The sequence below is a fragment of the Nycticebus coucang genome, chromosome 4 (assembly GCF_027406575.1).
Source record: "Nycticebus coucang isolate mNycCou1 chromosome 4, mNycCou1.pri, whole genome shotgun sequence".
Classification (NCBI taxonomy): Eukaryota; Metazoa; Chordata; class Mammalia; order Primates; family Lorisidae; genus Nycticebus; species Nycticebus coucang.
In genome coordinates, this window is record NC_069783.1 from 126,687,770 (window position 1) to 126,976,127 (window position 288,358).

The 288,358-nt window shown below is 43.7% G+C and overlaps 1 protein-coding gene across 6 annotated transcripts; it reads right to left on the minus strand.

Annotated features, from left to right (window-relative positions):
* Positions 1–36,739: 36,739 nt before the first annotated feature.
* Positions 36,740–163,071, minus strand: WSCD2 (WSC domain containing 2). 6 transcript variants are annotated; one of them, XM_053588902.1, is made up of 10 exons: positions 162,458–163,069; positions 141,016–141,131; positions 97,013–97,944; positions 88,602–88,716; positions 82,855–83,039; positions 71,155–71,276; positions 68,426–68,600; positions 62,661–62,825; positions 45,456–45,656; positions 36,741–38,887 (listed from the first exon to the last, which is right to left on the minus strand). In XM_053588902.1, exons 3-10 carry the CDS (start codon positions 97,392–97,394, stop codon positions 38,535–38,537), a joined length of 1,698 nt encoding a protein of 565 aa, XP_053444877.1. In that variant the 5' UTR covers positions 97,395–97,944; positions 141,016–141,131; positions 162,458–163,069; the 3' UTR covers positions 36,741–38,534. The 6 variants fall into 6 exon arrangements, with proteins under 6 accessions (XP_053444879.1, XP_053444877.1, XP_053444876.1 ...); XM_053588901.1 differs by lacking the exon at positions 141,016–141,131 and adding an exon at positions 160,578–160,793; XM_053588903.1 differs by lacking the exon at positions 162,458–163,069 and adding an exon at positions 160,578–160,618.
* Between the last annotated feature and the right edge of the window lie 125,287 nt (positions 163,072–288,358).

Sequence of the window (288,358 nt, forward strand, 5' to 3'; positions counted from 1 at the left end):
CAGGGTTGGAAAAGCTTCATGGGAAGGGTAGTGCTTCATTCAATTCCCGAAGGTTCTTAATGCATTTGTAATAGGATTGATGTTGCCTAGAATCCTGGGCATCTGCGCTGTCTGTGTCCCCTGGGTCTGAGGGTTGCCGGGAATCAGAAACTCATCCCAGGGCTTTTGGAGACTATAAAAACAGATGCTCAAGTTGTTCTCCCAAATGTTCCATGCGCGCTGTTGTTGGCAGTCGGTCTCCAGATAGTACTTTCTGCCTTACACAGGGCTTCACCTGCCTGACCTCACACCCCTCCAAAATTCAGTGGGACAGAAATGATTGGCCCCGTTTTAAAAGAGTAGAAATGAAGTGCTCAGAGAGGTCAAACACAGCTAAGGAATGGCAGTGCCCAGACGCTGGCTGCCGAGATACTGTGCTCAGCATTGAAGCTGGTGACCCTGGAAAAGTTGCTTTTACACTTTGTTCCTTAGTTTTCTCGTCTGAAGAAGGGAGAGGCAGGACAGGGGCTGAAATAGAATGCTAGACCAGGAGGAAAATGATTTATGTTCTAGTCTTTGTTCTATCCTGGGGTCTCTGTGCAACCTTGGGAAAGTCACTTTCCCACTCTGGGTTTCAGCTTTTCCAACTGAAAAATAAGGGAAAGGAAAGGGGGAAGGAGATAGGCTTTGACAAGTGCATAGTTATCAGAAGGTAGCACATGAGAGTACCTAGACTATGTTAGGTCCTCTTCTAGAGACACACATGATTTCATTGACTGCTCCCCAAGCCCTGAGAGACAGGCATGATTGTGCAGGTTTCACAGATGTGAAGACTTAAGCTGTTTTGTTTCCAGAGCCTTGCCCTTGGCCAGACAACCTGTTAGGACGCTTTGAGCTCTGATAATCCAAGATTCTAGGCAAGAGGGTCAAATTCTGCCCCTGCCACTTCCTAGTCATGTGATGTTCTGGACAAGTTGCTTCACCTTCCTGATCCTTAGTTCTTCCATCTGCAAAACTGGTCCAATAGTGCCCACTTTGTGGAGCTACAGAATTAATCAGATAATATACTACAACAGGTCCAACGTCTGGCACATTTTGTCCCCCCCGCCCCGCCCCCCAATACACACACACTCAGAGAGTGCTTTAGAGGAGACAGACTAAGTGAGGGAAATGGAGGCTCTCCCCTGTCCCCTGCAGAATCCAGCCTTCCTCTCCCTCACTGCTGTTCTGCGCCACCACTCTCAAGTTCCAGCAGCTGCATCTAATTGGATTTAACTTAAAAGTGTTACTGATGCCTTTTGGTTCAGGGGATGCAGAGGCCTCTGGGTACTTTGCACGTTTTTAACAAACCAAATAAAGAGCTGATAAGCATAAACAAGTCCGTTTTAATTGGATTAAGGGAGGCTTGACTTGGGGACTGCAAACCGCAAAGGAGCTAGAGAAAAATGGCTCTTAGAGATTTCAGATTTTCTGCTTCCTTGGACCCCTGCCCCCAGAGCATTGTGCACAAGGCACTGATTTCCTGCTAAATAAACTGTGAGCTGGTGCATTTGTGTCCATGTCTTATACAGATGGACCTGGGATGGCAACATCTTCCCTCCACCTTCCTCCCTTCCTGCCATGCACAGTTTGACAAAGGAGCTCTGCCCACCATCTGTGGTCACAGACCAAAGATCCAAGTCCTAGCCCTGCCTCTTTCTGCCTCATTCTTGAGTGATTTGTTAAGTCCTCTAAATGAGTCGTCAGTTTACTCCACAGAGAAAAGGGGTAGTGTTGGCTTCTATTATGCAGTTTTAGTGGAAGAATTACATGCTGCTAATTTGCTTGCTGCTTAATAGGTTCACCAAAATGGCAGTCTGTAAGAACATGAACCAGTTGGATGGATCACAGACCCGGCTTTCACAGAAGCCAAAATCTAGCTTGAGTATCAACTACACAAAGAGGCTGCCACCTGTGGTTGTGATCTGTACTAAATGGGAGGTCACCCAATTCAGCCTGAGGGGCCAGGATGGCTTCCCAGAGGAGGCTGGGCTTGAAGAATGTGTGAGAGTGGCTAGAACTGCCTTTCTTGATCTTGTTAAAAATGCAGATTCTGACTTCCAGGGTGGTCTGGGGCAAAGACTGAGAGTATGCTTTTTTAACCAGCTCCCAGGTGATGCTGAGGAGACTGGTCCAGGGACCACATTTTGACTTAGTACAAGTTAATGAGTTGATGGAGACAAGATTTGAGGCAAGCCAGCCTGCCGTAAAATATTGCCTTCTTAACTGTGTACTGACTGCCTCCTCCAGACACCTCTAAGAGGACAGGAACACAGGTATTCCAGGACATCCAGCAGAGGAGATGGGTCAGGGAGGCTTGTGGCCTGGGTCAGAAATTACATCAATATTTCCTTATTTTTGTCTTAAACATCCATGACTATTTTGCATTTGACATCATACTGTATTTGAAACTTTTCTTTTAGAAAGATCACATTCTCCTCCCTGAATACTTCTCTTCTTCTGTATTCCAGTAAATTTGATGCTCCAAGCTATGAATTTCCATATGGTTTCTCTGGTGAATGATGGTCCTATGTGACTACTGGGCTAGACACCAATTCACAGATGTTTTCAGAGACTGAATCGTCCACCCTAAACTCCATCCTGGCCTGAATCTTAAGGCATATGTCCTAAGACATGGTATAGTGGGGTACACTTAAAATCTTGTCTCAGGAAGGATGCTGTATAGGAAAATTTGGGTATCATCCCTCCAGTTTCATCAGAACAAAGCAGGAGGGTGGAGTCTGGTCTGTGGAGACAACCAGGTCTGGATTCCAGGGCTGGCCTTGCCTCTTCACATCTGTGTGACCAGGAAGACATCGTTTATATCTCAGCCTTAGATTTCCTAATTTGAAAAATGGAGCTCAATAAAGCACCCCCTCAAAGGGCTGTTATGAGTAAATATTAATTTTTTTCTCACTAAGACTCAGTTTGCTCCACTGTGCAATAGGGAAGTTGAGCTAGTCTACAGCCTGTTTTAGCAAATACAGTTTTACTGGCACACAGCCATTCCCATTTGTCCAGTCATTTATATAATATCTATGAAGACCTTATGGCTGCACAGCCTAAAATATTTGCTATCTGGTCCTTTGCATAAAATGTTTGCTGATCCCTAGATCAGTCTGGTGAGTTGCAAACTTTTATTAGTTGACAGAGGACACACTTTTGGTTACCTACCTGTTGCACATTGGGTTTCAGAGAAGTACTGAACTCTGAGATGGAGTTTAGTGTGCAGAAGTTTTTAAGGGCTTAGAGTCCTTAGGGCTCTAAGTGCTACATCTGTGGAAGGATGGAGAAGAACGTAGAACTGGGCAGAGGGAGAAGTTGAGCTGTGATGTAGGCTCAGTGACAATCTCAGAAGACCCCACAGAAAGATAGAAAGGCTCTTTGGGTTGTACTAAGTTAAGCTGAGGTGTCCAGGCCTTTTAGCTCACCTCACTTCACCTCAGTCAGTCTTTGGATATGGGCTGCACCAGAAGGGCATGACCTAGGCAGCTGAGGCAATTCCCAAAGCAACTGACAACTGAGGGAGAGGCCTTCACTGAAAGGAGTGGCACATTCCAGAGTCACCCCACTGGCCCCACAGCCATTTCTGACCTCTATGTTGTTGAAAAAGGTATGGATTTGGGGGGGATAGCAATATGATCATTCCCAAGTGATAAATTCTGACTTCTTGATTCATTACAACTCTCATACTTCTCCCTTTTCTCTTTACCATATATTTGCTTTTTCAGTCACCTTTACAACTAGCATGTGACCCAGTTTTGGCCAAAAGGGTATAGGAGTAATCTTCAGGGATGGAGGAGCATGTTCCTGAAAGATATTTTGCTTTCTGACTAAAAGTGCCAGTCTTGAAAGAAGGATGAGCTGGCTGGCAGCTCCTATCTACTTTCGTCTTGACTCAAATACAGGCATTCATGCTTGGGGCTATAGCAGCAATTCTGAGGCCATGAAGCAACAAACATAAGTTCAAAAAATCAACACACTATGATGACAAAACCAAAATAAACAAGGAAGGAAGGGAGGAAGGAAGGAAAGGAGGGAGGGAGGGAAGGAGGAAGGGAAGGAAAGGAAAGAAGGAAGGAAGGAAGAAAGGGATGGATGGAGGGAGGGAGGAAGGAAGGAAGGGAGGGAGGGAGAGAGGGTCTGGATCCTTTGTGTCATCATGGAATCAATGAATTGGGTCTGAAACTGTCTAATCAGTCTTCTTTTTAACTGAGGTATTATTTAAAGCACCACAAGTCAGATATTCTATTATTTATTGTCCAAAGAATTCCAAATGGATAGTGATTATTTTGCCTTATGAAACCCTTCATGGAACCTAACAAGTGAGGATAAAAACAGAGTTGTAGTCACAGCAAAGTTAGAGGCTTAGACCTCTCTCCCTATTATCATCCCTCTCTGGGCACTCCCACAGATCTCTAGAGTTCTGAGGAATCCTAGTTTCAAACTTAGGATGGTGATATATCAGTTACTTATTACTGCAATAATGCTGTATAACAAGCATAATATTTCAATACATGTAACAATAGGAGTTCATTGCTCATTCATCTGGACTTGTTGCCTAGGTGTCTCTGCTTTTCTTGGCTGGGCTTACTCATATTTCTGGAGATGACTGATTTTTGGCTGATCTAGAATGGTCTCAGCTTAAGAAAATGGGTTGAGAGGCGGAGCAAGATGGCAGCCGAGTAACAGCTTCCTTGCATCTGGGCACCGTGAGTCTGGGGAGATAGGACTCCAGGCATCTCTGGCTGGTGGGAACTGCCTGTCATCACTCCTATGAGGATACAGGGAGTCAGCGAGAGACTTCTGGACCCCAAGAGGAGGACTAAAACAGTGGAAAACCGGCAACTGGTCGCCGCCCACAACTGTAAGTTCAGTAGCAGCGAGACTGCAAACCAGAAAGGCCTTACCTATGAACTGTTTTGATGTCCTTGGACTTGGCACTGAGTTGAACTGCCTTGGGGAGGGCCTGAGCGGGAGTGCGGAGAACTTTGGCCGTTGTCTAGGGCCCCAGTCTGAGCCGCTGAGCCAGACGAAGCTAATAGTGTTTGGCGGTGGGTCACACGGATCCATTGTCAGTGATCTGCCCCGGCAAGCTCGGCCCTCAGGGTCGCAGAGCTAGAAACAGGTGGGAGCTGGTAACCCAGCAACCAAGTAGCCTAAGGGTGGGGTTTGAGCCACCTTGCAGCCCTAACCCTCAGGGGCAGAGTGAGACCGGTTTTGGCACACTGCGTAAGTGGATAGCCACTTCAGAAGCTTTCCCAGCGAGAAAGCTGGGAAAGCTTCTGCTCAGCAAGTTTACAACTTCAAAGTGCCTTTTAAGTAGGCTGAAGAGAGATTTAGGGTGTCTACCTGCTGGGGTTTGAGAAATCAGCAGCCTCCAGTCGTATCAGAACTGTGACTAACATCTCATACCCCAGAAGACCACGTGTTGCCCAGACAATATTCAATAACATATACAAACTGCTTTGTTTTTGGTTGTGTATTTTTTTCTTTTTTTTTTTTGTTTGGTTGTTTTTTTTGTTTGTTTATTTTGACGTTGCTGATGTTCTTTTGTTTTTTTAATTTCAATCTTTTCCACACAGATCCCTTTTTCTTTCTCAATTTTCCTAGTTTAATTATAATTTCCCATTGCTGCCTTTTTTAATAACCTCAACTTCATTTTTGCTAGTGTTTCTACCGATATAATTTGGTTTTTCACCCAATTTTATCCCCGTAAAGTTTTCTGTTTGCTTCTTTTGGTTTGATTTACAGCATTTTTGTCTTTCCTCTCTACTTGGTGGAGGTGGGGTACTGTGTCTGATCAGGTTAGCAAAGAGCTGCTGACCTCAAGGGAACCACGCAACTGGGCACCCCCAGAAGGTGGGGTTTTTTAAGGTTGTGTCAAAGTACCCTACTGTACACCTATATTGCCCTGTCTCCCTCTTTCTGTGCCTCTCTTCTTTTTGTCAATATTCCTTATACCCACCCCCTCTCCTTTCTCTATCTTTCTTTTTTTCTTATCACTCGGTCCTCCTTTCTTTCATCCCCTTTTTTTGCTCTTCAACCTTCTCACCCTTCTGGTCCTGTAACCCTTAGTCCACAGGCACAAGAACTTAAAGAGCAAGAGGAAGTGAAAAGAAAATTAGGGCAAGGAAACAGATAAAAGAAATCACTCATGAGGAAGAATCAACAGAAAACTCCAGGCAACATGAAGAACCAGTCTAGAACAACCCCACCAAGGGACCATGAGGTAGCTGCTGCAGATGATTCCACCAGTATAGAAATGTTAGGAATGACAGAAAGGGAATTTAGAATACACATGTTGAAAACAATGAAAGAAATGATGGAAACAATGAAGGAAATTGCTAATAAAGTGGAAAATAACCAAAAGGAAATCCAAAAACAGAATCAAATAAGAGATGAACGATATGAAGAATATAAAAAGGATATAGCAGACCTGAAGGAACTGAAACAGTCAATTAGGGAACTTAAAGATACAATGGAAAGTATCAGCAACAGGTTAGACCATGCAGAAGAAAGAATTTCAGAGGTAGAAGACAAAGTTCTTGAGATAACTCAGACAGTAAAAGAGGCAGAAAAGAAGAGAGAGAAAGCAGAACGTTCACTGTCAGAATTATGGGACTTTATGAAGCGTTCCAACATACGAGTTATAGGAATTCCAGAAGGGGAAGAAGAATGCCCCAGAGGAATGGAAGCCATACTAGAGAATATTATAAAAGAAAATTTCCCAAACATCACCAAAGAGTCTGACACACTGCTTTCAGAGGGATATCGGACCCCGGGTCGCCTCAACTCTAACCGAGCTTCTCCAAGACACATTGTGATGAACCTGTCCAAAGTCAAGACAAAAGAAAAGATTCTGCAAGCTGCCAGGAGTAAGCGCCAGTTGACCTACAGGGGCAAATCCATCAGAGTTACCGCAGACTTCTCTAATGAAACTTTCCAAGCAAGAAGACAATGGTCATCTACCTTTAATCTACTTAAACAGAACAATTTTCAGCCCAGAATTCTGTACCCTGCTAAGCTAAGCTTCAAAATTGACGGAGAAATCAAATCATTTACAGATATACAAACATTGAGGAAATTCGCCACAACAAGACCAGCTCTACAGGAAATACTTCAACCTGTTCTGCACACTGACCACCACAATGGATCAGCAGCAAAGTAAGAACTCAGAAATCAAAGGACAGAACCTAACCTCCACACTGATGCAAAAGATAAAACTAAGCAATGGACTCTCACCAAATAAGACGAATAGAATACTACCACACTTATCAATTATCTCAATAAATGTTAATGGCTTGAATTCCCCACTGAAGAGACATAGACTGGCTGACTGGATTAAAAAACACAAGCCATCCATTTGCTGTCTGCAAGAAACACACCTGGCTTCAAAAGACAAATTAAAGCTCCGAGTCAAGGGTTGGAAGACAATTTTTCAGGCAAATGGAATTCAGAAGAAAAGAGGAGTTGCAATCTTATTTTCAGATACATGTGGATTTAAAGCAACTAAAGTAAAAAAAGACAAAGATGGTCACTTTATATTGGTCAAGGGAAAAATACAACAAGAAGACATTTCAATTCTAAATATTTATGCACCCAATTTAAATGCTCCCAGATTCTTGAAGCAGACCTTACTCAGTCTGAGCAATATGATATCTGATAATACCATCATAACAGGGGACTTTAACATACCTCTTACAGAGCTGGACAGATCCTCTAAACAGAAATTAAACAAAGATGTAAGAGATTTAAATGAGACCCTAGAACAACTATGCTTGATAGACGCATATAGAACACTCCACCCCAAAGATAAAGAATATACATTCTTCTCATCACCCCATGGAACATTCTCCAAAATTGATCATGTCCTGGGACACAAAACAAATATCAACAGAATCAAAAGAATTGAAATTTTACCTTGTATCTTCTCAGACCATAAGGCACTAAAGGTGGAACTCAACTCTAACAAAAATGCTCAAGCCCACCCAAAGGCATGGAAATTAAACAATCTTCTGTTAAATAACAGATGGGTGAAGGAAGAAATAAAACAGGGAATCATTAACTTCCTTGAGCATAACAACAATGAAGACACAAGCTACCAAAACCTGTGGGATACTGCAAAAGCAGTTTTGAGAGGAAAATTCATCGCTCTAGATGCCTACATTCGAAAAACAGAAAGAGAGCACATCAACAATCTCACAAGAGATCTTATGGAATTGGAAAAAGAAGAACAATCTAAGCCTAAACTCAGTACAAGAAAAGAAATATCCAAAATCAAATCAGAGATCAATGAAATTGAAAACAAAAGAATCATTCAGAAAATTAATGAAACAAGGAGTTGGTTTTTTGAAAAAATAAATAAAATAGATAAACCATTGACCAGACTAACGAGGAATAGAAAAGTAAAATCTCTAATAACCTCAATCAGAAACGATAAAGGGGAAATAACAACTGATACCACAGAGATACAAGAGATCATCTCTGAATACTACCAGAAACTCTATGCCCAGAAATTTGACAATGTGAAGGAAATGGATCAATATTTGGAATCACACCCTCTCCCTAGACTTAGCCAGGAAGAAATAGACCTCCTGAACAGACCAATTTCAAGCACTGAGATCAAAGAAACAATAAAAAAGCTTCCAACTAAAAAATGCCCTTGTCCAGATGGCTTCACTCCAGAATTCTATCAAACCTTCAAGGAAGAGCTTATTCCTGTACTGCAGAAATTATTCCAAAAAACTGAGGAAGAAGGAATCTTCCCCAACACATTCTATGAAGCAAACATCACCCTGATACCAAAACCAGGAAAAGACCCAAACAAAAAGGAGAATTTCAGACCAATCTCACTCATGAATATAGATGGAAAAATTCTCAACAAAATCCTAGCCAATAGATTACAGCTTATCATCAAAAAAGTCATTCATCATGATCAAGTAGGCTTCATCCCAGGGATGCAAGGCTGGTTTAACATACGCAAGTCCATAAACGTTATCCACCATATTAACAGAGGCAAAAATAAAGATCATATGATCCTCTCAATAGATGCAGAAAAAGCATTTGATAAAATCCAGCATCCTTTTCTAATTAGAACACTGAAGAGTATAGGCATAGGTGGCACATTTCTAAAACTGATTGAAGCTATCTATGACAAACCCACAGCCAATATTTTACTGAATGGAGTAAAACTGAAAGCTTTTCCTCTTAGAACTGGAACCAGACAAGGTTGTCCTCTGTCACCTTTACTATTCAACGTAGTGCTGGAAGTTCTAGCCAATACAATTAGGCAAGACAGGGAAATAAAGGGAATCCAAATGGGAGCAGAGGAGGTCAAACTCTCCCTCTTTGCTGATGACATGATCTTATACTTAGAGAACCCCAAAGACTCAACCACAAGAATCCTAGAAGTCATCAAAAAATACAGTAATGTTTCAGGATATAGAATCAATGTCCACAAGTCAGTAGCCTTTGTATACACCAATAACAGTCAAGATGAGAAGCTAATTAAGGACACAACTCCCTTCACCATAGTTTCAAAGAAAATGAAATACCTAGGAATATACCTAACGAAGGAGGTGAAGGACCTCTATAAAGAAAACTATGAAATCCTCAGAAAGGAAATAGCAGAGGATATTAACAAATGGAAGAACATACCATGCTCATGGACGGGAAGAATCAACATTGTTAAAATGTCTATACTTCCCAAAGCTATCTACCTATTCAATGCCATCCCTATCAAAGTACCTACATCGTACTTTCAAGATTTGGAAAAAATGATTCTGCGTTTTGTATGGAACCAGAAAAAAGCCCGTATAGCTAAGGCAGTTCTTAGTAACAAAAATAAAGCTGGGGGCATCAGCATACCAGATTTTAGTCTGTACTACAAAGCCATAGTGCTCAAGACAGCATGGTACTGGCACAAAAATAGAGACATAGACACTTGGAATCAAATAGAAAACCAAGAAATGAAACTAACATCTTACAACCACCTAACCTTCGATAAACCAAACAAGAACATACCTTGGGGGAAAGATTCCCTATTTAATAAATGGTGTTGGGAGAACTGGATATCCACATGTTAAAGACTGAAACTGGACCCACACCTTTCCCCATTCACAAAAATTGATTCAAGATGGATAAAGGACTTAAATTTAAGGCATGAAACAATAAAAATCCTCCAAGAAAGCATAGGAAAAACACTGGAAGATATTGGCCTGGGGGAAGACTTCATGAAGAAGACTGCCATGGCAATTGCAACAACAACAAAAATAAACAAATGGGACTTCATTAAACTGAAAAGCTTCTGTACAGCTAAGGACACAATAACCAAGGCAAAGAGACAACCTACACAATGGGAAAGGATATTTGCATATTTTCAATCAGACAAAAGCTTGATAACCAGGATCTATAGAGAACTCAAATTAATCCACATGAAAAAAGCCAACAATCCCTTATATCAATGGGCAAGAGACATGAATAGAACTTTCTCTAAAGATGACAGACGAATGGCTAACAAACACATGAAAAAATGTTCATCATCTCTATATATTAGAGAAATGCAAATCAAAACAACCCTGAGATATCATCTAACCCCAGTGAGAATGGCCCACATCACAAAATCTCAAAACTGCAGATGCTGGCGTGGATGTGGAGAGAAGGGAACACTTTTACACTGCTGGTGGGACTGCAAACTAGTACAACCTTTGTGGAAGGAAGTATGGAGAAACCTCAAAGCACTCAACCTAGACCTCCCATTTGATCCTGCAATCCCATTACTGGGCATCTACCCAGAAGGAAAAAAATCCTTTTATCATAAGGACACTTGTACTAGAGTGTTTATTGCAGCTCAATTTACAATCGCCAAAATGTGGAAACAGCCTAAATGCCCACCAACCCAGGAATGGATTAACAAGCTGTGGTATATGTATAGCATGGAATACTATTCAGCTATTAAAAAAAATGGAGACCTTACATCCTTCGTATTAACCTGGATGGAAGTGGAAGACATTATTCTTAGTAAAGCATCACAAGAATGGAGAAGCATGAATCCTATGTACTCAATCTTGATATGAGGACAATTAATGACAATTAAGTTTATGGGGGGGAAAGCAGAAAGAGGGATGGAGGGAGGAGGGTGGGGCCTTAGTGTGTGTCACACTTTATGGGGGCAAGACATGATTGCAAGAGGGACTTTACCTAACAATTGCAATCAGTGTAACTGGCTTATTGTACCCTCAATGAATCCCCAACAATAAAAAAAAAAAAAAAGAAAAAAAAAAAAGAAAATGGGTTGACTAAGCTTTACTACCTTCTCCTACCTTCCAGCAGAGGTGGTAGACATGTAACTTAGAAGTCAAGCCTAATCGTTCAAGTACTGTTATAGCCTCTGATTATATCATATTTGATAACATACCAGTGACCAAAGCAAGTCACCTGGACAAACCAAGGGGTTAGAGTAAGTAGGCACTGCAAAGTCATATGGTGAAGGGTACAAGGAGGGGTGAAGAACAAGGACCATTTCTACCATATAATAGCCTCTAGATTTTAAACACATAAAAGTGCCACAGAGACTTCATCTTAAGGAGTTGAATTTTTCTGTTCTGTTGGTTGGACTACATGGTTTTTGGGCCCAGTTCTAATGGCTTATGCTACAAAAATTCTGAGCTCTCAGACTTTCAAGGCAGCTAGCTATTGATATGTCTGTGATTAAAAACATGGGTACCTATACTGGATTTAGATGATCACATCTATGTTTGTACATTTAAGAGTAAGAGCAGAAGCATTACATTGGGAGGATCAAGGAGCTTGTGACCTCAAGCTAAATTGCTCAGAGTAGAGAGGAGAGTGACATCTATAACAGAAACATGAGATTGGATTGTGAAACAGCCATATAAATAGTGGAATATAAGTCAGAGTTCCACTTGTTCCATGGCACATAAATTTCATCAAGATTAAAAGAAAAACACTGAACATACTTATGTAATTAACTGAGGCTGACACAACAATTATGCCACATTTGCCTGTGTGATGCTTGGTTCACTCTCTTGCCTTCAAGGCCTTGTTTTCAGGGCCCACGGGCCACATGAAGCAATGTGATTGTATTTGTTCCTGTTTTTTTTTTTTCCCCCTTCAAAATAAGGTATGTGCAGTGTGCATAGGAATTTGTTCATAGTATTTTTTTTTTTTTAAACTATAGTCCGGCCCTCCAACGGTCTGAGGGACAGTGAACTGGCCCCCTGTTTAAAAAGTTTGAGGACTCTTGATTTATGTGGCCATCCACATAGCTTTGTGCTACTGAACATAGATGGTTTCTGCTTTTCTTCAGTTATTTGATTTTCTTTTCTTTTTTTTTTTTTGTAGAGACAGAGTCTCACTTTATGGCCCTTGGTAGAGTGCCGTGGCATCACACAGCTCACAGCAACCTCCAACTCCTGGGCTTAAGCAATTCTCTTGCCTCAGCCTCCCAAGTAGCTGGGACTACAGGCACCCGCCACAACGCCCAGCTATTTTTTGGTTGCACTTCAGCCGGGGCCGGGTTTGAACCCGCCACCCTCAGTATATGGGGCCGGCGCCTTACCGACTGAGCCACAGGCGCCGCCCCCAGTTATTTGATTTTCTAGGTGTGCTTGCACGTGGTTTCTTTCCTGGGAGCTGCCACTCCTTAAACATTTTGTCCAAATAAAAGTCTGTCTTCACTGGATGAATCTTTGAAGGGAACTGCTAGCCTGTATGCATTTGTGTGTCTCATTTATTTCATGTCATTTTTTTCCTTCTTCACCAGGAGGGTTGGGTTGAAGTTATCAAAGTCTCAAGAGAATCAATGATGCCTCCAGAAACGATGTTTCAGAACCATGGACAGAGCCCACACGACTGGCTCTGGCATGCCTGTTACACAGCTGGTGGAGGACAAATCTGTTGCTTGATTTTCCTCTATGGAGGGCACTGGCTAAGTGGTTGAAAGCTGGAGACTGAGGTTATAATACCTGAGTGTAACTCCACCCCCTCTCATCACTTCCTCATCAGGAAGATGGAAATAATAATAGAGCCTAACTCCTAGACTTTTCAGGATTAAGTGGTAGGGTAGCTTGAATTACTGGGTCTAATTCTTTATCTCTCTTGAATTCATGCTATATAACTTGGCAGTTAAGTCTACTAGGCTCAGACTGCACTTCTCCATTCCTTCACTTTGGGTTTGGCTATGTAACTTGTATAGTCTATGGGATGTTAGCGGATGTGATGCAAGCAGAAACAGCAAGTATGCTTGGAAATGCTCTCCTGTGCTCTGTCTTCACCATGAGCAAAGCTTCCCCTGAAGGCAATCGCTGCTTCTTCAGCTTGGGCCCTAAATTCAACCTACATAGAAAACTTTAAATTCAATCTTTAATCTAAAGCATAAAGACTGGGTTCCCACTTAGACCCAGAAGAATGAGTGATTATTATTTTTTGAACCACCAATTTTGTGGTGGTTTACTATGCACAATTATCAAGAAAATAGCTGGCCAATAGAAATAGAACAAAGTATGCACAACACTTTAAAAAGTGCCTGCACAAAGTCAGTGCACCATAAATTTGGACTCTTGAGGATGTGATAATCAGGTGTAAAGATCAGTGATGTATTACCAAGACCTGACCATCTGACTCTTGGGAAAGTTATTTAACCATGCTGGTACTCAGTTTCTCCACATACAAAATGAAACTAGGAATATATCTTCTAAATATGTCTGAAATTATCAAAAGAGGAATGAACCTAAAACAATTTTGAAAACTGTAGGTGAGTCAACAATGAAGGCAATGTGATCAGGCACTGCTAGCACATCCAACACTTGGATTATGGAATCCAGTCCAGAGACACAACAGCACAATATAGGAACAATAGCCATTAGCTGAAATCAATTAACTAATCTGATCTGTTAGTACTATGCTTTTTACTGATTTGCTGCTAATTCCCAAGTTACAGAGTCTGGCCTCATCTAGAAATATCCACATGTGTGGTGTAATATTAGCATCAGGAGAAAATCAAGGTGGATTCCATTCCTTCTGGAATGGCTGAGGGAAAAAATGCTTCCATAAACACTGTTCTATTGGAGTAAAGACCTATCTGCTGCAAATTCATTTGAAAAGATGTCTAAGTTACTAAGAACAGAGATGTATGAGTAGTTATACTTTCTGACAACAGATGAACAAGTTGTCCACCTACTGGGAGAAGGAGTGATACAGAGGGAAGATGTGTTTTGATGGTGGGAATGAAAGAGGGTACAGAAACAGAAAATATAAAGCATGAATCCATGTCAAGGAAGAGAGAATCAAGGATGGGGGAAAACAGACAGCGGTGTTCTAGAAAGGCACTCAGAATTAAGAAGCTTCTAAATGCCCAGGCACACAGAAGCAAGTCAATTTTAAACAAAGATTTCTTAAATGAGCTGAAGAAGCACAAATTAAAACAAAAAAAGATGATAAAGTGGGCTTCATTAAATTGAACAACTTTTCTTTTTTAAAAGACACCGTTGCCAGGCACAGTGGCTCACATCTGTAATCCTAGCACTCTTGGAGGCCAAGGTTAGTGTATTGCTTAAGCTCTGAGTTCAAGACCAGCCTGAGCAAGAGTGAGACTCTGTGTCTACTAAAAGTAGAAAAACAAAGCAGGCATTATGGTGGATGCCTGCAGTCCCTGCTGTTCAGGAGGCTGAGCCAAGAGAATTGCTTGAGCCTAAGAGACTGAGGTTGCTATGAGCTATGATGATGCCATGGCACTCTACCCAGAGCAACAGAGTGAGACTCTGTCTCAAAAATAAAAAATAAAAAAAAGACACTGTTAAGAAGATAAAAGGGAAGCCATTAACTTGAAGTAAATATATATTCAGTAAAATTTGTAATTAGAATATTTAAGGAATGCCTACAACTCGTTAATAATAAGACAACAACCAAATTTAAAAACAGGCAGATTATTTGAACAGGATTCACTAAAGACAATATAGAGATATAAGCACATGTAAAGAAGTGTATCTTTATTCATTATTACACAGATGCAAACCAATATGAGATACCACTTGCACCCACTGGAATATCTGAAAGTAAATAGGCTTACAAGACACCAAGAGTTAGTGAGGATGTGGAACAACTGAACTCTCATACATAGCTGGTGGGAATGTAACATGGTGTGGCCTTTATGGGAAATAGCTTGGCAGTTTTTTAAACAAAGGTAAACATGCACTTAATTTTTGACCCAGCAATTTCACTCCCATATAATTACTCAAGAGAATGAAAACATGCCCATGCAAAGACCTGTATATGAGTTTGTGGCAGCCTTTGTTGATAACAAAAAACTGAAAGGAACTCAAATTGCCAATAATTGGTGAATGGTTAAAAAATGTGGTGCATCATATAATGGGGTACTACTCAGCAACAAAAAGGAATGATGTACTAATTATGTACAGCAACATGGATGTGTTGCAAAAGCATTATGTTAACTGCAAAAGTAAATTCATTATGTGATTCTGTTTGTATGAAATTCCCAGAACAGCAAAATTATCAAGGTTAGAGGCAGATTGGTGGTTGTCAGGGGCCATGGAGAAGAGGGAGGGAATCAGCTGCAAAGGGCAGGGATGGTAATGTTCCATAGTATGATGGTCACAATGGTCATTATGGCCACATGACTCTACATTTGATTGTTAAAATTCATCAAATTGTATACCTGGAATTGTCAAATTTTGTTGTATGTAAAATATGCTTCAATAAAACTGACCAAAGAAAGAAAAACAACATGGCAAAAGAAAACATTAAGCCCATAATGGAGGACATAATAATGTTAGCAAGAGTAACTGAATGTCTTCAATGGGTCAAGCACTCCACATACATTTTGTCCTATTTTCTAGACTTAGAAATTGATGCTCAAAGTCATGAAGCAACATTCCTAAGGCCACACCACTGGAAAGTGGCAGAGCTGGGATTTGAACCTAGGAAAGTGAAAGCAGAGTCCATATGCTTTCCATGAGGCCCCTCCATTTAGGCACTGAGACCAATTGGCCCACCATTCTATGGCTTGAGAATTAGACCAGTTGCTGGGGGAAGATGTAATCCTAACACTTAAAGGGCCCTTGGTCCTTGGCAATTATCAAATCCATGTATTTAATGAGGTGTAAAGTAGCCTATAATAACAATAATTAGCACTTAAACATCTCTGTGTAATGCCAGCTTGCTTTAAAGTCATGTTAATTAATTAAACACTAATGCTCAGCCCTGAAAGGTGAAAGAAGGGTGTGTGGTCACCTTTCCAGGAAAGCTGGAGAAGGATGAGAAAGAGAGTGTGGTTTTTCCTAGGTTAGGCTCCTCCCAGACTTGGATCAGGGGCTGGTGGCCTTAGTTCATCAGTCTGCCAACATGCAGAGAGAAGACATACAGTGGTTGACTGTTCTCTGAATAATAGTTTTGACAACAGGGAAAGTAGGTATGAAATATGATGTCCCCTTGAGCAAGGCTCTTCCCCTCTTGGTCAGTGTTTCTCGCAAACAGTTGATTTGTGTAATCCCAAATCTTGTATATGCCCTGAGTCTTCCCATTCTTTAGATTTACTGAGTCATTAGGGGATCACTCAGCCCAGCACCTGTGTTTGGAGAGGGGGAGTCTGAGACCTGAGGCTCAGACTGTTTACATACAGTATTTCTGAAAGAAAAATTTAGTCCCATGATTAGAGAGAGTGGAATAAATAAATTTAGAATGAAAGAAGATTTGTTGAAAAAGTTGCACTCTGGTTCAGTCCTTATGAGACAGCCTGTATCTGAAACAGGATGCAATCATGGGGTATGTTGGGTAAATGGAACTCACTGGTGAATGAGGGAGGGTGTGGTGATGAGTAAATTTGTAAGCCAAATAATTGCCAAGGAGGGAGTGAACATGCGAATAAATGAATGCATATGTAATAGAAGAATGAATGAATGATATTGCAGAGGCAGTTAGCAGTGCAGTCTTGACCTCAGTAGCAGTCAGCATCCCAGTAGAAGAAGAGGATAATTCCTCTGCAAGGAAGGTTTCGTTGCAGGATGTTTCTGTAGGTGTTGTCAGGTGTTATGTAGGGGGCTCACATGATAGTGGGGTAACTTATAGCTGGTACCCAAGAAACTATTACCATCTCCAGGCTCTGAAGAAGGAAGTAGATAGTTTCTGGGACCTGGAAGGAGAGGAACCTGCAAAGAAACAGAGGCAGGACTGTGACCCAGAGCAGATTAAGCCTATGTCCTATCCTGCAGGGAGAGGGTAAGGAGAATGAGTCTCCCAGTTTCCTCTCCTTCTGCCCCCAAGCTTATGCCAGCTCTTCTCTGATGCAGCCCACATAGGTCTCCCATTTGGGCAGAGGGTAGGGAGGATAAGCAGGGAAGCAGATCCAGAGGGATATACAGATATCATCCAGCACCTTCTGTGAAACTGGCCACCACTCCCATGTCTTCTCCACCTCTGATATCCCTGAGCACCCCTTTTAGGCATTTCAAAGAAAATTATAAGTTGGGCTCAGAACCTGTAGTTCAAGTGGCTAAGGCGCCAGACACATACACCAGAGCCGGGTTCAAATCCAGCCCAGGCCTGGATTTGAACAATAATGACAACCAAAAAATAGCCGGGCGTTGTGGTGGGTGCCTGTAGTCTCAGCTACTTGGGAAGATGAAGCAAGAGAATTGCTTAAGGCCAGGAGTTGGAGGCTGCCATGAGCTGTGATGCCACAGCACTCTACCCAGGGTGACAGCTGGGTAAAGGCTCTGTCAAAAAAAAGGAAGGAAGGAAGGAAGGAAAGAAGGAAAAGAAAGAAAGAAAAAAAAGAGAGAGAGAGAAAATCACAAGTCAAACCAAGGGTGAGTGCAGGAGCTATGCCCCAGCTGGAGTGGGTCAGTTTTCCCTAAAAGTTAGTATTATCTACTATTCCTTAACCAACATGACAGATTGTACTATTTAAAAATCTTGCATCCCAGGTGCTGCTTTTACAATGGGGTGTTAACACTCCCCCATCAAGAGTAGGGGTCTATGTCCCTACAGAGGGGTTTATGTCCCCTTCCCTTGAATATGAGGGGACCTATGACTAGCAAGGAAATGATGCTCTGTGGCTTCTAAGGTTAGGTCATGAAAGCTAATACAGTTTCTGCCCCCAGACCCCTTGACACATGCCTTAGGAGCCCTGATTGCCAGCAAGAAGTGCTGACCTGAAGCTGCTATGCTGAAGAGACAACACGGAGACTAAGAGAGATAGATAACCCAGGCATTCCAGTCCTCTAATGTAGGAAGATAAGGATCCCAAAAATGCTAGCTCACAGCCAATGCCCAGTGGAACTGTCCTTGCTCAGACTGCAGATTCATAAGCCAGAAAGGGCATAAGCTCTGGAGCCAGACTTCTTGGATGTGAATAGCATTTTTGTCATTTATTCCCTGTGTGACTTCGTTCACCTCCCTGAGTCTTAATTTCCCTATCTGTACAATGCCATAGGGTTGTTGCAAAGGTCTTCTAAGTTTAACTATGTAAGGGGGTTAGCAGAGTATCTGTACTGGTTCAGTTTTTGCTTAATGTCAGGTATTCTCTATTCATCACAGCCAATGATTTTGCTCCAAGCAGTTTCTTCTCATTATCAGGGTCTCCCCTTAAGAATAAAACAGTTTAAAGCCAATGGTTTCCAAAGTTTCCTCTGGCCCTTATTTCTTAGCTCTGGGAATATTTTACATACTGATCAGCTTGGGAGGTGGGGAATTACATGCCTCCCAGCACCTGCACCACTAACTCACATGATATCCTTTTAAGAGTATAAAATGCATCTCTTCCTCACAACACGTTAATGCCACTTTTCAAAAAAATGCCATAATATGTAAATATATATGGCACTGGGTTAATGGCATCCTGTAAAGTTGTGCAGTGCACAATCTGTACCACCACATACGGAGGACCTGTCTTTTAGCTTAAAGATATGGAAAACCCAATTCAGAGTGGGCTTTAGGGTTCTACTGTTGTGGCTGAATACTTCATCCTCCCTCTCCAAAGCCTTGTCTCTCTTTGAGAGGCCAGGCATTATCCATTTTTCCTGGGGCACCCACTTGTTGCCACTTGTAAGGTCCTGGTCTCACAAACTTATCAGGGGGCATAGGGAAGGTTGAGGCTATTTCATAGCTCTTAGAGAAGAAAATGCCAGTGGTTTTGTTTTTGTTTTCTCTAGTATAATGTTCACAAACCACCTGAATATGGGACCATGTGTAGCCTATAAATAGGATTTGTTTGGCCAACTCTGTGTTAATAGTGATAAAAAGTTAGGAGATTTTACCTGAAAATCTCTTGAGAAAATGGAAACTCTGAAAACTGTGACTTATGTAGAAATAATTGACTGAAGCTGATTTGTGGCTGCCTCTTTCTTGGGACATAGATTCTCCTATACACTTCACCATCTCTCTTCCCCACCTTTAATATATGGTCACAAATTGTATCAAAAACACAATACTGGCTTTTATATTTACATATGTATTTATTTTTACAAGAGGCCATTACTTGACTTTGAGTTACTGTCTAGTGACCTTTCATTTCAGCCTTAGTGACTTCCTTTAGCATTTCTGGTAAAGCAAGTCTGCTAGTAATAAATTCCCTTAGCTGTTCCTTATTTGAGAATGTTTTCATTTTTTAAGGATAGCTTTGATGAATATAGAATTCTTGGTTGACAGCTTTTTCCTCTTTCAGAACTTTTAATATGCTATCTTACTGTCTTTTAGCCTCCACAGTTTTTGATGAGAAATTGGCTGTTAATCTTATCAAGAATCCCTAGTATGTGATACGTCACTTTTGTCTTGCTGCTTGCAAGATTTTCATTGTCTTTGTCTTTTGACCATTTGATTATAATATGTCTCAATCTGGATCTTTTGGAGTTCGTCCTATATGGAAGTTGTTGAGCTTTCTGAATGTGTAGATTTTTGTATTTCATCAAATTTGCTAAAGTCTTATCCATTATTTCTTTAAATATTCTTTCTTCTTTCTCTTCCTCTCTTCCTTCTGGAAAATATGCATATGATGTTATGTTTGATGATGTTCTATGGGTCCATTAGGCCCTGTTCACTTTTGTTCATTCTTTTTTTCTTTCTGTTTCTCAGACTGGATAATTCCAATTTTCCTATCTTCTGATTCACTGGTTCTTTTGCCTTCTCAAATCTCCTATTGAATCACTTTAGCAAAATTTTCTGTTTTTCATTTTTTTTTGTTTTTATTAAATCATAACCATGTACATTGATGCATTTATGGGTTTCAGTGTGCTGATTTGATAATACAATGTGAAATGCTTACATGGAACTGATGAATACATCCATTACAATTATACTCTTTTCTTATTAGTTTTGAAATGTACCATTGCATCATGCACTTTAGGTGAGGTCCCCACCAAATACCCTCCCTCCTCCCACCCCACCTTTCCCCTCTCTGTTCTCTTCCCTTCTACTTTCTGTACTATAGTTACATTTTACCATTCATATAAATGTGTAGATGATTATATATTGATTTTATACTAGTATTGAGTACATCGGATAATTTTTTTCCCCACTTTTGAGATACTTTACTAAGAAGTATATGTTCCAACTCCATCCAGGTAAACATAAAAGATGTGAACTCTCCATCTTTTTTATGGCTGCATAGCATTCCATGGTGTACCTACACAACAGTTTGTTAATCCATTCATGGGTCAATGGGCACTTGGGCTGTTTCCATGTCTTGGCAATTACAAATTGGTCTGCAACAAACATTCTGGTGTAAATGTCTTTGTTGTAAAATAATTTTTGATCATCCCAGTATATACCGAGTAAAGGAATTGCAGAATCAAATGGTAGGTCTACTTTTAGTTCCTTGAGTATTCTCCAAACTTTTTTCCAAAAAGGTCATATTAGCTTGCATTCCCACCAGCAGTGTAGAAGTGTTCCCTTCTCTCTGCATACATGCCAACATCTATTGTTTTGGGATTTGGTTATGTGGGCTAATCTTACTGGAGTTAGATGGTATTGCTAAGTGGTTTTTTAAATTAGTTAATTAATTAATTTTTATTGTTAGATCATAGCTGTGTACATTAGTGCAATCAAGGGGTACAATGTGCTGGTTTCATATACAATCTGAAATATTCTCATCAAACTGTTCAACGTAGCCTTCATGGTATTTTTTTAGTTATTGTGTATAGACATTTGCATTCTGCCTTTAGTAAGTTTTGCCTGTACCCATTCTAAGATGCACCGTAGGTGTGGCCCCACCCATTATCCTCCCTCCCCCCTCACCTCCCCCCTCCCTTCCCCTTCCTTGGCCCTTTCCTCGTAGTCTTGTGCTATAGTTGGGTTATAGCCTTATGTGAAAGCTATAATTTAGCTTCATAGTAGGGCTGAGTACATTGGATACTTTTTCTTCCATTACTGAGATACTTTGTTAAGAAGAATATGTTCCAGCTCCATCCATGTAAACATGAAAGAGGTAAAGTCTTCATCTTTCTTTAAGGCTGCATAATATTCCATGGTATACATGTACCACAATTTGCTAGTCCATTCGTGGGTCGATGGGCACTTGTATTTCTCTCATGGTTAAGAATGATGAGCATTTTTTCATGTGTTTGTAGGCCATATGCCTGTCTTCATCAGAGAAGTTTCTGTTCAAGTCTCTTGCCCACATAGAAATGGGGTTATTTGTTCTTTTCTTATTGATTAGTTTGAGTTATCTGTGGATTCTAGTTATCAGACCTTTGTCAAAAGCATGATGGCAAAAATCTTCTCCCATTCTGAAGGTTGTCTGTTTGCTTTACTTACTATGCTCTTGGCTGTGCAAAAGCTTTTTAGTTTGATCAGATCCCAGGAATGTATTTTTGGTGTTGCTTCAATTGCCTGGGAGGTCCTCCTCATAAAATATTCTCCCAGGCCAATTTCTTCAAGTGTTTTCCCTGCACTCTCTTCTAGTATTTTTATAGTTTCATGTCTTAAGTTTAAATCTTTTACCCAGTGAGAATCAATTTCTGTTAATGGTACTGGCACAAAATATGTAATTGGCTGTGTGGGTCCAGTTTCAGTCTTCTACAGGTCGCCAGCCAGTTCACCCAGCACCAAATAGGGAATCTTTTCCCCACTGAATATTTTTGATAGGCTTGTCAAAGATCAAATGTTGATAAGTAGCTGGGTTCATCTCTTGTTTCCCTGTTCTGTTCCATAAATCTACCTCTCTATTTTTATGCCAGTACCATGCTGTTTTGATCACTATAGATTTATAGTATAGTCTGAAGTCTGGTAGTGTGATTTCTCCTGATTTGTTTTTATTTTTGAGTAATGTATTGGCTATTCGAGGTGTTTTCTGATTCCATATAAAACAAAGTATTTTTTCAAGCTCTTTAAAGTATGACAATGGCACTTTAATAGGGATTGCATTAAATCTGTAGATTGCTTTGGGTAGTATGGACATTTTAACAATGTTGATTCTTCCCAGCCATGAGCATGGTATCTTTTTCCATTTGTTAATATCTTCAGCTATTTCTTTTCTCAGAGTTGTTTTGTAGTTCTCTTTATAGAGATCTTTCACATCCTTTGTTAGGTAAATTATCAAATATTTCATCTTCTTTGGCACTACTGTAAAAGAAATAGAGTCCTTGACTATATTTTCAGCTTTACTATTGTTGGCATATATAAAAACTACAGATTTTTTAGTATTGATTTTGTATCCTGAGACACTGATGTATTCCTTGATCAATTCTAAGAGTTTTATACTTGAATCCCTGGGATTTTTCAGGTATAGGATCATTTCTCCTGTGAAGAGTTAGAGTTTGATCTCCTTTGACCCTATTTGGATACCCTTGATCACATTCTCTTGCCTGATTATGATGGCTAAGACTTCCATTACTGTGTTGAATAGCAATGGAGACAATGGGCATCCTTGCCCAGTTCCTGATATGAGTGCAAATGTTCTCAATTTTACTCCATTCAATATGATATTGGCTGTGGATTTGCTGTAGATGGCCTCTATCAGTTTAAGAAATGTCCCTTCTGTGCCTATTTTCTTAAGTGTTCTGATCATGAAAGGATGCTGGATATTGTCAAAAGCTTTTCCTGCATCCATTGAGAGAATCAGGTGGTCTTTGTTTTTTATTTTATTTATGTGATGTATTATATTTATAGATTTGTGTATGTTGAACTAACCATTGTAACCCTGGAATAAAACCAACTTGATCATGGTGTACAATTTTATTGATGAGTTGTTGAATTCTGTTTGCTAATATCTTGTTGAATATTTTTGCATGGATATTCATTAATGATATTGGTCTATAATTTTCTTTCTTTGTTGGATCCTTTCCTAGTTTGGGGATCAGGGTGATACTTGCTTCCTGGAATGTGTTGGGAAATATTCCTTCTTTTTCTATGCTTTGGAAAAGTGTGTATAATATAGGTACTAGTTCCTCTTGAAAGGTTTGATAGAATTCAGATATGAAGCCATCTGATCCTGGACTTTTCTTTTTGGGGAAATTTCGTATTGTTGATGCTATTTCAGTGATTGATATAGTTCTATTCAAGATTTCTAATTCTTTCTGGTTGAGTCTAGGAAGGTGGCATGCTTCCAGGTATTGGTTCATTTCCTTCAGATTTTTGTATTTCTGGGAATAGAGTTTTTTTGTAGTAATCGCTGAGGATTTTTTGAATTTGTGAGGAGTCTGTTGTCATTTCTCCTTTATTGTTTGCAATAGATGGTATTAGAGATTTTACTTTTCTATTTCTGGTTAGGTTGGCCAAAGGTTTATCAATTTTGTTAATCTTTTTTTAAAAAACAACTTTTTGTTTTGTTGATCTTCTGAATGACTCTTTTGTTTTCAATTTCATTTAATTCTTCCCTAATTTTGGTTATTTCTTTTCTTGTGCTGGGTTTGGGGTTGGAATGTTCTTCCTTTCCAGTCGCTTGAGATGCTTTATTAGGTTGTTGGCGTCTCTTTCCGTTTTCTTGATGAAGGCTTCCAACACTATGAATTTTCCTCCTCTTAGGACTGCCATTGCAGTGTCCTGAAGGTTTTATAATTTGTGTCTTCATCATCATTTTTGATGTCTTCATCATCAAACATCATCATTGTTCCAAAAGTTTGGTGATTTCCTTCTTAATCTCATCTTTGACCCAGCTGTCATTCAGCCTAAGATTATTTAGTTCCCATGACTTTGTTTGAGTATGAAGATTCCTGTTGCTATTGAGTTCAACTTTTATTCCATGGTGATCTGAGAAGATACAAGGAATAATTTCTATTTTTTAAAATTCGCTGAGGTTAGACTTGTGTCCTACCATATGATCAGTTTTGGAGGATGCTCCATGGGCTGATGAGAAGAATGTATATTCAGTTTTATTAGGATGAAATGTTCTGTAGAGTTCTGTTAAGTCCATTTGTTCTAGGTTCAGGTTTAAGTCGAATATTTCTTTGTTTAGTTTCTTCTTGGAGGAGCTATCCAAAACTTTCAAAGGGGTGCTAACATCTTCAACTTCCTGCCACTATTATAGTGCAGGAAGATATCGAGTTGTTCATATCCACTAGAGTTTGCTTTATAAATTGAGGAGCATTCTGGTAGGGTGATTATTGAAATCTCTTCATGCTGGGTGTTTCCCTTGACAAATATGTAGTGACCATCCTTACCTTTCTTTATATTTATTGGTTTAAAGCCAAATGTATCTGTAACTAAAATTGCAACCCCTGCCTTTCTCTGATTTCCATTTGCCTGTATTATAGATGTCCATTCCTTCGCCCTGAGTCTATTTTTATTTTATTTTATTTTAAGATGAGATTCTTGTATGGAGCTGATATATGGTCTGAGTATCCAGGCAGCCAACCTGTGCCTCTTTATAGGACAATTTATACCATTCACATTAATTGAGAGAATTGATAAGCCTGGTAGCATTTTGGGTTTCATGCTTTTTGAATGTCCAGTGGACATTTTTAATCCTTTAATTTTTGTTCAAAAATTTCTGAGTGAGTTTACTTTGGTGGTAGAGCATTGTGCTGATCATTGTGGAGGATGGGTTTGAGAATAGCCTGGAGAGCTGGTTTAGTTATGTCAATTTTTTTCAACATGTGTGTATCATTAAAGTATTTAATTTCCCCATCACAAATGAAAGTCAGTTTCCTAGGATCCTGGGCTTAAATTTGTTTTGTTTTAGGAGATTAAATGTGGATGAACATCCTCTTCTTGCTTGAAATGTTTTGGCCAAGATATTTGAAGTCATTCTGATATTTCTCGCTTTGTAGTTAATACTTTTCTTATGTCTGGCTGCTTACAGAATTTTCTCTTTCATCTTAACTTTGGCAAAATTAATCACAATATATCTAGGAGATGCTTTATTTGGATTGAGTCTTTCTGGGGTTCTGAAACTGTCTACTATCTGAATTTCTGTATCTCTTGCAATGCTTTTGGGAAATTCTTCTCAGTAATCTCCTGGAGTAGAGCATCTGTACCTTTAGAACCATCCTCTTCTCCTTCAGGAATTTCTATAATATCAATGTTTCATCTTTTGTAGTGATCCCACAACTCTCTCAGGGAATGATCAGTTTTTGCTCTCCATTTGTCTGCCTCTTTGAGAACATTCAAAAGCTTTGTTTTCAATTTCAGAGATTCTTTCTTCTGTTTGGTCAACTTTATTACTGAGGGATTCTACTGTATTTTGGAACTCCTCGACTAACTTTTTCATTTCCTTGAGCTCTGCTATCTCCTTTCTCTTTGTGTTTGAATTCATTAATTTCTTTCCTTTTATTTTTTTTTTGGCCAGAAGTGGGTTTGAACCCGCCACCTCTGGTATATGGGGCCAGTGCCATATACTCCTTGGAGCCACAGGAGTTACCCCAAATTCATTAATTTCTTGAGATAACTTTAGAACTACTTTTTGGATTTCAATTTCTAACTTTTCTTCCATTCTATTCATCTTATTTGCCATCCATATTCTGAATTCTATTTCTGACATTTCAGCCATTTGTCTATGCATGGCATCTTCAGTTGTATCTCCTTTGTCATTCCTTGGGGAGGTGTTGATCTAGTCTGGTTAGTCATGTTGCCAGCATTCTTCCATTGGTTCTGAACCATGTTTATTTTCCACTGTTTGGCTATTAGAACTGGCAGGGTGAGATTGAATTGGGATTTCCAGGTAGTAGAGATAATCAGCCCCGTACCAAAGTGCTAGGCTTTGTAATTGTGTCTTATCCCCTTACAAAGGCCCCTTTCAGGGTTTTGGCCATAGTCTCTGAGGACCTACTTGGTGAGGTAGTGCAAGCTAGCTTGGTTTTGATATTGGCTAACCTTGACCCTTTCCTAGGAAGCCACAGTATTAGTTTCAAGTCTGGGCTTTGGAGAGATACAGACAGCTGTGGCACCCCACCCCCACCCTTCAGTTCTTTTCTACTGCAGAGACATGAGTTCCAATCAAATTGTGTCAGGCAGTACAAATCCTGCTCAACAGAGAGGGATCCAAGGGTCTTCAACAATTGGAGCTAGGAGTCCATGCCCTTACCCACCAAACTCAGTCCACACTGGTGTCTGCTTCTCTGCTTGCTGGCCCAGTTGGAGCTGGGGACCATACCTCTGCCCACCAGTCTCTGTCCACACCCTGCAAGCTTCTGCTTGCAGGCTCTGTTGGAGTCAGGGGACCATGCCCCACCCCCTGGTCTCAGTCCATATCCAGCAAGCCTCTGTTTGCAGGCCCAGTTGGAGTGAGGGGACCATGCCTCTGCCCACAGGTCTCAGTCCATACCCAGAGGCTTACCGGCTCTGTTGGTGTCAGGGGACCACACTCTGCTCTCAGGTCTTGGTCCGCACACAGCAAGCCTCTGCCCCTGGGTCCTGTTGGAGTCAGGGGGCCATGCCCTTGGCCTCAGGTCTTGGTCCACACCTGGCAAACACTCTTCTGCTTATGGGCACCAGAACCTCTGGTTCTGCATCACCTCCCACCAGACACAGCTGAAACTGAGGGTCAATACCACCACTGGCTGGGCAAAGTCATAAGTAGGGGATTGTTCCTCCTCCTGCCAAGTGTCCCTTTCTTTCCATGCTCTCTCTTTTCCTCAGTAGTCACAGATTCTGTCCTGATGTTTGGTGGTCCACACTATGCCCAGTTCTCTCAGGAAAACACCAAACACTCTACTCTCTGCAGTGGGAAGAACTTCAGGCCACTTTAGGGAAATTTTCATTTCAGTTATTGCACCTTTCAGGGCCAATATTTCTATTTGATTCCTTTTTATAGTTTTTACATTTTTGCTGATGTTATTATTTTGTTTATACATAATTTTCCTGATTTCCTTTAGTTCATGTTTTCCTTTAACTCTGAAGATATTTGGGACCACTGAATTAAGGTTGTTGTCAAGTAAGTCCAGTGTCTGAGCTTCCTCAGGGATGATTTCTGTAAATTTACTTTTTCCTTTTGAGTGGGTTATACATTCTTGTTCCCTTGCATACCTTGTGAAAACTGATCATGTTGAGTATTATAAAGTGATAGCTCTGGAAATCAGATTATCCTCCCTAGGAACTGTTTTATCCATTATTTGGGCCTTCAATTGTCATTTCTTTAGTAACTTTTGCAAAGACTGTATTCTTTGCCCTGTGCGGTTAGTGACGTTTCAAGTCTATCATCTCAGTCATCAGTGAGTAACCTGACAGAGATTTTCTTAAATGTTGAAATTAAGCTTCTCCCTAGTTGCTGTAAGTTTTGAGTTAAAGTCCAGCGTTCTCAAAAGTTGATTCTGTCAGTCTTCACCAGATTATGGGTGTTTCAGTGGAGGGAATGATTCTTTGTCCTATCCATGATTTTCTGTGATGCCATCCCACTCTCCACCACTGCCTATTGGTTCTTCAACACAGAATTAGCCTGCCATTTAGTACCATGATGATGTATTTTTCTTGTATCAGAGAAATATTTCTCTGTCAGTCTCTATCAAAAGTATAAAATTAAACAAAACCCTCATGTCTTAAGAAAATTACACAAGGAGAATATATTTCTCTGTAGAAAAGAGTATTCTTTTGTGTGCAGTATGTGAAATTACTGTCTGTTCCCATAAGCATTTGAATTTGAGACTTTCTACCCAAGCTTGTCTGATGGATTTTCTACTTTGAAGAGTAAAAAATATTTTTTGTTTGTTTTACTGAGCCAATGTCTATTGGGACCTAATCTGGATATGAGTCACTTAAAGAGACTTGGGGATGATTCTGACAAGGTCTTCTAGTGGAATATCATTATTGTGGCATCAACCCCTGAAGAGCTATCTGGTGACTCCTCCCCTTCATCCCTGTGCATCTGTCCACCATTTGATCCTTTACATCAGAGAGTCCCTCACAGTCACAAAAATTCACTTCCTGGGAATGTCTTCTATGTTAGACACAAATCATGTCAAACAGATTAATGAAATTAGGGCAGATTCCGTATCCAAGAAAAAATGCTTTCATACCAGGAAAGTTACTGATAACTCCTGTTTACAGAGCACCTATTTTGTCCCAAGTGCTCTAGAAACCTAAGCTCATCCCATTTTCCCAATAGCTCTGTGAAATAGGTACCATTATTCCTACCTTACAGAAGAGAAAACTGAGATTCAGAGAGTTTCCTAGTTGGTGAAGGTGAGACTTGAATTCAGGAAGAATCTATAAATTTAGATTCTTTATGAGTTTATGTGCTATAACGTTTCATCTGGTGGTCTGACTTATTCCTGTTAGCTCAATTCTGATTTCCACTGTGGCTGGTGTATACAGTTCTGTGAGGGCACACATTCATTTCCATTTTTGTGTCTTGCCTCCAGCATGTGCCACACACCATGATTTTGGTGCTGGGACTTTCCAGAACCATTAATTCCTGCTACATCTTGCTTGGGCCCATGCAAGGGGAGTTACCAGCCCCAGGGAAGACTCTTAACCAGTGAAGGTGGAGAGCTGATGGACAGATACTTCCAACTCCTAGCAGATGGATGACCATAGAAGGGATTCTATACACCTATTAAGAGGTCCTGGTGGAATTGCACCCACATGACAAATGGTCATGACCTTAATAATGCATGGTACATTGGCTTTTTCTCTTTCTTGTCTCATTTCCCCTATTCCCTAGGATCATCTCTCAATACAATGACCTGCACATAAAGCTTCACCTCAGGCTCTACTTTCAGTGGAGCCCAAGGAAAGACAGCCAATATTGATTTCTTAAATCAAGGTTCACCCCAAGGATGAATGTTGAGGTTGAATAAATGAAAATAGAAATCATAGCTATATAAAGTGGAGTTTTACATAAACCCACCACACTCGACATTCCAACATGGGGTTTTCTGGCTTCTTCAAGGTAATCCCTATGACAGGTTTCCTCCTTGACAATGTTGAGAAAAGTTCGTATATTTTAGGAGTAGTATATAAACTACACAGGGAAAAACAGCCTCATGACCACATTGTTGTGCCTGGTGTTCAGCTGACAATGCACTTTATAGCTTAATCATGTCCTTGATCCACCAAGTTAGCCAATGGTGGACACTCTTCTGAGTTATTGCAAACTAACTCCCTCATTTGTGAAATCTTCTACAACACCATTAATAATAATAGTAATGATAACAAAGATAATAATACTGTTGCTCTCCCTACCCCCCACCATGTATATAGTACTATGACTAATACAGCACTCCCATAATGAGTTAAATTCCATGATAACTTCCATTTTACAGATGGAGATATTTACCAGCTGGCCCTAGGTCACACATCAATGTCCATATATAAATCAGGTTTGTCTGACACTGGAGAAACTCTATGCCCCATTCCTCATCTCCTTTTGTTATATCAGGGCTTATTGGTCTTAATGTTCTTGATATTTTGAGTCAGATCACACCTTGTTGTGTCAGGCTGTTCTATGCATTGTAGTATGTAGGTATGTAAAGCAGCATTCAGGGCTCTACCCACTAGATACCATTGGCATTAGCATCCCCCCTCTCAGTTGTTAAAAAAACAAAATATCTTTAGACATTGCTAAATATCCCCTAGGATGCAAAATCATCCCTGCCTGAGAACAACTTGTATTAGAGATTAGGATTTCACACTTGATTGTGATTGAAGATTTCAACTGTCCTAATTTGAAAACCATTGGATTAGATAATTTTTATTTCCTAATTTATGTTCCAAAGGGTCTAAGTATTCCTTAAAACTACAGTAGAACCTTCATAGCTGACCATCTCCCTACACTGACCACTTCCTAATTTTCATAGATGGAACATGCATCACATGTAAAATAGGTCTAGTTCCTTATGTTGATCACTTCTGTATGTTGACCAGTTTGTTACTGTCCCTTGAGTGTTCACCTTACATGCATGCATGTGTATATGTGTATGTGCTCTTTTTTTCCAGGGAGACAATCCATGTTTTTTATCAGATTTTCAAGCTGGTCTGAGAACCTCCCTTCCCTTCCTAGTCCCTTCCTCATATGGTGAGGGAAACTTTGAAGTTTTAAGCCCCTTTTTCCATTTTTTCTCTGCCCCTACTCAAGTTTGCCTTCTCCATTGTCATGAGCTATCTTTTCTCCCCAGTGTAGTCTCTCCTAGTGAATAAACTGCCACTTTGCCTCCATGGACTAGGGGTGAGTGAAAAGAGGAAGAGAGAATTTCTAGGGAACTGCTGAGCTACAGAATAAGAGATCATTGCTTGGCAGTTGCCATGGGAACCTATAAACCTACCTTGCAGCTAAGTACCCAAAGATGTCTGGATCACCAACTCCCGGCCTGCTTCCTTCATGGTGGTTTGGTCTGAATCTCACCTTGCCCCATGGGTCCTCAGCCCCAGAATGGCCAATCCTTTGCATGCTTTGTTTCCTTCCCTCACTCTTATGCTGTATGAGTCTGCTCCTCATTGGATGCTCCCCACACACCCCTCACTGTTGTCTTGCCAGATTGGTTTGTTTCTTCTTGCCTCTGGACTCATTTGTTCCCTGAAGATTCAGTATAGTGGGTAAACATAGACTCTGAAATTAAACAGCCTGAGTCCAAACTGTGTAACCTTGAGTACATTATTATACTTCTCTAAGCCTCAATTTCCCAAACTGTAAAATGAGGAAAGTAAGAGTCTCTGCCTCCCAGAGTTTTGGTGATGATTCAGTAATGTTTATACATGCGAAGCTCCTAGCCTAGTACTCAGCTTGTAATTAGTATTTGATAAATACTAGCTACTATCACCACTGTAAGTAGTTTCTCATTTCTCTTTCCCCTTGACCAATATCTGGGCAGGTGGATCCTTCTGTCCATTAGCACTAAAGTTTTTGAGAGCCAGACATTGGTGTTAAATGTAATAGTGTTAAATGTAATTAATGTATTCATTCTTTCATTTGCTAAGTATTTAATCATTAGTGGGTCTGAGCCAAGAGGTGCAAGGAAATCTAGAGATGAAGATTTGGTTTTAACTCTAATAGAACTCATACTCTGATATCTCTCACTCTCACTCTCTCTGTTTCTCGCACCACTCACACACCCTCTCACACACATCCCCCTCAACACACACACATTGCTAAAGTGCTCACAAAAATTGCTCCGTCCAGAGCTGTAATTGGGAAGGTGAGAGAAGGGGCTGAACCTAGTCTTTGAAGTCATGCTGCTTGGAAGAGGAAGAACCTGAACAGAGTTTTAAGGAGGCTGAGATATCAGCCTGATGAAGGTCCTCCAAGTAAAGAGGACGGTATAAATAAATGTATAGAAAAGACATAGCATGGTGTTTGCCTGTGTGCTTTAGCCAGCAGTGTGTTAGTAAATGCTTAACAATTAGCTGTCCACAAGGGGAAAAAAAAAAAAAAAAAAGAAAGAAAAATCTGATTTGTAGTATTTGTCAATTTCCATGGAGTAAATAGTCCCACCATGGTCAATTTCAAGCTACCCTTATGATGTCACTGAATGTGAATTTTGGAAGACATGTGTCAGCTGGTGAGATTCAGGGTGAGTAGGGTATAGTATGTCATTGGTTTGGGGGTCTATACTAGGGGAGGGAGGATTAAAAGCAATTCTGCAAAATTCAGGGCAGCTAAAGAGCTAAATCAGGCCTGCTCTGGTCAGTGACTTTTGCCTCTTCTCTTAATATTCTTTACTAGTTCTTGATTCACTTGTGCATAAAATCAACAAGTATTTCCTTAGCACTGACTATGTGCCAGGCTAGGTCTGGGAGCATGCATGAAAAGGTATGGGTGCACCGATGATGCCAATGACCCTTTCTTTATACTTTACTATTGCAGTAATGCCTTGAATGGGGCCAATAGCTCTCAACAGGTCGATTGTAAACAGGCTCCCATCCATCCTATCCCTCGCCCTGTTGTGCCATCTCTTAACAGGTGGACTCCAGGGCCCCATATTTTAGAAAATCAATTCAGAAGGTCTGGGCCAAGTTCTGGAAGCCTAGATAATTACAATATGATAACGGGCTAGATTCCCAACTCATGTCTTGGAAAACAATTTCTCCTTCTTGTCCCCTACTTTGAGACGTCATGTCTAAGTCTTGTTTCCATCAAGTGCCACCTTCTCCCTTACTCTTGGCCGACTGTTCATTCTCCATAATTGTTTAGCAAATGACTCCAGAATACACAAAAATCATTTTGCTGCAACACATTATATTCCATAGTGACTGCTCATTTCAATTAGCTGTCAGAGGCCTGAAATAGAGCTACACGGCCCTGCTCGGATAAAACACCACCTTTGTTTCGAAATTGGATTTAAGGCAGCCAGGGTGTAGGGGGGTGGGGTGAAGAGATAAATATTTTATCATTTCTTCCTCCTCAATGCTATGCCAGTTTGTTCTCATTTTCATGTTTCGCCCTCCGCTGCTGGCAGATTGCAGACTGTAAATTTGAGGAGAAATAGTAAACCTACAAACATGATAAATAAACATGTTGCTTTTGTGAGGATAGATATTATTATCTTCCAGATTTATAGCTCTCCATGCCTGTCTGTTTTATTGCTTTTTGGGAAATGCCAAGCCAGGTTTCTGTATTACACTGATCAACTTTCTGCCCTTCGCCCCTTGACATGAGCTCTGAGTCATTCAAATATTAACATGGACCAGGGATGCAATTCCTCTCTCTGGAAGTGAATGCATCTTGACAGGTGTTTTCTTTGGGGACAGTTATTTATAGCTGTGAAAGCTATCATACAGTAGGATGTTTTTGTCTCTTCTCTCACCTTCTCTCATGTCTATGAAATTGAACATACTTTTTTTTTCTTGATGGGAAAAAATGCCATATCAATGATTTAAATCTCTCTCTCTCTGTTTCTTTCTCTCCCTCATCTCTATCTCTCCTATATTCTACCCTCTTCTGTCCCTTCCACCTTCCTGACAGGCTCTGGATTGTCCTCAGGTTAGAATCCAAGAGTTGCCACCAACTTTTTTGTCACCCAAGTAAAAGACTTGACTTTCCCCAAGTCTCTCATTACCCTCAGGGCTGTGCTTATTCTCTCATATTCCTTGCTGCTGATTTAAAATGCAGACATGAACAAGATATTTCTGCATCATCTCTACACCTTCCCTTCCCCATACCACCCCAGACTAGGTGGTGAACTCTTGGGAATAGACAGTCGGGTCAATCCAAAACCTTTCTCCCTCCCTCCTCTAATTTTTTACCTTGTGGTCTCCATGTCAAAGAACCACCCCTCCTGGGAGCTGCCCATACCAGAACCTTGGGGTAGTCTTTTTCCTCTTTGTCACCTCCTCTTCACACATTAAGTCCTATGGATTCTTCCTCCAGCATTCTGTGCTCCACATGCTTCTCTCTGACCCCAGAGCCCTCTATTTCTTATATTTTTGAGTGTCCCCAAGTGCCTGGCACTGAGCTGATCTCTGAGCACTGTCCCCTCTCACAGTACAGCTGTGTCTTTACTGACTCAGGGCTGACCCCCACTCCATCCATCCTCTGTCTTTTTTTCTCCCTCTGTACTGCAATAGCTAAGGGTTGGGGCAGTGGAGCACGTGCCTGCAGATTCTGTTGCTAAGGAAACCACTTCCTTGGTTACCAGCCTTGGTAGCATTTGTCTCACTATGTCTGGATCCCACTGAGTCACCTGCACTCTCCAGGAAGATCTCCAGGAGGAGATGGGGGAGGACAAGAGGGGAGGGGAGGGAGGAAAAGAGAGAGCCAGGGAGGGACATGGAGCTCAGAGATGGAGAGACACTTGCACAAACAGGAACAGAAATCAAGAAAGATAAGAAGATGAAATGAGGACAGAGAAGAAGAGGGGGAAAGGGGCAGAAAGACAACAAAGAAAAGAAGTTTAATGAGCAGCTGGGGGAAATCAGAGAGATCACAAAGGGGGAAATTGAGAGCAGGAGGCAGGGTAAAAGAAAGCAGGGAGGAAGGGGGAGGGAGGAAGGGGGAGGGAAGAACGACACAATAAAGGAGAAAGGGAAGGAGTTGGGGCCAGGACTCTGGGAGGATGCGTCCCTGCAGGACCTAGCCCCAGCACCCCATTTGCCACCTCTCCCCGCATTGTCCATTGGGATATCTTTGCAGCTGTCCCCACGGTTGTTGAAGAATCCAGAAGTCTCAGAAGTCAGCAGATGCTGGGCCCTGCTTGTTCTCCTGAGTCCTGGAGCTGCAGTGAGCCACAGGCAGCGGCAGGATGAGAGCCCAGGTGTCCCAGCTTCCAGACCAGGCACCTACACTGGGGCGCTGGAGACCACTGGGATCCAAACCTTTTCTTCTTCCTCAGGTGCAAGGGCTCTGTCACTCTGTGCATGGAAAAAACTATTAGGCCCTTGGAGGATAGTGGCTATCAGTCTGAGTGGCACAGGCTAGAGCATGTCACTGCACTGGTGTCCCCTCCCCATGGTTAATAGTCTTTGCTCCTCCCAGCAGATGAGGTGGGGCAGGTATGACCCAAGTCCTTTTTCTTCTTTGTCTCACCACCTTCTCCCTCAAAATGTTCTGATCACTGACAGATATCACCTTGGTACCTGGTAAAATGTAAACTGCAGAAACAAGGAATTTTATCTGTTATGTTCCTTTTAATTTCTAAAACTGGGAGCAGTGCCTGGCACATGGTTGTTCAGTAAAATATGTATTGAGTGAATGAGTGAATGGATGTTACTTTGGTTCCTTCTGGATCTGAAATATAAAGATTTTGTTGCCAAGATTGAGGGAGTGTGAAAGGAAGGGCAGAGATGAGCTAAGGCAGGGGTTACTACACTGTCCATCATAGCCCCAGCTCTGGCCTGAAGTGCTTTTACACCAGCTTCTCCCAGCCCCTGGGAGTCCAGGTGGGGTATTGAGCTGCATGTGGCACAGAATCTATGAGATCCCAGGAGGAGAATCCAGGAGAGCTCAGGCTGGATGCTCCATGGCTTCCCATACTTCTTATTAAGAGGATTTGGTTACACAGATAATATTTAGAGAAATGAAACAAAATTGGCACACTGGTTTAGGGCTCAGCCTGAGACCAGAGTTAAGTCTTGATCTGAGATTAGGGAAGGCTCTGGCTGAGGCCCAGAGGGCTCAGAGTGCCTGAGATTAGGGCTTATGCAGCACCAGGAGTGAGTCTCTGTCTGGGTCCTGAATCTGAGATTAGGGCTCAGTCAGAAGCCCTATCAGCATTTGTTCTGGGACAGTTCAGGGCTCAGCCTATGACTCAGGTTGGAATGTAGGACCAGACTTGGGACTCAGTCCAGTGTGACTCAGTCAATGTGGGGCTGAGATAAAGGATCAGTGTGACAGAAGGATCATGGATCAGGATGTGATCAGGGGTTAGTTTGTCATCAGGATCAGGGCTTAACTGTGGCCTAGATTCAAGGCTCCTAGTTGGGCTCAAACCGTGATCAGATGAGACTTGGTTTAATATCGAGGTCAGAGTACAGCCTGGGGCCCAGATGAGAGCTCAGTCATCACAGAATAGTTTCCATGAGCCAACATGAACCCTCAGAGGAGAAAGACTCTGCCTTCAGTGGTACCAGGACTCCCTCTCTTCCTGAGCTCTCTTTCTGGATAGGGGAAGCCCCTCCCTTTCCTTCCTCTACCTGTCCCAGCTCTCCTCTCCTCTTCACTCTCTGTGTAGCAGTATATAAAACCTTGTCCCTCCCTCTAGCTGGTAAACAGTTCCCGATACCAGCACCTCTCTCCAGAATCCCCTCTGATGCATAAGGAAAGAGAACATAGGGTCTCCCTTTGGTGATATTTGTAAGTTTGAAAACTGTTGCCCCACCTACTAGGGAATGGATGAGACCCCTCTGTCCTCTTGGTGGCTTCCCAGCTGTGCACGCATGTGCACAGCATCACACACAAGGGGTCTCTCTCTGTCACACACAGACATTTGCACACATAGATATACATAACACAAATACACATAGAAGGGATGCCTCCCACACAGAACTTCTTTTACACACACCCAAGCAGGGGCATTTGCACAATGTGCTAGTAATCTCTACCTGGTCACCACTTCCACCCACACACCCATCCCTTCCATGACTGCCAAGGACAAAAGGCATAGGCAGAGGACATGCCCTCCACAGTAGGCAGCTTCTCCTGAACAGATTTCAAACACACGGATGGTTCTTCCTATGCATGTGCACAATCCCACACACAGGGACCAACACAAACATGTCAAAACTGGGACAGTCATCACACTGGCTTGGGGGATAGAGCAAGTGGCTTCCCTGGCAGCTACACCAGGGAGTTACCCACACACAAAAGCAGTTATACCCCAATCCTCCGCAGCCCCCAAGCATTTTGTCTCTCTGTGTGCTTATCAGTCTCTGCCTCTCACACTCACACACCAGGAAAACATCCCATTTATAAACTTGCCTTACACAACACTCTGCCACAGTTGAATTATCAACAAAACTCTCATTTAATGATGGTGTTGACCTGAGGAATCCTCAGACAGAAGCTTATGGCCAGAGGTGACCATTAGCAAAGAACTGGGCCTGGACTTGGACCAAGAGTCTCCCAATGAGAGCTGACTTCCAAGTGGGAGGGAAGACCAAGCTCTCTGCTGCTTCATGAAAGTGGCTGGAAATTAGCCTGGGGCAATGTGGGGGGGTGGTCAGGGATGAACACAGTAAAAAATACATTCAGAGCCCTCTGGGTGGGCCCTGGGGTGGCCCAAATCCTACAGATGAGGGAATCGAGGAAGGGGAGCACCGGCCAAATCCCCGTGCCTTTCTCTTTTCATGGCCAGGTTCCAAGGGGCAGAATGTACTATGTGTTAGTCATATTCCTCTTAAAAAAATATATCTTTTTATACTTGCCTTTTCCATAGTCTCTTTGCTATTTAGGAATGAGCATTTATGTGCACCCAAAGGCTTCAGAAGGACAGCTTAGGGAGGCTGCTCCAGACAGAATAGCAAAGAGGCTGTGACATATGGCTTTTGCATCTACATGATCAAGGATAGTACAGGTGTGGACCGGATGTGAAGCACTGATGTCCGGGGTAGAGGAGCAGATGGAATCCTGGATCAATGCCTTTTAAGAAAAATGATCAATGATTCGGGTCTTCCGAAATCCTTTGGTTTGCTGTCCCAGCATCCAGACAGCAGTGTTGGTATGGAAAAGCTGAGACATCACATTCGCCCCATCCCTTCAAGGGCCCCCAGGGGAGGCTGGCTCTGTTGGACTATGTCAAAGAGAGGTTGATGGTCTGGAAAGGTAACAGAGGTACAATGGGCTAGGTTCCACCTTATTTGGGGCACTCTTGCTCTGTCACCTGTACAGCAAAGGACCCATTGGCAAGGATCCATATGGCAGTGTAAGACCAATGCATTGGACTCCACAATGGCGAGTTGTGTTGCTGGGGCTCTCACTTACTCAGATTCTGCATGTGACATGAGACTGCCCTCATGGGTTAACTGTTGGTGCCTGAAGGACCCTGAAAGTGGGATCAAGGACCCCAAGGTCACAAGAAAGGAAAGGGCAAGATTCAGGCCCATAGAGAGGGAACCAGCTTGTTTCTCAAGAAGCAGTGGCCTGGGGGTGGGCTCATGATGCCAATTCACCCACTGTGAGCACCATTGCCTCACCATCCTACCCAGAATGTCAGAATCCTGAGGCCACAGGGAAACCTCCTGGTGATTTTGCTTTATAAGAAAAGGTAGCTTGGGATAAGCATCAGTGACCATGCATCCTGTGCAGAGATAAGAAAGGGAGTTACAAAAGCTCAGGCCAGAAAGGACCAGCATCTATGGCCATGTTTTTATGTCACCCCCTTGAGCTCCAACATCAAGGTCCTCAGCAAACTGCTCTAGGGCATCCACACGACTCCTTGAGATAATGAGCCCTCCTTCCCACAAGCAGAATCCAGGGTGGTCAGGACAGGGACATGTGGGAGAGGGGGACAGAAAAGGGATATCCCCCCAAACCAGTTGCCCTATATCTTCAAGAAGGGACGTGAGTATGGTGGAAGTGCCTGGACAATCTCTTCCCTGGAGCCTCCTTTGTCATGCAGGAAACTCACTGAAGGCAAACTGCAGTGAAGGGGATGGTCCCAGAAACCCTTAGAACAGGTCAGTGGGGGGTCTCCAGGGCCTGCTTGGTCAGAACTCCCAGTCCCTCCCCCCATGCTGACTCATCATCTTGGGTAGTAGCCATCGGGCACACCTGTGAGGTTCCTCCCTTTGAGGGCCACATCCACCATCTTGATGTAGGTGGAGATGGCCTTCTGCATGTCTGCTGTGTAAGGGTTGTACTCAAGCTTCCGGAGCCCTGAACGCTTGAAGTTGCCGTCCTTCTGGCTCTCCACACAGAGCAGCCGGTCCTCCCTGACGGCCACACCCAACAGGCTGACCATCCGGCCCAGCTGGATGAAGAGGTCCTGCTTCAGGTCCTCGAAGTGCACCACCAGCACCTTCTTGCCAAACTTGAGCCAGTCCAGTGTGTGAGTGGCCCACCATGGGGCATAGTTCCTCACAAACTCAGGCCACTCTGCAGAGAGAGGAGGGAGGATGGTCAGAGGGAGGATGAAGGGGTTCACAGACCTGGGTCAGATGGTGCTGCCAGTAGTTGCCATTATTCACAGCACAACACAACTAATGCAATTAGCAGTTGAGAATGATGACCCCATTCATTCCTTTTATACCTGTAAATACACCTGATACCTCTCACTTCAGTACTGCTTCTGCCTGGAATATTCTTAGCCTTCCTTTCTCTTTGGGAATAATGGAAACACTTGTTTAGTGCTTGCTACATGCCAGATACAGCCCTATATATAACTTTCTGCCACTATAGTATAATGTGTAACATATTAACAAATCATAAATTATTTATATTAATCTATAATAGACATTATATTATAGATCATATAATTATACATAATAATTTATAATTACAAGTGTATTAATATAGCTGTTAATTCCACTTAATCTTCATAACAACTTTGTGAGGTAAGTACCATCGTTATCCCCCTTTAACAGAAAAAAAGGTAACTGAGGTGAAAAAAGGTTAAATAATTTGCTCAAGATCAGAACTAACAACTAACAAAGCCAGGATTTGAACCCAAGCAATCTGGCCTCAAAGTCTATGCTTTTAACTCCCAGGTTGTCCTGTCTAGGGGTGGTATCTCCTCACAGGATAATCATAAAGCCATTGTACAGAGTAAGTGGAAAAAGCACATAAAGGTTCTAACATGGTGCCTTGAACCTGCTGGCTATCTATTATTATTGACTGTTCTCAGGTAAGACAGCATCTTCCCTGACTCACCAGCCTCAGTCAGTTGCCTCCTCTGGGCTATGAAACCCATTCCCCTCCCTTGTGCCCCCACGGCACCGGTGACATTGTGCTGTAACATCCCACTCAAGTTGCCTGTCTCTCTAACACACTAACCAATCTGCGGGCAGGGTTTAAACTGGATTATTTACATTGTCATCTTTACACATTTCTGTTCTACACTTCTTTCTTTTCTTTGCATTAAAGTACCATGTACTTTTTTTTTTTTTTTTTTGCTGTATGTTGCCCTTCCATGGTGGAATGACAATAGTCACCCAACTAGGAGGGTGTGTTTGGAATTGTCTGATTTGAAAGTCAGGTTATAGAGAACACGGGCACTTCCCAGGGGAGGCCTGGGAAGGACCTTGAAGAGAGAGGCAGTCAGCCCCTATAGCAGCTGAAAGTCCTGCGGAAGGATAATGTGGGGGACATCTGGAACAGAGAAAAGGAACTGCAGTCTGAATTCTGAGACTCAGCTGGAGAATCCCAGGGCAGGTGCCCCGAAGCTCTGAACTGAGATCCGCTGCCTCTCACAAGGGCAAACATGACCTGGCACCACCTCGCAGAGGAGAAAAAGGTAGGGGGTAGTCAGTTTACTGAATGGGCATGAGGAGTCACCCAAGTGAGGTTGGGGAGTCCACCTGGTTCTCCATAGCTAAATCCTAATCCTTTGCTTCGTGATGAATACCTATCACCTTATTTAGTCCAACTGTTACATCACCAGGAAGGAACCTAAGCTGGAAGAGGGGAAGTGACTTGTCCGTGGTCACATAGCCAGAACATGCCATCCTGATTGGTTCTGCTTGATTGCAGGACCTGTTTTTCCCAGGCACCAGCAGCCTCACCCCTACTTCTTCCCACTGCCTGGTCCTCAGCAGGGGCTCAATGAATGGTTGTTGAACTAAATTGAAATTCACAGATGCCAAATTGCAATGTTATAAAGGGTTCCTTTTCTTTGCCAAACACATCAGAATCTGTGACAAGACTACTACTTCCAGTCCCCCCTTGAACACAACGGCTGCTTGGGAAATATTTATGCTGGTGACAAGGATATATATATATTTTAATCCTTAAAATAGATTATTTACAATGTATCTGGCTAATTGGGCCCGTACTGGTTTAATGGGCTAAGACCAGATGTATCTGAGTGATTAAGGAAATTCTAGCATGTGTATGGTCTATTCTATTTTTTCAGGATTTCCCCATACCCGAGTCACCTCACAGCATCCGTGGTGACTCAGGACAGCTGCTGGTCTCGTGGGAGAAGCCCAGGTGAAGGAGATGGGGCTAGGTCACCCAGCAACACACACATCAGGATTTATAGGCTCGGCCACTTCTTGGCATCTCAAGTGGTTGTCATGGGAGGGCTGCAGGGTATCCCTCAAGAAAAAGAAAGGGGTGTTGGGGCCCCTCAGGTAACTCAGTGTGCACTACTAGCTTTGGCTGCAGGGGGAATGGGGATGACAAAGTGTCCTTGTTGACTGCAAACCTCTGTGAGACACCAGGCTACTGTCTGAAGAGCAACTAGGGAAGGCATGTTGCATGTTGCCTGAGCATCTACTGGGTGCTGGGCTACCCCAGGCACTTTGCAAGAAGCCTAGAGAGTAGGACTTACTAGCTCCATTTCAGACATAAGGAAAATGAGGCTTAGAGGCATGAAGCATCTTGCCAAGACACACAGCCAGCGTCTGAGGCCGAATGTGAATCCACATCCATCTCAGCCTGAACCTGGCTCCTGCCATCCTAGGAAGCATTTAGGGGCACCTGGTGCAGTTAGCTCCAGCCCTTCTTTTGCTCCAGGTCTTGGGAAGTTAGACTCTTTATCAACCTACTGCTCACTTCCCCTTCAGGCTGCTGAGATGCAGAATGTGTTCATATATGAGACCAAAACCCCCGCTCCTCTTTACATGTGTGACCTTGGAGACGTTACTCCATTTTGAGTCTCAGTTTGCTCATTTGCAGAATAGTGGTCCTGTTAAGACTCCCTGCCTCTTACACTTGCCATGGAGATGAAGTAGAAGGAGATTTGTAAAGCCCTGGTACGGTGCCTGGGGCATGGGAGGTGCCTGATAAATGTTGGTTACTGTTATTCTTCATGATGTTGTTGGTGCCTGTCCCCACCCCCCACCCTGTCTCCTGAGACTCCCCACATGCCCCATCATTTTGGTCTAGGCTTCCCTCCAAAAGCACAGTAGATATCCAAGCTGTTTCAGCAGCAGCTGTTGCCACCTCACCCCCTCCTGTGGCAAAGCTTCCTCACTTGAAACTCCTAAATTACTTCACTGGGAAGAAGAATGAAAATTGAAAACAAAAGCCCTCCATTAGCTCAGGATTCTTGGTAATTGATCGCTTCTTGCAAATCGGGTAATAAAGCTGCGTAACATGGGTAATGAGTGTTGGTTCCGCCGGAACTGTCACACAGGTGTGCGGGATACAGGCTGGCCAGCCTGCTCCATCTTCTTGTTGATGGGAGGAACCAACCAGGGCCTGATTAATAGCTTAACTGTATTTAATTCCCCACGGAATCATTAAACACAGTATCTGTTTCATTAAACAGATCCAGGACAATTCACCTTGTGTAATCATATCACATAAAATTTTGCTCTGGATCCACTCCAGGGAGATTGTAAAATTAATATTATGGAACCAAAAGAGGTTCTGTACTGTAGAAGCCTTGACTGAGGTATAATTGGGAAGGGAAGGAGGGGACAGTGGAGTAGACATGCTCAATAGCTGGATGACCTCCACAGGGCAACCTTTGTATTCCGTGTTGTCAAGGATATCCTAGAGTAGGAATTCTCAAAATTTTGAGTACACAAGAAGTCCCCTAGGGAAATCTTGATAATATGCAGATTCTGATCTAGTAAGGCTAAGCTGGGGGCTGAGATTTGCTTATCTAAATATCTCCCAGGTGACGTCAATGCCACCGGACCACAGGCCACACTTAGAATGGCAAGGGTTTAAAGCAGTGGTTCTTAAACTGGGGTGCACAACAGAATCATCAGAAAGGCTTGTTAAAACACAGACTGCTGGGGCCTCACTCCCAGAATTTCTGATTCGGTAGGTGGAGGGTGGGGACTGAGATTTGCTTTTCTAAGATCCCAAATGATGCTGTTTCAGGGAACCTAAAGCAAGGGCCTCGAACCCAAGTCCTTTCAAAGGCCAGATGGTGAATGAAAATGAGAGGAATGGGCTGGATGGAGACTAGGGCTTCTGCTGCTTAGGGAAAAGAGCATAAGGGCTGCTGGGGTATTGAAGGGGGTGATTGGACGTCACATCCCATCCCAGAATAAAGTGGGACCTCAGGTGTGTGTGGTGCTCCCCTAAACTCCCTGCAGACTCTTGGTTCAGTCTGTTCTAATTATGCCTTTAATGCTGGTTTAAAGCTCCCAGCTTCTTAGATGAGGAAAAAGAGGAGCGATAGCTCCTGGGAATTAAGGGAATCATCTGAACCTCGGATGGGGGGACTATCCGGGAAAGGAGAACCTCCGAATGTACCAGAGGATCACAACATCTCCAGGTGAGAGTAGAACTTGGTGATTAATGCCAGGGTTTGAATTCCAGCTCAGTCAATGTCAGGGGCCTTAGCCAAGGGACTTGCTCCTTTCTGGGATGGCTTTTTCATCTGTGAATAGGGAGCTACTGAATTATTGCAGCCTTTCTTCTCTCCTAAGGTTATTTAAGAGTTTAAATGAGATAACAAATGCCAAATGCCTATGTAAGTCCCCTCTCTGTTCACTGGGGCATCAGGGTGCCTGGGAGGATAGGTCCTAGGGCTAGCCCCACTATGGGGATCTCTGCCTCTCTGTTTCCACAGGAATAAACAGAGTCAGCGGTTCTCCATTTGCACACCAGAAGCAGCCTAGGAGCTTTAAAAAGTAGTGATGGCCAGGCTTCATCCTAGGATTGGTTCAGGGTGTGGCCTGGGCACTGGGGATTTCCCACATTCCGCAGAGGCAAGGTATACCAGGTTGGGTTATCTCCCAGATCCTATCCAGCCTTGACAAGCACAATCTGTGCTTCTGGGACAAGCTACTGCCATTTGCACCTATAGACATCTCAGCCTGGCACTGAGCAGTGTTCACTTTTTATTGTTCTTCCTATAAGTGAATCATTCAGAGGCCTCTTTACTCCTGGGAATAGCAAATGTCACCACCTGTGCAAGCTTCATCCCCTCACTGAGAGGAGGAGGGAGGCCCAGTAGCTGCCTTGAGCTGCCCAGGGGCAGGCTCAAGGTTTTTCACCAGTGAGGTCAGTCTTGGGGATGTCATCAGTGAATTGCCGAGTTGGCATCATCCTCCTTTCCTCTGGTCCAGCCTGTGGAGAGGCTGGAATTTTGGAATAGCCTGGTTCCAAGGTGGGGACAGCTCACATTCACAGAGCAGCTACTGTGTGCTGGGAGCTCTGTTCTGGGTGGACTGATATCCATCGACACTTCATCTGATCCATTATCACAGCACAGGGCTAGAGGTCAGAGGCTCAGGAGCAAGACTCTCTGGGTTCAAATCCCAGCTTCACCACTTCATGGAAAAGCTCATCCCCCTTCTCCTTTACACAAAAAACTACATGTAATTAATATATACAATTTGATGAGTTTACATACGTGGATATACTTCTGTTACCATCACCACAATCCAGGTAATAAATATTTCCATCACCTCTGGAAGTTTCCTTGTGTCTGTTTTTTTTTTTTTGTAAAAACATTTACCCTCTTAACAAATTTTTAAGTAAAGAATATCTTACTGTTAATTACAGGCATTGTGTTGTATAGCAGATCTTTGGAACTTACTTGTCTGTGTAACTGTAACTTTATACCCAAACCCCCTTGCCCACTGGAAAAGCTCCTTAACCTCCCTGAACTTAGCTTGTCCCATCTATAAAATGGTGACAATTATTGTGGAGGTGTAAGAAGTTAACTCTTTCCAAAACACTTCTTGGATGTGACTCTCATGGTGGTGATAGGAATTCTCGTGTAATCAATGTGAGATTCTGAGACTTAGGGGGCTTAAGGACACCCAAGATGGCAGAAATTGGGTCTGACTTCATAGCTCTGGCCACTACCCTGAGTTGAATGTTTATCCACTCAGACCTCATCACCTGGCAAGTTTCAGAGCTGGATCTCAAACCTAGATCATTTTAATAAGTTCCGTGCTTGGGGGATCAACGCTGTTACTTCACAGCTGTAACTTCCCACTTAACCTTCTGAGCCTCCTAACCCAGAGTTGGTAGGTTGTTTCATTGAAATGATGCCCTGTACCTGGGCTCTTAGGACCTCAGGGCAATAAAGACATTGAGCCACTGATCTGGGGCTGGATGCAGGGCTCCTGACTCCCAATTTAACCTGGTTCCATCAATTTTATATAGATGACAATATAGATGGTAAGAGGGCTAAACGTCTTTTAATCTCCCTAATTTTACTATTCCCATTTTATAGATGGGACATTCTAAGTTCAAAGAGAGTAAGGAGCTTTTTTTCCAGGAAGTGGGGGAGCTGGGACTTGAACCCAGAAAGTAGTGTTCACAAACCCACATCTTTTACCACTCTGTGCTAACAGTCCAGCTCACAGAGGGTGAGGCTTGTGGATGTAGTAGGTTGGGGGAAACACATCTCCTGTTCTGTAAGCAGGAGATAAAGTGTGACAGGCACCTCCTTAGGTGTGTCCTTCTGGATTTCTCACAGGAGACACAGTCTCCTACTGGCCACTCTGGTCCCCAAAACATTGCCCCCACCCATCCTGGGGCATTGCCCTGGCACCACACATGCCATCCCTCGCCTCCCAAGCCATACCTTTGCCCTTCCAGTGGGCATGAGCTGCAAAGCCGATGTGCCCGCCATACTTGCGGTTGAACTCTGCCATAAGAGCCTTGTAGGGGTTACGGATGAGCAGGATGGCAGCATCAAAGGCCTCGATCTCCTTCTGGCCACTCTCATGAGTCTTGATGCAGATAGTCCTCCCGCTGCGCCAGTGGTCCCGCTCACCTTTAAACCCTTCCCCATAGCCAGAGATTGGGGACATGAAAGGTGAACTAGGGCAAGCCAGAAGGCCACTCCATCCCTTCCTCTCCTAGGCCACCTCAGAAACCCTCATTTGCTCATTCATTTCTTCACACATTGATTGAGCACCTACTATGTGCAGGGAACTGTGCTGGGAGGTGAGAATGAAAATGATTTGCAAAAAAAATTCGTGGGGGCTTGGTGCTCATAGCTCAGTGAGTAGGGCACCAGCCACTACACCAAGGCTGGCAGGTTCGAACCCGGTCCGGGCCTGCTAAACAACGACAACTCCAACCAAAAAATAGCCAGGCACTATGGTGGGCACCTTTAGTCCCAGCTACTTGGGAGGCTGAGGCAAGAGAATTGCTTAAGCCCAAGAGTTTGAGGCAGTTGTGAGCTGTGATGCCATGGCACTCTACCGAGGGTGACATAGTGAGACTTTGTCTTAAAAAAAAAAAAAAAAATTAATGGGTCTTACTATTTTTGAGAGTCAGATTATTCAAATAAATTTAAAATCGCTGCCAGTTAGTGCTATAAGGAAGGAGGATTATGCTTGGATGCTGTGAGAGGGCCTGATGGTGGTGTGGGGTGATTCATCTTTGGGTGAAGTCAGTGTCCCCTGTCAACTGATGTCACAGAATTGAGGCCAGAAATAGGTCTCCACCAAAGTGTCAGGATACATCACATGTTTCTGCTCACTCCCTTATTCTCTGCCACCTTTTTAAGAAAGGACATGCCCTAGGGGTAGGGGCGAGGGATGGCATTGTTTTCAGATGAAAATAATGAGAGAGAGACAAAGAACAGACTTGGCCCCACCCTGTAGCCTGGAGTAGCACAGCTCACTCAGCATGACCAAAGTTGCTGACTTAGTCGAGCAGCACCTGGAAAGCTTTCCTGGGTGGAGAGGTACTTATACATGGAACTGAAAAATGAGAAAAAAAGTAATAGCCCCTGAAAGTAGGGAAAGGAGGACCAGAGGGGTGAAAACAGCAAGTGCAAAGGCCCTGTGGTATGTCAAGAGGTGTGTCACATATAAGTGCTGGCTGAGGGAGTTCAGAGAGCAAGAGGGGAGCTGTGTGGCTGGAGAAGACTATAAGGCTAAGTGGTCAGTACTAGACCTGAAAGACTGGGCAGCCCTGGAAAGGTCTGAAGCAAAAGGAAGAAGGGACATGATCAAGTTTTCATTTCAAAAGCTGGTGAGCTAAGAGAAGTTCTGTGCAGCTGGAGAATGAGGAAATGCTTCTATGGCAATGACTGTGCTGGACACTGGTTTGAGCTCTTCACATATACTAAGCAACTCAGTCCTCTCAACAATCCTATGAGGGGTTTTACAGATGAGGAAATGGAGACAGAGAGGTCAAATAACTTGCCCCAGTTACAGAGCTAGGGAGAGGCAGAGCCAAGGTACAGATGCAGGCCATCCAGACTCCCAAGACTGTGTCATTCACTCTCTAGGCACTCATGAGCATGAGAGCTCAGAAATTTAGGCCATGTTTCAGGTGGGCTGGGAAGTGCCTCATCAATCCCTGCCCCATCTGTGGACCACCAGCATCTAGAAAAGGCCCTCTGTACTACCCCTCCCCCCGCTTTGTGTCCCCACCCTCAGAAGTCAGGGTCAGAAAGCCTGAGTCTGCACTCAGGGCTGCAGGGACCCTAAGATAGGCCATGTGTTATTGTATTAGGCCTTTAAGACAATGGCTGTGTTTACAGCTCAATGAGTGATTCTGGATAGCATGTCACCTTGCTAGGCTTCAGTTTCTTCATCTGTAAAGTGGAATGGTACACTTTCTCCTTCACAAGGCCATTGTGAGAGATTGATGAGGCACACGATGAAATTTCAATGAATGTCAGCTAATGAATAATGAGACCAGGCATGAAATCATGGGCAGAGAAGCCATCCGTCTCATCGAACTTTGGAATATGATTTCCTCCCTTCCCGCCCACTCACGAAAGTTTAATGAGCTGTTTTCTGGCTTTTTAGGTGGAAGGAGTTGAAGGCTGGCATGATATCTTCTCCTGTTCCTAGAGATAGGGGTCCAGAGAGGTGAAGTCTCCTCACAGGGCCAGTGTGAAAAGCCAAGAATGGAATGTGATTTCCTTAATCAGATTAAAAAACAAACAGAAAATAAGGAAAACTATGAATATGGGGAAAGATCTCCAGATTTCAGAGTCTGGTTGCCTGAGGAGGTGTTGGTCTGTAGGAAGTATCAGAAATATAGGGAGATGAAGAAAATTCCATTTAGCAAAATGTCTCCCAGAGAGAGAAGAGTTATGTGTCTGGAAAGGAGGCTTGGAGAAGCCACATGGGGCGGACTTGCTCAATTGTCCTCTAAGAAAGGCCTGACTAGGTATTTGCTGGGATATTAGGGATGTGAGCTTGGTGGCAGAGCAGAATTACTGAAAGGGCCCCTCCTTTTTTCATCCTTCCTTAAGAGCAGGACCCAGCATCTCCATGACACAAATGTGGTGTATTTAAATCATGTTACTTTTACGAGTCACCAAAACATTAGCTTATTTGGGACACCCATGTGACCCTCAGATTCTGAGTGGCTGAACAATTGTCCTAGGATTTGGAGAAATAACCTCTGAGTTCAAGGTCACCAAGAAAACAAAACATGTCATCCCCTTTTCTCTTCCAACCCCCCCAACCTATAGTTGGCTATGCACTTTGCAGTTAGGGAAACTGAGGCACAGAGAAGGGAAGTGGCAAAGACTCCATATCTCTCCATACCCTGGAGTTTACTGCAGCAAGAAAGTTCCACTGTGGCTCCAGGCACAGACACCCTTGAAAGCTGGTGGCCCAACAAGACCATAGATTTGTTTTGAAGATGAGGTAGGTCTCAGAAATTTATGCCATTGTTTCAGGTGGGCTGGGAGGAGCCTCATCAATTCCCTGCCCTATCTGTGGGCCACCAGCATCTGGAAAAGGCCCTCTGTACAAGTCCAGGACATCATTCTGCCTCTCCTTCTTTTGTGTTCCCACCCTCATAAGTCAGGGTCAGAGAGCTTGAGTCTGCACTCAGGGCTGCAGGGACCCTGAGATGGGGAGAAGGGGAGATAAGGGGAGATGAAACACAGGCAAAGGGAAAGGGAGAAGAGGAAGGATAGAAACAGGTACCTGGAGAGAGGTAGGCATAGACACAAAACCAGGGGAAAGACGGGGATCAGAGGGAGACACACACACATGTAAAATGAGACAGAAATAGAGACGGGGAGACAGAGATGGCGAGAACAGAGGGAGACACGAAGAGGGAAGTAGAGAAAGGTAGAGATGCATACAGACCAGAGGTAGGCACACAGAGAGAAAGGATGATATAGAAAGAAAGACAACGATTTTTCTTCTTTCTGTGCCAATGTGTGCCCGTCAATTAGTTTGAAGGAAAGTACTACCAAATCCAAAAGGGGTGGGGGAAACCAGCCATGTAATAGCACCTCTCGCCCCCTACCATGAGAATGTGACCTGTAACAGCACCTCTCGCCCCCTACCATGAGAATGTGACCTGTAGCAGCACCTCTCGCCCCCTACCATGAGAATGTGACCTGTAGCAGCACCTCTCGCCCCCTACCATGAGAATGTGACCTGTAGTAGCACCTCTCGCCCCCTACCATGAGAATGTGACCTGTAGCAGCACCTCTCGCCCCCTACCATGAGAATGTGACCTTTTGTAACTGTTCCAGGAGATAGCCCCGAGCTGAAGCAGATAAAAGGGCTAAGCAAATGTTTAACTGTTAATCTTGTCCTGTTAATCTTGTCTTAAGACAGTTAAGTAATGAACCAGAGTTCTTCTTATCTAGAAAGCCCCTGCTATGTCTGCTACCCCTCCCTACTTTGTGGTTAAAGCCCCTGCCATGTCTGCTACCCCCCCCTACTTTGTGGTTTTTGCCTTTATAAGCTTGTAAAACCTGCTGTTCGGGGCTTGACTCCTCTGCTCCTGAGAGAGTTACGAGCTAAGCCCCAGCATGCAGGAATAAAACCCTCTTGCTGATTGCATCAAGTGCCATCTCTTGAGGTTGATTGGGGTCATCGTAGTCCAGGACAGAGTGGGGGTCTTGTCCCAAGTCTTTCATTTGGGGGCTCGTCCAGGATATAATGACCACCCCTCACCTGCAGAGTCAACCTTGGAGGTAAGAAAGGGGTACCCCGAAAACTGTCTAGTCTGTGTCTTCAGTCCTTTTGTTTGACTTTGTGTGCACGCTTTCGATTTTGCAGCCGTTCGGCACCTTGTGAGAGTGGCCGGACAGTGGTCGGTAGACGTGCCCGGAGGACCACAGGCTGAAACCCTGGGGGATGCCGCAGGAATTGAGGAGAACCAGGGACGCCTGGTAGTCTTACTGTAAGGATGCTGATTGAGTCCGGTTGTTTGATCAAAAATTACGGGAAATGCACCCGTCTGATTCTGTTATAGGCTTGTGAAGGACCAAGTGTGGTAAGTGGGTCCTTGTATCTGTAATATTTCTGTTATTCCTGTTATTTGTGTTTCTGACATATCCACTGACGATGGGACAGACTGTGACAACCCTTCTGAGTTTAACTCTAGATCATTGGACTGAAGTGAAGAGAAGAGGTCGTGATCTGTCAGTAGAGGTTAAAAAAGGTCCATGGCAGACTTTCTGCTCCTCGGAGTGGCCTACTTTTGATGTCGGCTGGCCCTCAGGAGGAACCTTTGACTTATCTCTTGTTTTTGCTATTAAAGAGATTGTTTTTCAGAGAGGACTGGGAGCCCATCTGGATCAACCTTACATCATAGTCTGGCAGGACCTGGGTGCAGAATCCACCCCCCTGGGTTCGGCCGTGGACTGCCACATCCAGGCCCCCGTCTAATCCTCAAGTGCTCACTGTTCAATCTTCCGGTTCCAGAACAGGGGACGACAACTCAGACCCCCCCTAAGAAGATCTACCCGGAAATTCAGGCTGATTTTCTTCTCCTCGACCCTCCACCCCCTCCTCCCCCATACCCTCCCACCTTGGCTCCTTTCGGGGGGCAGGGGGGACCAGCATCGCCAGATCCGGCGATTGCCCCCTCTGCATCCCCGGGGGAACCTTCATGGGGGCCCGCACAAGGTACCAGGAGTCACCGCTGGGGAAGAATGTCTCCCGACACTACTGTTGCCCTACCCCTGAGGGCATACGGCCCCCCGCCGGTGGCAACAGATGAGGGACCACCTCCTCTCCAGCCCCTCCAGTACTGGCCATTTTCTTCCGCAGACCTGTATAACTGGAAAACTAATCACCCCCCTTTTTCAGACGACCCCCAACGCCTGACTGGGTTGGTAGAGTCCCTGATGTTCTCTCATCAACCCACATGGGACGACTGCCAGCAGCTCCTACAGACTCTCTTCACTATTGAAGAGAGGGAGAGGATTTTACTAGAAGCTTGGAAGAATGTACTCGGGGCGGACGGACGTCCTACCCAGCTCCCCAACATCATCGAGACCGCCTTTCCCCTCTCCAGACCTGACTGGGACTTCAACACAGCAGAAGGTAGGGAGCGACTGACAGTCTATCGCCAGGCTCTAGTGGCTGGCCTCCGTGGGGTGGCAAGACGCCCCACTAATTTGGCTAAGGTAAGAGAAGTAATACAGGGGGCCATGGAACCCCCCTCAGTGTTTCTTGAGTGTCTAATGGAAGCTTTTAGATGCTACACTCCATTTGACCCTGCCTCTGAGGGACAGAGGGCTTCTGTGGCCATGACTTTCATAGGGCAGTCAGCTATAGACATTAAAAGAAAGCTACAGAGGAATGAAGGATTGCAGGACTATACCTTGCAGGATTTAGTTAAGGAAGCTGAGAAAGTATACCATAAAAGAGAAACTGAGGAAGAAAAAGAGCAGAGAAAGGAGAAAGAGAGAGAGGAAAGGGAAAATAAGAGAGACCGAAGACAGGAAAAGAACTTAACACGGATTTTGGCCACAGTAGTAGGGGAGAAGAGCCAGGAACAGACCCAAGGTAGAACTAAGAAGTCAGGTAGCCTGAGCAACCACGTCCCGTTAGATAAAGATCAATGTGCCTACTGTAAAGAAAAGGGGCACTGGGCCAGGGAATGTCCTAAAAAAAGGAAGAAAGAACTCTCCAAGAAAGTACTGGCCCTAGAGGAAGAAGAAGATTAGCGGGGACGGGGCTCAGAACCCCTCCCTGAGCCTAGGGTAATACTTAAGGTGGAGGGGAAGCCAGTTGAGTTCCTAGTAGACACCAGAGCTCAACACTCAGTCCTACTCGAACCATCAGGACCCGTCTCCAAGAAAAAATCCTGGGTTGTAGGGGCCACAGGGCATCAGCAGTACTCATGGACTACCCGAAGATCAGTAGATCTGGGAGTGGGATGGGTAACCCACTCGTTCTTAATTATCTCTGAGTGCCCTGCGCCCCTCCTCAGGAGAGATTTACTCACCAAAATGGAAGCCCAAATCACTTTCACCCTTGATGGCCCAGAGGTAACCCAGAATAAGAGAGTAACAGCCCCGACCATGCGTTTGGAGGATGAACATAGACTCTTTGAAAAGCAGCGGGAGAAAGAGACTAGTCTCGTACAAGACTGGCTAGAAAGATATCTCGGGGCGTGGGCCGAAACTGCCGGAATGGGACTGGCTGCAGAAAGGCCGCCTATAGTCATAGAACTTAAAGCTACTTCCACTCCTGTGGCGGTGCGCCAGTATCCTATGACTCGGGAAGCTCGGGAAGGGATTAGGCCTCACATTCAGCATCTCCTACAGCTGGGCATACTAGTAAAGTGCCAGTCACCATGGAACACCCCCTTATTACCTGTCAAGAAACCCGGCACAGGAGATTATCGCCCTGTGCAGGACTTGAGAGAAGTAAACAGCGGGCGCAAGACATCCACCTCACCGTGCCTAACCCTTATAATCTGTTGAGCTCTCTCCCTCTGGACCATATCTGGTACACCATCCTGGATTTGAAGGATGCCTTCTTCTGCCTCCGACTGCACTCCTCTAGCCAGAACATCTTCGCGTTTGAATGGAGAGACCCGGACTCTGGAACGACGGAGCAATTAACATGGACCCGACTTCCACAGGGGTTCAAGAACTCCCCAACCATCTTTGATGAAGCCCTCCACCAAGACCTAGCTCACTTTCACGCCAGCCACCCTCAGGTAACGCTCCTACAATATGTAGATGACTTACTACTAGCTGGAACGACAAAGGAAGAGTGCTATCGGGGCACAGAACTGTTGCTAGAAGAACTAGCCCGCTTAGGATATCTAACCTCTGCTAAAAAAGCCCAGATCTGCCAGAAAGAGGTAACGTACCTGGGTTACACCTTAAGAGGAGGGCAGAGATGGTTAACGGAAGCCAGGAAGCATACTGTGACTCAGATTCCAGTTCCCCGCTCGCCCCGCCAGGTGTGAGAATTCTTAGGGACTGTGGGGTTCTGCCGCTTATGGATACCGGGGTTTGCTACTCTGGCAGCTCCCCTCTACCCTTTGACCAAGGAAGGCATTCCCTTCGAGTGGGGTGCCAGCCAACAGCAGGCCTTTGACAACATTAAAAAGGCATTATTATCGGCCCCGGCCCTGGCTCTGCCAGATGTAACAAGGCCTTTTGTCCTATACGTGGATGAGAAGAGAGGGATAGCCTGAGGGGTGCTAATGCAGCCTTTAGGGCCATGGAAAAGACCGGTGGCATACCTCTCCAAGAAATTGGACCCCGTTGCTGGTGGTTGGCTAGCCTGTCTGAGGTCTGTGGTGGCAGTGGCGGTACTAGTAAAAGATGCAGACAAATTGACTATGGGGCAGAAGTTGACAGTCATTGCCCCTCATGCCTTAGAAAGCATCATCAGACAGCCCCCTGACCGGTGGCTGTCCAATGCCCGCATGACACATTACCAGAGTCTCCTATTAAACGGAGGCAGAGTCCAGTTTGGCCCGCCTGTCATCCTCAACCTGGCTACCCTACTACCTGATACCTCTGTCCGGGAGGATGTATTACACACATGCCAAGAAGTACTGGCTGAGGAGACTGGAACTCGGAGGGACCTCTGTGATCAGCCCCTGCCGGATGCCCAGCTAACCTGGTTCACTGATGGGAGCAGCTCCATAATAGAAGGTAAAAGGGTGGCCGGGGCAGCAGTAGTGGACGATAAGCAGACCATCTGGGCAAGTAGTCTGCCTGAAGGGACGTCGGCCCAGAAGGCCGAGCTGGTCGCCTTGGCCCTACGTTTGGCAGAAGGGAAAAAGGTTAACATATACACGGATAGCAGGTATGCTTTTGCTACAGCCCATGTTCATGGGGCCATTTACAGGCAGCGAGGACTGCTGACTTCAGCAGGAAAAGAAATTAAACACAAGGAAGAAATCCTAAGTCTACTGGAGGCTGTTCACCTCCCTAAGAAAGTGGCCATTATCCACTGCCCTGGACATCAGAAAGGGGGGTCCAGAGTTGCCGAGGGAAACCAAAGAGCTGACCGAGAAGCTAAGCAAGCGGCTCAAAGGCTCAACATCCTGCTGCTATATGAAAACACTTTAAGGCCTAGCCTTAAAGAAATAGCACCCCCCCTTGTCAAACACTTTAAATATTCGGAGCAGGATCTCGAGAGGATGGACAGATTAGGCCTCCACTTAGAATCCCCAGAGGGGATCCGAGAAACCCCGGAAGGAAAAATCATCCTCCCTGAGGAGCAGGCGATCACCTTTCTCAGACAACTTCATAAATTAACCCATCTGGGCCCCAAGCATCTGAAAACCATTGTTCAGTCCTCCCCATACTATATTATGGAATTAAGTAAGCTCGTTGACGCAGCTGCAAAAGAGTGCAGACCTTACCAATTAGTAAACACCCAGCCTAGCACACTACCTCAGGGAAAACGACTCCGAGGAGATCGCCCTGGGAGCTACTGGGAGATAGATTTCACTGAGATTAAGCCGGCCAAGTACGGATACAAATACTTGCTGGTGTTCATAGATACTTTCTCAGGATGGGTCGAGGCTTTTCCTACAAAAAGGGAGACTGCTCAAGTTGTAGCCAAAATAATATTAGAAGAGATTTTTCCAAGATTTGGGCTACCCAAGGTAATCGGATCCGACAACGGTCCCGCTTTTGTTGCCCAGGTGAGTCAGGGTTTGGCCAAAATCCTGGGGCTTGAGTGGAAATTACATTGTGTTTATCGGCCCCAAAGCTCAGGGCAGGTAGAGAGGATGAATAGAACCCTAAAAGAGGCCATGACTAAATTATCCTTAGAGACTGGCATTACTGACTGGACAGTCCTCCTTCCCTTTGCTCTGTTCCGTGTGCGCAACACCCCTAGTACTCTCTAGCTGACCCCCTTTGAAATCCTATATGGAGCTCACCCCCCGCTCGTTGCCATGCAGCACCTCCCTTCCCCAGAATCTTACTCCTCTCAATCTCTATACACCAGATTAAAAGCCCTTGAAACTGTGCAAAAGGAGGTGTGGAGCCGGCTGATCGAGGCCTACAAGCCCGGGGATCTGCAAATACCTCACCAGTTCCAGGTTGGAGATTCGGTGTACATCCAGCACCACCGGACAGCCAACCTTGAACCACAGTGGAAAGGACTGTACCTAGTACTGCTCACAACCCCGACCGCAGTAAAAGTTGATGGCATCGCAGCCTGGATCCACGTGTCTCATGTCAAACGAGCACTGCCAGACTCCGGGTGGGAAGTGGAAAAGACGGACAACCCCCTCAAGCTCCGCATGGGCCCAGTAGCCCTGCTCCTGCTGATACAACTCCCGGTGATAAGTAGCTCCGGTCCCAATCCCCATGCCCCCCAGAGGTTAACCTGGCAGGTTCTCTCTCAGACTGGTGATGTAGTATGGAGTACTACAAAAGAGTACCCTCCTTGGACCTGGTGGCTGTCCCTCACCCCAGATATTTGCACCTTAATAGCAGGGCTAGATAATTGGGATATCCCCGATGAGACCTTTAAGGAGGTTCCATTGAGCCTTGATCACCATTTAGCAAAGTGCTCGCTTACCCAAGGCTCCACATCCCAAGGCCAGTATGTTGCAGACGCCCCTGGCTGTGGCAACTCGCCTGCCCAGCGCCGGATGCGACAAACGGAATTCTATATCTGTCCCCGGGATGGGAGAACGAGAAGCCAGGCCAACAGATGCGGGGAGTTGGGGGGGTAGAAAATTTCTATTGTAAACAATGGGGATGTGAGACGACTGGGCAGGCCTTCTGGCACCCCTTCTCCTCTTGGGACTTAATAACCGTAAAGAGGAGCAGTACCGGAGCAGGGTCAAACCCCCTAAATATTTCCTTCACGGAGGGGGGAAACAAGCCCGAGATTGGATAAAAGGAAGAACATGGGGATTCTGTTTCTATATGTCAGGGTGGGATAAGGGATTTACCTTCTTTATCAAATTAAAAATAGAAACCCCTGTCGCTGTCCAGATAGGACCCAACATCGTACTCTTGGGACAGCAGCCACCAGCCAGGCTGCCTATTTCCCCCCGTATGCCCCAGACCCCGGGGAGCACCCAATTAACTGGGGCCAGCACAGCCCCATCACCTGCGGAACTGTCTCCCCAGGTAACATCCCCGGAGACTCCAAGCACCGGGCAGAGACTCCTTAACTTAATACAGGGGGCTTTCAATGTCCTCAATACTTCCAACCCTAATCTTACCAAATCTTGCTGGTTGTGCCTAGCCTCAGGCCCACCCTATTATGAAGGAATCGCCTTCTCAGGTATCTTCCAAAATACCACCTCCCATAATTCCTGTGACTGGGGGTCCAAGATCACCCTTACAGCAGTCTCTGGATGAGGCACTTGCCTAGGCACGATCCCCGAAAATTGCCGGCATCTGTGTAATCAGACCATAAAGAGCCCGTCAACCACTACCAATTATTATCTGGTGCCCCCTAAAAGAGGATGGTGGGCTTGCAGCACCGGGCTAACCCCGTGCATTTCCTCATCAGTGTTTAACTCCACTGCAGACTACTGTATCCTCGTACAGTTAATACCTAGAGTTATCTACCACGAGGCGAGTTCCTTCGAGGCAGAATTCTATCTCAGACCCCGTAGACAGAAGAGGGAACCAGTCTCTATTACCCTAGCTGTCCTGATGGGTATAGGGGTGGCGGTCGGAGTAGGAACAGGAACGGCTGCGCTTGTCCAGACCCCACAGTATCTCGAAGAACTGCGAGCAGCTGTAGATGAGGACCTAAAAGCCATAGAACAATCAATCACAAAACTAGAAGAGTCACTATCATCCTTATCTGAAGTAGTATTGCAGAATAGACGGGGACTCGATCTCCTGTTCCTAAAAGATGGAGGGTTATGCACTGCACTAAGAGAAGAATGCTGTTTCTATGTAGATCAATCTGGTATGGTAAAAGACTCCATGTCTAAACTCAGGGAGAGACTAGAAAAAAGGCAACGAGACCGGGAGGCCCATCAAGGGTGGTTTGAAAGTTGGTACAGCCGATCCCCTTGGTTCACCACTCTCATTTCCAGTTTAATAGGTCCCCTTATTATACTGCTTCTAATTCTTACCTTTGGGCCCTGCATTTTCAACCATTTAGTCACCTTCGTCCGGGAGAGAGTGAGTGCTGTACAAGTGTTAATGCTCAGGCAGCATTACCAGTCTCTCCTCCCAGACGATAGCCGCGAGAGGGAATACATAGAGCCAGAAGTTCCATGATTAGAAATTCCCCCCAAAAAAACAAATGGGGGAATGAAGGAAAGTACTACCAAATCCAAAAGGGGGGAGGGGGGAACCAGCCATGTAGCAGCACCTCTCGCCCCCTACCATGAGAATGTGACCTGTAACAGCACCTCTCGCCCCCTACCATGAGAATGTGACCTTTTGTAACTGTTCCAGGAGATAGCCCCGAGCTGAAGCAGATAAAAGGGCTAAGCAAATGTTTAACTGTTAATCTTGTCTTAAGACAGTTAAGTAATGAACCAGAGTTCTTCTTATCTAGAAAGCCCCTGCTATGTCTGCTACCCCTCCCTACTTTGTGGTTAAAGCCCCTGCCATGTCTGCTACCCCTCCCTACTTTGCGGTTTTTGCCTTTATAAGCTTGTAAAACCTGCTGTTCGGGGCTTGACTCCTCTGCTCCTGAGAGAGTTACGAGCTAAGCCCCAGCATGCAGGAATAAAACCCTCTTGATGATTGCATCAAGTGCCGTTTCTTGCGGTTGATTGGGGTCGTTGTAGTCCAGGACAGAGTGGGGGTCTTGTCCCAAGCCTTTCAAGTTCTCAACAGCCACATCAGAGGACTCAGAGAAAACCATGCTTTGCAAGTGGTGGACCACACTGGGTAAAGGAAAGAGAAGGCAGACTCAGGTAGGATGAACCCTCAGATTCTGGGAAGGGAGGGTCCCTACATTCCTTCTTTCCTTCACTCATTCATTCACGCCCTCCCTCACCAACCCCCCGTGGAGCAGCCCCTTTGTCAGAGTGAGGGAAGAGAAGGTCGCAGAAAATGCACAGGAAGGAAAGCAAATGCCGAGCAGCCAGTGAGACAGTAGAGTCTGGGAGATCACCTGCCTGACACCTGCTTCTTGTGGGGGAGGAAATCAGGCTCTCAAGGGCCAAAGGAATGTGCCCCCAGCCATCCTGCAAGTACTAGCAGGAGTAAGGATGTTCTGAAGGACTTACATCAGCTCAGTGCACAGAGACCATGCCTCCAGACCCACCTCCCTCCCAGAAGCATAAGAGTCACCAATGACCTCCTAAACATCCCACCCCCCTGTCTCCATCTCCCCACCATTGCCACTCATCCAGATGACTCTGCAGCCCCCTGAACACCCCTAGTTCAAATTAATGGCTGTGGGGGTGGTAATTCAAACGAACAAGTCTCAGCACACACATGTCTGATAACACCCTCAATAATCCTCCCCCAGCTCCATCCACTGCCCTCAGGATAATAATGTCCCCAGCTTTCTGAAGGGCATTCCAGGTGTTCCACCATCGTCAGTCCTAGCTGCCTCTCCTGTCACACCCCTCAGCTCCCCACACCCTCCCCCTTCACTGCCCAACACTGCAGGCACTCCCTCCTGCCTCTGCCTGGGACACACTCCTCTCACTCCTTTTGAGTCAGCCCTACCCATCTTCTGCATACCCCCCACCCCCACCCCAAAACTGAGTTAGAAAAAGTATAAAGCCACCTATCACAGCACTGCCTATTGTAGGTACCCAGTAAGTACCTGAGATGATGAGTCTTCTTAGCAGTGACATAAACATATTCCTAGTATTTGCTCGGGGCCCGTAGCACAGTGGTTATGGAGTCAACCACATACACCGAGGCTGGCAGGTTCAAACCCGGCCTGGGCCTGCTAAACATATTCCTAGTATTAAGGGCTACAATGAAAGAATGCCTCAGCACAGGGAGGATAAAGGGGGACACTTGAATTTGCCAGAGACACTGCAAAGGGAGGGGTTGACCCTCCCCTTCAAGAGAGCGTCTCCAGGCCAATGAACAAGACACAGTGTGGAGGCAGCAGGGACCAATGTGCATGTGCAGTTCCCTGGTATGTTTTGGAACTCCAAAGAACTCATTATCCCTGGAGACTGAGCTCGAAAAGGGGAGGCAGAGCTCCCACCCAGGGGGGCCACTGGGGCAGAGAAGTTATGCCTTCCCCTGGAACCTTTCTGCGGTAAGGGTAGGAGGATTTCATCTTTCAGCCGCAGAGGTGATGTGGGGAGGGGCTTGGGGGATAGCAGATTGACTTAAACCCTTGGGGAGAAGGATGGGGGGTGGTGGTGGTGGTCCTCTCTTTACCTGCACTCCACTGCCATCCCCAAGCTCCTAGGGAGAGCTCATTGTTAACTGCACGGGCTCAGGCTGTGGGAAGGATTTTTAAGTTCCTAAAGAAAAGGCAGCTATGCTCAAAGACTCAGCTGCCTGTGACCAGCCCACAAACCCCTGCCTTTCTCAGTGGGAATGAAGGTAACATCCAGTAACTAGACACAGCTTGAGGCAAGAGAATTGCCACAGAGGGTTTATGTTTTCTTTCTTCTCTTTTTGCTTTTCTTAAGTCAAGGTAAAATTTTAGTAGACATCTCACTCCATGAATGATCAATTAACCTTCCCCACAGTGGAGTAGAAACAACATTAGGCAAAGACAAATTTTTGGAATGTTGTGGGTCTGGAAGTAAGAATACCAGGAATACTGGGTTCTTAGTCTAGTGGGGTGGTTCCCAGCTCTGGCTTTGCATTGACATCCCCTGGGGAGCTTTCCAGGCCTGGCCTACTCCTGAGATTCTGAAGATAATTGTCTGAGTTTCTTTAAAAGCTCCCTGGATGATTCTAATGTATAGTCAGAGACAAGCTCTCCTTGCCTTTGACTGAGTAGCTTATTGTTCTGGTTATAGGTCATTTAAAAAATAATGTATTGGGCAGCACCTGTGGCTCAAAGAAGTAGGGCATCAGCCCCATATACCAGAGGTGGCGAGTTCAAACCCAGCTTCGGCCAAAAACTGCAAAAAATATATATATATAAAAATAAAAACTAACGTATTTTACACAACAGCTTCATACATATTATCTCACAAACATATTATATATGAAAAAAAATAAATCTCAGAGAGGTGAAAATCTTGTCCAAGTTCCCAGGGGTAGTAAGTATCAGAGCGAACTTTCAGACCCAAAGTTCAATCTCCTGATTCCATCTTAAGATTCCATTGTCTTCACCTCTTGGGGGTGGGACACAATTATAAGAGGGACTTTCTCTAACAAATGCAATCAATGTTACCTAATTCTTTGTACCCTCAATGAATCCCAAACAATAAAAAAAAAAAAAAAGATTCGATTGTCTTTTCCCTGAAGTTAGGCAGTTGAGTCAGATCAGAAATGGCAAATTCTTGGCACACAGACTGCTGCTCCCCACTCTTCCCTGTGACAGGCATCACTACTAGATTAAGCCCTGTTTATGAGAGAAAACAGAACCTCAAAATCCTTTATTTATTTATTATTGTTATTATTTTTTACTTCAAAATCCTTCTTAACACCTTGTCCTAAAGCAGGTGTTTGTTGGAATTGACACATGAGATGAAACCACTTGAGACCCCAGAACTAAATGATCCCAAAGGATCCTTCTGTGTGACATTCTGGGATTGCTGTCACACCCAGGGAGGTTGGAATGTGGGCCAAAGAATGGGATGCTTTCTGGGCTGGCATCCCTGAGCCAGTGCTCCCAAAAGAGCCTGGAATGTGCTCAGGCTCCTTCTAGTAACCCCCATAAAGGCAGCACAACAGAGGGACTAAGATCTTAGGTACTATGGACAGGCAGGCCTGGTTTCTGATGTGAGCATGCAAAACCCTTAGTGTGGAACCTCATACATAGTAGGAGGTTAATTACCAACTGTTCAGACCAAAACTAAAAATTAATAAGTATCTGAAAAGCTGGGGTACAAAGGCAGATTCACCTGCCCTGCTTCCCTACCAACTCCAACCTTCTTGTCTTTTCTTCCTCACTTCTCACCCTGAGAAGGACACAGCCCCCAGCTGTCCTTGAGCTAGGGGTCAGGGGTGGCTGTCTGTCAACCAACCTGGCACCCAGACCCTAGTACTCATAGCCAGCTTTTACTGAACACTTACTATGTGCTAAGCACTACAAGTATCAATCAACTTATTAACTTTTTACAGCTTCATGGGTTTGGATACTGTTATCTCTAATTTGTACATGATAACACAGGATCAGAAAGGTGTCGTAACTTACCCAAGGTCACATAGCCAGGAAGGGATCATTGGTAATTTGCAGGCTGGAAGACCATGGCCAAGGGCTGCTTCACACATAGATGTAAACCCTACCCCCATGGGCAAGTTCCTGCTTCCCTGATATCTCCCACCTTGCCTTGGAGAGGGCATCACGCACAAAGGGTATTTCACCCAGGATGTTTAGTTTCATCCAAGATGTTTTCAAATTAAAAAAAACCCACACGCACAGGGATTTCTTGACTGTGTGACAGAGTAATAGGATGTGGGCTTTGAAACTGGGAAAGACTAGGATGCAATCCCTGGTCAGTTCATTGGAAAAAAAACAACTATGGGACCTCAGCTAAGCTATTTCTCCACTCCAAGCCTCAGTTTTCATATCTGGGAAATGGCACCATCATCCTAATGCCCAGGGTTCCTGTGCAGGGTTAAATAAGAATGCAGACCTGGGCATCTAGCATAGCTCTTGGCACTTAGTAGATGGTCAAGAGAATATCTATGGTCATGTGAACCTACATGAGGTCCTTGGCACATAATCAGGGCTCCATAAATGCTCACTGGGAAACTAAACTTAGGAAGCACATCCAGATGTTTTTGTGTTCAATAAATATCTGCCAATGGAGTGAAAATAAAGCACCCTGAATAACAAATGCTGAGGACTTGAATATAGATAAGAACCTGGTGAATAGTAGGTACTCAGTAAATATCTCCAAAGTGACATAGCTATTGTACCTCTATGGACAGCACAGAGGCACTCACAGTTAAGTATCTGGAGTGAGGTACGCGGTACACAGTAGGTGCTTAAAGAATGTTTATGGTGACCTAAATGGAGGAAAAGGACCAGGCACACTATGGGTGCATGATAAATGTCAGTGAATTGATACAGATGAGGTACCCATGACGTGATACTCAGGAAACATTTGTGGGGTTGGAGACAGTAGCTTACACCTATAATCTCAGCACTCTGGGAGGCTGAGGTGTGAGGATCACTTGGAGTTTGAGACCAGCCTGGGCAACATAGCAAGACCCTATTTTTAAAAAACTATAAAAAAATTCAGTTGGGCATGGTGGTGTATACCTGTAGTACCAGCTACTAGAGAGGCTGAGGCAGGAGGATCACTTGAGCCCAGGAGTTTGAGTTAGCAGTGAGCTATGATCACTCCAGCCTGAGTGACAGAGCAAGTCATAAAAGAAGTTTGTGGTGTGTACAAAAAAGAAGGGCACCAAGCACATAGTAGATCTCAATAAATGTGCCTGGGTGGGCTGAGTGGCACATAGAAGGTACTTAGGAAGGGGTATTCCCATGCCCTCCCAGTGGGGATGTTCCCAAACCCGGGAAGCTGCCCCCATCCTCACCTTTGTTGTAAAGGGAGCCATCAAAGTAGTAGCTGCCAGTGTAGAAGCCAGTCGCCAGCTCGATAAGGTGGCGAGCCCATGTGTTGCCGGCACCTGGGAAGCTGGCCAGAGCGATGAGCTGCTTGGACTTGGCTGGCAGGAACCTTCTGTCCATGCAGCGGTTGTCTAAAAAGGGCAGGGCACAGATAGGATATGAGCCCCACCACTGCCTCTTCTCATCCATGTGACCCAGCACACATAATGAAAAGTTCTCTAGTTTCCCCATCTGTAACATGGCTCTAGTTTCCCCATCTGTAATATGGCTCCTCCCTTCCCAGGTTGAGGTGAGGGTAAAATGAAGTCATGTATGGGAAAGGTGGGCTTAGTACACAGCACATAGTAGGGATTCAATGAAAGTCAGGGGGAGGGTGAAGCTTCTCTATAGCCTCAGTTTGTCCCCGGTGGAGAAAGTCTTTCACACTCTCAACCCCTTGCCTTCAGGATTAAAACCTTCAGTGGTGCAGCACATCTGTATGGAATCCGGTGCAAGTTTCTTATCTTGGCCTCCCAGCCCACATGTCTGGCCCTTTGCAGACTCCCAGGTTCATTCCATAACCCTTCCCCTGCCTCTAGCCACCTGCCAGCCACCTGGGCCCTCTTCACTTCCTCTCCCAGGCTCTGCTCCTTCCTGACTTAGCTCCTGCATGCGCCCTGTTCCCAGACACTGCCTCCTCCCTACCTTTGCTTCTTGCTCTTCAGCTCTCTGCTGAATTAGATCTGTCCTCTCTCCCTTCCTCCTTCCCCTGGGCTATCGTTAGTGTATACTGTGTCCATCTTCTCCATGGTGCTTATCCCAATTGTAATTCAAATAATTATTGGTTGCAATAAGTTGTTAGTTCAAACCCTGCCCATATTGCACTTTGCTGATTTCTCAGTACTTTCCGTAATATTTACAGACAACAGGTACCTAATAAATACTTCTTGGATGAATAGGTAGATGGATGGAGGAGTAGGTGACAATAATCATGCCTTTATAGGGCTGTTGAAAGGATTACACGAAACAATGCATGTATCATGTTAATACTTGGTGCTCTGAGAGGGGAGATGATTTTTCTTTAGCCCTCAGTTGTCTCATCAGTAAAATGGATTGGTGGTGGTGGTGAGTACCATTGTGATATTCTGGATTCTCAGGATGCCACTACTGTCACAAAATGGAAAATACATACCCCAGCACCTGCTGCTTGCAAGCCTCACTGGAGCTAAGAAAACACAGGAGAGTTTCTTTTGGTCCCCCCCAGCAGAAAGAAATGCCGAGGGGAAGCCCAGTGTAGGGGCTCTGGAATAAAAAGAAAGTGGGGAGAATCCCAGATCTGGGCTTGGAGGCTCCAAGTCTCAGTCCTGGCTTCCTCCCTCAAGGCAGATCACTCTCATCCTTACTCACTATCACATGAGCCTCCCTCACCTCCCCTGTTCTCACCTCTGTCCCTCCTGCTTCTGAAGAAGCCCAGCCATCCCCTGCACTTCCTCCCTCCTCATAAAGCTTCTTGCCCTGTCTGTCCCCATCTGTCTTCTCTCTCAACTGGCTTGATCACATTTATGTTCAAACATGACAAACAGCTCCAGTGACCATCATCTCTCCTTTACCTTGTCACGGCCTCATTTCCAACAGAGCTATCCATTTTCCCTCTGTCCCTTGCCTCTGGCCTTTGTGCTGCCTAAGATCAGGTCTCACTGAGGTTGCCAGTGACTGCTCCATGCTGAATCCATCAGACAAGCTCCCTTTTGTGACCACTAAGCAGCAGCAGATCACTTTGCCTTTCTGAGACATAATTTTTTTCCCGAGAGTTTACCTGGGTCTTTCCTGTTCTGCATTTTATTTTAGCCTTACTTATTCTGAGTCTAACTGAGTTCTCACAACAGCCCTTTGAAGGAGAGGGTTGAAGTCCTAGATCTAAATTCCAATTCTGACACTTATCTCCTGGGCAACTTTGATAAGAATGATCTGTCTGAGCCTCAGTTTCCTCATCTGTAAAATGGAACTAGTAAGCAGTGAGGATGGTCTGGAATTGTTAGGAGGCTTACAGTTGAGAATGAATGAAGAGTGCTCACATAAGACTCACGCATTGGGCTCGGCGCCTGTAGCACAGTGGTTACGGCACCAGCCACATATACCAAGGCTGGCGGGTTCAAACCCAGCCCGGCCAGCTAAACAACAATGGCAACAACAACAAAAAAAATAGCTGGGCGTTGTGGCAGGCGCCTGTAGTCCCAGCTACTTGGGAGGCTAAGGCAAGAGAATCGCTTAAGCCCAGAGTCTGAGGTTGCTGTGAGCTGTGACGCCATGGCACTCTACCAAGGGCAACATAGTGGGACTCTGTCTCAAAAAAAAAAAAAAAAGAAAAAGAAAAAATAAGACTCACACACTGGAAGTGCCAACTGATTGTAGCTCTTAGTACTGTTGCTACTAGGCAGGGGCTCAGGTCTTTTCTCCTACCATGTTTTTCACTTGTTTTTCTAAGGAGAGCAGATTTAGGAGGCAGTAAACCCAAAAACGTTGGTGTCAAGGCCAAGGAAGCATCTGGGAATGTTTTCATGGGAATGTACTGCAAAAGGGAGCCCAGATATGGGAACTTTCTAGAGCAATGGTTCTCAACCTTCCTAATGCCGCAACCCTTTAATACAGTTCCTCATGTTGTGGTGACCCCCAACCATAAAATTATTTTCGTTGCTACTTCATAACTGTAATTTTGCTACTGTTATGAATCATAATGTAAATATTTGATATGCAGGAGACCCCCTGGTTGGGGGGGGGGTGTTTCTGCATATCAGACCCACAGGGGTCATGACCCACAGGTTGAGAACCACTGTTCTAGAGTATGGTTATGTTTCATATGTCGATAGGAGTGTGGATTATCCAGTTGTAATTGATCAATGCACTTAAAATTTGTGCATTTCACTCCATGGAAATGTTACTTCAAAAACACAAGGAAATACTGAATTACAATTAATGATAAAAACACTGAAGCACAATGATATTTTCAACTCACTTTGAAATACATCAGAAATTAAGAAGGATCAAGGGATGGAGAAATGGAGAAATGTATGATAGAATAAATATGGTACAAAGTTAACAAATATAAAATCTATGGAATGAGTATATGGGTGTTCACTACATAATTATTTGACTTTTCTGAAGATTGGGCATTTTTAAAAAATAATAAAATGTTGGGTTAGTGGGGTGAGAGGACCTGGCTTCTTAATTTCCCTCAAAACCAGGATTTTCCACTCCAGTACTTTCCTGGGAGGCCAAGATCAATCCTAAGGTAAAGGCTGTTATTTGTAGAACTATGAAGAAAGTTATTTTATTCTTAAGCCCCAGAAGTCAAAGAAGATGCTTAAGGCAGGATTATAAACAGATTTGGAGTCAGATGGACCTAGATGTCCATCCTGGATTATCATGATTTACCTGTGTGACATTCAGTAAGACTCTTCACCTCTCTGAGTTTCAGTTTCATCACTTGTTAAACAGGGATAATATACCTTACAAAATTAAATGGGATAACAAGTGTAAATTATTCACAAGGTAGGTTGAGAAGCTGTGATTAAGAGTGCAGTCTTGGGACCCAGATTGCCTAGTTTGAATCCCAACTCTGCTCTATCCAAACTGTGTGATCTGGCCAAGTTACTTAACCTCTCTGGGTTAAGTTATTTCATTTGTAAAATGGAAATAACAGCAATTACATCATTGGACTGTTGGAAGGATTAGTGACTTAAGCCAGGTAAGGGGTTTATGCAGTGTCTGGTATACAGTAAGTGTTCAATAATTATTTAGTTCCCATAAGGAACACAGGACTCAGTACATAGTAGGTGCTTAGCAAAAGGCAGCCATGGTGGACCAGGCTCTAGGCAGCCTAATAAACCACATGACTCTCTAACCTCCCTCATGTGTAAGGGCTGCAAAGGCAATATGGAAAAACTAAAGATGAATAATAGCCTAGAGGAAAGGTACCAGGAATGAGCAAACTCATTTATTAAGGACTCTTTATCTACTGTTGAAAAGGCCCTAGCATCTGTTCTGGCCACATCAAAGCCGTTCATGGTCACAGAGTAATTAATCTGTGTAGGACTCTCTCCTCCAGGCTGAGGCAACAATTCTGCACACACTAACCAACATTTCCCTGAAAAATAACAAATATTTGTCCTTCACTGGAGTGTAAATAGACCCAAAGACTGTACTTGCTGCACCAGGCTCATAACAGGACTTTAGCTACCATGGAAGCAGCCCCAGTTGGTCACCACTGGTACTCCATCAGGCCAAACAGGGGACAGACTATTGGTAGGGATGCCACTAGCTCTTATAGCACTTTTGAGAAAATCACAAAAAGGTGCCCTCCCCTTCCTCTGGGTAAATGTGTTGCCATCCAGGAAGCACAGCAGGTGGACTAGCCTTCAAGTATAACTTTTTCTATAGAGTGCTCTTATGCAGTGCCCAACCTGCCCGACCAAACACACCAGCTTGGTTACTGGGAAACAAAGAGAAGGAGGTCTAGCCAAAGGTGTTTCTATGGCTCTTCAAGGCTACTGGAGTTTTCTTTGCACCATAGGCAACAGTTTCTAGCAGGGTCTTTGAAGTCAGACACCTGTAAACAAATTGCTTTCAAAGATATGTAATTATGTCCAGTTCCTGAGCTGTATGAGCCTTGGTTCTCTGTGAAATGGGGATGATACTTCCCTGACCATAGGCTTACTGTGGACTTTATTGTGAAATGAAATGAAGCTTGGCACAGAGACCGGTGCATAGTAGATGTTCACTATATTCAAATATTGGGGTTCAAATTATTGGGCTTCATTTGGGCTGAGTGTCCCAGCAAGGACACTTGCCTCCAATGCCCACCCAAGTGCTACTCATGCTGTATGATGCCTTCATCTGGACAAAAAGGGTTTTTACCAAGAAATCTTATAAACAGCATGACTTCAGGCAAGTCTCTCAATTGCTCCAAATCTCAATTTCCTTCCTTATAAAGTTGGCATAATATCTATTCTCACATCATAGGAGAGTTCAGGGGATACAGTGAGAAAAGGCACAGGAAGGACTCAACACTGAATTTGGCAGAGAGTAAAACCAAGTGCTACTGCCTCCTCCTCCTCCTCATCAGCATTACCATTGCCATCACCACCATCACTATTACCACCACCATCACCATCAGCCATCACTCTCATTATCACCATCACCACCATCCCCATCATCATCACTGCAACCATCACCATCAACCAGTACTCATCACCATCATCATCACCATCAACCTTCAGGATCCCTCATTACCATCACCATGCCTCATAGTTTCAAGAGACAGAAGAGGAGAGAAACAGTAAGTGTGTGCTCCACTAGCAAAGGAAGAGCAAGAGTAGAAAGAATGAATGAGACATGGAGAGAGAAGAAAGAGCAAGAGAAAGAAAAACTTACAGATAAATTTACCAATTCCTAGATTTGGAAGAGACTTTGCAGGTCAACAATCTATGGCTTCATTTTATAGACAGAGAAACCGAGGCCCAGAAAGAGGAAATGATTTGTCCAAGATCACACAGTGAGTCTGTTTTGGAGCCAGTGGGAGACCTGGGTCTCTGTTTCCACTCAATCTCACTACCTCTACCACATTAAAAAGGCTGCTAAGGCTCCTCAATGATGGGAGACAGAGATGGGGTCATCAGAAGCACTCTAATGGGACTCTGGGAGGTGGCTATTGGAAGAACACCTGGGGTCTGCTGCGTGGGGAGGCCTGGCTTACCTTGGACCTGTGTCTGGTACACGATGAAGTAACTAGGAGTCCCACAGCTCTCAAACTCCTCTGCACTGCACTTCTGGGCACAGAGCTGCTCGTCTTCTCTGTCATGGAGGGGGAATCTCGTGGTGGGGAACCCACAGTGGCAGGCGGTGCCCGCGAGAGCTGCCAGCGGGTACTCCTGGGGATGGAGTGGGAAAGGAAGAGAAGAGCAAGAGAGCTGCTAAACCCCTGGGGACAGCCCCAGGTTCTGAATGTAGAGCAGGGCTGCATACCAACTTTCCCATTCCTCATCACTCCGCCTCAACTTGAAAGACCCCAAACTTATCAGTGCATAACACCTTTATGATTTTGTTCCATCTGTGCACCTGCAGTACTCTTTGTTTCCTTAAAGCTAACTCACTTTTTGAAACTTAAATTTCAAAGGAAACCTTATATGGCCACCACAAGCATTCCCATACTATAAATGCAAATACTATATAAACAAACAGAATAAGTCAATTGTATTTAGGCAAGACTCTGAACCTGGGTTTGGCTTCACTTTTCCTGCAAAAGAGAGAATAGCTGAATGTAGAGAGGTTTTAGAGATGCTTTAGCACTGAGATGATGCTCAGGAGGACTTGAAAAAGAAATCCTGTTCTCACTGTCATGCAATATACTTTCAGTAAATGGCTTCTGGGTCTGATGGTGATATGGAGCCCACACCTGGGGAAAAGCTGTCTGGATCTGTTACAAAGCCAAAGAAGATACCAATGCCTAAGTGTGTCCAGAGTCTTTGTTGGAAGAATCACTCCTGAATGTTTTATTTGTTCTATTGAATAGTTAAGTGGTATCAGGAAGGAGCTGAGATTCAGAGGGCAAGTGACTGCTCTTTCAGTACTACTTTGCTTCTAAACCAGACCTGCAGCCCCTAGTCTTCCCTGACAGCTGGTCCTTGGATCTGATAACAAACCAAGGTCATATCCATGTGGCTGGATCCAGCAAGGTTTGTCATGGCAGGTTTGGTTTCTTCCTAAAAGATATTTAATACAAAAGGCAGAAAGGTGCTGATACGCTAGCTTCTTGGGCCATGGCTAGTGAAGTTTTCTAACTAGTGGCACATATTGGAGCCTCCTCTGACACCTTAAATCTCAGACCCGCCCCCCATATGACACAAACAGCTCTATATCCCTGCCCACTTAACTTCCCGGCTTCTTTCCTTTGTTGTCTAAAAAGATCAGAGATAACAGGAAGAGGGAGGTTTACAGAAGGGGCTTCCTGTCCACCCATATACACCTTTGATTCTCTCCAATCCTGTGTATAGTCTGTTACGCTGGTTTGCCCTGTGACCTCACTGTCACATGCCGGTTTGTCCCCCTGCCTTCACCTCTAGGGGATCTGGAGGTTGCTCCAGGGAAAGGAATGTCCACCTGGAGAGGATGCCATGTGGATGGGGGAATTCTTGCCCAAAGGAGAGAATTAGACCAAATGATGGCCAAGCCCCTTTTAATCCCACAAACTTCATCCCTAACCTTCCAGGATGCCTCTTAGGAGCACAGTAACCCTGCAGGAAATGCTTGGCAATTCGAGGTAGGCTGGATGCTCTTGGAAGGAGGCTCTTGGAAGCCTCCTTGTGGGGTCTCCAGGGTAGCCCAGAAGTTAAGAGTTTGAATTTAGACTCAATCTCCAGTGTCAACTTCAGTTCTGGCACTTGCTTGTTCTCTGGGCTTAGGCAAGTGACTTCAGTCGAGTCTAGCTTTTATCATCTGTGAAATGAATATAAAAATTTCAAACTCATAGGCTTATTGTAGAAAGTGAACGTGTGAGGCAGAGCAGTGCATGGAGGACATTCTCAGCAAGCAGAGCCACAGTGATACTGTAGCCTTTTGTTCTTCCTGAGGCTGCTTCATGGATTAGGAGCTCAATGAGAGGAACAGCCAAGGAGGATGACTCAGAGGATCCAGGAGTTGGAGTGAGGTCTGAGCACCCAGGAGGAGCCGCCAGCCAGGCCCCAGCAAATGTATGCATCCTTGAAGATAGAGACCCTATCTTGTTGCTTTGTATGCCCAGAACTGGGTATAGGTCCTGATACATAGTAGGTTCTTATTCAATATTTGCAAAGTGAATGAAAGAAATGCCCAACCATCTTTTTATGCTGAGGTGGGATGGTTCTCCTTTGGACATTCAAGTAATGAGCTCATTTAGAGGGAAGGCTGAAGCTCCTTGGACACTTCTGATTGCCATCTACATGCACAGTTCTGTGCTAGATACTGGGAGAATACGCGCAAAATGTGTGAGGCCCAGCCCTTAGGAGTTCATATTCTGTCTAGGTAGAAGGTATAAACAGGCAGCCGTGTAGGAGCACAGACTGAGAAGAGGACCCATAGATCATCCAATCTGACTGATATCTAATACCCAAAGTTCTGGATGCCACCTCTGCCTGGGCTCTGCGTGTACACCTCCAGTGATGGGGAACTCACTCTGTCCTGGGGTAGGGTGGTCTTTACCTTCTGCTGTCAATCTTCTTCCCATGCTTCTAGGTCCAGTTCAAATATCACCCTCACTCCTATACATTCCTCACTATTAGAACTGTCACCTCCTTAGAGGGAGAGAAATCTACCCCACGTAACTCCAATCCCTTGGATCCACACGAAACAGTCACAACCCTTCCCCACCTCACAGATAATAGTAAATGACTCATTCATGCCAACTGATCCATTGCTTCTTCAGTTCTGTGAGCCTGACCTTGTGCTCACCTTCTCTGTGCAGAGGTCCACGCACTTATCAACCGACATGTTCAGCATGGTGGCCGTCACAGGCAAGGCCAGGGAGAGGTTGTCAGGCCTGCGGAAGCAGCCTCGGAACACTGCACTTCCATCTGAAGAGCCAGAGGGAAAAATAGTAGTGAGATCTAGGAGTCAGATCTAGTTGGGAGAACCATCTTCTGGAGGAAGCGCTTGTGAGTTGAAGCCCAGAGAAGGCAAGAATCTCACTCACCCTCACACAGTGAGCCAAAACAGGGACAGAAAGAGCTGCCATATTTACGGTTCTTGAGCAGTTCTGTTCAAAGCCAATAAGGTCAGTAAATCAAAGAATGTTCTCTTCAACCCTGGCATCCGTGTCAATAGTGCAGGTCCCTGAGAGACATACTAATAACCGTGATGTCTCTGGATAGTAGGTGTGATGGATGAGTTTTACATGTCAACTTGGTAAGGCCAGGGTGCCCAGTTGTTTGGTTAAAACTTTGGTCTAGAGCAATGCTTTTCGCATTTTTCATCTCATAGCACACTTGAATCTATAGTTGAACTTCCATGACACACTTAAATTATGTTGATCAAAGGAATGAGTAAAAAAAAAACAATATACTTTCTGTGCTTTGAACTTCTTTTGAAAAGAATTTAATTAATGATCTTTAAAAATTTTCTCGGCATACCTAAGATCTTCTCACAAAACATTGGTTGAAAATCACTGGTCTAGATGATGCTGTGCAGGTAGTTTATACGTATGACTAATATCTACAATTACTGTATTTTTCTGTGTATAATGCACACCCACATTTTTGGTCTAAACTTTCAGGGGAAAAATATTTCATTTTAATTTTTTAATTTAAATTTTTATTTGATAATATTTAGATACTTGATTTATTTACAAAATATGCTCTGCATTTTGGCCACTTCTTTGTAAAATGTAGTAATGAATATTTTGTAAATAAAGGTACGTTTAGCTGCAATGTCCCATTTTCCTTATGTATAGCTGCACCTTGTAGTACCACCCCAGTATAATACACATCCTTATTTTTCCCTCAAAAATTGAGCAAAAAGTGTGCATTATATATGATAAAATATGGTAGCTGACTTTAAGTTAGGGAAATCAACTGTGGCAATGTGAGTGAGCCACATTGCCTAACCAATTGAAGGCATTAAAGGCAAAAGTGGAGGCTTCTCAGAGAAGAAAGAATTGTCTTGAGACTGCAGCACAACTCCTGCCTGGATTTCCACCCTGCTGGCCTGCCCTACAAATTCCAGACTTGGCAGCTCCCTCAATCACGTGAGTCAATTCCTTAAAATAAATCTCTTCATGTATCTATCCATCTATGCTATTGGCTTTGTTTCCCTGGAGAACTCTGGCGGTTCCAATATGCTTATAGATAATTTTTATTTCCATCTTTTTGTAAAATTCTTTTCTAACTTTTTCTACAATGCATATGTAGTTTTTTATTTATAAAGGCAAACAAAACATAAAAAGTGGTCCCTGTTAAATTTTTTAAAAGGCTCACAATGCACATTTATGTTCCATTATTTCTCATTTTTTGAGTTGAATTTACCTTGCCCGAAGCACAGACATTACATAAAACAAAGGACACCATTAACACGATGTGGATCAAAGCTATGGGGGCCATTCATAGAGTCCTTACTCTGTGCCATCCATTCTACTGAGTACTTTAGTGTTTTCTAATCTGTAAAATGGAGGCAGCCATGCCATCTACCTTCTGTGGCTGCTGTGAGGATAAAATGGATCCAAAGGACCCAGCATGGAGCTTGACATTAGTGGAGACTCAGTAAACGCTAGTGGAATAGAAGGACAGAGGGAAAGGTCAACATCTCATTGCCCCGTGACCAGAGTTAGCACCCCGCCAATTGGGTTTTCTGGTTAAGTGAGCATTTATCCACACTGCTCTGGGCTTCCTAAGTCCTTAGCGCAAATGTCCACTCCCCTCCCTGCCCTCAATTCATGTGGCTCATTCTACAAGCATCATTAAATCTCCCTCTGTGTGACCTGACGGGCATCCATCTCAGCACTCCAGGCCGCAGGATGGAAGACTGCCAGATATTTCTCCATGGGGCACTAGTGGCATTTAGGATGTGACAATTCCTGGTTGGAGAGGACAAGGTGGAGGACTGTCCTCTACAGAACATGCACATTCCTGTCCCCAAACTTCCAAGTGCCAGTGAGGCCCCAAGTCACTGGGGGCAATCAAAGGTGGCTCTATACTTCCCCAGCTGTTCCATGGGTAGCAGGCTTGAGAGTTACTGCATAGTCTAACCCCCACTTCCCACTTACATGTGGGGAAACTGAGGCCTGGAGGGACCACACAGCAAGTCAGCACCATCTTGACACTGCCACCACCACTGCTGCCACCTCTCTCACCAGGCAGGGAAAGTTGAGACAGCAAGAGATGTGTGTGAATCTGGAGCATGCCCCAGAAATTAGCCATTTACCCAGATTCCCAATATCCTCTGAGTCTGCTGGACTTGCTGCCACCATGGACAACTTCAGGTGCCAGTTGCCAGGTGGTAGAAATAATTACAAGGGTGACTTTACAGCTCAAATGTAGAATTATCATTCATAAACTCCCTCACTCCATTTTGCTCAGGGAGTAATTCCATATCCTTTTCTCTGCATATAAATACACGTGTGCATGCTAGAAAGTAGTTTTACAGAGACCAATACGGAGAGGGACATGTGGCTTTTGTAACTTGCTTTGCTTGCTTTAACGCTGTTTGTTTCTGAGAAGACCTTCCTTAAGTTTGTGCTAATGGTGGGTCCTTAGGTTTGCCATGTGACCTACCTTCTCTAAATCATGTTTCCCTCATCTGTAAAATGAGAGCTTACTATGAACCTTGCAGGATTTTCAAGAAGATGGCATGAGCTACCTCCATTTTACAGATTAGAAAACTGAGGCTCTGTGGGGCTCTCTGGCTTCCAGAGTCACGGAGCTGGCAAACGACAGAGTGAGATCTAAGCCAGGTTTCTCTGTCTCCAAAGCCCATGTTTCTTCCAATATCAATAATAATGTTCTTATGATTAGATGCTTATAGTATTAATATTATAATATTGTTATTATCACTACAGCTACCATGTATCAGCCATATCCTGACTGCCAGAAACAGGGCTGATCTATTCACATGAACACACAGCTATACTGCAACCTTGCATCCTCCCTTGTTGTATAAGGAGGGTCCTTATACTCATGGATCAGGAAACTCAAGGTTCAGGGGACTGAAACTGCTTAACACAGGTCACCAGCTTATGAGAGTCAGAGCTGAGATGGGAATCTAAGTCTGCCTGAGATCTGTCTACTCTTGATGATATTGATCTCTTTCTCCCCATTATAAAGAAAACAAAACAAAAGTACAGAGGCGGAAGGTGACTTGCCCAAAGTCACACAGCTGACAAGTAGCAGTGTCTTGATTTCAACCCAGGAATGTCTGAATTCTAAGTCTGCATTCTCCTAAGTGGTCCCTCTTTGAAGGGCCAAGGCGTTGCTTTGGCATTTCAGAACACCAGGACATTTATTTTCTCTCTCCCACCCTTCATGTTCACACTACTTTTGACCACAAATTATTCAGAAAAATCACTCTGAGGTCACTTGACACTGGATCTAGATCCTGACCTTGAGTCTTCATAACCATCTTCAGCTTGTTAACCCACCTCCTCCCCACTAGGATCCTATTAGAACCATCCTAAAACGTGGGTCACAAGCTGGGGTTGGGAGGGTTGGTACAGGCAGTGGTTTGGGGCCAAACCACTGGGGCCCCCAAACTGGATCCAAAGGAGGTCGCTTTGAGACTCGGCAGTCCTGGGTGCTGTAGGAGTCTCAAGCCCACCCCCTCTTTTTCTCTAAGATGAGTCCTTCCTTGGGCCCCCTTCTACTACCTTGGGAGGGTCTGAGACCTCCAATACAGAACTGTGCAGGGAAAGACAGAGTTGTGTCCAATGAGAAGAGGGGTGTTAAAGCACATGGGGGTATGTGTGTCTGTCTGTGCAAAAAAGGGGACAAGAGGGGCTGAGCGTGAGCACAGCTGTGGCTGCCCCGAGGGTTTTTGGGCATTCTGACATGATACTGTGTGCACTGTGTGTGTCTGACTGTGAGTGACAGTGTGTGCATCAATGTGGGTGTATGTGGCTGAGTTCCTGGTGGTGTGAATACCGATCCACCTATTTGGACATGGAGAGAACAAAATTTAAAGTAAGACCCTGAGCACCTTGTTTAGCTGCACACAGTGGGTCTGTCTATGGGTGTCTGTGGGAGTGCACTTGCCTGGCTGGTCTCGTGCCAGTGGACATCTGACTGTGCTGTGCATATTTGTCTGCTTCTGTAGGTAACTACATGCTTGTGCATCAGTCTCATCGGGGGTGTTTGTGCACGTAAAGATAATAACCCCAGAAGCTCTCTCTGGGTTGCCTGGCAACTAGTTTGTGGAGAGGAGGGCTCCCCTTTTCCTAGCAGAGGACAAAGCTGGTCTTCAGCCAACCTCCACCAGCCTGGCTCAATGCCACCCAGGGTTTGACATTTCCCAACCCACCCCTGAACAGCCAGCACTTAAGTTCTAACAGAAATGCTTATTTCCCCAGTGCTAGGGGAAATACACCACAAAAAGACAGTAAGCAGAGGGGTAGGGCCGTCTGCTGGAGTCCAGTCCAGATGGAGTCTCTCCCCAGGCTGCCTGGAGCACTAAGGATCCTCACACCTGTGCCCACAGTCAGGGTCACTGCCGGGATCTGCTGAGTTGTTTGTACCACAGCGGATCTCACAGACCTGTCACCGTAGTGCGCAGTGCGTATGTCTCATGGTAGGTGGGTAGGAGCTGAAGTGAGCCTGAGGTAGTCTTAGGGGTCACCTCTTGTGTCCTCTACAGCTATGCCTTCCAGAAATTGAAGGCACTGGGGCATCACACAGGGGTTCTGAGCACATGTGCTCTGTATATGGGCTACCTGGGCCAAATGCTCTCCCCTCACTCCAGCTGGGCACCCACCTCTTGGGTCAGTCTGTTGATGGGCCATATTAGCATATGTCTCCTGATGGCCAGGGGATCCACCTGACCCAGAGCCTCAGGAGAGGATTTCTAGCCTGGTGCCAAACCAGAAGGCAATGTCACTTCCCTGGACTAACAGGTTCAGGATGAGCCATCCTGGCCAAAGAACAGAAGAATAAAGTCTAGGAGACTCGAGTTCTAATCCTGACTTTGCTTCACATCTCCTGTCTGGAACTCAGCATCTTCAGCTGTAAAACGGGCATTTCTCCTCCACAGTGGCTGCTGAAAGCTCTACCCTTTCTTGTCTTTGACTATGGCAGTGGTTCTCAACCTTCCTAATGCTGCGGCCCTTTAATACAGTTCCTGTGGGTCACAACCTACAGGTTGAGAACCACTGGACTATGGGCAAGTTTCCTTTTGTATCAGAGCCTCTGTGTTCTCATCTCTAAAATAGGGGTATAAATATTGGGGGGAATCATTCAGAGATGGACATGAAAATGAACCTTGTGAGCTGCAGGTGCAGAGGAAGGGGCGGTCAGAGGTCTGTCTCCTTATCAGCTGTCCTTAGACTGAAGAGAAGTGGAGAAGAAGGGGGGACCCCTACGTCAGTTCTCCATGTGATTTCCTCCATCCTGCCAGCCATCAGGAGGCCAGACTGCAAGAGTGGGAAGAGGAAGGAAGACTTTGGTAGATCCAGCTCTGCAGAAACTGGTCTCCCTTTGACATTTAAGCATTTGCTAATGAGTCCCTGACTCTCCCAGCTTAGAAAAGAGGGCTAAACTGAATGCCCTGAATATCAAATAAGGTGAGGTTTTCAGAGCCCTTAAAGGGCCAGAGACAGATCACAATGTACCCCTCTGTATCTCTCTTTAGTTAAAGTGTGTGCTGGCGGTGTGTTTGGGGGGTGGGGTGACAGGTTGGGAAGTCAGTTACAGGAGCAGTTAATCTCTTGGAAGGAGGGTCTTCCAGCAGTATGACCCATTCTGCTTTGGGGGAGACCAGGTGAATCACAGAGGGTTTACTGATGTCTTGTCTCAGCCAGCAAGGGAATGGGTTAGCTTGACTCCCAGGGATCTGGGAAGTGCTTTGGAGGCCATTTCTGTCTAAAAATGGCCAGTGTCTTCCTGCTTTCCTCTATGTCTTGGTGATCTGAACATAGAACATACACAGTGACCAAGACATTTAATCTTTCCACTTCCCTCATTTCCTACACATGCGATATGGGTCACCTGGTTCTCCCCATCAGTGTGAGAGGATCTTTTGTCTCTTATGTCTGAAAATGAAAGGGAAGTAGCCAGTGGATCCCTTGACCTTCCTGACACTCTGCTGTGGTATAAAGAATTTTCGATTTCCACAGCAGTGAAAAAATGCCATCTTGTTTGCAAAAAATTCGGTGCTAAGTTAAGCAGACCTGGGCCAGCCACTTACTTAGCTGAGTACCCATGAGCAGGTGTCTTCACTTCCCTGAGCCTCGGTTTTTCTCATCTGTAAATGGGGACCATCATATCTTGGGGTGGAAGTCCACCTGATGGCATTTATAACAGAGTCTGAGGCTTAACAAGTAATGTCACTTCATGTTCCGTTGCCCATCACTTGCCTGTAATATGTGGAGGGCATCTATGGAATCAATACTGTCAGTGTCCCATCAGTATGCCAGCCCTTGGCACTCACCACCCCAGTGCAGGCTGATCACGGCCATGACTCTCTGCCTTAGGGCCTGTGATGGACAGGCTGGACCTGCCAGCAACTTAATCTTCCTACGAGCCATCTGCAGCCTATGATGGGTAGGACTTGGAAAATTAAGACAGCAGCTTCCTATTCCTCATGTGGAACACCTCTGAAGTATGTCCTGTAGCATTTCCCAGAGATTTCCCAGTGGGATGAAGCTTCAGTTGTCCGCAGTGGTGGCCTGCTTTGTTAGGGACTCTGTCCTAGCTTCCTTTACCTCCCTGTCTTACTTCTCCACTCCCCTACAGGTGCATCTTGGCAACATCTCCCAAGTCAACCAAGGCTCACATCCTTGTATCTGGGGGAAACCCAACTTAACATATCATGGATCTTTGAGCACTTTTAATGCACAAGGAAAATCCTGCATAGAATTCAGGGCCACTGGTTTCTACAGGTCCCATCTGTGTGAATGGCACTCCCTGGAGCTGTGGATGGCAACAGCGACCACCCTGAGTGGCATCTTCCTAATGACCAACTCTTACTAAATAATAAAAACAATAGTAATAATAATAATAGTAATAATAAAAACAATAATAATAGTAATAAACAAGGTAACAATAGCTGTTTACCTTGTATCATTAGTGCTAGTGTTACACATGTCATATCTTAATTAATCCCCATAATAACCTATGAAGTAGGCAATGCTATTTTCCTGTTTTATAGGAGAAACCCTGGTCACACAGCAGAGTTGCGATTTGACCCTAGTTTGGTTTGACACCACATCCTAGTTTCCTACCTGTCCACTATTATGCAGGAGACCTGTCCAATTCTAACATGTTGAGCTCCAGAGACTCCCCCATGCTAGTTATCCAAATTTCCCAGAAACCCTCTCAGGTCCCACAGTAGGAGACCTAGGATTGCAAAAGCCCATGCCCCACATTCTGACGATGTCAGCTCTGCATTGCCAGGCTAGCTGGGATGGTGCATGACCTCAGCAGCTTGGGCCTTTTACTAGCAAGAGGCAAGTAGAGCAACTGTTCATCAACTCTCTTTGCTGGGGGCAGACGAAGAACAGCCCGGAACCAGCTGCAGTGTCTCTGAAGTCCTATCATCTCTTTGTTCTGGAGCTTCACAAAAATGAGGTAAATGTCACCAGGCATCAGCTTAGAGACAGGCATGGAAGAGTTCTCCTTGGTTTGAAAGAAGCCACCACCCCCTGGGTAATTAGGCCAAGCTCTATTGCGTTAAAGATGCTGGTGAGGAGGAAAGGCAGTGAGCTGGAAGCTGTTAACAGCTACCTAGCTACCTAGAATCACAGAGAGATTGAATTACACAAAGAGCCTAACTGTCTGAGGAGAATTCAAAACAGCTATTTTTAGACATTACCAAAGGCTCCTGTAGGCTGTTAGAAATTCAAATAGCTTGAATTGGGTGCTTCTCAGAGTGAGTTTGGGATTTTCACTAGAAGAAGGGAGCATCACATCTCCTCCATACCAAGTACTGTGCTAGGTGCTTTCTAGACCTTATGTTACCTGTGGTCTCAGAAATTGTGAAAGGTTGGAACTGTCTCCACTTTAAAGATGAGGCACCTGAAGCTTAGAAAGGGTAAGTGATTTGGCCAAAAAATTCCCACAGTGAGTGAGCTGGGAGAACAGAGATAGAAACAAGGCATGCCTGTTTCCAAAATCTACATTGCTCTCAATATTTTCCTGCACAAAGAACTGGGTTTTGCTTTAGAGTAGAAGAGCAAACCAGTTCTCCACTGTCATGATACAGTAAGACAATTTTCTAACCTTCATACCCTTGGTCCTACATAGAAGAACTTAAAAGTCTGATATGAGTTATAAACTTCAGGCCTCCCAGACATGTATCCAAGGCCTAGCAAAGAAGAAAGTAGACATGGTCCATCCAGGAAAAACTGACTTTTCCTTGATCATCTGGGGCTCCTCTCACAAGAAGTGACTGGAACATAGTGTCCCAGAGCTGAAAGCACCAACACTGCACACATTTCTCTAATTCTTAAAGACTAAAACCGTAAAAATGGTCAGAAATATAACAATAGTACACAGAATCTACCATGTAAATCAAGCATCTATTTTTTCATAATATAAGCTTCCTGATGCCTTCACCCAGGTAGGGAGGGGAAGGTGGGAACAAGAGAAAAAAAGTGCAGAGCCTTGGGAGGGGCTAGTTTGCAGTCATCTGGGTTTTAGGCCAGGCTTAAGGATTGTCAGCACCACTCAAGGGCCCATAAGTAGAGTTCAGCTCCTTTTTGATGAACCTTGCAACCCAAATCTTGTGAGTATCCTTTGGTTAGATGAAATTTCTTATAATATCCTATCAAGCCCTAATATCCTCAAATCAATAGCATATCTCTTCACCTGGGAGGAGAACTATACTCATGGACACATTTAGCAAACTACTGTGAAAAATGTAATCTGACCAAGAGGGGAGTCTATTTTTTTTTTGGTTCTTGGTAACAAGGCAAAGAGTCCATAAGCAAGAGTCTGTGTCAAGACAGAGTAGCAGGGTGCCTTCAGACACTTGTTCTACACTCAAAAGATGCTCCCTTGGCTCCTGCAGACAGTCTCTGCAATCCTCTCTGCATACACACCATGGCTGAACCAATCCCACTGCGTGGCGAGCTCCTGACGATGGATGTTGTGCTTTACTCCTCACGGAGCCTCTCCATACCTCGTCCACATGGGACTCATCCAGTGTTTTGGTTCGATGAATGGTCCCAGTGGTCTCTCTGTATGCTGTGTTGCCAACTGAGAGCTCACCAAGAGTCTCAATTTGACACATTCTCAACCATCTGTCTCCTTTTCCAAGCCATCTCCCTCTAGTCTCAGCTACAGAACCCTTCAGGTTAAAATGGCTTAGATTTTTCTTTTAGGGTATCTAGCTGGAGGTGTCCAAGCTTCACATCTGTACAGGGATAATTCAGAACAACTATGGTGCACTTACAGAATCCAGGACTCCACTCTCACTAGCAAGGAATGTGTTCCTTTTCTTGGATATAATGAAAAAATGCTTTTCTCAGATGGTGCAAAACACCACCCAGGGTAGCTCTGCCACCACAGAGGTAGGCAGGTGAGTGCAGCAACATTCCTGCCAATCTGACAGGTTGCACCTAGCAAACCCCCAGTCTGCTCACTGTTACAAGGGCATCACATGCCTTTTGGAGTAAATCCCAGTGATATTTGTGTTAATGCTTCTATATTTCAGCTGATCAAAAAGTCTTTGATGGTTCATGGAAGTGTTATTATACTAGGTGATCACAATAGCATGTTCATATGTGTGTGTGTGTGTGTATGTGAGAGAGAGAGTGAGTCCAGGTTATCCAGACAACTTGTACATTAACCAAAAGGAGGACTGACCAATGTCTGGCTCTACTATTCTGGTTCTCTATCTCAGCTTCATTCACCAGAATATGTTAGTGGCGGCAGCTTTCCCCACTAAGTACCTCTAACTTAAAACACATCTCTTCAGATGGTCCAAGAGTCATCATTGAAATAACACAAACATTGGTGTGAAGGGGATCAGGTGTGATGACAATAAATATACACCAAGTTAAAGACTTGTCACACTAATAGCCAAACCAGAAACCCACTGTGTGGGCATCTCCAGACCTGATCTGAAGTGAGTAAAAGGAAGGAGCTGGTGCAGTCCATTTGCAGAAACAGGCCAGTTTGCAAATTGGCGGCATGCTTGACCCAGTTGCAAAGCTTGAACAGAGTTTCAAAAATAAGGGATTTCAAAGACAAAATTCACTAACAAGGAAACCAAGAATAAATTTTTATGAACAGTGAAATTTACATGGAAGAAGCCTTTATCTGCAAACAGATAGGTGTCAACTTTCTGCCAAGTCCACCAGGTGGGCAGGACTACATTCTGGGCAAGATCTGCCAAGGTCTAAGGTCTCATTATTCAAAGTGTGGTCTGAGGACCAGCAGTCTGGCATCACCTGGGAGCTCCTCAGAAATGCAGACTCTCACTGCACTTGTTGAATCAGAATTTGCTTTTTAACAAGATCTCCTGTGGGACTCTCAGGGACATTCAAATTTGGGAAACAATGGCCCAAAGGTTACACAGTAGCTACAATTTTCTGTTCTTGCTCCTGGACTTCCCAGGAGGGGTAAACCTCAGAAAGGTCAGCGACCCATCTTTCACCATTAGCTCTTTTCATAGGTATTAAGGTCATCTGGAATGAGACGGTGTGACCTTGGGCTGTCATGGGATAATTAATATTAGTAATCACCTGAAGAGGCTATAGTGACAATAGAAGTCAGGCCTATAATTGGCTTAGCATAGTGGCTGGCACACAGCAGATTCTTGGAGACAATCAAGGGACAATGTTCACAGAAGAGGAGCCAGCTCCTGTCCTTTGATTCATACCCTCATTTTCTGTTTGGAAATTGGAGGTTTTTCCCCCGACAAGACTCAGACAGAAACACAAGCCAAGATAAATTCTCTCCATGAAAACACCAAAGACCCTACAGTTGGTTTAAATCCTCTGCTGGTCACAAGCTATGGGACATTAAGACTCAGTTTCCTCATCTATAAAATGGGAATAAGTACAGTGTCCATTTCGAGGGTCATTATGAAGAATAGATGTGCTATCATATATGAGGCATTGGGAAGAAGACAAAGTGTTTGCTGCATTGTCACTGCTGTTGTCATTGGGATCATCATCATCTTCATGGTTAGAGACAATCTCCCTGAGAAAATCAGGAAGGATAGGCTGAGTTTGGGCATTAATGCAGTTTCAGAAGGAGGAAGGCTGGTGAGGCTGAGGGGAGCAGCTGGCACAGGAAGGAAGGGCAAATGTGAACATTTCAAGGAGCCAGACAAAGGCCTGTGGGAGGCGAGGCTGGGTGGGAGGCGAGGCTGGGACAGGATGGTAGTGTCCTTGCAGTGAAGAGGAGCCACGGACAGCGCAGGGCAGACATGCAGCGACCCCTCACACTGGGTGGGTTAGGGCCACGGCCCAGGGAGAAGCCACAGGGGAGGTGGGGTAGACTCACGTACACCTGCGGGCCGACTCCTGGGCCAGCTGTAGCCGGTAGACGGAGAGGCGGTTGGCGCTGCCGCACACGCTGCCCCGCTCGCCCTTGCACTCCATGTCGCACTCTGCCTCGCTCACGTTTGTCGCCTGGATCTTGTGGCCACAGTAGCATTCAGCGCCGAACTCCAGCCCGGCGTACAGGTAACCCCTGGGGGAGGCTGCTGTCAAGCAGGGCAGCTGCCACCTTGGAGACCCCAAGGCCAGGGAGACTCAACACGGAGACCTGGGGATGGGAGGGTTCTGGGGACCAGGAGATCCCAGGGGAAATGGGGAGACTGCTGATGGGAGCTGGGGGCAATGAGGAGATGCCAGGGGACCTACCCCATGTGGAGACCTAGCAGATAGGGGTCTTCAGAAGACAGGGAGGCCCCAAGGGAATGAGGTGATTTGGGGACAGCTCACAGGAAGACCCTGGAAGGGGGATGGAGAGCACCTTGGGGGGAACATTTACACTCAAGAAGCCCTGGTGGACACACATGCACCTGGGGCAGGGAGGTCTGGGTTGGGGATGACGAAACCTCGAGAGGAATTAAGGAGGCTGAGGAGTTAGGAAGCCCCGGGAGGGCAGTAGAGCTGGAAGGAACACAGAGAGGCTCTGAGGGAACAGGAGACCCCAGGGACCAGCCATTAGCCTTCATCTGCGCCTGGCCTCTTATGCCCCTCACACTCCTGCCCACATAGACACGCCATGCCCGTACTCACACACACCTGTCCACACCTCCACATGGGACGATTGCCACACACCTCCGCCCCAGATCCCTCTGTGATTCTCCCACCCTGCTCCACTCTCTTCCTCCTCCCTGTCTGGAAACACAAGACAGTTGTCTGGCCAGAGTCCACCCTCTTTATTCCAGAAAACATCACCCAGGAATAAGGCCTCTGTGTATCTTGAGAGGAGGCAGGAACTCTCGTATCCCTTGAGGGGAGGGCAAGAAATAAGCCCACATACCCACCCGGGGAAAAATTTCTTTCTCTGAAACAAAAAATCTAAGCACTGCAAGGTTTTTAACATTTTTTTTCTTCATAGTGATGGACTCCTTTCCTAAAAAGGACCCTTGGTGGATACCCCATTCTGTAAACAAATGAAAAGGGCATTGCTTGCTCTGGTTCAGGAGGCAGGAACCCCCCCCCCACACACACACACACTTTCCTCCATCTCTACTCCTAACCCTTTGCCCATGGTGGCCTCCGAGGCATCCTGCAGACCATGAAGTCTCCTCAGGGAGCAGCTTATGAAACACTGGTCATGCGAGGCATAACCAATGGGAACTGTCAGCTCATGTCTCATTCTGGATCATGCGGTGCTGGCTGGAGAGACAGACCCTCCCAGACTCAGGGCTCCACACATCCCAAGGGCGTGACGTCTGGTTCACCTGCTCACCCAGGCAGATGTAGTAAGAGCGGCTTAAACAAACTTAGCACCTTGTTGTCTGGCACCCCCAGCCAAATCCTGGGGCTGGATCAGCCTTCTCCCACTTAACTGTCTCAGACTCACTGTTTTTCTCGAGCCCTGCTCCTGGGATGTTCCTACAATGGGACCCAGTGACAGAAGCAACTTTCCTCAGGAAAAGGGCCCAGTGGGTGTTGTCAGTTCCAAAGCAAGAGGAAGCCTGTCCCCTGGAGGCAGAAAGGACAAAGTCTGAGGTGGAGAACTGAGGTTCAGGGAGACCCACCCAGAAGAGAGTTCAACAGCTGCAGCACCAGGGAAGGAATAGATATGCCAGGAAATCCCCCAGGGTGGGAGGTGTGGTGGTTTTTAAAATGTGTTTGCAAATTCTTGGATAGTCCTTTCTTTGAGAGACGGAGCTTAATTCACCTCCCCTTGAATGTGGACTGATTTAAGTGACTCCATTCGGTTTTTTTTTTTTTTTTTTGAGACAAAGTCTTACTATGTTGCCCTCAGTAGAGAGCCGTGGAGCTCACAGCAACCTCCAACTCTTGGGCTTAAGCGATTCCCTCGCCTGCTACAAGTAGGTGGGACTATAGGCGCCTGCTACAACACCCAGCTATCTGTTCATTGTAGTTGTCATTGTTGTTTAGCTGGCCCAGGCAAGGTTCGAACTAGCCAGTCTCTGTGTATGTTGTGGCGCCCTACCCAGTGAGCTACAGGTGCTGCCCTAGTGACTCCATTCTAATGAATAGAAGATGGTGAAAGAGACAGTGTGTGATTTCTAGTGCCACTCATGCAATGCCTTGCAGCTTCCTCCTTGCTCCGTCCTGTGAAGGGCTCTCTCTGCAATAAGCCAGCTGCCATGTTGTGAGGACATGCAATTACCTCCATGGGGAGGCCCATGTGGTGAGGACCTGAGGTCCCTAGCCAACAGTCTTGTAAGTGGCCTATCTTGGAGCAGAATTTTCCAGCCCTGGTCATGCCTTCAGCTGTCTATTGTCCCTGCTGATAGTGTGACTGTAGCCTCATAAGAGATACTTAGGCAGAATCACCTGACTCATCCTACTTCCAAATTTCTAATTCCTAACACTCAGAAACCATGTGAGATAATAAATGTTCACTGTTTTAAGATGCTAAATTTTGGGATAATTTGTTACATAGCAATGGATAATAGAGGAAGGGAAATGGAGACACCTTGGTATCCTCAAGGCTACCCATCTCTGACTACTGACTCTGGTATTCCTACTGTCACTGTTGCCAGAAGCATCTTTCAAAAATGAAAACAGATCATGCCTCTGGATGTGAAAACCGTAGTAGCAGTGTTCCAACTGAACCAGCAGCATCAGTATCACCTGGGAACTTGTTAGAAAAATGCAAATTCTTTTACCCCACTTCCCCAAACCTGTTGAATCAGAAATAGGGGTAGGGTACAGCAATCTGTTTCAAAAGATTCCTGGTGATTCTGATGATGAATACTTTCAGGAAACCTTGCCTTAGATGATTTGGTACCTCCCTTGACAGATAACTCCCCACCTCTTCATTCTCATATTCTACTGATACGATCTGAATGTGTCCCTTCAAAATTCAGCTCTTGAGACACCCCAAGGTGATTATATTAAGAAGTGAAGTTTTGGGGAGGTGATAAGTTCAGAGCCCTCATGAATGGATTAATGTCCTTAAAATGGAGGATTTGGGGAGCCCTTTTGCCTTCCACCTTGTGAGGATGCAGCCACAAGATGCTATCTTTGAAGGAGAGAGCCCTCACCAGATACCATATCTGCTGGCACCTTGATCTTGGACTTCCTAGCATCCAGAACTGTGCGCAACACGTTTCTGTTGTGTATGAATTTCCTGATCCAAGGCATTTTGTAATAGCAGCCTGAATGGACTGAGACACCCACCATCCTTCCCTCTGCCAGTTCTGCTGCAGTCATGGACACTTTGATCCTTGAACGTTCCAAGCTCATTCCCACCTTGAGGACTTTCTCCTTGCTGTTCTTCTGCCTGGAACACTCTTTCTCTGCTGTTCACATAATTGGTTCCTTCTTAACTTTCAGGTTGGAGCTCAAAGTCATCTTCCTGAGGAGCCTTCCCTGATCACCCTACCTCATATTACCCTACATGCCAGTTACTATCTGACAACCTTATTTTATATTTTTATAGCTCTTATCCATTTTTGAAGTCATCTTAATTTATTTGTTTATTTTTCTTGTATATTGCCTTTCTCCTTTTCTGCCTATCTCCATGAGGGCAAAGACCCTGTGGGTTTGTTCGTCTCCATATCCTGGGACAAAGCCTGGCATATGACAGATGTTTAATGAATATTTGTTGAATGAATGTAAACCACTCCCATAATTAATACTCTCTAGTGACTCCCACTTCCCTCATGGTCAAATCCATATGCTTTAGCTGACATCCAAGACCCTGTGTCACTGGGATTCGGCCACCTCTTCAGCTTCCCTGGTGCTCCCTTCAAATCCTCTGTGAATTCCACACACTGCCTTCCTGAGGACCCTGAGTATTTTAGGATGTTTCAGAAATCCTGGTCCTTGAGCATGCTGTTATTTCTGTCTTACTGTGACTACCTTGAAAACTCCTACTCATCCTTCAAAACCTAGATTGTGGTCTCACCTTTGTAACCCTTCCTGAACTTCCACGTGGAGCCCTTTAATTCTTCTACTTTCACAACTCCCCTGCACCGTGCACACCTGACCCAGCGCCTATCATGCTTGATATCTCCATACCCTGGCTTCCTCATCTGAGGAATGTGATTCATGACCTTCCTGCCTTGCAGGGGATCTTGTGATTTTTTAAGAGTTAACATTTGCAAAATGCTTAGAACAGAGCCTGGCACAGAGCAACAATTACTAAGCACATGCTGTGGCTATTCTACTGACCAAGCCTGTTCATGCCTCCATCTCCCCACATGGATGGGGAGCCCCTCTAAGGGCAGAATTGTGGCTGACTTATCTCTGCATCTTCAACATCTGGAATCAGGCGCAGCACACATGGGCAGCCAACAAATATTTGCTGAACCTAACTAAATAACATGGGTAGCGGTGACTCATTTGAGAAGTCTTTCCTGACATCCCAGGCAGATTAGAGGAATCTCTCCATTTCCAACTGTCTGTGATGATTGCATCTTAACTCTTATCTCACTGTATTGCCCTTACTATTTACTTGTTTGTCCCCACTTCTAGGACTGTGACCTCCCTGGGAGTAGAGCTTTGTGGAATCCACCTGTTTCCCCACCGTTTGACAAATAAATACATTAATGACTCCATGTCATCAAGGACTTGGAGTCCTTCTCAAGTTGGAGAGGGTCCTAGGCTCAAGACTTTAAAGGTGGGCTCCTTGGGCAGCTGATTATAAAGGAAACCATGTTTCCTAATCAGGGAGAGTGGGAGGAGTCCCTCTGTGACCACCCACTTGCTCCTTTCCGCCTGAGGCATGTAATAACTTGATGTTGGTAGAGCTTTTGACTAACAGAGCCAGCTGGCTGGAGTCTGGAGGTGATTGTTTTAGAAACCTCCTCATGAGCTACTATAAGAAGAAGGTACCCATAAGACAAGGGGAGGAGAAGGTCGGCACAGCCCCCTGATTCCCCAGGGTCCAGTCCCTGCTCACTAGTCTTTTCAGGAATCATCCACTCTTGCCAAATTAACTCCTCCCCCCAGCACATGTTCTAATCAAAAACATCATCTTCCTAGATTGGGAAACACTGTTCGAACAGGTGAGCGTTTCTCCCTGGGAGGAAAACAGGTGTTTCTATATTGAGAAACCATCAGATGCTCCCAACTTATCCTTCACATGGACATCTTACAAGCCTCACATTTACACTCTCACCTGTGCGCACACATACACCCAACTGTGCATTTCCAAGTTGTGTGAAATTCTTCACAATCTTGCACACTCTCAACACAGCATTACACGTTCAATGACGCTATCAGACACCTTCACCCACAAGCACAATTCTAGACCCTTGTACACATATTCACAGAGACTCCCGTGCACACACACAATTACTACTATTTAAAGATCAATATGTATCAGCATTAGCTTACAGACATAACCAGATGACCCAACACACTACAAACTCCCTCCTAGGTACAATCTCACATAAGTGCACAATCACAAACTCCCACAGACCACCTCCTGAACAGTCCTGTCCAGGTGCACACATCTCCTTGCAGTACCCTTTCCCTGTGGTCACATACTCACCCTTCAGCACACCCTCCCATGGCAAGGCCAAGAATACCACAGGCAGAAACCTAAGAAGGAAGGGTCCCAGATGAATGAGTCTGGGACACTGGGCCCTACCGTTCAGCACAGTTGTCCTGGCAACGGAAGATGGTCATCTTTTTGTAGTCGAAAAAGGACACACCTCGAAGGGCTCGACTCTGGGTGTCATCCAGGTAGCAGCCGATGTATTTGGCTTGGGGGAAAGAAAAAGTCAGATGTGGGAGGAAGATGAAGTTCAACAGGTCCCTACCCTGTTTTCCCGAAAATAAGACAGTGTCTTATTTTAAGGTGTGCTCCCAAAGACACGCTAGGTCTTATTTTCAGGGGACGTCTTATCTTTCCTGTAAGTAGGTCTTATTTTCGGGTAAACAGGGTAGTTATGTAGCCTTGTTTACCTTTGGTATCAATTCCTTCCTCTGGGTAGAAATAAGAGACTGAAAACTACATGCCCTGGCAGAGCCTGGTCTTACCAGGGTGATGTAAAGGCTGTGGATCCTAGAGGCCAACAGAGGGGAGGAAGGAACTCTTGTGTGGACAGCATTATAGCCAAGCTGTTGGGGTCTCCTGGTGATAACTGGGCACCTAGGAATCCAAGCCGTGGCCATTCCCTAAGCACTAAACAGAACTTCCCATTTCTTGCAAGATGAGACCCATATTAAGATAGCTATAAAGATAAAAAAAAAAAAAAAGATAGCTATAAAGAAAAGACTTAACCTTTTACAAAATGTTAACATTTCTACAAGCTCCCTAAAAGGATTTATTTTTCCTTAGAAAGCACCATGGACTTGGATATCTCGAGGTCTAGGTCCTCATTTCACTTCAGTTACTTCCTAGCAAGGGCCTAGTTAAGTTTAAGCCAGTTAATCTCTCAGAGGCCTAATTTTATTTGTAGTGAGGTTAAAAACACCAATCCGAGTAAGTTAAAATGGAATGATTTGTGTAAAGGTGTCTACCATAATGTCTTGCATATAATAGGCACCAAATTAACATGAGTAGAATAAGAAACTGGCCATTCACTGTGTTGTGAAAGTACTTTACAGTATGCCTCTACTATGGGCCAGAGTGAATGCCTCCATCCAATGGAAAAATGTAAATGATATAAAACCATTATCTAATTATAAACCACACACTTAGTTTTCTTAAAGTAGTAAACATTTTCCTGTACTTCATGGTAAATAATAACTCTTATGCACAAACATTATACTTTATAGTTTATGAAGTCTTTTCTTATATGTTCTTAAAATTATTATTACTATTTGGACATGCACTTTGGTAGGTGCTTTATACACACTGTCTCCTTGCAATGAGCCTATGAGAATATTATTCTCATTTTATGAAGAATAGGAAAAGGCCCAGAGAGGTCAAGTCACTCACGCAAGGTAACATGTGGAGTTAGAATTGGATTCAAGCTACCTGGCTCCAAAACTCATGTTTTGAACTGCCTGAGTCTTGAATCAAGGGATCTTCGCAATGCCCTGTGATAGGTGGAAAACACTGTGAGTCTCGTTTTTTTTCTTAAATGACCAAATAGAAAAGTAAAGTGGCCTCCCTGAGACTCACTGCTAACTAGTCACAGAACAAAGACTTAAATCAGTTCTATGGGATCCTCAAATCAGTAAGTGAAAGTTGGATGCAGGATCCAGCCCTTGGAATTAAATGGCTCTTATGGGGAATGAATGAGGAAAATGCTAAATGCCACTTGATCATTTCCCTGCCTAGCCTGCTGCCCCGCCCCTCTTACTTGTGGTGGAAAGCAGGATCAAGCTGAGGATGCAGGCTCATTACTGAGTGATTGTGCTCCCTCAACTCAGCTCTGCTAAATGCAGTATTTGTCAGCCCTGTTGGAGACATGCCTTGACCTGATTGCCTTGAATTTCTTTCATGAGGCAGAGGTGATTTGCTTGACTAAGAACAAACAGTCCATTGTTAAAGCAACATTGCCTCCCAGACTGCTCCAGGTGTTACATCAGACAGTAACAGATCTGGAGAAGTCTGAGTCTTGTCTTTGTGTTTGTTTGACAACCATGCCCCTCCTGTCACAGATGGAGTCATAGCCCCTAGGCTTGGGGTATGGATGCTGTTCATACCTGAGCTGGGAGAGAGTACTGTGTGGTCACATGGGTGGGGGCTTCATGCTAAACTTAGCTCAGTAGTTCCAAAGATGCATTGTAGGATAGGTGGGGAGAGAAAGAAAAAGGAGTTGGAGAGAAGGGAGGAAAGAGAAAGGGAGGGAGGAAAGGAGGAAGGAATGAAAGGGAAGGGAGGCAGAGGGAACAGAAAGAGAGTGGAGGAAAAGGTTGGTTATTTTGTTAGTATTAAATCTTTGTCATCAGAACAACAGATTGCATATATGTACATGTGTGAGAAAGAGAGAGAGGAGGAAAAACTACCACATATTAAGTACCTACTATGTACTGTCTACTATGGGCCATGTCTCATTTTTCTAAATTCAATCTTTACCAACTTCTTATCAACCCATTTTATGGATGAGGGAACTAATCACAGTGACTCTTACACTTGTCTACTCTAGAAGAAAAATCTTAAGTTTTGGTGTACAGTATATGTTCTGACTGGGAACTACTCATGTTACTTCTGTTTTTCCTCCTTTCAAAATGGAATTAGAAGCTATGTCATCTGCCCAAGTTCCTACAACTTGTGTCTCACTTCCAATTTAAGCCCAGATCTGTCTTCCAACCATTTCACACTTGGGAAAGTTTCACTTTCTTTTTTTTTTTTAATTTTTTAATTTCACTTTCTTTTTGTCCACAGGCTTCAGGATTACAAATAGCCATTCTGAGACCTGGAGGGGAGGAATGTCTGCGTCCCAGATACACTGGGCTTGGAGATGATTGTATGACTTTGGGTAGTCCCATCTCAGGGTGAGAGTAGATGCATATGGCCACAGATAGGACAGTGGATCATATTAGATACGATTTTTATCACACTAATGGGGGTGACAGTGCACAAGTGCATGTTTATACGCACACCCATTGTAAAGTGAAGGCGGGAACCACAATGGGTACTGTTTGTGCCTTCAAAGACCCCCTCTTCCTATTTTTCTATTAGCGGAACTTACCTGCCTGACTACACAGAGTACACTGACCCTGGCATGGTCAATTGTAATGTCCATCCCACCAGCCAGCAATTGCTTCAAGGAAGGACACATGAGCCCTTTGTTGAATTCTTATACATTTAAAGCTAGGAGAGGAAAGTCTGCCTCTCTGGGGTTATGGTGCTGGCATTCTGCAAGTGTAGAGCTAACAACAGCTCAACCTCAGGCATCGAGGCCAGTCTGCGGTGCAGGAGAGTGAGCATGAGATGGACACCAGCAGAGATGAAAGTTAGAAGAAGAAAGCCTCCACTCACTCCTTTTAAAAATCTGGCCCAGCAGGGCCCCTTCTGAAGTTTGATGACATGACATAATGCGTTTTCTTCTTTAGCTCAGGCTGCTTTGCAAGTTGGCTGCTTGCACTTACTATGCTGGTACCCAAGCTAAGAAACTTGCCTGAGTCCTCCCAGCAGTGAGGGTCTCAGACTAATGCAAGCTTGTACATTCAAAGGTGACTCTTCCCGTGTACCACACTGAGTCCAGGCTTGGGAAGAGGCATTTCCCTTCTCCCCAGAGAGAACTGCCCAGGAAGAGGATGAGCGAGGGAGGGTTGCTTGGGAGAAGAGCTGGGATCTGACCATAGGTCCTCCTTTCCCAAAGCCTTGGCTTTTAAAAATGATGTACTATCCCCTTTCTCATCCTCCTATCAGGCCAGCATCAGGCTGAGCTGTCCCACACAACAGGTGCTCAAAGACTTATTGAATGAACAAATGATCCTCTGATTCCTTATCTGTCAATAGGTAGGAGAGAAAGACTCAGAGTCCTTCACTGATGCTTTGGAGAACATGGGTGTGTTTGTTACACATCATGGCCTGACTAATGGGCTGAACTCCCTGGATCAGGATATAAATACTGAGTCAGTTTCCTGTCTGGGCAATATCTGGTGATTCCTTCCCCACTGACCTTCAGCACAGGCTGCATCCGACATGACTACTAATTCTGTCCTTGGAGTTTTACCTCCCTGCTGAGCTCATCAGCGTGGTTACTGGTCCTCCAGCCTCTTCCTCAGGGGCCCACCTTCCAATCTGCTACAGTGGCAGACTCTCTCAGAGATGGGAGGTCAGGTATGTAAAACAAGGCCACAATCACAGGGGGATTAAGGGGGTGGGGTGGGATTAATGGCCAAGTTCATACAATCTATCAGCTCGTCTCTGCAGTGATCCAAAGACTGCTGAAATGGCAAAGTCACCCCGGCTAGGCTATTTATCTCAAGCATCTCTGGCTTCTAAAAAAAGAAAACCTCTCCTGGTGGTGTTTTATTTTCCTTCTCTATTTACTTGTTTTTCTTTTGCTCCAAGTAATTTTTCCATAAAATTATGCTCTCTCTGATAAAGGTTAGTAGCTACTCATGTACCAATGTGTAGGCCTCTTATTTACTGTCTGTGAACAGATTCAGGAATAGGAGGCCTCACAGTCTGCTGGAATGAACCTGGCCTGAATTCCAATCCTGAGTGTGATGCTATAATGGCCTCATAATATTTATTCAAGGGCAGCATCTGTGGCTCAAAGGAGTAAGGCGCCGGCCCCATATACTGGATGTGGTGGTTCAAACTCAGTCCTGGTCAAAAACTGCAAAAAAAAAAAAATAGATAAAATAAAATAAGAATATTTATTCAAGCTCTTGAAGGTACAATTCTCCTACCTGAAAAGTCGGAACAAAAATTCAACTAAGTGTGTTATGAGGCCGAGATGGTTGGATTGCTTGAGCTCATGAGTTCAAGAGCAATCTGATCAAGAATGAGAACCCATCTATAAAAAAAAAAATAGCTGGATGTTGTGGAGGGCACCTGTAGTCCCAGCTACTCAGGAGGCTAAGGCAAGTGAATCACTTGAGCCCAGGACTTTGAGATTGCTATGAGCTATGACATCATGGCACTCTAAAACAAAGTAAACAAAGTAAAACTCTGTCTCAAAAAAAAAATGACAGTAACTATTAAGTGACCTATTATTATGAGCTAGAAAATGTGATAAGCATTTTACATATATCATTTGATTCAAATAATATATGAAAAGCCAGTAGAACAGTGGCTGGTGTGAAGAAGTGGTAATAGGGCGGCGCCTGCAGCTCAAAGGAGTAGGGTGCCAGTCCCATAGTGGATTCAAACCCGGCCCTGGCCAAAAACTGCAAAAAAAAAAGAAGTGGTAATAATTAGTAGTTATGGTAACAGTAGGCTGGGTACAGTGGCTCACACTTGTAATCCTAACACTCTGGAAGGCCCAGGTGGGTGAATTGTCTGAGCTCAGGAGTTCAAGATCAGACTGAGCAAAGCGAGACCCTGTATCTACTAAAAATAGAAAAATTAGTCAGGTGTTATGGTGGGCGCCTGTGGTTCCAGCTACTCTGGAGGCTGAGGCGGGAGGATTGCTTGAGCCCAGGAGTTTGAGGTTGCTGTGAGGTTGCTATGACACCATGACACTTTACCCAGGGCAACTGAGTGAGACCCTATTTCAACAAGAAAAAAAATAGTAGTGACAGTAATATTTTATTCCCATAATAAATGTTGTTGCTATTGTATATATCAACTGTGCCATAAGGAATTCATATTCTATCGAGGGACTTGGACAAGCACAGACAATTGCTATTCATGTAAGGGTCATGATAGGAACATGGAAGAGGAGCAATGTAGTCAGTCCTAGAGTGGTATAAGGACAACTTCCTGGAGACGAGCAAAGCTGAGCCATAGAGGAACAGTAGGGCTAACCATGTGGAGGCACTCCAGGCAGAGGGACAGTCATCCATTCATTTATCCAGTCATTCACCCATTCAATAAGTGAGCATTGAGCTCCATCTTTGTGGCAGGCACCGTCTTTCATGCTAATGGAACATAGACAAACAGGACAGGAAACCACCCTGCCCTTCTGGAGTGGAGTCTAGTAGAGGAGACAGATGATAAAGAGGGAAGCAAACACATTAACAAGATACTTTCAGATAGAGATAAGTGCCATGACTAAAACGAAGCTGAGGAATGTGGGGCCTCAGGTAGGGCCATGTGAGTTAGGGTACTCTGGGAAGCCCTCTATGGAAAGGTGAGGTTTAGATTGAAGACTCGAAGGAAAAGAAGAAGACAGAAAGAACTAGAGGGAGAGCATCCAAGACAAATACAGAGATCTTGAGGTAGGAAGGGGGTTAGTGAGTTCCAAGAACATCAAGAAGGATAATGGAGCAAAGTGAATGATGGAAGCAAGGTGGGTGGGGCAGGAATGTTACCAGATGCAGTGGGAGAGGCAGGGCATGGGAGGAATCTGAAAAGGGTCCTAAGTGTGTTGAGGACCATATTCTAAGCTGCAGGCTTTTGGACTTGGGCTTTCAAAGCCCAGATGGAGTTTGAAGTGGCTACAGCAAGACAGGGTTTGATGAGAGGGAAAAGTGTAGAGACAAGCCATATCACGATTTCTCCATCCATACAGCACCTCACACCTCTCCTGTGCCTGCAAGATGGGCTCTGCGCCTGTAGCTCAGTGGTTAGGGCACACTGTGTGTGCCAGTCACACACACCAGGGCTGGCAGGTTTGAAACTGGCTCAGGCCTGCTAAACAACAATGACATCATCAACAAAAAAATAGCTGGGCGTCGTGGCAGGCGCCTGTAGTCCCAGCTACTTGGGAGGCTGAGGCAAAAGAATTGCTTAAGCCCAAAAGTTTGAGGTTGCTGTGAACTGTGGCACCATGGCAGTCTACCAAGGGTGACATAGTGAGACTCTGTCTCAAAGAAAAAAAAAAAGATGGGCTCCCTTCCCCAGGCAGCTTCCTGAGCACCCCTAAGCACCTACTCTGTGCCAGGCATTGCATTAGGTGCATTCAGGACTGTTGCCTCATTAAACTCCCAGGAACAGCCTGCAAGTGACGAATTGTTATCCCCATTTTACAAATTTCAAAGCTGAGGTGTGAGAAGATGAAGCCGTTTGCCTGGGCTGTGTGGCACAGCCGGATTATGAATCTAAGTCCCCCTGATCCATTCTTCCCAACCTTCTCCTTCGCTTCTCTGGGAACACTGGGTTCTTGAAGAAGTAGAAAGGTAGGGTCTTCTGGATGGTTCCAGAGGGAGGTGAGATGGTACGGGAATGTGATTTGGGATAAGTTTTCTCTCCTCCTTACTCCCCTCCATTGGTAGAAGTGGTTTTCTGTGAGTTGAGCAAAAAGGTTAATAAGATTTTTTCCTCTGCCTTAATTGGTGGTTTATTTTCCCAAATCATCTGGCCCAAATTTCCAAAATGTCTACTGTGTTAATCTCATAAATTGCAGGGGCTGTGGGTTCCTTCCAACATGCTGGTCAGATGGGCAGGTGCCAGTGGACTCCAGGAGACGGGCTGAGCCATACATTTGGGCCAGATGGACCTGATTTGAACTTCAGCCCTGTCACCGACCAGCTGTGCCACCTTGTGCAAGTGTCTTCACTTCTTCAAGCCTCAGTTTCCATGTCTGTTAACTGGGCATAGGATCATAGAGGCCTTTTTCAATCTCAAGAATGATAGGAAAAAATCAAATTAAAGTAAAATCCTTTTCAACTATAAAAGGCTGAGAAAATGCAATAAAATATGTCTAAGGGTAGTGATGTCCTTTGAGAACTATCACCAAGGGATCTGGCATGGTGGATGGAAAGGCAGTTAGGTGGAACAGCAGCTCTTCCAAGTAGTAGCTATGTAATCTTGAGCTCTTGGTGCTCAGTTTCCTCATCTTTAAAATGGGAATAACAGGCTTGGCGCCCGTAGCTCAGCGGTTAGGGGACCAGCCACATACACAGGGGCTGATGGGTTTGAACCTGCCCTGGGCCTGCTAAACAACAATGACAACTACAACAAAAAAAAGTCAGGTGTTTTGGTGGGTGCCTGTAGTCCCAGTTACTTGGGAGACTGAGGCAGGAGAATTGCTTAAGCCCAGAGGTTAAGCAATTTGAGGTTGCTGTGAGCTGTGATAATACAGCACTCTACCCAGGGCGACATGGGGAGACTCTATCTCTCTGTCTCAATAAATAAATAGATAAATAAATAAACAGGAATAACACCTATCAAACAGTATGTGTTATTTAACAGTACCTGGAGCATAGTAAGTACCGGATAAATGCTAGCTGTTTTTAATTTTTGTGTATATTTACCAAGGATTGATAAAGGCTGCAGAGGAAGGTCAGACTTTGACCTCTGGGAGACATGGGGTTCAAATCCAGACTTGCCTGTACAAGCTGTGTGACCGTGGGCAAGCTATTTAATCTCTCCAAGCTTTAGTTTTCTCCCCTGTGCAGTGGTGATAAAAAGGAAACCTAATGTGTGCCTATAGCAATAATTCTGATGGCTGTTTCCTAGTAAATGGTGAAAACTGACAGCTGCTATTATTATCCCCTCCCTTCTCTGAGCCTCCTCTGTATTCAGATGCTCCCTGCTCCTACCTTTTTCTTCCTCCTTCTCTCGGACGACCCTTCCCTTGAGGGCACGGCTCCAGGTTCCTCCATAGTCGCCCAGCTTTGCTCTCTCGTTGCCATCCTTGCCCTTGAACCAGGGTCCATACCTGCGGGCGATGCTTGAGGCTTCTCCTGCATCTCGGAAGCCTCTGCCCAGATGCATGTCACCCAAGAAGGGCAGCTCTGCACCCTCGGCTGGGCCCCCTGCAGCAGCAGGATTGGCCTGATCCTGGGAGACTGCAGGCTGACCCACGAAGCCAGAGTGAAGGAAGACGAGGCTCCCGGCTGTCAGGTAGAGTGCCAGGAAGGTAAAGAAGCGCACGGGTTTCCGGCGGAAGTACCGCTGGAATTTGAACCAGAGCTTGGCCATAGCGGGATCATTCCGGACTAGCTCACAGGGGTGTGGCTGAGGAGCTTAGGGGAGATAGAGGGGCTTAGTCTCCCAAGCTTCCCTTAGTGATAGAACCCCTGGAGGTCCTCAGTCTTATTCCCTCTGCAAAGGTGACTGTCAAGGCCAGAGTCCAGCAAGTCCCGTTTTTGGCTGAGGTCAAATGAAAAATGGATAGGGCTCACCAGCCCTCCCAAAGTCAAAATGAACTTCTTTGGACCAAAAAATGGGTTTTGAGGCTCATGACACCCAGGAGTTGGTCCCATTTTCCTACATCTTGCTCTTCATTTCAGAGAGTCCCAAAAGAACTTTGAAAATAGCAATTGATGGACAATTCCAAGGATCACAAACAACTGTGGTTCACGTCTCACCCTTTCTTGGGTCCTCAGGTATGTCGGAGCTAGATTATTTCACTGAGGGCCTTATTTCTGGCCTCTTCCCCACCTGTGGACCAAGCTCAGCATGCCTGCCTTGTGGGAATAGAAGCTGGAGGGCCTCCATCCAGTCAAGCTTCAGGGCTCAGGGCTGCCACCTGCAAAACAGTACAGACACAGGCATCAGAAGCGCCCTCACCAAAGCACAGGACTCAGAGGGGTCCTCAGTGTCCTCATGGTGGGTACAGGGACCCAGAGAAGGGAGGAAAGCCCCAATGGTGCAAAGCCCTTTAAGAGCAGTACTAGTTACAAGTCCAGGCCTGAGTTTTCTAGGACACTGCCTCTTCCTTTAAACCAAACTGGGAGTTTGGAGGCTTACAACATATTGGGCCCTAGTGTGGGGATAAACTGTATCCCAAGGGTCTCATGGATGGTTTACCATGCTCCATACTTTCTGTAGTTTGTCAGATATACACTGCTTTGTATGTTACCTTAAGTCCAAAAAGTATTTAAGTACTTGTTGAGTGAACTGCCTGTTAGACCTGGCTGACTCTGAACCAGATCAAATTTATTCATTTTTTTCCCCCAACAAATATTTAGTAAAACTGAGTATGCACCAGTTGCTGTCCTAGGTGCTGGAGATAAAGTCTCAAGCCAGGGAGAAAAAAATCCCTTCTCTCCAAGGGCTCTCTCCTATAGATTTGAGAAATCAAATCCATACCTCTTCTCCTCTCTTCAAGGAAGAAAGGGGAAAGGAAGAGAAATAGGGTTATTTAGCAGTACATTCTTCATTCACTTTATTTACTGCCAAGCCCATATGTGTGTCATCTCATTTATTCTTCCCAACATTCCTCTATTTCCCCATTTTACAGATGAGGAAATTGAGGTAACACAGCTGGTTTTGTGTTCTCTGGGGACTCTCTGAAGTGAGGTCCAAATCCAAAGCTGCAACTCTGAACTCTTTGTCTCTTCCCCACATAGTCTGGACATTGCTTGAGAATTCAGTCCCCAAATCAGCAGTCTGTCTTCCCTGCTTCCCAGTTACAGGCCGTGGCTCAGTGTATCTCTCTGAGTATGGTCTAAGGAATGGTTGATTCAGAATCCCCTGCAGCCTGGTACATGTGAAGATTCCTGAGTGCTAGTGCTTCAGCCAGAATATATGGTTGAAGAGGAAACTTACAGAAGTCACAAGGTACTCTCAGATAACACTAATAAGCACAGAGGGTTGAGGACCATTGCTTTATTAGTAAACGATTAAGACCATTAGTCAAGGGGAAAAATAGAACGTAAATTAGAAAACAGGAAGAAAACTCCAGTTGGGCATTTTTTTTTTCCTATTACTACCAGCAGGGGCCCTATGATAATCTTCACCAGTGTCTGCATTGTCATACAACAGAAGATTGAATGATAACAGCCCCTCTGATTTAGACAGCCTCATGAGCTCTTAACTTGGGTTGAGGTAAAGTCAGCTATCCATTTATTCAGGAACTAAGTACTGAGCACTAGCTACTCTCCTAGGCACTTGGGATAAATAAGTGAACAAAGAGACAAAAATCTATGCCCTGTGGAGTCACATTATGTATCCATTCACCCTCCCATCTGTCATCCATCAATCCATCTACCCATTCATTCATTAAGCCATTCATCCATATGCCTTTACTCTATTCATTAACCCATTCATCCATCAATTCATTCATCTGTCTATCCATCTGAACTGTAACACCGGTCCACTCATCCAATTCTTCACCCATCCAGCCATCTACCCATTCTTCCATTCATTTAAAAACACAGGCTGAAGAGAAAGTACCCAATTTACTCAGCCCTACTATGAGACTAATTTAGGGTTTTCACATGAAAGCTATAACCCAGTTACAACCTAAGAATGGGGGAAGGGGGAAAGGGAGGGGAGGGAGGGGGGAGGTAGGTAGAGGGAAGGGGATTGGTGGGATTACACCAGCGGTGCATCTTATAAGGGTATATGTGAAACTTGGTAAACAGTCTGTGAAGCTAGTGAATGATGCCCCATGATCATATCAATGTACACAGCTATGATTCAATAAAAAAAAAAAGAAAAAAAATAAAAACATAGGCTGATTGCCTACTATGTGTGTGCTTGGGATGCAGAAATAAATAATTCAGGGTCTCCGCTTTCAGAGAATTCAGAGTCAACTGAGGGAGAAAGCAATTTAAACAATCACTACATTAGATAGACAATGATAAATCCCAAAGTAGATGTATGTACAAGATACAGAGTAGCAATCAATATTAATAGTTAATGTTTATTGAGCACTTCATGTGTGCCAAGCTTTGTTTTACACACCTACATACTCCTATTTAAGCCTCATAACAATTCCAGGAGGGAGACCTGTAACTATTTTGCAGAGAATTTAAGTAGTATGTTCAGGGTCACACAGCTGGGAGGTGGCAGATGGGTTGTGTACCCAAGACCACCTGACTTCAAAGCCTTTTTTTTAAACCATGTACCTATTCTGGTCTTGAATTTCTTTGAGGATTTTGTGACAACAGACGTATGCCCAGAAAAAAGCCCTTGTACATAAGCTTCTAAATTTTGGCTTAAAATGTCAGGGGGATTATAGACCCTGGGGTGAGAAGCTGTGGAAGGTGGGAGCCCAGGGAAGTGAGGGTCTGCAATCTGGGAGGATCACATAGGGCCTCGTCAGGGAGAGGTTTCTGAGCTGGCAGATCTTGCAAGAGTAGTCAAAGGTCTTACAAGAGGGTGTCAAAGTTCTCTGGGTGAAGGAACAAGAGAAGAACAGTGCCAGGAGGAAGAGCCTGCCAAGCTCAGAAGTCCAGGCTGTGTTCTGACTGTGTACATGGGAGTCCATTGAAGTTTCACATGCCAACACTTTAGAAAGACCAGTCTTTTGGCAGCTTGAAAACCTCTGGGCAGTGGGCAGTGCTCCTGGACTATTCCATATAGATCATGCATGTGCCAGGTGTTTCTGCAGCTAAGCTGAGATGAGAAGAAGCCAGTGGCCCTCATGGGATGGGCAGAGTGACACCAGCCTTTCTGGAGGGATATAGGAAAGAACACAGGCCCTGGGGGCAAACCGACCTGGGTTCAAATCCTGCCTCTCCTGCCCACCAGCACGCAACTCGGGTAAGATCCCTCTTCTCATCAAGACTCTTGACTCCCTTCTCAAAAACATATATTGTTGGGAGGATTGAATTAAAAATCGTAAGAAGAATGTCTCACACATAGGAGATGTGGTCTGACTGCCATTCTCCACCCCTGGGGGGAACATGCAAGCAAACTTTAAAGCCATTTGCCACACCAGCACATTCGCTGCTGTGGAGACAGAGAAGATTTCAGTACCGTGTTCCCTGTGGCTTTTTGCCTCTCAGAGGATATTTCTGGGTCTAGTCCTTTTTTGTTGTTCCCTCCTTGTTCTTTTATATTTCAACACATCTTTTCTCTAAGTGGGTGCCAAATGGGCTTTAAGAGGATAATGAGCTCATTAGAGGCTGGCGGGGAACAGAAAGGGACTGAGACATTTGGTGGTGTGGGAAATGAAAGGGGCCCAGAGCGTTCGGGGGAAGTACGGGGGGAGGCTGTACCCATCTACTGGACTCTCAGAGCTCCTGCTCCCTCTGGGGAGGAAAGGTGATGATGTGAGTCATCCATTCTATACTGCCAGTGCTAGGAAGCTGGTGGGGGTCTCATCTGGAGGAGGAGACCCTGGGGTCTCCACTTAATCCAGCATCTGGTGGATTAAGAAACACTGGTGGAGGAAATGAATAAAAGGAGTAGGGGACTGACCCTCCCCCAGAGCTTAAACCTACAACCATGGCTTCACACTGTGGCCAAAGCACTCTGGGGACAGCCTCAAAGAACCATGACCTCACGTCTCTGCAGAGGCTGCATCTGCAGTTACTCAGCGCTGGGTGGTTCTGGGGTTCAGGGAGTCCTGCTGAGCCATAGTTCCATGTTCTCAAAGGAACCCCAAAGACTCATCTGCCTCCCACATCCATCTGCCATTATTTCCCTCTTGTCTCTGTCTCTCCAAGTCTATCTCTCATTGTCTCTTTTCCTGCTTTCTCTCTCTAAACAGAAATTCTGCCCCCAAGCCAATGGGAAAATGAAACTAACTGCCATTTATTGAGCACCTACTATATGCCAGGTGCTGTGTTTAAAGGTTTTAAAAACATTGTTTCATATACTCCTCCCTCCGGGCAACCTGGGAGGCAGGTGTGATGTTTTTTTCCAATCCACAGACTGCATATCTACAGCCCTGGCTTGCCTTCAGCAAGCCCCCTCATCTCTGTCTCTATTTGCTCATAAGATGTTGGGAATCAACTGTATAAATATCCTCTGCTGTTCGAGACCCAGGTAGGGGCCTTCACCTTGGTGAGCGACAGTCTTCTCTGCACAGAGTGAGTCATCCATATATAAAATGCCCCTCCCTGAGCCGTGGGGAGAATTTGATGAGACAATGCACAGGGCCGAGTTAATACTTGCTAGGATCTGGCTAGCATGGCTTCATTTCACATGAGACCCCTCTGAGCCTCAGTTTCCTCATCTGTTGAATGTGGCAGATAATCCCACTGTCTCCCTCCCAGGCCTAGCATTAAGTTTCCACAGAGAGGAGGCTAAGGGGTCCGCTTTTGCAGTAGTGGCAGCATTTGGTGACTGCAGTTTGAGTTTCTGCCTATTTTTAGCAACAGAATGGACCTCTGGCATCTAGCTGCCAAATGAAAGATGGGCGGGTAGAGCTGCCCAGGAGGGGGAAGGGAGACAAGAGGCACAACCTGCCCTGGGCTCTCCTCTCTGGGAGTGAAAGATGCTCCCACTTCTAGGTTCTGGGAAGGGGTCAGGACAGAAGCTCATGAGGCTGAGAAGGTGGCCGGCCCTCTCTCCACTGCCCTGAGAATCTGACTTGAGGGCAGAGGCAGCTTCTGGGGACTGAACAAGCCCAGGGACCAGCTGACCACCTTGACTACCCAAGCTTTGCCAAGCAATAAATGCTGAGAAACCAGGTTTGTGAAGGTCTGGGTGGGAGAACCTTCTGGAAAGTATCCGAGAAATGGAGGAGACCAGGCCAGAGACAAAATTTTAGTCTTTTCCTAGTAATAAAAATCTCAGCAATCACTGCTGTTTGCTGAGCACCTCCCACGTGCCAGGCATTGCGTTAGGCACTTCATTGATGTTGTACCTTGGAATCCTCACTAGAATCCTTTGGGGCCATTCATTAACTTCTCAGTACGTCAGTTTCCCCACTCAGAGAATGGGGGTATCAAAGTGTTTATCTCAGGGTTGGTTGCTGTGAAAACTAAATGAGTTACCACATGCAAGTGTTTAATATTACATTAACATATTAACATATATAAGGTATAAGCGTTCCATCTTATTATAATCATTTATAGAGAATACTTGTGTTTTTGCCTGTCCAGAGCCCCCTTTTGGGGGCATAAAGATCCCATTTTCATTTATGAAATTCTCCCTTATAAATTCTCAGCTTGTGTGGCTCAGGTAGAAAGGATTTTCCTCACCAGTTGCCACCAGTGCCCTTATACTTCTCCCCTGATATACGAGTGTTAGGTGAATATGGACCTAAGAGTGAAGTCACTAGGCCTTTCTGTCTGAACATCTTATGACTATCCTAAGAAATGCTGATTTGTTTTCCAAAGTGGTGGTAGTCAGAACTTCTCCCAGCAGTGTTTGAGCATTCCTATTGCTCCAAATGCACACCAATAGGTAATGTTGTTGTTGGCCCTTTTCTTTTCTGCCATTTTGGCATATCTATAACAGTTGCTGTATGTGCTCCACCCACAGAGTTAAATTTCCAATGCTCCTATCTCTGTTTGCTGGGGGGCTTTCCCCAACACCTTAAATGGTTTCTATGCCTGTGTGCTTGGAAGGCTGGGCATTCTAGAAAATTAATGTCTGGAAGTATCCATTCTCAGCCTTTTGGCTAAGATCAAGTGTAACATTTGGAAGCAGTCTCAACGACTGATGGCAGTTTGGGTATAAATGCTCCAGCTCCTTCACCTCTCAGCTAAAATAACTCTGAGGTGAGTGTTTATCCAGGCTCCCTGAGTTTCCCTGGTAGGACTTAGCCTCAATCACTCTCTGCAATAGCTGATTAAATGCACACTTTTTATTGGTTTCTTCCCTTCTCTGTCTTACTTCCCCTCTCAGGGAAGCCCGGGAGTCATTGTGTTCTAAATCTCCTAAATAAACTACTTACCAATGATATTGATTCCTTGGACTAGATTTTGGTTTATTCAAACTTTCCCTTATCATTAGACACGTAAAATATTTCCAGTTTTCCTCCCTAATAAGTAGGCAATGCTATGATAAACATCCTGTATGGAGATCTTTGTACAGATTCCTAGAAGGCAAAATAGCACCTTTCAGCAATAATGAGGCACAGGTGTGAATATACCCATTTTACAGATGTGGAAGTCGAGGTTCATAGATACTAAGTAACTTGCCCAGACACACAGCTAGGAAGAAGTAGAATATAAGTTCAAGTGGAGAATTGTTTGGAGTCTTGATGGCATGATGTAATGGGAGATATTAAGTTTACTGGCAGGACAGCTCCCCCTTCTCATGACCTCCAATCTCTCCGTTGAATCCCAGTCTTAATGAAAGGATCATTTCTGAGCTTACAGACATGCAATACCATGCCTCAAACTCTTCTCCAGGTAGATGGACCCCAATTCCTTTAATCAATGTTTCTTCTTATCTTTCTTGCTCCTAGACCAGCCATTTGGCAAATGAATGATATAATGAAACAGCCTAAGAAGAAATGCAAATATAGTCAGGTATGGTGGCTCACGCCTATAATCCCAGCACTCTGGTAGGCCAAGGAAGGTGAGTTGGTTGAGCCTGGGAGTTTGAGACCAGCCTGAGCAAGAGTAAGACCCTGTCTCTACTAAAAAAAAAATAAAAACAAACTGAGGCAAAAGGATCTCTTGAACCCAAGAATTTGAGGTTGCTGTGAGCTATAATGCCATGGCACTCTAGTCAGGGCACCAGAGTGAGACGCCATCTATTAAAAAAAAAAAAAAAGAAAGAAAGAAATGCAAATATAAGTGGTAATTTGGTGGCTTTCACTCATTTTCTTTCAGAATCTAGAATTTTATTAACCCAACTAACTCCAAGGAAGGCTTTTGCACCTCTCTGCTTATGGATATGCCATAGTTTAATGATCCTATGATGAACATGCAGACCTGGGTCCAAACAGTGGGACTATGGTGTCAAATTTTCTGCACATTTGTGTGCGCGTACACGCAGGGGAAACCTGCTCCGGGTTCCTAACCACAGCATATGCTGCCTCCCGCACACACTCACTCCAATCAGAGCCCCCGCACTTCACTCTGTTCCAAGGATGAAGACCCTTCCACTACCACCCCATGCTCACAGCTCACCATCTGAGCCCATTTTCATTTATCTCTCCCAAAATGTGAGAAAATAAATGAGAAGGCAAAGTGCCATTAGCTTAATGGCCTTTAACATCCAGCCATCTGCCATGATGTAATTAAATAAAAAAATCAGAGAGAGCATATGGTGTCCATTAAAAATAAATATTAAAATTTTGTTTCAAGGGATAAGGACTCCAGTGCCTCTTGGTCCATGGGCAAAATGTATGTCCCTCTGCACTTGTCGTGGGGGATGAGGCTGGGCCATAGTGAACAAGAATGACTGCTGGGAGAGAACAAAGAAAGGCATCAGACCTGGGCTTAGGCATCTCGGCATTTGAACCTGCTCAGACCTGTGGTGGCTGTGTGATTTTCAGCAAGTGGCCACTCTGTGACTCAGTTTCCCCATTTATAAAATAGGACCAATCCACCCTACCTCGCAGGGAAGGTAGGAGGATTAAGCGAACTACTATGTTTAAAATACATAGCACCCCAATAACAATATGAGTTAATATTTATTGGGCACCTACTATGTGCCAGGCACTATTCTAGATAGTAACTTGTTTAATCCTTACAATAACCTATGAGGACAGTCCCATTTGTTAGCTCTATGTTATAGATGAGGAAACTGAGGTTCAGAGAAGTTAAGTCACCTGTGCAAGATCACACAGCTGGGAAGGGGTGGAAAGTGTTTGAACCCAGGCAGTCTGGCTTGTGAACTTGTCCTCTTAAGTATACAGTAAGCTTGCCAGAAGAGCTTCTCAATACCTGGTCATTCTCTGCTTCAACATGACCCAACTAAACAAAGCATTTACCCCTTCTAATGACAATACCATTTTCCCAGACTGTATTGCAGGAGACAAACATTCAATGAGTTGGTATGATAGTTGGTGACCACTCAAGGTAGGTATGGAAGATGCATTCTGGGGAGTCTGTCTAGTGCGTGACCCCCATCCCCTGCTCACAGGAGTAGAACTCATGTTTGTACCACATCACCCTGCCCACTGGCATTGTTCCTGGGCTGAAATTGGACTCAGATCTAGAACAGGGCAATAAATGCTTGACCCCCAGGAAAACGTGGAATGGGATTTGAGACATTCTAGTGTGTGCTGGTCACATGCAACCAAGGATCTATAACCTCAGGGGCTGTCACAGGTGCCCAAAAAAGGGGCAAAAGTTAGTCTGCAAAATGAAGGATGAGGAGAAAGTAGATGAGCAGGGGAAACTGAGATAGAGGAACTCAGAAAGCCTGGGGTTCCTGCCCTGGGAAGCCAAGTACAAACCTTCTAGGGTTATAGATAGCATTGAATAAGGAAATGCAGGTACTTTTCCTACTGTGATACTGGGCACACCACAAGGTCTCAATAAGCTTTAGCTATAGCTACTCTTCAAAGGGCAACTATATAAAACAAAACATACTCTTATCACACCACCCAGTAATCATACTCCTCGGTATTTACCCAAAGGAGATGAAATCCCACATATATCCAGACAATGGATCATTACTCCTGCTAAACAAGAAGAAGAAAAAAAGAGCTATTGAGCTATTGAAAAGACATGAAGGAAACTTAAATGCTTATTATTAAGTGAAAGAAACCAGTCTGAAAAGGCTCTACATACTGTACTATTCCAACTACGTGACATTCTAGAAAAGATAAAATTCTCAACTATATGATATTCTAGAAAAGGCAAAACTCTAGGGTAGTAAAAGATCAGTGGTTACCACAAGGAGGAACAAATAGGCAGAGCACGGAAGATTTTTAGGGCAAGGACACTACTCTGCATGGTACTACGCTGGTGAATACATGTATTGATACATTTGTCCAAACCCACAGAAAGCACAAAGCCAGGAGTGAACCCTAATGGAAACCAGGCGCTCTGGGTGACAATGCTGCGTCAGTACAGGTCCCTCAGCTATAATCAAAAAACCACCCCAGTGCAGGGTGTCGACAGGGGAGGCTGTGCAAGTGGGCTTGTGGGAAGGGGATATGCCAGAACTCTCTGTGAATGATGCTCAATTTTTCTGTGAACCTAGAACAGCTCTAAAAAAAAATAGTCTATTTAAAAAAGGGGTAGGGGGAGACAGTCCTATATTTGACGTGGAGGCCCTCTTGGGTATATACCAATTATGCATACAAACTCAGGCTGGCAAGGAAGAGAGAGAGGTTGGGCACAGGTAGGGGGGTGCACTGACAGCCCCCCTTCTCCAGCCTGTATAATAAGGACTCCTAAAGAAAGACCCTAAATCCCTATCATTAAGCCATCTGGAGTCATCCTTCTCAGGGAGCTGTCTCCTAGAAGGTCAATTAGTGCATATTTGCATAGAGTTCCTTAATAGGTTACTAATTGCCTGGGTGAGATAATGGATGGCTCTGCTGGTTCTGGGCAGAATGTTTACCCACGGGGCAGACCTACAGGGGGTGGCAGAGAGCTGGAGAGGAAGGAAGGAGGGAGGGAAAGGATGGGGTGGAGGGAAGGGAAGAGAATGAAGTGAGTAGCTGTGCTCAGTGAGGAGAACTGTGACTTGGGGAACCTTTGTTTTAGTTGTGTGTATGCATCACAAGGGATAATGCATTTCTCACTTTGGGTTCATTAGAATAATTCGAAAGTTCTAGTAATGGAGAATAGGGAGAGCTACATGGGATAAGGTGGGTTCCAGAAGGTCCCTCTGATACATTTAAGCTGAGACCTGAAAAACAACAAGAAGCAGTCTGGGAAGATCTGGGGCAGGAGTGTCCCTGGCAGCGGGGGACACCATGCAAAGACAGCTAGGTGGGCTCTCTCCCACCCCCCAGAGGCATCTGCATTCTGCTTAGGGTTGTTCCTGAATGGCAGTGTGACCCTCTCCTGTCTCCTAAAGTATACAATGAGCAGCTGGAGGAGGAGGCCACTCAGGACCCTTCCTGCCCCAGTGGGATGTTACCACTTCTCAGAGGAGGCTGAGCTGGGCTCAGAAAATGTGTACTGATTGCCAGAGCTTACAAGCCAGGATCCTGGTTCTTGACAGGGCTCTGAGTGGCCCTAGAATTTGTTTCTGGTTGGGGCTTAGGGGCATGTGGCCCCCAAAGCCTAAAATATTTCCTCTTTAGTTCTTTACAGAAAGCATCTGCTGACTCTCAGTTTTCATCAGCAATAGAAGCTGATGTGGAGATTCTGGGGAAGGGGGTTTAGGGCCTCAAGGCCATTGAGGCCACTCATTGTACCCTCTTTAGAGCTCCAAGCCTACCCTCAGGTTGCTCAGCATCTTAAAGCAAGTGACAGCTGGAAAGGAAGCTTGGATATCCATCACCTAGTGAAAGTCTTCCTGTAAAAAGGGGAAACTGAGGCTCAGAGATATTTGCATGAAATAACTTCTGTCTATATGGAATGTCTTGTATGGACCTGGTAAGTATTCAAGAATCTTTTACTGTTGCTATGATTATTATCATTATTTTTATACCACAGAAACTCAGAGAGTTCAACAGGCCCTTAGAAACCAGCTAGTTCAAGTATAATGTTTATGTTTTACAGGTGAGGAACCAGGGCTCAGTGAGGCTGGAAGAGTGCGCCGGGGTCACACAGCCAGGCCAGGGCTGAGCTGGTTCCAGACCCAGCCTGCTGCTCAGCAAATTTTGTTCCCAAAGCACATGCTGCTCCCTGGCAGCCCCCAGCTCTACCAATTGCAAGCTCCAGTGAATTGCCACTTGCTGGCTCCACTCTGACCAGGGTGGACTAAACTCTAATTTAGGAACTGTGACAGCTCCCATTAGCATCCCTTCCCCAGAGAGGAATTTTCCACCAGGCATTTCTCCAGCAGTAACTGCTGTCCCCATCCCCAAATCATCCAAGCCTACCCTTCCTGTCCAAGCCAGTATGTGTTTTGTGTTTGGGGAGAGGGTCTGTGCCCCCTCATCCATCTCCATGGGTTCAAGTTCTCTTCCCCCATGGAGCACCCCGAGCCCTGCAGCTGGCTCAGAGCAGAAGTAGGAGGTGGCCTTATAGCTGTCACAGCTGGAGGGGGGACCCTTCAACTTCCAGGCCAGGCTTCTCACTGACAGATGGGGAAACTGAGGCCCAAATGGGGAAGGGAAGAGGACTCCACAATCTTGCAATGACTCCACCCAGACCCAAGCCTCCTGGATCCCAGCCTCAGTGCCCTCCTTGAGAAGGAAGAGATGCACTGCCATGCCACCTGCTGCTTGCAAGGCTCTACCACACCCCAATGGCTCTGCTTGACAGGTTGGTTTTATTCTCACTTTACAGATGAGGCAACTGAGGTCAGTAAACTTGCCATAGTGCAGAGCTGTTAAGTGGCAGAGCAAGACTCACCTCTCTCCTGGCTGACTCCAGACCCTTCATCCTAACTTCTTTTTTTTTTTTTAATTTAATATTGTTGATTTAATAAAAACAGCTGTGTCTTGTGAGTTACAGAATGGATTCCCATGTATTCAACTTTAAGTCTCTTACTTAAGTAAATACTTGATATTAACAGGTTATGAAACTCGTTAATAAAAGAAATAACTTACAATAATGACTAGCACTATCTAATATCTCAATTTTCTTTTTTTATTATTAAATCATAGCTGTGTACATTAATGCAATCATGGGGCACCATACACTGCTTTTATAGACCATTTGACATATTTTCATCACACTTGTTGAATAGCCTTCCTGGCATTTTCTTAGTTATTGTGTTAAGACATTTATATTCCACATTCAGTAAGTTTCACATGTACCCTTGTAAGATGCACCGCAAGTGTAATCCCACCAATCACCCTCCCTCTGCCCATCCTCCCCCCTCCCTCCCCTCCTTCTCTCCCTTCCCCATATTCTTAGGTTATAATTGGGTTATAGCTTTCATATGAAAGCCATAAATTAGTTTCACAGTAGGGCTGAGTACATTGGATACTTTTTCTTCCATTCTTGAGATGCTTTACTAAGAAGAATATGTTCCAGCTCCATCCATATAAACATGAAAGAGGTAAAGTCTCCATCTTTCTTTAAGGCTGCATAATATTCCATGGTGTACATATACTACAATTTATTAATCCATTCGTGGATTGATGGGCACTTGGGCTTTTCCCATGACTTAGCAATTATGAATTGGGCTGCAATAAACATTCTGGTACATATATCTTTGTTGTAATGTGACTTTTGATTTTCTGGATATATACCTAGTATAGGAATTGCAGGATCGAATGGCAGGTCTATTTTTAGATTTCTAAGTGTTCTCCAAACATCTTTCCAAAAGGAATGTATTAATTTGCATTCCCACCAGCAGTGTAGAAGTGTTCCCTTTACTCCACATCCACGCCAACATCTCTGGTCTTGGGATTTTGTGATATGGGCTAGTCTTACTGGAGTTAAATGATATCTCAAAGTAGTTTTGATTTGCATTTCTCTGATGATTAAGGATGATGAGCATTTTTTCATGTGTCTGTAGGCTGTGAGTCTGTCTTCTTCAGAGAAGTTTCTCTTCAAGTCCCTTGCCCAGCCTACGATGGGATCACTTGTTCTTTTCTTGCTAATACGTTTGAGTTCTCTGTGGATTCTGGTTATTAAACATTTGTCAGAGATATAGCCTGCAAATATCTTCTCCCATTCTGAGGGCTGTCTGCTTGCTTTACTTACTGTGTTCTATTTGAGATTGCCTCCCACTGCAATGCCACTCCCTGACCTCTGAGCTTGAGGCATCCTCTCTGTGACATAAATGGGGTGACTCTGAGACCCTCCGTACTCTGGTACCCTTTTGCTTCTGTCTGCTCAGAGCCTCTGTAGGGAACAGGCCCTCTACAAGGCCCTGACCTGTCAGTGGCCCAAGAATTCTACAAGCATCCAATAGACAGCTGTCCCCCCAACCTCCATAAGGAAAACCACTGCCAGAAAGTAACCTTTTAGTTTCTTGGCACATCACCTGGATACCATGATACCACAGAGAAGGTAGCCTGAGGCTATGTGTGTGCACATGTCAACAGCAACCCATTCATGCAAAAACACATGCAGACACCTCGCCTGGTCACCTGAGACCCCATCTCCATTTACAACACAAAGTGGATTGAAGCAGGAAGCCTTCAACCCACTTTGCAGGTGAGAAACAGCAGACACTATAACACTTGTCAACATTAGAAACCGTATCTTCTTGTTCTGACCAAACTTAGTTTCTTCCCTGGGGATTGTCAAAACAATAAAGCAAAACATGCCTTAAAAAATCTAGACCAAAGTTTTTCATCCTCAGCACCACTGACATTTTGGACTAGATAATTTTTTGTTGTCGGCTGGGGCTGGAGGGGCTGTTCTGGGCATCAGATGGTGGCTGCCAGCATCCCTGGCCTGTACCCACCAGATACTGGCATCATTCTACCTCCCCCGAGCTGTGACCATGAGAAACAGCTCCAGACATTGATCTGGAGTTAGACCTGGCACTTAAGAATAACCAGAAGAGTGAACTAGAACTATGCCCTCAGACCCACCTGAATCCATATTTATAAAGTTTTAGTGTCAGAGACTAGACTCCATCGAAGATCGTTATCCTAGCATTCTATCATAATATCCTCATGAGGTGCTGTAATCCTAGCACTCTGGGAGGCTGATGTGGGTGGACTGCTTAAGCTCAGGACGTTGAGATCAGGCTAAGCAAGAGTGAGTTCCCGTCTCTACTAAAAATAGAAAAACTAGCCATGTATTGAGGTATGTGCCTGTAGTCCCAGCTATTTGGAAGGCTGAGGCAAGATCACTTGTCCCAAGAGCCAAGAGTTTAAGGTGGCTATGAGCTATGATGACACCATGCACTCTATCCAGGGCGACTCTGTCTCAAAAAATAAAACTACCAAAAAGATTCTGTTGTGAGGTCCCATGCTAGAGCCCTGGCCTTCCAGCACACTATGGTGTGATACTTGGAAGAAGCGTTTCAATATTGGCAGCTTCTCTGATCCTGAAATTCTCTTCTAAGCTCCTGAGATCTCATCTCCTTCTGTGTCAAGGTTGAAATTCTCCCTGGAAGACAGTCATGCCTCACTGCTTTCCAGTGACAAGGATGAAAGACACGCCCATGAATTATATATTTCAAGGCATCTCTAAATTGCTTGGCAATTACAGAACACCAAGGGTCAACTGCTCGGAGCAAGAACCTCCCCTTCAGCAGAAAAAAAAAAACAGTTGGATCAAAACACAGCAATACACATAAAGATTTTACCTCTCAGAGGTAGGTTTAGGAGTGATTTTTTTTTTTATTCATTTTGCTTCTCTGTGTTTTTATTTTCCACAATTAGCTGTGATTTAAAGAAAGAGATAGAATAAGTTTTGACATGGTTAGACTTGAGTTGGTGAAGAAGCCCCTTACCCTCTCTAAGACATGCTTTCTCACGGTAAAATGGGATAAATAACAGTGCCCAAGGCACTGCGCCCGAGGAACTCCTGGGCCTCAGCATAATCACAGTTGTTATTATTTCCATGTCAGAATCCACAAGGGCAGCACACTCTTCCAGCTCTGTCCACCTCGGAAAGGGCAGGTCACCTCTTTGAACCTCCATTTTCCTAATTCATGAAATGGGTACAATCCTGCCAGCTTTCAGGGTCACCGGCAGACACCTGGCCCCAGCAGGTGCCCCCTATTCTTTTTACTCCAGGTCAGAGGGCTGGCAGGCACTGAGCAAGGTGGAAGAGGGGCAGAAGTTGAAACTGGGGCGATCCCTTATCTCTCGATTTATTTAGGATTCTTTTAAAAGAGAGTCATCACCAGCCTCAACATTAATAGGTCCTTGCTGTCATGATGGCTTTAAATTTAGACGAACATCCCACACACAAACATGCACCCGCCCACACACACCCAGGAATAAATCTACCCGGAGTGGGAGGGAGGTCTGTCTGGTTACATCTGGGGAAAAGAACAAGTTGACATAGCTGGTGGCTGCTGTATGTGGGGCCCCTGGGAGTGGGAGGAGGAGTTCCGCTCTGTCCTTGTAGGTGCACAGGGTGCTCCCAGCTCAGGACACTGCACAGGGAGCAAAACTTGTCCCACCAAGAGGTGGGTTCATGGATTAGAATCCAGAGTCCCCTGAAGGACAGACTGGGTGTCCTAGGGTGACATTCACGGCCTCTCTGAGCTGGGGTTTTCTCCTCTGAAATGAAGTGGTTGCAGGGCTATTTTCATAGCCTTGCCACCTGACCTGGTGGTCCCACAGGGCCATCCTCTTGCTTGGTTTAATGCTCTGTTTGCTGTCTCTATCTCGAAATTCTTAAACATTTTTATACAGGGGGCCCTATATTCTCATTTTGTACTGGGGCTTGCAAATTGTGTAGCTGATCCTGTGTGGTTGTGAGATCTGGTGAAAGCCCCACTCCCTGCAGGGTCCCTCAGGGTGTTCAACCCATGGGCTCTCACTTTTCTTCTTCCAGTCTCCACCTCTTAGCTCATTCTGCTCTTCTAGTTACTCTTCATAAAACACAAAACCAGGGGCGGCGCCTGTGGCTCAGTCGGTAGGGCGCCGGCCCCATGTACCGAGGGTGGCGGGTTCAAACCCGGCCCCGGCCAAACTGCAACCAAAAAATAGCCGGGCGTTGTGGCGGGTGCCTGTGGTCCCAGCTGCTCGGGAGGCTGAGGCAAGAGAGTCGCTTGAGCCCAGGAGTTGGAGGTTGCTGTGAGCTGTGTGAGGCCACGGCACTCTACCGAGGGCCATAAAGTGAGACTCTGTCTCTACAAAAAAAAAAAAAAAAAAAAAACACAAAACCAAAAACTACCTTTAAATTTCTGCTGGTTCCCCTGCCCCAATATTCAAACTATAATTCGCTCATTCATTCACTCAGCAAACATTCACTGAGTGCCAGCCCCTTGGCAATGCCCCACAGGCCTGGCCTGAACCAGAGGATATATCCACAGAGTTTATCCTGCACAAACTGCACAAATCCGTCATCTCTGGGAAGAATGCCTCCTTCTTTACCTTGAGAGACCTCTACTCTAATCCACAGGAGCCAGATATTCCCCAGCCTGGGGGGGTGGGGAGGGAAGTAGGATTTTATATCTTCATTCAACAAACATTTATTGAGTACCTATCCCACGTCAGGTGCTGTGGATACATCCATGAAGAAAATGATACACCCCTGCCACCAGGAAGATGACAACCTTATGTTTTAGCTTTTAAAAATCTCAGGATGCTGTGCTGGTTTCAAGCACTAAATAATTGCAATTTCCTTCTTTGAGTTTCCAGAGCTCTTGAGACACATAATTTCTAATGTCTACAATGGAACTGCGCTCTTAATTCCATTTTACAGATGAGACACTAAGACTCAGATAGGTCAAGTCATTTGCTCAAGGTCACACAGTTTGTTAAGTGGCCTACCTGGGGTTTCAATCTTGGCGTGTGTGGCTCCAGAGGGCTTTTGGTGACACCATTGACTCTTGTATCAAAGTTCACCTCCCCAAAGGAAACATGGCTCTGTGAGCTAGGTCTTCTCTTACCATCTGGAGCACACCATTCCTGAACCCCATGTAATTCCCACCAGACAAAGTGGAGGCCTAACTGCACGTTGGTCTGAAAAGTCTCCTGAATCAGAGAGAAGAGGACATTTAAAGTCAGAGAAAGCCACTGACATGAGTCATCTGGGGTGGAAGTCCCATTTGGGGTCTGTCCTGTGTAATACTCAGGGAGGATGCAGTGCAGGGGTTCTCAAACTGCACTGAGAACCCCTGGGAGGCTCATGAAAACACAGGTCTGGGCCCCACCCCCAGAGTTCCTAGTTGAACAGGACTGGGGGGCTTGAGAATGTGCATTCCTAACAAGCACCCAGGTGAAGCTGCCATTGTGGGTCCAGGGATCAGATTTTAAAAACCTGTTATGTAGACAAAGCCATCCACATGGAAGTGATTATAGTAGGTCTGGAAAAATCAGGATCTGATCCTCTGTGAGGCAGACCTCAATTTAAATATTCCAGCCCCAACATTAATACCCATGGGACTCTCAAGGTGTGTCTAAGAGTGTTTCCTCATGTGAAATGGACAGTAGCTTCCTCAGGGCTGCTATGAGTATTATAATAAATGAGCAATACTTTGTGATAGTAACAGCAAACTAATACTCAATGGAGTGCTTTCTATGAGCCAGGTTGTTGTGAGTTGATCTGTGTCCCTTCCATCCTCTCAAGTCTTGTATTGACATCTTAACCTCAGAAACTCAAAGTGCAACCTTCTTTGGAGATGGTATCTTTTTTTTTTTTTTTTTTTTTTTTGTAGAGACAGAGTCTCACTTTATGGCCCTCGGTAGAGTGCCATGGCATCACACAGCTCACAGCAACCTCCAACTCCTGGGCTCAAGCGATTCCCTTGCCTCAGCCTCCCGAGTAGCTGGGACTACAGGCGCCTGCCACAACACCCAGCTATTTTTTGGTTGCAGTTTGACCGGGGCCGGGTTTGAACCCACCACCCTCAGTATATGGGGCCGGTGCCTTACCGACTGAGCCACAGGCACCGCCCATGGAGATGGTATCTTATAGAGGCGATCAATGAAGTCACTGGGGTGGGCCCTAAAGAATATGGCTGGCGTCCTTATCCAAAGGCAAAATCTGCACATAGACATACACGGAGGGAAGACCGGGTGCGGACACTGGGAGAAGTGGCCGTCTACAAGCCAAGCTGAGAGATGTGATCACCTCTTTTCCTCACAGCCCTCCAGAGAACCACCCTGCTGACAACTTAATTTTGGACTTCCAGCTTCCAGAACTGTGAGACAACAAATTTCTGTTGTTTCAGCCACTTGTTCAGTGTGTGCTACTTTGTTACGGTGATCTTAGCAAATTAATACAGTCGTGCTCTGCAGGGCTCAAAAATGTTTTCTTTTTTTTTTAAATGAGAAAGAATTTACAATATAGAATAGTAAAAATGTACACATCTTAAGTACTCCAGAATTTTACATAGGTACACACCCATACGGCCACTTCGAGTCAAGACTCTGAACATTCCTGTCACTTCTAGAGGCTCCCTAATGTCCTCTCTCGAGTAATGCCCCCTTTCCAGGGGCAATCATTTTGCTAATTTCTGTCGCCATAGATTCATTTTGCACTTTCTTCAGCATCATAAACAGCTGAACGATGTTGAACAAAGGAAGTCAGCCCTTTAAATTTAAACGTACTTGAGCCTCATAAAACCCCCTTGAGAAAGGCACTATGATAATCTTCATTTTGCAGGTGTGAAGTTAGAAGCCCAGAGAGATTCAATAACTTGACCAAGGTCACACAGCTAGAGTGCAGGTGGCAGAGCCAGAATTTGGCTACATCTGGCTCCATTCACTAGACTTACTGAGTTTATCATAGTAAGTGCCCCGCAAATATAATCACAATCTAATATGTAATTGCTCTAAGTCTGGGCCTGGCACCATGCCTGGCTCTTGACTGTGTCACTTCATCTAACTCTCACATCATCACATCAGTCCTATTTAGTATTTTTAACACATATATATACATAGAGACACTCACTATCTTAGATATACTTCATAGTATCACCAGAGATAAATACTAACACAATCCCTCTTTAACAAAAGAGGAAATTGAGTTAAGAGCAGTTGAGTCAAGTGTGTATGGTCACAGGACTACTGAGTGGCAGAGCTGGGGGGCAGGTGGCCATTTGCAGAGCTTGTTCCTGTAACCACTGATGTCACTGCCTCCTGCCAGCTCTGATAAGTGACAGGACCAGGACTGCAGAAATCAACAACCTGTGCTTTAATTAAAACTACAATGGGTGCCCACCGGGTGGGTGTGTGCCTGTGTGTTCACCCCCCCATCTCCTCATGGACACTTGGGTGGTCTTGTGTTTTTGATCATTGCGAATAAAGCTATTATAAATACAAAAAAAGAAAGAAAGAAAGAAAACTATAATAGGGGCGGTGCCTGTGGCTCAAAGGAGTAGGGCGCCGGCCCCATATAACAGAGGTGGTGGGTTCAAACCCAGACCTGGCTAAAAACCCAAAAACTGCAAAAAAAAAAAAAAAAAAACTACAATGAGATTCCAGCACACAATCCTCACAGCAATGGTTCAAATTTATAAAAGCTAAATAAATAAATAAAGGAAAAGAGAAAGAATACCAAGGGCTGGAGAGGATGGTAAACGCCCATATGTGAATGGTGGTAACTCCAAAAGGTAAGCAGCCACTGTGAAGGCCGGGTGCGGTGACTCACAACTGTAATCCTAGCACTCTGGGAGGTCAAAGCAGGTGGATCGCCTGAGCTCAAGAGTTCGAGACCAGCCTGAGCAAGAGCAAGACCTCACCTCTAAAAATACAGTGTGGGAACCTGTAGTCCCAGCTACTCGGGAGGCTGAGGCAAGAGAATCCTGTGAGCCCAAGAGTTTGAGGTTGCTGTGAGCTACGATACCACAGCACTCTACCCAGGGTGACAGAGTGAGACTCTGACTCAAAAAAAAAAAAAAAAAGCAGCCATTGTGGAAAACAGTCTGACCACTTCTTAAAAAGTTAAAGTTCCGCTTACCATATGTATGACTCGGCAATCTCATTCCTAGGTATTTATGGGAGAAATGAAAAGCCATGCTCAGGCAAAATCCTGCATGCAAATGTTTACAACAACTTTACATGTAATTGTGAAATTGAAAACAACCAAATGGCAAATGGACAAGCTGAGGTGCACCCGTGACATGGAATTTGACTCAGCCATACACAGAGACCACTACTGATATGTAACATGGATGACTCTTAATGGCATGATGGTGAGTGAAAGAGGGGACTCAAAAGGTTATTAAACATAAATGGGTAATACATTAATTAAATAATTATATAGAAATATGATTCCACTTATATGATTTTCTAGAAAAAGCAAAATGAAAACAGATCAACAGTTGCCAGGGGCTGGGGTTGGGGAGAAGGACTGATCACAAGGGGGCACAGAGGAATTTTTTGAGGGTCACTGAGTTCTTGTGTATCTTTATTGCAATGCGGGGAGGGATACCTGCTTCTATGTATTTGTCAAAACTTATAAAACTGTAGACTAAAATGGGTGCATTTTACTGTAGGTAGATTATACTCAATAAAAATGTATTAAGAAAACCCAACCACAACCACTCCCTGCTTTTTTTCTGCTATGCCGGCTGCCTCCTTGAAGTAAGGAAGGCTTCCAAGAGCATTAACACCTGCTTACTTATCCCAGGGCCCTGGATGTTCACCTGGAGGCCAGGGACGACTCCCAGGAGCACCTGGGCTTCCAAACGACCGTCACCCCCTTGCAAGTACTTCTCCCAGAACAGTGATATTCCGGGTTATTTTTGCTCTGAAATGCACCAGCCACAGGATTCTCTCTCTGCAGGCAGCCGCCACCCCCTGCTGTGTTTACACAAAAACACATTTGCACAGGGTTTTGTTTTTACATTTGCCTCAGCAGCCTGGATGCCATTAGAGAAGAGGAGGCCTGATTATCCGGCTGGCAGCAGTTGATAGGAAAAGACAAGTTGGAGGAGTATGGTTTGATCACATGCTTCCTTCCTCCCAGTTAGTCCCAGGGACCCTGGGGTCTCTGTGCCGAGGCCACGGAAGAGCTCACTGGTGCTGCACACACCAGCAGGCATTTCTCAAGCTAGGCACCACTAACATCTGGGGCTGGATGATTTTTTGCTGTGAGGAAGCTATCCTGTACGTAACCTAGAAGCATCCCTGCCCTCTGCCCACCAGTAAGCCCCACCAGTGTGTGGCCATCAAACCTGATATTGCCAAATGTCTCCTAGAAGAGAGGGAAAGCCCCCAGTGAAGAATCACTGGTTCACACAAAGAAAACTCATGCAAGCTCAGCTCAGTACCCCTCTGCCTCCCAATATCACCACCAGCACCCCAAAGAGAGGGGTGAATCTCTTTCCCTGACCTCTGTACCCATGGCTTTTACTGCAGTGCCTGGCATATTCCTATTTTAGAAGTTCAAGGACACTTTATGGGATAAACCAGCTATGGCGGTGGAAGGAACCAATGGTCATTAGCTGCCTAAGTTTGGATGACATTGTCCAGTAACTATGTCAGACTCTGGCCACCATGTGTGGATTTGTGCCACATACTAGGCTGTTCCCACATTACCTCTCTAAATGCCCCCAGGAACCTCAGGATGGAAATCCATGATTATCTCCATTTTACCATTCAGAAAACTGTGGCACTCAGTTGGCAGGTGATAGAGCTGGATTTAAGCATGGGAACAAACGACACCAGAGCCCAGACTCTAGTTGTCACACTCTACTTAAGGCTGAAATATTTGTTAAGGACAAGATGCTTATGCACATGGGGAGAGAATATGGGTGAAAAGCAGATGCCCCACCAAGATGAATATGGTAAGGACTGTGGACTTCCCTGCAAGACAGTGTGACATCTAAATCCTACCTGGCCACTTACCAGCTCCCTGATTGGGTCTTGGTGTTGTCTTCTGTAAAATGGAGACAATGATCACAACGCAGCATAGGGTTTGTAAAGACTAGATGAGATGATGCTGTAAAGTGCTTAATAGGGCCTGGAAAATACCCCGCCCTCAATGAATATTGATGGGATGTACACAACAGGTCTTAGGGAGAATGGCTGAAGCTAAGGTGGAAATCAGAGACAGAGTTTATGCCCAATCGTCCAGTAAGGCATTGGTGCTCAAATCTCTCATAAGCACGCACACGCACACACACACACACACACAATGAGCCAGAAGCCAGGTCTTCCCCAACAGCCTCCAGCCCTTCCAGTGCACCAAATAAAGGCCCACTGTATGTGTTGATCCAAGAATGACAGCACAGTGGGTGGACAAGAGGCCCAAGAAGGCCCCTTTGCCGTAGGAGTCAGCAGGATGGTGACCCCTTGGGAATAGCAGGGCCTGATCCAGCATCCCTTGACCTCTTCCAAACAGACACATTGAATGGTCTGCCCAGCAATCCCTAAGCGACTTGAACTTGGCTCTGCTCTGGCTGCCCTGTGGGAACCACCCAGAGGCACCAGTGTCCCTCCTAGGCCTGAAGGAGAAGGATTAGGACCAAGCAGGGGGAGGATGAGGTTGCCTCCCAGGTCATCAGCCACAGAAGTTCTGATTCCCAGAGTTAATTCAAGGGCCTCCACATCTCCTGCTGAGAAGTTGAAGAGCCCTTTGGAGCCTCTTTCAACTGAAAACAGTGATTTGCAAGAGCTCACAATGCCTGGAGCAGAAGGTCTTTCTCACAGCCCAGAGCCTGTGGGGATAATTTGAGGCCTGGGAGCTGTTCAGGCTGGTGGGGTTGTGAGGAGTGGTGACTGAGGGACTGAGGGACATCTGGACAGCACTCTGCGGATAAGCTGAAGCTTCCAAACGGAAGCAGCAACAAAGGTCTGGGCCTGCTTAGGCTCTGTAACAAATATCCACAGATTGGGTAGCTTTCACAGCAAATATTTATTTCTCATAGTACTGGAGTCTGGGAAGTTCAAGATCAAGGTGCTGGCAGATCCAGCATCCAGGGAGGATGGACTCACTGTGTCTTCACATGGTAGTGAGAGAGAGGAAGAAATTTCTCTCCTGTCTTCTTACAAGACCACCAACCGCATTTATGGGGGCTTCACTCTGAAGACCTAATTACCTCCCCCTTGGGATTGGGAGTAAGATCCCCAAAAGCCCAGCAAGTTGAACTTGCATGGCGAATCAGAACAGACACTGTCAACTCTGTTTCTTGGAATTGAAATAACGGAGCAAAATAACATGTGAACTTAGGTAGGAGGGCACAAACATTCATTCCATAGCACCCGGTGTGTCCATCACCTAGGGCTGCCATAACAATTTACTATAAACTGGTAAAGCTCGCTTGAAACAACAGAAGTTTATTCTCTCATAGCTCTGTAGTCCACAAGTCCAAAACTAAGGTGTTGACAAGTTTCTTCTGGAGGCACCAAGGGAGAATCTGCTCTACGCCTTTCTCCAAGCTTCCAGGGGTTGCCAGCAAGCTCTGAAATCTGCTTGTCTGCTTGTCTCTCTTTTGTTTTCTTATGAGGGACACTATGAAAGTTTTTGAGATACATAAAAGTTAAAGAAATGTAAAATCATTTTGATTACTGTATTTTCTCAATATAATTGCCATGACATTCTATGCACTCTTGCATTCTGTAAAGCATTTTGAAAACACTTCTTCCATTCACTTTCTTGAGCTCAAGTGATTCTCTTGCCTCAGCTTCCCAAGCACTCGAGATTACAGCCACCTGCCACAATGCCCAGCTGTTTTTTGGTACAGGATCTTGCACTCCTATGCTCAAGCAATTCACCCACCTCTGCCTCCCAGAGTGTTAGGATTACAGAGCATGCTATTTTTTACTGTAGGGAACAGGAAATAATTACCTGGGATCAGGTCAGGACTGTGGGGTGGATGAGTCATAGGTTTAACCTCTATGGACTTCAGGAACTGAATGGTAATGTTGGCTGTGTGGGCAGATGCATTGTTCTGGTGCAAGATGGTGCTCTGCAGTCCTGTCCTTGGCTGCCGTTATTCAACCTTTCTGAAAACCTTTGGCAATAGACTATGTGTATTGAGCAGTGACAGTCCTATGTTCCTCCAGAGGAACAGTTGCAATATGACCGCTTTTGGAGAAGAAAGTTGCCACCGTTCTTTCCTATACTTCAGGGCCGCTTTGCTTTTTTTGGTGAATTTTCATTGGGGAAAAAATCCGCACTGTTGACTGATGCTTATTCTCTGGATCAAACTGGCAAATTCAAGTTTCATCACCAGAAACGATGTTAAAAATGTGTCTAGGCTTGCCTTTGTCTAATCGCCCAGCATTTTTTCACACCATTCAACACAGACACGCCTTTGCTAATCTCTCAAAGTGTGAGGCACCTATCAGGATGAAACTTTGCTGACTTGGAAGATAATCATGAAGGATTTTGGACACTGCATGTGACCCAATCTGTAGTGCCACTTCAATGTCCTTAAATGTTTTCACAAACCATTTTTTACACAGCGGGGATGTTTTCCTCGGTCACTCCGGTCACTGGACACCCACTCCTCTCCTGGACTTTCAGTGCAGTTTGGCCTCTTCTAAATTCTTGTAACCACCAAAAAATTGTCGCATGGGGAGGACTAAGATCCCCAAAAGCCCGTGGCAAATGCTCAAGGCTTTGAGACTCCTTTAACCCACTTGTAAAATCATAGAAAATCATTGCACACAAGGTGCCGCACAGACGGACATAGATGAAGCCTCCCAGTGACACCCATAAACCCAGCAAGTTGAAACTTGCATGGTGAATCAGAATGGACGCTGTCAACTATGTTTCTTGGAATTGAAATAACGGGGCATAATACAGTCTGTCTCAAAACTTTAGTCATGACTTTCATATAAGGAAACCAGTCTCTGGATCTAGGGCCTACCCGAATCTAGTGTGACCTTATCTTAATCAATTATATGTGCAAAGACTCTATTTCCAAATAAGTTCCCATTCTGAGGTTCCAGATAGGCATGAAATTTTAGGGGACACTTTTCAACCCAATATACTTAGGATTGATTCCACCTCTGCCACTTGCAACTGTGTGACCTTAGACAAGTGTCTTGATCTCTCAGATTCTGTTTCTTCACCTTTAAACAGAGCTAATAACAGGAGTGTTGAGATGATCAGTGTGATGATGAAAGTACAGCAGGTGATCATAAGCACAGACCCTGGATTCAAATCCCAGCTCAGCCTCTAAGTAGGTGACACAGGATTCCCCCACTCAGGGCTGGACAGGGACCCTCCCATTCTGTAGTCCCAGGTGAGCTCAGAAATCAGACCCCCATCCCTAGGCACAAACAGGCTGCCCTTTCCAGGCCACACCCTCTGGGCTCTAGCAAGGTCAGAACAAAGCAGTCTGAAACATTTTGGGTGGTTCCACCTCAAGTAGAGAGCACACAACCTAATCCTTTTCCTGAGGCAAAAACTGCAAAGACCTATATTACATATACCCCTAGATAAAGGATCCAGGGGAGACTTCCAACTTAGATTGTCCTCTTTGCCAGAAGCTCTGGTGCTTTTTACTGTCTGTATTCCTTTCTGTCTAAAAGAAATCCTATCTTACCACTGATCTGTGGTTCCTCCCTCCCCAAGACCCTACTGAAGAAAGAAATTCCAGTAGTATAGGTTCTGCCACCTACGAACTGCATGACCTTAGACTTGACACCTAACCTCTCTGGTCATCTGTTCCCGTGTCTGTAAGAAGAGGAGATTGAAAAAGATCACAGTCCATCTTCTCTTCCCACATTTCCAGGTTCTTAGAGGTCTCTGAAGGCTCCAGATAGTTCATGGGTCCTAAAGGCCTAGAAACTACACATTAATCTTCAACCATGGTGCAACTCTGTACTTTTAGTTGGATGTGGACTAATTCTATGCTAACGTTCATCCTTTCTCAAGACAAGAAGAATTCCTCATCAATAATTATCAGTGTTCCTAATAATATTTTTCTGAAGTTTAGTGGAAAATAAAAATTCTTATTTTAAAATCATAAAGCTTGACAAAAATCTTTCCAAACTTAGAAGAGAGAAATAATAACCAGGCAGTTCTAGGAGCTGAAGAGGTTAGCTGATATCCACTAACAATAGCAGCAATGGTTAGAGCTCTCATTAGGGAGTGCTCATGTGGGGCCATTGTTTTCTTCACTGTTGGCAAGATCTCTCATTTACCCACAAAACAACCCTACAAAGCAGGTATTCTTATTACCTTTATTTTACAAGTGAGTGCTAAAGTCCAGAGAGGGGTAGTAATTTGCCCAAGGTCACACATCTGGTTTGTTAAGTGGGGATTAGATTTCAGCCCTGTTTGACTCCTGAAACTTTTGTTTTTTTTTTGCAGTTTCTTTTTTGGCCAGGGCTGGGTTTGAACCCGCCACCTCCGGCATATGGGGCTGGTGCCCTACCCCTTTGAGCCACAGCACCGCCCGACTCCTGAAACTCTTGTGTGTGTGTGTTTTTTTTGGCTGGGGCTGGGTTTGAACCCACCACCTCCGGCATATGGGACCAGCACCCTACTCCTTGAGCCACAGGCGCTGCCCCAAGGATTTGTGTGTGTGTGTGTTTTTTTTTTTTTTTTTGACTGCTGAAACTCTTAATTCAGCTGCACTCAATTGACTATAAGCTATAAAGAACAGAAATACAATGAGCCATATGTATCTGTGTGTGTGTATACATATATCCACACATATATGTATATGTATATATGTATAAATGTATATACAAAATTTAAAATTTTCCAGAAGCCATGTTTTAAAAATGTAAGAAGAAACAGGTGAAATTAATTTTGGTACAGCATGAAATCAATGTAAGACATTATTTTATTTTATTTTATTTTCAGTTTTTGGCTGGGGCTAGGTTTGAACCCACCACCTCTGGCATATGGGGCCAGCGCCCTACTCCTTTGAGCCACAGGCACCGCTCTTCAACGTAAGACGTTATTAATGAGATATTTTACCTTTTTTTTCCATTCCAAGACTTAAAACTCTGGTAAGTATTTCATACTTTCAGGGCGTCTGGATTCAGTTTAGCCACATTTCAAGTGCTCAAGAGCCACAGGTGGCTGGTAACTACCATAATGGATGGAGTTTGTTCCTGGATTTTCAGAGCAGGAAAAAATACCTAGGTTCTTCTGGCTCCAAATCAAGAAGCATCACTGTCATCACCAAGGTCTCTTTAGGTGCAAGGTAAGAGACTTAAGTGACTTGTGTCTCTGTTATCCAGATTAGCCCAAGTAGCAGGTGACTCATTTCATGAGCACAAGCTGGACAGCCTCACTCACCTTAGCCCAACCCCACCCTGGCTGAGGGCTCTGCTGGGAGCTGAGTCCCACTTGCTCTAAAGCTCATGTGGACTTTGGAGCCCAGCCTTGACACAGGAACCCTGTGCATCAGAAACAGCCCTGCAGAGATGCCTAAAACAGTTTCAGCAAACCCACAGGACTGAGAGTCTGGCTGGGAAAATTATTTTATAAAATTAGAGGCATAAAAATACTTCCTTTTTCACAGGGTTGACAGGAGAATAAAGTGGAGATCTGTAAGAATCATTTTTATCTCTTAAACACATGTATCATGTCAGACATTGACTGAACATATTACCCAGAGCTGCCCTTTTTACCCCCATTTTATAGATAGAACACGGAGGCGCTGAGAGATGCAATGACTTGGCCAGCATAACTTAACTAGCAGTAAGTAATAGACCCAATGATCATAGATCATTTCTCCTAGGGTGGTTATGAGGATTAAATGAATTAATAAATTAAATTAAAGCATTTACAAGAGTGCTGGGCAGTCTATTTTTGTTCATTTTTTCAAATATATATTTTTGTTCTTATCATTGTCATCACAATTGTCAACATTATCATCTTTGTCACCCTTTGACCACCCTTGTGGTCATTTACATCATCATCACTGTTGCCCTTGGTGTCATCATTATGGTCATCTTCTGCCTTCTGTGTATGCTGGGCACAGACTTGCTAAGCTAACTTAAGCAAGTTTCTTAACCTAGCTAAGCAATAAATTGTGCTAAATCTAATCAATAGCACAAAAAAATTAAGGTAAGGCTGAAAGACATTCTTGTTTGGAAGATACACAAACACCCTCACACACATATCCCCAGGACATTTTCTTTGGCTGCAGAACACTGCTAGCACACAGCTTCGAGAATGCCTTCAGGGAGAGAAAAAAAAGTTACCTGCCACAGGGCGTGTGGGGCTTATTTTCTTCTTCTTGTACAAAAAGGCTCAGGGAGCACAGCCTCGCTTCAGCTTCCTGGACTCCCAGTGGGGAGCCGCCAAGTAAAATAACCTCCCAGGGGTGTTTAATGTGCTACTCAAACAGAGGGGAACTTGTCTGGGGTGTTCTAGCAACACTGCCAGCCAAGTTCACAGGGTCACTGCAAGTCAAGTTCTGGGCAAAACCAAAATTGTGCTCTTGAGCTTCCCTTCCCCTCACCCAGGGAGGTAGCCTCTCTCTGACTTCTTCATTCATCTAGCCTTGACCCTGAAAAGCTCATCCAATGTCCTGTGCCCTCACATGCTGCTAGTCTAATAAACTCTTCAAAGGCAGTGTCAAGGTGGTAGGAATGGATTTACTGTAGATGTTTGCCTGTCAGAGAGTGTAGATGTTTGTGTGGCAGAGGGAGTCTTCCAGAGCTCCAGGGGAAAGAGAGAGAGCAGAGAACAGAATTTCAGGAAGGGGAGTGACTTTAGAACCACTCAGATCATTTACACAGGAAGCCTCCTTCTCCCAGCTCACAGTGGTCTTTTAAACTTGACATTTCTTTTGAGGCCCCCTTGGACAACCTAAATGCAACAATTCTGAGCTCTCAGCAAAGCCAGGGAAACGCCCAAGAGCCAGGGAAATGCTGAACTGGAACACATACTCAACACATTTTACTATGTCCTGGGAGTGCTAGATTCTGAGGTTCAGGGAGGAATACAAAACCCCAGCTCCATGTATCGTACATGGGAAAATTGTATTTCCTTGGCTTGGTATTCCACCTGAATTTCAGAATCATTCTTTCAAGCTAGCATTTACTGAGCCCAGTCCGGTGTTAAATGCTTACATAAATTATCCAATGTAATTACTGCAACAACCCCATGAGGTAGGCACCAGTTGCAGTATTCCCAGTTTGAACAGATGAGCAAACTGAGGCACAGATAAGTTAATAGACTTTCACAAAGTCATTCAGTAAGTCAGTGGGAGAACTAAGATTTGAATTTAGAAGTCTATGGCATCCTACTAAGTCTTGGGATGGAAGTCTGAGGCGAGGGGGCAAGACGAGATGATGTCTGGGGGAGATTTGGAGAAGGGGCTCTAGGGAGGATAAGAGACTTGCTTGAGGGCTCCTGATCAGGAGCATGATCAGGATTCAGGATGTGTACCTCCAGGCCCATGTTTCTTTTCCCTTTGTACACCCTTGATCTCTAACCAGCTAAGCTAAACCAGGGCTCTGCAGGCACCTGAAATAACTATGGCTTCCATGCAAAATTAGTACCAAGCCAATGTTGCCGCATTCATCACTATGACTTCAACCTTATTTTCAGGCAACATGGCACTGAGAATGAGTTGGGTGGGGAGTTTCAATCCTGTTGCTTTGCTGGGTTTGTAATGGAAAATCTGTTATTTCTTTGTCTGAGAACAGTGTTGGGACATTAGTTAATTTTAGCCCCCAGCATGATTTTATCCCTTACCCCCTTCCTCCAGCATCAATATCCTGCAGAATCCATAACTTCTTCAACCAATGGGATTTGAGTATGGTCGACCCCACACTTAGCTCCAAAAACGGATCTTGCCTGGCCTAAACCATCTCCCTCTCCCACCACAGTGGGGCCAGGAACAAGCAGGTAACCTAATGAGAACTGATGAGACTGCCTAGGAGACAGGTGTTCTAGTTTCTGATGAATTTGAACATCTGAGAAAAGAGAGTATGGGCTCCTGGTACCATTTTGCTACCACTGGGGGAGCCAATGCCTAGGGGAAGGTAGAGATACAAAGAGAAACTAAGATCTCATAGATTTTCTTTGAGCCTGGATCAAGCCACACCTGAAACAAGTCTTTGTGGATTTTGATGTCTATGAGCCAAAATAAATCATTATACAGTAGAACCTTCATAGCTGACCACCTCCCTACATTGATCACCCCCTTAAGTTGAACTAATTTTCATAGACTAGACATGCACCACATGTATTCAACAAAAGTTCCTTATGTTGACCACCTTCATGCGTTGACCAGTTTGTTATAGTCACTTGGGTGGTCAATTTTTAGAAAGTCCATTTTATGGGCCAGGCATGGTGGCCCACACCTGTAATCCTAGCACTCTGGGAGCCCGAGGTGGGTAGATTGCCTGAGCTCACAGGTTCAAGGCCAGCCTGAACAAGAGTGAGATCTCATCTCTAAAAATAGCCGGGTGTTGTGGAGGGCACTTGTAGTCTCAGCTACTTGGGACTACAAGTACCCTGAGGCAAGAGAATCGCTTGAGTGAGGTTGCTGTGAGCTATGACACCAGGGCACTTTACTGAAGGCAAAAAAGCGAGATTCTGTCTCAAAAAAAAAAAAAAGAAAGCCCATTTGAGTTGTGCTTTGGCCACTTTCATCATTAAAAGTTTTATCTGAGTCACAGCTGTTGTAGAATTCCCACCCAACTTCATGAACACCCATGGTCTAGGCTGTGGAAGACACAGGCAAACATCTGGAATAGAATAAAAGTTAGGGGGGGGTGTTCTGAGCAAAAGATTTAGGATGGTCATGAGTCAACTTTGCAGGGTATTGAAGTGCAGCCATAGCATCCTCAAGAAAGAAAATTATAGTAACTGTTTTTATCTATTAAACACCTGGATATTGCATTTTGTGCCTCATTTCATTCTACCTTTATATACCATCCAACAAGGTATGGACATTCCCATTTACAGAGGGAGCAAACTGAAACCTAGAGAGAAGTGGTGTCCCCAGGGATACACAGGAAATACATAATTGAAACTGGGCTTGGACCTGGTGCTCCCAACTCAACCCCATCTCCCTGATAGCAGGTGCATTGGGGAGCTCCTGCTTACCCTCCAGTGGATCTGATCTAAGGTGTGCCTATGAGTTTATGATGAATTTTGTGGATTTCAGTAGGACAATTTTCTCCACTTAACCTTGGCAGGATCCCAAGGGCAATAAACACTCCTCTAGAATGGCAGAGGACTTTGCAAAAGCTAACAGATGATTCTGCTGGGAAAATCCCTAATAGAATCTCAATGTACAAATGTCCTGGGTGTCCATTCCCACTGCTGGCATTAATCTTTAGACACGCACAAGATTCATTAGATGATCCATCTCAAAAATGCCCAAACGGAGTCATTTATTGGATTCTTAATTCACACTCACAGACCTCTGAGGCTTATTGGCTCAGAGAAGTAAAGACACTGACCCAACACTACACAACTAGCAGAGTATTCAAACAGACCTCCCTCCCAACCAGCAGACTTTCCCCAAGTGTAGAAGCCACCCCATATGAGAAGATTCCAACATTAAATAATATTCAGTCATAAAGTAAGGAAAGTGTTCACTTTTAATTTTCTTTCAGTATTTCTGGTTGCATCAAGAAGAAAGTCTTGGTTTGGTGTTAATAGACCCTTAATGCCTCCCTGCTGCTTGGTACTCTGTCTCTGCAACAGAGAGAGGCATCTGGCGCAGAGCCACAGGTAGGTAACCGAGTCTGGCTAGAATTGATCTATCTTGTCTTGGTTTGAGTGTTTATCATGATTAACCTCTGTTGAGGGAAAGTTGATTTCATATTTGTAGGTAAGTTAACTTCCTAAATAACCAATTTTCTATAAAAAAGTAAATCAATTGAAAGAAAAATTAGCAAATGTTGGGGGGAAAAATCAGAAAGGCAGTGAGCTGATGATTTCAGTTTGGGAGATGTTTCCAACCTCACATTCAGATGAACTCCAAATTTTGTCATATCAACCCAGCAAATAGGAGGGTTCAACATAAAAAGAACAGGCCCAGGTGAAAAAGAGAGGGGGTCCCTGTTCCTTCCCCCACCTTTTCCTACATCCCACCCACAAAAATCCACCAAGTCAGATGAGGCCCTCCAGGACCGGAGCGCAGGGGCTCCTTGGGTCTCCTTCTCCTGTAAGCATGGTTACCAGCACAGCAAGGAGACAGAGGGCAGATCTGTAGGTGAGAAAGCTGGTATGGGCAATGAAGGCAATCCCCAGGTCAGATCTAGCCTGGAGGACTGGCATTGTCTGCTGGAGCTCAACATCCACCCACCATTGACCCTGCAATTCCATACCCAGGTATACACCTATGAAAATTGAGTTCTTAAACCTACCTGAAGACTTTTACAAAAATATTCCGAGCAGCTCCATTCATTAGGGCCCCAAACTGGAGAAACCAGCCACATGTCCTTCAAAAGAAGAATGGATAAAAATTGAATGAAAAAGAAAAGAACTGCTGATCCATGCAACAACGTGGATAAATCTCATGGATTTATCTTCTCATTGTGAGAAGAAAGCCAGGCACAAAAGAAAACCTGGTTCATGCTTCAAATTTCGTATGAAATTCAAGGACAGGCAAATTAATCTCTGGTGACAGTGGGTATCAATTAGGAGGTGACCCACAGGAACTTTCTGGGGAGATGAGAGCATGATCTGTATCTCGACCTTGGCAATGGTTACATGTTCTATATGTTTGTAAAAAATCTATTGATTTTGTACTTTACTGTATGAAAGTTACACCTAAATAAAATGTTTTCAAACAGCCCCCCCCCCACACGCATAAAATAAAAAAATTCAGGATTTAGCAATAGCATAAATAATGAAGACTCTAGGTCTAGGGGCAATGCCAACTCCTTCATGGGTTCTGGACTGCGAAAAAGACAGTGACCCACTGGGGTGTCAAGCAGATCACCATTAAAGCCACTGCTCTGTACATCTCTTGCTGCCTTTCTAGACATGCACCTACTCTTTTAGCATCTTTCCTTATTGTTTTCTTTATGCTGAGTATGTTCATCTCCATGGCTGCAGTAACAAATGACCACAAACTTAGGGACTTAAAACAGCACAAATTCTTGCCATTCTGGTTCTGGTGGTCAGAAATATGAAATCAAAAAATGTCAGCAGGGCTAGTTCCTCCTGGAATCTTCAGGGAGAATCTGTTTCCTTCTTTTCCAGCTTTTAGAAGCTGTCTGCCTTCCTCAGCTCCCAGCCTCTTCTTCCTATCACCCCGTCCTGTGCTTCCATCCTCACATCTCCTACGCCTGACTCTGCTCCTCCTGCCTCCCTTTTATAAGGACACTTGTGATGACACTGGGCCCATGTGGATAATCTGGGACAATCTCCCACCTCAAGATCCTTCCTTAACTTACTCATATCTGCCAGTTCCATGTTCAAGGTGCCATATCCACAGGTTCTAGGGATTTGAACGTGGGCAGTGTTGGCAGGGTGGGGGAGGATCGTTCAGCCTACCACACTCAGAAGGAAGGGTAGCACCAACATTTTATGACCTCAGATCTGGACAGGTCAGACCCATTTATCAGCTTCATTCATATCCTTGGGGGCACAATTTGGTCTTTCCTGAAGTCTCAGTTTTCCCACCTATACAGTGGGGTGTCACTCCACTTTCTTTGGGTGCCTGAGAGGAGTGAGGTGACTGTGAGGCAGTAAACACAGAGCCCATCACAAAGTATGTGCTTGGTACACAACTTGTGTGCCCAGTGATATTGTATGAATGAATTATATCAATAAAAAAAGGCCATCTACTAAGCGCTGGGCACTTTGCCACCCAGATCTGACTTCAGAATCCTTCAGCAACCGTCCTGGAAGGACCCCAGGTCTAGACAGAGGTCATCCGGAGAAGACAAATGAAAGGCTCCTCTAGGAAATGTATGGAATCTATTCTCTGGGTGCCAGGAGGAGGGTCTGAGCCCCATTCCTACCCCCAGCAGGGAATTAACATCTGAGCTTTCCTGGTGGCTGCCTGTCATTTATCAGAGATGGGATTTCCTTGGCATTTTGGGCAAAACAGATGCTGAGATATAGAAAAAAATAGAGTTGTTAGATTTTTTTTTTTTTTCCTATCCCCCGGAAGTAGAGTTTGGCTTATACACATGCAGGGCACTTTGGCAAAACTGGAATGAGAAAGCTTGGTGAGCCCTGGGACGAGGGTGTCTCTTATATCTGTGTGTGAAGCAGGTTGAAGGGGTTGAACTTCTCCTCACCTGTTTCCCAAAGTGGATGCAATTTGATGATTCTACCTGTGAAGGAGCACTGGTGACCCCTCCACAGCGGACAGGCAGGATCCTGAGACCTTAGGGAGTGATATGGGTCTGCAAGGACGAGGCTGGAGAAGCCTAAAGAGGGAATGACAACAATGTGGCTGATGTCACCTTTATGCTTGGGAGAGAATTCAAAGGCCATCAGGCCCTCTGCCCTCACTCCTTTCCGCCATCACCAGTGCTCTGGGGCTAAGGGCAGGCCTCAGCATGCACAATCTGCACTGGGCCCCATCTCTGCCACTTGGCCTCTGTGCAACCTTGGATGAGGAACTTCTTCCCTTTGTGAACCTTGGTGTCCCCATCCATATATGGGGAGGACGGTGATGATTTGGGCCACAGTGAGGGTTAGAGATGACAGTGCCTGGTGAAGCTGCAGTAAACTCCATGTGTGAAGGGGTCTTGTTAGTTATTCCGATCAGGTGGAACTTTCATTTTACAGATAAGGGAACTGAGGGCCCAGAAAGGGAAAGCAATTTACCCATATCACACAGCCCTGTAACAACAGGACATCTCCAGGCTCTGACCAGTTCTGGACCCACCACAAGCTACCCAGGAATCACAGAACACACCAGCAATACTGATAACAACAACAGCCACTATGCAACGGGCACTCGCTTTGCGTCGGGCCCTGTGTGAAAGATGCCAACAAAGCATCACAACCGAACAGAAAGTTATTCTCTCACAGTCTAGAGGCTGAGAGTCAGAGGGTTCAAAGAAGCTAACGCTCAGGGCCATACACAGCAGCCTCTAAAGCCCAACCAGCCGCACCCTGAGTCCAGGCCAGCTCCTAAATTAACTATGAAGTTGGAATGGAGGTGCTGCAGATCTCATGTCACCATTCCCGAGTCTCATATCACCATTAAGGCCCTAGTTGAGCAAATTTCCTTTACCTCGGCACAGGGCGAAACCTCAGGAGAACTCCCCAGCCAGAAATACAGCCACTGAAACTGAATCCTCAGGTTCTGTTGTCTACCAGGGGTAGTTTGTGTAGGAACAAAACCAACGCTGAGAAAAACATGATGGTAAAGACCTGCCTCCTTTGCCTGCATCCCTAGCAAGAGATGCTTCAGGGGCCACCGGGTGCCTTCTGGGGCCATCAGGTGCTTTTGGGGGCAGGGAGACAGATTTCTCCCTGGGCAGAACCAACTCAGAGTCCAAGAGGAAAAATAAAAACTGCTCACATTCTGGCAATCCCCAAGCACTCTGAGCAGGGGTTTCACTATCTCTAGCTTGTCTGTTCAGCAAGACCATCATTCATCACCCAGTGAGAGTTTGTTGGGCACCTACTATGTGCTGGGGATATAGACATGAGCAAGACAAGGACAGAGCTCCTGCCTCAAAGGGGGCCCTGATTGAGTGGGCAGACGCACGACACTGTAGGATTGTGGAATGGCAGCTTAGCCACTCTCTGTGCCTCGGTTGTCACCTGTAAAAGGAGCATCCACAGTAGTACCCACCTCGCAGAGTTGGTGTGAGGACAGTGAGTTACTATAATGAGAAGCTGAGAGCAGAGTGTGCTACACGGAAAGCATGATGTGCACCTTGGCTATTACCACCATCAGGGCTGCAATGGGGGAGCAGAGGGGTCTATGGAGGGCTGGCTGGAGAAGGAAGTGTCAAGAGTGACACCTGAGATGATGTCATGTTAAGAAAAGGAAAGCAGATAGAGGAACCATCAAGGATGAACATCCAGACGAGGTCAGTTTCAGGGACACAAAGGAGGCTGAGGCAGTGGGGACATGGTGAGTTTTGATTTTATTCTAGGGGCAGTGGGGAGCCACACAAGGTCTTCAATGATCAGACTCGTGTTTCAGGGAGAATTCTGCTTGCAGCATGGAGGGTTATTAAAGAATCCAGGCAAAGGACAGGTGGCATGGATCAGAGGAGCTAGAGGTGAGGGTATTAAGTACCAGAGACAAAAAGACACGAGGATCATTGGTTCCATGAGGGCGGGTATGGGGTTTGTCTTGTTCACCATTGTAGCTACAGGCACATAGCAGGTGCTCAGTAAGTATCTGTGGATTGAATACACATGGAGAGCAGGGAAAGGGAGGGCTTGAGTATGATAACTTGGGCATCAGCAGGACATTGGTGCTGTCTGGGAGGAATGCAGGGCTGAGAGATGACACCTCTGTTTATGCTGCCATGAGACAAGCATTATTAACACCTCCACTTTCTAGAGGTGGAAAAATGGAGATGGAGACACAAAGCCACTTGCCCAAGATCAACCAGCACAGAAGCAGCAAATACTGGGCTCTGCCTCTAGGGCTTTTTTTTTTTTTTTTTTTTTACCTAATTCTCACTTAGCTCAGAGGCCTTGAGCAAAAGGACCACCCAGGGGCTTGTTGTAGGGAAAGGGAAAGATGAGAACATGCACGGTGTCATGCCAGGTAGAGTTTCGCTTCCTAAAGATTCAGGCTTTTCACCAAAGTAAAAACTTGCAGCCAAGTTAAAGGGCTACCTTCATTTCTGGCTGTGTCTCAGCAGTGTGCCCTGAACTTGAACCTCTCACACTCTCTCCCCTTTGCAGCCACCACTCCCTGTGCCTCTCCGGGGGCAATATAATCTCTAGGTGTCCAGTTCTCTGACACGCTCCAGGAAAGAGGTCAGTAGGGTGAATTGCAGCATTAGCATAAATTATTGACCCAGAGCTGCTATTGAAGGATTTTGTGTGTAGCCTGTGCCGGGGCTCCCGACCTCAGACAACACATAGGAATAGGCTATGCAGGGAACACAGAAGGAATGTGCTGAGTGGAGGGTGCTGCTACACTGCACCAGCCTCAGACAACCTGGAGCGCCGGGGTGTTTGAGTGGCCTCAGCTGAGCCTCCCACAAGTTACAGGAATTAATTTGTATTTGATTCCCCTGTAGGTTTTTCTCTCCTTTCAGGCAGGTAGCCAGGTCTGTTGTAACCCTTGACCCCAGGAATTACATTCGCAGGCAGGAAACAGGAGCAGTCCACAAGGCAAAGGCTGTTGTGTTCTTTGTAGGACCATGCATCCATCCATCCTGGGATGAGGGAGCCCAGTAATAAAATTACTAAAATTAAGGTTTTTGCAGCTCAGCAGGATATTCCAGGTCAAATTTGACTTAATTTAAAGAGATTTAAGAAAGTTGGTATTTCTTATACATCCGAATTTATGGGCTTACATAGATTTCTCCCTATGTACCCACCAGTCATACCTGTCTGCTTCAATGGAATTCAGCAATTTGTCATATTGGATTCTTACACGTGCTGGCTCCTTAAACATATAGATGGGGCTTGTTTTCAGCTTGTTTTTAGGAAGGCTCTGCTCACATTCAGCCCAAATTCATTTACTGACCCCCCTACTACTGGGTCTAGCTGATGGGAAAATACTTTCAATGGCTACCTACTGTTGGTTGGGTATTATTAGGTGCTGAGCTAACCTAATCAGTTAACCTGTGAATTAACCCATCCTACAGAGAAGGAAGTGGCTTGGAGATACTAAATGGCCACTTGGAAGTTAGTGGCAGAAGTGGGACACGTTCTAGGTCTGCCTGGCTCTGGAGCACCTGTTTCTCCTCCTCTTGTTTGTGTTGAATCCAATCTACTGCCTTTGTTTCCTGTCCACCTGATAATCTATTTACACAAGGCAAAGCCAAATAAAAAGTATATTTTTTGCTCATGTAAGATTTTGAGAGTTTTGGCAAGATACTTTTAAAATCTCAATGATTCTTTTAAAATATTACATTTAAACAATATTTGAACTGCAATGGATGGCCTATTGGTGTGGAACTGTGTGTGCGTATATATAGGGCACCATATTGGAGGGGTATCAATGTACATTTCAAAGAATCCAACATGCCTCTTCACATGTGAGGTTCCCAGTAGTTCCCTAAGCCTCCTGAGGGCCCAGGAGAGGCAAAGAGTCTTATCAGATCATCTTCCCAGACAATTACTAATTTTGAGCACTAAGTATGTGCCAAGCACTGGGCTATGCACTTTGCCTAGCTTATCTCAGTCAAATCTCACCACAGACTTACGAAGTAGGTACTGTTCTTATCCTCAGTGTACAAATGAGAACACTGAGGCTCCGACAGATGAGGTAACCTGCCCGAAGTCACACAGCTCATATGTGGTAGGGCTGAAACTTGAACCCAGGTCTGTTTGACTCACAGAGACCATACATTAACCACTGAGTTTTCTGGGAGCATCTAGTCCTAAACTGGGCCTTTTCAGTAAGTGACGATCTATTAGGATTATCACAAGAATCTTACTGCCATTTCTCTGTCAGTCAATCTTCAAAGGTTGGTAAGACACCCAAGGCTAAATAAAATGTGGTCTCCTCCATAAAAGCTACGATTGATGCACACATATGGAGCTAGACATGCAACAGGAGGTAATTTACTCTGGTTCTGGGGCGTGGAGTCCCTAGCATCCCCCTAACAATGCCCCATATGCCAGCTTTCCTTCGTCCATGTTAAAACTGGCCTGTCCTGGCCCAGTGAGGTGGCTCACACCTGTAATCCTACCACTCTGGGAGGCCACGGCAGGAGCTCCCTTGAGCTCAGGATTTCAAGACCAGCCAGAGTAAGAGGTAGACACTGTCTCTATTAAAAACAGAAAAGTTAGCTGGGTATTGTGGCAGGCACCTACAGTCCTAGCACCTTGGGAGGCTGAGGCAAGAGGATGGCTTGAACCCAGGAGTTTAAGGTGACCTAGGCTGGTGCCATGGCAATCTAGCCTGGGCAACAGAGTGAGAATCTGTCTAAAAAAAAAAAAAAAAGAAAAAAACTTGCCTGTCTGTGTCCCATGACTTAATGGGCTAATAGAAAAACCATGTCCTCTCTGGGCTAAAGAGACCCTTAGGAATCACCCCATCATATAGATGAGGAAACTGAAGCGCAGTAAAGAATGAGGCTTGGCTGAGGTCACAGAGCAGACCAAGAGCCAAAGCCCAAATCTCTCCCCTCCTCTCTCAGATCCCTTTCTACAACATGGCCCTGCAGCTGCAGGCAGGGATGTGGGCATATTCACCATCCAGGCAGGGGACTTTCACATGGCAATGCAGCGTTCTGTGCTCCGTGGGTCAAGCATATTTATGTGGTCCACACGGGAATTCTAGGTGGTACACAGGTCAACTTTTCTGAAAATGCCAATAGCTGTGTAGTTATTTATCTCCTGCCTTGGCCTCCCAGAGTGCTGAAGGAATAGTTAGAAAAATTGTAAGTACACATCAAACCTTGAGTTTATGTGTATTAGGATGAAGCTGAGTAAAATAATGGTTGATTTCAGATTTATTTATTCATTTATTTATTTTTAGAGACAGAGTCTCACTTTGTCGCCCTTGGTTGAGTGCTATGATGTCACAGTTCACAGAAACTGCCAGCTCTTGGGCTTAGCTGATTCTCTTGCCTCAGCCTCTTGAGTAGCTGGGACTGCAGGTGCCCGCCACAACGCCTGGCTATTTTTTTTTTTGGTTGCAGTTTTTGGCCAGGGCCAGGTTTGAAGCCACCACCTCCAGTATATGGGGCCAGTGTCCTACTCACTGAGCCACAGGTGCCTCCCAATTTCACATCCATTTAAAGAAAAATGTTTAGCTCTGGGAAAATCCTTGAAGGCAGATTAAGAAGTGCTGGAGTTTGAAAACATTAATCCAAAAAAGTGATGTTGGGTGGCGCCTGTAGCTCAAGCTGCTAAGGTGCCAGCCACATACATCAGAGTTGGCAGGTTCAAATCCAGCCTGGGCCTGCCGAACAATAACAACTACAAAACAAAAACTACAACAACAACAACAACAACAAAAAATAGCCAGGTGTTGTGGCGGGCGCCTGTAGTCCCAGCTACTTGGGAGGCTGAGGCAAGATAATAGCTTGAGTCCAGGAGCTGGAGGTTGCTGTGAGCTATGACTCCAGGGCACTCTGCCCAGGGCAATAGCTTAAGGCTCTGTCTCAAAAAAAAAAAAAAAGCGATATTAATGGTAGTGATTATAGAGTGTTGGGCATGGCAGTGGGAAGCTATTTTCCCTCTAAGAAGCTTCTTAGGAACCCCTTCATGGTGGGTAGAGTTACAGTCCTCCAAAAAAGTGCACATTCCAATCCTCAGCACCTGTGACTGTGTCACCTTACATGCAAAAGGGACATTGGAGATGGGAGTTTATCCCGGATTATCTGGTGGACACAATGTCACCTCGAGGGTCCTTACAAGGAAAAGAGGGCAGGAGGAGGTCACAGTTGGTGAAGGAGATGTGCCAAAAGAAGCGGAAACCAGAGGGATGTGATTGCTGGCTCTGAAGGTGGACGGGGCCACAGGCCATGCCATGTAGGCAGCTCCTAGAAACTGGAAAAGGCAAGGAACCAGTTTTCCCCTAGAGCCTCCAGAGGGAACTCAGTCCTGCCAATGCCTTGGTTTTAGTTTAGTGAAACCCAGTTTGTACTTCTGACTTTTAGAACTATAAGAGAATAACCAGGGCTACATTAAACCATCATTTGTTGCAGCAGCTGTGGGAAACTGATATACCCTTCAACATCTGCAGGGGCCATTCACTCACTCTGAGGATGCTTGGGGTGACAGAGGGGATCCTGCCTTGCCTCTCAATGTCTCTGCCCTCCATACCCCCCAAACTAGAGGAAAACCTTCAACATATTGCTACAACTGTGTATGGAGTATCACACTTTACCCAGACTAATGAAAGCATTTCAGCAGCATTGAGAGAGGGAGGAGCATCACTCTCGTTTGTCAGATCTGTTGGCTGCACTTCATCTTTTCCCTCCCACCACCGTGCGCTCTGCCTGGGGGTGGCCTGTGAGGACATCAATGGCCTTTCTGCTTCCCTAGCTTCTGATACAGTTTAGTTATCAGGCAGGAGATTCGAAGCTGAGTCAAAGATGGTCAGAGCATTCATTTCTTCCCCAACATCCTTTGGGACCACCATGGTTGGCCGAGCCCCTCTACCAAAGAACTCAGAGTTGCAGGAGATTGTCTCTACATAGCAGCTTTCTCTACATTCCTGCCTTTTGCCTTTTCAGGCCTGGGGTGGTTACAGCTCCCCACTATTACTAACTCCTGGGTGCTTTACCATTCTTTGTGAATTCCCCACATCTCACACCCACTTTTATTAAATTCCCATCCTCTACCCAGTTTGAGTGAGCTAGAATTGCCACTGATACCAGAAATGATGCAGACATAGCCCAGACAAGTTTAGTCATTTGTCCAAGATCAAGAACTGAAATAGGGTAGTGCTAGAACTTGAGTGTGTCTAAAACTTTCAGCCAGAGGTTGCCAGGGTGACTGGCAAGCTGTTATCTTACAGAGACCCACAGCACAGTTTTTATTTACTTATTTTTTTAACTTGAATTCATTGCCAACATTCAACTGAGAGCTTTTAAATAGAAACCCAGCGTCCCTGCTTCTCTTGAAAGATAAAATGAGCCAGCACCATTCTAAGTGCTGTATGTGTGTTACCTTCTTTAATCCTTACAACACAACTCTGCAAGGTAAATACTAGTGCTAACCCAATTTTACATATGGAGAAAGTGAGGCACAAAGACTGTCTGAGATCACTTAGTTAGCAAGTAGAGAAGCTGGGATATGATCCTAGCACACGGATGGGCTTGGGTAAACTGAGCCTTTAGATTGGCCCAGGTTCCTCGCTTCACACTGCCAGTCTGCAACAAGCCTGCCTTATATTACTTTCCCTGAGCCCCAGATGCTTCAGAATTTGCAACCAACCCTTGCCGTGGGCTCTTCTGTGTCTCCAGGGGAAGAAAACCCAAGCTCTCCCCTCGGGTTTGTGGGATGAGCCTGGCTAATTGCTAATACCTGGGCATCATCTTTCTTCCAGAGCAGGCTCTGCCACCAAGAGGGGAAATTCATCATTTCCTGGTGCGACCCACCATGAAAATGCTCATTATTTCCTGGTGCGATTCACCATGAAAATGCTCTGTCCAGAGCTCAGTTACACAGCCTTGGTGCCTGCCCTGGCATTTGTCTGGCCACATCACGGATTTCTGATTCCAGTGCCTGGCTGAAGCCTGGAAACCCAGCGCTCACGTCCCCGTGCCCAGAAGCACCCAGAGCCCTTGTTCTGCAGGCTCCACACCCTACCCCACTCAGGTTGGACCCTGGCCTTGGCCTGAGAGGGGCTCAGACTTTGTCCTTCCTATCAGCCTACAGGGGGAAAAACAAACCACACAGAGGCACTTTCCGAAAATCTCTGAAATCAGAGCTGGCTTAGCCACCTTCTCTGAGGGCATCACTCTCAGAATGGGCAGTTATGCTGGGTTTTATTTCTCCTCTCAGCTCTTCCTTCAGTTTCCTCTGAGCGTCCCCAGGGAGGAGAGCCCAGCTAAATGCCCTCTTTGTGAGAGCAACCAAATCGTCCCCAGTGCCTTGAGCTGGATCCAGGACGGTAGAGATGTGGATGAAAGGGAATCGATGGCCCTCTTATCATGGACCTGTCCTCCCTGTCTGGCCCAGCATGGGATGGAGAAGAGCAGGGAGAGAGTTAGGATAATTGTTAGAGAGAACTGGCTTGACCTCAGGGGAAACGAATACATATTCTAGAAAAAGAGGAGAAGTGTTTTCTGGCCAAAGAGAGCAATTAATTGGCTACATTAGCCTATGGAGTAGGTTTTCATCTCTAAAAACTTTCAGGAACCAGTCCCAGGGAGTGGCCTCAATGGAGTGTGTGGTTAATTTATGTGGCACTTCTGTGTGTCCGGAATTGCCTGCGAGAGCTACACAGAGAGGCACCAATTGAGTTGAGATTCTATCTTGACTTTGAGTCTCACTGGCTACATACCCTGGGCAAGTCCCCTTACCTCTGACTGTCAACTTCCCTAGGTACTAAAAGAGAGGAGGGTCCAGATGATCTCAGACTCACTTATCTCTGATCTCCACATGGTAAACTCTGTACTCCATCCTCTTCTTTCTTTCTAATTAGCAGAGAATCCCTGTCCCCACTTACTCCTTCCCTGCCCCAAGAAGATACCTGTCAATATCTGGAGACATTTTTGGTTGTCACAATTGAGGGAGGAGATGCTTTGGCGTCTACTGGGTAAAGGCCAGAGATGCCACTTGACATCTTACAATGCACAGTCCCCCAAGTCTCTGCAACAAGGAATTGTTCTAGCCCCAAATGTCAGCAGGGTCAAGGTCAAAAAAGCCTGCAATGGATGGAAGGTCTGTAGTTTCACCAGTAGATCAATCCACATCGGAGCCAGAGTCCTGGGAGCTGGTGCGGGGAAGGCAGTAGGCACTGGGGAACAGTCGCTGGGGTGCGGGTCAGTGTTCAGGCAGCAAGAGCCCCGATCTATGGAGAAATTCAGGTCAGAGGATGGAGTGTGAGATGGGGATGAAGGTCCTCAGGCTGCAAATTCCCTGGAGGCTGCACTTTGAGGCTGACTCCTGTCTCCAGCAAGGACCCTTTCTCCAAGAGCTTCTCCCAGAGGTCTGCCCAAATCCCTGCTCACTGGGGAACACTATGGTCCATCCTTGAGTGTAGAGTTGGCAGAAGGGGACATCAAAGGAAAGGCCAAAGTGAAGACCCAGTTTCATCCTCAAACATGTGCTCAACATTTACGTATACTAGAGCCCTGCCCACCTCTCGGGTGTCACCTCTTCCCTCTTTGCTTCTGCGTCTGTGCTGCAGCCAGACACAATGTATTCTACCATTCATTCGCCATCCCCTTCCTCTGCAGGGCACTTTTTGCAAGTTCTTCCCTCTCCCTGGAATATTCCACCACTTCCTCACACCATTCCTTTGCTTGGTCTATTTACCTCATTCTTCTCATCCCACCCTCCTCACCTCTTCTGCAGAGAGACCTTCAACCTCCTGAAATAAACTTAGTCTATTCCTTCTATGTTTCCATACACTCCAGCCTTTCCCTTTGGAGAGCTCACTATACTTCCTTAAAATAATGTATTTATATAAAATCATCCCTGAGCACAGAAGGACAGCGGAGTGGTTAAGAGCACAGCCTGCAGCATCAGACAAACATGAATTCCAACCCTGGCTCTGGTACTCTACACAGCACTGAGAAAATCGCCCACTTCCCAGAGCCTCTGTTTTTCCATCTATAAAATGGGGTAATATCAGCACCGCTCTCATAGGGCTCTTGTGAAGATTTAATGAAATCATCCTTGAAGCATGCCCAGTACATAAAAATGATCTGTTATTATTATTATTGTTATTACCATTATTTGCATAGAGTTAAGACTGAACTCTTGGGTCAGGCATGCTGGGATCAAACCACAAGTTATAGTACCATCATACATGGAATCTTGGTCAAGCTGCCTGACCTCACTGTGCCTCTATTTCTTTATCTGTGAAATGGAAATAAATGTTACATGAGCCAATGCATGCAATGCCCTTAAAAGTGTGCCTGACACTTTGTAGATGGTTCTTAAGGGTTTCCTTAAGATGGTAAGAGCCAGGGCATAGGGCTTGGGTCTGTCTTGTCCACCACTGTATCTGCAGCAGGTGCTCAGTAAATTCTTGTTCACCAAATTTCCGCATAAGGAGCATGTAGCCTACTAGCAGTACATGGTCACATACTAGCAGTACCACTGGCTCGGGTGATACATAGAGGTATATGAGATACCTCCACCTCCAGACAGCATCTACCTGCCTCTCCAGCTTAGCCTCAGCTTCCCCATCTGTGAAGTGGGCTCTTATTAGGATTTTGCCCATAGGGACTGGGGGCCTAGCTGGCAAAACTTACTGAGCATTGGTGCACATTGGAGATTCCAGAATAGGCCCTCTGGGAAAGTTTCCACAAAGAGAGAGTGACTGGGGGGGGGGGGGGGTGGGTAGGCAAGGTAAAATGTAGGGATATATATATATATTTTTAAGTACAAAACTAGTGCTGCAATTAGCTTCCATCTCAGCATTAATCAAGGTATTGTTGAGTCCTGTTGTCTTTGGGTGAGACTGAACAAAAGACCCTCAATTCGTTCAGAGATGTGCTAATGTTTGGCTTGGCCACACATTTGCTGCCATCCCACAGCTCAGTTCTCTGCCCAGTCCCTGCCCAACCCACTGGGCCAGGGAGATCAAGGTTAAGGAGTAGAGGTTTCACATGGCCTGGGGGCATTGTGGATTTTACAGGATGTCTGGCAAATCACTCTGAAGTGCAGGCTTCAGTAATTAACATGCCACTGGGAACCTTTTGATCATTTCTCTTCTGTCTGATACCTGTTGCCTAAAGGTGGGTTGTGGCCCTTTAACCTTTGCCTTAAAGTCACCCTCAGACTCTGAGTGAGGCTCAGCTCCACTCCCACTGTGACTCTGGGCAATTCACCCCACCTCCCAGATCTTCAGAGGCCACATTTGTAAAAATAGGATGATAATAGTAATTTTCTGATGTTGTCAGGGGTTTGCATGAGATGATCCACCCACAGAGATCAGCACAGTACGTGACACATAGTAAGAGCTCTCTGAACAGCAGTCATTATTATACTATAACAGCAGCCTCTAAATTGGTTTCTTTGTTTTAAGAAAGGGTCTTGCTCTGTCTGCTGCCTGGGCTAGAGGGCAGTGGTATCATCCTAGCTCACAGCAACCTCAAACTCCTGAACTCAATCAATCCTACTGCTTCAGCCACCTTAGTAACCAAGACTATAGGCATGCACTATTGTGCCAGATAATTTTTCTATTTTTAGTAGAGACGGGATCTTGTCAGCAGGTTTCAAATTCCTGACCTCAGGCAATCCTCCTGCTAGAATTATAGGCGTGAGCCACTGTGCCTGCGAAAGTTGGCTTCTAACGACCAAGGTTTCAGACTGGTTCTACCACTTATTACTGTGCAGTTTTACTCATATCACTAAACCTTTCTGATCTTCCTCTTTTATAGGATGAAAAGAATTGAAGCAGGGGAGGATAATGAAGCGGATGGGGATAATCACCATCATAAGTACAATGGTGATAGAAGGTTCCCCCATTCAGGGCTGGACAGGGACCCTCATTTTCTAGGCATGAACAAACAGACTTTTTTTTTCCTCCAAACCACATTCTCTGAATACTAGGAGAAAAGCAGTTTGGCCAGTATTTCACGTCCATGGGACCCTCCAGAAGTGGAAAGCAGGCATCCAGCTGCTTTGCCCAGAGCTAGAGGAACTGCATTCATTTGTTAATATGCTCATTCCCTAATCAACATTAGGAGGATGTTTTCTGCCTGTGAGCTCCAGGCCAGGTGTGATTTTTTTAAGACCTTTCTGTTTACAAATGGTATATAAACCCCTACACAAAAGACCCACATGGGAACTTCCACTTGGGGCTCCCCCCTTTCTGTGGCCCTTCATTCCTTCTGTATTCCTTTCTGTCAAATAAATTCTGTCCTGTGACTGATCACTGTGGTCCTTGGATTCATTCTTCAAATATCCAAGATCAAGGATCCTCTGCAGAAGACATTCCACCAACAATGGTAGCTCCATCATTTCACTGATTCTATCACCTATTTCCCAAACCCTTCCCTTCTATGTGTACACTACACCACTGCCGTTACCCCAACCTGCTCCTCCTCATAGCATACCACTCTCACTCATTCACTCAACAAACATTTTGCCAGCACCACTGTTTGAGCCAGGCCCCAGACTAGGCACAGAGGCTCAGTGAGGAATGCACAGACAAATATCCCAGCCCTCACGGAACTTACATGCCAGGGCAGTAGTTCTCTGCTGGCAGTGGTTTTGCTCCTCATCTCAGGGAGCATTTGGCAATGTCTAGAGATGACTTTTGTCTGTCACACATGTGGCGAGTGAGGACCAGGGATGCTGCCCCACATCCTACACTGCACAAGTCAACCCCCCACAAAGAACAATCTGGCTCCAAATGTCCAATATGCCAAAGCGGAAAAACTCCAGTGGAGAGGGAGCACATGGACAGTGAACAAGGTAAGTTAATCATTCACTGGTAGACCAGAAGGTGCCAAGAGCTATGGCAGAAAGGCAGAGATGGGGGTAGGAGGGGGCTCCCAGGAACAAGGGTGGAGGTGGTGAATGAAAGTGGTTGGATTTACTGATGATCTTATGTGAGGTAGGAGAGAAGGAAGTCAAAGATGACGCCACGGTTTTAGGCCTGAGCATCCAGAAAGATAAATGAGCAGGGTAGCTCTCTCCAAGGGGCTCTGGCTATCCATCCTTAACCCTCCATTCCCTGACAGTCTCTCCTCTGTTCCCAACATAGCAGCCCGGGGGATCTTTAAATAGAAATTTCATGCTTCCATGGTCCCTTCTCACCCTTAGTGGTCCCACTGCCAGGTGGTGCTTACTCTGACCCCAAAGCCTCGCATCTCTGGGTGGTCTCTCCTGCTCCTCAACCCCACTCCCTCACCCTCCCTCCACCCAGGGCAGACTCTGCTCCCTTCAAGGGCTAGATCAGAGGCTGCCTCCTATAGGAAGCTTCCTCCATCGGGGTCCTTGCTGATCATATTAGTTTGTAATTTCTTCCTTCTCCACCTAAGGAAGGTGAATGTCAGAGTGCCCTGCTCACCATTCCAGGGTGACTAACCATCCAGGTTTGCCTAGGACTGGGATTTCCCAGGACAGTTAGCCATTTCCCTGTTCAAACTAGAAAAACCCCAGGCAAATCAAAACCTGTAAGTTACTCTAATAATGTCCCTGATGTTTAGCAGAGTCTAGTCCTAGGTAAGCTCTGTTCATAACTGTTCAATAAATGGCAAGAGATTTATAAATGTTTTTAAAATGGATGAAGCTCAGCATCAATGAGTTAATAATCCAAAGCCTCTAGCTGGGCATCTGGGAACCCCTGGAAGACTTCAACCCTAGTCCATCCTGATTTGTGTTCCAAGGACCTTTAGTAATCACTGTGTCTTTGCTCTCCAGCCAGGGTTCAAGAGCTGCAGTCAGGCCCACCTAGCCATCTCTGCAGAAATGGAGGTCAGGGCTGTAGGAGGATAATTGGGGCAGTAAGTCCAAAGATGTAATTCTCCTAGACCTGGATACCAGCCCACCCTGGGCCTGAGACTTAGCTGCCCCACCGTCCTTAGGGCCCTGGAGCCCTAGAGCCTGGCGTCTGGATTCTAATCCCCACCTGGCCCTGCTATCTGAGCCTCCACCCAGGATAGCTTATCTCCTCCTTTGCAGTAGCAAGCAAAATAGGCACTTGAAAATGCTTCAGCTTTTAGGGTTTTATTTTCTCTTTCCTTTGTATTTTCTTTCTTTCGTTTTTTTTCTGGCCCAATCAACCATCTATCCTTATCATGTTCTGAAAAAGGAGCTAATTGAGTCCTCTGGGTAGGTGGCCTCTGTGCCAAGACAAAAGATGTTCCAGTTGTTTTCACACAAGTAAATGTGAACCTCTGGGGGATCTGGGGGAGTGCGGGGGGGGCATGCCCACAGTAAACTAGAGTAACTTGGCTTAAAACAGGATGTCAAAGGAGGTTTTCTGTGCATAAGGCTGAAGCAATCATGGTTCAGATGGGGTCCCCCAGAGATAATTATTTGGGGGGTCACAGGGGAGTTTTTCATGGGAGCCATGACCCACATACAGAAGACAACAGAAAACAAAGATGTACAATCTGATGAATTGCACAATGGATGCACATCCCCATAACCCCCTTGCAGGGTAAGGAACAAGACTGCCAGCACCCTAAAGCGGCTCCTATGTTTCCTTGTAATCAGCATGCCTCCCCAGTCCAGCACTGGAGAGAGCTGGCTTCTTGTCTATTATGGTAATTTTCTCCTTGTTTTTCTTTATAATGTTTCTACCTAAGCACACATGCATCCCTGCACACCAGAATGTAGTTTAGCTTCTATTCTGAGCATTTCATAACTAGAATTATGTAGTATGTGCTTTTCTGTATCTGGCCTTTTCATTCAGCATTATTTTTGCACACTGCAGCCTTTTGTCATCCAGCTTTCCAATGCTCCTTGTCCCTGCTGTGTACTATTCCTTGTTATGTCAGCCTCATTTTATTATCATAAAGAAAAAAAATAAAAGAACATGTATACTTATTTCTGTTGAGCATATATCTTGTCATAGAATTGCAGAGTTGTAGATGTAATGGGCCAGTTTAGTAAATATTGCCAAACAGTTTTCCAAAGCAGTTGTGCCAATTCACGTTCCAATCAGCAGCACAAGCATGTCCTAAGGCCTCCTTTTAACTTTATCGAGTAACTCCACAACTTTTTTCTTAAATTAAATCATAGCTGTGTGCAATAATGCAATCATGAGGTACAATGTGCTGGTTTTATATACAGTTTGAAATACAGTATATAAAGGCTATGGTTAACATAGCCTTCATGGCATTTTCTTAATTATTGTGTTCAGACTTTTATATTCTACATTTAGTAAATTTCACCTGTACCCTTCTAAGATGCACTGTCAGGAGGGTAACTCCATAACTTTTACTGTGTGTATGCACACTGCAGGCTCGGACTGTGACACCAGGAAGGAGCTGAACAAGACCCAGCTGGTTCCCTGAAACTCCGCCTCACCCTGAGCAGATAGCCTGGGAGCCGACAGCCTGGGAGAGGTGATGTAGGTCAATTACATCATCACACAATGCCGCAATCACAAACCCTAAAGGAATGACATCGAGGGAGCTTAGGGTCCCCAGAGGAACTCTTAGAAGTAATGCTTCTTCTGAGACCTGAAAGAGGAGTTGCAGTTAACCAGGTAGAAACGGGCAAGGAGGATGTACAAAGGCCTTGATTTGGGAGACAGCAGGGTGAATTTAAGGAGCTGGGGTAATAAAAGACCCAGAGAAGTCAAGAATGTCTTCTGAGATAATACAGCAAGTTAGTTGCAGAGCTGGCCATGGACTCCACTGCTAAGGGGTCTTTGGCATCCATGGGTAAAGCCGGTGTGAGTGGAAACTGATTCCCTTAGAAGGCAGGGCCTCTACCACACAAAAGGCCAGGGCTCTGGATTCAGGCAGGCCAGGAAAGGGGCCTGATACAGAACAAGTCAAGTGCTGAGTCACTGCAGGGAGCACCATCCTTTCTCACCCTTTCCCCAGGCTATAGTTTCACAGGAGGAGCTAAGCTTTGTTAAGCACCTACTAAGTGCCTGGCACCTCCTTAGGAGGCAGGAGCTATGGGGAGCTCCATGCTGCAGATTGGAAAACTGAGACTCAGAGAGACAAAGTAACTTGCCCCTACTCACAGAGCTGCAGAGGGATGGTGGTTGAATTACCTTCTCAGCCTTTGCAAAGGAAGTTTTATCCCAGGAAATCAATAGTGTGAAGCAGGAAATCAGAGGGAACATTAATAATCTCAGGCAGCAAAATGAACTGCTTCTAAGCAGTCATTCTTGCTGAATCCCATCCACAGAGCCTGTTACAAATGGTGCAGCTTAGACTAAGATGGGTCCTCCTCCTGAGGCCATTAGAGGGGATGCTGAATGCACAAGACACATGCCCCAGGTTTCTAGAATGGACCAGGGTGTCTTCCAAAGCCATGGGTAACATGAGCTCTCTGTGGTTTAGACAGACAGGCTCTGGGGCCCCCAGGCTGAGGAGACCTGGCTTTGCAGGTCTGAGCTTTCAGGAATGCCTGAGCTCACACATGCTCACTTGGCCTGTGTTTTAAAATTGCCTGAATTGGTAGAATTCTCTTAGAAAAAAAATCAAGAGAAGTGACCACTCTGGGCTTGTGTTCTTATGTGGCATCAGTGGGCTGGGGCTGAGAAAGGCTGCCCCCTGTAGCTGGGGCACTGAGTCTCTGGCTCATCCTCCTTCTGCTCTGCCTCCTGCCTATGTGACCTTCCTGCTCCTGGAGGCATCTGGATTTGGGACCTCTCCTTGTATCCTGTGAGCCATTACAACTTGCAGCTGGTAAAATGACACACACAAGAGGTGGGGGCTTGTTAGGCAACTGGACACCTTTGTCAACCAAAAGAGGAAAATGATCCAGGGCACTACAGAAGTTAGTGGGATATTAGGCTGAGTCTTCATGTCATGGGGTGCCTCCCACTGCACTGAATACTTGCTGAGGCCCCTTCCTGGCTCATGTTATCACTATGCTAATCCTTATCATAATAATAATAGTAGCAGTTGTAGCAATAGATAGAATTTACTTAGCATATTATATGCTGAGATCAGTCTATATACCTTGAGTACCTGATCTCACTTCATCTTTAGGACAGCCCTCTGAGATGGTGACTTGGTGGCTTCTCAGTCAGTCATTTCAGCCTTACCAGTAATCTCTTCCCCTTCTTTGGTTAACTAGGTCCTGATTTTCCTTTGGGGATCCATCCCTCATCAATTAATTCATCTTTCCCTTCCCGAAGCTCCAGGATTGGTTATATGACCCTGACCTGATCAAACAGCAGAGATCCCGTTTTGGGTTCCAGGGGGCCATAGGTCTTAACTTCGCAATTACTATAGCTCAGGCTCATAGCTGCCACAATGCAAGTATGGGGCTGGTGATGGGTATTTGTGCCCAGAAGAAGAGAGGCAATCTAAAGGGAAGCTCACACAGAGAAAAGGAGGCCAAAAGATAAGTAAAGAATGAAAAAGGGAGGGAGGGAGGGAAGAAAAGGGAGACTATAAGACTGACAAGCTCCTGGATCCAGCCAAGCCTGAAGCCAGTATGCTAGTTACAAGAGCCAATATGTTCCCTTTTATGGTGCCTGAGAATAAAGGAGCATGATGATATTTAAGTTGGGTTTTTCTATCACTTACAACTAAAAGAATTCTGACAAATGTAAACACAATCTTGATTTCTATTTTACATATGAATAATCAGAGGCTAAGAAGGTTGAAGTAAATTCCCAAGGCCACACAGCTGTGAATTGGTAGCACTTGCATTTGACCAAGATCTGCCATATACCTAAAGCTGTTAGGTTAGAAAGCTTGGGCTCTTACAGGGCTATCTCTCTTTCTCCAGGAGTTGAGAGTTGGGGATTTTAGAAATAGCATGTGTTCTGAGCTGTCGGTTCCTGTGATGTGTCAGGGAAGCCAGGGAGGGGGACAGGAGGCTGTACTGAAGTGAAATATATAATTATTATTTAAATCAGGTAACATAAGGAGAAAATAAATCAGAGCTTTTTGTGGCATTTACCCAGTGCCATTTTTAATTCTATTTTATCAAAACATGGCTGGGATTTGTTTTTTAAAAAGGAAAAATTCCTTTAATAATAATTAAAAAATCTCTAATAAAAGTTAAAATAGCCCACAGGCCATCAGGTGACAATGGAAGGAAGACAGGGGCATTTTTAGCAACTTAAAGCAGATTAAGGAACTAATTTGTTGACTCTCTTTTCCAAAGCTCACCTCTCCCTTGGAAAGCTGTGTTTTGCATAATGAGGCTAAATTCTCCCTGCTCTTTGTGGGGATTTCAATGGGCTCCTACCTCAAGTGGGGGGTGCTTTCTTCTTGTTGCTCTGGCCAGGGTTTAATGGAATCATTTCATTCCTCATTACCTAAACTCTTTACAAGGCTTCCCACTGCTGCAAGGATAAAAAGCAGAATACTTAGGGACCATCCAGTTTCAAGTGTACCAGGCCATTCTCCCCCACAAAGCACGAGCCTGGGAATATGTGACCATACATAGTAAAAGGCACATTGCAGATGTGATTAAATTAAATATCTTGAGATGGGGAGACTGTCCTGGATTAGTCAGGTGGCCCCAGGTCTTTATAAGAGGGAGGCAGGAGGGTCAGAGTCAGAGACAAAGACGTGATGACAGAAGAGGTTAGAGCAATTTGGGGCTTTAAGCCAAAAATTGTGGGCTGCCTCCAAATAACACAAAAAGCAAGAAAGGGCATTCTCCCTCTAGATTCTCAGAAGGAACATAGGCCTGTGGACTCGTTTTAGACTTTTGACCTCCAAAAGTAGAAGATGATGAGCTGGTATTGTTTAAACCACTGCATTTGTGGGATTTGTTACAGCAGCTATGGTTAACTCATATACCCACTCCATGAAAGTAGCACAAAGTCGAAGGATCCAGGGGACCTGTCATGGATTGGGAGGTAGAAGCCCAGGTTCAAGTCCCAGTTTTGTCATCAGCTCTGTGAGACCTCAGACAAGTGCCACCTTCACAATGCCCAGGGGTCAGACAGCTGGCAGGCTGGGCTGCTCTGCTGAAGCTCAGATCAGAGGTGTTGCCAGCACCTTTAGAACTGAGCCAGGGGCCAGCAGAGCACATGGGGGTGTGTGTGGGGGGATAAAAGCCCCTTCAAAGGGTGATAAGGGGGAAAAGTAGAAGACCCAGGGAAGGGAAGACCCTTCTCTCCAAGGGGAGAAGCCACTGGTGTCACTTGGTTCCTGGCACTCAAGGAAGGAGCTGGCAGAGCCCAGGCCACAACCTGCATCCTTCTGAGTGATACATAAGTTTACCCCTGATGATCAGCCAGTACCCAAAGCTAGGGGACAGGCAGAGCAGCAAGTTGATGTAAAAGATATTGACAGGAGCATGGGGAGAGAGCCCAATCCCATCACTCTGCCTGTAGACAGTTAGGTGGCAGCTCCCAGATGAATCCACCTCTGACAGCATTTGAAATAAAAATTACCTAATAACAGTGGTAATGTTAACCACTAATGCTCATTCTATGCCATGTACCACCGTTGACAGACTTTTCACTTAGCCTTTCCAGTTTTGTATCTCAGTTTTACAAATGAGGAAACTGTGGCATAGAGTAGTTAAGTCATGACCCAAGGCCACTCAGCTGGGAAGCAGCAGAGCCAGGACTGGAAGCCAGGCAGGCTGTCATGGAGCATGATTCAGAGCAGCTCCACCATCCTACCCCTAAACACTTTACGAGCTCTTCACGTATGAAAACTTTCCGCATGTGAGGTCACATCATCTTCACAATACATGTGCAGTCCCAGAGACACTGGCTCACTATCTTTCTTTTGTACAAGAGGAAACAAGTACAGAGAAGTGATGCAGCTGGCCTGAGGTTGCATGGCCAGTTGACGCTCTGTCTGCCCCCAAACCTGGTGCCCCTTCACAGCTTTTCACAGCAGAGCTAAGTTCCCACCCACCATCGCTTCAGCTAGTCTGAGTGAGCTTTTGTTACTTATTACCCACTGTGCCCCATTCTGACATCCCAGAGCCTCATGTGGGTTTGCTATCTCCCCACTAATAATAATGATGATGAATATTGTTCTGAACACTCAGAACAATTTACGTGATAGGGTGTCACGTAAATTACTTCTTTCATACTCATAGCAATCCTAAGAGAAGGTATTATTGTTATCATCCCCAATTTATAGATGAGAAAACTGAGGTACAGGGGTCAAGAGACTTGCCCAAAGTCAGAGAGTAAATGAGTGAGTCAGACCGGGCTGTGAAGCCAAGCAGTTCAGATCCAGAGCCCATGCTGGTAACTCGGACACTACACAGCTTCTCATTCCTTCACTCTGGAGCAATGTACCACCCAGGACCCCTTCCTCCTCTCCACGTCAAGCTGGGCTGAAAGAACTGTCCCTCAGTGCAAGCTCTGAATCTGTTCCAAGTGTTGAATTCAAAAGGGCTGCTGAGGGAGTCTTTCATAAAAATGGAAAGAAGAAGAACGCCTTCTAGAATTATTACAAGTCATCCAGCCATAAATTTTCTCTTATTTAAAAGTATGTTCCCCAATTAATTCCATCCCATGCAACCATCAAATTTTTTATTTGGAGATAGACCTTCTCCAATGCCTGAGGGATGATCTGGGAGCTCATACCATCTTTCTTTTCCTTCCTAAGGTAATAAATTGAGACTACTTTTCTCAGACTAAGATCCAAGAATTCTTGGGCTCAGACAGTAATAGGACCCACCCATCTGATGGTACTAAGCATAGAACACTCGTTCATTCATTCTCTGAACAAACACTATGCACCTACTATGTGCTAGTCCCCTCATGGTGCAGGGGTACAGCTGTGAACATGAAGTGATCTGCTCTCCTCTCCCAGGACAATTATTCATGTGTCTGCTCTTTTCTCCTGGGGACATCCCTATTCAGTTCTACCTAGTCAGACTCATCTCTCAGGGCCTAGTGCAAGACCTGGCAGCACCAGTATGCAGTAGGCACTCAATAAAAGAGTGTTGCATAAACAAACGGATGCATGAATATGCTTATGAATCAAGTAAATCACTTAATAATGTTCATGGAAGAGGAAGCCAAAGTTCAAAGAGAAAATTCACTAGAGATGCCCCAGCTGGTTTGAAAATGATGCAGAAACTGGCAGATTCATCTCCCCACTGGTCAGGGACAGATGCCCATAGATAATTTTTTTTGGTTTTTTGGATTCACAGTCTTACTCCACTGCCCTGGATAGAGTGCTGTGGCATCATAGCTCACAGCAACCTCCACCCCTTGAGCTCAAGAGATCCTCTTGCCTCCTGAGTAGCTGGGACTACAAGCACCTACCACAATGCCCAGCTAGTTTTTGTTTTTGTTTTTGTTTTGAGATGGGGTCTTGCTCTTGCTCAGGCTGATCTTGAAGGCCACTTTTTTTTTTTTTTTTTTTTTTTTGAGACAGAGTCTCACTTGGTTGCCCTTGGTAGAGTGCCATGGCATCATAGCTCATAGCAACCAGCAACCTCAAACTCTTGGGCTCAAGTGATTCTCTTGCCTCAGCCTCCTAAGCAGCTGGGACTACAGGTGCCCTCAAAACACCCAGCAATTATTTTTTTAGAGATGGGGGTCTCATTTTTACTCAGATTGGTCTCGAACTCCAGAGCTCCAGTAATCTACCCACCTCATCCTACCACAGTACTAGGATTACAGGTGTGAGCCACCTCACCCAGCCTGTCCATAAATACTTTATTACTAGGAGAAATATTAGTTCTTCCCATTGGAGAAAATGACTTGTCTTATGGGCATTATGTCCTTGAATGTCCTTAAGAATCCCATAAGGTAGGCATTATTATTCCCATTTTACATGTAAAGAAATGGAGGTACAGCAGAGGTAACTTACCCACAATCACACAGCCAGTAAGCAACAGATCTAAGATGGGAATATGAGCCTGTTCAACCCCAAAGACCAGTCTCTCAGCCCAAAGACCAGTCCCTTAGCCCTCACTTGTGAGGCAGATCAAAATCAAACAGGGCATTCATGCCCAGCTACTGGACATCTATGAAGATGCATCATATTTCATTGAGGCTGGGGCATCTATGACAGGCTGGCTCACCCAGCTCCATCTCAATGTCCTGTCCTGCTGGCGAGACTTCCCAAATGACAGCCATAGGGCCATCAGAATCTTATTTCTCAAGAGAGTTCCCTCCAGCCTGCTTTCTGTATGTGACCAGCTCCCACGCAAGATACAGAAGATGGCAGTGAAGGTGTCATGCTGTTCTTTCTGCCAAGCACAGACAAGAAGTTGCTTTGGTTGTATTCAGCAGTGGCAGCTCATTTGTAGCTGTCCTCAATGTATGGAGGATGCCACTAAGGCAGAGAGTGGGCCACTGGCTGTTGTTAAGTGGCTGAGATCTTTGCCTGATTTCAAAGAATGTTTACTTCTTAGGCACCTCCCACATGCCAAATACTCTTACAGACAGAATTTGATACCACTTACCCACCATTGTGAAAAATGGAGAGTTCCATGTAAGTGCATTTTCCAGTCACCTGAGGCTTCATACACAGAAATACTTACTTAACCATTGTCTCAAAATATTTGATACAATGAATTATTCCTTCCCCTTGGCCCTGTCTACTAAATAGGATTTGCCTATTGTTTCTTGGGGCTGTCATGGAGTCCAGCAATCACACTGTCCTGTAACATTGAGCTGTATACAAGCTACCGATATGAAAAGGTTGTTTGATGCCTGCACTAAATTCCCTCATGCTGTTATTCTTTTGTTTTCATGCTTCTTTATAATCTCTTCATCTGCACCCTTATTCTCAGGGTGTCAGCTGTTGCTCCTGTCTGCTGTCACTGTGGTTTCTCTGTCATCCTACACACTTCTCGTGTGCTCCTTCTATGTGCTAGAAGCTTCGGAAATCAGGTCACCGAGCTTATCAGAATGGTGTGCAAAGAAAGAGTAAACAGGCTCCAAGTGAGAGATTGCTGGCTCTTTTCTGGTACAAACGCTGAGATAATTAAATTGGACTCCTATATATGTATTTTTTTGTCTTATATATACTTGAGTTTCCATGACAAAGGGCTTGCAGTTATTATGGTGACAGACCTAATAGCTATGTGAAATAAAAACTAGTCTGATTGTTCCAATGAGTCTAGGTTTTCTGCTGGACCCACAAGTTAGGCATTCAACATGCAAAGAGCCCAGGTCATGGGCTTATAAATGGACACTCATCTAGAGAAGAATTCAGGGCTGCCTTAGCAAAATGGGGCCTGCTTTGGGGACAACTCAGGAGAGGAAGAAATGTAGTGGATCTACTGTCTCAAGGTCATGAGGCTGATACTTCAGTATAGCTCATCATGGCAAATGTCATGTGGCCTTAGCTTGCTGGAGACTCAGAGACTTTCTCTGTATCTGGTGCCCGGAACACTCAGCCTGCAGACCTGCCTGAGCCATCTGCTGTTCACTACGCTAAGCGCTAAGGAGGTCTTCCTGTTGTTCAGTCACTTCAGCTCACCCAGCCACAGCCTTGAGTGATAGATACACATTTACCATGCTTAGCCTTAAGGGGAATGGACCCTGGCTTGGTTCATGCCATCTCCACGTTAGTGAATGAGGAGAGAAGATGGAAAGCTTGCTCTGAGGACTCATCACTCCCAAAGTGAGAGACAGTGGTGGCACCTTATCAAAGTGGAGAGGCAGGAGAGAGGAACAGCTGATAAACACAGGCTTTGGGGTTAGACAGACCTGGGCTCAAACCCTAATACTGCCACTTACTGGCTGTGTGACCCTGGACAAGTGAATGAACGCCTCAGCGTTCTCATCTGTGAAGTGGAGATGGAGTCTTTTAACTTACAAGGATTCAGTGAGAGAACAGAAGTGAAGCTTTGAGTACAATGCCAGGCATTGTAAACACCCTACAAACAGAAGCCATAGTGGTGATGATGATGGTTCACTATCAGAAGTGTCTGCAGATCAGGGTCCTGCAGTACTACCTTGGAGCAACATACACATGTACATAAAGGCTCTGGAGCTACTCCAATTAGAAAAGAAAATGCAACCATAAAAAGTCAGACTAGGGAAGTCCTTCGCAATCATGTATCATTTATCCTTTCTCTCCCACATTACAGATAGGAAAACTGAGAGCCAGAATGGGGAAGGGACTTGTTCAAGGCTACTAAGTCAGCCAGGACTCACATCTCTTCACTTCCCATTCATGGGCTCTTACCTTTGCCTGAAACTCCCAGGACAACACTCCTAGAATTAAGAGGAATCAGCAAACAATCCTAGAATTTAGAGGAATCAGCAAACAATATAATATGTGGCAGGTAAACTGCAATTGTGAACATCTAGACATAAAAAAGCATCATGCTGGCTCAGGCCCTCCTGCAGAGAGGAAGACAGAGGCTGAGGCGGGGGGACACAGCTGTCCTGCCAGATATCTAGGTAGACCACACACTGTCACTTACATCTTACTGTCTAGGTGGCCTTGGGATGCCTCTTTTCCTTCTGGGTTTCCATCTCTCCATCTAAAAATTTTCCCAATTCCAAAAGTCTCTAGAGTTGCCACACATTTCCTGTTTCTCTCCTGGTGCCTCACCTGTGGGGGCTGAATGTCATAGCAATTTAGCCAAGTCCATTGAATTCTTGTCTTGGTCCTCCTTGTCCAAGGGCTAGTACCCTGGCTAGGGTTCTTAGCTAAGGGGTCAGCAAATTATTTCTCTAAAGGGCCAAACAGTAAATATTTTAGGCTTTAAAGAGCATGTGGTCTCTGTTACAAATACTCAACTTTGTTGTTGCAGCTTACCAGCAGCCACAGACAATACGTAAACAAATGGGGTTGGCTGTGTTCCAATAAAACTTTATTTACAAAACTGGGCAGTGGGCCAGATTTTGCTTTTATTTTTTTGACACACAGTCTGACTATGTTGCCCTTGGTAGAGTGCCATGACATCACAGCTCACAGCAGCAACCTCAAACTCTTGGGCTTAAGGGATTCTCTTGCCTCAGCCTCCCAAGTAGCTGGGACTACGGGTGCTTACCACAATGCCCAGCTATTTTTATATTGAATCTGTTATTGTTCATTTTAGCTGGCTTGGGCTGGGTTTGAACCCAACAGCCTCAGTATATGTGGCCAGCGCCCTACCCACTGAGTTACAGGTGCTGCCCTGTTGACTCTATTCTAGATCCTTCTAAACTGGGTCCTAAATCTCTGGGACTAGAATAACCAGCTTGTCCTGGTTTGATTGGGACTCACCAAGTTTTAACACTAAAAGTCCTACATCCTGGAAAACCATCTCGATTTTGGAAAAATTGACATGGTTGGCCACACTATCCAGGATCCAAAGGCTCCTACTTTCTCACCTTTGCATTGCTGTGGCTGAGACATTCAACCGTCTTCTCCATAAGGAGGAGGAGGAGGAAAAAGAATAGGAGGAAGAATAGCTACAATGTACTGTGGTTTCTGATGTGCAAGGCATTGTGCAAAGGCCTTTCTCAACATTATCTCCTCCAGTCCTCAGAACAACCCAGAGAGGTATGGCTGGAACTCCTCCCAGCATAGGGTGAAGACTGTACTGGAACCCAGTCTAATCTGCCTCCAGCACCCAGGCTCTCCTGCTTTCACTCTGGGCTGTAAGCTCTTTGAAGACAGAACTGGGGTCTCTCATCTCTGTATCTTCAGTGCCCAGCCCAGAGCATCACACTTAAAAAATTCTGGGCAAATACTGATGCCAAATGAATGAATATGTGAATGAATGGATGGATGGATGGATAGATACATGGATGAACGGATGGATTAGCAAATCTCTCCACATTCAGACACATCTCACGGTGTGACATAATTAACTCCTGTCAACCCAACTTCCAGGTGAGTTAAGGGAGAAATGGTGAATGCATTCTATGGCATCAATTATGTCAAACATGCTTGCTAGCATGTGGGAAGCAACATGCCATGGTGTTAAAAACATGGTCTCTGACATCAAGTGATCTGTGTGCAAATCCCAGGAAGGTTGCATCTGGGCTCTGTCACCTGGACAAGTTGCTCTGCCTCTCTGAGCCTCTCAGAAGACTCTTACAGAAGCTGCCTCCTAGGGTTGCCATGAGAAACAGATGATAGGTAAAGTCCCAGCATGGTGTGTGCTCTTGGTAAACACCCCACAAACATCATTATGACTACTGCTGATCTTGGGAATGGGCAGAAAGCAAGGCAGAGATGGGACTGAGTAGTACAGGTGTGAGTGCTAGGATCAAACAGGAGAAGGGAATAAAGACGACTCCACAGAATCTGGGGTGGTGAGCTTATCACCGCAAAAGTGGTGCATAACAAACAATCACAAACCCCCAGTGGGATATAATGACAAGCATTTATCTAGCTAACCTGTTTGGGACACTGAGCTCAGCTCTTCTCTGAGGTCTGGGCTTAACATGTGTTCATTCTAGGGCCAGGCTGAGGGGGCAGTGGCAACCTCAGGGACACTTTTTCCTAGCCACAGCAGGAATGCACACAAGGTCTCTCAAGGCCTAAGCTTGGACTGGGCATGAAATTCTCTACCTGACTAATGGCCAAAGCTGGTCATGTGGCTGAACCCTGAATGAGGGAGCAAGGGCATAAACCAGCTTCTTCCCTCCCCACTAGATCCTCCCTTCTCACCCAGCTTTTCCCCTCCAGGCCCTGCCCCATCAGCTCTAAGGCAGAATCTGGAAGGTCCCTGTGCGGTAGCACTTGCAGTTCATGGGGATCACAGACCCACCCACGCCCCACCTCAGTTCTCATCTTCCCAACATCTGAACCTGCTCCAGGGAGCCATTAATCTTGGGCAATTTCTTCCCTCACTTGATTTGTTTATTTAAGGAAAACAAGTTGCTCCTAATTAGAAACACTGCTGCCGAGATGTTCAGCACATCCTAAGCTGACTATTTTCAGACCTTCTGCCTAAAATTATACCTGCGCTTTTAACATCTGCAAGTTTGTTCAGCAATTGTCCTGAGTGGAGGCTTCTGGTGAGAAGAGACGGAGGCTGATGCACGGGATAAGGGAAGCGGGGGCAGAAAAGGGGCTTTGGAGCCCTGGGAGCAAAGGCACTTGGAAAAATGAACACTCAACATCCCACCCTGCTCAGAGCCAGGGCTGACTGCTGAATCGACATTTAGAAGGTGCACAGCATGAGCATAGTGCAGCCCTGAGGGCAGGGAAAAGAGCAGTCTTAGAGGTTCAGAGATGGTTTCCCTTTAGAAGCTCTCCCATGAGTTCAGACTCACGCACACACATTTACCCTAAAGACGCTCAGAGGCACTCTCAGAGATATACACGTTCAGCCGTATGCACACACACGTGAGGCATGCACCAAAGTTACACTGCTGCACAGATAGGCAAACACGCTTAGAAATATACACATGTATGCCCAGAGACTTCCAAAAGATACAATGTACTCCGAGTACACATACTCAGAAACTCACACACACAGACAGGCAATCAGAACATGCATTCACATACAGTACCATGCACACACAGACGCATTCAAATGTACACCACAACCAACACACTTAGAAACCAATACTCAGAAACACCTGTGTATATACAGAGATGCACAAAAAGTTTACACTGCCATATACACAGGCACACACCCAAGAAGCACATATGTATACAGAAACACAACCAAATATACACCCTAACGTTCACAGATGCACATGTGCAGAAATTCACACATATACACACAGTCACAGAAGTTACACCACAACAAAGGGGTGCACACATAGACACAGAAATAGACAACAGAGTATGCAGCGCTACACATGACATGCACATAGAGATACATACGAAGGTACACTGGAAAATATACAGATGAATAATGCCTGTAAGTGCACAACACAAAATCACACACACATTGCCGCAGCACAGGTGTACACTCACAAATATGGAGGCACTCACAAATGCCCACATTGACATGTACAGACAGCACATACAGCTACTAAAACATGCATCCCAGCAGATATGCACAGCTTCTCACATGCAGGTCTTCCTGCACGGACACTTACTGCGCCCATGTGCATCTGTGCAGGAATGAACCTGCTTGGTTACAGACACATATAAACACATTTGACTCACATACACACAACTGCTTAACACTCACAAGCACACGCACATATGCACACTGACACCAATTCACACATGTATCCATTCTCCTGCAGGCATGCACACACGCACACACTCATAAATCCATAGATATCAAGGACACCAACGCTATTCACACTTGTGTACACACACACTCCTAAGGTTCACGATCATGTAAGTCATGCTCATGCGAGCACTTGTGCACAGACCTGCATGAGAATGCACATGTACGCACACATTGGCATGCCTGTTCATCTGTTCATTTTTCCAGAGTCCCAAAAGTCCAGCCCACAGACTAAGCTGGCAAACAGTAGAATTGCTCCTGCCCCAGTCCCAACTGCATGGACATTAACTTACTCTATGTCAGCCAAGACGAGGTCTCCCTTACCCACCTCTGGTTCCAGCATGAACCCAGGGCAACCCTCTAAGCCTCAGAACTGCTCAGAGAAAAATCAGGCTGACTGTTCCACTGCATTCCCCCATTGTCTTAGCACCCCCCAACACCCACACACAATGCTGTAAGACACTTCTTTTCTCAGCATGGCTGTTCCTGTCAGGAACGGCAGTCCACAGGCTCTCAGCAGACTGGGTGCCTGACACTCAGACACACTGAACTTCTCTGCCCTGGATCCCTAGACAGCTGCAAAGTGGAAGCCAAAGAGACAGCCTACCTCTACCTCTTGTTGTCATGGAGACACAGAAGCTGGGTGCATCCAACCCTCCAAGACCACCCTGGGCTCCTGATAAGAGCAGTGAGCTGCTTCCAGCAGTGCTTTTATGAAGAAGCAGGGAGGGGCGGAGACTGCAGTGTCAGGTGATTGGAGAAAACAGGGGCCCTGACCCCAGTCAAGGATCACTTGGTGCTCAGTGGAATGGCGCCAGCCTCCCTAGGGGAAACAGACCCAAATGCCCATGCATGAGACCTGAAAGTAGATAGCTTTAGTGTTGCCGACATTGAACTCCACGCTAAACTGTGCACTAAGCACCCTCCATACGCTCTTAGTCATTCCAACACTCCTCTGAAATAGGAACTATAAGCTCTGTTTCACAATGGAGAAACCAAGGTGTAGAGAGTGAAGTGACTGATCAAACTCAGATCTGATCCGAGGCCTAAGTCTCTTAAATTCTAAATTACATCACCTCTTGGGATCTCGAAAATCTCATTAGTGACAATCACTTATGGCCATAAAGTGTCTGAACTGGGACCTCTGAGGATACATGAAAGCTCTTCATTTTTAAGAAGCAGCAACCAGAGTCCAGAGAGGTTTAGTGATTTGCCCAAAGTCACACAGCAAATGAGGGCAGACTTGAAGCTCAACCTCCTGACCCTGAGATGGAGCTTTTCCCAGATCATCGAGCACTGGATCCTGACACCCAGAGAAGCATCACCTATTCTGGCCTGGGATCCAGGTCCCAAGAAAGGGCAGGCGGTCCTCAGATTCCCATCTCATACCCCAAGAACTGTCTAAAAAGCACACAGCAATGCTACTGCCCACAGGCAGATGTCCTGCTCAAGTAGGCAGCACGATGTCATCCCTGGGGCTGTGACTATTTGTGGGGGTGGCTCCAAAATGATCCTCATAGACTAGGTGACCTCCTTGGAGTGTGCTTTTTCGCTGATAACAAAAATAATCTGGCAGAACTCATAAGCTATGTGCAGGGCTCATAAGAGTCTCCAGGGGGCTGGAATATAAAGGACCCCCTCCCCCACCAGCCAAGGGCTGAGATCAGAATGCCAGGAGCCCCTATCTACTTGTCCCTTTCAGCCCTTTTCTGGAAAAAGTTTGCTCCTCCCCAGGCTCTAATCGGAATGGTCTAATTGAATAGCCCAGGAAACTTGCCCCATTTTTTTGCTCAGGGCGGGTGACCTCCACCCCTCCACCTGGCTCTGCCAAGGAAGTGAGCCGGCTCTTATGAAGATACTTGGGGCTTCTGGAAGGGCTTGGATGGAGGTGATCTTGCTGGCAGCGGGACCCCAGTCTCTAGTTCTCTCTCATTACACATACACACACACCTGAGAATGGGCATAAGCAAGTCTGCAAAGCACCCTACATAAAGCCCATCATCAGTGCAGCCCTGGCTGCTGTCTTCAGATGACAGGCAGCCTCATTCACCAAAGAATCAACCTGCACAAGCACCTTGTAAAGCCAACTTAGAAATATGACTAGTTTCTTCTCCCTTGCAACTCTGAACTGGCCACCAAGTGAGGTGATTCATGAACCAAATTAAAGGGCCCACTACTTTTCCCATCTAAGTCCAAGAAGCTCTCCAGTGCATGACTTTAGGAAGCAGAGAAGAAGGACGCCTGGATAAGCCAGAATGTCTGACCATCTGCCAGAGGAGAGAAAGTTTGTCATCTACCCAGTGCTGGGCTGTCACCACTCTGAGTGATTCAGGCACCCCGCTCTGGGCATTGGGTCCCCAGCCTGCGGGGGCTGGGGCTGGGACTGGAAGCCCAGATCTGGAGGCAGGAGAGGCTTCGCAGCAGCTCCGCGCCCCTTTCCTTCATGGAGCCCTCTTACCAGGACGTGGCCCCTGAGTCCTTCCTTACCTGAGGGGTCTCGGCCACTTGTAAACTCTGTCAGCGGAGCTCAGCAGGCGCCGGGGTGACCTCGCTGAGATCCTGGCGTCCCGCTGGGCGAGCCCTTTCTGTGGGCGCCTTCCCAGATGCCAGCTGCTGCAGCGGCTTCATGGAAAGCGGAGCCTGGATTTCCTTTCTCTCCACCAAGGCTCCTCCGGCCGGGCTCGGGGCTATTTCTCCGAGTCTGGTGCAAGGGGCATCCTCCACGCCTCCAGAGGGAAAGTGGGAGAGCGTGAGTCTTGGATTGCAGCAGCGGCGACAGAGGTGGCCGGGGACGAGGAAGCGGTGGCGACGCCAGCCGGCGAGCCGGGGAGACGGGCGGAGGCGAGAGGAAGTGAAAGCCGGGCTCCTGCGAAAGCCTGGCGGGAGGGCGGCCGGCGGGAGGGCGGCACTGCAGGAGCCCCGAGCCTCGGCGAGGCCCCGCGCGGACACCCACCAAGGGATGTCCAGGCCCGGGCCGGGAGGGGCGCCGGCGGCGACTGCACGGAGGGCTCCGGCTGCCTCACCGGTCGCCCTCTGCCTCGCTGCTGTCTCGCTCGTTGCCTCGATGGCTCCCAGGTATTTGACGTGTCCAGCCTGAGCTCCCCGCGCTGCCGCCGCCGCCGCCGCCGCCAGCCGCGCGCCTCAGCCCGGCGCTGCTCCTCACACGGAGCCACAGCACTGCCTACCGCTTAACTCCTTGCATACCACCTGCCCTCCTGCAGCCTTCCAGCCTTCCGAGGCGCTCGGCAGAGCCGGTGGTGCCAGGCCGGCAGAGGAGACCCAGCAGGGCCTCAGCCTCCTATCCTCAGTTGCCTGGTCTGTAAAATGGGTGCAAGACCCAAGTCACGTAAAGTTGCTGGAAGAATTTACTGAGTCCTTTACCCAAAGTGCCAGGCTGCCTGGTGTTGGCGTATGCACCCAGTGTTTGTTGCTGCTGCAGCTGCTGTGTTCTGGAGGCTTAGAAACTCCTAAATAGTAAATACCCAAGAAACGGCAGTTTTGTCTCTTGTGTTCAGTGTGTTGTTTTAACAGGTGGTATAGGCTTTAGTTGTGTGACTTCTGGGTGATCACTTCCCCGCTCTGAGCCTGTTGTTTTCCATGCTCTGTGACCTTGGCAAGTCAAGGTCACAGAACCTCTGAACCTCTGAATCTCATCTATAAAGTGGGGGACAACAGTGTCCACCTTCATAGGATTCCCAGCCAATCACTGAGAAGGGAGCCCCCTCTCATGGAACCTGACAAGAACTGGACATCTTTTCTTTCCTGATCTGGTTGGTAGCTGCACCGCATTTCTGTTTCTTTTTTTGTCTTAAAAGACAGTCTTATTTTGTTGCCCCTGGTAGAGTGCTGTGGCGACACAACTCACAGCAACCTCCAGCTCCTGGGCTTAGGTGATCTCTTGCCTCAGCCCCCGGAGTTGCTGGGACTACAGGCGCCCGACACAATGCCGGCTATTTTTTTGTTGCAGTTAGGCTGGGGCAGGATTCGAACCTGCCACCCTCGGTATATGGGGCTGGCGCCCTAGTCACCAAGCCACAGGTGCCACCCATACACAGGTGTTTCTGGTAAGTCAATGACCTGCACATTTACATATCAAGCACTTTCCTGCACATGTATTAAATCTTAACTTCTGAAGAATCTGGTTTTTTGAGTGACAATTCTTTGAGTGAGAAAAGTGTGGGCTCAACTACTTTCTGGCTGTATGATCATGATGAAGTTATTTTCTGTCAATGAGCCTCTGTTTCTTAATTCATCAAATGGGAACAGTGATAGTACCTACTTGATGGGTGATACAATGATTAAAGCGTTTCAAGTACAAAACTTGAGGCCTGAATCCAATCAATATCAGATGGTGTTGTTCACATGTTCTACAGTCTCATATATGTCCCATTGGAAAAGGATGTCTGAGAAATAACTGAGAGAACTGAGTCTGAACCTCAGCAAGAGTTGGCAGGTAAAATACAATGAGTTCAGTTAAATTTTTAGTATAAGTCTGAAATTGTACATGGAACACATTTATACTGTTTTTTCCCACTTTTTTAAACCTGGGATTTCAAATACAATCGGGTGTCCTGTATTTTTATTTGCTAAATCTTACAATCCTAACCCTGTGGTTATTAGCTATATACCCAGAGGTAAATTGCCCAAACTTTCTGGCCTTAGTTGCCTCATCAGTCCCTTCCACTATTGACAGGAGAAAGAAACTGATGAGAGTTGGTGGGTGTTCCCAGCACAGATTAAGCACTCCATCTTTGTCTCTTACACCTTCTGTCATCTCCTCCCCTCATTTTCTGTTTTTCCTCTTTATCCTTGCCTAAGGGTTGAGGTTGCCAGACCTCCTCTAAAGATTTGTAAGCCCTTTGCTGGTCTTCAAAAGTAGATTAGGATTAGCTATAAAAAGTAAGTAGGGCGTTGCCCATAGCTCAGTGGGTAGGACACCGGCCACGTACACCAAGGCTGGTGGGTTCAAACCCGGACCCGGCCTGCTTAACAACAATGATGACTGCAACAGAAAAAATAGCCAGGCGTTGTGGCAGGTGCCTGTAGTTCCAGCTGCTTGGGAAGCTGAGGCAAGAGAATCACTTCAGCCCAAGAGTTTGAGGTTGCTGTGAGCAGTGACGCCATGACACTCCACCCAGGGGGACAACTTGAGACTCTATCTCTCACATACACACACACACACACAAGTAAGTAGCTGAGTTATAGAATTTCTATCTGAAACACAATCAATTTTGGTAAGAAAGAATGAAGTCTATTTCTTTCAGATCCAAACATTGAGAAAATTCTATTTATCTTTCTTCTTCTTCTTCTTCTTTTTTTTTTTTTTGCAGTTTTTGGCTGGGACTGGGTTTGAACCCACCACCTCCAGCATATGGAGCTGGCACCCTACTCCTTTGAGCCACAGGCACCACTCGAGAAAACTCTATTTTTCTATGAGCTTGTACCTGCTATCATTTGTATTACCAGCTTCTGTAAGAACCCTCATCCTCTCTCCATGTCTTCCATTTTAGCTCAGAATTTTATTTTTTCCGGATAAGATCTGTTGTAGAACTCCTGGAGGAGAGAGCAGAAACAAAGCGATCTTTGAAATAAATAATAAAGATCAAAACAGGGTGATATAAGAGAGTTTCCAAGCACAAGCTCAGGTAACGCCTCTGAACTACGTTCATAAAACAAGTCACTAACCCATACATCACTGTCATTTGAACCATGGGGTCTAAAAATAGGATTAGCTCTAATTTCCTTAGTAGCTGAAGCAAATGGAGAGAATGTATGAGTAGTGAGAAGACTGTGTCAGGAAGTAAGTAATTTCCTTTTGGCAGTATTGTTCTGAAGTGGAAAGAAGGGGGCTTGTCTTCAGAAATGTCAGCCATAGGCTCAGCTCCCATAGCTCAGTGGTTAGGGCGTCGGCCACGTATACCGAGGCTGGCAGGTTCGAACCTGGCCCAGGCCTGCTAAACAACAATGACAACTGCAACAGAAAAATAGCTGGGCATTGTGGCGGGCTCCTATAGTCCCAGCTACTGGGAGGCTGAGGCAAGAGAATTGCTTAAGCCCAGGAGTTTGAGTTTGCCATGAGCTGTGATGCTACAGCACTCTACCAAGAGTGACAAAGTGAGACTCTGTCTCAAAAAAAAAAAAAAAAAGAAGAGAAAAGAAAAGAAATGTCAGGCATGTCCTGGTAGAGCTGAGAGAGGTTTAAGATGGAGGACTTTGGAGTCACCCAGACCTGGGATGGAACCCCAACTCTACCGCCTCCTAGCTGGGTGGCCTTGGGTGAATCCATTAACCTTTCTGAGTCTTATCATTTTTTTAAAAAATGAAGATAATAGTAGTTCCATCCTTAGGAGGATTTTGTGCAGATTAAGTGATAGGCACACACAGACTGTTTACCACAGTGCCAACTGTACATGCATTATGCATGTGGGCCGTGACCTATTATTGTAATGATTCCAGATGGGCAGGATGCACTCAAGGCAAAGTGAGAGTGCCAGTAATTCAGGGCACCAGAGAGAATCCCAACCCTGGAATTCAAGCATGTGTAGGCTTCCTAGAGTTGGATTTTTTTTTTTTTCTTTTTTGCACTTAACAACTGACTCACACATCCGTTTTAACATGTGAAAGAGAGAATAACGTTCAGAAGAGGGAATTGCAATGAGTTGCTGTGACTTTGTTAGAGGGGAGGAGGACTTTTCATTTTAGGAGTTTGGTCACTCCCTTCCACAGCCCTGTGTGTCTTCTTCAGCCATGGAATCTCTCTCTGCTCTCCAGCCCCTTCATTCAGAGATCCCAGAATCCATCCTGTCTGACAGAGGATGACGCTTGGTCTCAAAGCAAACTCGTAGAGATCAAGAGCAGTGTCTTGTAACCACTTCTCTGACCCAAGCACTTACATCAGGGTTTGGCACATAGTGCTCAGGAAAAAAATTGATGAACGAATAAAACTACAATAAATTATCACAGATACACACAGATCTAAGGAAAACTGGTGCTTTGGTCTGTTTGGGTTATTATAGCAAAACATAGTGAACTAAGTGCCCTTATGGATGGTAAGAAGAAATGAAGTTTATTTCTTCTGGACCTAGCCATGATCAAACTCTAGTTTTTGCTGACGGCTTTTTCTCCCCTCTGCGTTTATCTCTGACATCACTTGTGTTTCTAGTTTCTGAAAGAAGCCTTATCCTCTCTACACGCCTTCTTTTTTAGCTCAGAATTACATTTTTTTTTTCTGGCTAAAGTCTATTGTAGGACTCATGAAGAAGGGAAAAGAAACAAAGTGATCTTTGAAATAAATTAAAAAGATCAAAACAGGATGATGTATGAGAGTTTCTGAGCACAAGGTCAGAACTTTAGTTTCTCACAATTCTGGAGGCTGGGAATTTCGGGATCAAGGCAATGACAGATTCAATGTCTGGTGAGGGCCTTCTGGGTTCATAATGGTACTACCTCACTGTGCCCTGACATGGTAGAAAGGGCTATTTGGAGTCTCTTTTATCAGGGAACTAACCTTAACCATGAGGGCTCCACCCTCATAACCTAATCACCATCCAAAGGCCATTGCCTTGGGGGTTCGGATTTCAACATATACATCTTGAGAGGACACACATATTCGGACCATAGAAAGCTTCTGATCAGAGAGTTCAGCCATCAAAATTTTAGAGCACAAATGTAGGAGAATGTATATTGCAGCACTTTTTAATGATGAAAACCTGCAAAGAATCTGAATGCCCATCAACAAAAGAATAGATGGATTGATTCCAATATACTCTTAAAAGGAAGCATCATGAAACAGTGAAAATTAATGAACTAGAACTCTATGCATCATCATGGATAAATCTCAAAAATTATAGTGTTGAGTGCAGGGCAAGTGGAAACTCGTTGCCATAGGACACATACAGAATTTTTTACCATCTAACAACATTAAAAACATGAAAAGCAATTCAGTCTATTTTTATGAGTGCATACATATAGTAAAAGCATAGATCCATGTCTGGGAATGAAAAACACCAAACTCAGGAGAGAGGTTACTATGGCTGGTGAAGAAAGGAGGCTGGGTTGGTTTCAAAAAGAGCTTTAAGTGTGTTTTTAGTGAGACAGTTTGGTGGACACATAGATATGCATTATTTTGATCTCTGGACTCTTTTGTATTCCTGAAAGATTTCATTAAAGAGAAAAGGAGACCACAGTTATGAATGAAAGCCCAAGTGGAATTGGCCTCTTTCTTACCCCTGTTCTGCTATTTACCTGCAGTGTACCTTGAGTAAGTGATTTAATCTCTTTGAGCTTCAATTTTCTCGATGTTAAAATTCTTCTAACATTATGTCTTTGAAGAATTAAGTGAGACAATGTGTAGAAATTATTTGAGGCAATGTTAAGCATTCATTAACTATTATCTTAATTATTACTTATTAACAGCAAGTCAACCCCAAATTATTTGGGAAGCAGTAATATCTGAAAAGAGGGTCCATGGCTAACGTTTCTTTGCAGGTAAAACCTCTGAGTCTAAAGAGGTTGAGTATGTTGTCCTGGGTCATGCTTTACATATGTGGAGGACCCCTCTGAATAAGTGTATGGGGCATCCACTTCAGTACTTTTCCCGGAAAATGTACAGAAAACCCCACTTCCTTCCAGTGGATTTAAAAGCTGGGGCACAGATCCCAGAGGCAGGAGGACACATGCAACTTCAGGACTCCTAATGTGGCTGCACCCCTTCGTTCCCAGATCTGGAAGCATAAGATTAATAATTTTATCAGGTCATCCTTTTCTACTTTATATTTCTAAATAACAAAAAAGTAGTTGATACTGAACACAAACAGGCATATGTTTTCACAAAAATACACACAGGAAAATGCACAATTTATAATATTCCAAAGCTAGAGACAAGTCAAATGTCCATAAGTGGAATAATGGGTGAATAGAGTTGTGTGCATTCAATGGAATCCTATAGAGCAGTGAAAATGAGTAAGCTGTGGCTACCACCACGATTTGGAAGCATGTCACAGAGCATTAAACAAAAGAAGTCAGACCAGGGCAGTACATGCCACTTATGTAAAGTTTAAAAGTTGCAAAACTAACCTAGCTGCTGGAAGTCAAAAGAGTACACTGGGGTGAGAGGTTGCTACTGGAAGGGGGATGGTAGGGTGGGGGCATTTCTGGGGCTAATAATACTCCTTTTGTTGATCTGGGTGCTGGTTACATGAATGTGTTCTTTTTAAGAATGCTTCAAGCTATACATACTTATAACTTGTAGACATATACATACAGGGTATCCATAAAGTTTGTGTTCAATTTAAAGTAATTTAACATAGTAAACAGCACACAAACTTTTTGGACACCCTGTATATATGTTAGATTTCAGTTAACAATGTTTTTTAAGTGTAAAAATTTACTAAATTTAAATATGTTAACTTTTATTGGCTATCAATTCCTAAGCACCATCCTGGATTGAACCACATAAAAAGAAGGGTAAATGTAGGTCTCTAAATTAACATCCCCTCCTAAGCCTTGACTTGAACATACCAACTGTAACTAGCTTTCAACTTCAGGCTCTCTGAAAAGGGGATTGTCTACCCAGAACCAGGCCAGGTGGAGACAAGACCATTACTTAGGACATCTGATCTGAAGAGACAGGCAAACCGCAAAAATTATCTGATTTGTCAGATTCCAGGGATCAAATGACCCAGATAATTGTCAAACTGCCATGGTAAAACCACACCCTATAGCTAAAATATCTGCGAGGTGGACCATTTCTCTGGGGCCATATTCGTGGGCAGAGAGAACAGAGGCCTGTGCCTTTCCTGGGAGTCATGGGAGCTCTTTGAGAGTTTGTGGAGGACATAGAAAGGAAAGGCAGCCCTGGATCCCCAAGGGGTTCCAGGCAGCCCCCTACTTCTTACTATCATGTGCTGTAGCTCCCCAATGCTCTCATAAGAATACATACATACAGCTCTGAGCCACTAAGCATGGATCTTTTCATATAAGCCTCATTCAGTCCAGCAGTCCTAGCAGTGAGGTAATAGTTTTATTCTCATTTTGCAAGGGAAGAAACTGAGGTTCCAATGAATTACCCAGGAATGAACACTAGAATAAAGTGGAATCATTTATCAAATTCTGTTTGGTGACCAATTCCCTCCCCGTTCACAGCCCCTCCCACCCTTCCTTTCCCCAGGAACGTTGCTCCCCATGTCTTCCCTTAGCCACTCAGGCTTCAGCCCTCCATGTGAACCTCACATCTACAGGAGGCTCAATCTGCTCAGGCCTCTGAGAAGCAGGTGCCAAGATGGAATTAGAATTGCAGAAGATTTATTGGAGGACACCTCCGTGGGGGTAAAGAGAGATAGAATGGGATTAAGCAGTGAGAGCCTTCAGACTGAGATGCGGGTGTGATGCCTGAGAAGGAAGAGTAGGAAGGACGGCCATGCAGAAAGAGCCTCAGACTGCCCCATTGCTGGAGAAGGTCTCAGCCAGTCCAACAGCAGCCCAGAGGAAAGATCGCCCACTGGTGGATTCTGGGTTAGGCTGGGATAGTCGGCTAGTCTTCAGTGGATCATGGGATCAGTCAGCATCTTTCATAGAAGGCAAAATGAGAATTGGTTTATCAGTAGGCTGGTTATGGAGGCAGGAGGGAGGAGCAAAGTGTTTCTTAAGTGCATCATGGTATTATAATTATTACATGGCTGTCTTCGCCTCTAGACTATACACTCCACAAGGATAGGAATCATCCTGCCCAGAAAGGAAGGCTGGCATGCAGTGGACACTCAATTAGTTTGTGGGCTATCAGACTATTCCGACCAATTCCTCTGTGTTTGTTGATTGTCACACATATCCTGAAGATGTTCCCTGCAGTGTATTTTAATGACAGGATGAGGGATTAGGTGTTAGAAATGGATTCAGATCAGTGGCGCCTGTAGCTCAGTGGGGAGGGTGCTGGCCACATACACAGAGGCTGGTGGGTTTGAGCCCAGCTCAGGCCAGCTAAACAACAATGACAACTGCAACCAAGAAATACCTGGGCATTGTGGTGGGCCCCTTTTGTCCCAGCTACTAAAGAGGCTGAGGCAAGAGAATTGCTTAAGCCCAAGAGTTGAGGTTGCTGTGAACTGTGACGTCATGGCACTCTACCGAGGGTGACATAGTGAGACTCTGTCTCACAAAAAAAAAAAAAAAAAAATATGGGTTCAACTCGTAGACTCAGCTCTTCCTATGTGACCTTAGGCAATTCATTTCACCTCTCTGGGCTTCAGTTTAGCCATTTGTAGAACAGGGACAATAATATCTGCCTGTGGAGTCAGTTTGAAGATTAGGTACAATACAGTTTATAACAGTATTTTTATCATGATTATAATGAACAGACTTATAATGTATACCTGGTTACATTTAGTGTTTGTGATTATTTTAATAAACTATAGGGCCTCTACCTCAAAGACATGAATGTCATCTCGAAGCATTATCATTGCTTCCATGGAGAAGCAATGATATTCATATTCAATATTCAACATACAATGACTCACCTTTTATTGAGAGGAACTGTAACAACAAAGACTATGTTCAGTTATCTGTACCACAAGCCTGCCCTCAAAAGCAGGAGCCACATCTTGTCTGTGTATTGCTGGCACTTAGCAAGGGGATTGTACATTGCAGGGACTCAATAAGTGCAGATTCCCACCCTAAGCTGGAGCCACGTGGCTATGTGCCACATGCATCCATGATTTAATCCTCCCAATAGTCCTGGAGACAGTGGGCAGTACTATTTCCATCCTGCAGATGTATAAATAAGACCCACAAGGTAAAGCAACTTTCTTAAACTCTCAGAAATTGCAGGTTTCAGGCCTGAGTGGTTCTTGCTCCACCCTGCGGGTTTTCCACTGGGACACGTGGCTGTCAGGACTGACAAACAGATCAACCCCCAATGCAGCCTAAAACACAGAACGATGCCCTCATTCTCTCAGGAGACTCCAGTCTGGCCTCTAGAGAAATGCTCTTGGAAAGCAGCCTCTTCTGGCACATTCCAATTTAGATACATGAGTCTCCTGGGAAGAGAGGGTGCCATGGATCCATGGGCTGGAAGATTTTTTACCTTGGAGTTCAGAGGAGTCAGCCTGACCTGGTTACAGAGACTTCAAGAAGCTTTTGTCTTTTGAATGTTATTTATCCCCCAATGTCGGTCACTGTTCAACACTTTTCCATGCAAATTCACTCAGGAGCCACAATCCATTAATAACCACGACAACATTTACTGTGCTTCTACTCTGCATAGGTCTGGGGCCAAGGGTCCAGGGTCATCACATCCATTTTGGCCTTGCATCCTCGCAACTGCTGTGTGAGGCATGTATTCCCCAGATGGGAAAATGGAGGCTCAGGGAAGTTCAGGTTTCCTGCCCAGTGTCACAGTGCTGGGAAATGGTGCAACTGAGACCTGGACCCTGCCTAGCCAGAGTCTGAGCATGAGAGGAGGCCAGTACACAGGCAGCCAGAAAGAAGTTTGGTATTCCTCCGCCCACTCACGAAGCAGTAGTTCTTTAAGACATGTGTGCACATTATAGTTCTTGGCACCCTGCCTCTCCTCACCATCTAGCCCACCCCTCAAATCTCTTAGAACACATGCACCTCTGGCTCTGCTTAAGACCTCCCATGTGGCTTCATAGCATCCAAAGATTACAGCCCAAATTCCTCCACATGGTGCCCAAAGCCTTTTTTTTTTTTTTTTTTAACATAGCCTTCCTGGCATTTTCTTAGTTATTGTGTTAAGACATTTATATTCTACATTTACTGGGTTTCACATGTACCCATGTAAGATGCACCGCAGGTGTAATCCCACCAATCACCCTCCCTCTGCCCATCCTCCCTCCTCCCTCCCCTCCCTCCTCCCTCCCCTCCCTCTCCCCCTTCCCCTTATTCTCAAGTTATAACTGGCTTATAGCTTTTGTGTGAAAGCCATAAATTATTTTATAGTAGGGCTATGTACATTGGATACTTTTTCTTCCATTCTTGAGATACTTTACTAAGAAGAATATGTTCCAGCTCCATCCATGTAAACATGAAAGAGGTAAAGTCTCCATCTTTCTTTAAGGCTGCATAATATTCCATGGTGTACATGTACCACAATTGATCCATTCGTGGATCGATGGGCACTTGGGCTTTTTCCATGACTTAGTAATCATGAATTGGGCTGCAATAAACATTCTGGTGCAAATATCTTTGTTATAATGTGATTTTTGGTCTTCTGGGTATATGCCCAGTAGAGGAATTACAGGATTGAATGGCAGATTTATTTTTAGATCTCTAAGTGTTCTCCAAACATCTTTCCAAAAGGAATGTATTAATTTGCATTCCCACCAGCAGTGTAGAAGTGTTCCCTTTTCTCTACATCCATGCCAACATCTCTGGTTTGGGGGTTTTGTGATATGGGCTAATCTTACAGGAGTTAGATGATATCTCAAAGTAGTTTTGATTTGCATTTCTCTCATGATTAAAGATGACGAGCATTTTTTCATGTCTGTAGGCCGTGCTCCTGTCTTCTTCAGAGAAGTTTCTCTTCATGTCCCTTACCCAGCCTGAGGTGGGATCACTTGTTCTTTTCTTGCTTATACGTTTGAGTTCTCTGTGTAGTCTGGTTATTAGAACTTTGACGGAGACATAACCTGCAAATATCTTCTCCCATTCTGAGGGCTGTTTGCTTGCTTTACTTACTGTGTTCTTGGCTGTGCAGAATCTTTTTAGTTTGATCAGGTCCCAGTAGTGTATTTTTGAAGCTGCTTCAATTGCCCAGGGGGTCCTCCTCATAAAGTACTCGCCCAGACCAATTTCTTCAAGGGTTTTCCCTGTTCTCTCTTATAGTATTTTTATAGTTTCATGTCTTAAGTTTAAATCTTTAATCCAGTGAGAGTCTATCTTAGTTAATGGTGAAAGGTGTGGGTCCAGTTTCAGTCTTCTATAGGTTGCCAGCCAGTTCACCCAGCACCATTTGTTAAATAGGGAATCTTTTCCCCACTGAATGTTTTTAATTGTCTTGTCAAAGATCAAATAACGGTAAGTAGCTGGATTCATCTCTTGGTTCTCTATTCTGTTCCAGACATCTACTTCTGTGTTTTTGTGCCAGTACCATGCTGCTTTGATCACTACTGATTTGTGGTATAGTCTGAGGTCTGGTAGCATGATTCCTCCTGCTTTGTTTTTATTTCTGAGTAATGTCTTGGCTATTCGAGGTTTCTTCTGATTCCATATAAAACGAAGTATTATTTTTCAAGATCTTTAAAGTATGACAGTGAAGCTTTAATAGGAATTGCATTAAAATTGTATATTGCTTTGGGTAGTATGGACATTTTAACAATGTTGATTCTTCCCAGCCATGAGCATGGTATGTTTTTCCATTTGTTAACATTCTTGGCTATTTCTTTTGTTAGAGTTTCATAGTTCTCTTTATAGAGATCTTTCACGTCCTTTGTTAGATAAACTCCCAAATATTTCATCTTCTTTGGAACTACTGTGAATGGAATAGAGTCTTTAACTGTTTTTTCAGTTCGACTATTTCTGGTATATATAAAGGCTACATTGATGAATGTTGATTTTGTAACCTGAGACGCTGCTGTATTCCTTGATCACTTCTAAGAGTTTTGTAGTAGAATCCCTGGTGTTTTCCAGATATACAATCATATCATCTGCAAAGAGCGAAAGTTTGATCTCTTCTGATGCTATATAGATACCCTTGATTGCCTTTTCTTCCCTAATTGTGGTGGCTAAAATTACCATTAAAATGTTAAAGAGCAATCTGGTTGTCTGATTCCTGATCTGAGTGGAAATGATTTTAATTTAACTCTATTCAATACAATATTGGCTGTGGGTTTGCTGTAGATGGCCTCTATCAGTTTAAGAAATGTCCCTTCTATACCAATTTTCTTAAGTGTTCTGATCATGAAGGGATGCTTATCAAAAGCTTTTTGTGCATCAATTGAGAGAATCATATGGTCTTTGTTTTTTAATTTCTTTGTGTGCTGAATTATACTTACAGATTTACGTATATTGAACCAGCCTTGAGACCCTGGGATAAAACTGAGTTGGTCATGATGTATAATTTGTTTGATGTATTGCTGGATTCTGTTTGTTAGGATGTTGTTGAATATTTTTGCATCTATATTCATGGTGATATTGGTCTATAATTTTCTTTTCTTGTTGGGTCTTTTCCTGGTTTGGGGATCAGGGTGATGTTTGCTTCATAGAATGTGTTGTGTAGTCTTCCTTCTTTTTCTACATTTTGGAACAGGGTGAGTAATACAGGTACTAATTTCTCTTTAAAGGTTTGGTAGAATTGTGACGTGAAGCCATCTGGTCCTGGGCTTTTTCTTTTAGGGAGATTTTGTATGGTTGACGCTATTTCAGAACTTGATATTGGACTGTTCAACGTTTCCACTTGATTCTGGCTAATTCTTGGAAGGTAACGTGCTTCTAAGTATTGGTCAATTTCCTTCAGATTTTCATATTTCTGAGAATAAAGTTTCTTGCAATATTCATTAAAGATTTTTTGAATTTCTGAGGAGTCTGTTGTTTCATTTTTGACATTTCTGATTGATGAGATTAGAGATTTTACTCTTTTTTTCCTGGTTAGGTTAGCCAAAGGTTTATCTATTTTATTGACCTTTACAAAAAATCAACTTTTTGATTTATTGATCTATTGAATAATTCTTTTGTTTTCAATTTCATTTAATTCTGCTCTAATTTTGGTTATTTCTTTTCTTCTACTGGGTTTGGGGTTGGAATATTCTTCCTTTTGCAGTTGCTTGAGATATCCCATTAAGTTGTTAACTTCCTCTCTTTCTGGTCTCTTGAGGAAGGCTTGCAGTGCTATAAATTTCCCTATTAGGACTGCCTTTGCGGTATCCCAGAGGTTCTGATAAGTCGTGTCTTCATTGTTGTTTTGTTCCAAAACTTTGGCAATTTCCTTCTTAATCTCATCTCTGACCCAGTTATCATTCAGCATAAGGTTATTTAACTTCCGTGTTTTTGTATGAGTATGCAGATTCCTGTTGTTACTGAGTTCAACTTTTACTCCATGATGGTCTGAGAAGATGCAAGGAATAATTTCTGTTTCTTTAAATTTACTGAGGTTAGACTTGTGACCTAAGATGTGATCAATTTTGGAGTATGTTCTGTGGGCTGATGAGAAGTATGTGTATTCAGTTTTGTTGGGATTAAATGTTCCATAGATGTTTGCTAAAGCCAAATGTTGGATGGTTAGGTTTAAATCTAAAATTTCTTTGCTAGCTTCTTATTTATGGATCTATCCAACACTGCCAAAAGAGTGTTGAAATCTCCAACTATTATGGAGCTGGAGGAAATCAAGTTGCTCATGTCTGTTAGAGTTTCTCTTATAAATTGAGGTGCATTCTGGTTGGGTGCATAAGTATTAATAATTGAAATCTCATCATATTGAGTATTACCCTTAACAAATATGAAGTGACCATTCTTATTCTTCCTTACTTTTGTTGGTTTAAAACCTATTGTATCTGCAAATAGAATTGCAACACCTGCTTTTTTCTGATTACCATTTGCCTGAAACATGGATGACCATCCTTTCACCCTGAGTCTATATTTATCTTTTAAGGTAAGATGTGACTCTTGTATGCAGCAAATATCTGGCCTGAGTTTTTGTATCCAGTCAGCTAACCTGTGCCTCTTGAGAGCACAGTTTAAGCCATTTGCATTAATGGAGAATATTGATAAGTCTGGTGAAATTTTGGGTATCGAGTTTTTCGAAAGTCCAGTGGACATTTTTAAGCCTTTTGTCACTGTGGAAGTTGGAGTTTGATCAAAAGTTTCTCAGTGAGTTTACGTTTGTTGTGGAGGGTTGCACTGGTCATTATGGAGGATAGATCTGAGAATATCCTGAAGAGCTGGTTTGGTTATGGCAATTTCTTCAACATGCGAAAGTCATTGAAGTATTTAATTTCTCCATCAAAAATGAAACTCAGTTTAGCTGGATACAGGATCCAGGGTTGAAAGTTATTTTGCTTTAGGAGATTAAAAGTTGATGACCACCCTCTTCTGGCTTGAAAAGTTTCAGCAGAGAGATCTGCAGTCATTCTTATATTCTTCCCTTTGTAGGTAATGGATTTCTTACGTCTGGCTGCGTTCAGAATTTTCTCCTTCATATTAACTTTAGTGAAGTTAATTATGATATGCCTGGGGGATGTCTTATTTTGATTGAGGTGTGCTGGGGTTCTGAAACTATCTGCTATCTGAATTTCAGAATCTCTTGGCATGTCTGGGAAACCTCTTTCATAATTTCATGGAGAAATTATGCCTTGCGAGGCCACTTCATCACTTTCAGGGATTCCAATGAGGCAGATATTAGCCTTCTTTGACTTATCCCAGAGCTCTCTGAGAAAATGATCCGTTTTTGCTCTCCATTTGTCTTCCTCTTTGAGAGTTTGGGAACGTTCAAAGGCATTGTCTTCAATGTCAGAAATACTTTCTTCTGCTTGCTCCCCTCTGTTACTGAGGGATTCTACTGTGTTTTTCAGATCTTTGAGGGCTGCACATTCTTACTTTAGTGTGTCAAAATCTTTGGTGGTTTTGTCTTAAAATTCGTTAAATTCTTGAGCCAACTTTTGAATTTCTCCTTGAATTTCTAATTCCAACTTTTGAATTGCTCCTCGAATTTTTAATTCCAAATTTTCCTGCATTCTATTAATCTTGTTTGCAATCTAAATTTTGATATTGATTTCTGACATCTCGGCCAGCTGTTTATGAATGGGATCTTCAGTTTCTCTGCCATATCTTTCCTTGGGGGGGTTGATCTATTCTGGTTATTCATGTTACCAGAGTTTTTCCGCTGATTCCACCCCATGATTATTTTACACCATTTGACTTTTACCCTAGAGCTTTGTCAAGGACCTGTACAGTGCTATGGCCTGAGAAACTGGGGTACTGTTTGGTGTGGTGGGGCTAAGTGGTTCTGTCTTGTTTTTGGCTGGTCTCTGTCCAACCCTAGTGAAACAGTTACTCTGGGTTGAAGTCTCAGCTGTGGAGAAATACCAGCAATTAAGTCACCAGCAATTAAGTCATCCCCCATGGGCAACAATTGGAAAAGGAAAATCAAACCTTCCTACAACCACACACCCAGGGCACCACTTGAATATTCCTCAGGTGATTGGCTCAGTTCAAAAGGTCCAACTCAATTGTCTCAGTCAGCACCTGTCTCAGGTGGGAGGGTTTAAAAGGTCTCTGGCAACTGGATTGCAGGGGTCTGGTGACAACTCAGATATGACTTGCTCCAGTGCTCCATGAAGTCAGGAGGACCCACCCAGCATATAGATTATTCTGGGAAGGTTGATGCCTTCTTCCCACCTTGCACCTCTGTCACACCCAGTCACTGATAGCCCCACAGGGCTGTGACCCAGTGCCTGTAGTGAACAGATACTCCAGGGGTTTGCACCTGCCTGAATCACAAGGAAATCTATATCTGCTCAGCCAGGCCACTGCACTCTGCCTGTGTCCAGCAGGGGGGAGTGAGGCCTGACAACCTCAGGTACTTGATGGAGTCTGGGGGGTGTTCACTCAGTTCCAGCCCCGCCCCTGATTGATGTTACTGACAGAACAGACGAGAACAACTTTGTGGGAATTTGTTTCTGTCCCTGCTAAATTCCCCTGCAGAAGAGAAGCTGTTTTGAGTTCCCAGAGCCTGCACCTCAGGCCCTGTTTTTGTTCCTGCAGGTTTGTATTTGGTTAGCTGTCAGTTCTAGCCTCCTGCCTTCCTTTGTCTATAGGCTGACAATCCCCTGAGGGCCGGGTGCATCTTAGGTCACACCTGCCCTGGGAATTTCCTGGCTCTGCGCATGTGTTTTCTAGTCCCCATGCTCCATCCAGGCCGGTACCACTCAGGAAAACCCTTTACTCATAGGGCCTGCATTTCCATCCCAGATCTGTTCTGTGGTGGTTGCTACCTGAGACGATGCCTGGCCTCCTCTGGTTGCCCAGGGAGACAGGGGGTGTGGCTTTGGAATATCCACAAGTGAGTTTCATTGTTGCCAAAAACGGCTGTTGCTCTGCGCCTTGGGGCACCACCGCTCTGTTGTAGTTCCCTCTCAGCTGACCATCCTCTCCTCACTCCCATACAGTAGAATCAGCAGCGACCAGCTGCAGTCTAGGCTCTGTCCACACCCCTCAGGAAATCATCCAAGAATCTGAATTCCTGGGAGACAGGCCTCCAGACCTCAGAATGAGAGTGGAGGGGAGTGCTGGGAGCTCAGAATTTCAGGTGGAGAATATATACAGTTTTATACATTTTTATGCCTGGCAGGAGCATGCCGTGGCATCCTAGTAGGGGAGGTAGGTCCAGTTTTTAGAGGGTCTCTCACATGGAGTGTAGTGGGAGGAACTTTGAACTCTGCTCGTTTGTTTGTGGGGCACCCCGAGCCATTCTCATGGGGGAGGGGACTCCCGTCCACTTGGTGATGGATTTTGTACCTTTTGTTTATATCCCTGGGGTCGCAGCTCGCCTCAGCGGGGTTGATGTGCGTTCTTCAACCTTCTCTCTTGGTGCAGCTCAAATCCACTAGGTTACTTGCTAAATTTCTGTCCTTTAACTCTCCTTTTGGATGGGAGACTCTATGGAAAGCTGGCTTCAGTCAGCCATCTTGTCTCCCCCAAAGCCTTTTGAAGTCCAGCCTCAAGTCTACTTCCTCTTCGGTTTCCCTTGCTCTCCTCCACACACCCTCTTCACACCTTCCTCCCCTATCCCCTTGCCTTTGCATATGTTGTTTCCCCTCCCTGAGTGCTCTTTCTTTCTTTCCATTTCTCCATCCCACAAACTCCTCAGACTTCTTTTTCACATTCTGCCTTTCTTTGGGATATCTTCGTTTCCAGAACCTCTCAACCTCACTAAAGTAGCAGGCTTGGGGAGAATAGAGGGAAACAATTTTGGCCAGTGGAATTTTATTGTCCTAATTATCCATTTTGACATGATTAAAGAAGGTAATTTCATATCCCTGGTCTAACTCAAAAAATAGGGCCCAACAACCATTTACTCAAGCTAGAAACGCTTCCCCTTCTCCACACACACATTTGTTGTTTTATTTGCCCAGAAGAGCATACTCCACCTTTTCAGGAACTATTTCCTCATTCCAACATTGTGTATCTGGAGGAGACACCTTTGAACCTAGTTAAGCCAGTCTTAGAACCCCCCTGCCCTGACCACTGTGATTGGTCCTAGATTTGGCACATGACCCAGCCCAGACAATCAGAAACCTTCCCTGGGAATTTTCTAACTGGGCTTGGTGAGTGTTTTGCAAGCCCCTAATTGAATGGGGTTCTAATACCAGAGTAGCTAGAAATCCTGCCCTAGAGGGAAATGAAAGGGAGGTAGACAAGAGTGTTTACAATGTGCCTTTTACTGGAATTTTATTCATCTGGCAGATGTCCTAATGCCTACTTGTCTGACCTATGAGCAAGGGCTCCCTCATATGGGCAACTTGTTCATACTGGCAGACGCCTTTGTGGCTCTTATCTAAATTGTGTCTAGTAAGAAACAAATTCACTACCCCACTGCAATAGGAAACATGTTTAAATTGTTTTTACTTCCAGATCCAGGCCAAAGAGTGTTTAATGAGTTGGGAGGGAAGACCTCCTTCCCTGGGTCACTCATGGCAGGAATGAAGAGTTAGGCAGTGAGTGACAGAAGAGTGTGGAGTGCAGTATATATAAGGGAGTAGGGTGTGGGTCACTTTAAGTTTGAATGGTGCCTTCAAAGGATGTGACAGGAAAGTAAGGACCCCATCTGGTAGGCAGGACAGATGACTCAAAGTTCTTATCTCTGGCCACTAGCTCAAGCTGTTTGGGTGTATCATAGAACTGTATGAAAGGTTACTGAGCCTTGCTTCTGGTATGAGAAAATTAAACTTGTGTTCAAACAGATGCTGAGGCCACAAAAAACTTATAAGCGTTCAGTAGGATGGGAAACAGCTCTAATTCATGTGCTCATGAGGCCAGAAGTTTGGAGGGCTGGCTATCCTCACTGGAGATGAACCAGTATGTAGAGAAAAGATCAGAGAAAGAATATGTAGGTGATTTAGGTACTAGATCCAACCCTCCCCCAAACTGCCTATGCCTCTATCATTCTACCATCTGGTCAAAAGAGCCAAATAGTAGATCTTTGGTAGGTTCAAGTTCAAGATGGGTTTTATTAACTTATAATCATAAGGTTCTGACAAACATGGTTTAAAGCTCCTTCTCCAAGTATATTACATCATGTTCTCAATAAATATTTATTAAGGGCCCATTGTAGACCAGGCAGCCTGCTATGTGATGGGACAATACAGTGAGATAAAAATATAGTCCCTGGCATACAGAACTTACATTCTGGACCTGCGAAGTCCAATGCAGTAGCCACTAGCCACATGTGGCTATTTAAATGTAAAACCATTCAAATTAAGTTAAATTAAAAATTCAGAGCAAGAAAACAAATAATCTGATTGAAAAATAGACAAAAGACCTAACTAGAAATTGCTCAAAAGAAGACATACAAATGGCCAGCTGGCATGAAAAGGTGCTCAACACCACTAGTCATTAGGAAAACACAAATCAAAACCATAAGGGATAGCATCTCACACCTGTAAGGATGCCTATTATCAAAAAGATAAGAGGTTACAAGTGTTGACCAGGGTGTGGAGAAAGGAAATGCTTGTACACTAATGGTAGGAATGTAAATTGGTACAGCCATTATGGAAAACAGTATAGAGCAGCGGTTCTCAAACTGTGGGTCATGACCCACAGGAACTGTATTAAAGGGCCACGGCATTAGGAAGGTTGAGAATCACTGGTATAGAGGTTCCTCAAAACATTAGAAACAGAACTATCATGTGGTCCAAGAATCCAACCGCTGAGTATATATCCGAAACTAATGAAATCATTACACTGAAGAGACGTCTGCAGTTCCATGTTCATTACAACATTATTTACAATAACCAAGATACAGAATGAACCTAGGTGTCCTCAATAGAAAAATGGATAAAGAAAATATAACACACACAAACACAGTAATATTATTCAGCCTTTCGAACAAAGAAATCTTGTCATTTAGGACAATATAAATAAACCTGGAGTACATTACACTAAGTGAAACAAAACAGGCACGGTAAAACAAACAGTGCATGATCTCACTTACATACAGAGTCTGAAAAAGTCCAGTGCATAGAAGCAGAGAGTAGAATCATAGTCACCAGGGAATCACCAGGGAATATAGAGTTAATTATACTCTATTGTATACTTGAAAATTGCTAAGAGAGTAGACATTAAATGTTCTCGTCACAAAAAAGGAAAAACTGAAACTATGTGATTTGATGGACAGGTTAAATAGCTTCATTGTGGTAAAGGTTTCACAATGCATGTGTATACGTATGTGAAAACATCATGTTGTAAACCTTAAATATACACAAATTTTCCTTGCCAATTATATCTCAAGAAAGATAAAGTTTTTGTTTTTCACTTTAAAAAACCCGAGTCTTCTTTGTCCTCGTTTGACTGTTTTTTTTTTTTGTTTGAGACAGAATCTCTGTCACTGTGAGTAGAGCGCCATGGTGTTGTACCTCACAGCAATCTCAAATTCTGGGCTCAAGCAATCCTCTTGCCTCAGCCTCCTGCATAGCTGGGACCACAGGCACCGGCTACAACACCCAGCTAGTTTTTCTATTTTTACCAGAGGCAGGGGGTCTCACTCTTGCTCAGGCTGGTCTCAAATTCCTGAGCTCAGCCTCCCAGAATGCTAGGATTACAGGTCTGAGCCATCAGACCCAGCCTCCTCTTCTGATTCTTAACTTGCTTTTTCAAGAAGAAAATTGAGTTCATTCCTGAAAGCTACTTGAAAGTTAATGTTGAAGCCCATATAGAAGCCTAGAATGTATATATGCAGGTATATGTGTATATATGTATATATAAAAATAGAAATATGTACACACACATATATAAAGAAAAATACAATGTTTCCTTTCCACTCCGTGTTTATTTCAAAGGTTTGATATGCCTTCCAATGCTGCTTTCTAAGCTTGAACTTCCACAAAATGAAATGACATTATAACTCAGATGTTACTACTCTGGAAATTTCCTACAAGAAGCTCATCCTTCAAAGTATTTAAAAATAGGTGGCACCCGTAGCTCAGTGGGTAGGGCGCTGGCCATATACACCAAGGCTGGTGGGTTCAGGCCAACTAAGACAACAACAACAACAACAACAACAACAAATAGCTGGGTGTTGTGGCGGCACCTGTAGTCCCAGCTACTTGGGAGTCTGAGGCAAGAAAATCACTTAAGCCCAAGAGTTTGAGGTTGCTGTGACACCACGGCACTCTACACTGGGCAACAGCTTGAGATTCTGTCTCAAAAAAAAAAAAAAGGATTTAAAAACAAAGGATCCCTCCCACCCAAGATCACTTCTTTACTCTCACTTGCCACATTTCAAGTATTCAAAAGTCATAGGTCGCTACTAGCTGTGCTGTTTGGCAGCACAGATAAAGAACATTGCCATCAGCACAGAAATTCTACTGAACAGCCTGGTCTAGGGAGAGCCTCACCACTCAAAAATTATTATCCTCAGATCAGCAGTACGGGCCTCTTCTGGGAGGTTGCTGGAAATACAGACCCTCAAATTCAACCCCTGCCCTGTGGAGTTAGAATCTTCATCTCAGCAAGAGTCCTGGTGATTTGTATGCACTTTATAGTTTGAGAAACCCTGTGCAGGAAGCCAGCACTACTTCGTAGCCTAACCCTGTCACAACCTACCTTCCTGTGTCCTCCCCTCCAAGAGAGGGTCCTGACCTTGAGAGGGACATAGCAGTTCACCTACTGATCAAATCACTGACTCCTCCTTAGCCACAAAGTAAACTGGAAAGGTGTTTATCCATGATCAAAGGCTTCAAGGGACAACACCAATCTAAAGCTCAACAAACCCCTCCCATTGCACTAGCCAAGTTGGTAAACAGGATCGGCTCTAATAAAGACTACTGGGCTAGATGTGGGTTTGGTGGCAATCCCACTCCATGGACAGTTTTTCAATGATTTATTCCTTCAGGATAAAACCACTGCAGACTGCTAGAGGAGCCAGGTTTTGTGTTGCGTTATATTTTTATTTAACCAGAAAGAGGAAGAAGGCTCTGGCTGCGTAGCAGGAAAGTCTTCCCTGTCTAATGTTGTAAAGACCTTGCCTACCTCTGTGTGGGTTTCAAGATTCTCAAGCTTGATTGAGAAGCCCAATGAGTTCTTTGAATAAAACCTTCACACACACACACAGACACACACACACACACACACACACACACACACACACACAGTTTAACTAATTGGTGGCACCCAACCATAACCAAGAAAAAAGGCAACAAACTACCCACATTTAAATTGCAGATTGTGACCTTTATGCTTGAAATCCTTTCAATCATCCTCTTTATAGCTTTGGGGTTCTGGCACTCAATAATCCTCCACATTATTTTCCTCAGTTTTTTTTTTTTTTTTTGATGGTTGTTATTATGTATCACATTCTCCCAATTTCTGGGCCTTACCCCAAGTTGGTTTCTCCGGAGAGTCTAGGTAATTTGAAAATGCCTGCAGCATGACTATTTTGCTTCAATATTGCCAGTTTATTCTACTCAGCTGAACCAGCTGCAGAAGCTGGTGAACAATGCTCTTGGCCCTGTTCACTCACTACAGAGGGAGGGAAGGTGAAAAAAAATAATAAAGGCAGGATAGGGAGAGGGAGGGAAGGTGAAAAAAAAAAAAGCCATTTGCTTCAAGCTATAAAACTCCTCTGACCCAAAGGCCTTTAACACAAAGGTCTAGGTTAGCATTCCCTGAAGTGTCAAGGGAAGATCTTAGTAGGTGTTCTGATACAACTCTAGGTTGAATGGAAGTGAAGGATTTTTTAATGCAGGACTTCTCAGGGCCTTTAAATGCTTAAGTTCATGAGGAACTCTCTTTGGCATGAAGTGGGGAAGCAGGTCTATTATGTAGTTTCCAGAGTTTATTGAATTAAGGTGCACCTATTTTCCTGGATAATGTCACAAAACTGATGGCTCACAGCCCATTCGAAAGATGCTGCTTATTTTGGATACGATGACACTATTGCAGCAAAGTTTATTATTATTTTTATTTGTTTTAAGGACAAATAAGGTCTTGCTGTGATGTCCAGGCTGGTGTGTAGTGGCTATTCACAAGCATAATCATAGCTCACTACAGCCTCATTCTTGGGCTCAAGCAATCCTCCTGCCTCAGCCTCCCAAGGGACTTGAACCCAAGTAGCTGGAACTACCATGCCCAGAGTGTGGCAAGGTTTTTATGACCCTGTGTCTCATGTTGTCATTTCTTGTCACATTCTATTGGTCAAAAAAGTCAATAAGGTCTGCTCAGATTCATGGGATAGGAAATAGCTTCTGCCTCTCAATAAGATGTGTAGTACCCTCAATCCATCGTCATGCTCTGAGCTTCCCAAACAGTATGGTAAGATTGGACTCAAAGACTGGAATGAGCACCTGCTTCTTGGTATATTAACATTTTCATTTTAAGAATCAACTCATCCCCCCTCTCCAACTGTACCTGTAGTCCTAGGCATTGGAATGGATATAGTTATTTTTGCCTTCCCATTTCCCTCTCCACTTTCTTTTGGAAATAAACCCCCCTTTCCTGAAGGAGAACACATAGGTATTTATGATTAGCCCTTTGAGAGAAACAGCACATTTGATTTCTGACACCTGAAGCACAATAAATGTTTGATGCCTGAGTTGAGTGGATTAAGCAATGATTCCAGCAAAAATAAATAATAATACTGTGTACTGGGTGCTGGGCATAGGGGCTAAGAAATTTCTATTCACTTACTCATTTAATCCTCATTATAATTCCAAGAAGTGGTTACTAGAATTATTGCCTTTTTGCAGATGAAAAGCCCAAACGTTTGCCACATGGGCAATAAGGAATACATCAGAGATTCAAATCCAGTTCTGTCTGACTTCATATCTGAAATGCTCTGCAACTGGATGGATGGAAGAAAATGCAGCCAGTACCCGGGATGGTTCTTATGTATGAAATACCTCTGTATGCAAGAGTCACGGATTGCTATTTACTGAGTGCTTTTTGTACACCGGACTATGTTCTAAGAACCGTATTTACTCATTTAACCAAGTTTATTATCAGTTGAGGAAACTGAGGCACAGTAATGTTAAATGACCTACCCAATGCCACACGACTTGTTAGTTTCAGAGCCAGGATTTGAACCCAGGATTCTGACTCTCAGGGCCTGTGTTTTCATCTACTCTGCTCCCATAAGAAAGCGCTGTATTTACCTGTCGGATGGCAATAAAATCTGTGATCAAACACTATAGTCTCAATTGCATACAGCTCTACTAGAATCTTCCAAAGCTGAGCTTCAGCAAGGTTGGGGAAGTGTCCTGCCTCGTGTCTGGGTTTCGAGGACATGTAACTTTTCAGCTTCTCTCACCCTTGCTGGGCCAACCCCTGTGTGAATCAAAGCATTTGAGGAGAAGGAAATACAGCTGGGCCAGAAGCCCAGACTCAGGGTCCCTGCTTGCCTGGCTGTCTGTCTGAACGGTCCCTGTTACTTCTGACCACCACTCTGACACCAGGGTGGAGAAATTCTAGTTAAGGGGCTCTGAGGACCCATCCTGCATTCTCTGCATTCCCTATTGCCATAGGGCAGAAAAAAATTTCCAACAAAACTTGGCAAATCAGGAAGGTCTGTGGTCTGGCTACTCCCTCTGGAAGTTGTGATATAGCCCTAGCAGCCCAAAAAACCTTTTTCCTCTCCTGAGTCACTGCTAACAATAACCAGGCCACCTCTACACTCACCACTGTGGCTATAGCCTTTTTTGAGAGCTCCCTTTGCTCAGTTTATTTACTTATTTATTTTTTGAGACAGAGTGTCACTTTGTCACCCTCAGTGACAAGAACCTCAAACTCTTGGGCTCAACTGAGCCTTTTGCCTCAGCCTCCCAGGTAGCTGGGATTATAGGTGCTGTCACAATACTTAGAGATAGCATCTTGCTCTTGCTCAGGCTGGTCTCGAACTCCTGAGCTCAACCAATCCACCTGCCTCAGCCTTCCAGAGTGCTAGAATTACAGGCATGAGCCACTGTGACTGGCTCTATGTTTTGGTCAGTTTAAACCCTCTTTGGGAGAAGCAAAATTAGACTGTGAGCCCCAAAAGCTGTAATTTGAATCTGGAGCACATTGTCTTTATGTGCTGGGGGAAACCACCCATACATGGAGCATTTCTGGAGATCAGAGCTGTTTGCCATTAGGACCTATATCTATGTTGCAGGAGCTAGCCCTCAGAATCCCTGGAGCAGATGCTGTCTGTGCCGTCCCCATGTCCTCAAGAAGTGCAGGACATTCATGGTGCAAGCCTGGGTCTCTTGCCTGAGAGATTTCCATGAGCCGGCCACCAGAAGCGCTAGGAAGAGGATCTCCCAGGAACATCCCTCCAACAAGGATAGTGAGGATTGTGGATAAACATCCAAGCTTTCCCTTGTGCCCTGGGGTGGGATAACTCTGAGCATATCCTATGCCATCTGTCTACCACATTTCCCCAAAGGAGTTGAGCCCTGTTTATCACAACAGTCACCTGCTATACCTATGTTGACATCCTTCCCTTTCCTGACTCAATTTCCCTCTCCCCCATTGACGTTTCTAAGCATCTGCTTTTTTTTCTCAGTGTCAGCTTCTTGGGACACTCAACTAAAATACCCCTGGAGGCTCCTGAAGGGGGGGAAGTTCAGGGGTGTTTCTTACCTTTAGAGACCAGGCTTTTATTTGCCAAGGCTCATGAAGGTAACAGGGTGGAGTGGGCATGCAGACACATGGCTGGATCCCAAATCTCCAGTTTGTGGCACCAGAATCCCTTGTGTGGGTTTCTTTTGGCTGCAACTACTTTCCTTCCGGCTGCTGTTTAGCTCAGGAAACTACAAATAATTTGTGGTCGAGGAGCCTGGGCCAAGGAGAAGTTCATGTGCTGAAGTCTACACTAAGCATTGGCCATGTGTCAGGCACTGTGCAGGGCTCTGGAGGCCTGGTGGTGAGGGTGCAGAGATCATTCAGCAGAAGGAGTCATCTCAGCAGGTGTCCAAGAGGTCTTTCTGGAGGTGAAGATGCTGATGTCTGCACCCTACTACTGGAGATCTCAATTTGAAAGGTCTGGATGTGGCCACCACACTGGTAGCTTTACAATTTCCCCAGGTGTTTTCAATTTGCTGCCAGGTTAAAGAACCACTGCTTTAATATCCCCTATAGACCTAATTCTACTAGATCAGTTGTAGGGAAAGAGAAGATAAGGTGAGAGTATTGATGGAGAACAGCATCTGGGCAAGAGCATCCCTGGCCTTTGTTGTCCTCCTCATCCTGACCCATAGGAGTTGAGAGGATATGGCCTGTAGGAGACATGTGGCAGACAAGTCTGTCCTTGTGGGGGCCTTTGAATGTATATCCTAGATACTCATCAGTCTATGCTAACCATGCTATGAGCAATGCCAAGAACTCACTTTTCCTTGAAAATGGAGTCTTTGGCCTAGTGAAAAAGTCCACATTACCCTGGACAAAAGTCCCACAGTGAACCAGATTATACACACACACACACACACACACACAGAGAGAGAGAGAGAGAGAGACAGAGAGAGAGAGAGAGAGAGAGAACATGGGACCAGGCACAATAAGGTGCTCAATAAATGCTTGATTAATAAATAAGGAAATGAATGAACCCGTGAATTTGTAATGCTAATAATAGTATTTCCCACCACTCTCAGCATTACATGGTACTGTGTCTCTAAGACTATGCTAAACAATTTGTATACATTATATTGTAACTTCTCATGATGATCATAATAGATTTCCAGTTTCACCATCCCCATTTTCAGGGTCAGGCAAAGAAAGCTGGGAGATGCTAAGTAACTTGTGTAGGTCACCATGCAGCACAGCTAGAATTCGAACCCTGGCAGATATGATGTGGAAGTCTAGGTGTGACAGAACCATATGGAAACTTCTTTCCTGTGAGAGACTGAATGAATGTGTTGTGGAATGTTTAAATTATTGAATGAATAAATCATGAACAAGTGAGTGAATGAAGAAGTAAACTTGTGGCTGCTGAATGAAGAAGTAAACCATGTGGTTTCAGTGAATTATGTGCCATCCTTGAGCCCTCATGATAATCTCATTGTTAATGAACTTCCTCGTCTTATTCCCTGTTGAGTCCCCAGATTTTGTCCCTCTCAGCTGACAAGGCTGCTAGAAGCCAAACATAAGGCAGGGCCACCATGTTGCCATCTCCAGGCCACCATTTACACTGAGACTAGAAACAGTGTCCCCTGTAGCATATGCTCCAGAGACATATGTGATCCCTGGAGTTGTGCAGTATGCTAGCCTTGCTGGGCAAACATTCAAGAATATGAAATGATTCTCTTTCATCCTGCCCAAAGAAAGTGACCTTCCCAGCCTGAGCCCACCCACTTCCTGCTCACCCATTTTGTTTTTAGTAGTGACTCTCACTCTAACCTCTAATAAAAGTCAGAATATTGAAAGTTAATATTCCCCCAAATGGAACAGAATTACCAGGATTCCCTGTATGCACCTCCACATCCTTTGGAGTCAGAAAGACCTGGGTTCTAATCCCAGCTTCACCACTTACTAGCTATGTGACTGTGTAGGAGACATCCTCTCTCTGTGCTATAGTTTCCTCATCTGCAACACAGGGATAATAATAGCACCCACAATGATGTGTAGATTCAGGGGAATAATTATGCCAACACTTCTCAACTGGGACTAATTATGCCTCCAGGGTATATTGGGCAATGTTTGGAAGCATTTGGGGTTGTCATAACTGGGGTGATGGTGCCAGCATCCATGGGTAGAGGTCAGGGATGATACTCAGCATCCTGCAATGCACAGGACACCCATCCCTCTGTCCCAGCAAAAAGTACTACTTGGTAAAAAATGTCAATAGTGCCCACATGGTCCAGCAGTTCCACTTCTGGGTATAAACACCTAAGAACTAAAAGTGGGGTCTCAGAGAGGTATTTGTATACACATATTCATGGCAGCATAATTCACAAGAGTCAAAACATGGAAGTAACCAAGTAAGTGTCCATGAATGAATGAATGGCTAAACAAAATGTGGCATATCCATAGTATGAAAATCACTGAACCTTGAAAGGAAAGGAAATTCTGACACCTGCTACAGCATGGGTGAACCTTGAGGACAATATGCTAAGTGAAACAAGCCAGTCACAGAAAGACAAATACGCTATGAGGCCATGTACATGATATACTTAGAACAGTCATAATCACAGAGACGGAAAGCAGAACAGTGTTTGTCGGGGACTGGAGAAGGAGGAATAGGCAGTGTTTAAGGGGGATAGAGTTTCTGTTTTGCAAGATGAAAGAATTATACAGATGAATAGTGGTAATGGTTGTTCAACATTATCAATGCATGTTTGATATCTGAGCTGTACATTTAAAAATTAAGATGGTAAATGTTAAATTGTATGTTATTTTTATTTTTATTTTTTGAGACAGAGTCTATGTCACCCTCAGCATAGTGCTGTGGCATCATAGCTCACAGCAACCTCAAACTCTTGGGCTTACGTGATTCTCTTGTCTTAGCCTCCAGAGTAGTTGGGACTACAGGTGCCTGTCACAATGCCGGGATATTTTTTGTTGCAGTTGTCATTGTTCTTTAGCTGGCCCAGGCTGGGTTCCAACCTGTATATGTGGCTGGCGCCATAACCCCTGTGCTACTGGCGCCAAGCCATGTTATGTGTATTTTACCGCAATTTGCAAAGTTGGAAAAGACTTTTAAAAATATTAATAGTGCTATTTTTGAGAAATCGTGATCCAAGTAAATCATACAACACTGAACTGGACACAGAGTAACTGCCCTTGAAATATTAGTTCTTTTTTGGCTCAGTGCCTCAAGACTTTAAAAGTCTTTTCCAACTTTGCAAATTGCAATAAAATACATATAACGTGGCTTGGCGCCTGTAACACAGGGGTTATGGCACCAGCCGCATACACCAGAGCTGGTGGGTTCGAATACAGCCTGGGCATGCCAAACAACAATGACAACTACAACCAAACAATAGACGGGCATTGTGGCAGGCACCTGCAGTCCCAGCTACTTGGGAGGCTGAGGCAAGAGAATCATGTAAGCCCAAGAGTTTGAGGTTGCTGTGAGCTGAGAGCGACATAGTGAGACTCTGTCTAAAAAAAAAAAAGAAGAAGAAATATTAGTTCTTTTTTATTTTCTTTTTTTATTGCCCAAAATGTTAGGATGGTCCTAGGTAGCATCTTACGAGAAAAATTTAATAACTAGTAAGTGTAGGGTGATGAGAAACAGGTGCTAGGCCTGTGCTCTCTAGTGGAAATAAGATACAAGTCACAAATGCAAGCCACACATGTGATTTTAAACATTTTAGTAGCCACATTAAGAAAGGGAAAAGAAATAGGTGAAATAATATTATAATATTTAAAATAATATTTTAATTTAAACCAACATATCAAAGATATTAACATTTCAACAATCAAATTAATACAATGTTAGGTACTTTTGTTTTGTGCTAAGTCTCCAAAATCCAGTGTTTATGTGCTTTTCAGATACCATGTGAATTTAGACTTGCCACATATTAAGGACTTCATAGCTTCAAGTGGCTTATGGCTATTGTATTGGAGAACACAATGTCAGATGAAAAGCTTCTCACTCATAGATGCTTGGCGATGAACAGGAAAAGAAAAAAATAGAGGTAAGAAGAAACAGGAAGAAAGGAAGATGGAAAGGGAATCTTTCAGAACATATAAGCAGGGAATCGGACTAACATCTCTGAAAAGGCCTGGAGGCCTGTTGTCGGGCTCTCTGCATGGCAGCTGGAGAAGTCATTTGCACTGTTTCTCTTCTCCAGGACAGCCTGCTCTTGGGTCATCCTGGTCCCAGGGCAAAGAGAAGTTGGGCTTTTTCCCTCCTAGCTTCCCACAGTAGGAACACAAGGCCTTGGGGGAGGGCCATAAAAATCCCCCCTTCCCAAATCAAATCAAAGAGACCATCTATGTGAGGCACATCCAAGTCTGGCTCTTGTGATTTTTTTTTTTTTTTTTGTAGAGACAGAGTCTCACTTTATAGCCCTCGGTAGAGTGCCGTGGCATCACACAGCTCACAGCAACCTCCAACTCCTGGGCTTCAGCGATTCTCCTGCCTCAGCCTTCCGAGTAGCTGGGACCACAGGCGCCTGCCACAACGCCCGGCTATTTTTTGGTTGCAGTTCAGGGGTTTGAACCCGCCACCCTCGGTATATGGGGCCGGCGCCTTACCGACTGAGCCACAGGCGCCGCCCTCTTGTGATATTTTTAAATCACCTTCGGCTTAGGCAGGTTGAGTGCCTGCTTGTTTCATCAAGCAGCTCCCAGGATGAGACAAAGCACATTTCCACTGCTAATAGGATGGAGCATTTGGGGAGGGTTGAATCCATTAGGGACCAAAATGGTTTCCTATTGTCATCAGCTGAAATCCCATGACTATATAATATAGCTCAGGGCCCCAGGATCAGGGTATGGATTCCCAGACAGATGCTACATCAGGGCAGCCTGACGATGGCCATCTACAGAGCGATTAAAGGTTCAAGCACTGGGGTCAGGCCACCTGTGTCCAAATCCCAGTTCTGCCACTTGCCATTTGTCAGTGGGCAAGCAATTTAAATGCTCTGAGCTCTTTTTTCCTATTTAAAAATATTTTAATTAGGAAATAATAATCATATATATTTATGGTGTATTAGGTGATGTTTTTATCTATGTTGACATTGTGGAATGATTAAATGGAGCTAATTAATATATTCATCACCTCATTTAACTTACCATTTTTTTGTGTGTGGTGAGAACATTTAAAATCTACTGTTTTGTTTTTTTGGAATATACAATATTATTAATTATAATCTCCATGCTGCTCCCCCTGTCTAACTGAAACTGGACCCTTTGAACAACATCTCTCCATCCCATCCTATCCCACCCTCCCCCAGCCCATGGTAACCACCATCCTACTTTCTACTTCTGAGTTCAACTTTTTAAAATTCTAGATATGAGATCGTGTGGTATTTGTGCCTGTGTGCACGCAAGGTCCTTTCTTCATCACTATGGTGGAGGTCAGGATTGTTATTTTCTTTGCCTTGGACAATCTTTCCCCTGACATTTACTTGCATCTCATGCTCATCTTTCCCCAGTTCAGATGTCATCTCTTCCATGCAGCCTTCCCTCACTGATTTGTTGGAAGCTGCCAAGCCACCTCCTTTCCATAATTTTATTTTTTCATAACTTTTATTGCTGAATATATTACCTGATGGGTTTATATATGTATATTATTTTTTTTTGTTGTTGGCTATCTGTCCCTAGTAGACTATCAGCTCCAAGAGAGCAAAAGTTTTGTTTCCTGCTATGAGGGAACATGCCAGGAATGAGGCAGGTACTCAATAAATATTTGTTGAAATAATTTCTTAATTAAATGAGCATACAGTATTTCATTATTATTACTCAGACATTGCTCAGAAATCAGAGAAATGCCACACAGTTCCTACTTTCACTTTATGAATGCATCTAAAAGTATTTCTTGTGCATACACTGTGTGCCAAGCAGTGTGCTGGGTGCTGCTGATACAAGGATGGATAAAAAGACTAACAGATCAGCAGAACTTCCCTCAGAGGTTATTGTGAGGAAATTGAATGAGCTAAGACACGGAAAATGCTTTGTACACTCAGGAGCAGAGTGTTTGTGTAAGTCATCCTTTGCTATGATAAGACTATGTGACAAACACCCCCAAAATCTCAGGGGTGGCTGCCAAAAAATAGTTATTTCTCACAAACATGCTTGCAGATTAACTGTGGGTCAGACTTGGGTCTGTCCTATTTGTCTTCTCATTTTGGGACCCAGACCAAAGGATCAGCTTCTAGCTGGGCATGCTATTATCTTAAGAGAAAGCAAAAACTGGAATAAACTTGTCATGCCTCATAAAGACACTGCCTGAAAATGCCACATCACATGGCCAAATAAAGTCACTTGGCCAACTCCAACATCAAGGGAGTGAGGAAATATACTCCGCCCATTGATCAGGGAGAGTGACTATCTGATAGATAATAGTACAAAGTATCATATGTTTAATACAAGTTCTTTATAAAGGAAGAAAAAAAACTGTTTCTCCCATAAACTTCAATACAGGAGGTATTTGACAGTTACATTTTGTTCCAAAGGTAGTCACCTAGATGGTGACAGGGGTGGTGGTGTTTCAGCAAGAAAAGAACAAGCGATCCCATCTCAGGCTGGGCAAAGGACTTGAAAAGAAACTTCTCTGAAGAAGACAGGCCCACGGCCTACAGACGCATGAAAAAATGCTCATCTTCCTTAATCATCAGAGAAATGCAAGTCAGAAATGCAAGTCAAAACTACTTTGAGATATCATCTAACTCCAGTAAGATTAGCCCACATCACAAAATCCCCTAAACCAGAGATGTTGGCGTGGATGTGGAGATAAGGGAACTCTTCTACATTGCTGGTGGGAATGCAAACTAATACGTTCCTTTTGGAAAGATGTTTGGAGAACACTTAGAGATCTAAAAACAGACCTGCCATTCGATCCTACAATTCCTATACTTTGTATATATCCAGAAAATCAAAAGTCACATTACAACAAAGATATACGTACCAGAATGTTTATTGCAGCCCAATTCATAATTGCTAAGTCATGGAAGAAGCCCAAGTGCCCATCAACCCATGAATGGATCAATAAATTGTGGTGTATGTACACCATGGAATATTATGCAGCCTTAAAGAAAGAAGGAGACTTTACCTCTTACATGTTTACATGGATGGAGCAGGAATATATTCTTCTTAGCAAAGTATCTTAAGAATGAAAGGAAAAGTATCCAATATACTCAGTCTTACTAAGAAACCAATTTCTTATGAAAGCTATAGCCTGATTATAGGCCAAGAAGAAGGGGAAAGGGGAGAGGGAGAGTAATTAGTGGGACCACACCTATGGTGCATCTTACAAAGGTACATGTGAGATTTACTAGGTGTAGAATATAAATGTCTTAACACAATAACTAAGAAAATGCTGCGAAGGCTATGTTAACCAGTTTGATGAAAACATTTCAAATTGTATATAAAACCAGCATCCTGTACCCCATGATTGCATTAATGTACACAGCTATGATTTAATAATAATAAAAAAAAGACACCTGAAAACCATTTAGACAGATGTCTCCATTCCTTCCAATTACTCAGTGGGTAATAGTGTCAGCTTTGGAGCTCAGCCTACCCAGATTCGAATGGTGACTCTGCCACTTAGACAAGCAGATAACCTGCACCACAGTTTCCACACTTACCAACCTGTTCGTGACAGTATCCTTTTCCCTAGGCTCTGCCAGCAGGAGGTGTTACAACTCCTCTTCATTTTTACCAGTTCAGTATGTGTAGAATGATATTTCCTTGTTTCTTTAATTTTCATTTCCCTAAATTCTAGAGACTCTGAACATCATCAGCCATTTTGATTTTTTCCATAAATTCCTATCCTTTGCTCATTTTCTTTTGAGGCATTTGTCACTTCTCTAAATAATTTGTGAGAACTCTTTGGTATCACATGGACATTATCCTAATATAGTATAGATTTTATTTTTTGCCTGCATTACCATTTTTCCTAGAAACATCTTTTGTTCTTTTTTAAAATCACATAATAATGTATCTACTGCACCATTGTATGAGGATTAACTGGCTTAATGTGTATAAGCACTTAGCAAAAATCCTGGTATGTGCTTCAGTAAATTATTTCTAACATTTACAAGCTTGGAGTGTGGGTATGTGGATCTAGAGTTATTTGAATGTGTGTGGTGGTGGAGTTAGTTAAAATTATAGGGCCCGGCAAGGAGATGCTTGTGATCTGTCACATGAATTCCCAGGAGAAGGGTAAAAAAATGTTACTACCTTGTGTCCTTGTGTCTGTTCATTTGGGAGAGTGGGCAGGAGAGCTTATCTGTAGAGTTGATTGTAATGTGTGTGTGTGACTGATGAACTGTGGAATTGACAGGGCTCTATTATTCACTCTGTGATAGGAAAAAGTATACTCATGCTTGGGAGATCATTTGCCATGAGGATACCCAATAAACCAGAAAAATAACTGAGGCGGTGCCTATGAGTCAGTGCCACTGGAAAGTCCTGCCAGGAACATTTTCTCCTTCCAGAACCAGACTCCACTAAACAGGGGTCAGAGTCCAGGGATGACTCTTCTGGCCAGTCTGCTGAAACACACCAGCATGAACTGGTCCAAAGTTGGGTTTGTTGTTTACTGCTACCATAGTGCTGTGTGACAAACAACCACAATAACATTAAACCATTAGTACTCATTGATCACTGAGTGATCAGCTCGGGAGCTCTGCTGATCTTGGTTGTGTTTGTTCATACATCTGGGGTCAGCCAGCTATCAACTGGGGTGACTGGGCTCTTCTCCATTTGTCTTTCATTCTCCAAAAGGCAGCCTGGGCATTGGCTTAGTGACAGTCATTTTTTCAAGCCTCTTCTTGGGTCATACTTGCTAAAATCCTAATGGGCAAAGCACATTACAAGGTTGAGCCAAGTCAGAGAGGAGGAGTGTCATAGACTCCCAGCCATGGGCATGGGGCAGATGAAGAATTGGGGGCATGAGTGCATTCTGCCACAGTGATTAGGCATAGAAGTTAAGATTATAGGTTATTGGCTAGATGCAGCATCTCCCACCTGTAATCCTGGAACTCTGGGAGACCAAGGTGGGAAGATCACTTGAGCTCAGGAATTCAGGACTAGTCTAAGGAAGAGTGAGAGACACCATATCTACTAAAAGTAGAAAAAATTAGCCAGGCATGGTGGCAAGACCCTATAGTCCCAGCTACTAGGGAGGCTAAAACAGGAGGATTGCTTGAGCCCAGCAGTTCAAGGCTGTGGTAGGTTGTGGTCATGCCACTACTTCTAGCCAGGGTGACAGAGCCACCACACTCTGTCTCAAAAAAAAAAAAAAAAAAAAGAAAGAAAGAAAGAGAAGACAAGAAAATGAAATAAAGATTATAGATTAGAGAAACAAAAGGATCTGAATTTTGGTGTCTCTTGCTGCTGGAGGTTTCACATCTCTCCCCATTCCTTCCCTAGGTGCCTACACCAAAGCCTTTTCCCCACCTTTTTCTCCACCAGTTTTTGCTCTCAGCTAGCTGCCGTAGTCAGAAATTTCTTCAATCTTGCCTTCCAGCTGATAATGCCCTCTCTTTCAAAGTTATTTGCATTAAAATATCCTTTATTGCTTTTTCTGATTACAAGGGAACACATGATCATCACACAATGCTCAAGTAATACAGATCATTGTGACCCGGCTCAGCAATACCTTTCTGAGTGGGAACTTTCCACCATTAATGTGTTCTTACAGAATTTTTCTGTCCGTATTTGAGATCTCTGTGTCAAACATAGGGTCAAACTTTATGTTACTTGCTTTTTTCTCTTAGCAATAATAACAACAACAACAACACATAGTGTGGGTATCTTTCCATGCAAGATGTTGTTTATGCATCAGAATTACCTGGTTAGGAGAATAGAAAAATAACAGGTTCCTGGGCCTCATTCTTACACAGTCAGTATTAAAAGATCTGAGGGGAGGCCTGGGAACCCGCGTTTTAGATCCACACTATTTGTATTTTAAAAGGGTGTACCTGCCTGGTGCTACTTTTAGGTGACAGTGGTGGAAAACAGGAACTACCAGGGGAGAGTAGTGATTAATGGAGGGGCTCTGAGCATTGTCACAGCCAGTAGGGAAGACAGATGTGGCCAAGTCAGATCACTTGAGGAGGCCTGCCTTGCCCAGAGAAAGGCGCCTGCATTGATTTTCACCCTCAATTTCTTTGGAATTTGGCCAGGTATGGGCTCCTAGGTAACCAAATACCACCTGGGCTCAGGAACTTCCCAACTATGTGTCTTTGGACAAGTGACTTCACCTCTCTGAGTCTTCCATAAACAGTATGCTCCCTTCTCCCTTGAGATAGGGAATGTAGGCTTGGCACTCATAGCCCAGTGGTTAGGGTGCTGGCCACATGCACCAGGGCTGGTGGGTTCAAACCTGGGCCTGCTAAATAATAATGACAACAACAACAAAAAATAGCTGGTGGGTGCCTATAGTCCCAGCTACTTGGGAGGTGGAAGCAAGAGAATCGTTTAAGCCCAAGAGTTTGAGGTTGCTGTGAGCTGTGATGTCACAGCACTCTACTGAGGGTGACATAATGAGACTTTGCCTCAAAAAAAAAAAAAAAAAAAAAGGAGAAAGAGAGAGAGCTAGGAAATGCAGGGACTCACTAGGCAGTTTGAGGAAAGCCAGAGAGCCCCAAGGAAAACAGCAGCCACCTCAGGTGTCTTGATGAGTTAAAGTCAGATTTCCAGGTGGATTCTGTTAGTAAGGTCTGGATGATATGTGGTATTTTTTTGATATGATATTTTAATATTGATATGATATTTTAATCATTCCCCAGGGGCTGGTGACAAGGAAGACTCTTCTTGCTGAGACCAATAAATAGGAGAGCCAATCAAAGTATGCAATACAGCAGAGGAAGTGTCTGAGGGAGACCTTCAGAGAGGGCCAAGGCCCTTTCTGGACATTTGCTGGCTGGAGACTCTTAGGCAAATTCTAAGAGGGGCAGTTAGGGTCAACAGACTTCAGAGTTATGTGCTGTAGATGCAGAAAGGGCTGACTTCTCTACTCTTCTCTGTATCCACGCACTTTCCAGTGTGACTTTGCAGCTCCCACCCATTAAAAAGTAGAGTCTGCTTCCCTAAAATCCCTTGAACCTAGGCTGGCCTTATTACTTATTTTGGCCTGTAGGGTATACTAGTAATGACTTTGTAACAATTCTTAGCCCAGAGTTCAAAAGTTAGAAAACTTAAGTTCTCTCTTTTGGAATATCGCCCAGCCGCCATGAGAACAAGCTCATGCTAGCCTACTAGAGAATGAGACTTAGGGAGGAGAAACCGGTCATCTCAGCCAAGGTCATTCTAGATTAACCTATAGCCCATTGACCCACAAAATACTTAAAAGCCCTGCCAAGACAACTGAGCCACCTACCTGACCTCCAGTTGTACGCAGACACTTAAGTGAGTTCAGCTGTGGCCAGAAGAATCATGAGGTGACCCATAGACAATGAGCAAAATAATTGAAGCAATGAATTTTGGGATAATTTGTCAGGCAGCAATACCTAACTGACACAGTGTATATATGATGATAATTATATACAAAGAATAAAATTTTAGTAACAATAAGAGTTACAAAATAAATTTTATCAGCCCCATGTTATAGAGGGGCTCAGGAAGATTTATGTGATGGGTCTAATGTCAGTTGCTTTCAAGGGAGGAAGGCAGGATTAGGACTTAGGCATTTCTGATGCCAGAGTTTGCTTTATACTTCCTCACTGAGGGCCTTACCTAATCTATAAAGAAGCCATTCTCAGGGCAAGGCCAGATGCCCCAGCGTGGTATATAGCAGGCCCTTCACAGCCTGGACCTCTGCTTTCCCCTCGGGTCCTTCTCCAAAATTATCTGTGCTTTTGCCCAGGCTACTCCCTCTACCTTAGTTGACCTTCCCTTCTTCTTCACCTGGAAGACTCTTATTCATCCTTCAATACCCAAGTCAGGTTTTCCCGTGTATTAGATCAAAACAGCAAGTGATAGTAAAATCTCTTCTTCACACTGGCATAAAAAATAAGAATTTTTAATGTTTCACATGAATGAGACTTCAGAAGTGAAGCTGGGGAGAAGAGTTGGCTTGCTTGAGGCAGTAGTTCAATGGTGTTCTCAAAGACCTCCATCTCTTCCATTTCTGTGCTCTGCAAGCTTCACCCTAGGCAGGTTGCAAGAGAGCATCATATCCAGATCTAGCCACGTTCGGTGAAATCAGAGAATTTTTTTTCTTAAGAACTAAGGAAATCTTTCTCTTCAGCCTCCTGGAGGATGGTCCTTCACATGTCCTTGGCCCAGATTGGTCGCATATCCTTTCCTAAGCCAATCACTGACAGGAAGGAAGAAAACAACATTATCACTGGCTTTTACACATCTAGTCACCTTTTGATGAGCGGATGTGGGGGGCCATCCACCAAGGTCACGTACATTTCCCCAGGGACACGCTCTGATTTTCCAGCCTAGATAAGGTGGCTCCACTGGGTTCTCTCAGCTTGCCATGCTAGTCTTCACCACAGCCCTGGCTGTGTATGTTATAAGGAAGACTTAATTGGTAAGACTTCTCTCCATCTTAGCTCTTTCTGTCATTCTCATCCATTATTCCCTGTTCTGCCCTGGCTCTCCCCACATAATTACTTAACCAAAGTGCTTTGCCCTGAAGAACAGTGATTGTCTGTTGAGAGCATTGTAGGTGTGCAGCAAAAAATTTTAAAGACCATTAATTAAATTATTTTCAAAAGAAGTTCAAAGCACAGTAAATATATTCTTTTTTTACCCTTTTTAAAATCAACATAATTTAAGTGTACCAAGGAAGTTTAACTATAGGTTCAAATGTGCAGTGAGATTTTTAAAAAAGGTTGAAAAACACACTGTCATGGAACTTGAATTTCATAACAGTGGTTGTTATTGCTGCTGCCTCCTTTACTACTGGGCTCCCAGCCTCAGAAAGGTATCAGGCCCATCATGATGCCCAAGAAATATTTGTTTGGTGGATGATTTATTTGTTAGGACTGGAAGTCTGGGTGAGAGATAGGAAATTCTGGAGAAGGAACTAGAAGAGAAATATTATAATGTTACTTTAAAAAAACATTAAATCATAGCTGTGTACAATAATGCAATCATGGGGTACAATGTGCTGGTTTTATATACAATTTGAAATATTTTCATCAAAAGGGTTAACATAGCCTACAATATTTTCATCAAAAAGGTTATTTGATGAAATATTTTTTGATGAAATATTTTCATCAAAAAGGTTAACATAGCATTTTCTTAGTAATTGTGTTAAAACATTTGTATTCTACACTTAGTAAATTTCACATATACCCTTGTAAGATTCACTGTAGGTGTGGTCCCACGAATCACACTCCTTCCACACATACTCGCCCCACCCCTCCCCTCCCCACCCCCTTTCCCAATATTCTTGGGCTATAATTGAAAGCTATGACTTGGTTTCATAGTAGGGCTACTCACTATGGATACTTTTTCTACCATTCTTGAGATACTTTGCTAAGAAGAATATGTTCCAGCTCCATCCATGTAAACATGTAAGAGGTAAAGTCTCCATTTTTCTTTAAGGCGGCATAATATTCTATGGTGTATACATATACCACAATGTATTTTTATTATTTTTTTGTTGTTGGGGATTCATTGAGGGTACAAGAAACCAGATTACACTGATTGCATTTATTAGGCAAAGTCCCTCTTGCAATCCTGTCTTGCCCCCAAAACGTGTGGCACACACCAAGGACCCACCCCCTCCCTCCTTCCCTTTATCTGCCCTTTCTCCACACCTCCCTCGTTCTTTCTCTCTCTGCTCTCTCCTTCCCCCACCCCCACCGTTACCTAAATTATCATTAATTATCCTCATATCAAAATTGAGTACATAGGATTCATGCTTCTCCATTCTTACGATGCTTTACTAAGAATAATGTCTTCCACGTCCATCCAGGTTAATACGAAGGATGTAAAGTCTCCATTTTTTTTAATGGCTGAATAGTATTCCATGGTATACATATACCACAGCTTGTTAATCCATTCCTGGGTTGGTGGGCATTTAGGCTGTTTCCACATTTTGGCAATTGTAAATTGAGTTGCAATAAACAGTCTAGTACAAGTGTCCTTATGATAAAAGGATTTTTTTCCTTCTGGGTAGATGCCCAGTAATGGGATTGCACGATCAAATGGGAGGTCTAGCTTGAGTGCTTTGAGGTTTCTCCATACTTCCTTCCAAAAAGGTTGTACTAGTTTGCAGTCCCACCAGCAGTGTAAAAGTGTTCCCTTCTCTCCACATCCACACCAGCATCTGCAATTTTGAGATTTTGTGATGTGGACCATTCTCACTGGGGTTAGATGATATCTCAGGGTTGTTTTGATTTGCATTTCTCTAATATATAGAGATGATGAACATTTTTTCATGTGTTTGTTGGCCATTCATCTGTCATCTTTAGAGAAAGTTCTATTCATGTCTCTTGCCCGTTGATATATGGGATTGTTGGCTTTTATCATGTGCGTTAATTTGAGTTCTCTATAGATCCTAGTTATCAAACTTTTGTCTGATTGAAAATGTGCAAATATCCTTTCCCATTGTGTAGGTTTTCTCTTTGCTTTGGTTATTGTATCCTTAGCTATACAGAAGCTTCTCAGTTTAATGAAGTCCCATTTGTTTATTTTTGTTGTTGCAATTGCCATGGCAGTTTTCTTCATGAAGACTTTCCCCAGGCCAATATCTTCGGTGTTTTTCCTATGCTTTCTTGGAGGATTTATATTGTTTCATGCCTTAAATTTAAGTCCTTTATCCATCTTGAATCAATTTTTGTGAGTGGGGAAAGGTGTGGGTCCAGTTTCAGTCTTTTACATGGAGACATCCAGTTCTCCCAATACCATTTATTGAATAGGGAGTCTTTCCCCCAAGGTATGTTCTTGTTTGGTTTATCGAAGATTAGGTGGTTGTAAGATGTTAGTTTCATTTCTTGGTTTTCAATTCGATTCCAAGTGTCTATGTCTCTGTTTTTGTGCCAGTACCATGCTGCCTTGAGCACTATGGCTTTGTAGTACAGACTAAAATCTGGTATGCTGATGCCCCCAGCTTTATTTTTGTTACAGAGAACTGCCTTAGCTATACAGGGTTTTTTCCGGTTCCATACAAAACGCAGAATCATTTTTTCCAAATCTTCAAAGTGCGATGTTGGTATTTTGATAGGAATGGCATTGAAAAGGTAGATTGCTTTGGGAAGTATAGACATTATAACAATGTTGATTCTTCCCATCCATGAGCATGGTATGTTTTTCCATTTGTTAATATCCTCTGCTATTTCCTTTCTGAGGATTTCATAGTTTTCTTTACAGAGGTCCTTCACCTCCTTGGTTAGGTATTTCATTTTCTTTGAGACTATGGTGAAGGGAGTTGTGTCCTTAATCAGCTTCTCATCTTGACTGCTACTGGTGTCTACTGACTTGTGGACATTGATTTTATATCCTGAAACATTACTGTATTTTTTCATGACTTCTAGGAGTCTTGTGGTTGAGTCTTTGGGGTTCTCTAAGTATAAGATCATGTCGTCAGCAAAGAGGGAGAGTTTGACCTCCTCTGCTCCCATTTGGATTCCCTTGATTTCCTTGTCTTGCCTAATCATATTGGCTAGAACTTCCAGCACTACGTTGAATAGTAAAGGTGACAGAGGACAACCTTGTCTGGTTCCAGTTCTAAGAGGAAAAGCTTTCAGTTTTACTCCATTCAGTAAAATATTGGCTGTGGGTTTGTCATAGATAGCTTCAATCAGGTTTAGAAATGTGCCACCTATGCCTATACTCTTCAGGGTTCTAATTAGAAAAGGATGCTGGATTTTATCAAATGCTTTTTCTGCATCTATTGAGAGGATCATGTGATCTTTCTTTTTGCCTCTGTTAATATGGTGGATAAAGTTTATAGACTTGCGTATGTTAAACCAGCCTTGCATCCCTGGTATGAAGCCTACTTGATCATGATGAATGACTTTTTTGATGATAAGCTGTAATCTATTGGCTGGGATTTTGTTGAGAATTTTTCCATGTATATTCATGAGTGAGATTGGTCTGAAATTCTCCTTTTTGTTTGGGTCTTTTCCTGGTTTTGGTATCAGGGTGATGTTTGCTTCATAGAATGTGTTGGGGAAGATTCCTTCTTCCTCAGTTTTTTGGAATAATTTCTCCAGTACAGGAATAAGCTCTTCCTTGAATGTTTGATAGAATTCTGGAGTGAAGCCATCTGGACCAGGGCATTTTTTGGTTGGAAGATTTTTTATTGTTTCTTTGATCTCAGTGCTTGAAATTGGTCTGTTCAGGAGCTCAATTTCTTCCTGGCTGAGTCTAGGGAGAGAGTGTGATTCCAAATATTGATCCATTTCCTTCACATTGTCAAATTTCTGGGCATAGAGTTTCTGGTAGTATTCAGAGATGATCTCTTGTATCTCTGTGGGATCAGTAGTTATTTCCCCTTTATCATTTCTGATTGAGGTTACTAGAGATTTTACTTTTCTATTCCTCGTTAGTCTGGCCAATAGTTTATCTATTTTATTTATTTTTTCAAAAAACCAACTCCTTGTTTCATTAATTTTCTGAATGATTCTTTTGTTTTCAATTTCATTGATCTCTGATTTGATTTTGGATATTTCTTTTCTTCTACTGAGTTTAGGCTTAGATTGTTCTTCTTTTTCCAATTCCATAAGATCTCTTGTGAGATTGTTGATGTGCTCTCTTTCTGTTTTTCGAATGTAGGCATCTAAAGTGATGAATTTTCCTCTCAAAACTGCTTTTGCAGTATCCCACAGGTTTTGGTAGCTTGTGTCTTCATTGTTGTTATGCTCAAGGAAGTTAATGATTTCCTGTTTTATTTCTTCCTGCACCCATCTGTTATTCAACAGAAGATTGTTTAGTTTCCATGCCTTTGGGTGGGGTCGAGCATTTTTGTTAGAGTTGAGTTCCACCTTTAGTGCCTTATGGTCTGAGAAGATACAAGGTAAAATTTCAATTCTTTTGATTCTGTTGATATTTGTTTTGTGTCCCAGGATATGATCAATTTTGGCGAATGTTCCATGGGGTGATGAGAAGAATGTATATTCTTTCTCTTTGGGATGGAGTGTTCTATATGCGTCTATCAAGCACAGTTGTTCTAGGGTCTCATTTAAATCTCTTATATCTTTGTTTAATTTCTGTTTAGAGGATCTGTCCAGCTCTGTAAGAGGAGTGTTAAAGTCCCCTGTTATCATGGTATTATCAGATATCATATTGCTCAGACTGAGTAAGGTCTGTTTCAAGAATCTGGGAGCATTTAAATTGGGTGCATAAATATTTAGAATTGAAATGTCTTCTTGTTGTATTTTTCCCTTGACCAATATAAAGTCACCATGTTTGCCTTTTTTGACTTTAGCTGCTTTAAATCCACATGTATCTGAAAATAAGATTGCAACTCCTGTTTTCTTCTGAATTTCATTTGCCTGAAAAATTGTCTTCCAACCCTTGACTTGGAGTTTTAATTTGTCTTTTGAAGCCAGGTTTGTTTCTTGCAGACAGCAAATGGATGGCTTGTGTTTTTTAATCCAGTCAAACAATCTATGTCTCTTCAGTGGGGAATTCAAGCCATTAACATTTATTGATATAATTGATAAGTGTGGTAGTATTCTATTCGTCTTATTTGGTGAGAGTCCATTGCTTAGTTTTATCTTTTGTATCAGTGTGGAGGTTAGGTTCTGTCCTTTAATTTCTGAGTACTTACTTTGCTGCTGATCCATTGCAGTGGTCAGTGTGCAGAACAGGTTGAAGTATTTCCTGTGGAGCTGGTCTTGTTCTGGCAAATTTCCTCAATGTTTGTATATCTGTAAATGATTTGATTTCTCCGTCAATTTTGAAGCTTAGCTTAACAGGGTACAGAATTCTGGGCTAGAAATTGTTCTGTTCAAGTAGATTAAAGGTAGATGACCATTGTCTTCTTGCTTGGAAAGTTTCATTAGAGAAGTCTGCGGTCACTCTGATGGATTTGCCCCTGTAGGTCAACTGGCGCTTACTCCTGGAAGCTTGCAGAATCTTTTCTTTTGTCTTGACTTTGGACAGGTTCATCACAATGTGTCTTGGAGAAGCTCGGTTAGATTTGAGGCGACCTGGGGTCCGATATCCCTCTGAAAGCAGTGTGTCAGAATCTTTGGTGATATTTGGAAATTTTCTTTTATAATATTCTCTAGTATGGCTTCCATTCCTCTGGGGCATTCTTCTTCCCCTTCTGGAATTCCTATAACTCGTATGTTGGAACGCTTCATAAAGTCCCATAATTCTGACAGTGAACATTCTGCTTTCTCTCTCTTTTTCTGCGTCTTTTACTATCTGAGTTATCTCAAGAACTTTGTCTTCTACCTCTGAAATTCTTTCTTCTGCATGGTCAAACCTGTTGCTGATACTTTCCATTGCTTCTTTAAGTTCTCTAATTGACTGTTTCAGTTCCTTCAGCTCTGCTGTCTCCTTTTTATATTCTTCATATCATTCATCTCTTATTTGCTTCTGTTTTTGGATTTCCTTTTTTTTATTTTCCACTTTATTAGCAGTTTCCTTCATTGTTTCCATCATTTGTTTCATTGTTTTCAACATGTGTATTCTAAATTCCCTTTCTGTCATTCCTAACATTTCTTTATAGGTGGAATCATCTGCAGTATCTACCTCGTGGTCCCTTGGCGGGGTTGTTCTGGACTGGTTCTTCATGTTGCCTGGAGTTTTCTGCTGATTCTTCCTCATGAGTGATTTCTTTTATCTGTTTCCTTGCCCTAATTTTCCTTTCACTTCCTCTTGCTCTTTAAGTTCTCATGCCTGTGGACTAAGGGTTACAGGACCAGAAGGGTGAGAAGGTTGAAGAGCAAAAAAAGGGATGAAAGAAAGAAGGACCGAGTGATAAGAAAAACAAAGAAAAATAGAGAAAGGAGAGGGGGTGGGTAAAAGGAATATTGACAAAAAGAAGAGAGGCACAGAAAGAGGGAGACAGAGCAATATAGGTGTACAGTAGGGTACTTTGACACAACCTTAAAAAAAACCCACCTTCTGGGGGTGCCCAGTTGGGTGCTTCCCTTGAGTTCAGCAGCTCTTTGCTAACCTGATCAGACACAGTACCCCACCTCCACCAAGTAGAGAGGAAAGACAAAAATGCTATAAATCAAACCAAAACAAGCAAACAGAAAACTTTACAGGATAAAATTGGGTGGAAAACCAAATAATAGCAGTAGAAACACTAGCTAAAATGAAGTTCTAATTATTGAAAAAGCAGCAATGGGAAATTATAATTAAACTAGAAAATTGAGAAAGAAAAAGGATCTGTATGGAAAAGGTTGAACTTAGAAAACAAAACAACATCAACAACATCAAAATAAACAACAAAAATCCCCAACCAAACCAAGCCAAACAAACAAACAACACAACCAAAAACAAAGCAGTATGTATATGTTATTGAATATTGTCTGGGCAACACGTGGTCTTCTGGGGTATGAGATGTTAATCACAGTTGCGATATGACTGGAGGCTGCTTATTTCTCAAACCCCAGCAGGTAGACACCCTAAATCTCTCTTCAGCCCACTTAAAAGGCATTTTGAACTTGTTCACTTGCTGAGCAGAAGCTTTCCCAGGAACGTGCTTGTCGCTGGAATCACTGCTGAAGTGGCTATCCACTTACCCAGTGTGCCAAAATCGGTGTCACTCTGCCCCTGAGGGTTATGGCTGCAAGGAGGCTCAGACCCCGCCCTTAGGCTACTTGGTCGCTGGGTTACCAGCTCCCACCCAATTCTAGCTCTGTGATCCTGAGGGTGGAGCTTGCCAGGGCAGATCGCTCACAATGGCTACCTGTGACCCACAGGCAAACACTATTAGCTCCGTCTGGCTCAGCGGCTCAGACTGGGGCCCTAGACAATGGCCAAAGTTCTCCGCACTCCCGCTCAGGCTCTCCCCAAGGCAGTTCAACTGAGTGGCAAGTCCAAAGACACCAAAACAGTTCACAGGTAAGCTCTTTCTGGTTTGCAGTCTCACTGCTACTGAACTTACAGTTGCGGGCGGGTTTAGATGGATTGAACACATGTGACCACTTGCCAGTGGTCCTCCTCTTGGGGTCCAGAAGTCTCTCGCTGACTCCCTGTATCCTCGCAGGGGTGATGATAGGCAAATCCCACCAGCCAGAGATGCCTGGAGTCCTATATCCCCAGACTCACGGTGCCCAGATGCAAGGAAGCTGTTACTCGGCCGCCATCTTGCCCCACCTCTCCATCTGTCTTCTTTAGAGAAGGTTTTAGTTATGTCTCTTGACCATTGATATATGGGATTGTTGGCTTTTTTCATGTGGATTAATTCAAGTTCTCTATAGATCCTAGTTATCAAGCTTTTGTCTGTTTCAAAATATGCAAATATCCTTTCCCATTGTGTAGGTTGTCTCTTTGCTTTGGTTATTGTCTCCTTAGCTGTTCAGAAGCTTTTCAATTTAAATAAGTCCCATTTGTTTATTTTTGTTGTTGCAATTGCCATGATAGTCTTCTTCATGAAATCTTTCCCCAGGCCAATATCTTCCAGTGTTTTTCCTATGCTTTCTTTGAAGATTTTCATTGTTTCATGTCTTAACGTTAAGTCCTTTATCCATCTTGAATCAATTTTTGTGAGTGGGGAAAGGTGTGGGTCCAGTTTCAGTCTTTTACGTGTGGATATGCAGTTCTCCCAACACCATTTATTGAATAGGGAGTCTTTACCCCAAGGTGTGTTCTTATTTGGTTCATCAAAGATTAGGTGGTTGTAAGATGTTAGTTTCATTCCTGGTTTTCTATTCTATTCCAAGTGTCTATGTCTCTATTTTTGTGCCAGTACCATGCTGTCTTGACCACTATGGCTTTGTAGTATAGCCTATAATCTGGTATGGTGATGCCCCCAGCTTTATTGTTATTAGGAAGAACTGCCTGAGTTATATGGGTTTTTTTCTGGTTCCATACAAAACACAGAATCATTTTTTCCAAATATTGAAAGTGTGATGTTGGTATTTTAATAGGAATGGCATTGAATAGGTAGATTGCTCTGGGAAGTATAGACATTTTAACAATATTGATTCTTCCCATCCATGAGCATGGTATGTTCTTCCATTAGTTAATATCCTCTGCTATTCCTTTCTGAGTATTTCATAATTTTCTTTATAGAGGTGCTTCACGTCCTAGTTAGGTATATTCCTAGGTATTTCATTTTCTTTAAAACTATGGTGAAGGGAGTTGTGTCCTTAATTAGTTTCTCATCTTGGCTGTTATTGGCGTATACAAAGGCTACTGACTTGTGGACATTGGTTTTATATCCTGAGACATTACTGTATTTTTTGATGACTTCGCGGAGTCTTGTCATTGAGCCTTTGGGATTCTCTACGTATAAGATCATGTCATCAGCAAAGAGGGAGAGTTTGACCTCCTCTCCTCCCATTTGAATTCCCTTTATTTCCTTGTCTTGCCTAATAGTATTGGCTAGAACTTCCAGCACTATGTTGAATAGTAAAGGTGACAGAGGACAACCTTGTCTGGTTTCAGTTCTAAGAGGAAAAGCTTTGAGTTTTACTCCATTCAGTAAAATATTAGCTGTGGGTTTGTCATCGATAGTTTCAATCAGTTTCAGAAATGTGCCACCTATGCCTATACTCTTTGGTATTCTGGTTAGAAAAAGATGCTGGATTTTATTGAATGCTTTTTCTAAATCTATTGAGAGGATCATATGATCTTTATTTTTGCCTCTGTTAATATGGTGGATAACGTTTATGGACTTCTGTATGTTAAACTAGCTTTGCATCCCTGGGATGAAACCTACTTGATCATGATGTATGACTTTTTTCTTTGTTTGTTTTTCCTTTCCTTCCTCTTTCCCTTTCTCTTTCTCTTTCTTTCCTTCCTTCCTTCCTTCCTTCCTTCCTTCCTTCCTTCCTTCCTTCCTTCCTTCCTTCCTTCCTTCCTTCCTTCCTTCCTTCCTTCTTTCTTTCTTTCTTTCTTTCTTTCTTTCTTTCTTCCTTTCTTTCTTTCTTTTTATATATATATATTTTGTTATTAAATCATAACTGTATACATTGATATGATCATGGGGCATCATACACTCGCTTCATAAACCATTTGACACATTTTTATCACAGTGGTTAACATAGCCTTTCCGGCGTTATCTCAGTTACTGTGCCAAAACATTTACATTCTACCTTTACCAAGTTTCGCAAATACCCCTGTAAGATGCACCACAGGTGTGATCCCACCGATCCCCCTCCCTCTACCAACCCCCCCCTTTCCCACTTCCCCCTATTGTTAAGTTGTAGCTGGGTTATAGCTTTCATGTGAGAGTCCCAAATTAGTTTCATTGTAGGGCTGTGTACATTGGGTACTTTTTCTTCCATTCTTGGGATACTTTACTAAGAAGAAAATGTTCCAGCTCCATCCATGTAAACATGAAAGAGGTAAAGTCTCCATCTTTCTTTAAGGCTGCATAGTATTCCATGGTATACATATACCACAATTTATTAATCCATTCGTGGATCGATGGGCACTTGGGCTTTTTCCATGACTTAGCTATTATGAATTGGGCTGCAATAAACATTCTGGTACAAATATCTTTGTTATGTTGTGATTTTTGGTCTTCTGGGTATATGCCCAGCAGAGGGATTACAGGATTGAATGGCAGATCTATTTTTAGATCTCTGAGTGTTCTCCATATATCTTTCCAAAAGGAATGTATTAATTTGCATTCCCACCAGCAGTGCAGAAGTGTTCCCTTTTCTCCGCATCCACGCCAACATCTCTGGTCTTGGGATTTTGTGATATAGGCTAGTCTCATTGGAGTTAGATGATATCTCAAAGTAGTTTTGATTTGCATTTCTCTGATGATTAAAGATGATGAGCATTTTTTCATATGTCTGAAGGCCGTGCGCCTGTCTTCTTCAGAGAAGTTTCTCTTCAAATCCCTTGCCCAGCCTGCGATGGGATCCCTTGTTTTTTTCTTGCTGATGCGTTTGAGTTCTCTGTGGATTCTGGTTATTAAACCTTTGTCAGAGATATACCCTGCAAATATCTTCTCCCATTCTGAGGGCTGTCTGCTTGCTCTGCTTACTGTGTTCTTAGCTGTGCAGAAGCTTTTTAGTTTGATCAAGTCCCAGTAGTGTATTTTTGAAGCTGCTTCAATTGCCCGGGGGGTTCTCCTCATGAAATACTCACCCAGACCAATTTTTAAAGGGTTTTCCCTGCATTCTCCTCTAGTATTTTTATAGTTTCATGTCTTAAGTTTAAATCTTTAATCCAATGAGAATCTGTCTTAGTTAATGGTGAAAGGTGTGGGTCCAATTTCAGTCTTCTGCAGGTTGCCAGCCAGTTCACCCAGCACCATTTGTTAAATAGGGAATCTTTTCCCCACTGAATGTTTTTAATTGGCTTGTCAAAAATCAAATAGCGGTAAGTAGCTGGATTCATCTCTTGGTTCTCTATTCTGTTCCAGATATCTACTTCTCTGTTTTTGTGCCAATACCATGCTGTTTTGATCACTATCGATTTGTAGTAAAGTCTGAGGTCTGGTAGTGTGATTCCTCCTGTTTTGTTTTTATTTCTGAGTAATGTCTTGGCTATTCGAGGTTTTTTCTGATTCCATATAAAATGAAGTAATGTTTTTTCAAGATCTTTAAAATATGACAGTGGAGCTTTAATAGGGAGTGCGTTGAAATTATATATTGCTTTGGGTAGTATGGACATTTTGATAATGTTGATTCTTCCTAGCCATGAGCATGGTATGTTTTTCCATTTGTTAACATTTTCAGCTATTTCTTTTCTTAGAGTTTCATAGTTCTCTTTATAGAGATCTTTCACGTCTTTTGTTAGGTAAATTCCCAAATATTTCATCTTCTTTGGCACTACTGTGAATGGGATAGAGTCCTTAACTGCTTTTTCAATTTGACTGTTGTTGGTGTATATAAAGGCTACCGATTTATGAATGTTAATTTTGTAACCTGAGACGCTGCTGTATTCCTTGATCACTTCTAGGAGTTTTGTAGTAGAGTCCCTAGTGTTTTCCAGATACACAATCATATCATCTGCGAAGAGCGAGAGTTTGATCTCTTCTGACCCTATATGGATACCCTTGATCGCCTTTTCTTCCCTAATTGCGGTGGCTAAAACTTCCATTACAATGTTGAAAAGCAATGGAGACAATGGGCAGTCTTGTCTGGTTCCTGGAGTTAAATTGAAATGATTCCAATTTAACTCCATTCAATATGATATTGGCTGTGGGTTTGCTGTAGATAGCCTCTATCAGTTTAAGAAATGTCCCTTCTAGACCAATTTTCTTGAGTGTTCTGATCATGAAGGGATGCTGGATATTATCAAAAGCTTTTTCTGCATCAATTGAGAGAATCATATGGTCTTTGTTTTTTAATTTGTTTATGTGCTGAATTACATTTATAGATTTACGTATATTGAACCAGCCTTGAGACCTTGGGATAAAACCAACTTGGTCATGATGTATAATTTGTTTGATGTGTTGCTGGATTCTGTTTGTTAGGATCTTGTTGAATATTTTTGCATCTATATTCATTAGTGATATTGGTCTATAATTTTCTTTTCTTATTGGGTCTTTTCCTGGTTTGGGGATCAGGGTGATGTTTGCTTCATATAACGTGTTAGGTAGTCTTCCTTCTTTTTCTATCTCTTGGAACAGGTTGAGTAATATAGGTACTAAATCCTCTTTAAAGGTTTGGTAGAATTCTGACGTGAAACCATCTGGTCCCGGGCTTTTCTTTTTAGGGAGGTTTTGTATAGTTGATGCTATTTCTGAACTTGATATGGGTCTGTTCAACATTTCCACTTTATTCTGGTTAAGCCTTGGAAGGTGGCGTGCTTCCAAGTATCGGTCTATTTCCTTCAGATTTTCATATTTCTGAGAATAAAGTTTCTTGTAATATTTATTAAGCATTTTTTGGATTTCTGATGAGTCTGTGGTTATTTCGTCTTTGTTGTTTCTGATTGATGATATTAGAGATTTTACTCTTTTTTTCCTGATTAGGTTGGCCAGAGGTTTATCTATTTTATTGACCTTTTCAAAAAACCAGCTTTTTGATTTATTGATCTGTTGTATTATTCTTTTGTTTTCAATTTCATTTAATTCTGCTCTAATTTTGGTTATTTCTTTTCTTCTACTGGGTTTGGGGTTGGAATGTTCTTCCTTTTCCAGTTGCGTGAGATGTCCCATTAAGTTGTTAACTTCCTCTCTTTCCGTTCTCTTGAGGAAGGCTTGCAGTGCTATAAATTTCCCTCTTAGAACTGCATTTGCAGTGTCCCAGAGGTTCTGATAGTTTGTGTCTTCATTGTCGTTTTGTTACAAAAAATCGGCGATTTCTTTCTTAATCTCATCTCTGACCCAGCTATCATTCAGCATAAGGTTATTTAACTTCCATGTTTTTGTATGAGTATGCAGATTCCTGTTGTTACTCAATTCAAGTTTTATTCTATGATGGTCCAAGAAGATGCATGGAATAATTTCTATTCTTTAAATTTACTGAGGTGAGACTTGTGACCTGAAATGTGGTCAATTTTGGAGTAAGTTCCGTGGGCTGATGAGAAGTATGTGTATTCAGTTTTGTTGGGATGAAATGTTCTGTAGATGTCTGCTAAATCTAAATATTGGATGGTTAGGTTTAAATCTACGATTTCTTTGCTCAGCTTCTTTCTGGAGGATCGATCCAACACAGCCAAGGGAGTGTTGAAATCTCCGACGATTATGGAGCTGGAGGAAATCAAGTTACTCATGTCTGTTAGAGTTTCTCTTATAAATTGAGGTGCATTCTGGTTGGGTGCATAGATATTAATAATTGAGATCTCATCATATTGAGTATTCCCCTTAACAAATATGAAGGGACCATTCTTGTCCTTCCTTACTTTTGATGGTTTAAAGCCTACTGTATCTGCAAATAAAATTGTAACACCTGCTTTTTTCTGATTACCATTTGCCTGAAATATGGATGACCATCCTTTCACCCTGAGTCTGTATTTGTCTTTTAAGTTGAGATGTGACTCTTGTATGCAACAAATATCTGGCTTGAGTTTTTGTATCCAGTCAGCTAACCTATGCCTCTTTAGAGGACAGTTTAAGCCATTCACATTGATGGAGAGTATTGATAAGTCTGGTGGAATTTTGGGTATGGAGTTTTTCAAAGGTCCAGTGGACATTTTTAATCCTTTCGCCAGTGTGGGAGTTGGAGTTTGATCCAAAGTTTCTGAGTGAGTTTACTTTTGTGGTATAGGATTGGGTTGGTCATTGTGGAGGATAGGTCTGAGAACATCCTGAAGAGCTGGTTTACTTATGGCAAATTTTTTCAACATATGAATGTCATTGAAGTATTTAATTTCTCCATCATAGATGAAACTCAGTTTAGCTGGATACAAGATCCTGGGTTGAAAGTTTTTTTGCTTTAGGAGATTAAATGTTGATGACTAGCCTCTTCTGGCTTGAAAGTTTCAGCAGAGAGATCTGCAGTTATTCTAATATTCTTACCTTTGTACGTTATAGTTTTCTTTCGCCGGGCTGCTTTGAGAATCTTCTCTTTCATGTTAACTTTAGTGAAGCTAATTATGATATGTCTGGGGGATGACTTATTGGGGTTGAATCGTGCTGGGGTTCTGAAGCTGTCTGCTATCTGAATTTCAGATTCTCTAGGCATGTCTGGAAAATTTTCTTTCATAATTTCATGCAGAAGGGCCTCTGTGCCCTCGGAGGCCACTTCATCGTTCTCAGAAATCCCTATAATTCTTATGTTGCTTTTTTTCGAATTATCTGAGAGTTCTCTGAGTGAGTGATCCGTTTTTGCTCTCCATTTCTCTTCCTCTTTGAGGGATTGGGAGCATTCGAAGACTTTATCTTCAATGTCAGAAATCCTTTCTTCTGCTTGCTCCATTCTGTTACTGAGGGATTCTACAGTATTTTTCATATCTTTGAGGGCTGTAAGTTCTTGCTTCAGTGTGTCTAAGTCTTTGGTGGTTTTGTCTTTAAATTCATTAAATTCTTGAGACAATTTTTGACTTTCTCCTCGAATTCCTAATTCCATTTAATTAATCTTGTCTGCAATCCAAATTCTGAATTCGATTTCTGACATCTCAGCCAGTTGTTTATGAATGGGATCTTTGATCACATCTGCCGTATCTTTTCTTGGGGGGGTTGATCTATTCTGGTTATTCATGTTACCAGAGTTTTTCCGCTGATTCTGCCCCATGGTTATTTTACTCTCTTTGGTTTTTCCCCTGGGGTTTTATCGAGGGCCCGTACAGTGTTGTGGCCTGAGAAACTGGGGCCCTGTCTGGTGTGGTGGAGCAAAGTGGTTCTGTCTTGTTTTCAGCTGGTTTGTGTTCGATCCTATTGCAACTTCTACTCTGGCTTGAAGTCTCAGTTTTGTGGAAAAATCAGCAATTAAGTCAGCCCTCCTGCCCACCTCTGGCCCCAGTTGGAAAAGGAGAATCAAACCTTCCTACAATCGCACACCCAGGGCACCGCCTGAAAAGTCCTCAGTCTATTAGCCCAGTTCAAAAGATCCAAATCAACTGTCTCAATCGGCACTTGTCTCGGGTGGGAGAGTTCAAGAGGTCTCTGGGAACTGGATCACAGGGGCCTGGTGACTCCTCTGACACGGCTCACCCCAGTGCAGCGTGGGGTCTGGAGGAGCCACCCAGCAAACAGAGCAGTCTAGGAATGACGTCTCCTTCTCCACTTTGCCCCTCCGTTGGACCCAGTCACTGTTATCTCTGCAGATGGCTAACCCAGTTGCATGCAGTGAACAGACACTCCAGGGGTTTGCACCTGCCTGAATCGCAATGAAGTCTGCCAGGCCCCCGTAGACTGCCACTATCTAGCAGGAGGAGATGGGGCCTGACATCTTTGAGTGTTTGATGCAGGTGATGGGAAGGAGGTGTTCACTCAGGCTTAGCCCCGTCCCTGATGGATGCTGCTAACAGAACAGAACAGACAACTTTGCAGGGTTTTGTTTTTGTTCCTGTTGAAATCGCCTACAGAAGATGGGCTGTTTTGAGTTCAAACGTCTTTGCTGCTGGAGATTTGCGTCCGAACACCTCTCTGGGTTGGCCCCGCCCTGGAAGCTTCCCGGGTTTGTGAGCCATGTCAGGAAATCCCCCGCTCACCGGTGGCCTCCTCTGGATGACCAGGGAGACAGGGGGTGTGGCCTCAGAATATCCAGAAGTGAGCGTTCTGCCATTAAAGAAAAAACGGCTGTTGATCTACCTCCAGGGAACTGCTGCTCTGGTATGGGCACTCAGGCGACCTTTTCTCCTCTGTCCCGTGCCCCAGAGTCAGCACTGAGCGGCCGCAGTTTGTGCTGGGTCCACACCCCTCAAGAGATCCCCCAAGAATCAGAACTCTTCGGGGATGGTGCAACGGACCGCCCTGTCGGTGGGCTCCAGTCCGAGGGAAAGTAGGGAGAAGGAACGAGGAAGGTTGAGAGATCGGCGAAGGAATGACAGACTGACACACTACGGGTGAAGTATGCAGCTGCAAATTTACTGGGTACACATGTTGGTATTTATACATTTTTACAGAGCTTACATAATGCAATCTTTTTGCTTACGTGCGCGGGTTATCTTTGTGTTTGCAAGTGTGATTTATCATGCATTGTTATGTCTTAACGTTCCGCTTCCCGGAGGGTAGCGGTTATTAGTCAACTCTGCCCGCTTCCTCCTATCTCAAGAATGTTACCGCCTCCAACTCTTTTCTTAGTTTCTTATTATCTTTTTAGAACAGCTTGATATCTTCTTTATGTTAATGCTTGACTAATTCTACATTTACTATTTGATCTTATTGTTATTGATAATTATAATTTTGATTTAGAGTAAATTTCTTGACAAGTATTAGTTTTTCTATTTATTTTTCTTATGCGTGACAGTTGGTGAAGTAAGATGTTCTGAACAGGACTTCATGGTGGGTGGATGTGTTTCAGTGACTTTGTAACTTATGTAGATAATTTGTATTTCGTGTCCTTAGGCTTATCGTCTTAGCTCACTGGTATTTATAGGGGGAAAACATCTTTATGTGCTCATTGTTGGTGCCACTGAGTCTAGTAGCTCATGAGGCTGGGCTTTATCTGGATCTATAGTGCATTGTGTTCATTCTTAAGAAAGTACATATTGATAGTTTATCAGAACAAACAGACTTCTGGTACAGAATGACAAACACATGAATAGATGCCACAATCTTTAAACTTAAGCGGGTAACTGAGCATGCTAGGCAACATTTCTGATGCTGTGCATACTGGGGGCGCTGGGGGCTAAGCTCCGTGGAGCACAATCCACCTTCCCGTCGTTCTAGAACGCGGACAGCGCTGCCTCACTACGGCTGTGGTGCCGTGGGTGCGGCAGGATGGGCCCCCAGACCCCGATTGGGAGTGGGGGGGGGAAGCTAGAGTTTCATTCAGTTTTACGAAACACTATGGCCCGGGGAGGTCTCCTGAACTGCACCACAGGGAAGTGCTGTCAAGGCTTGATTTCCCCTCAGCAGAGTGCCCTCTCCTCGCTCACGTGTCCCAGAGTCAGTGCTGACCTGACGCAGCTCAGGCACTGTGCACTCCCCTCGAGAAATCACCCAAGGATCCGAACTCCTGGGGGATAGGCCCTCAGACCCCGAGTGAGAGTAGGGGCTCTCAGCTCTCAGCGGGGAAGCTAGTCTTATTCAGTCTTGTGCCCCGTAATGTTGCCTGGGGAGGGTTGCTGCACTGTACCGCAGGGAAGTGCCGCAAGGTGTGACTCCCCCTCAGCCCGGTGCCCTCTCCTCACTTGCATGCCTCAGAGTCAATGCTGACCAGTCATAATTCGGGGACTGTCCACTCCCCTTGAGAAATCACCCAAGGATCCGAACTCCTGGGGGACAGGCCTCCAGACCTCAGTGGGCGGGAGGGGAGCGCCGGGAGGGTTGCCGGTGAAGGATCCCAAAGTTTTATTCAGTTTTATGCCTGGCAGGAGAACGCCACGGCACCCCAGTAGGGGAGGTAGGTCCAGTTTTTAGAAGGTCTCTCCGGTGGAGTGTAGTGGGAGGGCCTTTAATTTCTGCCTACTTGTTTAATTGTGGGGCTCTTGAGCTGGTCTCATGGGGGAGGGGGACTCCCGTCCTCTTGGTGGTGGATTTTGTACCTTTTGTTTGCGTCCTTGTGATCACAACTTGCCTCAGCGGTGTTGATGTGTGTTCTTCAACCTTCTCTCTTGGTGAGGCTCAAGACCACCAGGATACTTACTAAATTCCTGTCCCTTAACTCTCCTTCTGGACGGGAGCCTCTGTTGAAAGCTGGCTTCAGTCCACCATCTTGTCTCCCTCTCTTTCTTTCTTTCTTTCTTTCTTTCTTTCTTTCTTTCTTTCTTTTCTTTCTTTCTTTCTTTCTTTCTTTCTTTCTTTCTTTCTTTCTTTCTTTCTTTCTTTCTTCTTTCTTCTTTCTTCTTTCTTCTCTCTCTCTCTCTCTTCTCTCTCTCTTTCTTTCTCTTTCTCTCTCTCTCTCCCCTCCTTCTATCTTTCTTTCTTTTCTTTCTTTCTTCCTTTCTTTCCTTTCTTTCTTTCTTCTTCTTTCTTTCTTTCTTCTTTCTTCTTCTTCTTCTTTCTTTCTTTCTTTCTTTCTTTCTTTCTTCTTCTGTCTCTCTCTCTCTCTCCCTCCCTCTCTTTCTTTCTTTCTTCTTCTTTCTTTTCTTTCTCTTCTTTCTTTCTTTCTTCTTCTTTCTTTCTTTCTTTCTTTCTTTCTTTCTTTCTGTCTCTGTCTCTCTCTCTCTCTCCCTCCCTCTCTTTCTTTCTTTCTTTCTTTCTTTCTTTCTTTCTTCTTTCTTTCTTTCTTTCTTTCTTTCTTTCTTTCTTTCTCTCTCCCTCTTTCTTTCTTTCTTCTCTCTCTCTTTCTCTCTTTCTTTCTTTTTTCTTTCTCTCTCTCTGTCCTCTCTCTCTCTCTCTCTTTCTTTCTTTCTCTTCTCTCTCTCTCCCCTCTTTCTTTCTTTCTTCTTTCTTTTCTTTCTTTCTTTCTTTCTTTCTTTCTTCTCTTTCTTTCTTTCTTTCTTTCTTTCTCTCTCCCTCTCTCTCTCTCTTTCTTTCTTTCTTTCTTTCTTTCTTTCTTTCTTTCTTTCTTTCTTTCTTTTCTTTCTTTCTTTCTTTCTTCTCTTTCTTTCTTTCTCTCTCTCTCTCTCTTCCTCTTTCTTTCTTTCTTTCTTTCTTTCTTTCTTTCTTTCTTTCTTTCTTTCCTTTCTTTCTTTCTTTCTTTCATCATAGCCCTGTACAGTAATGCAATCAAGGGGTACAATGTGCTGGTTTCATATACAATCTGATATATTCTCATCAAACTGTTCAACGTAGCCTTCATGGCATTTTCTTAGTTATTGTATGTGGACATTTGTATTCTGCATTTAGTAAGTTTTGCCTGTGACCATTCTAAGATGCACTGTAGGTGTGGCCCCACCCATTACAATCCCACCACCCTAACCTCCAACTCCCTTCCCCTCCCTTGGCCCTTTCCCCATATTCCTGTGCTATAGTTGGGTTATAGCCTTCATGTGAAATCTATAAATTAGCTTCATAGTAGGGCTGAGTACATTGGATACTTTTCTTCCATTCTTGAGATACTTTGCTAAGAAGAATATGTTCCAGCTCTATCCATGTAAATATGAAAGAGGTAAAGTCTTCGTCTTTCTTTAAGACTGCATAATATGGTGTTCAACAGGAGGTGGAGCAAGATGGCAGCCGAGTAACAGCTTCCTTGCATCTGGGCACCGTGAGTCTGGGGAGATAGGACTCCAGGCATCTCTGGCTGGTGGGAACTGCCTGTCATCACTCCTATGAGGATACAGAGAGTCAGCGAGAGACTTCTGGACCCCAAGAGGAGGACTAAAACAGTGGAAAACCGGCAAGTGGTCACGTGTGTTCAATCCGTCTAAATCCGCCCACAACTGTAAGTTCAGTAGCAGCGAGACTGCAAACCAGAAAGGCCTTACCTGTGAACTGTTTTGATGTCCTTGGACTTGGCACTGAGTTGAAACTGCCTTGGGGAAGGCCTGAGCGGGAGTGCGGAGAACTTTGGCCATTGTCCAGGGCCCCAGTCTGAGCCGCTGAGCCAGACGGAGCTAATAGTGTTTGGCGGTGGGTCACACGGATTCATTGTCAGTGATCTGCCCAGGCAAGCTCCGCCCTCAGGGTCGCAGTGCTAGAAACGTGTGGGAGCTGGTAACCCAGCAACCAAGTAGCCTAAGGGTGGGGTCTGAGCCGCCTTGCAGCCCTAAGCCTCAGGGGCAGAGTGAGACCGGTTTTGGCACACTGGGTAAGTGGATAGCCACTTCAGCAGTGATTAAAGCAAGAAAGCTGGGAAAGCTTCTGCTCAGCAAGTTTACAAGTTCAAAGTGCCTTTTAAGTAGGCTGAAGAGAGATTTAGGGTGTCTACCTGCTGGGGTTTGAGAAATCAGCAGCCTCCAGTCGTATCAGAACTGTGACTAACATCTCATACCCCAGAAGACCACGTGTTACCCAGACAATATTCAATAACATATACAAACTGCTTTGTTTTTGGTTGTGTATTTTTTCTTTTTTTTTGTTGGTTGTTTTTTTTGTTTGTTTATTTTGACGTTGCTGATGTTCTTCTGTTTTTTTAATTTCAATCTTTTCCATACAGATCCCTTTTTCTTTCTCAATTTTCCTAGTTTAATTATAATTTCCCATTGCTGCCTTTTTTAATAACTACAACTTCATTTTTGCTAGTGTTTCTACCGATATCATTTGGTTTTTCACCCAATTTTATCCCCGTAAAGTTTCCTGTTTGCTTGTTTTGTTTTGATTTATAGCATTTTTGTCTTTCCTCTCTACTTGGTGGAGGTGGGGTACTGTGTCTGATCAGGTTCGCAAAGAGCTGCTGACCTCAAGGGAACCACGCAACTGGGTACCCCCAGAAGGTGGGGTTTTTTAAGGTTGTGTCAAAGTACCCTACTGTACACCTATATTGCCCTGTCTCTCTCTTTCTGTGCCTCTCGTCTTTTTGTCAATATTCCTTTTACCCACCCCCTCTCCTTTCTCTATCTTTCTTTTTTTCTATCACTCGGTCCTCCTTTCTTTCATCCCTTTTTTTGCTCTTCAACCTTCTCACCCTTCTGGTCCTGTAACCCTTAGTCCACAGGCATGAGAACTTAAAGAGCAAGAGGAAGTGAAAGGAAAATTAGGGCAAGGAAACAGATAAAAGAAATCACTCATGAGGAAGAATCAGCAGAAAACTCCAGGCAACATGAAGAACCAGTCCAGAACAACCCCACCAAGGGACCATGAGGTAGCTACAGCAGATGATTCCACCAGTATAGAAATGTTAGGAAAGACAGAAAGGGAATTTAGAATACACATGTTGAAAACAATGAAAGAAATGATGGAAACAATGAAGGAAATTGCTAATAAAGTGGAAAATAACCAAAAGGAAATCCAAAAACAGAATCAAATAAGAGATGAATGATATGAAGAATATAAAAAGGATATAGCAGAGCTGAAGGAACTGAAACAGTCAATTAGGGAACTTAAAGATGCAATGGAAAGTATCAGCAACAGGTTAGACCATGCAGAAGAAAGAATTTCAGAGGTAGAAGACAAAGTTCTTGACATAACTCAGATAGTAAAAGAGGCAGAAAAGAAGAGAGAGAAAGCAGAACGTTCACTGTCAGAATTATGGGACTTTATGAAGCGTTCCAACATACGAGTTATAGGAATTCCAGAAGGGAAAGAAGAATGCCCAGAGGAATGGAAGCCATACTAGAGAATATTATAAAAGAAAATTTCCCAAACATCACCAAAGATTCTGACACACTGCTTTCAGAGGGATATCGGACCCCGGGTCGCCTCAACTCTAACCGAGCTTCTCCAAGACACATTGTGATGAACCTGTCCAAAGTCAAGACAAAAGAAAAGATTCTGCAAGCTGCCAGGAGTAAGCGCCAGTTGACCTACACGGGCAAATCCATCAGAGTTACCACAGACTTCTCTAATGAAACTTTCCAAGCAAGAAGACAATGGTCATCTACCTTTAATCTACTTACACAGAACAATTTTCAGCCCAGAATTCTGTACCCTGCTAAGCTAAGCTTCAAAATTGACGGAGAAATCAAATCATTTACAGATATACAAACATTGAGGAAATTTGCCAGAACAAGACCAGCTCTACAGGAAATACTTCAACCTGTTCTGCACACTGACCACCACAATGGATCAGCAGCAAAGTAAGAACTCAGAAATCAAAGGACAGAACCTAACCTCCACACTGATGCAAAAGATAAAACTAAGCAAAGGACTCTCACCAAATAAGACGAATAGAATACTACCACACTTATCAATTATCTCAATAAATGTTAATGGCTTGATTTCCCCACTGAAGAGACATAGATTGGCTGACTGGATTAAAAAACACAAGCCATCCGTTTGCTGTCTGCAAGAAACACACCTGGCTTCAAAAGACAAATTAAAGCTCCGAGTCAAGGGTTGGAAGACAATTTTTCAGGCAAATGGAATTCAGAAGAAAAGAGGAGTTGCAATCTTATTTTCAGATACATGTGGATTTAAAGCAACTAAAGTCAAAAAAGACAAAGATGGTCACTTTATATTCGTCAAGGGAAAACTGCAACAAGAAGACATTTCAATTCTAAATATTTATGCACCCAATTTAAATGCTCCCAGATTCTTGAAGCAGGCCTTACTCAGTCTGAGCAATATGATATCTGATAATACCATCATAACAGGGGACTTTAACACACCTCTTACAGAGCTGGACAGATCCTCTAAACAGAAATTAAACAAAGATGTAAGAGATTTAAATGAGACCCTAGAACAACTATGCTTGATAGATGCATATAGAACACTCCACCCCAAAGATAAAGAATATACATTCTTCTCATCGCCCCATGGAACATTCTCCAAAATTGATCATATCCTGGGACACAAAACAAATATCAACAAAATCAAAAGAATTGAAATTTTACCTTGTATCTTCTCAGACCATAAGGCACTGAAGTTGGAACTTAACTCTAACAAAAATTCTCGACCCCACCCAAAGGCATGGAAATTAAACAATCTTCTGTTGAATAACAGATGGGTGCAGGAAGAAATAAAACAGGGAATCATTAACTTCCTTGAGCATAACAACAATGAAGACACAAGCTACCAAAACCTGTGGGATACTGCAAAAGCAGTTTTGAGAGGAAAATTCATCGCTTTAGATGCCTACATTCGAAAAACAGAAAGAGAGCACATCAACAATCTCACAAGAGATCTTATGGAATTGGAAAAAGAAGAACAATCTAAGCCTAAACTCAGTAGAAGAAAAGAAATATCCAAAATCAAATCAGAGATCAATGAAATTGAAAACAAAAGAATCATTCAGAAAATTAATGAAACGAGGAGTTGGTTTTTTGAAAAAATAAATAAAATAGATAAACCATTGGCCAGACTAACTAGAAATAGAAAAGTAAAATCTCTGATAACCTTAATCAGAAACGATAAAGGGGAAATAACAATTGATACCACAGAGATACAAGAGATCATCTCTGAATACTACCAGAAACTCTATGCCCAGAAATTTGACAATGTGAAGGAAATGGATCAATATTTGGAATCACACCCTCTCCCTAGACTTAGTCAGGAAGAAATAGACCTCCTGAACAGACCAATTTCAAGCACTGAGATCAAAGAAACAATAAAAAAGCTTCCAACTAAAAAATGCCCTGGTCCAGATGGCTTCACTCCAGAATTCTATCAAACCTTCAAGGAAGAGCTTATTCCTGTACTGGAGAAATTATTTCAAAAAACTGAGGAAGAAGGAATCTTCCCCAACACATTCTATGAAGCAAACATCACCCTGATACCAAAACCAGGAAAAGACCCAAACAAAAAGGAGAATTTCAGACCAATCTCACTCATGAATATACATGGAAAAATTCTCAACAAAATCCTAGCCAATACATTACAGCTTATCATCAAAAAAGTCATTCATCATGATCAAGTAGGCTTCATCCCAGGGATGCAAGGCTGGTTTAACATATGCAAGTCCATAAACGTTATCCACCATATTAACAGAGGCAAAAATAAAGATTACATGATCCTCTCAATAGATGCAGAAAAAGCATTTGATAAAATCCAGCATCCTTTTCTAATTAGAACACTGAAGAATATAGGCGTAGGTGGCACATTTCTAAACCTGATTGAAGCTATCTATGACAAACCCACAGCCAATATTTTACTGAATGGAGTAAAACTGAAAGCTTTTCCTCTTAGAACTGGAACCAGACAAGGTTGTCCTCTGTCACCTTTACTATTCAACATAGTGCTGGAAGTTCTAGCCAATATGATTAGGCAAGACAAGGAAATCAAGGGAATCCAAATGGGAGCAGAGGAGGTCAAACTCTCCCTCTTTGCTGACGACATGATCTTATACTTAGAGAACCCCAAAGACTCAACCACAAGACTCCTAGAAGTCATGAAAAAATACAGTGATGTTTCAGGATATAAAATCAATGTCCACAAGTCAGTAGCCTTTGTATACACCAATAACAGTCAAGATGAGCAGCTAATTAAGGACACAACTCCCTTCACCATAGTTTCAAAGAAAATGAAATACCTAGGAATATACCTAACGAAGGAGGTGAAGGACCTCTATAAAGAAAACTATGAACTCCTCAGAAAGGAAATAGCAGAGGATATTAACAAATGGAAGAACATACCATGCTCATGGATGGGAAGAATCAACATTGTTAAAATGTCTATACTTCCCAAAGCAATCTACCTATTCAATGCCATTCCTATCAAAGTACCTACATCGCACTTTGAAGATTTGGAAAAAATGATTCTGCGTTTTGTATGGAACCGGAAAAAACCCCGTATAGCTAAGGCAGTTCTCTGTAACAAAAATAAAGCTGGGGGCATCAGCATACCAGATTTTAGTCTGTACTACAAAGCCATAGTGGTCAAGACAGCATGGTACTGGCACAAAAACAGAGACATATACACTTGGAATCGAACTGAAAACCAAGAAATGAAACTAACATCTTACAACCACCTAATCCTTGATAAACCAAACAAGAACTTACCTTGGGGGAAAGACTCCCTATTCAATAAATGGTGTTGGGAGAACTGGATGTCTCCATGTAAAAGACTGAAACCGGACCCACACCTTTTCCCACTCACAAAAATTGATTCAAGATGGATGAAGGACTTAAATTTAAGGCATGAAACAATAAAAATCCTCCAAGAAAGCATAGGAAAAACACTGGAAGATATTGGCCTGGGGGAAGACTTCATGAAGAAGACTGCCATGGCAATTGCAACAACAACAAAAATAAACAAATGGGACTTATTTAAACTGAAAAGCTTCTTTACAGCTAAGGACACAATAACAAAAGCACAGAGACAACCTACACAATGGGAAAGGATATTTGCATATTTTCAATCAGACAAAAGCTTGATAACCAGGATCTATAGAGAACTCAAATTAATCCACATGAAAAAAGCCAACAATCCCTTATATCAATGGGCAAGAGAGATGAATCGAATTTTCTCTAAAGACGACAGACGAATGGCTAACAAACACATGAAAAAATGTTCATCATCTCTATATATTAGAGAAATGCAAATCAAAACAACCCTGAGATATCATCTAACCCCAGTGAGAATGGCCCACATCACAAAATCTCAAAACTGCAGATGCTGGCGTGGATGTGGAGAGAAGGGAACACTTTTACACTGCTGGTGGGACTGCAAACTAGTACAACCTTTCTGGAAGGAAGTATGGAGAAACCTCAAAGCACTCAAGCTAGACCTCCCATTTGATCGTGCAATCCCATTACTGGGCATCTACCCAGAAGGAAAAAAATCCTTTTATCATAAGGACACTTGTACTAGACTGTTTATTGCAGCTCAATTTACCATTGCCAAAATGTGGAAACAGCCTAAATGCCCACCAACCCAGGAATGGATTAACAAGCTGTGGTATATGTATACCATGGAATACTATTCAGCCATTAAAAAAAATGGAGACTTTACATCCTTCGTATTAACCTGGATGGAAGTGGAAGACATTATTCTTAGTAAAGCATCACAAAAATGGAGAAGCATGAATCCTATGTACTCAATCTTGATATGAGGACAATTAATGACAATTAAGGTTATGGGGGGGAGCAGAAAGAGGGATGCAGGGAAGAGGGTGGGTCCTTAGTGTGTGTCACACTTTATGGGGGCAAGACATGATTGCAAGAGGAACTTTACCTAACAATTGCTATCAGTGTAACTGTTTATTGTACCCTCAATGAATCCCCAACAATAAAAAAAAAAAGCTTGTCCAAAAAAAAAAAAAAAAAAAGACTGCATAATATTCCATGGTATACATGTACCACAATTTTCTAGTCCATTCGTGGGTTGATGGGCACTTGGGCTTCTTCCATGACTTAGCAATTATGAATTGGGCTGCAATAAACATTCTGGTACAGATGTCTTTGTTATATTGTGATTTTTGGTCTTTTGGGTATAAACCTAGTAAAGGAATTATAGGATTGAATGACAGGTCTATTTTTAGGTCTCTAAGTATTCTCCAAACACCCTTCCAGAAGGAACATATTAGTGTGCATTCCCACCAGCAGTGTAGAAGTGTGCCCTTTTCTCCACATCCACTCCAACATCTCTGGTTTTTGGATTTTGTTATGTGGGCTACTCTTACTGGGGTTAGGTGATATCTCAAAGTAGTTTTGATTTGCATTTCTCTGATGATTAAGGATGATGAGCTTTTTTTCATGTGTTTGTAGATCGTGTGTCTGTCTTCTTCAGAGAAGTTTCTCTTCAAGTCCCTTGCCCACCCTGAGATGGGATCACGTGTTCTTTTCTTGCTAATACGTTGAGTTCTCTGTGGATTCTGGTTATTAGACCTTTATCAGAGGTATAACCTGCAAATATTTTCTCCCATTCTGAGGGCTGAGGGCTGTCTGCTTGCTTTACTTACTATGTTCTTGGCTGTGAGAAGCTTTTTAGTTTGATCAGGTCCCAGTAGGGTATTTTTGATACTGCTTCAATTGCCTGGGGAGTCCTCCTCATAAATTATTCACCCGGGCTGATTCCTTCAAGTGTTTTCTCTGCACTTTCTTCAAGTATTTTTATAATTTCATGTCTTAAGTTTATATCTTTAATCCAGTGAGAGTCTATCTTAGTTAATGGTGAAAGGTGTGGGTCCAGTTTCAATCTTCTACAGGTTGCCAGCCAGTTCACCCAGCACCAATTGTTAAATAGGGAATCTTTTCCCCACTGAATGTTTTTAATTGGCTTGTCAAAGATCAAATAACGGTAAGTAGCTGGATTTATCTCTTGGTTCTCTATTCTGTTCCAGACATCTACTTCTCTGTTTTTGTGCCAGTACCATGCTGTTTGAATCACTATTGATTTATAGTGCAGTCTCAGGTCTGGTAGCATGATTCCTCCTGCTTTGTTTTTACTGCTGAGTAATGTTTTGGCTATTCGAGGTTTTTTCTGATTACATATGAAATGAAGTATTATTTTTTCAAGATCTTTAAAATATGACAATAAAGCTTTAATAGGAATTGCATTAAAATTATGTATTGCTTTGGGTAGTATAGACATTTTAACAGTGTTGATTCTTCCCAGCCATGAGCATGGTATGTTTTTCCATTTGTTAACATCTTCAACTATTTCTTTTCTTAACGTTTCATAGTTCTCTTTGTAGAGATCTTTCATGTCTTTTGTTAGGTATACTCCCAAATATTTCCTCTTCTTTGGCACTGCTGTGAAAGGAATAGAATCCTTGACTTTTTTCAGCTTGGTTATTGTTGGTATATATAAAGGCTACAGATTTATGGGTGTTGATTTTGTAGCCTGGGACATTGCTGTATTCCTTGATCACTTCTAAAAGTTTTGTAGTAGAATCCCTAGTGTTTTCCAGATACACGATCATATCATCTGCGAAGAGTGAAAGTTTGATCTCTTCTGACCCTATGTGGATACACTTGGTCACCTTTTCTTTCCTAATTGCAATGGCTAAAACTTCCATTACAATGTTAAAGAGCAATAGAGACAATGGGCAACCTTGCATGGTTCCTGATCTAAGTGGAAGTGATTTCCATTGAACTCCATTCAATATGATATTGGCTGTGGGTTTGCTGTAGATGGCCTCTATTAGTTTAAGAAATGTCCCTTCTATACCAGTTTTCTTAAGTGTTTTTGTCATGAAGGGAAGCTTTTCTACATCAATTGAGAGAATCATGTGGTCTTTATTTTTTAGTTTATGTGCTGAATTACATTTATAGATTTACGTATATTGAACCACCCTTGAGACCCTGGGATAAATCCCACTTGGTCATGGTGTATAATTTTCTTTGTGTGTTGTTGGATTCTGTTTGTTAGGATCTTATTATTTTTGCATCAATATTCATTAGTGATATTGGTCTATAATTTTCTTTTCTTGTTGGGTCTTTTCCTGGCTTAGGGATCAAGGTGATGTTTGCTTCGTAGAATGTGTTGGGTAATATATTTTTTTTCTATAGTTTGGAAGAGGTTTAGTAATATAGGTACTAGATCTTCTTTAAAGGTTTGGTAGAATTCTGACGTAAAGCCATCTGTTCCTGGGCTTTTCTTCTTAGGGAGATTTTGTATAGTTTATGCTATTTCAGAACTTGCTATAGGCCTGTTCAATATTTCCACTTCGTTCTGGCTGAGTCTTGGTAGGGGGCATACTTGCAGGTCTTGGTCAATTTCTTTCAGATTTTCATATTTCTAAGAGTAGAATTTCTTGTAGTATTTCTTAAGGATTTTTTTGAATTTCTGAGGGGTCTGTTGTTATTTCATCATTACCATTTCTGATTGATGAAATTTTAGATTTTACTCTTTTTTTCCTGGTTAGGTTGGCCAAAGGTTTATCTATTTTATTGATCTTTTAAAAAAACCAACTTTTGGATTTATTGATGTGTTGTATAATTCTTTTGTTTTCACTTTCATTAATTCTGCTCTGATTTTGGTCATTTCTTTTCTTCTGCTGGGTTTGGGGATGGAATGTTCTTCCTTCTCCAGTTGCTTGAGATGTCCCATTAAGTTATTAACTTCCTCTCTTTCCGTTTTCTTGAGGAAGGCTTGCAGTGCTATAAATTTCTGTCTTAGGACTGCTTTTGCAGTATCACAGAGATTCTGATAATTCATGTCTTCATTGTTATTTTTTTCCAAAAATTTTCAATTTTCTTCTTAATCTTGTCTATAAACCATCTATCCTTCAGCATAAGGTTGTTTAGCTTCCATGTTTTTGTATGGGTATGCAGATTCCTATTGTTATTGAGTTCAACTTTTATTCCATGATGGTCTGAGAAGATGCAAGGAATAATTTCTATTTTTTAAAATTTGCTGAGGTTAGATTTGTGGCCTAGGATGTGGTCAATTTTGGAGTATGTTCCATGGGCTGATGAGAAGAATGTGTATTCAGTTCTGTTGGGATGAAATGTTGTGTAGATGTCTGTTAAGTCCAGATATTGAATGGTTAAGTTTAAACCTAAAATTTTTTTTCTTAGCTTCTTTTTGGAGGATCTATCCAGCATTGCTAAAGGGGTGTTAAATCTCCAACTACTATGGAACCGGAGGAAATCAAGTTGCTCATGTCTGTTAGAGTTTCTCTTATAAATTGAGGTGTGTTCTGGTTGGGTGCATAAATATTAATAATTGAAATCTCATTGTATTGAGTATTACCTTTAACAAATATGAAGTGTCCATCCTTATCCTTCCTTATTTTGGTTGGTTTAAAGCCTATTGTGTCTGTGAATAGGATTGCAACGCCTGCTTTTTTCTGCTTTCCATTTGCCTGGAATATAGATGACCATCCCTTCACCTTGAGTCTGTATTTGTCTTTTAATTAGGATGAGATTATTGTATGCAGCAAATATCTGGCTTGAGTTTTTGTATCCAGTCAGCCAACCTGTGGCTTTTTAGAGGACAATTTAAGCCATTCACATTAATTGAAAATATAGATAAACCTTTCAGGTGTCAGGTGGACATTTTTAATCCTTTTGCTGCTGTGGAAGTTGGAATTTGATCCAAATTTTCTGGGTGGGTTTACTTTTGTGGTGGAGGATTATGCTGGTCTTTAAGGAGGATAGGTCTGAGAATATCCTAGAGAGCTGGTTTAGTTATGGCAAATTTCTTCAACATGTGAATGTCATTAAAGTATTTAATTTCTCCATCATAAATGAAACTCAGTTTAGCTGGGTACAGAATCCTGTGTTGAAAGTTATTTTGTTTTAGGAGATTAAAAGTCGATGACCATCCTCTTCTAGCTTGAAAGGTTTCAGCAGAGAGATCTGCAGTTATCCTAGTATTCTTGCACTTGTAGGTGATGGTTTTCTTTCATCTGGCTGCTTTCAGAATTTTCTCCTTCATATTAACTTTAGTGAAATTGATTATGATGTGTCTGGGGGATGTCTTGTTTGGGTTGAGTCATGCTGGAGTTCTGAAACGGTGTGCTATCTGAATTTCAGAATGTTTTGGCATGTCTGGAAAGTTCTCATTCATAATCTCATGGAGAGGAGACTCTGTACCTTGTGAAGCCTCTTTGTTGCTTTCAGGGATCCCTAGAAGATGAATATTCGTTTTCTTTGAATTATCTCAGAGCTCTCCGAGAGAGTGATCTGTTTTTGCCCTCCATTTTTCTTCCACTTTGAGAATTTGGGAGTGTTCAAAAACTTTGTCTTCAATGTCAGAAATCCTTTCTTCTGCTTGCTCCATTCTGTTACTGGGGGAATCTACTGTGTTTCTCAGATCTTTGAGGGCTGCAACTTCTTGACTCAATGTGTCAAAATCTTTGGTCATTTGGTCTTTGAATTTGTTGAATACTTGAGATATCTTTTGGGTTACTGTTTGGAGTTCTAATTCGATCTTATTTGCTATCCAGATTCTGAATTCGATTTCTGACATCTCAGCTATTTGTTTGTGCATGGGATCTTGTGCTGTGTCTGCCCCATTGATCCTTGGGGGAGTTGATCTACTCTGATTATTCATATTGCCAGAGTTTTTCTGTTGATTTCGCCTCATGATTTTTTTCACCATTGCCTCTGGCTGTCCTCAGAGTTGGGGAGGTGTCTTTCCAAGATTAGACTTTGGCAGGATCACTCTTGTCACAGGATCTTTATAGGGAGTGACCCTGGGTAGCTCCTCTGGGGCTGCCCCAGCCAGAAAGTTCTGGTTGTGAAAGCAGCTCTGGAGTGTGACACACCCAGATCCAGCAATAGGGCGGTGGGGTGCACATGTTTCTGGGAGTGCCTGGCACCCAGTGAGTTTGGCACAGAGAGCCCAAGGATTTAGCAATCTCTGGCAAGGAGAAGGGCTCTGTGCAGAGGCAGGGAGGGCTCTGGAGGGCTAACAGAGTCCCAGGCCAGATGAGCTGGCCAGTATGGAGGCAGGGAGGGTACCGGGCGGTGGGGAGGACGTGGGGTTTCTTGGCTCCCTCAGTTCCTGGTCAGTGCGTGCACAGGCCTGATTGGCGCCTGTTGCAGGTTGGGGGTCATGGCCCAGTTCCTACCGAGGTCCAGCTGGGCACCAATCACGGTCGCGGCGCAGTTCTTACGTAGGTCCGTGAGGTGCAGATTTTGCCGAGGTCCGGGTGGGCGACAATTGCGGTTGCGGCTCGGTTCTTATGGAAGTCCTGGTGGTGCAGCTCTTACTGAGGTCTGGGTGGGTGCCATTTGATATATATTTTTATTAAATGTTTACATCTGGTGGCAGTGGCAGCTGCAGGCCCCGGGCTTGTCTGTGCATGTCCTGAGCACTGGCTGCCGGAGCCACCTAAGTATGACTTTTTTCATGATAAGCTGTAGTCTATTGGCTAGGATTTTGTTGAGATTTTTTGCATCTATATTCATGAGTGAAATTGGTCTGAAATTCTCCTTTTTAGTTTGGTCTTTTCCTGGTTTTGATATCAGGGTGATGTTTGCTTCATAGAAGGTGTTGGGGAAGATTCCTTTCTCCTCAATTTTTTGGAATAATTTCTGTAGTACAGGAATAAGCTTTTTCTTGAAGTTTGGTAGAATTCTAGTGTGAAGCCATCTGGACCAGAGCATTTTTTTTTTGTCGGAAGCTTTTTTATTGTTTCTTTAATCTCAATGCTTCAAATCGGTCTGTTCAGGAGCTCTATTTCTTCCTGGCTAAATCTAGGGAGAGGATGTGATTCCAAATACTGATCCATTTCCTTCACATTGTCAAATTTCTGGGAGTATTCAGAGATGATATCTTGTACCTCTGCGGGGGATCAGTTGTTATTTCCTCTTTATCATTTCTGATTGAGGTTACTTGTGATTTTACTTTTGTATTTCTAGTTATTCTGGTCAAAGTGTTATCTATTTTATTTATTTTTTCAAAAAACCAACTCCTTGTTTCATTAATTTTCTGAACAATTTTTTGTTTTCAATTTCATTGATCTCGATTTGATTTTGGATATTTCTTTTCTTCTACTGGGTTTAGGCTTAGATAGTTCTTCTTTTTCCAATTACATAAGATGGCTTGTGAGTATGTTGATGCGCTCTCTTTCTGTTTTTTGAATGTAGGCATCTAAAAGGATAAAATTTCCTCTCAAAACTGCTTTTGCAGTATCCCACAGGTTTTGGTAGCTTGTGTCTTCATTGTTGTTATGCTCAAGGAAGTTAATCATTTCTTCTTTTATTTCTTCCTGCACCCATCTTTCATTCAACAGAAGGTTGTTTAATTTCCATGCCTTTGTGTGGGGTTGAACGTTTTTGTTAGAGTTGAGTTCCACTTTTTGTGCCTTATGGTCTGAGAAGATACAAGGTAAAATTTCAATTTTTTTTATTCTGTTGAGGTTTGTTTTGTGGCCTAAGATATGATCAATTTTGGAGCATGTTCCATGGGGTGATGAGAAGAATGCATATCTTTATCTTTGCAATCGAGTGTTCTATATGCATATATCAAGCACAGTTGTTCTAGGGTCTCATTTAAATCAATTATATCTTTGTTTTATTTCTGTTTAGAGCATCTGTCCAACTCTGTAACAGGAGTGTTAAAGTCCCCTGTTATTATGATGTTATTGGATATCATATTGCTCAGACTGAGTAAAGTCTGTTTCAAGAACCTGGGAGCATTTAAATTGGGTGCATAGATATTTAGAATTGAAACGTCTTCTTGTTGTATTTTTCCCTTGACCAATATAAAGTGACCATCTTTGTCTTTTTTTACTTTAGTTGCTTAAAATCCACATGTATCTGAAAATAAGATTGCAACTCCTCTTTTCTTCTGAATTCCATTTTTCTGAAAAATTGTCTTCTAATCCTTGACTTGGAGTTTTAATTTGTCTTTTGAAGCCAGGTGTGTTTCTTGCAGACAGCAAATGGATGGCTTGTGTTTTTTAATCCAGTCCCCCAATCGATGTCTCTTCAGTGGGGAATTCAAGCTATTAACATTTACTGAGATAATTGGTAAGTATTCTACTGATCTTTGTTTTTTTGCTTGTCTTTTTTTTTTTTTTTATTAAATCATAGCTGTGTACATTGATATGATCATGGGGCATCATTCACTAGCTTCACAGACCGTTTACCAAGTTTCACATATACCCTTGTAAGATGCACCTCTGGTGTAATCCCACCAATCCCCTTCCCTCTACCCAACTTCCCCCTCCCTCCCCTCCCTTTCCCCCTTCCACCTATTCTTAGGTTGTAACTAGGTTATAGCTTTCATGTGAAAACCCTAAATTAGTTTCATAGTAGGGCTGAGTACATTGGGTACTTTTTCTTCCATTCTTGGGATACTTTACTAAGAAGAATATGTTCCAGCTCCATTCATGTAAACATGAAACAGGTAAAGTCTCCATCTTTCTTTAAGGCTGCATAATATTCCATGGTGTACATATACCACAATTTATTAATCCATTCGTGGATCAATGGGCACTTGGGCTTCTTCCATGACTTAGCTATTATGAATTGGGCTGCAATAAACATTCTGGTACAAATATCTTTGTTATGATGTGATTTTTGGTCTTCTGGGTATATGCCCAGTAGAGGGATTACAGGATTGAATGGTAGATCTATTTTTATATCTCTAAGTGTTCTCCATATCTCTTTCCAAAAGGAATGTATTAATTTGCATTCCCACCAGCAGTGCAAAAGTGTTCCCTTTTCTCCACATCCACACTAACATCTCTGGTCTTGGGATTTTGTGTTATAGGCTAGTCTCACTGGAGTTAGATGGTATCTCAAGGTAGTTTTGATTTGCATTTCTCTGACGATTAAAGATGAGCATTTCTTCATATGTCTGAAGGCCGCATGCCTGTCTTCTTCAGAGAAGTTTCTCTTCAAATCCCTTGCACAGCCTGCGATGGGATCCCTTGTTCTATTCTTGCTAATGCGTTTGAGTTCTCTGTTGATTCTGGTTATTAAACCTTTGTCAGAGATATACCCTGCAAATATCTTCTCCCATTCTGAGGGCTGTCTGCTTGCTCTGCTTACTGTGTTCTTAGCTGTGCAGAAGCTTTTTAGTTTGATCAAGTCCCAGTAGTGTATATTTGAAGCTGCTTCAATTGCCCTGGGTGTCCTCCTCATAAAATACTCGCCCAGCCCAATTTTTTCAAGGGTTTTACCTGCACTCTCCTCTAGTATTTTTATAGTTTCATGTCTTAGGTTTAAATCTTTGATCCTGTGAGAGTCTATCTTAGTTAATGGTGAAAGGTGTGGGTCCACTTTCAGTCTTTTACAGGTTGCCAGTCAGTTCACCCAGCACCATTTGTTAAATAGGGAATCCTTTCCCCACTGAATGTTTTTAATTGGCTTATCAAAGATTAAATAACGGTAAGTGGCTGGATTCATCTCTTGGTTCTCTATTCTATTCCAGACACCTACTTCTCTGTTTTTGTGTCAATACCATGCTGTTTTGATCACTATTGATTTGTAGTATAGTCTGAGGTCTGGTAGCGTAATTCCTCCTGTTTTGTTTTTATTTCTGAGTAATGTCTTGGCTATTCGAGGTTTTTTATGATTCCATATAAAATGAAGTATTGTTTTTTCCAGATCTTTAAAGTATGACAGTGGAGCTTTAATAGGGATTGCATTAAAATTATATATTGCTTTGGGTAGTATAGACATTTTAACTATGTTGATTCTTCCCAGCCATGAGCATGGTATGTTTTTCCATTTGTTAAAATTTTCAGCTATTTCTTTTCTTAGAGTTTCATAGTTCTCTTTATAGAGATCTTTCACGTCCTTTCTTAGATAAATTCCCAAATATTTCATCTTCTTTGGCACTACTGTGAATGGGATAGAGTCCTTAAGTGTTTTTTCAACTTGACTGCTGTTGGTATATATAAAGGCTACTGATTTATGAATGTTGATTTTGTAACCTGAGACGCTGCTGTATTCCTTGATCACTTCTAAGAGTTTTGTAATAGAGTCCCTAGTGTTTTCCAGATATACTATCATATCATCCACGAAGAGTGAAAGTTTGATCTCTTCTGACCCTATATGGATACCCTTGATTGCCTTTTCTTCCCTAATTGCGGTGGCTAAAACTTCCATTACAATATTGAAAAGCAATGGAGACAATGGGCAGCCTTGTCTGGTTCCTGATCTGAGTGGAAATGATTCCAATTTAATTCCATTCAATATGATATTGGCTGTGGGTTTGCTGTAGATGGTCTCTATCAGTTTAAGAAATGTCCCTTCTATACTGATTTTCTTAAGTGTTCTGATCATGAAGGGATGCTGGATATTATCAAAAGCTTTTTCTGCATCAGTTGAGAGAATCACATGGTGTTTGTTTTTTAATTTGTTTATGTGCTGGATTACATTTATAGGTTTACGTATATTGAACCAACCTTGAGATCCTGGGATAAAACCGACTTGGTCATGATGTACAATTTGTTTGATGTGTTGCTGGATTCTGTTTGTTAGGATCTTGTTGAATATTTTTGCATCTATATTCATTAGTGATATCGGTCTATAATTTTCTTTTCTTGTTGGGTCTTTTCCTGGTTTGGGGATCAGGGTGATGTTTGCTTCATAGAACGTGTTGGGTAGTCTTCCTTCTTTTTCTACCTTTTGGAACAGGTTGAGTAATATAGGTACTAATTCCTCTTTAAAGGTTTGGTAGAATTCAGACGTGAAACCATCTGGTCCCGGGCTTTTCTTTTTAGGGAGGTTTTGTATGGTTGATGCTATTTCCGAACTTGAGATGGGCCTGTTCAACATTTCCACTTGATTCTGGGTAAGTCATGGAAGGTGACGTGCTTCCAAGTATTGGTCAATTTCCTTCAGATTTTCATATTTCTGAGAATAAATTTTCTTGTAATATTCATTAAAGATTTTTTTGATTTCTGAGGAGTCTGTTGTTATTTCGTCTTTGTCGTTTCTGATTGATGAGATTAGAGATTTTACTCTTTTTTTCTTGATTAGGTTGGCCAAAGGTTTATCTTTTTTATTGACCTTTTCGAAAAACCAACTTTTTGATTTATTAATCTGTTTTATTATTCTTTTGTTTTCAATTTCATTTAATTGTGCTCTAATTTTGGTTATTTCTTTTCTTCTGCTGGGTTTGGGGTTGGAACGTTCTTCCTTTCCAGTTGCTTGATATGTCCCATTAAGTTGTTAACTTCCTCTCTTTCCGTTCTCTTGAGGAAGGCTTGAAGTGCTATAAATTTCCCTCTTAGAACTGCCTTTGTGGTGTCCCAGAGGTTCTGATAGTTCGTGTCTTCATTGTCATTTTGTTCCAAAAAATTGGCGATTTCTTTCTTAATCTCATCTCTGACCCAGCTATCATTCAGCATAAGGTTATTTAACTTCCATGTTTTTGTATGAGTATGCAGATTCCTGTTGTTACTCAGCTCAAGTTTTATTCCATGGTGGTCTGAGAAGATGTATGGAATAATTTCTATTCCTTTAAATTTATTGAGGTTAGACTTGTGACCTAAGATTTGATCGATTTTGGAGTAAGCTCCATGGGCTGATGAGAAGTATGTGTATTCAGTTTTTTTGGGATGAAATGTTCTGTAGATTTCTGCTAATATTCATCTTATTTTGTGAGAGTCCTTTGCTTAGTTTTATCTTTTGCATAAGTGTGCAAGCTCGGTTCTGTCCTTTAATTCCTGAGTTCTTACTGTGCTGCTGATCCATTGTGATGGTCAGTGTGTAGAACAGGTTGAAGTATTTCCTGTAGAGCTGGTCTTGTTGTGGCGAATTTCCTCAGTGTTTGTATATCAGTAAATGATTTTATTTCTCTGTCCATTTTGAAGCTTAACTTAGCAGGATTTAGAATTCTGGGCTGGAGATTGTTCTGTTTAAGTAGATTAAAGGTAGATGACCATTGTCTTCTTTCTTGGAAAGTTTCGTTAGAGAAGTCTACAGTCACTCTGATGGATTTGCCCCTGTAGGTCAACTGGTGCTTACTCCTGGCAGCTTGAAGAATCTTTCCTTTTTTCTTGACTTTGGACAGGTTCATCCCAATGTGTCTTGGAGAAGCTCAGTTAGAGTTGAGGCGACCTGGGGTCCGATATGCCTCTGAAAGGAGTGTGTCAGAATCTTTGGTGATATTTGGGAAATTTTCATTTATAATATTCTCTAGTATGGCTTCCATTCCCCTGGGGCATTCTTCTTTCTTTTCTGGAATTCCTATAACTCATATGTTGGAACACTTCATAAAGTCCCATAATTCTGTCAGTGAACTTTCTGCTTTCTCTCTCTTCTTTTCTGCCTCTTTAACTATCTGAGTTATCTCAAGAACTTTGTCCTCCACCTCCACAATTATTTCTTCTACATGCTCTAACCTGTTGATGATACTTTATATTGCATGTTTATGTTCCCTAATTGACTGCTTCAGTTCCTTCAGCTCTGCTATATCCTTTCTATATTCTTCATATCGTTTATCTCTTATTTGATTCTGTTTTTGGATTTCCTTTTGGTTATTTTCCACTTTATTAGCAGTTTCCTTCATTGTTGCCATCAGTTATTTCATGTTTTCATCATGTGTATTCTAAATTCCCTTTCTGTCATTTCTAACATTTCTTTGTAGGTAGAATTCTCTGCTGTCGCTACCTCACGGTCCCTCTGGACTGGTTTTTCATGTTGCCAGGAGTTTTCTGCTTATTCTTCCTCATGAGTGGTTTATTTTATCTGTTTCCTTGCCCTAATTTTCCTTTTACCTCCTCTTGCTCTTTAAGTTGCCATGCGTCTGGACAGTTTTTCACTGCTTTTGTCCTTCTCTTGGGATCCAGAAGTTTCTCACTAACTCCCCGTGTGCACAAAGGGATAATTGTAGGCAGATCCCACCAGCCAGATATGCCTGGAGTCTTGTCTCCCTTCCACTGCTTTTAAATGTACATGCTTATGCATTCTGTTTATCCCACACGTTGCTTAGAGTCTCTCTTATAAATTGAGACTCATTCTGTTTAGGTGCATAAATATTAATAATTGAAATCTCATCATAGTGAATATTATCCTTAACAAATATGAAGTGCCCATCCTTATGTTTCCTTACTTTTGTTGGTTTAAAGCCTATTGTATCTGTGAATAAAATTGCAACACCTTCTTTTTTCTGATTTCCATTTGCCTGAAACATAGATGACCATCCCTTCATCTTGAGTCTATATTTATCTTTTAAAGTAAGATGAGATTCTTATATGCAGCAGATATCTGGCCTGAGTTTTTGTATCCAGTTAGGCAACCTATGCCTCTTTAGAGGACAATTTAAGCCCTTCACATTATTCGAGATTATTGATAAGCCTGGTAGAATTTTGGGTATCAAGTTTTTCAAAAGTCCAGTGGACATTTTTAATCCTTTCACCACTGTGGAAGCTGGAATTTGATCAAAAGTTTCCGAGTGAGTTTATTTTTGTGGTGTAGGGTTGCTCTGGTCATTTTGTAGGATAGTTCTGAGAATATCCTGGAGAGCCGGTTTAGTTATAGTAAATTTTTTCAACATGTGAATGTTATTAAAGTTTTTAATTTCTCCATCTTAAATGAAACTCAGTTTAACTGGATACAGGATCCTGGGTTGAAAGTTATTTTGTTTCAGGTGATTAAAAGTTGATGACCACCCTCTTCTAGCTTGAAGTAGCTTGAAAGTTTTTAGCAGAGAGATCTTCAGTCATGCTAATATTCTTCCCCTTGTAGGTTATGGTTTTCTTATGTCTGGCTTCTTTCAGAATTTTCTCTTTCATATTAACTCTAGTGAATTTAATTATGATGTGCCTGGGGGTTGTCTTATTTGGGGTTGAGTTGTGCTGGGGTTCTGAAACTGTCTGCTAGCTTCATTTCAGAATCTCTTGGCATGTCTGGAAAGTTCTCCTTTAAAATCTCATGAAAAAGGGCCTCTGTGCTTTGTGAAGGAACTTCTTCACCTTCAGGAATTCCTATAAGGTGAATATTAGTTTTCTTCAAATTATCCCAAAGCTCTCTGAGGGAATGATCCATTTTTGGTCTTTATTTCTCTTTTCTTTGAGTGCTTGGGAGCATTCAAAAGCTTTGTCTTCAATATCAGAAATCCTTTCTTCTGCTTGCTCAATTCTGTTACTGAGGGATTCCACTATATTTCTCAGATCACTGAGGGCTGCAAATTCTTGTGTCAGTGTGTCAAAATCTTTGGTAATGTTGTCTTTGAATTTATTGAATTCTTGAGACAACTTTTGAATTGCTCCTTGAATTTCTGATTCCAACTTTACCTCCATTCTATTAGTCTTATTTGCAATCCATACTCTGAATTTGATATTTGACATCTTGGCCATTTGTCTATGAACAGGATCTTCAGTTGTATCATCATATCATTCCTTGGGGGAGTTGATCTACTCTGGTTATTATATTACCAAAGTTTTTCCACTGATTCCGCCCCATGATTTTTTTACACTGTTTGGCTAGATGTGCAGATAAGGTGAAGTTGGGTTGGGGGGGCTCATGGAGTAGTGATTAACCAGCCCTTTACCCAAGAGCTGTGACTGGTGTCTGTACCTTTTCCTCTAGTGCTTTGAAAATTGCCTGAGACACTGGGGACTTACTTGGTGTGGTTGGGCTAATGGTTCTGTCTTGTTTTCAGCTGGTCTCTGTCCTATCCTAGTGAATTAGTTACTCTGGGTTGAAGTTTCAGCTGTGGAGAAATACCAGCAAAGTCACCCCGCCTCCCATGCATAGCTACAAGCAGTGAAGAGTAGCCATCAATTCTTATGTCTCCCGCTTAGCAATAAAAACTTTCTCAAAAGCCTCTACCAGATTTTTCCTTCACCTCTTATTGGGCAGAACAAGGTCACATGCTAACCTCTAAGCCAATCATTATCAAGGGGAATAGTATTGCTGTGAGTAGTTGAAACCAATTATCTGTAGCACAATGGCTGTTGGGAAGCCAACTACCTACTTTGAAGGGATGCATTTAAGGAGGATCTGGTGTGCTAAATGGCCAGCCCAGTGGGACTTCTGCTTTTTTCAACTTTAAATCTAGGACACTGCAGCCCCTAGGACACTGGAAATACTCAGCAACTAGTAAGTGGGTGAATGAATGAAGAATTTTTTTCCTCTCATTACTTTCCCCAGGGTCCAACTCAATAATCTCTGGATGACCTCATTGTCCAAATGAAGCCACAAAATTAGTGGATCTTGTACAAATCAGAAAATAATTTGAACTCTTTGGAAGGCTCTACTGAAGAGATGAGTGGATCTGGGCCAAGTTTAAGTTGTCTATGTCCAAAAATACTCATCAACTCATCAATAGTGTTAGGATGGGCACCACATAGCCAACTTGTTTATTTTATGGTGATGTTGCTGCTGTTAGTGTTTTAAATAAATCATTCCTGGTATTGAGAAGATTTTGGAAGCCTTGTTTATCAATGTGGTTACAAACAGCCACTGATGTCCAGAATAAACAGCCAACTTGGTTTTGGTAGTGGAAAAAAACAAACATTTCAGCCAGGCAAAATGAAATGGACAGAGTTGACCACTGCTAATTGAAATGCTGGTGGTCACAATCTGACACGGCAGCTGTTAATTTGTTTTCCCTCACACTGGAGCCACAGTGTAAGAGGGAGGGTGGCTGCCTTCATCTTCCATAGTAAATTGGGTTCCCTCTGGGAATTCATACTGGAGATTACCAATCAGAACCCCATTGAAATAAAAGATACAGCATCTTTGTGGTAACTTCCCTACCAGTAAAACCCTCTGTGGCTGGGAACATGCCACAGGAAAGGGATTACCCATCTGCAAGGTAGGATTAGTAACCTGCTACCTTGGGACCAGCTAAACCTTGGGAAACATAGAAGGCAATGTTGAATAGATGATAGGATCATATATATGCCCATGGTTCTACTATGAGTTTTGGTGATTGTGATTATAGCACAATTTGCTGCCAATTTTTCTTTCCTTGTCCACTTTTAGACAGTTCACTGTGGGTGGAGTGTGTCTTCCTAACACCTTTGATTATAGGCTGGGGCAGGCAACTTGTTTTAGCCAATAACAAATGTTTAGATATATTGAGGCAACTTTGGTCCAGTTCTGAGCTCACGCCTTAAAGATGCCTGCCTTTTAACTGAATGTTTTGAGATTTGTCTTCCCTGCCTTTATAAGGACATGTCCTGGGTGTTCATGGTCCCAGAATGAAAGACAAGGGTAGCAGGGCCAAATCTAACCTATAGAGCCATCTCCAGCTGACTTATATAACTATAAAATACATACATACACACATAAGTGTTGACTTGGGTAAAGCACAGAGATTTTTGCATTACTTTATCATTATTGCAGTATGGCTGACATGTACAAATCTGGCCCCATGTCATGCTAATTATAATAGCCAACACTTAACTATGTGGCAGTCTGCACTTGCCATCATAGTGACCTCATGAAACAGGAATCATCACCCTCATTTTTGAGATCAGATAACTGAGGCTCTATGAAGTTAGAAGACTTGTTTGAGGTCACTCAATTACAAAGCTGTAGAACTTCAATAGCCCCCAACCCTGGGTTCTCCCCCTCTGCTCCACTCACATGAATGATCAAGAATACAAGTGTAGGCTGGTCTGAATGCAGAGGTTTTTACACCTAAATTGATCACAAGAAGTTGTGGATTTCTTTGTTTCTTCTCTACTCCTACTGCTTCACTTGACTAGCTTCAAAAAAAAAAAAAAAAGAAAAAAAAAAGAATTAAAGTGTAATTACTTCAAGGCATGACACCACTGCTCTGCCATATGAGTACCAGCAGGAAAATAGGAGCCTCTTTGGGAATTCCCCTCTCCATAAAACCTGGGAGCTGAATCCAAGCAGGAAACTTTTCAGAGGTCCTGGAAGGGATCCCTGGTGGATGGGTCATTTTTACCTGGACAGGTCTCCGAGAGCCTACTAGGCAGAGTAGTTGTAGGATTCCATGAGATAGTCCACAGAGAGTGACCAGCACAGCATCTAGCTCACAGCACCTGAGAAACATGATGTATTCACATTGTTGTCTCTATGATCATCTATCACCCTAGATTCTGAGATAACAGACAATGACTACCCTAGATTCTAGGGGTCAGAAAAATTTCTGTTTAAGGGCTAGAGAGTAAATATTGTAGGCTTTGTGGGCCATACAGTGTCTATTGCACTGCTCACCAGTGCTGTCATAGTGGGAAGGCAGCCACAGACAATACAGTGTGTAAATGAAAGAGCAGGGCTGTGTTTCAGTAAAACTTAATTGACATGAACTGGCAATGAGCTGGATATGAACCATAGTTTGCTGACCTTTTGCCCAAGGAAACCAGAGATGGAACTTCCACTATCATGGTCTTGGTTCCTCAACTTGGACCCAGATGGTTTTTTTTACATCAATTCTAGATGTCATTGCAAAGCACCAGTGAACTGGAGTGGGGGGAAGCATTTATGCCTTGCTAAGTGGAGGGCAAATTCACAATGCGTCAAAGAATGGGCTCTAATTCAGACAGATGTGCGTATAGAGTCCAGTTCTGTCAGCTGCTGCGTAAGACTTTGGGCAAAAGCTCCTCTCTGTTCAAGTTTCGATTTCTTCATGTGTAAAATGGAAATAAGAAACAAACCTCATTTCACAGGCTCATGGGAGGATAAAATCGCATCAAGTGTTTAGCTACCTTGCCAGAATGTGTAAGAACTTCTTCAAAGTGCTAGAGGAAGAGAGATCATTACTGAGACCCTGGGAAGCAGGAAGGAAAAAAAATCAAAATGGAAAATGCTGACCTTCTATTAGCTTCTCATATATGGAATTTCTCAGCAAGTCCTTATAAACCACTTAACTTTCTGCAAGGCTGACATTTAGGGGCTGACAAGCTCAGGTGTTGCTCAGAGCCAGGAAGGTTTTTTAAGAGGACACTGAGAATCTCAGTGTTATCATCTCAACACCTCTGATCTTATCCCCAAAGCAGGTGCAGGCACAGCACAGGGTCTTGGCACCACTGGGGCCCCAGGACCAAACCTTTGCTGGGGACTGGGCACCCTGATCCCACACCAGCCAGATGAGAGATGCAGGAGGGAGCCTGGTGGGTGGGTGGGTATTATTGTCCTGATGGTCCAAAGCGAAGGGAAGTTCAGGAGGGAAGCACAGATTAATACTGGAAAGCAAGAGGATTTAAAAAGATTAAAAAGAGTAAAGAGCAATGAATGCTGATCTACTGGATACTTTTTTTCTCAGAATGTCGGGTCCCCCCCCACCAACATCCCAATTCCAATAAGTGCTTTAAAAAATTCATGAGGTTTTTATTTCTCTGTGTATTTATTCAGGGCCTCAGGATAAACTCTGTTCTTGTTGTGGGCAAGTTCCAGGGGGAAGGTATAATTTGTACAGTTCGTGCTAATAAATTACAGTGTCGACATGTTCAGTCACTAATGCCCCTTAGCAGTTTTAGGCCCTATTAATGAGGGGTGGCCAGAGTGAGGAAGGAGAGCTTTCTCTGGCTTTATTCCTCCTTTCTTTTGTTTCCTTTCTCCTTCCTTTCTTTAATTTCTGAGGGGCTTCCCCATGCCAGGCACTGGGAACATATAGATGGAAAGGCCATTGCAAGGTCACAGTCAGGTGGAGAAAATGATGTTTTCATGGAGGGTTCTAAAGTAGTGTGACAGGAAGGGGTAGGATGGTGTCCTCAGGTGTGTTCCCAAAGTCATGCTGAATAGTCACATTGGCAATGAAGGCAGGACGGAGACACAACCTTCTACCCAGGCCTCCCTCAGAAAGGGCAGGCTCTAAAACATTGTTGTTTTTTCCTAAAAACTACCTAATGTCCAACAATAGGGGGCCAATTATGTAAATTGTGTTACTTTGTGGCATATTATTCAATTATTAAAGTAATAAGGATGAAGGTTGTGTAGCAACATAGAAAAGAAGCTTCTAAAAGAACTCTAGCAAAGAAAAGAGAAAACCTGAGTTTTACCAAATGAAAAGATGAGAGAAACCTCATGAGATCCAAATGTCCAGGAGAGTTGAATCAGGGATAGAGAGTATTTTGGGGACTGGTTCATATGCCTGTCTCCCTGCTGGACTTGGGATCCAGAGGTAGTGAAAATCTCCAGCCTAGCCATAAATGGGTTGTGCTCAGAGGCCCCAGGGCCAAAGCTTCTGGAAGCTGCAGGGGTCCTGGGACAGCCATGGGCCCCAAGGCAAGACCACACCAAGAAACCTGGGGAAGGAGGATGGATGTGGTCCTGACAGTAATGTCCATATCAAGGTTCATTTCTTAGTTTGTCAGATCTCAAAGCAAACATGGATGTACTTCTGAAAACACTGACCAAAAAGTATGGATTTTAACTTAAGGTACAGGGGTCCAGAGAATGGCAATTACAAAGCAAAGCTTCCTAAACCCCCTTTCAGTTTCTCTGTCTTCCCAAGATTTCTTCTGGCAAGTGCCACTCCTCTCTCTCTCCCTCTTTGACAGCCTTCTCTCATCAAGCTTGTTCTCTGTCCACCCGTGTCCATCTTGCTTCCCCATCCCCCTCATCATGCCCACCCAACCTGTGAACAATACTAATCCCCAGCTATTGGCCATATCCCTCCCACATCCAGCTTCCCCAGCCTGCTCCAAATTTCTTCCCTGGGATTTTAAAGTTCCTCATAGTATTCTCTCCATCTGGCATAACATTGCAGTATGATAACATAAGTCTCTGGTGAATGGGATGGGCTTTAAATTCAGACTTAATTTAAGCTGGGTGACCTCAAGTAAGCAGCATCATCCTGCTGGATCTGTTTTCCCATCTACAAAATGAGGATAATAGGAGCACGTGCCCACATAGATTGTTGTATTAAACAAGATGATGTATGCAAAGTGCTGGCCTGTAAAAGAGCATGCAGTCACTGTTAGCTATCAGCACTATTATTCATCCCCTAGAAAATCCTGTGAGGTTGGTAGAGCAAGGACTATGATTCTCCTCTTCTTTCCTCTCATCTTCTCTTCTCTCTTTCTTTCTCACAAACAAACCAGGGGCCAGAGAGGTGAGTTGGCTTGCCAAAGGTTGTACATATCCAGGCAGCCAAGTCAGAGGTCAAACCCAGTTCCTTGAGTTCAGACTCTTTGGAATTCACCCGACTTTATGAGGTCAAGCCCTAAGCAAGTAGGTACTAGTGGTTGTAAGCCTCCACATCTCGGGTTTTACATCTCAGGTCCTAGAGGTCAAGTACTGCAAGGCAGGTACTGGTGAACAGGTGAAAGGGGTTTGTGGGTGGGGAGCTGGACCAGAAGTCACCCACAGCCTGGATCTCTTTGAGCTCTCTGTGGAGAGAAGGTTCCCCTTCTTGGCCTTGGTTCTCAGAGGCTCAACATTAAATTATAATAATAGATGACATAGGATTCTGCTGCCTTCTAGCCCCTTCCAATTACATTTCTTCCAGGCATGACTCCAGAGAACCCATCTTGCTGTTTTCAGCAGAGTCTGGAGTGACCTGTGCAAAGTTTGGTTCCCTTGCAAGTCATTTCTTACATCAGCTACTTGGGGACTATCTACATAGTTTGACTGTGTGGTATCCCTCTTCAGAGTATGGTCATCAATTACCTTAAAATTCAAAGGTTGTCATTGGACACCTATCTCACTGCTAAGATCCTCTCTCTCACGCCCACCAACATTGTCACTTGGTACTTCACAGTATAGAATGGTGGTTAGGGAATGCTGGAGTAAGGCAGATGTGGGATCAAAAACTGAATGTGACTTTTTTTTTTTGTGTTCTTAGAACAGTGTATTTTTTTTTTTATTAAATCATAACTGTATACAATGATATGATTATGGGGCATCATACACTCACTTCATAAACCATTTGACACATTTTTATCACAGTGGTTAACATAGCCTTTCCGGCGTTATCTCAGTTACTGTGCCAAAACATTTGCATTCTACATTTACCAAGTTTCGCAAATACCCCTGTAAGATGCACCACAGGTGTGATCCCACCGATTCCCCTCCCTCTACCCACCTTCCCCCTTTCCCACTTCCCCCTATTGTTAAGTTGTAGCTGGGTAATAGCTTTCATGTGAGAGTCCCAAATTAGTTTCATAGTAGGGCTGTGTACATTGGGTATTTTTTCTTCCATTCTTGGGATACTTTACTAAGAAGAATATGTTCCAGCTCCATCCATGTAAACACGAAAGAGGTAAAGTCTCCATCTTTCTTTAAGGCTGCATAGTATTCCATGGTATACATATACCACAATTTATTAAAATTCGTGGATCGATGGGCACTTGGGCTTTTTCCATGACTTAGCTATTATGAATTGGGCTGCAATAAACATTCTGGTACAAATATCTTTGTTATGTCGTGATTTTTGGTCTTCTGGGTATATGCCCAGCAGAGGAATTACAGGATTGAATGGCAGATCTATTTTTAGATCTCTGAGTGTTCTCCATTTATCTTTCCAAAAGGAATGTATTAATTTGCATTCCCACCAGCAGTGCAGAAGTGTTCCCTTTTCTCCGCATCCACGCCAACATCCCTGGTCTTGAGATTTTGTGATATAGGCTAGTCTCATTGGAGTTAGATGATATCTCAAAGTAGTTTTGATTTGCATTTCTCTGATGATTAAAGATGATGAGCATTTTTTCATATGTCTGAAGGCCGTGCGCCTGTCTTCTTCAGAGAAGTTTCTCTTCAAATCCCTTGCCCAGCCTGCAATGGGATCCCTTGTTTTTTTCTTGCTGATGCGTTTGAGTTCTCTGTGGATTCTGGTTATTAAACCTTTGTCAGAGATATACCCTGCAAATATCTTCTCCCATTCTGAGGGCTGTCTGCTTGCTCTGCTTACTGTGTTCTTAGCTGTGCAGAAGCTTTTTAGTTTGATCAAGTCCCAGTAGTGTATTTTTGAAGCTGCTTCAATTGCCCGGGGGGTTCTCCTCATGAAATACTCACCCAGACCAGTTTCTTCAAGGGTTTTCCCTGCATTCTCCTCTAGTATTTTTATAGTTTCATGTCTTAAGTTTAAATCTTTAATCCAATGAGAGTCTATCTTAGTTAATGGTGAAAGGTGTGGGTCCAATTTCAGTCTTCTGCAGGTTGCCAGCCAGTTCACCCAGCACCATTTGTTAAATAGGGAATCTTTTCCCCACTGAATGTTTTTAATTGGCTTGTCAAAGATCAAATAGCGGTAAGTAGCTGGATTCATCTCTTGGTTCTCTAGTCTGTTCCAGATATCTACTTCTCTGTTTTTGTGCCAATACCATGCTGTTTTGATCACTATCGATTTGTAGTAAAGTCTGAGGTCTGGTAGTGTGATTCCTCCTGTTTTGTTTTTATTTCTGAGTAATGTCTTGGCTATTCGAGGTTTTTTCTGATTCCATATAAAACGAAGTAATGTTTTTTCAAGATCTTTAAAATATGACAGTGGAGCTTTAATAGGGAGTGCGTTGAAATTATATATTGCTTTGGGTAGTATGGACATTTTGATAATGTTGATTCTTCCTAGCCATGAGCATGGTATGTTTTTCCATTTGTTAACATTTTCAGCTATTTCTTTTCTTAGAGTTTCATAGTTCTCTTTATAGAGATCTTTCACGTCTTTTGTTAGGTAAATTCCCAAATATTTCATCTTCTTTGGCACTACTGTGAATGGGATAGAGTCCTTAACTGCTTTTTCAATTTGACTGTTGTTGGTGTATATAAAGGCTACCGATTTATGAATGTTGATTTTGTAACCTGAGACGCTGCTGTATTCCTTGATCACTTCTAGGAGTTTTGTAGTAGAGTCCCTAGTGTTTTCCAGATACACAATCATATCATCTGCGAAGAGCGAGAGTTTGATCTCTTCTGACCCTATACGGATACCCTTGATCGCCTTTTCTTCCCTAATTGCGGTGGCTAAAACTTCCATTACAATGTTGAAAAGCAATGGAGACAATGGGCAGCCTTGTCTGGTTCCTGATCTGAGTGGAAATGATTCCAATTTAACTCCATTCAATATGATATTGGCTGTGGGTTTGCTGTAGATAGCCTCTATCAGTTTAAGAAAAGTCCCTTCTAGACCAATTTTCTTGAGTGTTCTGATCATGAAGGGATGCTGGATATTATCAAAAGCTTTTTCTGCATCAATTGAGAGAATCATATGGTCTTTGTTTTTTAATTTGTTTATGTGCTGAATTACATTTATAGATTTACGTATATTGAACCAGCCTTGAGACCTTGGGATAAAACCAACTTGGTCATGATGTATAATTTGTTTGATGTGTTGCTGGATTCTGTTTGTTAGGATCTTGTTGAATATTTTTGCATCTATATTCATTAGTGATATTGGTCTATAATTTTCTTTTCTTATTGGGTCTTTTCCTGGTTTGGGGATCAGGGTGATGTTTGCTTCATAGAACGTGTTGGGTAGTCTTCCTTCTTTTTCTACATTTTGGAACAGGTTGAGTAATATAGGTACTAATTCCTCTTTAAAGGTTTGGTAGAATTCTGACGTGAAACCATCTGGTCCGGGGCTTTTCTTTTTAGGGAGGTTTTGTATAGTTGATGCTATTTCTGAACTTGATATGGGTCTGTTCAACATTTCCACTTGATTCTGGTTAAGTCTTGGAAGGTGGCGTGCTTCCAAGTATCGGTCTATTTCCTTCAGATTTTCATATTTCTGAGAATAAAGTTTCTTGTAATATTCATTAAGGATTTTTTGGATTTCTGATGAGTCTGTGGTTATTTCATCTTTGTTGTTTCTGATTGATGATATTAGAGATTTTACTCTTTTTTTCCTGATTAGGCTGGCCAGAGGTTTATCTATTTTATTGACCTTTTCAAAAAACCAGGTTTTTGATTTATTGATCTGTTGTATTATTCTTTTGTTTTCAATTTCATTTAATTGTGCTCTAATTTTGGTTATTTCTTTTCTTCTACTGGGTTTGGGGTTGGAATGTTCTTCCTTTTCCTAGTTGCGTGAGGTGTCCCATTAAGTTGTTAACTTCCTCTCTTTCCGTTCTCTTGAGGAAGGCTTGCAGTGCTATAAATTTCCCTCTTAGAACTGCCTTTGCAGTGTCCCAGAGGTTCTGATAGTTTGTGTCTTCATTGTCGTTTTGTTCCAAAAAATTGGTGATTTCTTTCTTAATCTCATCTCTGACCCAGCTATCATTCAGCATAAGGTTATTTAACTTCCATGTTTTTGTATGGGTATGCAGATTCCTGTTGTTACTCAATTCAAGTTTTATTCCATGATGGTCCGAGATGATGCATGGAATAATTTCTATTCCTTTAAATTTACTGAGGTTAGACTTGTGACCTAAAATGTGATCAATTTTGGAGTAAGTTCCGTGGGCTGATGAGAAGTATGTGTATTCAGTTTTGTTGGGATTAAATGTTCTGTAGATGTCTGCTAAATCTAAATATTGGATGGTTAGGTTTAAATCTAAGGTTTCTTTGCTCAGCTTCTTTCTGGAGGATCGATCCAACACTGCCAAGGGAGTGTTGAAATCTCCAACGATTATGGAGCTGGAGGAAATCAAGTTACTCATGTCTGTTAGAGTTTCTCTTATAAATTGAGGTGCATTCTGGTTGGGTGCATAGATATTAATAATTGAGATCTCGTCATATTGAGTATTACCCTTAACAAATATGAAGTGACCATTCTTGTCCTTCCTTACTTTTGATGGTTTAAAGCCTACTGTATCTGCAAATAAAATTGCAACACCTGCTTTTTTCTGATTACCATTTGCCTGAAATATGGATGACCATCCTTTCACCCTGAGTCTGTATTTGTCTTTTAAGTTGAGATGTGACTCTTGTATGCAACAAATATCTGGCTTGAGTTTTTGTATCCAGTCAGCTAACCTATGCCTCTTTAGAGGACAGTTTAAGCCATTCACATTGATGGAGAGTATTGATAAGTCTGGTGGAATTTTGGGTATCGAGTTTTTCAAAGGTCCAGTGGACATTTTTAATCCTTTCGCCAGTGTGGAAGTTGGAGTTTGATCTGAGTTTCTGAGTTTACTTTTGTGGTATAGGATTGGGTTGGTCATTGTGGAAGATAGGTCTGAGAACATCCTGAAGAGCTGGTTTACTTATGGCAAATTTTTTCAACATATGAATGTCATTGAAGTATTTAATTTCTCCATCATAGATGAAACTCAGTTTAGCTGGATACAAGATCCTGGGTTGAAAGTTTTTTTGCTTTAGGAGATTAAAAGTTGATGACCAGCCTCTTCTTGCTTGAAAAGTTTCAGCAGAGAGATCTGCAGTTATTCTAATATTCTTACCTTTGTACGTTATAGTTTTCTTTCGCCGGGCTGCTTTGAGAATCTTCTCTTTCATGTTAACTTTAGTGAAGCTAATTATGATATGTCTGGGAGATGGCTTATTGGGGTTGAATCGTGCTGGGGTTCTGAAGCTGTCTGCTATCTGAATTTCAGATTCTCTAGGCATCTCTGGAAAATTTTCTTTCATAATTTCATGTAGAAGGGCCTCTGTGCCCTTGGCAGCCACTTCATCGTTCTCCAAAATTCCTATAACCCTTATGTTGTGTTTTTTCGAATTATCTGAGAGTTCTCTGAGTGAGTGATCCGTTTTTGCTCTCCATTTCTCTTCCTCTTTGAGAGATTGGGAGCATTCGAAGACTTTATCTTCAATGTCAGAAATCCTTTCTTCTGCTTGCTCCATTCTGTTACTGAGGGATTCTACTGTATTTTTCATATCTTTGAGGGCTGTAAGTTCTTGTTTCAGTGTGTCTAAGTCTTTGGTGGTTTTGTCTTTAAATTCGTTAAATTCTTGAGACAATTTTTGAATTTCTCCTCGAATTCCTAATTCCATTTTATTAATCTTGTCTGCAAACCAAATTCTGAATTCGACTTCTGACATCTCAGCCAGTTGTTTATGAATGGGATCTTCAATCACATCTGCCGTATCTTTTCTTGGGGGGGTTGATCTATTCTGGTTATTCATGTTACCAGAGTTTTTCCGCTGATTCTGCCCCATGGTTATTTTACTCTCTTTGGTTTTTCCCCTGGGGTTTTATCGAGGGCCCGTACAGTGTTGTGGCCTGAGAAACTGGGGCCCTGTCTGGTGTGGTGGAGCAAAGTGGTTCTGTCTTGTTTTCAGCTGGTTTCTGTTCGATCCTATTGCAACTTCTACTCTGGCTTGAAGTCTCAGCTGTGTGGAAAAATTAGCAATTAAGTCACCCCGCCTGCCCACCTCTGGCCCCAGTTGGAAAAGGAGAATCAAACCTTCCTACAATCGCACACCCAGGGCATCGCCTGAAAAGTCTTCAGTCTATTAGCCCAGTTCAAAAGGTCCGAATCAACTGTCTCAATCGGCACTTGTCTTGGGTGGAAGGGTTCAAGAGGTCTCTGGGAACTGGATCACAGGGGCCTGGTGACTCCTCTGACACAGCTCACCCCAGTGCAGCGTGGAGTCAGGAGGAGCCACCCAGCAAACAGAGCAGTCTGGGAAGGTTGATGTCTCCTTCCCCTCTTTGCCCCTCCGTCGGACCCAGTCACTGGTATCTCTGCAGATGGCTAACCCAGTTGCGTGCAGTGAACAGACACTCCAGGGGTTTGCACCTGTCTGAATCACGAGGAAGTCTGCCAGGCCCCCGCAGACTGCCGCTATCTAGCAGGAGGAGATGGGGCCTGACATCTTTGAGTGTTTGATGCAGGTGATGGGAAGGAGGTGTTCACTCAGGCTTAGCCCCGTCCCTGATGGATGCTGTTAACAGAACAGAACAGAACAGACAACTTTGTGAGGTTCTGTCTCTGTTCCTGTCGTCGCCTACAGAAGACGGGCTGTTTTGAGTTCAAACGTCTTTGCTGCTGGAGAATTGCGTCTGAACACCTCTCTGGGTCGGCCCTGCCCTGGAAGCTTCCCGGGTTTGTGAGCCGTGTCACCGGTGGCCTCCTCTGGTTGCCCAGGGAGACAGGGGGTGTGGCCTCAGAATATCCAGAAGTGAGCGTTCTGCCATTAAAGAAAAAATGGCTGTTGATCTACCTCCAGGGAACTGCTGCTCTGGTGTGGGCACTCTGGCGACCCTTTTCTCCTCTGTCCCGCGCCCCAGAGTCAGCACTGAGCGGCCGCAGTTTGTGCTGGGTCCACACCCCTTCAGAGATCCCCCAAGAATCAGAACTCTTGGGGGATGGGCCCCCAGACCCCGATTGGGAGTGGGGCGGGGGGAAGCTAGAGTTTCATTGAGTTTTACGCAATACTACGGTCCAGGGAGGGCTCCTGCACTGCACCGCAGGGAAGTGCCGCCAAGGCTTGATTTCCCCTCAGCAGAGTGCCCTCTCCTCGCTCACGTATCCCAGAGTCAGCGCTGACCTGACGCAGCTCAGGCACTGTGCACTCCCCTCGAGAAATCACCCAAGGAGCCGAACTCCTGGGGGATAGGCCCTCAGACCCCGAGAGAGAGTAGGGCTTCTCCGCTCTCAGCGGGGAGGCCAGAGTCTTATTCAGTCTTGGGCCCCGTATGCCCGGGGAGGGTTGCTGCACTGCACCGCAGGGAAGTGCCGCGAGGCGTGACTTCCCCTCAGTCCGGTGCCCTCTCCTCACTTGCGCGCCTCAGAGTCAATGCTGACCAGTCGCAACTCGGGGACTGTCCCCTCCCCTTGAGAAATCACCCAAGGATCCGAAGTCCTGGGGGACAGGCCTCCAGACCTCAGTGGGTGGGAGGGGAGCGCCGGGGATTCAGGGTTGCCGGCAAAGCATTCCCAAAGTTTTATTCAGCCCTATGTCCGGCAGGAGAATGCCACGGCACCCCAGTAGGGGAGGTAGGTCCAGTTTTTAGAAGGTCTCTCCCGTGGAGTGTAGTGGGAGGGCCTTTAATTTCTGCCCGCTTGTTCAATTGTGGGGCTCTCGAGCCGGTCTCATGGGGGAGGGGGACTCCCGTCCGCTTGGTGGTGGATTTTGTACCTTTTGTTTGCGTCCTTGTGATCACAACTTGCCTCAGCGGTGTTGATGTGCATTCTTCAGCCTTCTCTCTTGGTGAGGCTCAAGTCCACCAGGATACTTACTAAATTCCTGTCCCTTAACTCTCCTTCTGGACGGGAGCCTTTGTTGAAAGATGGCTTCAGTCCGCCATCTTGTCTCCTCTCCTGAATGTGACTTTGTGATGAGATTAAATTAAATTAAAATACTGGTCAGGCATTTTGTAGAATCTCTCCCTGTTAGGATTTGTCTAATATATAAAAAAATAATTTGGGTGAATTGTTTAATCTCTCTGAGCTTCCATGACTTCATCTGCAAAATGGATATTTATATAATAGAAAACAGATACTTCACAGGGCTGTGATAATTCAGTGAGACTGTATTAGTTAGCTATGACTACAACAATGCCATATAATAAATAAACCTCAGTGGCTCTTGAACGTTGGCAATCTACAGAAGAAGAAATATAAGTATCCAAAATACACATAAAAAGGCTTCACTGCATTAATCAACAGAGAAAGGAAAGATAAAGAAAAGGCAAGATATTATTTTTCACCTATGTCTAATTGGTAGCATTTTAAAATATAGTCTTTACTGGGCGGTGCCTGTGGCTCAGTCAGTAAGGCACCGGCCCCATATGCCGAGGGTGGCGGGTTCAAACCCAGCCCCGGCCAAACTGCAACCAAAAAATAGCCGGGCGTTGTGGCGGGCGCCTGTAGTCCCAGCTGCTCGGGAGGCTGAGGCAAGAGAATGGCTTAAGCCCAGGAGTTGGAGGTTGCTGTGAGCTGTGTGAGGCCACAGCACTCTACCGAGGGCCATAAAGTGAGACTCTGTCTCTACAAACAAAAAAAAAAAAATTTAGTCTTTACTTTACAGAACAGTTTTAGATTAACAGGAAATTTGAGAAGATAGTACAGAGTTCCCAGTTTCACCTGTTAGTAACATCTTAATATAGGTCATTTTTTCAACTAATGAACCAATACTGAGACATAATTATTAGCTGAAGTGTAGATTTCATTAAACTACTCTTAGGTTTTTACCTAATGTCCTTTTATCTGGTCTGGGATTCCACACAGGTAGCATATTACATATAGACATCACGCCTCCTCTTGACTGTGATAGTTACACAGTTTCCTTGCTTTTGGATGACCTTGATAGTTTTAAGGAGTAATGCTCAGGTATTTTGTATAATACTCCTCTATCAGGATTTGTATAATAATTATTTTTTTAAAATAAGAAATAACTGTGGTGGGTGCCTGTAGTCTCAGCTACTTGGGCGGCTGAGGTAAGAGAATCGCTTAAATGCAAGAGTTTGAAGTTGCTCTGAGCTGTGAAGCCACAGCACTCTACTGAGGGCAACATAGTGAGATTCTGTCCCAAAAATACTACTACTAATAATAGTAATAATAATAATAATAATAAATAAAAGGAAATAAAATAAAATAAGAAATAAGACCAGAGAGATAAATGCGATTCTCATCACATTAATTCCAGGGTACATTCTATCGGCATGATTCATTACTGTTGGTAATTGGCCTTGATCACAATGGCTCAGGTAGTCTTTGTTAGGTGTCTTCATTGTAAAGCTACTCATCTTTCTCCATGTTTATACCATACATTTTGGAAGGAAGTTATTATCCATCACCCATGCCTGAAGAGTGATGAGGTACTCTCTCTCCCCTTGAGGGCAAAGAATCTACATAAATAGTTTGGAAATCTGCCTGGGAAATTTGTCTTTTCTCTCTTATTAAGTTCTTCAGTCATTGGTTTACATTAGTATGGACACAGATACACATATATTTGATACTTTGAGTTATAATCTAATTGTTTTGTTTATTTTCAATTTATTTCACATTGAGTCCAGGTGTGGTGGTTCATACCTGTAATCCTAGCACTCTGGGAGGCTGAGGTGGGAGAATCACTTGAGCTCAGGAGTTCAAGACCAGCCTGAGCAAGAGCGAGACCACATATATACTAAAAATACAAAAATTAGCTGGGTGTGGTGGCAGGCATCTGTAATCCCAGCTACTCGGGAAGCTGAGGCAGGAAGATGGCTTAAGCCCAGGAGCTTGAGGTTGCTGTGAGCTAGGCTGACACCATAGCACTATAGCCTGGGGCAACAGAGTGAGATTTTTGTCTCAAGACAAAACAAAACACAACAACAACAAAACTCAAATTATTCCACATATGGCTATTGGAAGATCTGTTTGTTCGATACACACTCCTTTGATATGCAGTCATCATTTTTTATTTTTAGCATATCCTTACAATCTGGCATTTTTAGATGCTTCAGGCTTATCCTGTGTACTTACTGCTCCAGCCATTGAATCAGCTATTTCTATAAGAACCTGTGGAGAATAGTATTAGAAACCAAGAGCTGGCATTGGGCATTCCTGTTGCATTGGTATGTCTTTGCTTCTAGCCCTTCTCAGCACATATATTATGTCATGCACATATCTACAAATATTTCCATATGTAGCCATCTCTATTAAGCTGTTCATATGAATTAAGCTGCCCACATTAGCCTAAGTCATACGAAGCTAAGCATAAATTCATACCAATGTCCCAGCTCTAATTTATCACCACATGGATCACCTAGCCTCCCACCCTTGTTGATCTGTGAATTCCCACTCCAGCAGTGAGGAACCTGGCTCTTATCATATCATCATTTACTTAATTTTTCACTTCCAGTATACATGCATAGCAGTATCAGAATTGCTAACCTATACCCACAGGGGAAACAACTTTATCAGCTAGAGTACAGTTCTTAAAATGTGCAGTTTCTTTTGCCTTTAGTCTTACATATTCCATTTATTTCCAAAGTTATGCCAGTAACTTTTCTCCTGCCCCCTTAGTGTGGTTGTCTCACACATTTGTGAGGCATTTAGATTCTTAGTTGTACTCTGCATTTTTTCCTGGAACCCCCAACTTCCTAAATGATCATTTTTAATTGCATTGGTCAAGGTTCATTCTTTGTCCTAGAAAGTTTCATAAATTTTGACAAATACCCGTACATTATGTCTGGAAGCTGCTATTGCAGTCTGTTACTACTGTTACTCCCTTTAAAATACCTTTGCTTTTCCTATTTATCCTTCACCCTTCTCCCCAATCCCCTAGCATCTGCTGACTATTTTATTCTCCCTATAGTTTTGCCGTTCCCAGAATTAGTGATGACATTTTCAGGTGCTAATAGTTAGCACTGCTGAGGGTGTAAAGAAATAGGTCTCTGTTACGTTGCATATTGCAGTTTGCTCATCTATGTCCCAAATGCCTTTAAAAAAAAAAAGTTAAAAGAAAAAAGAGTACCTGTGTCTTATGTTTGACAAAAGTCTACTTCTGGTAGTTTATCCAAAGGAAATAATTCTAAATGTGCACAATGATTTGCTATTATTATCGTGGAATTGTCCATCCATCCATTCAACAATATTTAGTGTGTGCTTACCAAGCACTAAGCATTGTTTGAGGTACTGGGGATCATGCCTAAATGAAACAGACAAAAATTCCTGCCCTCACAAACCATATACACCTTATAGAGCTTATATCCTAGTGACTAAAGAGAGATACACAGATATGTATACATGTACACACATGTCTATACACAGTGACATATTCTGATGGTGATAGGAGTTTGAAGAACATAAATCATGAAGGTCATTAGGCAATACCAGTGTGGCTGGTAGAGTGGTTTGCCTAACTGCCTCCAGAGCCCTTTGGGGATTAGAGGAGCTGACAGTCCTGGGGTATTTTGTGGTGGCTAACATGAAAAATGATAAAAGGCACAATTATTTCTGAGAGTCTCAAGGCAAAGAGTAGTAGTGAAGCTGAGAGCATTTTCAGGCGAAAGAAAAAGGGGTTCAAGTTTTGTGAGCATACAGAGTCCTGAGGTGACCTCCTCACCCCTGTCAGTGCTGGCTGAGGGCATTTTCTTTGGAACACACAAGACTCCAGGGGTTCCTCTTGGCTTGGGAAAAATACCATCCAGACTTTAAAAAACATGTGTTGACAGATACTTGATGCCATGAGCAAGTAAAGACTGTATAAAATATGGAGAATTTTGGTTACATAAAATATAAATTTTCCTATGCATATAAACATGCAGAAGAAAATTAAATAGAATGTTCTCTCTGGGTAATGGTAATTTAAAAAAATTCCTTCTTTTTACTCAAGTGTGTTTTCTTCAGTTTCTACAGTCACAATGTACACTGTTTTTGTCATTGTAAGGGGAAAAAGAGAGAACAACTGTAAAGAATGCAGGACTGGATTTAGGGACTACATTCAGTAAGAATTAATCATGGCGGCTTAGTGTCTATACTCAGTTGTTAGGGTGCCGGCCACATACAATGGAACTGGCGGGTTCAAGCACAGCCCAGACCTGCTAAACAACAATGACAACTACAACAAAAAAACAAAATAGCAAGGCGTTATGGCGGGTACCTGTAATCCCAGCTACTTGGGAGACTGAGGCAAGAGAATCACTTAATCCCACGAGTTTGAGGTTGTGAGCTGTGACGCCACTGCACTCTATTGAGGGGGACATATTGAGACTCTGCCTCAAAAAAAAAAAAAGGATTAACCTTGGTGTTTGAAGAGATAAATCATCACTCTGCTCCATAACTCCATAATACCACCCCTAGCCGGTAGTGGGTGCCCGGTATCTCTGCCTGTCCTTCCAGCGAGGGACCTCCATTTGCTTCTCTGAAATGTCCTTTGGGTTTCTCTGATGGTTGGTGGGACTCTGAGAGCAGGACTAGGAATGGGAGGCGACTCCTCAACCTAGACTTAAGAATTTCATCAAAGCAGACAAAGGGGGCTTCTCCCATTTACCACAAATGCCTCTAAGCCTCTTACTCCTATTCTCTGCATTTGAGAACACCACGGTGACAATTTCCTCCAGCATATGACGCAGTACTGAAGGACATCTGCCCTGAATGAGCAAAAATGTTAACCTTGATGAGGACACAGAGTGAGCACAAGGCAACATCATCCAGGGTGAGACCAACATGTTTGGTACAGAAATTGACTTCATTGCCTCATGGAAACACCCCTCTGGTGCTGGAAGATTTACCAGACATCACTTAATTTCTTCCCCTACTATCACCCATGCCTGGGGATTAGAGGTAAATGAGACATAGGTCTAACCTTCAAAGTCCAGAAAGTGATGTAAGTCATAGGTACAGATCCTCTTAATACCAGGCTTACAATAAAAAGCAACAGAAGAGGGCAGTTGAGGAAACAGAGCACTTACTTCTACCTACGTTTGGAGTCATAGGGAAAATCTTTGAACTCTTTGCAAACTGAGATCCAGGAAACTAAGCAGGAAGGACTTACTCTGAGGGGAAAACATAGGGATAGAGTAAAATATGAAACAATCCTGTGAATGTGAGGCTAGTTTTCTTACATCTTTTTATTTCACTTTTCAAAATAGAAATAGCTTTATCATTTTTATGACTAGAAAAGTATTTTATGTTCATAATAAAAGTAATTGCATCTAGTCCAGTGAGAGGTTAGTGGGTAATTGACTCAATCAGTCTCATTAGTTGAACATTTGGGTTATTTTCCAAGTTTCCACCATTAATAGTGACTTTATAATGAATATATATATGTGTATGTGTGTGTAGAGTTGAACAATGAAGTTCATGAACTCATCCTAGAAAATGTGCTGCATACCTCATTGCTGAATATCACTATGGACACCTTTGGGGTACTCTCCTTGGGAAGATATGCACTGATACCAGCACTTAATCCACCAATCAAATAACTTTTTCTAGGATGAGCTCATAAACTTAATTGTCACACCTCATATGACAACAGCTCCGATGGCCGTTCCTGAAAAAAGAGTTCCAAAATTGCTTTGAAGGGTGAACCAGGCACTGGTGTTGGTGCATGGCTTCCCAAGGGTAATTCCTGGAAGTGATATTCAACAATTAGTTATGTAGCACTTTTTCTAGGATGAGTTTGTGAACTTAATTGTCTTAATTGTCATATATTGCACTTGTCCAATTTTCATCTCAAGATAAATTCCTAGAAGAGAATTTGATTGCAATAGGTATGTCTCAAGGTTTTCGATATATACTGCAAAATTTCCATAAATGGACCAATTTATGCACTAAGGCAGGTGAGTGACCATGTATCCGCAATTGCCTAATTACATAGTCATTCTTTTTTATCTGCTTGCTCTGTGGGATGATGCCATGGGACCTCATGAGCCAAATGATAGTTCATCACCATCCTCCTATATCTCTTTCCCTTCACTGAGCTCAGTGGCTCAGATGAAAACCTCCAAAGTCCCCCAACTCACCACACCCACACAAACCACACTTGTAAATGACCCTGAACTCTCTTTGTGTCTTTCCCAGTGATAATTCAAGAGCATATTGCTCATCAGCTCAACCTAAAAACAACATTTTACTCATCTTTCTTGGATCAGGTTCTAAGAATCTTAACTGGTGGTGAAGAGTCCTGTGTCACGATGGAGGGATGACCTGGCCCTTAGTTAATGCTTTATTCATGCCCCTGGTGTGCACTGGCATTTCTGAAGCTGTGTCTTCCCCTCACACAGATTGCTTAGAGCCTCCAAGACAAAGCTCTGTGATGAGCATCCTTGGTACTCTGAACATACATACATCCCATATTTCTGCCATTTGTGAGCCCTTGCTTCCAAAATTTAAAGATGCTGAGAGGGTGGGAAGCCCTGGGATCTTGAGAAAAGGAGACTGGGATGATGTTTGACAAAAACATCTTTACAATATCTAGTTCCAAGTCTCTCTATGCACTGGGTAAACCGGGCTCATTAAGGAGGAAAAGTGAAGCATAGAGAAGGGGAGACATCTGCATGAGGTCACACAGCAAATCTCCCTGCCTAAAACCTCATGGCTCTGAATCCCCCCTTAGAACTTGCTGCCTCCTCTGTGGTAAACTCCTGGTTCTGAATCTCAGCATACTGTTCATCTCAGTAAGAGGGTTGTTTATGGTGTTGTATTACCAGGCTTTTAAAAGTCCAGATGGTTCCAGTCGTGGGGTGCTGTGGGCCATAAAACTGTCATCTGCACACAATTCAAGCCTTTTGTGGTAATGATGTAATCTATTTGCAGAGAAGGGCCCCAGTCCAGGCTGTCACCAGAGCAGTCACCATGGATGGAGGCACAGCTGTGGATTGTGTTCATGACGATTCTATTATGAACTATGCAAAGTAACTTTCCTTCCACTGTGTTCTCGAGCACATAAGGGCCTGGTGTGTTTGAGAGCAGAAATCAGACTTCTGTCCCCATCTCATCTTCTACTTCTCCATCTCCTACTTCTCCTTCCTAAGCAGAGCTGCAGAATTTGTCTGTCCACCCCCCTGAGCCCCTGCATGCACCATTTACACTTTGGGGAATGTCCTCTCTTGCATTTTGGCTTCAAGGCCAGTTTAGAACTGTGGGTACAAATTTCAGTTCTGAGGCTAACTCTGTGACGCAGGACAAATCACTTCACCTACTTTTTGTTTTTTGGGCCAGAGCTGGGTTTGAACCCGCCACCTCCGATATATGGGGCTGGTGCCCTACACAGGCACCGCCACAGGCACCGCCCAACCACTTCACCTATTTGATCATTTATTTCTTCATCTTTCAAATGCTGTCAGTAATGGATCCAGACTCAAGGATTGGATTGTCACAGGATTAAACAAAATTGTACTCATGAACTGAGGTTAAAGAAATTTTGGTTATAAAAAAAAAAAAAAGAAAGAAATTTTGGTTATAACAGAAACCCACTTATACTAATTGTAGCCAAACAAAGGGGGTTGAGGATTTGCTCAAAAAGGATACAGACACAGTCTTAAACTTAGAGTACATAGTAAGTTCAACATCTTCCCCCTAAGGTCCTATCTGTACCCCCCACCCCCCACAACTCTGTGCTAGCTGACCCTACCTGAATGTTTCATGGCTCCCAGGGGCAGGATATCTACCAGGAGAAGCTTCCACAGCAAACAGCAAAGGCTGGAGTCCAGGCAGGGCTTGGCTAACTTCTGGGCTTCTGGTCCCATTAACAGCATTGCGGGGCCAGATTATGTACAGATCAGTTACCTGATGTCAAGAGAGGACAATCCCACTTCCAGGTATAAAACTAAGCCTCTAAATTGCAGTGCTTAGTCTCAGCTTTTTCAGTTTCCATCCCACTCCCAAGAATCCAGAGTAGGCTCTATGAGATTAGGGAATATGTCTGTCTTATTTATCATTGTGTACCCAGTATCCAGAACATGGACTTGCCACACAGTAGCCATTATAGTTGAATGGATGGATGGATAGATGGATGAACAAATCATGGTATGAAATATCAGCCCCAATTCATGATTAAGAAATTTTATAAACGAACACCTCTGGCAATTTAGATATTTAAATAGAAAAAGTAAGTCAACATTTTAAAATTCATAGGCTAAGAACTTGCTGACCGCATGAATTTGCCAGCTTCACATTGCATTAAGTAATGAATGGTCGCAATTATGCATGTAAATATATTTACAAAAGATGTCTCTGAACATATGGGTGTGATTTCTTTCTTTTTTTAAAATTTTTTTTGAGACAGAGCCTCCAGCTGTCGCCCTGGGTAGAGTGCTATGGCATCACAGTTCACAGTAATCTCCAACTCCTGGGCTTAAGTGATTCTCCTGCCTCTGCCTCCTAAGTAGCTGGGACTACAGGTGCCCGCCACAATGCCCAGCTATTTTTTGGTTGCAGCCGTCATTGTTGTTTGGCGGGCCTGGGCTGGATTCAAACCCGCCAGTTCAGGTGTATGTGGCTAGTGCCTTAGCTGCTTGATCCACAGGCGCTGAGCCGATGGGTGTAATTTCTATTGATGCCTCTGGAATAGAATTGGGTCAAAAGCCACTGGGAAACTAGGCTGAGAGCAAATGTTTATTTAGCATGCATTAATGATCAAGTTGTTTTACTGAATGATAACCTATCAGATCCTCTCTCAACCCTGTGCAGAAGGTATTTCCATCCCTGTTTTTCAGATGAGAAAACAGGTGCAATAAGGTTACATGTCTTGCGGTAGGCCACACAGGTGGGTAGGTGGCAGAGTTGGGCATCAAATTTAGCTATTCTCAGTCCCAAAACCCACATTGTCATTGCTTCTCTACATGGCCTGACCAGAAGTGGGTCTCATGGGAGGGAAGGAACGGAGTGACCATTGTGTAAGGATGTCTTGTATCAGTGTTATCTTGTTAATCCCGCAGCAATTCTATAAGGCAAGGATTATACTGTTATTACTACTACTTCCCAGGTGGGGAAACTGAGATTTGAAGCTGAAAGCTACTTCCCAGGTCATTGGTTTAATCCTCAGGAAAGCTCTTCGAAGCCAATTGGATTTCATGGCAATATGACCCTGGTAAAGGCAGACAATGGACCGAGGACTCGCAGGCTTGCTCAGTGCCCTCCATTCCTTCATTACACTCTCCTTGGAGTTACAGCATTTTGACTCTGATTAAAATTCAAATCATACCTGGAAGGGATAACGCAGAAAACCATTGTCAGCCTAGAATAAAGCCAGGCCACATAAGTGTTCAAATTCCATTCTCAATACCTTTCGGTTTCTTTTTAATAATTTAAATTTGCAAGAAACTCATGTCCATTGTAGGAACTTAGAAAATTCAGGGAGGTAAAAGAAATACATGAATAAAGAAAAGATAGAAATAATCTGAAATCTCCCTGAGGCAGCCATTTCTTCCTGTTATATCTAGTAATAGTGCTCAAATTTTGCCATATTGCTCTGGGAAACCATGAATCATCCACTCTTCATCCAACTCATTAAAGAAGGGTTCACTCCATCACCCTAGATTATGGGGTTGAAGGAGTATGTGACCCAGAAGTAGCCCATCAGAGCATCACATGCCTGGCCATAGTGATTGGTTCATGGCAGGGTACAAGACCAATCCCAGCCAATAAGAATCCTGCCTAGAACTTCCACTGGCATCCTTGAGAAAGTGTCATTTTACCCCCTTGCCCTCAGCTGCAAAGAGGATGGGAGCAGATAGTGGCCAAGTTTGTGGAGTGCTTGTTTGAGAAAGAAGTCAACTCCACAAAGGAAGGAGAATTGAAGCATGTGGAGAAATAAGATTTTGATATTGTCTGAGTGCCTAGATCCAACTATACCTGAAGCCAGTACACTTAAAATTTTTAGTTATTAAATTGAACCATATACAATTGCCAGTATTTGACAATTGTTGATTTAAAAATGACACTTTAATATGGTTTAACTCAATGAATGAGACCAAAAATTCCCTTTCCTACTTAAGTTAGTTTCAACTGAAAGAATCCTGTTCAATACATCTACCATCCAAAGAAAATCAATGTAAACATTTTGGTAGATCTTCTTCCATACTTATTTTTGTTTGGGGATTGTACTGTATAACATATGTATAACACAATATAATAATCACATTCCCCTTGTAATATGTTTTTACAGCATTTTCTATTAATAATTAAGCCTTTATAGCAATTCATTATTTGCATAATTAGCTGTTCTTCTATGGATTGAGAGTTTCAGCAGGACAATGTTTTATTCCAGGCAAACTCATTGTCAGGACCATAGTATGTACTCAATAAATATTTGTTGACTACACCAATACATGTAAATACTAAAACATGAAATCCAGTATGTGAGAATGATTTAGGGAAAAGCCAATCATGTAGCCAGGTATACAGCTGTTGTATAAAAGTGAGATATACAGCCCCATCAGAGTAGGGCCCAGACATACAGCAAACAGTGAAAACTGAGCACTTACATTAAAATATAAATGGCAAGCTAGGGAAACGCTGGCAGCTTTGACAGAAGGCCAGCAACTACTGAGGAAAATGTGGTGTTTAACTTATCCGCCTTTAAAAAAAGTTGTCAGGGGGTTAGAAGGGATGGGGAAGCAAGAAAAGAATCCAACAGCAAGATTCATGGCTCAAAAACCATAGAAAGTGTCTCAGCAGAGGGTTTTTTAATGAAATTACTTTATGTTCATTGCTCAAGACCATGTGCTCATGATACAGTAGTACATGCAAGGTCGTACAGCAGAATGCAGGGGGCAGAAATGAAAGGCAGTCAATCAATCATTCCACTACTGTTATAATAGGCTCATTGATTATCAGAACAGGGAGATACATTGCTGTTACCTTGTCACCAGTCTTCACATCAACAATAAGAGTGGTATGTACTGCCAGGCAAGGTGCTAAAAGGTTCTTATGCATTGTTTCATTTAGTTTTTGCAATACCCCAATAAGATAGGTACTATTAGATACCCATTTTACAGATGAGGTAGCTAAGGCTTATCAAGGTGAAGACACTTGCCCAATAGTAAATAGTTGGGAAGTGGAAGAGGTAGGACTGAACCCAAGGTTTTTGGACTTTTTCAGCTCTGTTGATCTTCTAGAATCTAGAAGATCCAGTTCGCCCCCTTCACTATGCAATTGAGGACAACAAGGCTTTCAGCAGACATGGTAGTTCTGAGGTGGAGATGACAAACAGCCATTAGAAACATTACACTGTCACACCTGAATATTGAACCTTCGGCTTTTCAGAGGATGGGAAGGATCCTGATGCAGTGGGACACAGATGGGCTTGATCAGAAGATGGCTGCTGACATTTGCATCACATGAAGTTACTGACTGGAAAGGTATCCATTCTGGATGGCCAAGGCCATGTGGCCATGACAATTTAGAGAAATTCTCACTAGAGAAATTCCTACTGAGATCCACAAAGGGGCAAATGCAAGGATGCTCACCACTGTACTGTCTGCAATGGCAGCAAGCTTAGGCCTTCTCAGTATCTGTTCCTAAATTCATGAATTAAAATATGGGGGACACACGGGGAAGTAGTATGCAGCAGTCCTAGATACATGTATGATAGCATGAGCGCATCTTAAAATTATAGTACCGTGAAGAGAATAATAGGCAGGATGAAATCTGGAGCCATTTAAGTAAATGACAAATACATGCACACAAAGCATTTTCCAGGAGCAAATACAAATAAAAAGACTTACTTCAAACAGATTAGACTGGCTGCCTGTGGGGTGTATATGAAGTGAGGGATGAGGCTGAGACAAGAGGATCAAGGGGAATGAATGAATGAAGAAATGAATGACACAGGGAGATGCTTGCAAACAATAATGTGAATGTGCCATGGCCAAGAAGCCAAGAAGTATGAGTGCTTCAAGCCTCAGTGTCTGAGATATAAACAAACAAACAAACAAAAAAAAAAAAAAGAAAGAAAGAAAGGAAAGAAAAGAAAAGGGAAAGAAAGTAGGGATGCAGGAAGGAAGGAAAGAAAGAAGTAAGGGAGGGAAAGAAGGAGGAGACAAGTTAAAACAAAATTATTCTGCTATGCTTGTGAATAAAATGAAGCCACAGCAGAAAAAAAATCCAGCATTTTTAAAACACCATGCAGGATATAACTGGGTTATAGCTTTCATCTAAGAAAATGCCAGGAAGGCTATGTTAACCAGTGTGATGAAAATGTGTCAAATTGTTTATAAAACCAGTGTATGGTGCCCCATGATCGCATTAATGTACACAGCTATGATTTAATATTAATTAAAAAACAAACAAACAAACAAACAAAAAAACACCTTGTAGGAGACTGAGCACCAGGCTTATAGGAGTGGTCACCGGTTCTTGAAGGAGATGCTGGGAGTGAGACAATCTCCAAGGAGGGAGAGAGATGTTTTGCAGCCCTGAGACAAGCCCTCAAGCAACTGCATGTGTTAATGAGATAAGATCAGTTGCTCCTTAGCAAGCAGGTGTTATACTTTGAACATTCTTGGTGCATCTGGGTGGGAGTCAAGCCTGTGGGGAAAGAGTATGTAGTGATCATTAAGCATTAGCATTAGCCCTTGTACGTCAACACTGGGCACTCCCTACACCGGTGGGCATTCCCCACACCGGTTGTATACTGTTCCAATAAAAGGCCACAACAAAGGTTACTCAGGGCTTTCCTGCACCTATGGGAAGTTCACCTCTTGCAAACATTGTACTTTTAATCTGTGTCCCAGATGTTTCTTGTGCATGGTGTCCCGTGGCATAGTGGCACCGACACGCCTGTGTACTAGGCACTATACTGGGGGCTTTCTGTGTGTCATCTCATTCAGCCTTCAACAGAACATTGGGAGAAGAGTAGCATTTATTTTACAAATAAGGGAAGTGGAACAGAGAGTTGGAGCAATTCACAGAGGCCTGGTGGCTGGGGGAGCTGTGATTCCCATTTGAGGTGGTCTGAACCTAAAGTCATTTGCTTCCAAATGTTCCAAAATAGACATTCTGCAAAGTCTATTTCTCAGAAAGTGAATGGAAAGGCATTGTTAGATAATAGTAAGAGAAAAATGACAATTCTGTAGCATGGCTTCATTCTTTAAAAAAAAAAAAAAGTGTGTGTTGTATGATTTTGCATATAGAAAATACCAGGTTGGAAGAATCTGTGGCAAGTGTTGGCAGGGAGTTCCCTGGGAGTAGGATTGAGTCTGTGCCAGTCAGACAGGTGTCCCTGTATACTGTGCACCAGCCAGGGCTGACCTACGAGGGTGCTTGATATGCAGCCTCATAAATGAATCTCTTGATGGTGAAATGCATGCTTTCCTCTGCACCCTTATGTACCATCTGTACTTTTTGGAAGAGCACAGATTACTTCGATAATCAAAAAGGAACAACAAAGCCTTTTCTGTTTGGAAGGAGAACTTTTTTTTTTTTTAGTACAAATGAGCAGAAGGATTTTGAGGCCAGCAATGTCTGATATTCCTGTCTCCTGTGTATCCTCGGGGCGTCCATGAGTACATCTTTAGTGTCCACTCCAACGTGGTCTATGGCAGAAGGCTCCCACGAGAAAATGTAAATTTGGAAGAGTGTTTGTGGTTACCAGCAGAGCCCATGGAGCCTGAATCCAGACTGGCGTATAATGCTCTGCTTCCACACCTATAAAATGGGTACAGTACCAGCCATGGAGTTCATCCCATGCCTAGCACAGAACAAGGGTCAGTATGTAACAATATTGTTATCGTAGATGGGGGCTAGGAAGCACCTTAGCTGGTGGGAACCTCAAGGATGAAGATACAGAGGAAGGACTGCACTGAGGACGTCAGGGCTCTTGTCTTTAGTTTTTCTTCTTTCAAGAAACCAGAGTTGGGCCAGCCAGTTCCTTGCCCTTCTCCAGCCTTCTATGGAGCCAAGCTAGAGGAGCCTTAATTCCTACATTAAAAAAGCAGTAAAGGATAATCTAGGCCAATTTTATCAGTGGAGTGTTCTGTGTGCTGATGAGGAGAATTAAGAGCACATTCCAGAGCTTTTGGGCCCTGGCCCCAAACTAGGTAATTAGAGCACAGAGATGGGGTTCCAGATGCAAAAAGCAGAGGAGGTGCCTCAGGATATGGTGCCTCAGCTCCTCTCAGACCAAAGTCCTGAGAATAAACAACATCCTCCCACATCTATGGCTTAAAAGTTTAGTTCCTGGGGACACACACACACACACACACACACGAGTGCTCAATTAGCTCCATTCAGAATTTCTTTCTCTTGCCTCAATCAAATCAGAAATGAAGTATTAGATTACCCAAGCACAATTCACCATCTCGTTTGCTCTTGCATTTAAAATAATACAAATATGCAGAAGACCCAGAGTGATTACTATGTGCCAGGCACTGTGCTATAGTCTTTACAGGAATTAGGTCATTTAATCTCTCCCAATAGCAGGGAGTAATTAAGATTGGGACAAGAAGCAAAGTAGCAGTGACTCAAGGAAGAAAAAAAGTTTATTTCTCTTTAACATTAAAAAAGTTAAAAGAGTTGGTTTGGGACATGGTGCTGTGTCAATGATTCAAGCTTCTTTCTTGAGGCTGTGCCATCCTCAGCATGCGCCTTTCTCCTCATGGTGCAACTGAGTTGCTTGAGCTTCCGCACCACAACTACATTCCAGCCAGCAGGAAGGAGGAAGGGATGAAGAAAGGCTCATTCCTCTCTTTAGGGTCCTTTCAGGCATTTGCATATGACACTTCGGCTTACATCCCCCAGCCAGATTGTGGTCACATGAATACCTCTAGTATCAAGCAGTACTAGGAAGTAAAGTTTTTATTCCAGGTTGCCATCACTCTGATTAAAAGTCAGGGAAGGAAATGAGAAAATGGCTATTGCATGGAAGGAAGACAACTGTGGTCTCAGCCACAGTGGTGCTACTATTAATAATAATAATCCTGCTTTCCACAGGAGGAAACTAAGGTTCAGAGAGGGGAAGTGACTTGTTAAAAGTTGCTCAGATAGTACATGGTAGAGCCAGGAATTCAACCAATGTCCAAATCTGAACTAATCCTGGCAGGGAGGAGGTTTACACCAGCCAGGGAAGGACTCCCGACATCCCTCTCCAGGCCGGTGGTAGGAGTGTTCTGTGTAGGTATTTGTCTTCCACACTCTCTTATGTGGGGATGTCCAAATAATCAGTTATCTGAGTTGCCTCAAAGAGCAACGAGAAAATGAAATTTCAATAAGAACTGGGGAGGAAGGTCACCTCAACATTGAAACTCCCCCTATTCAATGTTGACGACACCATGACAGCTTCCCGCAGGTGCCTGCAGGACTGAACCTTTGCCTCTTTCTCCCCCTAACCACTGGTAGCAAATCACCTCCTAGGAGAGGAAATAAAAATAACAATAATCCTAGCTAAGCCACCTCACATGCAAGTATCTGGCAATGCCAGTATCTCCTCAGAATGCCCCAGTGACAGAGGGCTGGGTGTTATTCCCATTTTAAAGCAGAGGAAACAGGCTTAAAACCAAAAGTAAAATGGTATAACCACTTTGGAAGTCTATTTGCCAGTTTCTAATAAAATGAAACATGCTCTTATCATACAATCCAGCCATTCTACTCAGAGGTATTTACTAAAGATAAATGATAACATACATATACAAAAATGCTTATACAACCAACAACCTTAGTGTCCATAAATAAGAAGCTGGGTTAAAAACTATGCATCCACACTCTTGGAGGCCGAGGCAGGGTGGATTGCTGGAGCTCAGGAGTTCAAGACCAGCCTGAGCAAGAGCGAGACCCCATTTGTAGAAAAAGAAGAAAAAGTATCCAATATACTCAGCCCTACTATGAAACTAATTTATGGCTTTCATATGAAAGCTATAACCCAGTTATAACCTAAGAATATGGGGAAAGGGGAGAGGGAGGGGAGGGAGGAGGAAGGATGGGCGGAGGGAGGGTGATTGGTGGGATTATACCTGCGGTGCATCTTACAAGGGTACATGTGAAACTTAGTAAATGTAGAATATAAATGTCTTAACACAATAATAAGAAAAATCCAGGAAGGCTATGTTAACCAGTGTGATGAAAATGTGTCAAACGGTCTATAAAACCAGTGTATGGTGCCCCATGATCGCATTAATGTACACAGCTATGATTTAATAATTAAAAAAAAAGAAAGAAAAAAGCCAGGAGTTGGGCAGCCTCCTAAGTCCCAGCTATTTAGGAGGCTGATGGAAGATGATCACTTGAGCCCAAGAGTTTGAAGTTGCTGTGAGCTATGATGCCACAGCACTCTACCAAGGGTGACCAAGTGAGACTCTGTCTAAAACAAACAAACAAAAAAGATAAGCATCCATACAGTGAAATACTCTTAGCTATTAAAAGGAGTGAACCACTGATATACACAACAGTACAGCTGAATCGCAGGGAAAGCATGCTCGGTGGAAGAAGATAGACACAGAAGAGCAAATACTGTAGGACTCCATGTATGCTAAGTTTAAGAACAGGCAAAGTGACGTGATGGTGATAGAAATCAGAATTGTGCTCCCCTCCATAGGAAGGGACACTGAATAAGAAGGAGTACAAGGGGAGTTTCTAGACTGATAAGTCAATCTGGTGTTACTTCCAAAGGTAGTTTTGCCAAGTTAATTGAGTTGTGGACATAAGATGTGTGCATTTTGCTGTATGTAAATTATGCCTTAATAGAGTACTGGGGAAAAGAATACATAGAGAGATGAAGTGACTCACCCTGTTGCACACATACACAAAGGCTGAATTGTATCATCATCCAACAGCCAATATGAACACATGGTAAGGATGATCATGGCCTCTTTTGCAAGATTAGGAAGACTGTACAGGTCATGGGGTGTTTCTGAGTATTCTCCCTGTGCTAAGGTCAGGGTGAGGATGGACACAGTCCTGTTCTGATGAAGCATTTGCCTGGGGATGGGGACAAGCAGACCTCTTATGGCCACACAGGGATGTAGGAGCAGGGACTATGGGTGTTCCAGGGAGGGATCTGGATCCAGATCTCCTAGAGGAAGGGGCAGCAAAACTGGGAAGGAATAAGACAGGAAGGAATGCTAGGCAGGAAGGAATGTTAAGCAAGAATAAGGAATTGGTTGGACAGACTCTCACAGTGTAAAAAGAGAAAATGTGGTCTACCTGGGAAAGGGGCTGATAGCAAAATAATCCTTCTCTTGGAGCTTCAAGTGGGGATAGAAAGTGATAAAAAATGCCCATAATAAAAATAATAAAAGCAGCTATCACTCATACACAACTTACTCTGTGCCAAACAATCTTCATATATTAACTCATTAAATCTTCCGAAGGACCCTATGCAGTAGAATGCCCCCATTTTACAGATGATGAAATTGAAGCTCAGGGAGGGAGAGTAAACTTCCCAAAATCACACAGCTAGTAAATGACAGGGACAAGAGTTAAACCTAGTTCAGCTGGGTCTAGAATCTCTGCCATATAGTCAACAAGGTGAAAGGGGCCAGATTACAAAGGCCTTCCTCAGCCATTGTAAGATTTCATCCTGTGGACAGTGGGAGTCAGCCCTTCCGAGTGCTCCAGTTTGCTGGTAGGGGTGAGGTACCTGTGGCCTCAAGGCCCAATGTGGCCCTTCAGGACACACCCCAAAGTGTGTCCCCTTGACTAAATCCAAACTTCACAGAACAAATCACTTTATTAAAAGAATTCGGTAGGCTTGGCGCCCGTAGCATAGTGGTTACAGCACCAGCCACATACACCAAGGGAGCCGGGTTTGAACCCAGCCCAGACCAGCTAAGCGACAATGACAACCGCAACAAAAAATAACCAGGTGCTGTGGCGGGTGCCTGTAGTCCCAGCTACCTGGGAGGCTGAGGCAAGAGGATTGCTTACGCCCAAGAGTTTGAGGTTGCTGTGAGCTGTAATGCCACATCACTTTATTAAGGGCAACATAGTGAGATTCTGTCTCAAAAAAAAAAAAAAAAAAAAGATTCAGTAAAATTGGGACAAAAGGCCATTCACAAGGATCCAGAAGGCCACATGTAGCCCCAAGGGTGGTTCCTCACCCTCAAATTTCTAACACATGAGGATCTACTAGGGGTAGGCACACTGTTAAAGGGTTTGCGTGAATCACTTCATTTGATCCTCACAGTGGCTATGGGTTGGGTAGCACTATTATTGCATATCCCATGAAGGAAGTGAGGGAAGAAGAGAGATGTGTAACTTGTCCAAGGGAGCGCCGTTCAGCAACTCCAGGTTAAGTTTTAAGTCCAGAGAGTCAGTGTCCGCGGAGATGGACATCCCAACCCTATACCAACCCCAAGGAGCAGCCACCCATCACATGGCCCATTGAGCACAGGAATGGCGCACTCTGAATTGAGATGTGCTGTTAAATGTGAAATACATAACAGACCATGAAGCCTTCATTTGTGAGATCTTACTAATGAACTTTTCATATTGATTATTACATGTTAACATGATAACATTTGGATGTGCTGAGTCAAAGAAAAGATATTATGAAAATTAATTTCACTGGTTTCTTTTTATATTTTTTTAAGACAGGGTCTCACTCTGTTGCTTAGGCTCGAGGGTAGTGGCATCAGCCTAGCTCACTGCAACCTCCAACTCCTGGGCTCAGGTGATCCTCCTTCCTCAGCCTCCTGAGTAGCTGGGCTATAGGTGCCACCCCCACAATGCCCAATTAGCTTTTCTATTTTGGGGGGAGAATGAGTCTCATTATGGTGTTCAGGCTGGTTTTGAACTTGGATGATCCTCTCTCCTTGGCCTCCCACTGTGTTTGGTCTACCTTTTTTTTTTTTGTGGCTACTAGAACATTTAAAATCATCTATGAAGCATGAGGCAGAGCCTGTGGCTCAGTGAGTATGGTGCTGGCCCCATATACCTAGAGTGGTGGGTTCAAACCCGGCCCCAGCCAAACTGCAACAAAAAATAGTCAGGCATTGTGGCAGGTGCCTATAGTCCCAGCTACTTGGGAGGCTGAGGCAAGAGGATTGCCTAAGCCCAAGAGCTGGAGGTTGCTGTGAGCTGTGATGCTACGGCACTCTACTGAGGGCTACAAAGTAAGACTCCATCTTTAAAAAAAAAAAAAAAATCATCTATGAAGCCTATATCTGATTTCTGCTGGGAAGCCCCACCCTAACCACAGTGGTACTTACTCTTTTTCTCCAGTGGGGTGAACCATTACACTGGCCTCCCAGTCTATCCATGCAGGTCCTTCCCATGTTATTGCACTTGAACTTCAGTTAATGCGCTGCATTAACTCCCCTGTGCCTCACACCTAGTGTGTGTGTATGTGTGTTCCTTCATGCTTGTATGTCCTCTTCAAATGCATTTCCTACAGGGTTCCCCCTTCACCATTATTAACATCACAACAGGCTGGGGGTGGGGGAAGGCAGAGGGCCTCCTCCCCCGCCAACCCTGAATCACAGCCCTGTATCCCCTTTCCTGCTGGCTGCACCATCTGATGGCCCCTGAGCCCTGCAGTTGCAGGTTGTAGCCCCTGGCAAGGTTACTGAAGCTGAGATTGGCTGTCCTCCCTCTCCCAGGGAAAATAAAAATATTCTAATTAAAGCTGGGAAGGCCCTGGGAACAATAGTCCTGGCGCCGGGGCTGAGGGATGTAATTCAATTTGGAGCATGAAGAGCAGGACTCTAGGCTCTTACTATTACCAAGCTATTTGGAGGGTAAAAATGATCCAAAAATGGATTTAACAAATGCAATCCAGCCCACATGGGAGCAGAGGTGGGGACTTGAATGGAGAGACAGAAAGAGTCCCTTTCTGTTTCATCTGAGACTAGGGAGGTTTCGGGACAATTGAAGTCATGGGACTTATGGGCCCGTAGACACCTGGCTTCTTCAAACCTCAGTTTCCACATCTGGGAAGAGGGGGTCATTTCGGTACTTCATCTCTTAGGTCCTCATGAAGACTGAATGGGGTAATGCAGGTGAAGTGCTTGGCTCAGGGACTGGCACAGGGTAAGTGCCCCATTCTTCTTTATTGTTGCTCCCTTCTACCCCCACAGTGACATTGAACATCACCAATTCTCATGTTCTCAGTAGACAGAATTCCAGACAGATCCCTGCTTCCTGGGCTGGCATCCTTGAAAGGTCACAGGGAGAGTCATAGGGAGAGGCTAAGGTAAAAGTAAAGGTGCTGACCTGTGGTCATATCTAAAAACAATCACTGCAGCTAGATAGCTCAAGTATTATTATGCCACCAACTGGCTACTGAAATCCTAAAAGTTGGGCAGAGAAGGTAAGATCCAAAGTCCAGGATGCCAAATGTCCTGCAGGTTTTAGAGAAAAGTTGGAGTTGATTCTGTATGAGACAAAGAGAATATAATTCATGTGTTCTTCCAGCACAGAGGGTGCGGGAGGGAGATTAGAGATTAGAGAGGAAGGACAAAAAAAACTAGCAAGGCTGGAGCTGGTGAGATAAAATGGTGTGAATCACGCCCTTACTACCACTGACCCCAATTTGAAAAACCATGATGCCTAATGTTCCATTCTGAAGTTCTCATTCAAACAAGGTTAACCCATCCTCTGTCTTCTACCCTCTTCTGAAATCTGCAGAAAATACTCCTTGCTTTGAAAATGAGTCACATAATTGGATATCTTTCTATTTTTTTTTTTCAAATGGTATTCAAACAAGAAGCTAAGTTTCATGTCTGGAATGATGTGGGGCTATAAAGTGTGGCAGCAAGAACCATGGAAACATGAATCCTTCTGAGAATTGGCAGAAATATTGAGGAGGGCTCTGGGATTCTCAGGCCACTGCTGAGCTAGCATTATGTGAAGACTTCTTCCCACTGCACTCCCCGCCTCCTTCTTGAAGGAGACATTCCAGAGGCATGGGGTCCTTCCTCCTGGTTGGCAGCCAGCTCTGTATATTTTGAATTCTTTCAATGAAAAAATAAAATACCACAAAGCAAGTCTAACTGAAAAGCAAGAGGAGAATAAACTGGAAATTTACTGGGGAGCTCACAGAATTGAAATATGAACTAAAACATCAGCATTCAGAAAGGCCAATTCAGTGCCAGGGCAGTGCCAGGCAGTGCCAGGGCCTCAGTAGCAGCAAGGTGGGGGGGGCTGTTCAGAAGGGCAATTTTTTTGTCCCTGTGTGTATCTACTTAAGATTCAAAATCCCAAGGAAGAGACTCTGATTGGCCTGGCTTGGGTCACACAGTTACCCTAGCAGTCAGAGGGAGGGGAGTCTGCTTTTGGCAGCCTCGATGATGTGACACAGCAGGATGGAGGGTCAGTTCCCTTAACAAGAAGGCAATATCAGGCCATGGATGGTGGTTCATGCCTATAATCCCAGTGCTTTGGGAGGCCAGGGTGGGAAGAATGCTGAGCTGGGAGACAGACACCAGCCTGGGCAAGATCCATCACTACCAAAAATAAAATAAAAATAGCCAGGTGTAGTGGCGTGTGCCTATAATACCAGCTACTGGGGAGGCCAGTCAGGAGGATCACTTGAGCCTAGGGATTTGAGGTTGCTGTTATTGTGCCACTGTACTTCAGCCTGGGTGACAGGGCAAGACCCCATTTCCTAAAGATAGATAGATAGATATTGTGTGTGTGTGTGTGACATTGTATATTGTTATTCCCAGAATAAGAAAAGAGAGGATACTGGGCACACATGCACAGGCATGTGCACACATAGGCCCATTACTTCTACCCACTCTTCTTCCCATGCATATGAATTCAACCCCCCAATCCACATCATATAATGCAATTATTCCACATATACCCATAGACATGTGCACTTTTCCTCAATGAGAAAGGGTAAGTAAAGTAGCCTATTATCTGGAAGTAGGATTTTCAGGAACAAAAGCAACAATTTCAGAAAGCTATGCAAATGTCAGCTAGGCAGTGAGTAGGAGGAGGTTGGGAGTTGGCTCTGAGATTAAAATAGTCACCCCTCCTCCAGCCACCCCTCCAGCAAATAGACTTCAGCTCCATAGGAGGTGGCGTCCACTCAGACCACTCACATGGGCCACGTATTTGGCTGTCTCAGTGGCTAAATAAGAAAGGAAGTAATGTCACCCAGTGAGACATTATCCAGCCCTTGGAAGGCACTATCACATGGCATTTGAGTCTCATCTAACTGAATGAACAATTTTACCTGAGCATGCAAATATTTAATACCTACTTACCTATGTGTCCTGATATAATTGAGGCCCTAAAATTAAGTGAATAAGAACAACATACAGCATCAGTGAAGAACATAGGCTTTGGAGTGAGGTAGAACTAGAGTCAAATCTGGGCTGTTTCTTCTTTCTGGTGGCACAGCTTTGGTAAGGGCTTTGCTGTTTAGAACCTCAGTTTTCTCATCTATGAAATAGGTTAATGCCTAATTTGTAGGATTTTTCTGGGGAGTAAATGAGCTAACACATGTAACATGCTCAGAAAAGTACATGGCATATGGTAAAGGCCCAATAAATGTTAACTAGGTTACTCTCTCTTTCTGACAGGTGAGGAAACTGAGGCTTAGGTAAGAAGTGATTTATCCAAAGCCAGCACAGCTGTTCCTCAAAATTCATGAAGCAAAACAACTTGACCAGCTCCATTAGATCAGAATATAATGGGTCACATAATTTTACATTTTTTAGCCACATTAAAATAAACAGGTGAAATTAATTTTAATAATAACTTTTACTTGATCTGTCCCACATATTATCATTTCAACATATGATTTTTTTATTTTTTTGTAGAGACAGAGTCTCATTTTACGGCCCTCAGTAGAGTGCCATGGCATCACACAGCTCACAGCAACCTCCAACTCCTGGGCTTAAGCGATTCTCTTGCCTCAGCCTCCCGAGTAGCTGGGACTACAGGTGCCCGCCACAACGCCTGGCTATTTTTTTTTTTTTTTGTTTTCAGTTCAGCTGGGGTCGGGTTTGAACCTGCCACCCTCGGTATATGGGGCTGGCGCCTTACCGACTGAGCCACAGGCACCGCCCTCAACATATGATTTTTATAAAAAGTTACTGTGATATTTTACATTTATTTTTCTAGTAACCACATTAAAAAGAATAAATAGGTAAAGTTCATTTTAATAATATATTTTATTTAACTCAGTATATCCCAACTGTTATTCCAATATTCTGTCAACATGAAAAAAGTGGAAATGAATTATTTGATATTCCTCTTATCATACCAACTCTTCCAAATATGGTGTGGACTTTTATACTCATAGCACATCTTAACTGGGACCTGCTGCATTTCAACTGATCAGTAGACACATGCAGTTTCCATAGTGGACAGGACAGTGGTAGATGATCTACATCTCAGTCTCCCTAGAAGCCCTATAAAGTATTAATAGTCCTGTTTTGCAGATGAGAAAATGGTCCCCGAAAGGTTAAGCAACTTGCCCAACACCACACAGCTAGGAAGAACAGAGAGCCAGGTTAGGAGCTGCCTTCCCTTTTGTAATATACCCTGCTGGAATCCAGGTCCTTCTGCCTGCTTGGGAGCCCTCACGTCCATCTCAGGGTTGTCTGCCCCCTAAACCATTGATCACCATCATGATTTATGGTCCTACTGCCAGGTAGACCCAGAGACAAAATTAATTCGTTTCTGCCAGCGGAGACCTGCCTGGACACCCTCACCTCACCACATCGCTTCTGCTCCCACCTCAGACGATCGATTCCCAGCACATCAATGGTGCCAAGGAGTAACCTACAGGAGCATTTAGATTTGCTTAATCAGGTGCTTGCTCAGAGCAGCCCAGCTGACAATTTATTGCGTTTGTAGCATCTTATTTCATTGTCTGTTTCCAGCCCACATTCTTCTGTTCCTGGATCAGCTGGGGTAGATGTGGAATTGGCTACTTTATGTATTGCTGTGCTTCTTCCAGGTAAAAGGAAATTTGTTGCTTGTGGTGTAATTAATCATCTGAACCAGAAAGGGGCACCTGTTAACCAATCAGCATTTACTGACTCCATCTGTGTGCTCAGCCCTTGGGGGGGAGGGGGATAGTATTACTGATAATGATACCAATAACCACAGCAGAAACAATAATAGGTAACATTTATTGAGCCCTTACTATGTTCCAGGTACTGCTATAGCATGTACTAATACATTGCAGGATAGGTGCCGTTATTATTCCCATTTTCCAGGTGAGGCTCAGAAAAGTGAAAGGATTTTCCCAAGGTCACACAGCTGAAGGGAGATAAATTTGGGATCCAAGCCTGAGCAGTCTGGTCATCCTCAACAGCTTGCCACACTGCCTTGTTGAAGAGGCAAGATACATACTCAACAAAAATGTGATGAACAACAGTGGAGAAAGCAGAAAGGGCTATTGGTTGTGGATTCATAATAATAATATCATAGCAAATACTTACCAAAAAACTGAGGATGTGCCAGGCCATGCTCTGAAAGCTTTGCATATCATATCTCATTAAATCTTCACAAAATCCTAGCAGTAGTACTATGACTGTCTAATTTTAAAAATAAGGAAATTGAAGCTTAGCGTGCAAAACCACCAGGCCAAGGTCACCACAAAGTAATACCAGTGAGCAGATGAATGATCCTATATTAATGTTTACTCATATGTTTAGTTTATTTATTTACTTTATTTTATTTTTTAATTTTTTAAATTTTTTTTTTTTTGATACAGAGTCTCAAGCTGTTGTCCTGGGTAGAGTGCCCTGCCATCACAGCTCATAGCAACCTCAAACCCCTGTGCTTAAGCGATTCTCTTGCCTCAGTCTCCCAAGTATCTGGGACTACAGGTGCCCTCCACAATGCCCAGCTGTTTTTTGGTTGCAGTTTTCATTGTTGTTTAGCAGGCCTAGGCTGGGTTTGAACCCACCAGACTTAGTGTATGTGGCTGCCACCCTACCCACCCTGTTTGATGTATTATTGATTTTGTGCCACAAATGCCCCCAGGGATTTTAAGGTGAGGACAATAGCGCAAAACAGATATCCGAGTTGTTGTCTGGGCACTACCTAACAAATGCAAACAATGTAACCCAATAATGTGCACTCTTTAAAGTACTTCAAAATTTAAAAAATAGATATCTGAGCTATAAGAAATTGACATTGAACTGGGCATTCCTGACTGGCCCAGCTTCAGTAGTCAAGGACATTTGGTTTGCTTTTGGAGGATAGGATCAAACCTTTCATCAACTTTTCAGAAAAATTAAGACTTCTACTTTAAAGGCTTGTTTGGAGGAAGGGTTGTTCCCCTCTTGATAAAAGGCATTACATAAGCAGTGAGGAGGATGTGGGATCTGGAGCCAGAACTGGTTCAAATCCTGGCTATCACCAAATAGTGACAGGAAGTTGGGTGAGTTGGTTGCCATCCCTAATTCAGGTTTCCTCATCTCCAAGATGGGGTCAAAATGTAGTACCAAGCTCAATAGGTTGCTGCTGCAGGGATGAAATGAGATGGTATGTGTAAAGTTGTTAGAAGAATGCTTAGCACATAGTGGCCCCTTGATAAATGGCAGCTGCTGTACAGTTGGTTTCTGTATACACCCCCCTCTCCTCTTCTTCCAACACTGTTTGGAATTCCTTTTAGACATAAAATTAGAAATCACCTAAGCATACTCTTCACCATTTTGCCTATGTACTGCTCTTTGCAAGTGTCATTTCTAACAAAGCCAGCTCATAGCCAATGGGATCCTAAAAGATATTTTTGGTCTCATGTGAAGTGGAAATTCTCTAGAAAAGCTTAGAACCCTCTCCCTCACTTGTCACCCATAACTGACGTTTTTCAAGCCCCCACCCCCTGCTTCTTTCTCAAACCCTTCTCCCCTCTGCAGCTAAATGGAAACACAAAAAGAAGCAGTAGAGGCAACCAACGGAAAACTTCCAGGATAAGCCCCAGGCTAAGACTCCCTCTACACTTCAAACACCTGTCATTATGGATACTTGTAACAGCTGCACGTTTCCTGTGCTAAGCACCTTCATAGGTTTGCTCATCCAGTCATCACAGGCCCCCTGTGTGGTACATATTATTACTCCAATTTTCCAGTTTAAGAAACTAAGACTCAGAGAAATTAACTTGCCTGAGATATCACACAGCTAAAAAGTAGAGACAGGAATTCACATTCTGGACCATCCTGCTCTGCCACCTCCCTTCCCCCAAAGCAAGTGGTGTCTTTTATTTTACTCTTCTTATTTTAGAGAGCAGCTTTCCCTGTGTTACCCAGGCTGGAGTGCAGTGGCATGATCATAGCTTAGAGCAACCTCAAACTCCTGGGCTTAAGAGATCCTCGTGCCTCAGCCTCCTGAGTAGTTGGGATTACAGATGTGTGCCACCATGCCTGGCTAATTTTTTTTATTTATTGTAGAGATGAGGTCTTGCTATGTTGCTCAGGCTGATCTTGAACTCCTTGACTCAAGCAGTCCTCTCACCTCAATTGCTGGGAGGTCCTTGAGCCTAGTTCTTCAAGTGGTCTCTTACACAGCAACCTTTTCATACAAATTTTAGGGACATTTCATAGCCAAGTGGATCTCTGTCTACCCCCATATTTTTCATAAAGAAATAAAAACACAGTGGGGAGGAATTGGCAAAGAGGCTGCTACAAGAGGGGAAAAACAATCCACAGTACTGTATTTGTACACACATAATAAGGACATGTGAACATAAATAAGGAGGGCTCTTGGAGATTAAACAATCAGAGTTTACAACAATTTTTAAAAAGGGCTTCACACAGAAGAAAGTCTTGCGAAGTAGCATAATGTTCTGGAATATTAGCTGAAGTAATTTTCCCCACTGCATTTCCTTCTAGCTCATCCTCTGCCCCCATTTTGGCAGTAGCTGGCTGGCAAGCCATTTTTGTCCCAGCAAGAGTTGACACAGAAGAGTAGGCATAACAAAGTGGGCAAGCCCCTGGCTCGTGGGTCTTCAAGTCTCTCACTTATATCAGAATCTCTGGACATTTGACTTGTGTAAAGCTGCAGTTTTACTTAGTTCTCTGGATGATTCTGATGCACACTAAACTTTGAGAGGCACTCTTGTGCTGCTGATACATTTGGAAGAATGTTTAGTAAGGACAAGATGTTCTATTTTTAGCAAAGAGGAGAATCAGTGAGTTCCAGCCTGAGAAGCCCCAGACTCCTCATCCCTCCTACTCCCAGGCTGATTGGAAGGAAATGACGCAGGACCCCTGAGGAAGTTGGGGTGTCTGGGAGCAGCAGGCACTGTACCAGCCCTGCCCTTGGATGTGCCTGGGTAGGGTGGCTGGGAAAGCCTGGGAGATCTTAGCGCTCCACACCTGCTAGCTCTGACTCCTGTGCTGCAGCCCGGTGTAGCAGAAGAATCATCCAGGTGCCCAAGAGGGTCCTAAAAATGGACTTTCCTAAATCCCAGAATGGCATGACAGCAGCAGCAAGACCCCCACAGGCTGGGCTGGAGGCCTGAAAGGATGGTTTGGCCAGAAATACAGACTTATTCAGCAGTGACTTAAATGGGGAGATGCCTGAAGGGTGGACAGGTCAAGGACATTGCAGCTGTTGCCACTCGACTAGAAAGGAAGCATCCAACGTTTATCACAGCCCCATGCTTTGGAACTGGATATGCTATCTGGGGAACCCCAGTGGCACTCAGACTACATTTCTGCTCTGAGGCAGAATGTGATCTGCAGCAGACGCCAGTCATGCACAGGTTCCCAGTGCGCCTTGCTGTATGTGGCCAGCACCTGCATCTCTTTGTGCCCCAGACTTCTAGGACCACTTGGCTTGCCCATGTGTAGAACCCAAAGCACTTGTATACTCACATAACCCAGGACAGCCCTCAGCTAATGCCTGATGGGTTCTGGGGAGGGAGATGCAAATATCCCAGCTTCTATGTCCCTGATCTGGAAGCCTCTGGGTGTGATCATCATTGGCCCCAGCTCCCTGAAGGACTGACCAAATGTTCCTCTTGGAGTCCTTGGCTGACTTCTTCCTTTGGAGTCTCATGGTCTGTTCCTTGATCAGATTTTCCTAGAGCCCGTTCCTTATAAGTGACTTTTACATTAATCCTCACTTCAGGGTGTTTCTGAGGGATCTAATATAAAACAAAAGCTCAAAATAAAACAGAGTTTAGTTAGAGAAAAACATTTAAGTTCTATTTTCATGCCTGCCTGACTTTATAGACTGAGATTTTAAAAGGCTACTCTCATTAATGAATATCATAATAAAGCTACTTTTTTTTAGCTCTTCTGTATTTCCATAGTGACCTCATAAAAACCATGAGTCAGACCCCATTGTTATCTCCATTTTACAGATTTCAAGAGGTTTAATAATTCTTGGTCCAAGGGCTACAGAAAAAGTCTTACGCACAACCTCTGCCTTTGGGGAACATTTAGGACAGGTAGACCCATGGGCTCTAAGCATGGGTCTGGCCAAAGTCTCACTCTCTAGGCAGGAGAGCTGAGGGAATTCAGAGACATAGTTACTAAGCTGGTGTGCCCTAAGTGCCACTTCCCAGGCAGTTCTGGGCCAGGAGACCGGAGAGGGGTTCACCTCCCAGGCATCCCTTGTAGCAGAAGGGACAGAGCACACACTTGGAGCATAAGAGCCCTGAGTCCAAATCCCAGCTTCAGCAACTTCCTGCCTGCTTTATGGCCTTGGGCAGATCCTATTACCTCTCTGAGCCTCTATTTTCTCATTTGCAAAGTGGTATAAATAATTATTAAAAATGCAGGTCCCCTGGATATTGGTTCAGGGACTTGTGTCTGGGCTGCTGACATGAGCAATCTTAAAAAAAAAAAACAATTCCCAGCTGGGCACCTGTAGCTCAGCGACTAGAGTACCAGCCATGTACATCAGAGCTGGCAGGTTTTAATCCAGCCTGGGCCTCTCAAACAACAATGACAACTACAACCAAAAAACAGCTGGGTGTTGTGTCAGGCATCTGTAGTCCCAGCTACTTGGGAGGCTGAGGCAAGAGAATCGCTTAAGCCCAAGAGTTTGAGGTTGCTGTGAGCTGTGACACCACAGCACTCTGCCGAGGGCCACAGCTTGAGACTTTGTCTCCAAAAAAAAAAAATCCCACCAAAGTGTGGTAATGAGTGGAATTTATTTTGAAATGTATCAATAAAAGAAAAGTGGGCACATTTTTCTAACACAACAGAAAAGTGATAAAGCAAGAAAAATAAAATGGAAGAAGTAGAATCTAGTGGTGTATAAAATTATTTCCACTTAGCTATAGGTTTGAAACTTTTTATAATAAGATATTGAGGAGACAAATCTCCCATCAAGTGGCTCTTGCCCAATGCAACTTGTCTCTGTCTGCTTCTTTGATGAGTTGCTCTGATGCCCAAAGCAACCTAAAGCAAAAAGAGGAGAGAGAGTAAGGCAAAACCAGGGATATTTATCTTTCCAAGATTCCATAACTCAGGCATTTCAGTCCTCTTTTTGCATTTTCCTTTTGTTTGGGAGGTCAAACAGATCAAGAGACCATGTCCCCAACCAGGTCCTCAGCTGAGAAGTCTAGCTTTGATAATAAGATACTGGGAGCAGGCTACAGGTACCCAAGGCAAGGACAGAGATGGATGCTACTGGGTGCAAGATGTATCTCACAGTCACCAGATGTGACTTCACCGGGGGGCACATGATATTTCCCAGTGCTTTGGAAATCACTTTCATTCATCACCCTTTATGCTTCTGATTCATCTTCCAGGTAAGACAAGTCATTTTACACTGAAGCAAGAAAGATTCCTTTTATAGCCCTTTGAATCAATGGGAGGTTTATTCTCTCTCTACAAAGGCTTTTGTTAGCTCATGTGGGATCTGTCCTAAAGTGCTTCCCTCCATCAGACAAGGCTACAAGCCACAAACCTCATTGGTAATTCACCCAGGCTCAGAGAGGTGGCCACACCATAGTCAAAATAACAGGGGTCATGGTGAACAAGGTACCTTTTCCTCGAACGTATCTAGGAAACAACAAGAGGACACTGGGATCAGTCAAGGGCTAGGGAGCAGAAAAGTTTATTTATTCCCTTTAACTTGACTTTTTTGTAGAGTTCAATGCCCAACACATTCAAATACTGTCTCAATCTTTAGCATAAAGCCTGACACATCGTAAATATTCAATACATGTTTGAATGAACAGATGAGTGGACAGTACACATTTGCCTTCATGGATTGATAACATAATACAAGGCATCATTTATTAAGTAAGTTGTATACTAAGTTATAGAAGTCTGTTTACAAAAATAGTTCCAACTATTCCCCTCCATGTGTCTACACTGCTTTGTAAAACCTTGTATCCCTTCGCATTAATAGATGGAGTCTATTTTCCTATCCCTGAATAGTCAACAGGATATGACAGAAGTGACTGGGTGTTAGTACCAATCCTAAACTTCAAACAGCCTGTGTGTGTTCCCCCCTTGTCTTGGAACAGTAGCCCACTGGAAGGCAGGAAATGAAGTAGGACAGAGACAAGGTGTCTACCTGTACCATCCTAGATCAGCTGGGCCCCAGCCAGCCCACCAATGGAAAGAAGAAAGCAGTGCATGTAAGCCATACTGACATTGGCTGAGACTAGAAGCACTCAAGTGAACTCAGCCAAAATTGCCAACCCTCAACATTGTTGTTCTAAGACACCAAACATTAGAGTTATTTGTTTTAAAACCACAAATGCTGACTGATACACAGGTACTGTGTTACATAGATAATATCATTTAATGAATTACAAAAAATCCTCCAAAGTAAGTGTGATGTACACAATTATCTGTCTTCCAAAATACTCAATATATACTGATGACATTTGTTATCTTTTATCTCATGTCTCTTGTAACTGCAGAAGTCAAATGTTACTTGAGTATTATAATTTTAATACACTTTTCCCCTTTATTAAAATGTATATACATTTTCTGGCACACCCTGGATGGGTTCTTTCCTTATTTCACAATTGGAGAGTTTTTGCTAGGACATTACTGCCCAGCCAGGAACTAAATTTCTCAGCTCTCTTTGTAGCTATGCATGGTAATGTGAGTGCCATATTACCAAGAATTGAAGAATGGACATGATTTGCTAATTCTATCTCAATTACTTAAGAGAAAATCTCTGGCTTTGAAATTCTGCTGCATTCCCTTTCCTGCTGACTGGATGAGGATAGCTAGAATGACTATGTGTTGGAAACAGCAGAGTCCATTAGTCTGAGTCTCTGAATGTTCCTCAGGGGGGGAATACTCCATGGGCAAGAAATAAACTTCTAACTTGTCAAAGGCACTATGTTTTGGAGCCTGTTTGTTACAACAGCTAGCTAGAATTGTCCTAATGCAACAGGTATTAAGAGATTTCTTTTTCTTTTCTTTTCTTTCTTTCTTTCTTTTTTTTTTTTTGAGACAAGGTCTTGCTTTGTCACCCAGGACAGAGTACAGTGGCATCAATGTAGCTCACTGCAACCTCACGCTCCTGGACTCTAGTGATTCTTCTGCCTCAGTCTCCCAAGTAGCTTGGACTACAGGTGTTTACTACTATGACCTGTTAATTTTTCTACTTTTGGTAGAGATAAGGTCTCTCTCTTGCACAAGCTGGTCTTGAACGCCTGACCTCAAGCAATCCTCTTAACTCAGCCTCCCAAAGTGCTAATATTACAGGTGAGCCACCACACCACCCTGCAACAGAGAATTTTATTTCCATTCTATAGGGGAGGAAGTAGAGGCTCTTGGAGGTGACATGACTGGCCTCTAAATCACTGTATTGCAGGATAGTAGCCACTAACCACATGTGGCTATTGAAATTTAAATTAATTAAAATTAAAAAGAATAAAAACCCAGTTTCTCAGTCACACTAACTACATTTTAAGTGCTCAATAGCCACATGTGGCTAGTGGCTACCTATTAGACAGCAGAGGTATAGACATTTCCATCATCAGAGAACATTCTATCAGGGATCAATGGCAGAACCAAGATTCTAACTGAGGTCTGAGTGCCTTCAATGCTTTGGTTGTCTGCCTCCCTCCTGCTATGCAGAGTTCTTTTTAAGAGTTGCTCCCCTGGTGCATGTACATGTTTGTTTATAGATCATTATTATCTATTTGTCAGAGAGGCTTTGGGGAAGTGAAGACTTCTAATTAAAGGATGGTTGGCAAGACAATCAATGAGAAAAAAATCATCTTTAAAATGTTCACACTAAGGTGGGATCTCACCTATGGTGCATATTGCAAGGGTACATATCAAATCTATTAAGACTAGAGTATAAATGTCTTACCACAATAAGTAAGTGAGGTGAAGGCTATGTTAACCAGTTTGATGTAAGCTTTCTAAATTGTATATAAAATCAACACATTGTACCCCATAAAAGCATTAATGTACACAGTTATGATTTAATAAAAAAATTAAGAGAAAAACAAACAAACAAAAAAAGAAAGTATCTCTTGATTTGCTAAAGTTGGACATGAAACAATATAGAAGTTTCTACCTCCATTCAAACCTGTAAAGCAGGGTGACCCACCCTGCACAAGATTAACTGCTCCTTTCCTTGCAACTGCTAAGGAAAGAACTCATTGATCTATCCAAGATGGTAGAAGTCACGATGGTAGTCAAGATGGTAGAAGTCACGGGGCTTCCAAGCACTACTGTATATATTACTCACATTGGTCTGGCTGGGGAGATATTTGAATGAGGAGCACAGAGGGACTGGCTAATAAAGAGAAAACTCCTGGGACGATGTCCCAAAGGAAAATTGGGCATAATGATGTGGCTGGCAATGTCTTGCAGACACAGGTCAGCCTTGCACTGAGCACATGGGTTCTCTTTATTTCTCCTTTCACTTAATTCTAAGGATGATCAAGATAGAAACTAAGGATGATCAAGATGGAAACTATATTCACGTGCTTCACAAATATTGGCCAAGTACCTACTGTGCACCAGCCAATGTTCTGGGTACTGTGGGGATACAGCAGTTAGGGGGCAGGGTCCTTGCCCTCAAAAATATAGTCTAGTTGTGAAGAAAGAGAAATACACAGAACAGTATAAAAGAGGGTGATCATTTCTAACCCAGAGGAAGGTGTGGAGTGGGGGCTATAAGGACATAAAGGAAGGTAACTGTAATAAGCCGAATTGCACCCCACTCAATTCATATGTTGAAGTCTTAACTCCCAGGACCTCAGCATGTGGCTGCATTTAAAGGCAGGGCCTTATTTTATTTTATTTTTATTTTTGCAGCTTTTGGCTAGGGCCGTGTTGGAACCTGCCACCTCTGGTATGTGGGGCTAGCGCCCTACTCCTTGGTGCTATCCTAAAGGCAGGGCCTTTAAAGAGATGAGTAAGGTAAAATGGGGTCATAATCCAATAAAGCTGGTGTCCTTGCAAGAAGAGGATATTAAGACACAGAGAACACAGGGAGGACACAGCAAGAGGGTAGCTACCTGCAAGTTAAGGAGAGAACCTCAATTACTAACACCTTGACCTTGGACTTCCACTCTCCAGAACTGTGGGGAAATAAGTGTCTGTTGTTGAAGCCCCCCAGTCTGTGGTATTCTTTTATGGCAGCTCTAGAAGACTAATTCAGTTTGGAGCAGAGGACAGGTCAGAGAAGGCTTCCCTTAAGGGGTGATTGTTGAAGTTCAGCATGAAGAGGGGAGCCTAACAAAGCAAGTGGCCAAGGGAAGTCCATGATTCCAGGAAACAGCATGTGAAGGGCCTTAGGATACATCCCAGAGGAGATTATGAGTCAAATTAGGGAATTTGGTCTATATCCTGGAGGCAGTGGGGAGTCACTGGGAGCATAAAGCAGAGGCAAGGTATGACCAGGCTTCATTTTCTTCCCTCTCCTCCCCTTCTCCTCCTCCCCCCCACTTCTTCTTCTTTTCTCTCTCTCTCCTCTCACTTTCTTGCTTCCATAGAGTGCTGTGGCATCATAGCTCACAGCAACCCCAAACTCTGGTGTCAAGCAATCCTCTTGTCTCAGCCTCCTAAGTAGCTTGGACTATAGGCGCGAGCCACAATGCCCAGCTGTTTTTTTGGAGATGGGGTCTCACTCTTGCTCAGGCTGGTCTCAAACTCGTGAGCTCAAGTGATCCACCCATCTCAGCCTCCAGGCTTCATTTTTCTAAAGGTCACCTCGAGTGCACCCATATGATGGATTTGGGGGGCAAGATGAGAGTGTGGGAGAGGCCGGGCAGTGGTCTAGACTAGAGATGCCAGAGGCTTGGACTAAGGAAGCAGCAGCAGGAAGGAAGAGTTCAGGCTGCAGAGATATTTAGGGAGACAGATGTTGAAGATGGATTGACTGGTGGCTCAAAAGGACACAGGAAAATCCTTAATTTGGTCCCCAGTCATAGACCATGAGATAGGGATTCAAGAGGGAGAATTACATTTAGGAGGTGAAGATGAAGGATTGGGGAGGTGAGAGAGGAAGGGAAAGCAACTGATAAAGGATAAGCTGTCTGGTCAACCACCAGCATGGGCAAGTAGAGCTTAATCCTGCTGGGGAGCTCTAGGGATGATATAGAACATTCCACTTGGGCAACAAGGGAGCTGGGGCCTCTACATGACTCCTGCCAGTATAAGCTGGAGGCTGCTTCTGGGGGGTTGGCATCAATTCTCCAGCACTAAGCCACCGTATAGTGACAGAGTAGGCTCTAGTGACAAAAGAAGACTCAGACCACAAAATGCTGGAGCTGGATGAAAGTCTAGTATGACCCGAAATAGCAAAGAGGAGAGAGATGCTTAGGGCATGGTATCTGCCCCAGGAATCTAAGGTGTCCCAGCATCCCAGCTTAATTATCCAGATTCGGTACTTCATGTACTAAATCGGCTACAGGAAGAGGAAGAAGAAGAGGAGGAGGAGATTATTTTAGACCTACGGCTGCCTATGCTGGTCCCCATTGGGTGGCTGTGACAGGGGTTTGGAGGACCATGGAGAACTCCGTGCTATGAAGCCAATGGAGGACGTGACGGTGCATGGCTGAAGCCACGGGAGAGGATGCAATGGCCCAGAGGGAACACCCAGTGTGAAGAGGTCTGGGGCCCCAGGACTGAGCCCTGAACAACACCCATCCAACACTCAAGTCCTGAAACTCCACCTCTGGTCCTATGAAGCTCAGGTTGCTGAGACCATTCATTAAGCAATCTGTAGATAAAATCACAGAGGAAAGTGATTACTAAGAAGTATCTGAATTAAG

What these genes read in the sequence shown, in the direction of transcription:
- WSCD2 (XM_053588900.1), bottom strand. Translation starts at nt 97,394, where the DNA reads ATGGCCAAGCTCTGGTTCAAATTCCAGCGGTACTTCCGCCGGAAACCC. An exon ending in GTACCAGACACAGGTCCAAG is followed by an intron (nt 62,826 to 68,425) that starts GTAAGCCAGGCC and finishes TGCCCTTTTTAG; the next exon opens with ACAACCGCTGCATGGACAGA. An exon ending in TGCCCACTGGAAGGGCAAAG is followed by an intron (nt 38,888 to 45,455) that starts GTATGGCTTGGG and finishes CTCTCTCTGCAG; the next exon opens with AGTGGCCTGAGTTTGTGAGG.